This window comes from Toxorhynchites rutilus, chromosome 3 (genome assembly GCF_029784135.1).
Source record: "Toxorhynchites rutilus septentrionalis strain SRP chromosome 3, ASM2978413v1, whole genome shotgun sequence".
Taxonomy (NCBI): domain Eukaryota; kingdom Metazoa; phylum Arthropoda; class Insecta; order Diptera; family Culicidae; genus Toxorhynchites; species Toxorhynchites rutilus.
In genome coordinates this window covers 80283876-80572233 of record NC_073746.1, presented here as the reverse complement: position 1 = coordinate 80572233, position 288358 = coordinate 80283876, and the positions used below count along the sequence as shown (strand labels likewise).

At 37.5% G+C, this 288358-nt stretch overlaps 1 protein-coding gene and 1 pseudogene across 2 annotated transcripts; one reads left to right on the top strand and one right to left on the bottom strand.

The window, feature by feature from the left end:
• Positions 1-45524: 45524 nt before the first annotated feature.
• Positions 45525-46081, top strand: LOC129776332 (ubiquitin-40S ribosomal protein S27a-like; annotated as a pseudogene).
• A 19090-nt stretch (positions 46082-65171) lies between these two features.
• On the bottom strand, positions 65172-172692 carry LOC129776330 (neural-cadherin). Of its 2 annotated transcripts, XM_055781917.1 has the most exons (12): positions 171828-172690; positions 141068-141211; positions 131220-131335; positions 123038-123202; positions 101767-101904; positions 100888-101125; positions 97428-100818; positions 97179-97349; positions 85264-85505; positions 76708-76917; positions 76414-76584; positions 65172-68199 (listed from the first exon to the last, which is right to left on the bottom strand). In XM_055781917.1, exons 1-12 carry the CDS (start codon positions 171877-171879, stop codon positions 68084-68086), a joined length of 5154 nt encoding a protein of 1717 aa, XP_055637892.1. In that variant the 5' UTR covers positions 171880-172690; the 3' UTR covers positions 65172-68083. The 2 variants fall into 2 exon arrangements, with proteins under 2 accessions (XP_055637892.1, XP_055637891.1); XM_055781916.1 differs by having other exon boundaries at positions 76414-76917; positions 171828-172692.
• Positions 172693-288358: the final 115666 nt, after the last annotated feature.

The following is a 288358-nucleotide window of genomic DNA, read 5'->3' as shown; positions in this document are numbered from 1 at the left end:
AGAAATTTTAATTTAGTTAACACTGTTAATTGGATTCCTTCCAAGTATATAACGTAAGCATGAAGCTCTCAACGATGTCCGCATTTATTTTCAGCAAAAGCGTGTTCTCCAATATATCATCCGTAATACTTGTACATCGACTTGTTAAAACAGAGAGGGATTGAGATAGATGTTTTTTCAATGTCTTTTGGTGAACCCTAGACAATCGAACGTTCTAGATTTCTCGGTATTTTTCTTTTATATTTTCATACGCTATCATTCATTGATTTTAAATTGCTACTCCTTATATGTTTTATGTTATACTAGCTAATCCGGTAAACTTTGTCCCGCCCAATATGGGTATGAATACCATCAAACATTCATGTTTTCTTGCTAAGCGAACGTTCATGAGTCCAAACTGTTCATTGATTGATCTTCTAATCGAGTCTTTAAAATTACCTTTCACTATAAAATTCTTAGTACTTCTACCAAAACTCGTCATTATAATATCAGATTATTTTCAGACACAATTCTCGCTCAAGAATTTTTAATCAATTGCAAATAACATGATTCTCCGTTAAATGGAATAAATGTTTGATACAGAAAATCTGATAGAACAAAGACAGCTCTGAATCGGACAATTCCTTCCTCGAGTTTTGCTTTTATCAACACATTCGGCGATCCATTTTTATTTATATAAATAGAAGAAGATATAGGAGTGCGTTTAATCAGTTTCGAAAAAAGATCAATTTCGTTAGCGCGAACATCAAATGGACCAAAAACGCTTGTCACTATATAATTGTAGAACATTTGGGAACTGAATTTTCCGAATTCTTCAATTTTCCTTCAGAGTTTTCCGAAAATTTTCAATTGTCATGTTTGGTTGGAATGCTTGGTTGAAATATGTGTAATATTTTTATGGGACGCCCTCCAGAGGAGGGAGGGGTGTCATGCCATCATTGAAACGTTTCTCGTACCCAAAAATCCTCACATCCCAAACATGGCTCCATTTAATCAAATTAGATTAGTTGTCGAGTTATGCAACCCTTTTCTCCTTTATAGAGGGGGGAGGAGTGTCGAGCCACCATAGAAATGTTTATCGGTACCTAAAAGCTCTATATCAGCCATTCTAATTTGCAAAACTGTAACAAAATGGATTTTATTTTCGTAATTAATGATTGTAGTCGTTTATTATCGTTTTCATGGCTTTGGACTAGAGGGCGCTATATTTTTTAAATTTTTTTCTTGAAAGGTGAGAATTTTTTACATAACATATCTCGATATCAGCTATTTTTTCGTTTTTGAGATATAAACTGAAGCTCATAAATTGGTCTTATTTGAAAAACTACGATTTTTGCGATTTTTTGGATTTTCGTTTTTATAATTAATGATTGAGTTAGTTTTTCATAGTTTTCTCGGTTAAAGATAGAGGGCGCTTTTTTATATTGGATTTTTTACATAGCATTTGACGATATCAGAAATGCTATTTTTTCGTTTTTGAGATTTGATTTTTCAAATTTAACATGTTTTAAGTCTTCGTTCAATATTACTATGTGACTAGATTAGACCTATCCGACCAGAATCCAACTATCCCGCAAGTGTGATATTTTTTCAAAGAAGTTAGGTCATTGGCTTCAATTTGATATGTTGTTCATCTGAATCGGTTCAGTAGTTCAAAAGTTATGGTTTTTTGAAACAAGTATGTTTTGGATAAAAGAGGAAAAATGATTTTTTGAACCATGGATTAACTTTGAAAAATCATTGCTCAGGAACAAAAAATAGCGCCCTCATGTAAAAAAAATCTCAGCCTTCAAGAAAAAATATAAAAAAGACGGATGGGTAATGTCGGGGACATAACCGGAGTGACGTAGGACTATACAAAGGGGACAGCTTTTGTTAAATATATATTTTAAATATATTGTTTTATTTTCTTCTCCTACGTGAATACCTACCTATCTACCTGAAAAATGGATTAGTTTACTGTTTACTCTTTATGAATATGTTGATGGTTCTGAAAAGAACCTTTGGTGTTGTGTTTTTGTTATCACTCGATATTCCCATCTTTTTCGGTTAAACCTTCCTGTTTAGCTATTGCGTTTGCCACTCGCCACAGCTTTCACAGTTGGAAAATTTCTTCCCATCCAGCTTGTGACATATTGTTCAGTAAATTACATTTAATGTGACATGCCGGAGAAATACTTTGCCACTCAATGAAACTAATTGTTGCCTTGATGAGCGCCGAACCGAAGCTGCTCTGTTCTTGATGCGGGTTTTCTGATTGTCGTGAGCAGCTTTGCAAGCCAACTCGAGCACTCCGACGGCCGAAACTCTATAATCGCTGTTAGGTATACTGGTGCTCCGGCACCAATCCGTTCGGTCTAGTTACCCTTGCGGAGCAATCAGTGAATGCGACCAACAGGGAACTGGAGACCTGCACGGTTCGAGTGAGACTTTGCCTTTCCCTTAACTTGTTCTCCTTTGTTACGTCCACGATGCCGATGCCGTACAACCACACGGGTTTACGGTTTGAAAGAAAATAAGATATTTTTTTGGGGTCCGCGTGTTTTATACTCTAGCGGTACACACTCACAGGATAGAGACAAATCGGCAGACTCAGCCAGAGGGGCGAGTCCAACGAGACGAACGAATGAGCGTTAAAAGGGAGCGATGGCAAAAAAATACATTCATTACGATTTGTTCGCTCGTTGGATTCACATGCAGGCTAAAAAGGGTCCTTTTCAGGATCACAAAATTATCTTCAATCTAAAGAGTTTATTGTTTTGTTGTCACTCGATATCCCCATCTTGTTCGGCTAAACCTTCCTGTTTAGCGATTTGTTGCCACTCGCCACAGCTTTCACAATTGGAAAATTTCTTCCCATCCAGCTTTGTGACATGTTGTACAGTAAATTACATTCAATGCGACGTGCCGAAGCGCCACTCAGTGTCGCATTGGAGGCGATTTTAACCTGTAATTGAACATTAATGATGACAGTGGTACAGTGTCGACTTTCAATGTGGGGTCATAATTTGGATCTCTATGTTTACAAAAATGTCCAACTAAATAAGTCGCATTACATGTCCATCCAATTAGCTAAATGTCGAACTAATTGTAAATTACTGTACTTTCAATCTGGAAACAATTTAAGAATTGGTGAAAATTGAACAATCTGGACAGTCCTCAACTATTAATAAGCTCAGAACAACTGCCAAATTCACATACTCATCAGATCCTGGCAAACAAATTATGAAAAAATCAATTTGTGTTTTATTATTATTTTGGATAATGTTTTAGAAAGCATTGAACTGTATTTCGTAAACTCTTTTTTGAAAGGTTTGATGGCCCTGAAAAGCGCCTTGTTTTATGGAATGGTTCCAATTTAGAAAACTTAGTACTCGTGGTTTTGAAAAAAACCATTTCGAACGCCCTCGATGCCGCCTTGTTCTGGATTTGCCACCAAAGCAGTTTGTATAAAGAACAAACTTTTTTCTTCTGCTACCTGATGCCGTTTTGCGATTGCGTTTGCCACTCGCCACTCGCTGCAACTGCCTGTTGTCTTGATGTCCACCGAACCGAATGTGTTCTGTTCCGAATGCGGGTTTTCTTATCGTCGCGAGCAGCTTTGCCAGCTAACTCGATCACTTCGGCGGCCGAAACTATATAACGCCGGCTAGGTGGACTGGTGCACTGGTACTAACGCGCTCGGCCTAGCTACCCTTGCGGGGAACTTCAGATCAAGACGGTTCGAGCGGGATTTTGCCTTTCCCTTCAATTTTCCTCCTTTACCATGTCCAGACATGGCTGCTTGGGTTGGTTTGTTGATGTGTTGTGATGCGAACCGATGTGGTGTACGGTTTGAATGAGAATGATCGTTACGGCAGCGGAGCGGGGATTTTTAAGCTGACTGGCTGGCTCGAGAATTACGCATGTGTGAGACTGCGACCAATGTTTCGTTCATTTTTTTCTTTTTCCTTTCCAATCGTGCTTCATTCTATTTCGCTGCTGCTCTGGTTGCCCGTTTTGGTCGGTACGATTTGAGGAGCACAAAATGGACCAATCAAAAATGGGCACATAGTGCATTTTGACAATGCTTGATATTTCACAATTATTCAATTATTTATCTCAAGAAAAATGAAATGTTATTCGTTATGATAGATGCGTAGATATATTTCCTATCAATTGATGCAAAAACCTTTGCGATCTATTGAGAAATGCTCGAGTTATAAGCGTTCCAAATCTTGCATTTTTTCCTACTTGTTCAGTGCCTAGATTTCCATTTCACCCCCTATATCTTCCGGTTAGACGTAGTCCTACGTCAAAAATGTAGCACCCTTGGTCCCGAGACCAAGAAAACTATTACAAACTAATACAATCAATAATAAAGAAAACAAGATCCAAATCTCCCGCAAAAATGATTTTTATTATTCAAAAAAAGGATAGCTAATTTGCTTCAATTGGGTATGTCGATCATCTGAATCGGTTCAGTGGCTCGAAAGTTACGAATTTTAGAAAAAAAAAGTCATTTTTGGGAAAAAGTGGAAAAAAATATTTTTTGGACCACCATATAAAATGGAAACGGACATCCTAATAAAAAAAAAAATACGGGTCTAATGTTTTGCGATAAAGAACATAATTAGCACTTTTGACGAAAATCTGGGAACCACTATATCGGTTTGGCATGGAATGACTGTATAGATATGCATCTGGAAGCTCTTCATGATCAATATTGCGAATGTGAGCCCAGAATAGACACTTTAAACAACTGACTATGAATGTACACTCTTTAGAATAGATATTGCATGAGGAATCGAATGAAGTCATGTTCTAATTATTGCCCTTCGAAAAATAAAATAATAATAATAATAATTATGAGAACGAAAGCCCACTAAATCTATAGTATTTTCTTTCAAGCGCTTATTAAAATCTATAAGTACTCCATTATTGTACTTGAACGTCGAAGGATTTTGATTTTGGCAGCATAATGTGAATCGAATTTTTAAGAATAATACAGCAACTATTTATATTGTTTATCTCAACCATTCATAACCATAATTCTAGAGCAACAACTATCTTCTTTGATCGATTCTGTTCATCTACATTCTCTTTCTTTAATAACTCAGCGATAAAAGCATTTTCTTATGTGTTCGACGATAAGGAGTGTGAAAGGGAATCTCGTTTATCAAACTACATGGCAAAACTGGAGCAGAATCTGTCTGAAAAGCCGAGGTTATCGATAAAGAAAGTCGATGAAGAGAATCGGTCAAAGAAGATGTTGCTCATGGTGCTCTAGAATTATCCAAACTTAGTATAGGAAAGGAGCTGTTTTGATTTCTCCCGGCGAAACATCCAAATAAAAATAATTCTTCAACACACTTAACCCCTAATGGACTTCCCAAAAGCCGGTAGATGTTTTTTTTTCTCTCTCTTGTAAACACGACCTGTAATGAATTCTGATAACGAAACCAAAAAGGGGATGGTGGCAGTGGCTAGCGCCTGAGGTAAATGTTATCGTTAACCGGTAGACCAGACAAGGCAAATAGAACCCAAAACGTTGGAGGGGAAATATTTGCCATGCAGATGGAGCAGTTCAAATAGAATAGCCTCCCCCGGGGGCATCGCGGCAGCATTCAGTCGAGATCCGTTGGGAGGAACACCGTGTGCTGTGTGATGCTGATCGAAAAACCGTTAACCGGTTAGCAAAAGGAATCCACAAGTGAAAACATCGTTCACAATTTCAGTAAACACATAAATTCAATCGAAACAGGTTGTCGTGCGGGTGACAGTCACCTAGACCGGGGCGGGTATTGCCTAGGTTGTGTCAATAGAAGAGAAGCAATCATATCGGTTCGGTTGGTTGAACGCGACCTGGCCGAGAAGCATAGTGTTTTTGATTGGGTATTGCATCGAACCACACATAGAAAGTACCACCCGTCTCCATGGAAGCAGTGGCAGAGGCGCACAATTTTATAATCCTAGCATCAATTGAAAAAATAAAACAGCTCACATTTTAACCTGCTTTTGAATCACATTTCTTTTATTCGGTGCAGACGGTGCAGGCGACCGAATTCAATACAACCATTCACGACTCAACGGCCACGATGCATTTTAAAATGGCGCGAAGGCGCCGCGAAATTGGCTGAAAATCGTATATACGAGGGTACATAGGCTACTAAGCTGGAATAAATTCCACATAAATAATATTCTGCTGATGAAAAATGGGGTGCTATCTCATCGACGCGTTGCATTCATTACATTTCTCCGCGCGCCTTTTGTTCTGCCTCTTGATTCTTTCGAAACTGCAATGCGGCGTTGGTGGTGAAGAAAATGCTACCGCGTTTCCCCGAATAATCGGTTTAAGTAAGGCAATCTACCAATTGAATTCGAATCCGTTGCTGGTAGTCATTCCACAGCTCGAAAAAAAATCAGCTCTTTCAAGACAAGTGATCGATTTCAAATTCGAATAGTTTGAACTGAACCCAATTTTTGTACGATACCAATTGAAATAAACATTTTCGCGTTCAGTTATCGAAATTGTCACACTGCATCAAATTCGACTGTATTTCTGATGAAAGCAAATCAGGTCCACTTATCAGACGATAGTTACACAAACGAGGGCGCTTAATGCGTTTCAATTGGTTGTTCACATTGTTTGCGGAACCGTGATAACGAATCCACTGAACGGAGCATATTCCGTTCCGTTCAGGGCTCCAATTGTGGTTTACCATAGTCTGATGCGGTTGCACATGAGAGTAAGCATACTAGCTGGCAATGATTCCTACCTACCGGTGGTATGGGATGCAACTGAGCGGTTATAAAATGGTGGCAAATTATTGCCATTTGGTGTTGATTTGCAGTTTATTATTGCTAGCTTATGTGGGCGTATAAAATTGTAATAATTGGGCTTTAATTGATTCTATCCGATTATGCTTAACGAGCGGTGCAAAATAAAAATCAAACATCAAAGTTTTATTGAAATCATTTTATTGATTGGTCTCCATAGCGTTTATTAATCAAATGCAGTGTTGTGACTTGTGACTCGAGATTTTTCTACCAGTTCGTATTTTAAGCTGGATCTTTTGATCAATAATTGATATCAAGTATTTAATTCCACGCGTAAGAAACATGAAACATGATCATGAAAAAACACTTGAATGTACGAAGTTCAAAACCACTCCTCCCACTGCATAGGTTGCGAAAACAAATGCACAATGCATGATGATCCAGGGAACGAATTCAAGTGGAAATCAGCATCAAGAGTTCGACAGATATTCTCTAGACAAAAACTGTCTTCAACAAAGTTGTTACATTTTTATGTAATGAAAAATAGGGTGACCCAAATTTTAGGTAAAATAAAAAATCTCACTTCTTTATTCTTATAGATAGCGGTAAACATAGTTCGATACTGTTGCAGCCCCAGTTTTTAGGCAACTTTGTAAAACAATGTATTTTTCTATCTTTCAGTACAACCGATTTATCGCTTTTGTTCTAAATTACATTAGGGGCATAATAAAAGAAAACTTTTTCTTTATCCTCTAACTTTTATATATAAAATTATACATGCAAACTGTTTTCAAAATACTTTTAGAGCACAGCAAGAACTTATCAATCTCTCAATTCTATTTAAAGTTTTCATTTGAAGTTTTTTTCTGGGTCGAACATAAAATATGTTTATTGACAACATTTGAAAGGGCTTATTTGACTCTACATAATGTGACATTTTCAAAACTATGTTATTTTTTGTATTTGAGTAAACTAAATTTTAAATCAGGAATTTTTGGGTAAAAAAAAACAATCACTTTGAGTAGTACAGGTCGGACTCGATTATCCGGAGTATTGATTTTTTTTTCACTCCGGATAATCGGATAATTAAAAAATAATTTTCTCTCGGTAAACGTATTATAATTATTATTTGCACTTATTTATTAAAAGGTTTTATCTAGGTTGACCCGTTTGTATGTTTGTGACTTTGTAACTTTGTATGAAGCGCTGTACCACATCAATAGAAATTCAACCCCCTTCCTGTTGACCGATTGATCTGAAATTGGGAACACATCTTTATCTCTGGTGCCATTATAAAACTGCGTATTCCATGCTCTTGAAAATCCAAGATGGGCGCCACAACAAAATGGTGGATTACACATTTTCTCAGAACCGCTTTAATATGGTTATCAAATGAAAGGGCTTGACTAGTAGAACATAGTTATTTATGAAAAATGTAAATCCAAGATGGCGGCCGCTACAAATGGCGGATTACACATTTTCTCAGAACCCCATCAATATGTATATCAAATGAAAGGGATTGACTAGTAGAATACAGTAATTTCTAAAAAATGCAAATCCAAAATGGCTTCATATTTTTTTTTCAAAACCTCTTCAATATGGGTATCAAAAGGAAGTTCTCGACTAGTAGTACATAGCAGATCATGAAACATCCAATTCCAAGACAGCCGCAGTCCTCAAACAACTAATTAGTATTTAAATGGTTTCCTTCAGCTTGACTTATTTGTATGTATGTTCGAATGTTTGTAGGGTTGTCCCACATTAATAGAAAATTACTGTGTTCGACTAGTCAAGCCCATTCATTCGATACCAATATTGATGGGTTTCTGAGAAAATATGAAATTTGCCATTTTGTAGTGGCCGCCATATTGGATTTGCACTTTTCATAAATAACTGTATTCTACTAGTCAAGCCCATATTGATGGGGTTCTGAGAAAATATGTAATTCGCCATTTTTGTTGTGACCACCATTTTGGATTTGCATTTTCCATAACTGCATTCTCCTAGTCAAGTCCTTTCATTCGATACCCATATCAGCTATTAAACATGTAATAATAATACAAATCATTCAAAATTTCCGAAAATCAAAAATAAAATACTCCGGATAATCGAGTCTAAAATTTCGGATAATCGAGTTCCGGATAATCGAGTCTCCGGATGATCGAGTCCGACCTGTATTCAAATATTGACATGTTCTGCATTAAATAATTTGTTTCCATGAGCTCTAAAGGTGGTCCAAAGATAGTTTTACTGTAAAATTTTAAATATAAAAGATAGAGCAAAAAAACTACTTTCATGGTCACCCTACTACCGTAATTCTATTGAATTGTTTGTTAACTATTACTCTTTCGGGGGTTTCCGTAGCCACATTGGTTGCGCGTTCGCTTAGTTCGCTTAGCGATCGTGAGTTCAAAACTCAGGGCCCTCAATGACCATCTTTGTGTTTTTACAGAATAGCTACGTCCACGCAACAATCATCAGCGATGGAAATCGATCCACGGTCGAAATAAAATCGATTCATCCATACAACTGCTCTGCTCTGCAAGACACATCGGGCTGCTGTTCTATAAATAACTCAACAATGATCAATCAACTGCTCCGCTGTCCGGTCGTCTAACTGGATAATGGAAGAACAGAAAGAATACTCTTACGCCTAAATGGCTACTGTGTGAATGTACCATATGTAATGGTATAGAAGGAATACTGGCGAATGGCAACTGTGTAATGTGCTAATTATAGATATGATAACCATGTGACATGTACACGATTAAAATTCGGCTCTATTACAGCTAAAATGCTAATGAGCCTTAAATAAATAAATGGGATAAAAAAAATTACTCTTCCAAGTAATTGACAAGTTTTGCCATTTTTGTTAGATTTTGTTAAATTCCTTACATGGCTTTTTTCATGTGGGCAAATACGCGTCGACAAAAAATAAAAGCCCACCCCTAAAAAATAATATTAAAATCACTCAGAACCTTTGAGTAACCCCTCGTTTCTTCATTTTATGACAGTTAGAACTGTGCGATATTATTAGCAATCGATATTGAAGCGATATAAACAAATTGTTATTTACATTGTATTAAAAACAGCATTAGATAACGATTTTCTAAATTTGGTTGAATAAAAAACAGTTTTGCTAAGTAAAAATAGCAATTTCATGAGTGTTTATTATAAAAACAACATTGTTCAATGCATTACAATCATATTTAGTATTATTATTGGCATCGAAAACAATTTTTTAAAGCTCTGATTTCCGGTAATTTTTCGGTAATTTGCATTATCGTGCCAATCAACATTTCGCAGCAAGTTCCGAATGAAAAATAGAGATAACTATTTTTATTGGTATCCAAAACCATACGTTTTGCCTCGTATTCCGAAAAATAAACTCCCAGAGTGTCGATTTTTTTTTTTGAGATGACTGTAGATCTCGACGTTTCATGCAATTTTAAGACATTTGGTATCATTTTTTTTTAAAACCCCAATTTTCTTTACTTCCCTCTTGGTGATTTTTCTATTTTCAAGAACTTCAAACTTTGACCACTTTGTGCCACTCTCTCTTAAATGCGATTGAGCTGATATTATGCATAGGGTGTTTTTCCGAGGTGATGAAAATTTTTTATGGGGTAACTTTTTGAAATTCAAGATGAACATTTTCATTGGCACCCTAATATACAGCCATTCCATGCCAAACCGATATAGTGGTTCTCAGATTTCCGTCAAAGATGGTGAATTTGTTGTTTATCGCAAAACATTAACCCGTTTTTTTTTATTAGGGTGCCATTTCCATTTTAGGGAGGTCCGAAAAAAATGTTATTCCACGCAAAAATGACTTTTTTCAAAAATTCATAACTTTTGAACCAATGAACCGATTTAGATGACCGATATAACAAATTGAAGCCAATGAGCTAGCCTTTTATTAAGAAATATTGAATTTGCAGAAAAAACTGGGTTTTGTTTTCGTAATTTTTGATTGTAGTCGATTTTTATTGTTTTCATGGGTTTGAACTAGAGGACGCTATATTTTTTTATATTTTTCTGGAAAGCTGAGTATTTTTTGCATAAGATATCCCAAAATCCCGTAGCCGAGTGGTTAGCTTCTCACATTATCATGCTAGGTGTTCGGGTTCGATTCGGGATTTTTCGTCGGGGGATTTTTCGTCAAAGAAATTTACTTCGACTTGCACTGTGGTCACGCGTATTCTAGAGCTTGCCCCTCTCAATACATTAAAGGCGTGTTATTTGGCTTAGGAAAACTCAACCAAGTATTAATGAATGACGCTAGTTAATGCATGCGTTGAGACGGCAAAAGTTCCACAGGGAACGTTAACGCCATTCGAGAAGAAGAAGATCCCAAATCAGAGAAGTGTTAGTTTTTAATTTCCATGCAGTTTGAAGACATTTGGCACAAAAATTTTTTTTTGATACCCCCGATTTCCTTTACTCTTTCTTCGGGTGATTTTTCGGTTTTCAAATGTTGAGAATTTTTTGGGTGTTGAAAGTTGAATTTTTCCATCGCTTGTATTTGTTTCTGATACGAGACTTTATTTGTTTTATTATTGTTTTTAGAAACGAGGTTTAATTACTGGTTAAACGCTACCCGCAGAAGATCCGTTAAGAATCGACCTATATATATAGCCGTTTCATAAAATCAATTGCAGCATTGTTTCCAGTACTGTGCATCCATCAAATAGGAAAGACGGGTTTTCTAATCGGAGGTATGAATCAAATCAAAATATATCTGTTTCCATGAAACCAGATCAAGAATTGTTTCCAGTACTGCTTGTTCGTTGCATACTGTTTTTTACTTGTGTCCAGTGTCAGATTTATCTGGAAAGGTTCAGATTTTTTAGTTATTTTTGGTACAGATTCTGTACGGTACAGAGTACAGGTTTTCGTCAAAAAGTACAGATTGGTACAATTTTTTTCCGCGGGTAAAACTTCTTACATTAGAACAAAGCTACATTAAGGTACATGATTACTTTTAGGCCGCAGTATTGCTTGGTGCGGCAGCTCGAAAGTTTTAATGAATGCAATCTAGATTCAGAAAAACTATGTATAAGCATCATCAAACAAACGAATAACGAATGAAATGTAAGTGTTATATTTGTAGTAAATAAATTAGTATTTTTGATGGCAATAAATCCATTGTCTGAAGCAGCAGTCAACGTACCACTCCGCCCAGCCATCGGCCCACATCCACAGCTATCGCTTAACAATATTGAATCCAGTTGCGCTCGTTTGAAAACAAATCCAGGTCCAGATGGTATACCATCTATTGTTTTAAAAAGGTGTTGCTCTGCAATTTCCCAACCTTTGGCAACTATTTTCAATCGCTCTCTGTCGACAGGAACATTCCCGAGTATGTGGAAGAAATCTTTCGTTTTTTCAGTGTTTAAAAAAGGTGATAAACGTGAGATTTCCAACTATAGAGGAATCGCTGCTTTGTGTGCCACGTCAAATCTATTTGAACTAGTTGTTTTGGACTTTCTCATGCATAACTGTCTAAGCTACGTGTCTGAAACTCAACATGGGTTTATGCCCAAAAGATCCACTTGCACCAATTTGCTCACCTACACATCCTTCATCATCAAAACCATTGAAGATCGCAAACAGGTCGATGCTATCTACACCGATTTTTCAGCTGCCTTCGATAAACTGAATCATGAAATCATTATAGCAAAACTCGAACGTCTCGGTTGCTCTAGTACTCTACTCAGCTGGCTCAATTCCTACCTGGTTGGTCGCTCAATGTCTGTCAAGATCGGTGACACTATATGGGAACCATTCTCAGTCACATCGGGTGTTCCACAGGACAGCCATATCGGACCTTTCCTATTTTTACTATACCTGAATGATGTGAACCTTACACTTAAATGTTTCAAGCTCTCATACGCCGACGATTTTAAACTTTACTGCGTAATAACCTGTCCAGAAGACGCACTTCATCTTCAACACGAACTTAATATTTTCTCCGAATGGCGCTCAACTAATCGGATGAGTTTGAATGCCGACAAATGTTCTGTCATTTCTTTTGCGCGTAAACGCTCCCCATATTACTTCAGTTATACCATCGCCAATACGTCTCTCAAACGTGAAACCATCGTTAAGGATTTGGGTATTCTCCTAGATTCACGCCTAACCTTCAAAGATCACGTAGGTTATATTAGGCTGTCAAAAAAGTCCTGCGGTATTTTCGCGAGGTGTCGTTGTAAGCGCGTAGTTCTAGTTGTATTAATTGTATCGAGTCATACTATAGCTTGCTGGAAAGGAATTTTTGCGCGCTATAATATAGTTCTTGACAGTGTTTTGTTTGGTTAAGTCGTTCGTGAGTTATAGTGTCGCAAATATGGAGCAAAATAAAGAGAAAATCCGACATATTTTACAGTACTACTACGACAAAGGCAAAAATGCATCTCAATCTGCCAATAAAATTTGTGCAGTTTATGGACCCGATACAGTTTCCATTTCCACCGCACAACGATGGTTTCAACGTTTTCGTTCTGGTGTAGAGGTCGTCGAAGATGCGCCACGCTCCGGAAGGTCACCATCGAAAATTGCGACAAAATCGCTGAATTAGCCGAGAAAGACCGGCATGGGAGCAGCCGTAGCATCGGCCAAGAGCTGGGGATAAGTCATCAAACCGTTATTAACCATTTGAAGAAGCTTGGATTCACAAAGAAGCTCGATGTATGGGTGCCACACACGTTGACGCAAAAAAACATCTTTGACCGTATCGACGCATGTGAATCGCTGCTGAATCGCAACAAAATCGACCCGTTTCTGAAGCGGATGGTGACTGGCGATGAAAAGTGGGTCACTTACGACAACGTGAAGCGCAAACAGTCGTGGTCGAAGCCCGCTGAAGCGGCTCAGACGGTGGCCAAGCCTTCATTAACGGCCAGGAAGGTTCTGTTGTGTGTTTGGTGGGATTGTCAAGGAATAATCTATTATTCCCTATGGCCAAACGCTCAATTCGGCAACAACTGGACCGCTTGAAGGTAGCACTCATGAAGAAGAGGCCATCTTTGATAAACAGAGGCCGCATTGTCTTCCATCAGGACAACGCCAGGCCACACACTTCTTTGGTGACGCGCCAGAAGCTCCGGGAACTCGGATGGGAGGTTCTTTTGCATCCGCCGTATAGTCCGGACCTTGCACCTAGTGATTACCACCTGTTTTTGTCCATGGCGAACGAGCTAAGTAGTCAGAAGTTAGCCACAAAAGAGGTCTGTGAAAATTGGCTATCCGAGTTTTTTGCCAATAAGAAAGCGAGCTTCTATAACAGGGGTATTATGAAGTTGGCATCTCGTTGGGAACAAGTCATCGAACAAAACGGCGCATATTTGACTTAAAACAGATGATTGTAACTAATTTTATGAACAAATGAAAATTCAAAAAAAAAAAATACCGCAGGACTTTTTTGACAGCCTATTATAACCACTAAAGCCTTAAGAAGTTTTGGCTTCATCTTTCGTGCTGCAAGACAATTCACTGATGTCCACTGCCTGAAGGTTTTGTATTGCTTGTTGGTTCGATCCTCACTGGAGTATGCAGCAGTTGTATGGGCACCACACTACCAAAACGGTATACAACAAATAGAGGCCATTCAACGCAAGTTTATCCGCTTTGCTCTCAGACGTTTGCCTTGGAACGATCCTTTCAATCTCCCACGATATGAGGATCGTTGCCAGTTAATCGATCTGGATCTTCTTTTGAATCGAAGAAATGTTGCCAAGACTTGCTTTGTGTCTGATATGTTGCAATCCCACATCGACTGCTCTGCTTTGTTAAACGCGTTCAATTTTGATATTCGTCGTCGTACCCTTCGTTCGCACGATTTCCTTCGAATTCCGACATTCCGCACAAACTACGGCCACAATGAGCCAATCAGTAGTATGCAACGTGTGTTTAATCGTTGTTATTGTGTTTTTGATTTCCATTTGTCCCGCTCTGCTAATAAAAGTAGGTTTCGTGAAGTGCTCCGTTAGTTTAGTTTAGCTTATTATATTTTTTTTATCCCATTTATTTATTTAAGGCTCATTAGCATTTCAGATGTAACAGAGCCGAATTTTGGTCGTGTACATGTCACATGGTACACGATTAAAATATCTATAATTAGCACATTACACAGTTGTCATTCGTCAGTATTCCTTCTATACCATTACATATGGTACATTCACACAGTAGCCATTTAGGTGTAAGAGTATTCTTTCTGTTCTTCCATTATCCAGTTGGACCAACGGACAGCGGAGACAGTTGATTGATCATTGTTAAGTTATTTTTAGAACAGCAGCCCGATGTGTCTTGCAGAGCAGAGCAGTTGTATGGATGAATCGATCTTGTTTCGACCGTGGATCGATCTCCATCACTGATGATTGTTGCGTGGACGTAGCTATTCTGTAACAACACAAGGATAGTCAATGAGGGCCCTGAGTTTTGAACTCACGATTGATCGCTTACTAAACGAACGCGCAACCAATGTGGCTACGGAGACCCCCCAGCTTATTATATTGTGTCCCATTAGTTTAGTCTAGGTTTACCATTAGGTAGAATAAGATATATGATGTTAAATTTAAGTACATTATGTGTCATTATGATTATTTAAATCTGTTGATGCTTAAAAGGAGGAGGTTTTATGCCCATTTTAGAAAAAATGAGCCATGAGCCACACTTAAATGGGCTTTTCCCTCACTCCAAATAAATAAATAAATAAATAAATAAATAAAATGGATTTTTCTCTACAACGAATATTTTTGATGGTACAGATTTTTGGAAGAAAAAGCAAAGATGAGTAAGATTTTTAACCCCTGCGGTATAGATGAAAATGTGGCAACACTGCTCGTATCATTCCCTCGTATGGAAACCGAAATTGTTGTGTCTTCCAGGCAGCAATAATCTCGAATATACAGTTGCCAGAATTCCTGTGACGTGTTATTCCAGCTAAAACCCAACTCGACAATCACAGCAATAACAGTTCTTTTTTATTAGCACATTGTATTTAAATTTACTCATTTGTTTACTCCTATATAGTGCACTTGATGTATTTTATTTTATTTGAAGAGAATTCAATATAAATTATGGAAAGCAAGCCATCCATATTAATTTCTCTGCGGTTAATCATGGACTGGCCCATGCAAGTTTATTGGGTCGAAATATTTATCATTGTAATAAATTGTAATGGTCGATTTCCCCCCCAAAGTAAAACAAAAAATTCGTAATGAAATGCAATTCCTTTTTTCAAACCACTCACGCCTGGTAGTCTCACGTCGTTTAGCACTTCACTGTGAATGATGGCCGAAGAAACTGCAGTGCCATTTTCACGCAAATGCTGGTATGCATTAAGGTAGGCAGTTATGATCATTATCGCGTAATTAGGGGAAGCTTACGGTTTACTTCTCGCAGTTGGCGCGTTGTGCAGATTACTTCGGTGAATGGAGTCCTGCTTGATGTAAACGAATTAAATCAGGTAAAAATGAAGCTTTTTTTTTCTTGACGAGTCGACAACGACAACTTTTTTTTTCTTGACGAGTCGACAACAACGAGCCAATTTTTTTTTTGCTTGAGTACTACTAAAGCGAACGAATCTTTTTTTGAGCTCTGAAATAATCTTTAATTTCGTTGGGTAGATTTTGTGGATGATTCATGATACAATATTTGGCTGAAAAGACATATCGGCCCTAATTCAGTGGCTGTGAATTATTTATTCCCCAATGGATATTGTGGAATGTAGCAAATATGTTTAACGTTGTTAAAATTATCGAGAATAGATAGATTGCAATGAATACATTATGATCAACTCAAATGCATAGCGGAGCACCAAATTCGAATAAAATAAATAAAGCAAAGTTCGATTCGCACCGCAATATTTTGGCCATGATTATAATATTACGTTCCAAAGGAAAAGATAGATGTGTATAGGATATGACCACCCTTCATGTTAATTATCTGGGTAATTAAACAAGTGACGCAAAATGTGCTATTTGCTGTCCACACTAATGTTCTCGATCACGCCAAATAAATCATTCAAACGCGGCGAACCCTACAGAGGATTTGGGTACTTCCCAAAATTGTCCGATACGGATTCGAACTGACGCGGACAGGAGGTACAAACCCAAAATTATTCATTCACGATGAGTCCCATTTAATGGTAGCGACGGTGTGGCCAATCATATTGCATTTATGTGCATATTTCATCAGAGTGCAGGCAAAATTATTGTGCTTTTGTCGGAAAAACTGCACATGAAATTATTTTTATTACGCTATACATTTGTAAAACGGCAGTGCATAAATGGACTTCCTTTTTACCACACACAGCCCACCGATATCTGTGCTGTTGCTCATATGCGAAATGACGCATTCGGTTAATTTTCTGCTCGGGTTCACCCGCACTATAGGATTTCAGGCGGACAAAAATCGGAAAAGTGACTGCCACCAATCTGTTTTTATATATTTGCTATAGAAAGAAGACACTTTAACTAAGAAAAGTTCAAAATTTCAGCACTCTAGCAGGTACCATACTTGAGATATTAAGAAATAAACATGAAAATTTAAAAAAATGCAACTTTTTTTTCCAATAAAAGCGAATTACAAAAAACCTTTTTTTAGTCACAAATAACAAAATAAATTTAAAGTTCATTATATTCTTGAAAACGTTATTGATTGGTCTTTCCGAAAAACAAGTAGTTAACTAGTTTTATTGGGGAAAACTAGAAAATAAAGAAGAAAAAGAAGAAGAAAATAAGAAAAAAATCATAATTTTAACTTTGTTGATCGGCATCTTTTTACTCCCAGGAGCCCCCGGGTCAGGTCCTTGATTATTTTCTAGTTTAAGGTGTATACTAACAAGTGCTGAAGAGTTTTCATGCAACAACCTGCAACGACGAGATTTGGAGCGTTTTGAAAATTCTATACACACATAAATTAGATTCCACCTACCTATCTGCTTGATATTCAACGTCATCGTAACCGCTTTGAATTTCTATGTAACGTTTTAGTATATTCCTGTAGATTCCGGTAGAAGCTACCAACCAACAGCAACTCACTTGTACCACTTGTTGTAGGCTGGTGATCATTCTTCACAATTTTGAGCAAAATTATAGCATTTCAAAGAAAACTTTTTTTTTTCTTAAAATCGTTTTTGTATATTTATATATATATATATATATATATATATATATATATATATATATATATATATATATTTATAAATATAATACACCATATCTCTAAGAAAGCTTGATCAATATTCACCAAAGTTGGCATACATGTTCCTTGCACATTACAGGTGGCCAGAAGCATATTAAAAATTAGAAGGCAGCCAAAGAAAGGGGAATGAATTCCGAACAAATCCTAGAATTATTTCCTCTGGTTTTATTAAAAAAGACATACCTCGATCGAAATTTGACCGTAATATGTTAACAAATGATTTTAATCAACATGGTTCGACCATACCAAGTAGAAAAAATGCCAATAGTGTCGATAAAATGATGAAAATATTTTTGTCCGCCTGCTTGTATGGAAATCCCCCATAGTGACCCGTAATGCGTTTGTAACGGTGCGTGGATGCATGCGTGGGTGTTTCGTATGTGTGTGTATTTGGGAGCTCATTATCATTTGAATCACGAAACAGTAATAATTTACGAGAAACCCCAAATGCACTGCCAGGAAAGAGCAGCCGGAAGAGTGTTGTCGCTTTTAATGTGTACGATCCTGTACAAATGAAACAATGTGCACCATGGAACGCGACACCCAACCCCACTTCCTGTCGGTCATAATTTGGCTGCCACCAGTTACAACGGGATTTGCGAGAATGCAAGCTCACACAAAAACGCGGAGGTGGCGTTCAGCATACCATGACATTTGTTTTGGCGATAATAAATGTGCAAAGTTATGCTAAACCCCGACTTAATCAATGAAATAATATTTGCGAATTTTAGGGGTAATTAAATTTTACAATTGATGCTATGAATGAACAGAATTGAGTCAAGTTATTTGTGTCATAGTTGCGACCACATTTGACATTCATGTAATCCAATTTAACATCTCGGAGCATCATTAATACGACTAGTTTAATTGATAACTAGCTGTATCCAGCTTAAGCATTGCGACGTGTTCAATAAGAATTTGAATTCGGATGAAACATGGTATACATGGTACATTTATTTTATGCATAATCATTCTATGATTTCATCAATTCATTTTGTTTCCCTGTCTGATGTATATACGATTAAATCAGAAGGATTTTACGCGTTGGCATATGGCACTTTCCAATATTATTAATGTTAAGATGGAAAGGTTGAGGAGAACTTCGATCGTATCTCTAGAAACTTACCATTTTCAAAACTTTAATGCGGTTTTAAGGGGTCCAATTGACTTTTTTTCGAATTAATCAGTCAAATGCTTTACTGAACAGTGTTTCGCACAGTTTTTTTACCGGTATAAAAACAATTGATCCTTATTGTTGTTGCGGATGAATCGGAGATTTGGTAGGAGTGAGAAGGACAGGTTATGTAACACATGAAGCTCGGAAGTTCAGTGCTCGCGAGAAAAATAATTCCATTTCTCCTCCCTCTCTCATTTGTGTGCCCAGCAACTGGAAAGTAAGTAAACGAAGTACAAAAAAGAAAGAGAGCATGAATTGAAGGCTTTTTCCATCACAAACTTTTAACGGTCCGTCTTAGCACACCAGTAATTTATTTAAAATTAAAATTGCGTTGATGGTCACATAACAGTGAATTGATTGTTAGTTTATGTTCGTATTTTAACTATTTGACAAAACATCAGAATTTCAGGGTGGTTCAAATACGATGTATTAACATGGTGAGTCCCGCGTCGGACATTGAGTCTTTCATTAGAAGAGCGTTGATCACTTGTATTGACAGTTATAAAGTAAAAAAAATATAATTAAGAAATACCGTTTAACTCGAATTCTGAACACTTAAGCTTTGTTGGCCATTGGACAGCGTCTCATTACACAAACTGGTAGTGTTTCGCGAAATAAATTTGATGTTTGGATACAATTGAGTCTTGTTTTACAATTGACTACAATAAAATTGATTTATAAATACATATTCATGGTACAAAACTAAAAATACAGCCATTCCATGTTATACCGATATAGAGGTTCTGAGATTTTCGTGAAAAGTGGTACTTTTGTTCCTTTTTGCAAAACATTTACCAAAAAAAATTTTTTTTCAAAAATTCCTAACTTTTGCCAAGTTTCCACTACTCCGATTTCTTTGAGGGACGTTGAAAACCTGACCAAGAAAACAAATTTTGCTTTCGTTGGTTTGGGCCTGTAACCTACTCACTGTCGATTGGAGTTCGGTTAAGAGTAAACAGATTTTTTTTTCATTTGTGTGGCTGTCCCCCCCACTTAGAGAGGATAGAAGGGGTATTTAACCACCGTTTATTACACCCTAAAACCTCTACCTGCCAAATTTTGTTCCATTTGCTTGATTAGTTCTCGAGGCATACAGAAAATTGTGTTTCATTTGTACGGCTAAATAAATGTTTGATACAGAAAATATGATAGAATGAAGACAGACCTAAATCGGACAATTCCTTTCTCGAGTTTTGCTCTTATCAACACATTCGGCGATCCATTTTCTTATATAGATAGAAGACGATCAGTGTTTGCCAAATGATCCACTCATTGAAAAAATCGCTTTCGTTCGTTCAAATATGATCTTTCAGGAAACATTTCCCCCAGCGGTATTATATTGTTGTTATGTGCTGCAAATCACGACACAAAAGAGAACGAGACAACTCTGCATCGTCTCGCACTTCATTGCACACCAGCATGCAAGCAAAGCTATCATATACGTTTTCGGTGCAGAAAGCTTATTTTCTTCTTTGCCTCTAACATATGCATACCGACCTCTCCATGCATCATGAAACAGCAGGATCGTACGAACAACGCAAAGCGAAAGATTCATATTCAGCTAATGTAGCAGATCCTGATTTTTAAGTCTCAGAGAGTGCAAACTATATGATTATTTAGCTCGATAGAGGCTAAGGGAAGGGTAGTCAGACTATATTTTCCATTTTTAACGCCTCTATCCCTTGAAATGTGTATATTCATATAGACCGCATAGTTTTACTAGCAACACTGCTCTCTTTCCCCATTTGTTGCTCTCCGCAAATGGTGACCGAATGATGACGTAATTTTTCTTGTATCATTTATTGCTTTACACTTGCCTGTGCAAGTGTAAAGGTTTCGCTATAGTAGAGCGGGACGATATATGCGGTTCAAACTTGTATGCAGGCTTCGAAAATGGTATGCGATGTTTGATACAGATCGGATATGCAATCAACAGTCTTCGTTCCTCTCTCAGTTTAATCACTAAATATTACACAAGTGATTACTGACATTCATACAAGTATCTGAATGATCCTCTCATATTTGGTTATATGTTCGTGAGAGTTTACTTGCATGACACATTGTGTATCATTCGATTTTTATCGAAATCCAAACACTGAAGACGATAGAGGAGTGCGTTTTATCACATTAAAATCCATTTCCACTTTCGAACGAAGATCAATTTCGTAATCGCAAACATCAAATGGACTTATAACGCTCGTCAATATGTCATTGTAGAACACATGCGAATTGAATTTTTCGAATTTTCCCATTTTGCTTCAGAGTTTTCCGAAAATTTTCAATTGTCTTGTTTGGTTGGAATATGTGCGTTATTTTTATGGAACCCCCTCTCCATACCAGAGAAGCAACCCATGTAGAGGGAGAGGAATGTCAAATCACTTAAGAAATGTTTCTTGTCTCCTAAAACCTTCACATGCCAAATTTGGTTCTATTTGCTTGATAAGTTCTCGAGTTATGCAGACATTTATGCTTCATATGTATGGTAGCCAGAGAGATGAGTGTCTAACCACCGTAAAAACATTTATTGCACTCTATAACCTCCACATGCCAAATTTGGTTTCATTTGCTTGATTAATTCTCGAGTTACGCAGAAAGGGCCTGGCCGGGTAAGGGAGTAAAAAGTGCCCCCAAACCAAATCACTAGCTATATGGCAAATATTATAGAGGATACAACAATTAAATTTTAACGGTTTTTTGAACCCACATGTGGTTTAGCATAGGATCTATAGTGAAAAACGTACTTTTTCGTTAATTTCACGTTATCCTCTAAAGCTTTGAGAAAAAAATTTGAAAAAAAATACTGAATGTGCATCTCACTACGGTGTACCAAAAATTATCAAAAAAAAATCATCAAAAATTAAGGTACTAAAAAAAATATTGAAATTTAAATTTTTTTTTGTGATTTTGAGATTCGGTACTACTCTAATTTATATTTTAATGTGTTCCTACGGCTTTTCTAGATATGTGTGATTTTTTTCAGATTTGTTTCAGTGTTGCGCGGTACAAAAAAATATTATTTTTATATTTCTAAAGGGTCTGGCTGGGTAATTGAGTAAAAAGTGCCCACAAACCAAATCACCAGCTGTATGGAAAATATTGTATAGGGTACTAAATAAAACATTTTGGTAGTAGTACCATATGTTTGAGTCCTTATATCGTACACCATAGGATCTATGGTGAAAAATGCATTGGAAATGTCTAGAAAAGCCGTAGGAACACATTTAAATAGGAATTAGAGTAGTACTGAATCTCTAAATCCAAATTTTTTTTTCAAAATTTCAATATACTTCAATTTTTAAATTTCTGATAATTTTTCTTGATACCCAGTTACTGCTGCACATTCAGTATTTTTTCAAATTTTTATCTCGAAGCTTTCGAGGATGGCGTGAAATAAACGAAAAAGTACGTTTTCCACTATAGATCCTATGTCAAACCACATAGGGGTTCTAAAAAACCGCCGTATTTAACCACTATAGATTCATTTATTGCACCCTAAAACCTCCACATGCCAAATTTCGTTTCATTTGCTTGATTAATTCTCGAGTAATGTAGAAATATGTGTTTCATTTGTATGGTAGACCACTCCCCCCCCTCCCCCCTTAGAGAGGGGGAATCGTCTCGAACTATCATAAAAACCTTCTCCGACTCCAAAAACCTCTACATAACAATTTTCATGACGATTGGTTCAGTAGTTTCTGTGTTCATAAGAATCAGACAGACAGACAGACAGAAATCCATTTATATACAGCCATTCCATGTCAAACCGATATAGTGGTTCTCAGATTTTCGTGGGAAGTGGATATTTTGTTCTTTGTCGCAAACCATTAGACCCGTATTTTTTTTTGTTAGGGTGACCATAGCCATTTTAGAGTCCGAAAAATCAAATTTTTCCACTTTTTTCAAAAAATTAGTTTTTTCAAAAATTCATAACTTTTGAACTACTTAGCCAATATAAATTATCGGCATATCAAATTAAAGCTGATCTGTTTTGAAAAAATACCAGAGTTGCACGAAATTTTTATTTTGGTTTCGTTTTTAATGATTGTTTTTGTTTTTTATGGTTTTCATGGTATCGGGACCAAAGGCGCTATATTTTTATATTTTTTTTGGTGGAAAGCTGAGGATTTTTCACATAGCATATCTCGAAACCAGGGAGGCGTTTTTTTCGTTTTTGGGTTTTGATTTTTCGAAGTTAACCGATGGTCCAAAAAATCATTTTTTTCCCATTTTTTCCACTTCAAAAAATCATAACTTTTGATCTACTAGATCGATTCAGATGATCGACATATCAAACTAAAGCCAATGAGCTAGTCTTGTTTGAAAAAACATTACACTCTGAATAAAAATGAGTTTTGTTTTCGTAATTATTGATTATATTTGTGACAGACTGACATATACTCTAAACTTGATAAACGTATTAAGGCAGCACGCGAGTCTTTTTGTCCCATGACATGCCACGTAAATTTCCTACCCGAAAAAAATCTTAACCGTGCTTCGAAGCAACGTGATTCTGTATATGGGAATGTAGTTGCTATGCCTATTTTATAACTGGCATTGTAACTACATTCCCAGAAGCCATGCCATGTAAGCTTACTCTCGAATTGAATGAAATGGAGGGATGCTGCTTGTTACATTGAAAGCATGTACGAGTAAAATCGACCTCTTTCATCGTTACATTGTTTACTTGTTTTACTATTTCCACTATATATGTCGCGAACAAAAACATACGTGGGGATCTATTCGTTTAATTTGTGTATTCGGAATCAAAATTCATGCATTGATGGAAGAGATAATAACGTTCATGAAGAGATATTAATAATCCTCGTACCTACTAATGAATGAAAATGAATGTTATGAATCGTTCATTCTAAGAGTACGTATAGCATTCTGTATTTCTGGTTCTCCTCTAATTTACTCAAAACATTGAAAAATCGGCTTAACAAACGGCTGAACGACGGTTTAATTGATGTTCTAACTTCTAATTTGAATATGTATCCCAAGTTCAATGAACCACAACGATAACATTTTTTGAAACTTATTCCATATTTTATTCTTTATGCATTATTTGCTAACACAATACAACTATAATTAAAATTTTGATCTAATCTATTCGACAAACAGTGAAACTACCGACGAAGACGTTTTGACTATTATCGGAATTATACATACTAATACTTCAGAAAAATAAACCTAGTGCTTACGTCAAACTATGCGCACAAATGCTCATTGAAGCGGTATTTTGAAGTTTAACCTAAAGGTAAAATTTTAGGGTACGGAATTCATTCTCCAGATCTATACATTCCCATCGTAACACCCTGGAAACGTCTCTAACGCAACGTTAATACTTGTCTAATTGGACAATTTTCTGTGACTTAACAACTCTTCACCACCGCCGCTGACGAAATCCGAATGGTGAAAATCTGTATCATGTACCGTACATAATCTGTATCAAACATAATTAAAAAATCTGTACCTTTCCAGATAAATCTGTATGTGTATGTTTAAATGAAATGTTTAAATTGAAATGACTGAGCTAGACTGCCCATATTCGTATAGGAAACGTTTGAAAAACATTTGAGCAATTTTGAAAAAACGTTTCCGAAAAATTACTGTTTGTCCGCATAACAGACGTAGTTTCGAATTGCTTTCATATATCGTTCGAAAATCAACAATTATAAGTATTATGTGCTATGAGCTAAATCTACAATTGAATCACATTCTTTGTAGAGTCCACACATGCCTGTCATGAAAGTGTCTTATTACTTAGTGTTTCCTAATAGATGAAGAAAAGAAACCATTGAAGCACTGCTCATATACTTTTTATTTTCTGTACAATGCAATAGACGTAAGCGTTTTCCAGATGGAAAAAATATTTTTTAAACCGCAAAATCTCCTAGACCCTCTTTTTGCCGATAATATCCCTCAACTGGACAGATTATTTCATTGGAAATTTGCATGGTTACGCTTGTAGGCAAAAAAAACAACAAAATTGTGTTTCCCCAACACTAATGGTGTTGGTGATTACGTCTCCTATGCAAACATGTGCAGTAGAATTGTCGGTACTATTTTTTTTTGCACAGTCAAGTTTATTCATTAAATATTTACACTTGTATAATATTCTAAGGCTGCTGTATCACTCCATTTGTTCCATTGATGAAGATTCTCAGTAATTTAATTCGCTGGTTCTATTTTATGTTGTGTAATGAGTGTCGTAGTAATTCTTTAGAAGAGAGATGTTGCCAACCTCCCAAAATAGCCAGTGATCAAATTGAGTCAGTGCTAGCTTATCTATTCGAAAGCGAAGTGATTAACAAATCGATTCCATACATTCGAAAAAGACAGACTCGTTATAACCGAAAATCCTTTGAGATGGTGAAGGATACAAGGGGTTGTGGGAAATCTTGATGCTAAAAAACCATTTCAGAATAAAGTAAACTGACCAGACGTCCCGCGTTACGCGGGACAGTCCCGCATTTCAACAAAATGTCCCGCGTAAGATTACGTTCAGCGAAATGCCCCGCATTTTGCAAAAGAAACGAAATTGTCCCGCGATATCAATATATTTTTGATTTTCTTAAATGGATGAACCTCAAAAAAAAACCTTTAATTTGGCAGACTGTTCAAGAGCGCTTCTAATGCATCCAAAGATTAATACGTTGAGCTGGTTTCATCGCACGGATAGTGGGCTTTTTGTTTAGAGAGTGTCAACTGGAAGCGACAGCAACAAAATTGGAAAATGATTTTTATAAAAGTCCCCTATTGATCCGCAGGGACCAACGTGAGCCAGACGAAGAGTTCATCTTTGGTCCCCTAGCTCGGTCAGGGCTTAACGTTTTAAATAAGCCGGAAGAATTAGTGTATACTCGACAGGAAGAGGCTGGGTTGTTTGATGAAGTATCGTAAATGAAGCGCTACGCGGTCTTACGGAAGTTGGCCGGAACCTCAACCATAGCCGATGAATAGATGTATGTCGGCGTGTTCTTTTACCTTTTCATGGCTCTGGTGGTCGACTGTCTCTCCATTTTGGCCATTCGCCCAAAAGTTTTCTATCGGTCGCAGCTGGGGAATGTTGGGAAGGTTGGCGGTCTTCGCGACTATGTTTATCTCCAGCCGATCCATCCTCCAGTGACCTTTAACATAATGGGTTGCTCCTAAGTTCGGCATAAAGACCACATCACCTTCGCAACTCCCAGCAAGCACTTCGTACTATATATCTCCCCGTTCACCATATGACTCGAAAGAAGAGCGGCTTGGACATTCCCTTCACGCCTGTCAGAGAAGGTCCTTCTTCGAGAACTTGATGTAGATGATACATTCGACATCATCGCTTACCTGAGGAACGTAAAGAACCCGGTCCCCTGCCATTCGTTGAAATCTAGCACCAAGTACGTGCAGTATGAAAAACTCATCAAGTTGCTTGACAGTGCTGCATCTGCGAATCAACAGCCTTGAATCATTTTTGTTGTAGGCCTTATAAACGTAAGATTTAAGGAAAATTCGTTCCATTAAATTATCTTCCATCGCCATCCGAAATCGGTCTATTTTTTTGAATGCATACGCTAACACTAAAGTCGATGAAAAATGAATTGGAATTTTCGAGCATTCCATTCGGTAATTTGAAGAAAATTGTAGAATTTGAATCGTGCTTGTCAGCCGTAAATGCTCTGATTGAGCGAGTGATTTTCAGGCGTAAACAAAATCCAACCACCGAAAAATCACAACTGAGTGCCGATACTTAGAAAAGAAATAATACAAATCAGTTTAGACTCGCTAAACTAGGGTTTATATTAACATAACGTATATACATAACGTTTTGTTTTTTGTGTCCCGCGTTAGATCTCCGACCATCTGGTCACTTTAGAATAAAGTCATGGGAATTTTGATTGTTAATTTATTACCAATCTAATCAGTTCACAACAGTCGCTTTATTAAAGAAATTAGTCATTGAATGTAATTACAGGGGAATGCATTTCTTAATGAGGCACATTGTTCTAAACAAAGATCCATCGAACAACTAGTTGTATGCCAAAATCGAAATGCATTCGAAATGCAATGAAAATTCTCTCTGAAATATCAACGATACATTGAAGTATGTTTGGGGAACGTGGAATAGCTTAATTTTCCGACAATTACATGTGGACGCTTTCAATTGTACCGAGTCTTAATCACATTCAGTAAAATTCCAACTCGCCAACACATCCCAGCGGGAGGACATTCCCGGGAAAGAGATATCAGCACAGGTTACGCATCCGGAATGTCTCCCTCCAGGTTCACATTTCAATCCGATCGGAACAAAACAAAAAAAGCATGACAAAAGGATGGAAATGAAAACATTGGATAATCGGATAATGTTGAAACACGACCGATGCGGATAATTCCGCAATTTAAAACAATAGTTCCACAGCAGTTGCTCGTTTATGCTCTATCCTGACAGACAATCGCCACCATAAAAGGTGAGGCATTTCGAGCTAATTAACGTGATCATTAAAGTGAAAAAAAAACAGAAATTAAATTATTCCCTATGCGAACTAATGTGTTTTATCGCGTAGAATAAATCATTGAACAGAACGCCCTAGTGCGATTTGGGTCAGTAGATTTACCAGATCCGTAGAGTCCGTACATGTCTAAATAAATTCATACGCACTACAATGCATTACTAACTGGCCACATGTTGTCTCTGGTTGTGTAGAACACACAGCTGTATGACCCACCAGATTGGACACAAATATTTGAGTTTCCAGGGATTTACGCGCGTTGCTATATCATAAAAACACATACGGAATTATCCCATATAATCTGTCATGAGGGGATTGAATGAATGAACTCGCTTTACTTGTCAATATCACCCACCGTTTCACAATGGGGCATATTATATGCGGAAACGGATCAATGAGGAGGGGGAAACAGCATTCCATCAGCATTCCCCACCCTCACGTATTATGATATCCCATTATCTGTACGTGTGATATTGTGGGCACATTAACATTTAAATGTCACCACAAACGCTACGAAGCCCACAATTGGAATAATGCAAAAGTGCAAAGTTATGCTGCCGCTTTTCACTGCTGGTTTGCATAAATTTAAGAACGGAAGGCAATACAGCAGAGCGAGCTGACGTTAAAATTACAATTAGTAATTGTTGGTCTCGTTTTGGTTGTAGTTATGACAGAATTTAACATGGGGCCTCGGTTTTTTTTTTGACATGGTATGCAGTCGTTTGTAAACTTACTTATCTGTGACTATCATAGCTGATGAATAAAGTCGTTCTGGTGGTAACACGCTTTCCTCTTAGCGCATTTACTATCAGTTGCCTTAATTGTCTGATGCAAAATCCAAGGCGAAAACCCATGCCAGGTAGCTGAAATAGTGAATACTGCAACACAAAAATACGATTTTTTTTGGTATAGGATTACGTCTTTCGGGAACATATTGAGGTACAAATTGAAAATCAAAAATCGAGCACATCGTGAAAATTATCCAATTTCAAACGCTTATTGCTCAATCATTTCATGATGGATTGATGAAATTTTTGCGTCAATCGATTTCGGTATTCCATAACAATTTTTTATATTGAAGAAAATAATATATGTCATGAAACTAACTATCGAACATTTGAAAAATCTCAACCCCTATCCTAACGGAAATACCCACTTCTGATTGGTCGAAATTGACGACACATGCGGCGGGTCCCTAACAGAGACATCAAAACCAAGCCACATGGGGGAATTCGGCATACCAAATACATGAAGGTAGGGGGAGCTTTTGTTCCTACCGAAATGAATTCCCTAACAGAGACATCAAAACCAAGCTGCCTGGGGAAAATCAACATTGCAAATATATGAAAGTCGGGGACATTTTAATACTGCAAGTAAGGTGAGTGATACGATTAATTATAGCAAATAAATTTTAAATTTGGAACTTTGATGTTGGTTGCTTTATGAAATTTCATATTGATAACTGATCGTGTAATGTGAAAAATTTAGCACAAATGTAAGTGTAAAATTGTATAAGGTAGCAGTTGTTTTTAAAATGACTTGAAATATGAAACGATTTATTTCAATTTTCATAAATAAAAACCAAGGTGTGTTTCCGCTCGAAAACAGGTCGTTTGGTTTGAGCTGTTTGTTTTGTTGTGTTCATCTTCACCCAAGGAAAGTTTATACGGCGAAAAAAATTGGAAAAGTGATGAAATATTAGGAAAAGTGATTGCTCTACATATAGTATGAGGCGTTGTTAGTCCAATTAGAATTCGCATTGGGTTAAATAAACACTCAGAAAGTAAAAATTATAAAAGAAAATTACCTTTCCCTTTTCAAATATGTTTTCTCAAAGTAACATGTAACATGTTTTACTGATGACAAAAATTGATAATTGTGTTCGGTATTGGTAATTATCTTATATTACATTGGTGAGTTTTTTTTCTTTATTTCATCCATACATAACACAGGAGGCATCTCGTCTAGGATGACAGAGGGCGGTTCAAATCATATCTCATTCCACTTCGGTATCCTCTATCTGATACGCACCAACCAACAACTGTTTACCATCCTTCGGTCATCATCACTCGGTAAACACTGGTGGAGTGAACTGGTAAGAAGGCCACCAAATCATTATCAAAGTTTTTAACAATGTAATACTTCAAACATATCCAAAATCAACAGATAGCCTAACGAAGTCCCACGTTAACTGTGCGGTTGTGTCTCGGACACAACCCTCCTGTAACTTTTAAAATTATTTTATTAAAATTTCTTTTTATTTTTTAGTGCTATACACTAAATTCAGATTTCTACTGTCAACAAATGGACCGTTCGAAGCTAGCGATTGACCAGAAACGTCCAGAATTGACCAACAGAAGAAGACCAACATTTTACAACAAAATGGTACATATTCGACCAAAATCGGACAATCCGAAGCATATTCAAAATAGTTTTAAATTTCACGCAAAATAATGGATTACTTTTTCCCCAATCTAATATATTGATATTACTACCCCAAAAATATGCCTCATTCAAATGTTTAATGGCGGCATTTGAAAGGGCATATGTAGGCTCAAATGGCGGAGAGTTACTTTGGGAAACCTAAAAAAGTAATCAAGATCATTGGGAAACCTGAGAAGGTAACCAAGAAACCTACTCTAACATCAATTCAATTAAACTCAATTAAGAGTACTTCTCGAAGCCTGAGAAGGCAACCGAGAGAACTTCCCTAAACATGTCTGACTGGTGATATATTCTGTTATACATGGCGTGTACGCTTCAAAAAATTGCGACTGCAATGTGTTATCTTTGAGAAACCTAAGAAGGAAACCGATAGAACTTCTCTAAAACACATCTGACCGTTATTAATCGCTTGTACTTTGTATCTAACTCCGATTACAATTGTGCAGTGTTATCTTTGGGAAACCTGAGAAGGTAACCGAGAGAACTCCGTTTAGATCAACCAATCCGGTGTTATATTCCGTTATTAATGGCGCATACGCTTTAGAAAACTCCAATCGCGAATGTGGAGTATTATGTTTATGCAACCTAAGAAGTTAACCGGGAAAACTTCTATGAAACATGGCGATATATTTCATTAGTAACCACGTGAAGGCTTCATTCTGAAATTCAAAAAGTTTAAATTAGAAATCCTAACTCTGAAACTCTGAGCGTAAAATCTCAAAAACGAAAACTAGGGGCAATATTTGAACCTTCAAAAACAATTCTCAATACGAATTCCAACATAACTTCTTTCTGAAATCTAAAAACTATATTCGAAGAACTATAGATTTTAGATTTTAGATGAACTGCAACTATCATCTAATTTTTACTATTCAACTCTTATATTAAGGGAGATGTATTATGTAACCAATGTGACTGTTAGAAATGAATTTTGTTATAAAAAATTTTAATTGCTAAGAATAAATTACTGATTAATAATAAATAATATACATACATCATATTTACATATTTACAAACACAATCTAAATTAATATGACATACCCTGAAATAGCAACACACCAACAAACCATATTTCAACGAACATTCCTAAACATAAACAGATATAATGAAGAAAATTCAAATTTCATGTACGGTGGACGAGCACTGTTCACGTAGCTGAAGGGTTTACTTTTACGTGAATTATGTATACAAAACAACAAATTAAAAACCTCTCAAATTATACAACAAATCAGCAACATTTGGATTTTTGGCAGGCCCATTACACATCTGCCGCCAATAAACATGAAATAATTGGAATTATTGCTCTCGTGAATCATATATCCTTCCAAGGAGAAAAAAGCTGATATTTCACCAGACTAATCCAATGCGTATCACTTTCTCTGCCTCTCGCTACACCACGATCCTGATTACCATGATTACCTGATTAGCGCCAGAGGGAAGAATTTTCAGTACGAGACTTTTCGTAAAATTGCATGTATAATCAGCTTACGCGTACATTACGAAAATCTGATCTTTTCCAATTGTGTACACTTGATGGAAAAACATTGCCATCGACTTGATTTTTGAAAAAATGCCGTTTTATTTAAGCTATTTTACCAACGCCAATTTGTTGTGGAAACAGCAAATTTTAATCGCTGTTTCCACAACCGATTGGCGTTCATCCATAAAAGTATGCGAGAATCTGTTTCCAATTATTTTATCCAAAATGCTGCCGTTGAGCGGAGCATGAAAAAGCATCAGGGAGAAAAGTTCTACACATTTTCCGTCTTTGTAACATGCGTTGAACAGGCTAACATAGTTGAGAACCCGATTGTAACAATTATGGACAGCACCATTTTTTTCCAATCCAAAATACAATTGAAAACATTGAAAACATAAGATAATCCCGTCCAGAATCATCCGATGTAAAGCAGATACAGTTTATGCGAGTATGTTTTAAGTTTTGTTACAAGATGCGTTTCGATGGAGAATTTAGAGAAGTGCAGCTTTTCACCAAATCCGACATTTACCCTTCAATTAACACTCAGCTTCAATCCATCCGAAAGAGAGATGAGCATGTGAGAAGGTAAACAGCGTCAAGAAGCTTTATCGCTTGATACCTGAGGATAGAAGACATCATTGCCATCAAAAGACATCAATTCTGGTAATCAACAGTGATGAGTTTAAACTAATTAGTTACAATTTTTATGTGCAATATGTGATCGATCAAGGATAATTTTTTCCTTTGAGGTGAGTTTGATTTTATGAATTTAAATATTTGACGAGATTTATAAACAGAGCAAAGTACATTATTTGTAGTTCTGAAACAAATTGCTATTATTAATGTAGCACTGCATGGGGATGGACTGTGTTGGATTAAAATATTTGACATGACGAGCTTTTCGGAAAAGTGATTTTCATTATGCTAAACGTTCATTACGGAAGATGTTTTTATGTGAAATTTGCTGTCCCTGCTAATCCATTCTATGCTATCAGATCAGATCGAAAATCACTTCCTATCACAATAAAATTACGTCACACCATAGGGAAAATGGCGCTTGCGCCACATAACAGTGGAAATGGCACTTGCGCCACTCCGTTTTTAGGCTTTTACGGGGTCATTTTTTCACATTTCTGTAAAACTTCGCAGTTGTTTGAAAGCATTTGGAATTCTTCATCAATCTATAACAAAAAAGGAAAATATCAATTTTGCGCTTGCGTCACTTTACGAGATTACGGCAATATAGCCCACTTCAATCAACTAGTACCGGATAGAAACAAAAAACAATTTATGCATGTGATACATTCTCTCTTTATCTGACACGACGATATCCGATGTGTTGCATCACCGCAATGGCTCTCCGCTCTGGATTTCAAAACCACCACGAATTGTATGATAACTCTCACAGCACTATGGACTCTCCGGAGCGAGAATTCTCTCTGACTTCACATTGGGCCAAATAACTGTGTGACATCAGCGTAATAAAAAAATGGCGTTAGTGAAGAACACCACAAGTAGCATCATTATATTTTGCCCTGAAGGGCTCTCTGGTCGGTGATAATACCACTATTGTAAGATATTTCAAACACACGCAGATCACAATAAACAAGAAAGAGAAGCCTAAGCAAGCATAAACGAGCAATGATATTGGACGATTTGAACCGAACCGAACCGAATGTGAATCGGACGAGGAATATTCACTAACACACTAACAAAGAACATGCATGTGCTCAGAGTTTTGATGTATCATTTGAAATATAAGTTAAAATTAACATGTTCACCACTATACAACTTTAAACAAATGGGCTAAATCGATTATATCTAAAGATAGAGAACAAAATTTGCCAAACCAGATTGGACACAGATATTTTCCAAACCGATATAGTGGTTATCAAATTTTTGGGAAAGTGGTAGTTTGATTTCTTATCGCAAAATATTGGACCCTTTTTCTATCATTAGGGTGTCCATTTTCTTTTTAGAGTGGTCCGAAAAATCAACTTCCTCCCTTGTTTCCAAAATGACTTTTTTTTAAATTATAATTTTTGAACTACTGCACCGATCCATATTATCGAAATATCGAATTAAAGCCAATGAGCTAGTCTTTTTTTGAAAAAAAAAAAAAGGAGGTTGTGTCCAAAACACATTTGTTGACGTAGAACTAAGCTGTTATTTTGTTCAAGTCCTCCGCTTTGCGCTCTTCTCAACAGACGCCCTTTCTATTAATATTTCCGGTCTCGATGACCTTACCTGGCATCTTTGATGGAGATAGTTTTGTTACTATATGCGAAACCAAATCACATACAAGATTCCTGAACAATTATTTTCTTGGTGAGCCGATGATAGCCTAGGTTGATGATTCCTCACACAATTGAAATGCTGAATTAGTTCAGAACTTTAATGGAATGGCGTTAGTTTGTTGTAATGATTGCAATGCTAGAGACATCAGCGCGTAAGTAATTTGGTCGCTTCCACAGCTCAATCCGAAGCGAAGACATGTGATGACGCAAAACAAGGAAGAACAAGTGATGTTTATTGTTTCGTATCTAGAGCGATTCTTCTTCTTTTCTTTTTTTTATCCCAACAGTTTTTTTTATTAGGCTCATTTAGCAATTCAGCTGTAACAGAGCCGAATTCATTCGTGTAAAATTTTAATTTTAAGATAACTTTTGTTGTATATTTAACTGTTACAATTTTGAGGCGTAAGAGTATCGCTATCCATCGATAAACATTTGTTTCTTATCTTCTTTCTTTCTTTCTTTGTTTTTAAGAGGCTTTAAACTTTGCAGTTCATTCGCCTCTATAGGGGGTTTCTTATCTATAACACAGTAGCCGTTTAGGCGTTAGAGAACTCCTATTCTATCGATGCACTACACATGTCGCATTTTTTCGGCGTAAGAATATTGCTATTTTTCGAATGTTCACAGTTGGGTTGTTTACAGCGGGACTGTTGATATGAGACTTCCTTTGTTGCGTTATTAACAGTGCCAATTACCGATGCAGCAGACCGAAAATGTGAGCGGTAAGAGACTGGGATTACCGACACATGATAATTGTTGCGTAGACATAGTAGCTAGAATAACTCACCAACATGTTCAGTTGAAGGGCCCTGAGTTATGAGCTCATGATCGTTCGTTATGTAACAGACACACAACCAATTAGTCTACGAAGACCCCCTTTGTATAAGTTACTTATTAGACTTGCTGCGAAATGTTGATTTGCACGATAATATACCCTATGCAAAATATTGGCTTATTCAGAATTCATTTACTAGTGTCGCAAATGACAAAATTTAAGTTTTTTGAAAAACGAAAAATCACCCAATCAGGGTTTCCGAAAAATAAATTTGTTCCTCAAAGATTGTTTTTATGGCAGTCGATTTTTGACAAAAAAAATTGACAAACATTTTTTTCAGCAAATCTCAATGCTTCATCCAATTTAAAGACATTTGGCATAATTTTTTTTGTATTTTTCCGATTTCATTTACTCTCCCCTTGGGTGACTTTTCGGTATTCAAAAAACTTTGCAACACTAGTAAATGAAGTCCGAATGAGCTGATATTTTGCATAGGGTAACTTTTCATGAGAATCAACATTTTTAATCAAGTTCCGATTGAAAATTCGAGATGGCCATTTTCAATTGTAATCTTGTGTACATATTGTGTAGAAATAGAAATTATTCAACTGATTTTCAATGGGAGGGGGATATAAATGTTCAAAACGAGTGGTGATGATGGTGATGAAAAGTGCTCCCATTCGAACTCGGGTTGTTTAGTACCAGCTACCTCGCACGACTATCTGAAACAAGTTACTAAAGCGGTTGAAACTCGTAACATAGGATACGAAACAGATACAATCGGATACGTCATTTCTGGTTGCCGATTATGTATTAGTAGAAATATGGATGAGTAAGGTTCAGTATTACGTGTTTTAAGTACTCAATTTTAACAATCCGAAGCTGCCTTCGTACATGCTGATACGGTAGAAATTAATTCGCCACCCTGAATAAATATCAGACGTCATACGATTTGATGTGTCGAGCTCAAAATATGATGTGATATGTCCTCATATGCGAACTAATATGATTTGCTGTTGAATTATTTTCAGTGATAACATGTGACACGTTTTTTTGCAATAATACATTGATTTAAATTATACGTTTTATATCTCAATTTTTTTTATTGCCCTCCACCCCCACACTAATAGGCTTATAGTGAGCCTACTAGTAGTGGACATTTACTAACAGTTAGGAAAAAAAAATATTGAGGAAAACCCAGTGGAACTTAGTTCCTTTGAGGGGACTCACTTAAGATAGGAAACAAAAAAAAGTAAAACCAAAAACAGTGATAACATTTATGGCTTTGAGGCTATTTTGAACTAATTTACAATATAAGAATACAGAGAATAAAATTAGAAAAAGAATTATGATTAAAAAAAAACAAAATGGAAAAGACTAAATTGGTTGGCACATTTAAAGAATGTATACATTTACATTCCGATTATATGATGTTTCAGCTTACTTTTGAAAATATTATTATTGGTTATTGATTTCAAATCATTGGGAAGTAAATTTAATTTTAATGGACCGTAGCTCATAATGCGCGTGAAGCCCAGGTTTGTGTATAACGGGTGTTAAATAAAAAATGAGAATTTTTTCAATACCTTTCAGTAACTCAAATAAAGAGCGTAAAATATTCTTTCTCCAAGAAAATTGTTCTTTGGGCTCCCTAGAAACAGTAGGCGTGTTTGGTTTTGCTAGTTTGAATTTAGTCAAAGCAAAGATGGCGTCGAAACAGCACGTGCTCCGCGAACACATTGTACGGTTCTACGAAACGCATTTCCAGCAAGGAAAAAAGTTCACGGTGGCACATTTTAAGGAAGAAAATGTACCTGTCAGTACGGTATATCGTATCCTGGGTTCCCTGAACGTAGAGCGGAAGGTCGGAAGTGGTCGTCCGGTGACGAAAATGACGAAGCAGAGGAAGACATCGTTAAAGAAGCTGTTTGACAACAAGGACGCAACCAGCCTGCGTGACGCCGGTCGGAAATATGGCTGCTCCCACGTATTGATCCATCGGACCCTCAAGATGGAAGGAATCGTCTGCAGGAAGAAGACGAGGTCGCCGGAGTGCACGGAGGAGCAGATTGAGACGGTTAAATCACAGTGTCGGTGGATGACCAAAAAATACCGCGGGACGTCTTTCGTTCTGGACGACGAAAGCTATTTTCCGCTGTCCAAAACGCATATTCCAGGAAATGATAATTACTACTCCAGCGACAAGTCATCCACACCGCCTGAAGTGAAATACAAGTTCAAGCTCAAGTTTGAAAAAAAGGTTTGTTGTACATCGCCATTTTCGACCGGGGCATTTCAAAGCCTTGGTTTAAGCCGAGCGGTCTGGCAATCAACCAACAAATCTATCGAGAAGAGTGCCTCGATAAAATCCTGCTGCCGTTCCTGAACGAGCATCACGCGGATGGGAAGTACGTCTTCTGGCCAGACAAGGCGTCTTCCCATTACGCCAAGAAGACGCTGGCGTATCTTGAGGAGAAAAAGATACCGTTCGTGCCGAAAGATCGTAACCCAACAAACTTGCCCCAGTGCCGCCCAATAAAGGATTTCTTTGGCTCACTCAGTGCCCTAGTGTATAAAAACATTTGGAGGGCCAAGGACACGAAGCAACTGACTACAAGAATCCGAAATTGTATCCGGAAAATGGACGTAAGTGCCGTACAACGTTTTTGTGAGAGCATCGCGACAAAGTTGCGTCGAACAGCAGACCACGGCCCTTACTCAAACATTCACTGAAATTTTTTGAAGAAAATACATTATGTTATTAATAAAAAAATACTGAAATCGTTGAAAAAAATAATAAAAAAAATGTTATAGGGTAAATGATCTTGGTTTGTCCAGTCGAAAATATGATCATGGTTTGCCCACTTTTTTGAATGCTCTAATTCAGCGCTCCTGTGTCAAATAAGGCCTTCGAATGTTTCGAAACATATAAATGAAGTTGCATTTTACATGATTTATAGTAGTTTGATAATATATTTTTACGAAATCACATGTTTTAAAGGATTATAAAATACACCTTCTATTTGTGTCAATGCGCCCCTCATTCGAGCTAACTTTTAATCGATCACCAGATGATTATTTGGCACGTATTCAGACCTTTTCTGGATTACAACACTTACAAATATTGCAAACATCATGCTTGCTCACCATTTGTATCGGATTTACATAACTAAACCATTAAATTAACGCATTTTGATGAACTCAATTCTGATCATAAGTTGTCCAATTCAATAATGTTGTTTTGTCCACATGATTTCTATGGCAACAGCTTGGCGCGCTGCAGTTTGTTTATGTTTGTTTATGGTGTGCTTCGCGCATAGCAGAAGTATGGTTTTTCTGTGTTGATTGTGTTGAGGTGAACACTTCTAAAATGCCCAAGAAAAGGCAATATTCTGAAGAAAGCCTAAATTATGAATGAATCAATATGATGACAGTAAACTCAAACAATGATAAATGCAACATCTAATTGTGAATTCGAATGTTCTCATTCAAAAATGGAGATTTCTAAAACCGGACAAACCATGATCATTTTTTGGGCAAACCATGATCATAATTCTTCTTTAAGGAAAATCGTTAAAAAACATAAAAATTTGAATAATTTCAACACTTTATGGTAGTATTAGCAACTAGAGACTTGGAGCTTTTCAACAAACCCAAATTCGTATCGATTATGTGTGATTTTCATGAAGAAAAATCGATTTGCATTTACTAGTTGCGTAAAAACACCCCAAATTGGACAAACCAAGATCATTTACCCTATGTGATTGAAAAAATTCTCATTTTTTATTTAACACCCGTTACTCTACTTCTTGTCATGTGCATTTCTCGTATTCGGAAGGTTCACTCGAGTTGAAAAAATTATGTTATGATGGGAATTACAATTATGCAAAGTATTATGTACAAATACAATTGTTTGAATAACACACAATCCCAAAATAGGAATAATTCTGTGGTGTAAACTAGTATAGGTCGAAATTGTCGGATATAGGAACGGTAAATTAAAGATTACTTTCACACATCTATTCTGAAGTGTTTGGATTTTTTTTATTTTTGATTTGGCAGCATGACCCCACACAACAATCAAATATTGGAGTATGGAATGAATACATGCGAAATAAAAACGCAGCTACGCTTCTTTAGGCACAAAACAACGTACTCTTTTCATGAGGCCACATAGAGTTGAAACTTTCCTCGATACATCTCGATACTTTCCTCGTGTCCCATGAAAGACAAGAACCTAAGTGAAGTCCTGAATATTTCAAAGATGTAACCTTCTCAATTGACAAGTTTCTGACAGACGGATTTTTTTTGCGTGCCGAATGAAAACCCATATACTTTGTTTTAGTAAGGTTTAGAAGATTGCCGCTAAAATATTTCATGAGCGCCGCTAGATCTGATTCCATATCTGCTACAATGGATTCAACATTAGGACGAGGGTAAAATAAAGTTGAATCATCTGCAAAAAGTCTCGGTATCCCATGAAGTTTTAAATTTCCTAAATCATTGATGAAAATCAAAAAGAGTAAAGGACCTATATTGCTTCCTTGAGGTACTTCCATGCTATTTGGGCGTAAGTCACTGCGAACACCGTTAAACATAACGAACTGTTTTCGATCAGATCATTGGTAACTTCTCATCAAATCATTGGCAACTCCTCTTATACCATATCATTCAAGTTTTTTCAGCAAAATTTCATGATCTTATGTGTCAAAAGCTTTTGACGTAGGACTACACCTTTGATTTCAATATAGGGGGGTCACTCTACGGAAAATGTAACGTTTATTAAGAGTTTTCAAATGCATATTACGCAGAATCGTTCTAACGATATAAGTTATAATATATACCATTAGATACTATTAGATGGCAATTTTATCCAGCATTTTTTTCGCCCGGGACATCAATAGTGGAAATAATAAAACAAGTGAGCAATTTAACAAATAAAAGAGGTATGTTTTGCGAGCGGATGCGAAGGTAAATCATGTATACTGAAGACGCTTTTTACGCGGTTTTTGGAATTTACGCGGTTTATTTTTACGCGGATTGCGGAATTTACGCGGTTTTTTACGCTGATTTCGAAATTTACGCGATTTAATTCAGGTAATTATTTGTTAGAATATGGGTTGCTAATAATTCACTGTTTGTTACATTTTTACACGGATTTGGAAAATTACATGGTTTATTTTTACGTGGATTTTGGATTTTACGCGGTTTTTTTACGCGGATTTCGGAATTTACGCGGTTTTTGTTTACGCGATTTTTGTTTACGCGGCACGTATCCCCGCGTAAACAGCGACTCCAGTGTATTATGCATTCTTTTTCTTCCAACTTCGTTCCCATGAATGTTGTATGTAACACAAAATTTAGTGCAATAATTCGTTCTATCTAACAAATTAGATGCATGTTAAAGTAATCAGATGCCAGATTTCATGCATTATTCAAAGATCATGCAAGATTTCATCAAAGCAACGAGAGTAGAGATCGTTCATTAATTAGGAGGAGACAGCGATTATCATGCGAGGATATATTGAGATCTGCATTACATCGCATCAAAAAATTGAAACTAAATGAAATAATAATAATCGTCACGTCATGACTCATATTCATAATTCTCAATGACTCTATTGCTTCTATGATAGATTGAGCAGTAGAACCAATACGACTTGATTGTGGATAACGTTCCTGTCCAATGATATATAACACAACATATGTCGCAATAGTCATTTTGAGTAATATGTGTTTGAAAACTCTTAATAAATCGTTACATTTTTCGTAGAGTGACCCCCTATATAGAAATCAAAGACATAGTCCTATGTCAAAAAAGTTGATATTTTTTTTTTTGTCTGTATTATAGTGATTTTCAACTCATTTGGCTGGTTCGTCACTTTTTACTTCCATTTTTGGAAGAATGTCGGGAGTGAGAATTGAACTCGTGACCTTTAGCGTGAGAGGCATGGATGTTACCACTACGCCAGATCGCCTCCAAAAGTTGATATTGTATCAGGTCGAAATAAATATTATTTCTCTTGAATCACTCTTCATTTCACTATTTTGACGTGGGACTATATCTAACCGGAATATGTGGGGGGTAAAATGAAAACCTAAACACAGAACATGCAGGAAAAAAAGAGATTCCGAATGCTTATAACTCGAACATTTCTTACTGGATCGGAAAGATGTTTGCATCAATTGATAGTGAATATTTCTACGTTTCTATCGTAAATAATAAAATGTTATTTTTCATTAGATAAACAATTGAATAACTGTAAAATGTTAAGCGTTGTCTAAACGCTCTAACTACCTCGTTTCGATTGGCCCGATTTACGGTTTCCCCAACCCAGCCATCAAAACTAAGCAGCGTTAGAGAAATCGGTATTGCAAATACTTTAAAGTCGGGGGCATTTTTGTTCCGACTGAAATGTGTTTACCTAACACAGACTTTAAATCCAAGGAGCGTGGGGAAATTTTTATTGCGAATACATTGCGGGGGACTGAAATGTGTTTCCCTAACCCCAGACTTCTAAACCAAGGTGTCTGGGGAAATCGGCATTACAGATACATGCAAATCGGGGGCATTTTTGTTCCGACTGAAATGTAACACAGACTAACACAGACTTCTAAATATGTCATCATACCAAACGTAAAAGGACTGTCATTAAATTTACTTGTAACGAAGAACATAAGGTCACATAAGGAGTTCAATTTTAGCTCCCGACATTCTTCCAAAAATGGAAGTAAAAGTGACGAACCAGCTATAATGTACTGAAAGTCACTACAATAGAGAAAAAAATTGTTTCATTCAATGAAAAATTTAATCAATATAAACAAATGATTGCTGAGCTAAGGTAGTCCCACGTCAACCTTGCGGTTATATCATAGATATAACCTACCCATTTTTTATAAATTTGAATTTTCATTACCGAAAATTCCGGTTTCCTTGAATTGCCACAACAGCCAACCCATAATTGATTGGACATCCCACGCTAATCTCGCGTTTTCACAACACCCGTGCATTTTCAGCGATCTGATCACGGACGACATACGGACGAATAAAAGCAGCCGCCGGTGGTGCCGTTTCGCTGCTTCCATTATGTATGCAACGGATGATCTTTATGGTGCTAGTATTCCACACCATGTAGGAAAGTACATGTTTGGAAGTGAGCGTCAAATTGGAGTGGAACCAGCTGAATGTGCGCTCGTTTTGCAAAACAGTTTATGAATTGCTGTCATGATCTGCGTCGAAAGGGGTGGCAAACGATAGGAGAAGGATGCCACTGCACCAGTTTTGGCTTGCACCGCCACCGGATATGAATGTGTTTTCTGACAGGCGCTCAGCAAGTTTATGTTTAGTTAACTGTTTCCCTCCTGCCGGAGGAGTGTAATGCAGCGTATGATTTATGGCGGTCTGCCGGAGACGCGCAACCATTTGGCGGATTTTTATTCAAAATCGTCTACTAGGTGCGATGTGTTCAAAATGATAGTGCAAACGATGACTGCGAAAGTAAACATTATTCATTTTTATTCAGCCAAGATCAGACCGCTTGATAAGCTTGCGCAACAAATTTCCTTTTCAGGGAAATCATCAGAGCTAATGCTGGTAGTCGACCTTAATTGATTATCAGCAAACATTCTTATCCCGAAATTAAATAAGAAACAGTATAATAGATGTATAATAGATGATACTAGATGATACTCTATGCCAATAAAGATTCCGTCCACCGTCAATATTAAAAAAAAAACTCTCCAACTTTGGTCGGTTGTGTTTGTCTGAAAATGTTATAGAAGATATTCGCGATGAAACATCAGTCGCACAAATATAGAGAGAACGTTATCGGGGTCGAAGTTGGCATCAACTTGTTTTCGGTGCTTGTTTCGGCAGGAAGAAATACTTCTACTTTATTGTTTGACACAGCCAGCAACAATATAAACAACCTTATTTATGTCCGGGAGAAATTGATACGAAGCTGCCGTAGTATTTCGAAAATGCAGTTCCCTGGAGAGCCATCAATCGAGAGCCGAATCTTGATGTTCAGTTGATGTGGAAAAGTTTGCTGTATTCAATCAAGTATTGAGGGTTGTATAGCTTTTTTATTATTCTGTTTGCTGAAATCAGTAAGGGGCTCAGTTTCGTAACGAATATCCAGTTGAAATGTGAACCCAACCGCACGCGTTTACCCACGAAAGGTTTTACTACAGAATAACACTAAACTTACGGAAAGATAGCCACCTTAATAATGTTGTTATCCAAACGGCGAGAAAAACATTTACGGCAATACCACGAATCGACCATCGAAGCCGCAGAGCACAACAATAATGAAGGATATGTCCCAGAAAAAAAAGTCATTCGAAGGAACCAAGCTGAACGGCTCCTCCAAGCCTCCCTACAGGCTCGAACCCGATAGCAGTGGTATGCAGGGCCAAACGAAAGATATCTAATAATTGTCTTTCATTGGACAAGCGCGCCACGTTCGCTCGGAAGGAAGAGGCGATGTCGTTTCGGTACTTCCGCTTGAAATCACTCGAACTCAATCAATTTTACCGCACGGATAGGACGCGAATCGCCAATGGCCGGTCTGGTTGTTGATTGAGCTGTTCCTGTTACCCAGACCGTTGGCGTTCCACTTCCAGGAAACTCACCATCATCCTTTGAAGCATTATTTTCAAGCAATTGAGTCGAAATTGAATTATCGTTCCCGGAGATGCCCATTTATGTTTCAAGGGAGATGATGGTGGAACTCGAAGTGAACGGGTGAAACAGCGCTGAAACGTTACAGAATAATGAATTCGTAGCTGCGGGTCTGCATGTCCGATGTATGTCGTGAATCAAATTAAGTATAATTATTCAAACTGTATGTTTAACATTTGACTTATTGGTGCTTGTCTTTTGTCTGTTGGAATCAAATGTTACGTTTTTTTTTTTTGAATCAATTACCAGGGTTTGTCACTTTCGAATACGAAATGAAGATATTTTTTTATGTATTCCGTTCTCATGAGCCACAGTAATTTCAGATTTATTCATTTCAGTCTATCGAGTTGAAGTGAAATCGCTATATTCTTTACGCATATTGAAACATCGACTCTTCATTTCTTTTATTCTTCTGTTTCATCCACCAAAGTGTTTCATTTGAAATGTGAAAGGACGCTCATAGCTATTCAATTAAAAGTTTCATCCATTTGATTTGAATAAAATGGAATGTCTCGGATCGCGTAATTTGTATTAAAGAGACATAGGAGGATGCTATGCCTCTATGAATGAAACAATTTTCTAATTCAATTGAATTCAACATAAATGCTTTGTAAGTAAAGAGTTTGAATAAATGCCAAGGTAAATCATTTCATGCATTGCAATAGATTATGTTCTTCGTTACAAGTAAATTCTATGACCGTCATTTTACGTTGTGTATGATGCCTGCAACTACCAAAATATATGAATTGAAGAATTGTCAAACGATCATTATTTTTCACAGTATAACGGTTTATTGTCCATCCATCGTGAACTCAAACCAACGAACTAAGACAGGAAGCCACTACAAAGCGCAATGAAGACAATTTGACTGGAAAAATTGAAATGAGATGGTCGATAAGAAGACAAAAGTCGTTTCCCATTGAATACGGATATAGTCAGTCAGATAGTCAGTTGACTATCCTCAGTTGACTATGACTGTGCCGCACAGTGGTCTCTCAGAAATTTTAGGTGGCATTAATTCGAAAAATGAACAACAATGTCTGACCGAAATACTGGTCTAGTTTTGTTCTATAACCTTCTAGGAATCTAGTATCACATATGACAACAGTGTCCGTGACGATTTTCGTTGCGATAACAACGTGGCAACGTAGTGTTTGATGCAGTTAACCAGTTTAGCGATAAACACACATGTTTTTCAAATTTTGCACAAGTGCTACAAAATATGTAAAAAATAATGTGATGGTGTTCTGAATAGAGAATTTTATGTTGATTTCGAATTCGGGTTCCGCTTTTAGTTTAAAAAAAATTGAAGCTGTGAAGTGAGTGTGTGAAAGTAAGTACATTTTCTACATTGAATTTATTCAAAAGTAGACCTACAAACAATTCTCCAAATACCTTCAAAGTTTTTTATAACAAAATGTCTTCCTTAGGGTTCCCTCTACACTTTTCTTTTATGACTTCTGGCCACTTTCGACCACTTTGCTGAAAAATGCCAAAAATATTCTGATACAAAAAATCGGTGAGGCCGAGCGTTGTCCTGATGAGAAACAACACCATTCCTATTGATCATTTCTGGCCGCTTCTGGTCAATCGCCTGCTTCAAACGGTCAAGCTACTCACAGTAGAGAATCGAGTTGAGGGTCTGGTCATAGTTGAGCAGCTCATAGTGAATGATTCCCTTCCAATCCCACCAAACACACAGCAAAACCTTCCTGGCCGTCAATCCGGGCTTGGCGATGGTTTGGGCCGGCTCACTGCGCTTCGACCACGACTTTTTTCGCTTTAGGTTGTCGTACGTGATCCACTTTTCATCACCAGTCTCGCACTTCTTCAAAAATGGGTCGAGTTCGTTCCGTTTCAGAAGTGCATCGCAGGCATTGATTCGGTCTAAAAGTTTTTTTTGCGTCAACTCGTGTGGCACCCATACATCCAGCTGTTTTTGGAATCCAATCTTCTGCAAATGGTGCCAAACGGTTTTATGGTCTTTACCCAGTTCCTGGCCAATCGAGCGAGTGCTCACATGCCGGACTACTTGGATGATTTCAACGATTTTATCGGTTTCCACGACGATTGGCCTACCAGTACGGGGTGTATCTTCGACAGCCACTACACCAGAACGAAATCGATCAAACCAACGCTGTGCCGTGCGAATCCTGTTTCCTATTTCTTTTACTTTGTGTATGGTGTCAGAGAAGGGCGTCCGTCATGCAGATCTTCGTGAAAACACTCACGGGAAAGACCAAAGACCCTTGAGATCGAACCATCGGATACGATCGAGAATGTTAAAGCCAAGATTCAGGACAAAGAGGGAATTCCGCCAGATCAGCAACGTTTAATGTTTGCCGGCAAGCAGCTCGAGGATGGTCGTACTTTGTCCGATTACAACATCCAAAAGGAGTCTACGCTTCACTTGGTGTTGCGCCTGCGAGGTGGTGTCACGAAACGCAAGAAGAAGAATTACTCTACCCCAAAGAAATTCAAGCACAAGAGGAAGAAGGTTAACCTTGCTGTGCTGAAATACTACAAGGTCGACGAAAACGGCAAGATTCACCGCCTCCGTCGTGAATGCCCCAGCGAAACTTGTGGCGCTGGAATCTTCATGGCTGCACACGAAGATCGTCATTATTGCGGCAAGTGCCATCTGACACTTGTCTATTCCAAGCAGGAGGAGAAGTAAAATGTCTTTATTATCCGAAGAACAGCTATTATCTAACCTGAAAAATAAAGTAAAAAGGTATATGTAATACGGTTTCGTTTTCCGTATTCACGCAAAAAAAAATCGTTACAGTATCGGGTCCATAAACTACACGAATTCTTTCGGCCGCCTTCGTTGCAGTTTTACCTCGCAGGTGTAAACACGTAAAATATGGCGAATTTCTTGCTTGGTGGACTCCATCTTTGACGCGCTACAACTTGAGACTGAAAAGGACAATCGCAACACTGTCAAAATGACACTTGTAGCACAGATTGTCGTCTTTAAATAGCCGTATAGTATGACCCGATGCGATAAGTATGACACAAGATATGTTTAAGTGTTTCCATATATTGACAATATAAGACATTTCTTTTTCCCCAACCCAATACTTTTCCTAACATAGAGAATACAAAACAGAAAAAAGTTTGCGGAACGTCTCAATCGCGAGAATCTACACACAAAAATGTCACAAGTAAAACATGAGTAGTAATTTCAGTAGGAAAACATGAAAAAATTGGGTTTGATGGTGTTTGAAAAACTTTGTTAGTTATTGTGTGTCATGGAATACATACACTACTGCGATTCGCTTCATAAACGCAAAAAAACACATAGTGGAACTGGGGGTAAGACCAGCACCCGTTGAGTTTTACTTTGAGAACTGTACATGTTAGTATTTATAATTTTAAAAACGTTTTAAATCAAATCCAACCCACCGTGATTCGTCAAATGTCAAAATATTAATTAAAACAAACGCGGAATTCAGTGGAATTTAAGCTTTAATTTTTGAACGAGGTTTCAAATCCTTTTTCGTTGTTCTACAGTGTGTCCTCTGGATTGTTAATGATCACTGGGATTCGAGTTGAGTTAAGTTAAAGCAATTAGTTAATAGAAATAGTCTCCTTAAAAAATGTATGCTGTTGGGGTAAGGCCGTCACCCTTTGAGTGGAGTAAGCCCGGCATGATTCCCGATTAGTTGAACGTTATTGAGACATATCTTTTCATCCTTTTTTTTCGCTCCGTCGGTGGTAACACTGCATTCCTCACTTCCGGACGATACTATTCGGCTACTCATGCAGTCTGTTCGGATGGTTTTTAGTCAAGATGTACAATTTACAAGAACTTGTATTTTTAGTGAAACCGTATCATTCGAGCAACCGAAGGCTTAATGAAACTGTGCCCTCTTATAGTAAGAATTTCAACATTTCTCGTCGTCGATTACTTCCTCTGGGGGCACGTGAATGACCGTTGCTATGTTAATAAGCCACAAAATTTGAAGGAACCTAAAGAAAAAATAACTCGGATTTTGAACAGCATCGAAGTCGTAATGTTAGAGTTGTGCATGAAGAATTTTGTTCACCGTTTAAAACGCATTATCGAAAAAAAAGGGTGATCACATCGAAAATGTCCTAAAATAAGCTTTATTTTGTTTTTTTTGTAAATAAAAATCGGTTCACTTTTGTAGAAGTTATTAAAATTTGTAGCATGAGCGTTTAATTTGAAAGACCCTGTGTTAACAATCATTGCTGTCCGGTCCAACTAAACAGTAGAACGGAGGAATACTCTTACGCCGAAATGGCTATTGGGTAATTTACCATATCTATCGACATGTTTGCACGTTAATCGATCAAATCCGCCTCCGTTACAGCTAAAATGATAATGAAAAAAAAATAAAATGACGTAGCCACATTGGTTGCGCGTTCGCTTAGTAAGCGATCGATCGTGAGTTCAAAACTCAGGGCCCTCATTGACCATCTTTGTGTTTTTACAGAATAACTACGTCTACGCAACAATTATCTGCGATGATCGACCCACGGTCGAAATAAGATCGATTCATCCATACAACTGCTCTGCTCTGCAAGACACATCGGGCTGCCGTTCTATGAATAACTCAACAATGATCAATCAACTGTCTCCGCTGTCCGGTGGTCCAACTGGATAATGGAAGAACAGAAATAATACTCTTACGCCTAAATGGCTACTGTGTGAATGTACCATATGTAATGGTATATTAGAAATACTGGCGAATGGCAACTGTGTAATGTGCTAATTATAGATATGATAACCATGTGACATGTACACGATTAAAATTCGGCTCTATTACAGCTAAAATGCTAATGAGCCTTAAATAAATAAATGGTATAAAAATATATATATATATATATATATATATATATATATATATATATATATATATATATATATATATATATATATATATATATATATATATATATATATATATATATATATATATATATATATATATATATATATATATATATATATATATATATATATATATATATATATATATATATATATATATATATATATATATAGAAACTAGCGAAATTTTAGACAAAAATGATAAGTATAGTTTCGAATCAGTAGAATTAATTGTTTCGTAAACTTGATTAGCTTTGTCTTCTCAACGCGGTCTACGTCTATCGCCAAATCCAAATAAACTTTGAGTGGGTCAAATGCGCAACTCTTCACAATCATAACCACTGTGCTGTGGTATAGCATTCTAGGAAGTGAAGCGAGAGATAATTATTTTCAATCGAGAAGTGAGACATAATTTTACTCGTGCCATATTTTTGCATCATTTGCTTCACATCCTAGAATCCTTTTTGTATGAAATTTGGCCCTCAACTCGTTGCTGATGCAAAGTCCTAGAGTCGGCTTCGATAAATTAAAACGATTTGCATTATGGGCTTTTACCAAGTAACCAGTCGATAAATTACAACAAGTGCTGTTCGCAGTTTAACGATTCAAAACTATCTTCTAAGGCGAGTTTAAGGCCAGAAATAGTCAATACGACATGCGTCGTGTTCCTCCAGGACACTGCCAAATCAAATATCTCTTTGACAATTTGGCAGATTTTATTTTGATAATAATAAACGGCATCAGAAATTGGGCACTGCTTAAGTCTATGCGTTTGAGCGGCTATTTGGATATTGAACGAGCAAGAACTACAAAATACAATGCAATATTTCTATAACTTGAAGTACCGTGATGATGTCCATGACTTTTTTTTATATATGCCACTGCTGTCTTGTTTCGTGATTCACTTTTCTGCGATGAATCCCAATAAATATTTTAATCTCACTGTTTTATTTTCTGAAAACTCAAACAACTCAGCCAGCTTAGATTAAATTATCAAATGACAATTTTATACGGTTTACCATTTATACGGGAAACCATCAAAACAACGTAAATGGAATTTGAAAGAAACCAATGAACATCCCGGACAAATTTGGAGAAAAATCGAAGAAACGAGAACAATTCGTGAATCTGTATATATTAGGTTTTGGAAAAAGTTATCCATTATTTTCTCGGAAGCTGGCTTTAGTGATCAATATCCCGCGTAATATAGATCATATAATTTCAAGTTTAGGCTGGTTGTGAAGGTTACATTTCACACTAAAAAAATCTTTTGCTGTTTTTGTTTTTTCCATTCAGTTTTGTGTAACAGGGTGTTAACAATGAAGGTCAACAAAGAGAAAATTCGGTACATCTTACACTTTTTCTTTTGTAAATGCGAAAATGCAAGCCAGGCCGTGGTTGGTTTTTATGGTACCGATAGCTGTATGGCTTGTCCGAGGTTCGTGCGATAGCGGCATCTTTATTGATTCAGAATCTGTTCGTTTTTTTTTGGAGTGCTGAAATCGTGTACGCCATGGCACAACTTTTTTTAAACCCTCTCTCTTCATCAGCTTCTGACTATTTTAGTTATGAATATGTTTTCTCCGTTCAATTTGTAACAGAAAAATACGTTCAATTTGATTTATTTTGGACGTGGGATTACGTCTCTCGGGAACATTTTGGGTATAAATTGAAAATCGAAAATCGAGCACATCGTGAAAATTGTCCAATTTCAAATGATAATTGCTCAGTCATTTCATGATGGATTGATGAAATTTTTGCGTCAATCGATTTCGACACTTCATAACAATTTTTTATATCGAAGAAAATAATATATGCTATGAAACTAACTATCGAACAATTGAAAAATCTCAACCGCTATCCTAATGGAAATACCCACTTCTGATTGGTCGAAATTGACGACACATGCGGCGGGTCTCTAACAGCTGCCTGAGGAGAATCGGCATTGCAAATACATGAAAGCAGGGGAAGCTTTCCCACCGAAATGTGTTCCCCAACAGAGAGATTTAAGCCAAATCATTATCAAAGAGTTTGACGATGTAATTCTTCAAACATATCCACAATCAACAGATAGCCTCACGGAATCCTCATCAACTATGCGGTCGTGTCTCGGACACAACTCTCCTGTGACTTTTTTATAACTTTTTATTTTTTTCAATTTTTCAATTTTTTTTTTCTATTTTTTTTTATGCAATACACTGAATTAAGATTTATACAATTTTTTTTTATTTAAGTCATTTATTTTTACAGGCTCAGTTACATAGGTTTAAAGGAGCCGAACTCTTAGCTATACTTTTATTAGTATATATCAACATGTTTCAAGATCTATACTATCAACAAATGGACCGTTTGAAGCTAGCGATTGACCAGAAACGTCCAGAATTGGCTAATAGAAGAGGTGTTGTGTTCTATCAGGACAACGCAGGGCACCACAATTTCGAGACCTTGATTGAGATGTTTTAATGCACCCACCTTATAATCCGGACCTGGAACCAAGCAATTACCACCTTTTATTCACATGGCAAAATTGAAAATTGAAATTGCAGGGTGGTAAGAAATTGGGATCAAGAGTAGATTGTGAAAATCTACTGCTAGAGTTTTCGTCAATTTTTTTAATGTATTTTTTTTAATTGAAAGCTTGAACAATTTCGTATATTTCATTGTCAGATCAAAGCTCTGTAGTTCTTATAGTTTTAAAGTACGATTTTTTTTTAAATTTTAAGCTTTTTTAACTTTTTATTGAAAAAAAAATATTTTAAAAACTTCAAGACGTATAAAATTATAGTAAGAGAATAAAATATAGGAAATAATTTAATCTTTGATTAAAAAAAAAAACATAAAAATTACACTAAAAAATTGTTTTGAAAAATTTAAATTCATTTTTCTAAAAAAAGTGTTTCGGTCTAACAAGTCTAACTAACTAAAGAGTCTCCCAAACATCGAAAGAAGGGTACTGTTACAGGGAAATAAAATAATATGAGCAATGTTCCCGAGATTTTTGTTATGCTTCGATATAACGTACAATTCGACACAACGTACAATTTTGAAAGAGAAATGTACGTTATATCGAAGTTCCCTTATATAGTGTAGAGACACGAATTTTGGAAGTTTTTTCGAGTTCCGTATTTCAATTTACAATATTTCTACTATTCATTATATCATCATTTGTTCATCTATCTTTTAACAATAGAATGGAATAAACGATATATTAAATAAAAAACAAAAAAATAAAACAAAAATTGAACGGAGAAAACATATTCATAACTAAAATAGTCAGAAGCTGATGAAGAGAGAGGGTTTAAAAAAAGTTGTGCCATGGCGTACACGATTCCAGCCCTTCTGGTCATCTGAATAAAAAAAAACGAACAGATTCTGAATCAATAAAGATTCCGCTATCGCACGAACCTCAGACAAGCCAAAAACACCTTTTTTTTTTGACAATATGGCGGCCGTTTGAAAAAGAAAATGCAGTTTAAAAGGTTTTTTTTACGTTTTTCGATATTTTTAAATTAGTAAAATTTTTAAAATATCATTTTTAGAGGTTCATGTGATAAAGAGATGCCTGCTGATTGTTTTCATTTAATTTCGACATGAATCAGTTTAGTACAACTTGAGATATCGTGTACACCAGTTTGTACACTAGTTTCGAGAAAAACGTGTTTGAAGTTTATTGTTATGGCCGTACGAGGTTAGATACCGCATCACTAAAATGGCTCTAACTCGGTAAATAATAGAATTTTCGATAAGTCTTTTCTAGGGTATATTCTTGAATACCTAAACTACAGAGATATGAAGGGAACAAATTTTGTTTTTTTTTCAAATTATCAGACTAGAATACTGCCTTAAATGGAATTTAGGTGCCACTCTATTATTGTCTTGGTTTTTTTTTTTCAAAAACTGTAGGAATGTCCACGTGGTCAATAGGGGCAGGGGTATAATGAGTAGTCACACATCTTGAGCCATTAGAAATATCCTTATATCCGTATCAACCAGTTATAAACCAGTGATCAACGTTTTTTCTAACTAAAAGCTCAATGTCAGTCCTTAGGGACCGACACGGGGATCAACGTGCTAATCTCCTTCTGCAACGAAAGCCGCACTCTGATTTGGCGGCCTCCGATAAACCGGTAATATTTTTACAATATTTTAATGCAGTAACTTGGAAAGTTCTTCAATATTTTAGCCATTTTCGGAAAACTTCTAAATAAACAGATTGCCTAAACATGGGCCATGGGGTCCAGTGTGGCCTCATTATCGTAGTCCCAAAAAGTCTGCACCTGTTCTTGTTCTTAGATTTTCTGGTGCAAATCTCTCTTTTTTATCGTTCAAATAAGATTTTATCGATAGGTACACAAGCCAATGCACAAAACAAGGTGACTGCTGGTTAATTTTGTCGTAATTATAAATTCAATCAAACATTTTGCAGGGCTATCATCCGACCAACCAACCAGAACCAGAGCATGATGATAACCAACTATTTCCAGTGACACCCGACCCAGCCCACTTGTCATTGGATGCCAACAGATGAAATGCAAATCGGGAATGACAAATGGAGCTCGGAAACCCCCAATGAAGGCTACACGGAACGCTTGGCCAGATGTCGGGCTGTAATCAAATTAAGATTTCCTGGTTTCTCCGAATGCCGATTCGCTTCGATTCGATTCGAGCAGCAATTTGCGCTCGCATGATGAGCGAGAGAGAGAGAAAGGAATAGGGAGGAGTGAGACGATTCCCAAGTGGCACATTGTGAAAATCAGCAGCCTTGCCTTGTTCTGGTGACGCTCATGAGATTTTCTAGTTTTCCCAACCATAGAAAACGTGTGGCGACGGCGTTGGTATAAAACTGTTGTGGTCGGGTTGCAACCGTTAGGTGGAATACTACTGGAATGACCAAGGCAAGCTTCGCTTGGTTATTCCCATGCAGATAGCAAAAAGATAAGGTAGCGAACGCATCGGAGAATCGGGGGATAATAATAAAGTTAATTTGCACAGGATTAATTTACGAGAGGCACCTGCTGGACATCCCACTTGACTTATCACAGTGTCGATACACCGATGGGCAGTTTTAGAGTAATCGAATATCCTCATTTGCATGATATGAATTTTGATCAGTTTGTAATTTAAAATAAACATATTCGACTGTAATGAGCGCTTGCATATTCACAAGCTTAATTTGTAAACGAGAAGAACCAAAACAACAAATGCTCAGAGGGATGGAAACTACCTAGTCATCATAACACTGACAGTAATTTATCTAATGCGCATTCTATTCAATGTATGAATGAAAAGTTTCTCACCTCGCAAAAATGAAAAACCCATTAGACATACAGCTGAAGGTAGAAGCACAAACCCATAAACCAAAACGGGTGTTGTATCCGATTTCGCATTCGCCGAACTTTTCACTCGACACTCTAAAGTGTATTAGCCTTCGCTTCGTCCTCTTCCACTGACGGAAATGTTCGAAACAACAAGTTGAACTTTCAGTTCTCCTGTTTGTTTTGTCTTTACAGTCGTTCTCCGGAAGGCGCTGGGGATGGCGTCGAAATACATGGACGGACGTTCAGCCACCCAACTGTCACACATATGTGCAGTACCTCGGTAGAATCCACATGGTCATTTCGAAAGGTAAGTTATGGAAGCTTTTAGCATCGGATTTATGACGAACCATTTGTAGCGGCGGTATTTCAGCATTCCACCAAACTTTCGCCATTCCATGTCGGCTTGCGACCGACCGTGGTGGGATGTCAACCGGATGTAAAACGAATAACGCAGGGATATTTTGCGATGCGAGTAGGTTTGATTAATTTCATGGTTTGATGAGAGTATCGATCGGACGTAAAACAAGGCTAGTTTATGGTTGATGTTTATAGCAAGAGTGAAGTATTTCTTCTCGTTTCGTCCCGGATTAGTTCCTTTCTTCGATTCATGGGTTTCGGTGAAAATACACTTTCCATACTTTCCTTTCACTGCACGACTCGCGCTATCTACTTCTGTCAAACAGGCTATAAAGTCTATATGAACGCCATTTTTTTTCCTTGTTGGGTGTGAACCACTGCGTCCATTTTTTATTAGTTTGAACTATTGTGGTATGCCCATTTGTTGTACTACGCTTAAAGCTTATCTACTGCTTATTGATGAAGAAGTAGACTGAAAGCTATAGCGAGATAGGTGCCAATCAGGAATAATCTGTTTGATAAAATTTAGTCCTGATCGGCGACACAGACCAAACTTCCTTGTGCTCCAGAATAGCCTTATCAAGGTGTTGAAGTCTGCGTCTTGTTAGTGCTCCGCATTTGCAGAGCAAATGTTCCGAGGTTTCGCTTTCGGCATTACAAAAGCGACAAATATCATCTTACACTAAACCTATGTTTTTGAGATGGTATTTACTCGGACAGTGTCCTGTTATAAGACCAGTGAATGTGCTGAAGTCTTTCTTATTAAGACTCAGCAATTGTTGAGTAATTTTGATACTCGGCGTGATAAATTTTTTTGACTGGTTGAGTTATACAGCCATCCAGTTGGCCATTACTTCCCGTTCTTCCCATTTCTTCAGCTCACTCTTCAACACACATTAAGAAATTCCACAGAATGGTTCTGGACCAGTGAAGGGTGAGCTTGAGCCGCGTCTTACGAGTTCATCTGCTTGTTCATTTCCCTCTATACCACAATGGCCAGGAATCCAGTACAGTTGTTCCGAACTTCTCTGACACAGTTGTCGTAAAAGGCAAATGCATTCCCAGACAATTTTTGAATAGCACTTGAAAGCATTGAGGGCTTTAAGAGTTGCTTGACTGTCTGAGAAGACGCAAATGTTAGCATGTCTATAATTTCTTTTAAGGCAGACATTTATACATTCTATTATTGCAGCTACTTCTGCCTGGAAAACTGTTGGCCAGTTCCCCATAGCTACAGAAATTTTTATTCTGGGACCATACACTCCAGCACCTGTTCTGTTACCCATTTTCGACCCATCGGTATAGAACAGGATTGTACCATTACGAACATCGGGACCACCCTCATCCCATACTGAACGAGAAAGTTCGATCACTCTGTATGGAATGTAATAATTGGTCCTTGGTTCCATCCAATCGCTGTTCATCTCTGAGGTTGGTCCAACGGGTAAGAGATTCAGGATGCTCAAGTGACCAGTTTTGTCCCCGTCTAATATTTTTTTATATCTTTTTAGCTTTAGAGCGCTTCTATTAGTTGACCCAAAGGTAACAAGTGAAGGGTAGCCTCCAACGCCATAGTTATTTTTATGTTTTTTTTCAATAGCTCAATCTTCTGGTAAAATCTTTGCTTGAAATCACAGTTATAGTTGAATCGATGACACTTGAATCGTGGTCACTCGCATGTATCATGCTAGAAGGGATAGATTTATGCGTGCTTTCTTGTCTTGTGTACATCATTATTGAAATAGTAGGTACATGTATGAAATGAGCTAGGCCTAGAGTCGTAATTGAAATTTTTTATACGTACAAAAACTTAGTAGGAAATACATAAAGTTTTTCATAATGAGGCTTGGTTTTAGTTCGGGTGGCATATTTTATTTGAGTCAAAACCATAATAGGGACCCCTTTAGGAGCAGAAAATGATAAATATATCAGATTTTGAGAACAGAACCAGTAGCAATCCTTCACTGACCACTTTGCCCCCAAAAAGTAATTTCTATGCGAAATAATCGCCATACAAATGAAACACAAAGAGAATAATTCAAGTAAATGAAACCTAATTTGGCATGTGGAGGTTTCAGGGTGCAATAAATGTTTCTATGATGGTTAGATTCTCCACCCCCTTCCCTAAGGGGGGGCTGCCATACAAATAAAGCATACATTTCTGCATAATTTGGCATGTGGAGGTTTTAGGATGCAATAAATATTTCTATGGTGGCTAGACACTCTTCCCGCTCTCTAACTTCTGTTTAACTCGAGAGCTAATCGAACACAATTTGGGATGTGAACGTTTTTGGGTATGAGAAATGTTTCTATAATAGTATGACACCCCTCCCTCCTCTGGAATAATATAAATATTACACATATTTCAACCAAAAATATTCCAACCAAACATGACAATTGAAAATTTTCGGAAAACTCTAAAGGAAAAAGGGAAAATTCGGAAAATTAAATTACCATATGTTCTACTATTACATAGTGACAAGTGCTGTTAGTCCATTTGATGTTTGCGCTAGCGAAATTGATCTTTGTTCGAAACTGGAAATGGATTTTAATGTGATGAAACGCACTCCTATATCTTCTTTTATCTATACCAAAAAACTGATCGCCGGATGTGTTGATAAGAGCAGAACTCGAGGAAGGAATTGTTCGTTTTAGGGCTGTCTTTATTCTATCATATTTTCTGTATCAAACATTTATTCCATGTAACGGAGAAACATGTGATTTGCAAGTGGTTGAAAAATCTTGAACGAGAATTATGTCTGGAAATAATCTGATATTATTATGTTGAGTTTTGCTAGAAATAATAAGAATTTTATAGTACTAGGTAAATTCAACGAGGTCGAATAGAAGATCAATCAATGAACAGTTCTGCGATTGGACCCATGAACTTACTCATAGTAAGAGAACGTGAATGTTTGAAGGTATTGATAACAAAAAACAAAATTTGGGCGGGACGAAGTTTGCCGGGTCAGCTAGTAATCTATAAACAAAAATGAAACGAAATCATGTTCCATGGAATATGTGTATGTATACATACTTAATTTGTATGTTGTTATTGTCTTACAAATATTTTTTCACTTCTGTACAAAAGTGAAAGTACAGGGTGACTCAAAAGTCATGAAATTCTTCAAACATAAAGTGACTATCAATACGGTGTCAATAGTTAATAGTTATACTACCAAACAAACAGGTGACCACCTTACCCCATGTGACCACTTTGCTCCCACTACTCCTATATCAAAACATATCGGGAGAGGTTTTTGTGATATAAGAGTTTTTGACGTAGGACTACGTCTAACCGGAAGATATAGGGGGTGAAATGGAAATCTAGGCACTGAACAAGTAGGAAAAAATGCAAGATTTGGAACGCTTATAACTCTAGCATTTCTCAATAGATCGCAAAGGTTTTTGCATCAATTGATAGGAAATATATCTACGCATCTATCATAACGAATAATATTTCATTTTACTTGAGATAAATAATTGAATAATTGTGAAATATCAAGCATTGTCAAAATGCACTATGTGCCCATTTTTGATTGGTCCATTTTGTGCTCCTCAAATCGTACCGACCAAAACGGGCAACCAGAGCAGCAGCGAAATACAATGAAGCACGATTGGAAAGGAAAAAGAAAAAATATGAACGAAACATTGGTCGCAGTCTCACACATGCGTAATTCTCGCACCAGCCAGTCAGCTTAAAAATCCCCGCTCCGCTGCCGTAACGATCATTCTCATTCAAACCGTACACCACGTCGGTTCGCATCACAACACATCAACAAATCAACCCAAGCAGCCATGTCTGGACATGGCAAAGGAGGAAAAGTGAAGGGAAAGGCAAAATCCCGCTCGAACCGTGTTGGTCTGGAGTTTCCCGCAAGGGTAGCTAGGCCGAGCCGGCGTTATATAGTTTCGGCCGCCGAAGTGATCGAGTTAGCTGGCAAAGCTGCTCGCGACGATAAGAAAACCCGCATTCGGAACAGAACACATTCGGTTCGGTGGACAATCAAGACAACAGGCAGTTGCAGCGAGTGGCGAGTGGCAAAAACGCAATCGCAAAACGGCATCAGGTAGCAGAAGAAAAAAGTTTGTTCTTTATACAAACTGCTTTGGTGGCAAATCCAGAACAAGGCGGCATCGAGGGCGTTCGAAATGGTTTTTTTCAAAACTACGAGTACTAAGTTTTCTAAATTGGAACCATTCCATAAAACAAGGCGCTTTTCAGGGCCATTAAACCTTCCAAAAAAGAGTTTAGGAAATACTGTTCAATGCTTTCTAAAACATTATCCAAAATATTAATAAAACACAAATTGATTTTTTCATAATTTGTTTGCCAGGATATGATGAGTATGTGAATTTGGCAGTTGTTCTAGCTTATTGATTTTCACCAATTCTTAAATTGCTTCTAGATTGAAAGTACAGTAATTTACATTTATCTCGACATTTAGCTAATTGGACGGACCTGTAATGCGACATATTTAGTTGAACATTTTTGTAAACATAGAGTTCGGGGTCCAAATTATGACCCCACATTGAAAGTCGACACTGTTCCACTGTCATCGCAAATGTTCAATTACAGGTTAAAATTACCTCCAATCCGATACTGAGTGGTGGTAATGCGACGTGCCATTACAGAAAGGTTTAGCCGAACAAGATGGGGATATCGAGTGATAACACAACAATAAACTCTTTAGATTGAAGATAATTTTGTGATCCTGAAGGGTCCTTTTTAGCCTGCATGTGAATCCAACGAGCGAACAAATCGTAATGAATGTATTTTTTTGCCATCGCTCCCTTTTAACGCTCATTCGTTCGTCTCGTTGGACTCGCCCCTCTGGCTGAGTCTGCCGATTTGTCTCTATCCTGTGAGTGTGTACCGCTAGAGTATAAAACACGCGGACCCCAAAAAAATATCTTATTTTCTTTCAAACCGTAAACTCGTGTGGTTGTACGGCATCGGCATCGTGGACGTAACAAAGGAGAACAAGTTAAGGGAAAGGCAAAGTCTCACTCGAACCGTGCAGGTCTCCAGTTCCCTGTTGGTCGCATTCACTGATTGCTCCGCAAGGGTAACTAGGCCGAACGGATTGGTGCCGGAGCACCAGTATACCTAACAGCGATTATAGAGTTTCGGCCGTCGGAGTGCTCGAGTTGGCTTGCAAAGCTGCTCACGACAATTAGAAAACCCGCATCAAGAACAGAGCAGCTTCGGTTCGGCGCTCATCAAGGCAACAATTAGTTTCAGTGAGTGGCAAAGTGTTTCTCCGGCACGTCGCATTAAATGTAATTTACTGAACAACATGTCACAAGCTGGATGGGAAGAAATTTTCCAACTGTGAAAGCTGTGGCGAGTGGCAAACGCAATAGCTAAACAGGAAGGTTTAACCGAACAAGATGGGAATATCGAGTGATAACAAAAACACAACACCAAAGGTTCTTTTCCGAACCATCAACATATTCATAAAGAGTAAACAGTAAACTAATCCATTTTTCAGGTAGATAGGTAGGTATTCACGTAGGAGAAGAAAATAAAACAATATATTTAAAATATATTTAACAAAAGCTGTCCCCATTGTATAGTCCTACGTCACTCCGGTTATGTCCCCGACATTACCCACCCGTCTTTTTTTTTTAATAAATTGAAATTTTTGGAAATTTTTCAGGAGTGTACTCACATTTTTGAATTTTTATAGAAAGAATTACCAAGAACTTTGAATAATATATGAAATTTCAATGAGACAGCTGAACATGGTTTTCTGAAAAAATGATCATTTGTAAAATGTTTTTTTTTATGCCGAATGAGTTAAAAATACATAAAACGACGAAATTTGGTGTCATCTCGAAAAAAAAATTAATCATGTAATTTCAAGAACCGACCATCTACATTTTGTTTATTGGCCCAAAAAATGACCTGTGCAAAATTTCAGCTCAATCGGACATGATTGAAAGGTGCCTCAAAGCACCCAAAGTTTTGATTTTTTGGTCACTCAATCCTCATTTTTTTCAAGATAACACCAGATCCCGACGTTTTATGCATTTTTAAGTCGAAAAAAATGTCGAATTCCAAAATTTCTTGGAAGATTTTCAAGGATCAAAAAATCAAAACTTTAAGTGCTTTGGGGCACCCCTATATCATGTCCAATTGAGCTGAAATTTTGCACAGGTCATTTTTTTGGGCCACTAAACAAAATGTACATGGTCAGTTTTTGAAATTCGATGATGAAATTTCTTCCATACATCCATTGTCACCCTAATATACAGCCATTCCATGTCAAACTGATATAGTGGTTCTGAGATTTTCGTGAAAAGTGGTAGTTTTGTTCTTTATCGCAAAACATTAGACCCGTATTTTTTATCATTAGGGTAATCATCATTTCTACTTTATAGTTACCCAAAAAATCATTTTTTCCCATTTTTTTTCCAAAAAAGACTGTTTTTTTAATTCATAACTTTTGAACTAATGTATCGATTCAGATGATCTACATATCAAATAAAATAGGTGACCATTTCCATTAGGGTGGTCCGAAAGATAATTTTTTTCTCATTTTTTCAAAATTCACGTTTTTTAAAAACTCGTAACTTTTGAACTACTGCACCGATTCAGATGATCGACATATAAAAAGTAAATCCAATAAGCTTTTCGAAAAATATTATACTTGCGAGAATTTGGGATTTTGGTCTGGTAGTTATTGAAAGTATTTTTTTATAGTTTACATTGTCTCGGGACCAAGGGCGCAATATTTTTTTAATATTTTTTCTTGAAAGCTAAGATTATATAACATATCGATAATTCAGAGATGTGTTATTTTGTGTTGTTGAGTTATGATTTCTCAGAACTAAACAAAGGACATAAAAAACATTTTTCTGTTTTTTTAATGACTTTTTTTAAATTCATAACTTTTAAACTAACGGGCCGATTCAGATGATCGATATACCAATTTGAAGCCACATGAAATACCATATACGCAGAAAAATTGTATTCTACTCGCATAGATGTTGTCCAGTCGCATTGGAATAGTCTACGAAAACTGAAAATGTGTTAACTTTGCAGAATCACTCGAAAACGAGAAAACACCTCTCTGATATTCGAATAAGTTATGTAAAAAAACCTCAGCTTTTAAGAAAAAATATAAAAAATATGGTGACCTTAGTTCCGAAACCATGTAAGCTATGGAAAACAATTACAATCAATAATTACGGTAATGTTTAAACTAGATCAGCTGATACATCGATCATCTAAATCGATCCAGTAGCTCAAAAGTTATGAATTATTGAATAAGGTTATTTTTGGAAAAAAGGGGGAGAAGTTGATTTTTCTGACCATTGGTTAATTTTGAAAAATCATAACTCAATAACACAAAATAACACATCTCTGAATTATGTATATGTTATATAATCTTAGCTTTCAAGAAAAAATATAAAAAAAGATTGCGCCCCTTGTCCCGAGACATAAAATGGAAAAAAAATACGGGTCTAATATTTTACGATGAGAAATAAATAATTACGAATAAATAATAATTCTATCCAATATCTACAATTTTAGTAGTTTTGTATAATGGGCATGAGATTTTTTGTGTGGTGTTATTTGATGGCTATTTACACATCAAACTTTGATGAATTATTAAATAATAACTATTTGTAGTACAGTTAAGTATTATACATTGGAACGGCTCACAGCTTTCGAAAATATTCGCAATATTTGTCAACATATTACCAATAGTAACATTCTCCATTTTTGACCCAATTTCACCACCCATCGACGGTATATGAATGGTTTTTTATACTAAAGGGGTAAAGGTATGGTATGTAAAGGTATTAATATATAAAGTAAACCAGCGAAATAATGCGGTCTTTTTGATATGGTGAAATATTATCTATCCCATTTCGGGATCCGTATTGACAGCTATTTGACTCACCGCTATCCATCTCGAACATTGAGCGGGCACCGGCTTTTATATAGATTTGATAATTTAAATAGCCTGTTTCCAAAGCAATTTTAAGCTATTGAAACAAGTTTTCGATCAATAAGTAACAATCATATAACTCTTGGACATTTTGGGCCTGATCACGAACGTCACTTCACGGTGAAAACGAAGTGAATTGTATACAACGTTATTACTGCTGTCACCGTGTGTGTAGAATCCGGAAGAGTTCATCCGTCGTGACAACTTTGATGAACTAATCGAGAGGTGGATAAATTCGGGTTTGTTCTGAGATATAGAAGATATCGTTATTCATAAAAAGTTGATGAGTCTGAGCCTAGGGGCACGGACAGGATCTTGACATAGGACTGTGATTGTGTGTAGTAATTGCATTTAAATTGAGTTTTTCATTGTTCAAAATCCGTATTTTTTTCTCTTTTGATACCTCAAATTGTTGCCCTGGAAAACTCGTTTTCTGTATGTACTTGTATGCTTAAAACGGGTTAGATGACATAACGTGGTAGAATTCGGTACCGCATTCTGTCCAAAAATGTACACAAAAATACCATGAAAGCCATTACGACCCTTTTCTTCTGTTTATGCAATCATACAGAAGAAGACAAAGAAACACATGCCTATACACAAGTCTAAATAGTTAAGACCTACATAAATATAAACCTCAGTCAAATCAATCTATTTATGACTACAAAAGTATATTATAGATAAGAATAGCATTATCTCCTTCGTTACCACGTTGTCCGGAACATTGTTTGTAATAACTTCATAGCCCTGTAAGATCGGGACTACTCAAGCTATCATAATCTGATTTAAGTGGGTATACCCTTTCGATCATCTAAATCAGCAGCCATTTAAATTCATTCATCGCATTTTCACATAACCAAACAACATATTTGATATTATGACATCCATTACACAAATTGTTAGTAGTGAAACCTACTCGATAAAAACATGAATTGAGCACAAATTGATTGGACAACATACGTTATAATATAAAATTAATGCCTATTATCGGTAAATGGAGAATAAAGGTGGAAACCGAATGCCGCGTAGTGCGTTGCTTCTCATCAGCTGTCGTTGCTTGCATTTTGTACTAAAACATTCGCCCGACGCAGTCTGTTGATTTGCAGTCACAATCTAGCATTCGCGTCACCACTTTTCATGTAAACAAAAACAAAATAAAATTCGTATGAAAATCTTGTCCATGTTGTGTCCACGGATCAGTTGAATATTTTTAAAAACAACATATTTACATATCCGCGCTGGAGGCATGGAGCTTCGTTTACTAGTTTAGGGGAGCGTGAAAGAATAACTGATTTTCAGTCGATGAACACGTTTTCAAAATTAAAATTCTGAATGAAAATTAGCTTTTCCATGTCAAGCTAGTATTCTATTTAAATGTAAAATATTTTTGTTTGTGGGTGGTGAAAAAGTCTCATACGAAAATTGTTTATGAAGACAACTCTATATTATGATGAAAAAATTCAGCAACAATGTTGGAATTGTTTGGCCACATGGTTGAATGAAAGTCAGAAACACGTGTTTCAAATCATCATCATCAATCAATCATCAATCAAATAACATGATGTGAATATTTTCATTCAAATTTTAGAATTTAAAAACCGGCTTCGTGTCATCTAATCTGATAGAGATTACATTAATGAGTTTGGGACCCAAATTATGGCCCTAATTTGAAGTTTCCACCAGACGTCGACACCATGCCATTGTCATCGCGAATTCGAAGCAAGCAGTTTAGAACAAATGTTAGCGTTTAGTCCAATGATGCTAATGACGCAACGCATTATTGTGTTCGGCTGAATGGAAACACACATATTTAAAATAAATTGTCAAAGCCCAATTGTCGCAACGCGACGCATAGCGCGGCATTCTGGTACCACCTTAATTCATTTGACGCATCAACTCACATTATGAGCTAACGCCCGAATTTAGGCAAAAATATTGCTCATTGCTACGGGGAGGAAGCGAGTGGATAGTGCAATCGAAAGAAAACATACCCAATTAAATCGTCAAATTGTTAACTTTTTTTACTATATTCACTGTTCATGTTTCAAGCAAAAAAGTAATTGGATTGGTGGATAAATTTCCTGTCTAATGATATATAACACAACATATGTCGCAATAACCATTTTGAGTAATATGCGTTTGAAAACTCTTAAGAAATCTTTACATTTTTCGTAGAGTGACCCCTATATAGAAAACAAAGACATAGTCTTTTGTCAAAATTGTAGAAACGGTTCTTGTAAAATGATTCTTACCCTTCCTATACTAAATACCTCTCACTATTCAAACGAGTAAGACAGAGCTAAGAACAAGAGTATGCGAGATGTCGATTATTAAATATAATAGTGATGTTTTATCTCTAGAGTAATTTATAGAAAGAGAAAATAAAATTACATTCCCACATGTTCAACAACTACATTCTTCACGAGCAACCAAGTATTCCTCCTCATCTTTGAACCAGCATTTGATTCAGCAAACTAACGCACTAAGCAAATGAATCATGGGATGAGTCCGAATAGTTGACATTGAAATACCGAATCATCGAGGTCTAATCGCAAGCTTGTCATTTTAAAATATACGCTTAATTAAATGGAATGTTCTCTCATACGCTGTATTAATTTTACCTACATAACGTTCAAACGCCCGACATTATGCAACCGACATGTCGCTATAAACGGGAATGAACACTTTCACGCATCTTTCCGTGACAATGATGATAGACACAAAAAGATTAAGTGATGTGTAAGTGAAGTGAAAGCGTCTGTGGCAATGATGTTCGTGATCAGGCCCCTCATCTTTCGATTGAAGTGATTATTATACACTTCCGTTCAGCGAGCAAAGAGGTATTAACGTTCAAAACCTTGCACAGTGTCACGCTCTCATTTTCGAATCCTCGTTACAGAAATGAAAGTCGTAGTCCTACGTTAAAAATGTACAGTGTTCATGTCAAAGAGGAACAAAATCTCAACAATAAAACGGACATAGAATCGCATGAAAACCCTTTTGTTTATGGGTGACATCCAAAACAATCATGAACTTTCTTAAAAACTATGATCATTCGATATTACTTACCTATCGGTGAGTGAAGTTCCAGAACAGTTCATACAATATATTTCCCTCGGTATCTAAAATGATAACAAAGTCTTTTCCATACACTATCGAATTTATGTTAGAACTTGTATCTAACAATCGATTCCCATCTCCTGGAGAATTCATTTTCATATCACAGTTGAAGAAAACTTTGATAGATATCATAATATCCGAAGGCGAACACAGCAATGCGAGAACCCGCCGCTCACAACGCAAGCAGGCAAATGGAAACTGTCATCGTAATTCAAATTTAGGGCAACATCGCTTCAGTTTCGATCATTCATCTGATTTATTCCTGTGTTTCTTTTCCATTTTTTTCACTTTATGTAGCATTTTCCTCTTGATTTATTCCATCCATAATTGAACGTCGTCGATTTTTAGTTTGCTGCTCTGTTTTAGTTGTGTTGAGTGTGTTTGTTTATGTGTTTATGTTTGACCGTCGTTTGTTCATCTAAAATTTTCTCTAAGTAACATTATTACTCCTCTCTTCAGTTTCATCATTTTTTTGCTGCGTGTTTTTTTTTCCTCTCTCGGGTTAGAAAAAAAACTCGGTTATCCTCAAATAAGCTGTTCCTTCTTACTTCTTCCTATATCTTCATTTTCCGGCGTTAAATATTACAACACTATATTTACACTAGGATTTCAGTAGTTCACGGTCTATGTTTTAACACCAGTTTCTGTTCGGTAATTTGTTTCTGTTTTTTTTTTGTTGTTGTATTTCATCTAAAATGCGTGATTTTTCCAGTTCTTACTTCATGTATTTATGTGTGAGTGGATGTGGGTCTCTTCCGACACAAAGTGGATTCTCGGTTTGCTGTAGGAGTTTAGTGCTTTTGTTTTTCTTATGATTATTTCTTCCTTCTCCCCGTCATTTCGATCCAGAGTTTTTTTTAATAATGCCCAAGTTTTGTTTTCAATTTTCTTATTAAAAAAGATAGATTTCAATTAACTAACGAGATTCACTTCGCGCGTGTTTGCTACTTGATGATGCCTTGTATGTTTGAGGGTGTGTGTGTGTGAGTATGACTGTCAGTATGATTTGAGTGGAGTGGCTGAAGATGCGTGAATGGGGGAATGAGGCTTATCGAGGGGGGCGTTTCGCTAATGACTAAATGTTTCCCCTCCCGCCGATGAAAATGCGTATGTTTTTTATGAGCTGAAATGAGTTGTCAATTCTTTAACGTCTCTCGAAGAGAAATGAAAACTAATAAGTCGAGTATGTATAACGATAAAAAATGGATTCATTTCTCCTCTGTGATGGCATTGATTAAATATCTCCCTAGAATAATGAGCGTACTAAGTAATATCGTTTCTTGTTTCTTCACCTAAGTTAGTAATAATATTGTTTAATAATACAGATTCAGTTTTTCGTCTTCTTCTTCTTCTTCTTCTTCTTGTTCGGATTCCCCTCACGAGTGTGTGTTTGTGTATGTGTAAATCTCCTGTCTAAATAGGATCGGTGCTGAGGGTTTTGGTATATTTGTGTACGTGTGGTTTTGTTTTGGATTGGTTTGCTGCTGGAACAAAAACAAACTCAACTATGGTTTGGTATTCTAGGAAACTATAGTATAAAATTTCCCCTTTTGTTTACCTTTTTTGTTTATTAAATGTCAGTATCAAATATGCTTCGGTTTATCTGCTGGCTTTCTTAATAATTACTTTAAAAGTTGAAACTAAACGGTCGAAAACTAAAACTTTCAAGAATAAATGTTACAGTCTTTGGATGTACAATATCATGTTTTCATTAATATTAGTTTTTTCTTTCTTTTACTTACGACATAAATAAATTACCTTAAAACACTCATGTGTTCTTCCACGATTTATGACCAACATTTTCCACAATTTTACCCACATTTCAAACAGATTTTCCCACTGTGCATAAATTTCGATCCTCAGATTTAGTTATCATTTTTGTTGTATTGTATATTTGATTTATATACTTTAGGGTTTAATTTTTTTCTTATTTTCTGTGGCTGTTGATACACTAATTGTCAGTTTTTTTCTTTTACAAACTAGTTTACGATGTTCTCGTTTTCGTGTGTTTTAATTTTTCTCTAAAAAGTAGATGGCCATGAAAAGTTAGTTCGTACTCTTTTTCTTCTCCTTCTCACGCTACGTAAAGAGTGGGCGTGCACGCTTCCTTTCGTGTCTGTATTCGTGAAACGTGTATGGTTTCTATGTTTTATAAAAACAATTGCTTCAGTTTTTCGTACTAGAAAAAAACTATCACTTACTTAGCAAAAATTAAAAAAAAAACAGGAACATTGATGTGTTCGATTTTTATTTAAAAATAATAAAATATATACCTATGGATAAAAATAACGAAAAGATACCTTTCACGGGAAGTAAATTCAAGGAGTAATCAAGAAAATGAACCTCTGTTAACAGTTGTATGTTCTGTCTGTTCCGATTTTACTGTGTATATCTGTGTCCTGTTTTTCAAACTCTCGAGTGTATATCTGTTAGTGTATATGAGCCCTTGTTTCGTATAAATTACACCCAAAAAAGTCCAAACAAGAACCTCACATATTAAAACCTCGTTGATATAAGTATAAAGTTGAATCATCAGAACATTTATCAAAGCTCGAGTCGAGCAAGCTTTGCCTAATATCCCCCCCCCTCCGTTCATCATCATCCCCACACGAGAAGGTAGGAAAGATTTTCTGTTTTCTCATTTGTTTCGTGCGTTTTGCATCATGTTCTCTTCCTTAGGATTCGCTGAGCGTAGGCATTCCTTTTTCTGTCCTCACTTGGGGGCGAAGATTCGTCCCCAGCGAGGCTGTTTCTCCTTCAAAATTCGCGTAATATCTTCATTATTAACATTAATAATTAAACTTTGGTTTAGCTTTCCCATGCTGATTCATTTCTCTGTTTCCGACACATTTTCAATGGGTGATTAAAAACAAACTGAAATCCCGGTTGCTTAAAAACGTGTACCTACGTGTCTTGTTGCTGTTACCGTCGTTACCGCCTGCTTCTGGAGCTTGCATACAGTCTGCGTCGTGTAGGAGACGTGTGTTTTTTTTTGTCATTCCAGAGAAACCACGTGCTCTTACATCGTTGTAGGTGGACCAGAGTACACTCTCCCAGGATCAGACTTTTGTTGGTTGATGGCAATGATACTGTTTGATGGTTTTAATTTCTTCGAAGAAATTGTTGCTGAGAGCCGCGCGACGTCTAATTAAGCTCGTCCAGCTCCGTAGGGTGATGGTCACCGTACATGTTGGCTAGCTTGTCGAAACGAGGACCCCACGCGTCCAAGTACTCGAATTCCTGCACCTCGTCGTCGGTGCCTGTGGGAATAGGAAGGGGTTCGTTGTTTGAATTAGGGTTTATTTGGTTGTATGGATTAATCAGATTACGTAGAGGAGAAATTAAGAACTGCGTATCCCCCATTTCAATTCTATCACTACGTTTATTGGGAAGTTTTAAGTGAAGGCGCCAATGGTAAGTACGAACTTATTGAAAAAGTTTTGGATATGTTCAACTCTTATCTCACTCAACAGAAAGTACACTAATGTTGCATAGCTTCTTTCTCAGTGCAACTTCCTCCTTCCTCTTCCAACTTCCTTACATCCTTCTTTACGTCTCGTCATTGCCATATTTGTGAGATTCCTTGCTACAGGAGTGAAAGTTTTGCTTCCCTGAAAGACTTTAAAAACATTCCTTTTTTTCGTCTATAGGTTTATTTTTCGTTTACTACTCAACTAATAACATTGAAAAGATAGACCAAAAGTATCGCTCAGAATGGAGGTGTTCTTCTATAATAATCATTTATCGAATAATCTCAAACTTTTTTGTATTAAATGAAAAAAATATCCGATAGGTATTTTTTCTTCATTTTGGCTTTGTTTTTTGTAACTTTTGAATTTTCAATCCTTTCACAACAAATGGAAAATGTTCGAGTGTACTTTCAAGAACAAAATTATGACCCAAAAGTATAATGTTTGCCTAAAACATCAACATTCTCGAGGTGTTGATATCGAAGAAATGCTAACTTCCCTTTTTTTTTTTGAGAATCTGAGACATTTAAGGATATCAACCATTTAGAAAGATATTTTTTCTTTATTTAGAGCCTTTTTTACGCAGGACTACATCTTTGACTCCTATATAGGGGGGTCACCAGAGTGGCAATGAATGTATGGGAAAAATTTCATCATCGAATTTTAAAAACCGACCATGTACATTTTGTTTATTGGTCCAAAAAAATGACCTGTGTAAAATTTCAGCTCAATCGGACATGATTTAGGGGTGCCTCAAAGCACTCAAAGTTTTGATTTTTTGGCCACTCAGGCTAAGTCTCAAAAAGTCGTTTTCCGGCCAAAAACGTTTTTTCGTGATAACACCAGATCTCGACGTTTTATGCATTTCTTAGTCATTTGGTATCGAAACAAATATTTCGATTTTCTAAATTTCCTTTACTCTCCCCTTGGAAGATTTTCGAGGATGAAAAAATCAACTTTGAGTGCCTTGAGACACCCCTAAATCATATCCGATCGAGCTGAAATTTTGCAGAGGTCATTTTTTGGACTAATAAAAAAAATGTGCATGGTCGGTTCCTTAAATTCGATATTATTATTTTTTTCCATACTTTCATTGCCTCTCAGACTAAGTCCCAAAAGGTCGATTTTCGGCCAAAATTTTTTTCGAGATGACACCAGATCTCGACGTTTTATGCATTTTTAAGTAATTTGGCTTCGAAAAAAAAACGATTTTCCAAACTTCCTTTATTTCCCCCCTTGGAAGATTTTCGAGGATCAAAAAATCAAAACTTTGAGCGCTTTGAGGCACCCCTAAATCATGTCTGATCGAGCTGACACTTTGCACAGATCATTTTTTTGGGCCAATAAACAAAATGTACGTGGTCTGTATTTGAAATTTGACATGACCATTTTCGCTGCCACCCTAGGGGTAACTTTACGAAATTAAAAATGAGGCGTGCAACGATTCATTAAGGGATTGCAAACTCATATCACGCAAAATCGTTATTACGATTTATATTATGTTGTGAACCATTAGACAGGAAATTTATCCAGCAACTTTTTTGCTTGAAGCATAAATAGTGAATGAATAGGGTCGTTCAAAAAATAAGTTTCAGTACCTCAGAAATCGTGGAAAAATAAAGTTAGGACAAAAAAAGGTGATTTTCGTAATCTACGTTTTATTTTCTTTTTTTCTACATAATCGCCGTAACGTTCGAGGCATTTTCCATAGCTTTTCTATTCCGAGCGCGAAGTGCGTATCGTTCAACTTTTTGAAGTACGGTGTAACTGTGTCACGAATTTCTTCAGTGTTATCGAATCGTTAACCGCCGAACGCCTGTTTCACCACCGTACTATTGTGAAGTTTTGGACCGATTAAGAACCGCGATTAAGAACAAAAGGCCAGCTCTAGAGAATAAACCCCCCAACGAGAACGGGAATCGAACCCGATTCACGGCATGTTAGGTGTGACGCTAACCACTCAACCACGGGAGCACATATACAGTGGAAATAGTAAAACAAGTAAACAATGTAACGCACAAGGTAGGTTTTCCCGATTTTCCGCTCACTTTGTCGCACAATGCAACGAGTAGTATTCGTCTATGCGATTCGGGTGTTAGCTTACATTGTATGGTTTGTTTCTTCGACGTCATGTTGCATCGGAAAGGAAAGAGAGGGTTATAAATTAGTTGCTCTATTAATTCGTTGTTGGTTTCTTGACCTACAAAGTTTGAAGCCTCTTTAACTTTTGTGATCTGATTAGTTTCTCTAGATCCTCGTAACTTTCCATGCGAATTATCTTTTTTTAAACCGAGTACCGTTATCTATTATTCATAAAAACTCCGTATCAATTCGTAAATAGGTTCACCAGACATTAAAATCCGTTTAGGAAAAATGAAAACTATTACATGGTCAAATAAAGCTTTTAGTATGATTCATTGCAGCGGTCGCTGAGTGCAGACATATAACCGTAAAGAGTTACAAACAAGTTCAAGTTCATGTTCGACATGAGTTACACTCTAGACAGCGATCAGCTAACTAATGGGTGTGTCTGTAAAATCACCAAAAATTTCATGAACAGGTAATTTTTCCAGTCAGTTAATTCATCTTTCGGGATTACTTCACGCTCAAGTCACATAATTATTTGAAAGATTCGAACAAATGAAAATAAAATAAAGAGCCTGGCCGGGTAAGGAAGTGAAAAGTGCCCCCAAACCAAATCACCAGCTCTATGGCAAATATTGTATAGGGTATTAAATGAGAAATTTTGACGGTTTATATTTGAACCCCTATGTGTAGTAGAACTGAATCTCAAAATGAATATATAAAATTAAAACAAAATAAAAATAAAAATTAATTTATTTTTTTTAGTGTTAGATTTTTTTGATGAAAAATTTGTTTGAAAATATTGATCGATACACCTGAGTAAGATATACTTTCAGTTTTTTTTTTTTTTCATATTTTTGTCTCAAAGCTATAGAGAATGGCGTGGAGAGTCTCGCGCGAGTGGACGTGCTTTTTGTTCGCTCCGTGCTTGGTTTTGTGTCGTGTTATTTCGGCTAAAAGTGATGGCGTGGCATCGGTTGTGTGATGGAAAAGTGTTGTTTTCGAAGCATTCTGAGCTGATTGTTCTAGATTTGATATCGGTTCGGATTCAACATTCGTTTGTTCCTGGTATTTTTTGTGTGAAACTGTTTATAGTCACGACCGGTTCGGTCCTGTTCGTTCGTGTTCTAATGTGGCGGCTAGAGTGTGTGTGCGGGTGAAACGCTGCCGCTACATTGAAGAGGAGCAGCAGCAACGTGAGTAAGAAAAGGATATCCAGCTGCTATCCGGGATACCAAAAAAGAAAATACGCAGTGATGCTATCACCACTACTGGGACGTCACAGCAACGGCTGCAGGAGCGCGAAGCTAAGAAATTGCATGCATTTTTTTCCTCTCTATGTTTTTCTCCTATTATAGCGTTGCACTGAATGAATGAAGAGCAGCTACTAGAGAGTTATTTTCTTATTTGTTCGATATTTGTGTATATGTGAGTGGTTGACAATAATGACACCTAGCGATGTTTGGTTTTTTGGTTTGTTGTCGGTTATCTACTTTAATTTTGGCCTCTTCTTCTTCTTCTTCTTCAATGGCACTAACGTTCCTAGAGGAACTTCGCCGTCTCAACGTAGTATTACTTGCGTCATTTTTATTAGTACTTAGTTGAGATTTCTATGCCAAATAACACGCCTTGAATGCATTCTGAGTGGCAAGTTCTAGAATACGCGTGATCACAGTGCAAGTCGGAGGAAATTTCTTTGACGAAAAATTCCCCCGACCAGAACGGGAATCGAACCCGAACACCCGGCATGTTAGTTATGACGCTAACCACTCGGCCAAGGGGCACACATTTTAGCCTCATAATGGCTATTTGCTTCTCATGTGTTTATGTGTGAGTATAATGCTTGCCTTTGTTTGTAACAGCTATAGCATCTGTGTCGTCAGAGATTCATATTTGCCTCGGCAACATTAAAGGACTGTAATAGAGATGGGCAAAACAGTTCACTTTGATGAACGGTTCACTCATCAACCGTTCATCTAAGTGAATCAGTTCTTTTGAACCGTTCTTTCGTTCAGCGGTAATGAGAACAACATAGAATGTTAGCTGGAACCCAACATCAATAGACAGCTATTTATTGATATCGCTGTATTGTATAGTGTACGTATGGGATTTATATTTTTGAAATTTAGTGGGGAAAGATAAGCTGCTTCTTTAAAAGTCGCAAACTGTATGTGAAAATATGTTCATCGATCGACTAGAGTTTATGTTTTTGATGTGCACAAAATATGTGCAATTTTTCATATTTTCTTTTTGGAGAACACACAGGTTCCATGTAAGATCATATTTCATGTTAAATCATGTTTCATGTTAAAAATAAATAAAAATGGAAAAAAAATCAGCAGCGATTTTCACTAACAACCAATCATACAAACAATCACGATAACACGTACACGCAATAGGCCAAACAATGAATTGAAAGCAACGAAGAACTTTTTTTCTCAACATGCCCTCACTATAAAATTTTATGTTTACCTAATCCATGAATCGCCCCAGCTTCCCCCAGATTTTTTCTGATAATCAGAAAGTATATAGTTTTACTTTTAAAACTACGAAAATCTAATTTAAATTTTAACCCAAAATTGAGTATACATTAACAAAATAAACCCAGCGTTACATGCGTTTTGCTCATAAATGACAAATCGTTTTATTTTCCTTACATGCGTTCTTGTTATATTTATCCATTCCATCTAGCGCAAATCAGCTCAGCTGCACTAGTTCGTTCGCAAACAGTTCGCCCGCAAACACTTCGTTCTCAAACAGTTCGTTCCCAAACTGTTCACTCTCAATCAGTTCTTTCCCATACAGTTCACTCGCAAACAGTTCGTTCACAAACAGTTCACTCTCCATCAGTTAACTCTCAAACCGTTCGCTCGCAATCAGTTCGTGGGGAGAACTACCGTTCTTTGAAAAAGAACGACCGCTCGTTCACTCTTTTCGGCGAACTAGTTTGCCCATCTCTAGACTGTAATGTTATGTGGGTTATACTATTTTTCCTTGAATCGGCTTTTCTTTCCATAACACTGGTGTTTATTGGATTGTATAATTATGGTCAGTAATATGATGGACTGATTATGAGTGTTTTGGTAATGTTCTGTGTTTGTCTGTTTTTATCTGTAACGGAGATACTTGTTCAGTTGCAGGTTAAATTGTTACACTAATTTGATTTAAAATAGATTCCAGTAATTTTGACATGTTATTGTAAATACTGTTCGTCTGTAGTTATGGTAATTTATGCTTTGGTTTCTCGTATACATGTATGTGAAACCAAAGTTTTTCTTTGGTATTGTAACATTTATATTCATTCGTTCGCCGTTGTGCTGTTGCCTTGCGGTCCTATCAATTTTAGAGGAGTTCACTCGGTTACCTTCTCAGGTTCCTCCAAAATAACTCTCAGTCGCCAGGATTGGATTTCTATACAGAATACTCAATTATTAACGGAATTTATCGTTCGATTGGTTTAGAAGAGTTCTATCGGTTACCTTCTCAGGTTTCCCTAAAATAACTCTTAGTCTCCACAATTGAGGTTGAATAAACATTACGCGCATTGAATAAGAGAATATATCGCTGTTTTGATAAAGTTTAAAGAAGTTATATCGGTTACCTTCTCAGGTTCCCCAAAAATAACTCTCAGTCGCAGATATTGGATTTCCATACAGAATACTCAATTATTACAGAAATTGTCGATATTCCGATTGGTTTGGAAGGGTTCTATCGGTTTCAGCTTTCCCTATCAGGTTTCCCACAGTCAACTCTTCGCAGTTGCAACTGGAGTTAAATATAGCGTACGTCCGATGAGTGGCGAATATATCGTTAGGTTTATTGATTCTAGAGGAGTTATCTAGGCTACTTCCTCAGGTTTCCCAAAAATAGCTTTTTCCCATCGCGATTCGATTTCAATCAAAAGTGCGCGTGATGAAAAATACAATATATAGCCAGTCCAATATTTTTTTCTCCGCCACGTGTTGTGATTCATAGGATTTTCAAATTTTTTTTTTCGAAAAGTCGATAGGTCGCGATTACATAATCACATCACTTACCGCAGTGAATTCGGATTTTTCTCAACCATTCCTACTAACAACTATCCCTTCCATGATAAACGCTAGGGAACCACGCTATAAAGAAGACCCTTCTGGCCTTAGGGCGGCGAATATCATACTAATAATCCTTCCCTTCCCCTGGTGACTGTAAGGACGTGGCCGGCGTCGTTATTGACCATTTAAAGCCCAAATCACCGAAATTGCACAACGAGAATGATTTGCTAGTCCCAAGCGTCATTCTGTGTGTTCATTGTGCAATTTGGTTGGTTCAAGTCAATCACGGAGAGCAACTACGAATTGTACAGTCTACCCAAGCTCAAGCTCAAACCTATTGAGAATGGCATGAAAAAAAACGAAATGGTGCATTTCTCACCATAGATCCTATGGTGTACCATATAAGGACTCAAATATATGGTACTATTGCCAAAATGTTTCATTTAATACTCCATATAATATTTTCCATACAGCTGGTGATTTGGTTTGGGGGATTTTTTACTCCCTTACCCAGCCAGACTCTTTGGAGATATAAAAAAAATTTCGTTGGACCGCGCAACACTGAAAAAAATTTGAAGAAAATCACGCATATCTTGAAAAGTCATGTGAACACATTTAAATATGAATTAGAGTAATACTGAATCTAGATCCAAAAAAAAAATTCAAAATTTCAATATTTTTTTAGTACCTAAATGTTTGATGAATTTTTTTTTTGATATTTTTTCTTGATACACCGTAGTAAGATGCACATTCAGTATTTTCTTCAAATTTTTATCTCGAAGTTTTTGAGGATGGCGCGAAATAAAAGAAAAAGTACGTTTTTCATTATAGATCCTATGTCAAACCACATAGGGATTCAAATAAACCGTCATTTTTTTTATTTAATATTCTATACAATATTTGCCATACAGCTAGTGATTTGGTTTGGGGCACTTTTTACTCCCTTACCCGGCCAGGCCCTTTTTCATGAAGCGTTCTTCATCAAATGGAGAAGCTATTCTAGCAATAGACGGGGATCATGAAAGTTTCCAGGAAATACCTCTGATATAGGATACATGAATTGAGCAATCTTTATCGCAATTGTATTGGACCTAAGTGAGAATATACAGAATTTTTTCAATGGTTTTATTGGAATTACAGTTTTTCTTCAGAATCATGAATTTAGTTCTTTTGTAATAACATGCGGCATACTAAGTTGGCAAAATTGACGGTACGAAATAGAATCACCAATAATTGGAAATTTAGGCATACATAATGTAAATTGTAATCCAACTCAAATCATCGGAAGTAAGCTCCTATACGCAATTGATGACATTTTCAGATTAAATAAATACTTTCAAATATCAAATAAATAAATCAAAATAAATGAATACTTTCAAATATTCTAACATAGCATTAATGATCGGAGAGTCTATGTGTAAAATTCGATAAAAAATCGGAATGGCCCATGTTAAGTTAAGCATAAAACGTTAAATTTTAGCCAAACTATCAATCTGTTAAACAAACGGTAATACAAATTACAGGTTTATTCATTCTGATTTTGACACATTATATTAATGCTGCAATTCAACCAATAACTCAAAATTCGGTTTCCGTACACCTTTGAAATATAAAACCAATTTTCGGAACGTCAATGAAATGATGGTGTGACTCAGGAATGCAGTTCACGGTTGCGAATCCAACACTCACGGTTGATTCAGAAAATATCTACATTAATGGTTACGATTGTAGACCCATGTTGTGGCCAAATAACCCCCAGCCTCTAGAAACAAGTGAGCTTACAATATTTCATTCATTTCATGCAACGAGTTTCTCCTCCCTCCTTCGTTTCACATTCGAAATTGATCTGCCAATTGCAGCCAATTCCGTTCGAAATTAGCCAACTCACCTGACTGTAATGAGCTTAGCGAACCGGCCGTGCTGCCACCGCCTTCGTACGCGTAGTTCCGCAGGTCATCGAACGGGGGCGCGTTGGGGTCACTGTCGGCTCGCTTCTTGTGCTCCTCGATGAACATACCAACGTTCGGCTCGTGGCCAGGGCCCATCGTCATAACGGGATCTGGGGGCGCGTGAAATGAAACGACAAACAGTGCCGCAAAGTTAGCGAACGGTTTCCGGCAATCAAGTAACTTAAAAATAATGCAAAGTTGGCTCCCGCGGTCGGGCAAAATTTTGTACTTACACATCAGGGGTTGCATTTTGCACTGTATCAACTCCGGCATCGGTCCGATCGGAATCTGCAGCGGAGTGATGTCGTACGCGGTCATGTCGTCCTCGCCACCGCCCTCGTCATCGTAGTTAATGATGTTCTCTCGCACGTCATCGTCCGGGCCCGGGTATTTGATGTGCGACTCCCGTCTCCGGTTGTACACCACGAAGACCAACACCAGGACTGTCGGGAGCGTTTGGAATGAAATCCATTAGTATAACTTTATTACAAAATTCCGAAGGGTTCGAAAGAGAAGCTTTCCCGGAATGGGTTAATACCGTTCATAAAATACTTTTGCTAAAAAATGGAACGGTATGAACAACAAAAACTAGTGGCCTATATGTATTTCCACTATTTACAATAACAATCTTCGAGCTCAAGCACTTAAAGGTACGAGGGACGAAAAAACGAAACTAGCAATAGCAATCGAGAAAAAAATATAACATGGATGAAAAGAACGTGTGTGCGGCTTCGGAAAAGTTAACTGCTTCCAAAAGTTAGCTTTCCCCCTAAATCTAGTGCTATTATATGGCGAAGAAGTGACTGCTAAATGTGGGTGGGGTGAAAATATTGTGAGAAATAACACATCCAACGACAACAATAGAATCGTATGAATATTCTCACCGCAGCTTTGATACGGTGGAATCTCTTCTAGGGAAAACCATATTGGAAACACATAAAGGAAAGGAATTGCTTTTCGGGGACTGTGTCTGACGTTTGGGGTTACGCAAGTTGGAAAATGTTTCACTGCAGTTATGCAGTGCCTTGTTTTTCTTCTTCGTCTTCTTTGGTTTCAATGCTTTATCCAATGGTGATGGATTTATCGTGTTCGAAGTTTTTGGCTTCCCATAGTCGATTCTGAACTCAGTTCCGTTCGTTTCGTCGATTTCCAGTCGTGGTGCCTCGCCCTCCCCCTTCTTTTTGAAAAAGCCGTTGCAAAACTAAAGCTAAATACTTACGAATAAGTGTGCTGACACACGCAATCAGCGCAATGATAAAGTCCTTCGATGGCGTCAGCACCCCGGAAGCCAACAGCTCCAGCTCGCAGTGCATCCCGGTGTAACCAAGCGGACAAACGCACTCGTACTTCTTTGGCGGATTGTAGTCCCGACAGCGGCCTCCATTCTGGCACGGATGCCACAGGCACTCGTTGGTGTTGACACACTGGGCGCCCGACCCTCGGTATCCAGCTGGGCAACTGCAGCACATACACGCATACACACACACACCCATACACAACCAGCGAACATTGATGCGCACAGGTTCGGAAGTTCAAGGGTTTTTTTTGGCGTTTTGCGTATTTGTGTGTGGCATTGGTTGGTTGGGGGTGGGATGAATTTTGAATGGCCAATGTGTGTGTATGTGTGTTTGGTTTTTATGGTAACGGGGGCAAATGAAAAAGATTTTGGTGCCATAAAAAGAGAAGAAAAAAAAGTACGGAACAACATGAAACTTGCTACTCGCTACTACTTACCGATCGTAAAGTTAAAGTTTATTCATCGTGAGGTGGGTTAATGTCTATTTTCAATTTTGGGCGGGGGGAACGGCGGGGAAACGGGGAATATCAAACACGAGTCCGGGATACCGGTTACGGGGGCACTGAGTCGTACACTTTCGTTGGATAGTAATTTAAAATGATAATGAGAAGCGTAAACGTGAAAATCATGCAAACTGTGCAGAGTTCAGAGCAAAACGGAAAAAGTATGCTGACATACAAACGAGAGGTGGCCAAATTACCTTAGGGACAATACACAGATGTTTTTATATTTGTAAGATTATTTCTTGCTATGAGCAAAACTGTTACTATTCAAAAAAATGTTTACCTGCTATAAATAAAAAAGTTATCCGCTATGAAATTATTGATACGATAATATTACAATACTTATGGTCAGTGTTATTTGTCAAATATGTTTTTCTGTTTTGGTATATACTATCAGTGAATCTAAACGTTTCTTGCAAGTTTTTCTTCTGGTTTTCAAACTAGCTCTATGTTTTGAGCTACCGTGATACCCTACTACATTACGTTAAATTTTAATATCAATGTTATATAGTTTTACATATTTGATAGACGTACGTACTCTGAACGTTTTGACATACAAAATACTGTCTATGTCGTTTACATTGGCTTGAAAAATTCATTTCAGCTAAAAAATGTAATTGGAACATGAACACTTTGGTGTGATTCATTACTACTTCCGCCGCGGTTGCGACAGAAGCACTATCCCGCCCTTTCACCGTATTTCGCTGGGGCTCCGAATTCAAGCGTGGTCGTCGTACTCTCATGAGGGACGTTTATCATGCATCAAGTTCCACTTTATGGGCATTAGTTCCACTCCAATACCTCCAATTTTGCACGAAACTTTGGCCGACAAAAAGGATTTTTTTGGTTGGTGAGTGATACCTTTTTCATAGTTGGAAAAAAGGCGAGTTTGAACCCACATGGAAGTGTTTTGATCTTCATGGAGAATACTCCGGAAAACAACGAAGCCATTTTCTATTGATTTTTTTTTGTTTATACTCTTTTTCTCAACTATTAACGAAAATCACCCTCGTGTACTTCAACGTTCATCGACAGCATTTGGTGACAGTCAACCATAACTTAAAAGTTCCACAAGGGAAAGAGCACCCAATTCAGAAGAGCAAAGTGTGACTTTGAAATTTTAAATTGATGTATGAAGTGCTGTAGCTTCAATGCAGATCAAGTATACATCTGACGAATTCCATGCCAACTTGTCTTAGGAGCATAATCTAAGATAGCAGTGAAACGTTGTGGGTGTAAATACAGTGATCATTTAGGCAACGTTGCATACTTGAAATGAATTAGACTACTTTTTGGAAAAGGCCCAAGTTTTTTTTCATAATTTTCTACAACAATTTATAACTCAAAAACCAGAATATTTACACAATTCTGGTCAAAAAATAAAATGTGGAAATTGATTTTTTTTGAGAAAAATTATACTGAAAAAAATATTTTAAAATTGAATTCATTTTTCTCAAAAACGTATTTTTTTTTAAATTCTCACAAAAATATGAATAGGCCTTAAATTTCCTAGCAATACACCGCGGAAGATGGACACTTTTACAGGGAAAAGTTTTTCTAACAACAACTTTTTCATGTTTTCTTTGGAAAAATTACAGCTAACCCTAATTTTAGAGTTAAGATAGCGATATAGTTTAGTTTACATATCTTATTAAAATACGAACTTTTATGGAAGACGTCAACTTTCTACCATTTATAGTTTCTGCAATATATGGCATCTTTGTATGGACAGTACTGAAAAAAATAAAGTTATAGTCGTAATATTTTTGTGTGTAAATTCTCACGTTTGACATGTTAGCCACAGATTTTTTTTCAATAAAATATTTTTCTAAAAATTTGTTTGATATTTTTCAATGAAAACCTAAATAATTTACTACATTTCATTCTACAACCAACATTTTCAAGGTCTTAAAGTTTTGAGTTGAAAACTTAGTTGAAAAAATTCAAAATTTCAAAAAAGACTAATTCAAAAATTGTAGGACCTACAAAATGTTGGTTATAGAATATTTTAATGTTTTCATTAAAAAAATATCAAATGAAATAAAAAAAAAATCATTAAAAAAATTTCTGAAAATAAAAAAATTCTCATAAATATCCTGTTTTAAAATTCTAAACAAAATATATTTCAATAGCCCTTACAATTTTCAACAAGCCACCTATACATCAGAAGATGGGCACTTTTACAGGAAAAGAGTTTTTCCAACAACAACTGTTTCATGTTTTCTTTGAAAAAATACTTCTACTGTTTAACTCGTAACATTTTCATATGTAAATTACCGCGATTTACATATTCTGAAACCTTTTTTCCTACCTAGAAACATGTCAAGAACATGTCAAACGCGAGAATGAACCCACAAAAGTGTTACGAGTAAACATTATTTTTATCAGGAGTCTCCATACAGAAACGCCATATATTCAGAAAAACTCTAAAAGATAGAAAGTTGAAGAATTTGATAAAAGTGTTCTAAATTATTCTAAAAAAAATTATTTATACTAAATTTTTGGTATTTTTTTATGAAAAAACAATTTCCCACATTTTATTCTTTGACCAGAATTTTTTAGGTATTATAGTTTTTGGTTGTAATTTTTTGTAAAAAACTAAAAAAAAATCAAGTATGCAAAGTTGCTTGAAATACCAATGGTTTTACACCAACAACACTTCACTGCAATCTGAAATGTTGCTACCAACAGCCAGTCGAGTTGGCATGAAATTCGTCATCTTTTTAGTGCTAAAAGTTTCTGTTTTTGTACGTACATATGTATGTATTTTATATGTACAAGTCGGGACAGAGTTATTTTCATTTTTATCCGCTATATTCTCAACCGAACCAACCCCAAATACAATTGCCGTAATTAATTTGCTCTGATTTGATTCTTAGAATGTCCTTGCATCCTTTACTACGAAGCAATTTTCTATGGAATGAAAAAAATACCCGTCTGTAGGTATTTGGGAATTGTATCATCTTTTACACTTATGTTTATTCCTTTAAAAAAATTCTGATGTTAATTACTTATTTTACCGTTGAGATGCATGGTTAAGAATTAATGCGGTCTAAAATTTTTTTTATTTTTTTTCGATTTAGCAAAAAAATCCGATTGCCAAACAATGCCAGAGTTTCTTTCTTTCGCACCACTGCACAGTGGGATCGTGAGACGGTAGACGGTCAACATTTTTTTTAATTTAATATATTGTAAAAAAAGCATTAACAGTACATTAAGTATGAATCAAACATTGTAAAATATTGAGTGAATAGCACAGTGATGTACTCGAAGAGTCCCGACTTTGAAAATTTATGTTCTGGTATTTCAAACTATGACGAAACAAATGATGTTGAGTATTGGTACACAAACATGCAGATTTTTGAATAATCTAGAACGTAAAAGTGACATATTTTCGCTCTTCAATCACTGTACATCGCATTGGTGTCAAATTTGAACTTCTGAGCTTAGTGTCTCGACAAAGTTATGTATTTCAATGTTACCAAGCACTTTGTGGAAGATATTGTTGATATTATGTGATTTATGTGGAGCTTCAATTAAAAATATGGTTTAAGGTACACTCCCAAGAAGAACAGTAATATCTTTGCAGAACTAAGAAATAAAATTCATACATCTTAAGCAAAGTTTCATGCCCTCGATAGCTGTATAGTCGATAACTCAAATATCCCGTAAGTATAAAACAAAATTAACTGAGTAATACCCTCACTGAGTAAGAAATAAAAGGAAAATGTCGACTTATCCGGACCAATATCCTGAACAACTTCTCTCAAGACATCTAGTCTCTAAAAAGTACAGTAGGAAAAGACAAAAAATTGAGTCTTTTTTTAAGAAAGGCCTTACTTTGCACTGGACTAATTGTTGATCAGCAAATAAAAGGTATTTATGAGAACTTTTGAAGAAAGAAATACTGAAATGCATCTCTAATATTCTATTATTGAACGAAGTTCTCACTGTTCTTGATACCTGAAAAATCACATGAAGGTTTTCTTTAAGTTCCGTCCAAAAGAAGACATTTGGAACGCACGTTATAATTTGTTTTAGAAAGTTCATATCACCTAGGAAGACCGATGATCGGTTAGATGGTTTGGAAGTTACAGTTTAAAAAAAATAGTTTTCGAAATATACCTCAAAAACGTAAAAACAAGTCTTCCTTAGGTTTTGATGTTTTATGTAAAAAAGTCTCAGTTTTCTAAAAATGTGGTAAAAACTAGAGCCTCATAGGTCTTATTACCACCACCTTAGCACGAAAACCACCAAAATCGAACTTTTTTCGAAAATTTCACCTAAAAGAAGGCATTTGAGATTCCATATAAGATGTTTTTTTCTGAGAAGTCTGCTAAAGTATCTTTCTTTTGCACTTAACACTTTACGGACCGCTCACGAGATTTCTCGTGTTTCGCGTTCTTTCTTTACGGGCTTGTGAAATTAGCCGATAAAAGTTTTTGTTGCGTGCAAGTTTCTGTTGAATGTCATGCTGGATTTAATCAATAACGAATTGTTTCAGTTGAAATAAATTGATTGTTTTTTCAAGTAACAGCCTTCAAAATCTATATTTTATATAGATTTTATATAGATTTTGATTTTTATTTTCCCATATTGACCCATGCTCACGTTTCAGTCTATAACTTTTCTCTGTCACGATCAATAATAAAATGATTTATGTCGAAAGATGAATGATTCAATTCACTATCTAATGTGCATGGTATTGAAGGTTGTTACTTGATAAAGAATCAATTTATTTCAACTGAAATAGTTCATTATTCATTAAATCCAGCAAGACGTTGAACAAAAACTTGCACAAAACAAACACTTTTATCCGCTGAACTTTCATCCAAATGAACTGCAAAGTTTAAAGCCTCTTAAAAACTTGCAAGCAAAGCAAGCAACTTCACACAAGTCAAAACGTGCTGTCTCAGGCGTATGTCTTACAGATTTCTTCCCGGTCCTTAAAGTGTTAAGGAATCCCAGATCGGTTGAGATTCGAATTGAGAGTGAACAAGATTCGAAAAGAGGTTCCGATGGCTGTTCAGGAATTATGAAGGATGAGGTTCAGTGGTTATGAAGCATAAAGCTGAACGAAACAGTCATATAAACATCACACTAAGGGTAATTGCTAGTTGGGTTCTGCGTGAAGGAAGCCCAAAAATATTCAAAAACATTATATTGGAGGAATTTCTCGATGGAGATCCGTGCCAAACGTAAGAGGAGCTTGCTCCAGCATTAGGAGTGACACAGCAACCTATTTCCAAGCACTAGAATTCATTGAGAATGATTTAGAAGCAAGAAATTTGAAACTTTTTTTATCCCTTTTGTTTATTTTAGGCTCGTTAGCTAAAATTACAGCTAAAATTGTAACAGAGCCGAATTTTAGTCGTGTACATGTCACATGTTTATCATATCTATAATTAGCAAATCACACAGTTGCCATTTTTTCGGCGTTAGAGTATTCCCTTTCTATACCATTGCATATGGTACACATTTACACAGTAGCCATTTAGGCGTAAGAGTTTTCCTTCTGTTCTTCCATTATCCAGTTAGGCCGGACAGCGGAGACAGTTGATTGTTCTCATTGTTGAGTTATTTATAGAACAGCAGCCCGATGTGTCTTGCAGAGCAGAGCAGTTGTGTGAATGAATCGATCTTATTTCGACCGTCGATCGATCTCCATCGCTGATGATTGTTGCGTGGACGTAGTTATTCTGTAACAACACAAAGATGGTCAAATGAGGGCCATGAGTTTTGAACTCACGATCGATCACTTAATTAGCGAACGCGCAACCAATGTGGCTACGGAGACCCCCAAACGAGAAACAACTGATCCAGCGACAGAAAAGAATAGGTTTTCTTCATTGCATCGTGACGGATGATGAAAACTTGATTCATCACAACAGACCAAAAAAAGAAAAAAAAACTTATGGGAACTGTCCGCTCATGTTTCTCTGCCGTCGGTTTGGCCAAATATTTACGCTTTGAAGGCTACAATACAAGAAGAGGTACGAAAAATTTATTTTACCGCATGACGACGCCTTACCCAATTAAACCAGCTTGGAAACACTCAAATGGAAAGTTCGGTCCTACCCGCCATATTTTCCAGATATTGTGCCGTCCGAATAATACTTGTTCCGTTCGATAGCATATGAAACTACTGTCTGTAGTTTTTTTTTAAATGATTCATTGAAAATAAAAACCTGTATTCAAAGCAGAGTGTCTCAAAGAAGATCTCATTCTCATCTCCTATTTTGACAACTCAAAATTTTTATTTTTCTCTATCTGTTTCGTTCAAAGAGAAGATTTCTTGCGTCTATACAATATATTGTTACATCTAACCTCTGGCTAGTACCGAAGGGTGCATGTCATCTGCATTTCGCGGAGGTTAAAGTGAAAATCTATACGGAATCTATATCTATTAGATGTATATTTATTAGAAACTCGATTACTGCCACAGTTCCAGAAATAGTCCAATGAACAAGGTATTTTAGCACTCGATTCTGTACCTTACCGAAGAGTCAAAGAATCGACAAAAAAAGTTATCAAATGACAGGTGAGTTAAACATGCTAATTGATGATGCTCGATACATTGATTGAAACTCATAATAGGAAATGGAATTACTACTTCGAACTTTATCAAGGTACAAAAATCCGTACAAGAAGCGTACCTTGACACGTAGATGTTATAATAAAACTAAAATGTTAAGTATTGAAAATTCGTGAGCTGACATTTGACCCCGAAACGTCTTATATTCGTTAGAAAAATACATTCAAAGTCTCTTTTTTATATCATAGCACATAAAATTTTGAACAAATTAAAATGTAAAATGAAATGAGAATATTAAAAATGTACTGTCCCCAATAACTACAGCAAAGCATATACAGGCTACTAGAGTAACTAACTACGACGAACTACAGTAAGCAGGAAAGTAACAGTGGCTTAACGAGGGTTACCACACGGTCACTACGGTTCAAAGAAAATCTGAAATAAAAATGCTCACTCAATATGATTAGTAGACACACAAGAATGGCGGCTAGTGCACCCATGCTCAGCTTCAGCGTCTGTCCCTCCTGGATCAGCTCACAGTTCTCGCCCCAGAAGCCGTCCGGGCAGTCGCAGCGGTACCGCAGCCGGGGCTCCTGATTCACACAGATGCCCCCGTTGAGGCAGGGCAAATCGAGACACTCGTTCCTGTCCATGCAGCCCTTGGCGTCCGGGGACATGACGCGACCCTCACCGCAACTGTTAGTCAATATGTTAGTAATATATGCACAGCAAAAATAGGGAATGGTGGTAGTGGTTGATGGGTGGCAAATGGGTGGTCGTATGACGGATAAGTGGTGCAGATGAACAATGGTGAATGATGGAAAGGTTCGGTAAATAAATGTGCGATGATTGTTAGAAAATGTTGGCAATCCGTCGGCAGGGTATATTTTTAAGTTACATCTTAATTTACTACATGTAATTCACGTTTCCTTCAATTAGATTCGATATTGCCTCATAGTGGACACCAGAGTATTTCAATGATGGTATTCTCAACCGCCCATTTGGTACAACAATTTATCTCAGGGACTGAATAGAAATAAATTCAACTCCCCGACTTAAAACACAGTTCATGAAAATAAATGATGTTTCACTTTAACAGAACAGATTTATTTTATATAATTTAGTCAAAAATGATGGTGTGTTTGATTTCAAGTTTAAAGAAAATTTGAATGAGATCTCAAATGTATACTATGGAATTGCTTCAGTAAATATAAAAAAAATTTCACAATAAGTGTTCCGAGTGTTACAGACATATTTTCAAAAGTAAATCTTGGTCAAGCCACCTCATGAGAGTGAAAAGTTTTTCGCTATTATCCAACGAATTTCAAAAACGTACAAAAGAAGGGTATGGAATGAATCAGAGCGAACATTCCATCCACCCATATTCGTAGAAACAAAAACATACTAACAAATCAGCGCAACTACCGAAGTTATTAAAAAAAATCAAACATCAATTTTGCTTTCATGGGAAAAATGTTCGTAATTTCCACTAGCATTGCGCGGAAGGGCGGCGATAAGACCGATGTAATATTTCTACTCAGCGAATATTAAAAATGGTATGATCTGCAAAATCACTCATATCCATTGGTTGAGCACAAAACACAGTACAGCAAAGGGAATCGCGGTGGTAATGGAAACACCAAGCGAGCATGATCAAAAACTATAAACCATCCCCGCGAATGCGGGGCGGAAAAGGGGAACTCATGGTATGTTTTTGTTTTTATTTGACCGGTTGACCAGTGAAATAAATGGGAAACGGAAAACACTGGCGCAATACGATCGTAATCTGACCGCGGCATGGTTGGAGCGGGTATTAGTGGAAATAAATGAAGCAATCGCGAATCGTGCTTTTGGATGGAACGATGGGTGCTAACAGGAACACAGCTATCTCGGCAAAACTGATGAAGAGCATAAATAAAATCCGATGGTGTAAAAAATGGGTAGTTTTCCGCGGATAATTTGTTGTTATGCTTCGGCGGATACATGATACGAGTCTCGATCGAAGAGTCATTCGATAGCCGTATAATTTAGATGCTAATCGAAGTGGAACCAACGGAATACATCATTTACATTGTTACGACATCGAAATTACGTAAAATGTACTTGTATTTACATAACCTTTTTTGGTTCGTTTCTTTTCAATATTCTATTGCTCACATTAAGGCATTTGTTTTAACGAAAAATATCGATACACCCTCACTCGAATCACTTCGAAACGGTGATGGAATAGATAAAAATATTCTCCACGCCCACCTCTAATGACATGTAATGGAATAACTAATCACTTTTTTGTCCAGATGAGATTTGGAAGAATAATGTAATGGACATGAACTATTTATAGTAATACTCGGAGCATAACAAACTAATGTGGTAAAAATGCACAATTAATTCCGTTTGGAGTGATGAAGCACACGAGTTCTGGGAAACGAAAAAAAAAAAATGCCACGAAGCAACTCCTTTTAGTCCAAATCCAATGTTGTCTTGGTAAAAAATATATTTATCTCTGTCAGTGTGGGGTGAAATGTTCAGTCTTTAAATCATAACGGATTATACCGGCGAAATTCATTATGGCGATCGATACATGATGTGGGTGTAATCTAAAGAACCGAATTTCACAGTCTCACGCAAAATTGCGATTCGCGGGAGTAATATTCGGAGAAAAGGTCTTCCAGAGTGGGGTCTTCGAATAAACCTTCATTACCCTGAGTAGAATTAATGTTGAGGTGGCAAAAAACGGTCGAATCGTAACATTGAGATTAGGCTGATCCTACTGAGGAAGTTCGCCCTAAAAGGGAAGGGATTATCTTCGTGATGAATAAAAACCATCCAAATTTTGCGACACCATTTGTTCGATCGGAAACATTGTCTCGAAACAACAGTGCAGAAATGCCAGATGGAGTTTTTCGAATCTGCGGATTTCTATGTATTCTTTTTATGTTTTACAATATAATTGCATAACATTCCATATTTCGATTAAATAATCAAACCAACTCAATTAATTTTGGGTGAAATGGAATTTCAATAGAAATGTTGCTTTTTAACACTTTGACGGCCATGAGTGTCGTACTGCACTCAAAAACTATTCCGTTGGGGTCATGAGTGCAGCACTGCACACGCGAAATTTTCCAAAGTTTCAAACGTATGCGCCACAGCACACGTTTCACGTTAAAACTAATGTGTTTTTTGCGGTTTCTACTGGCCTCAATACATAGTAGGACACTTCGATCTCATAGTTTGGCATCACAGCTTGTATTTTTCTACCAATTACAATTTATCACTGCCCGAAATATTCCGAAAAGTTTTTATGTCTGGATTGTTTTAAAAGAAGACATTTTACGAGTTTGAAAAAATTTACTGCGCGTAGGCAGTACTACACACGGGTAGTTTTTACCCTTATATGGCAGATGAGGATGAAATATCGATTTTGGTTTCCCAGGGGTCGACATGAACGAAAATTGATTTTGGGGGTCTATTTTGAACATATACGCGATTTTCTAGCAAGAAATCTGAGCCCTAGATCGCATCAGTCTTTACTATATGTTATGAGTGCTACCAATAAGCTTCGAAGCAATGCTTTGAACATTCGATTATTTGCTCAGCTAAATGAGTAAATGAGCGAAGCAGGAAGCAGGATGCAGGATGACGATTTCAAATTGATCGGCCTTCCTGACAAAACCTTAAAAACTGAATTTAAGCAGAAAGGAATATTCGCATTTTCCGCATTTGTCAAAATTATCACAAAAGACTCAAGACTATGCTATATTATCATATGTCCCACTTGGACGCGTTACACAAAAATTTTACTAAGATGTTTTAGGATATTCAAAATTTTCGAATTTTTCAATGGATAACAGATCCTTACTATATCACAGTGATACTGCAATATAGAAACGCAGTATCCTGCGTTGTTGGACATTGCTGAAAAATATCTGCTCGTTTTTCTATAATCATACTTTGTCGAAAAAGGCTTCAGTGTGGTTACAAACAACCCTAACCGAAGGATCCATTTGAAAATCAACAAACGCGGATATTTAACGTATTTTGTACCAATGACGAACCAATATTTGACCGCATTCTTGTATTTTTGGTATACCCAAACTAGCGTTGCCAGTAAACATTTCATCTTCGACAGAAAAAATGCTTGTTCGTGTCCTGGAGCGTCAAATGAGCAAATAAAATCATCTGTCTCAAAAGCTTGAAAATGTTTGTATGTATGGGAGCAGACGTCTCTTTCTTTTCTTCTTTACTCATCTCTTTTGGGGTTGCACCCAAAAAAAAGTCCAAACGATGTTAACGGGGATCGAACCAAAGCCGGCTGGAATGCAATGCTGTTAAACACGGCCACGCTATCCACATAACTTCTGGTGTTGTTGTGTAAATGCGTGATAATATCATTATGGAATGAAGTTGGAAAGTATTCCCAAGAGTAAAAAGGAGAGCACAAAGGAGATGGTTCCCGAAAAAACGCTGCAGAAACGACTGCAGCAGAAACGACCACTCAGAAAAAGTGTAGTAGGTTAGAAATATTATAACACGGTATTGTATATCAAAACAAAAATTAACCGGGCAAAACGTATGCTGTACGACGCTCGCTAAAACTCGGTCAGACATTTCTAAAGAATCGTACCCTATGTTTCAATGCTGCATGCGTGATATCGCCGCTTCCGACGGCCTCTGAATAAATTTTGAAAAACGAAAACGGAAGAATAAATTTAGAATTGAAATTATAGACATTTATACACATAATTTTTTTTCTCCCGCGCCACAACATTTCTAGCCTACTACAGTTTTTCTAAGTACATAGTTGTTTCTGTTGTGAAGGGTGTGTCACATCAAATTGCATCACGGAAAAAACGCTGTAGAAATTTAATTTTTAGGAATTATATCTTCAGCTTTCGCTTATAATCAGATAAGAGTGTATAGATCACGTTGGCCATGCTTCACTGTCAATTTTTCGTAAATTTGGAAAAATGTCGTCGAACGAAAAAGAGCGTCGTGAATTAATCCTGTGCACTCATTTCGAGAATCCGGAGTTGTCACATCGGGACATCGGTAAGATGCTGGGAATCGTCCAATCCACGGTCAGCAGAGTACTAAAACGATACTTCGAGAACCTAACCATCGACCGGAAGGTTAAGAACGGCAAAAATGGATGCTCCGTCAGTGAAAAAGATCACAAGCGCGTAGTTAAGCAGTTTAGAAATGATCCGAGAAGTTCGGTCCGGGATGTCGCCAATAAGCTGAATTTGTCAAGTTCATTCGTCCAGAGGACCAAGCAGCGGGAGGGCCTGCGTACATACAAGGTTCAGAAGGCTCCTAACCGCGACGAAAGGCAAAACATGGTGGGGAAGACGCGAGCCCGGAAGCTGTACACCGAAATGCTGACGAAGCCGCATTGCCTGGTAATGGACGACGAAACCTACGTCAAAGCGGACTTTCGTCAGCTGCCGGGCCTGTTGTTCTTCTCCGCAGAGGACAAATTCAGCGTTCCGGAGGAGATTCGCAAGCAGAAACTATCCAAGTTTGCCAAAAAGTACATGATGTGGCAAGCGATCTGCTCTTGCGGAAAGCGGAGCGCCCTCTTCGTGATGACCGGCACGGTAAACGGGCAGTATTGAATAAAAAGTATGAATAAAAAGAAAATGCCAAAAGTTGTTTAATAGTTTTTATTTTACTGTCTAAAATTTTCAAAAGGATCAGTCTACTGGGCGAATTTCTTCAGCGTTTTTTCCGTGATGCAATTTGATGTGACACACCCTTTAGTTGTTTACTGTGGCGATTTATTCCGGTCATGAAAGGATATTAATTTCCATCTCGGTCTGGACCGTGTATGTGGCAAAGTATGCTTGTATCTTGTTTCGCTCGCTCATATAGATCTTATATTTCTATACATTATATATTATGCAAATGCTTACCAGTATTCGAGAGTCATTTTCTATTATTTTAGGCTCATTTAATGTAATAAATCGGGATGACAAAACATGTGCCAAAAGTTAATTTTGGGTGTAGTTGTCGATAGATTGGTTTGTGATTTGAATGTTTTTTTTTAGTTTGTGAGTGAAACTAAATTTTATGTCTATTTATATGATTTTTTTTCTGTATCATAGTGACTTTCAACACTTTTGGCCGGTTTGTCACATTACTTCCATTTTTTGAAAGAATGTCGGAAGTGAGAATCGAAATCGTGACCATTTGCAAAGAAATACGGATGCTACCACTACGCTAGATCACCTACATGAGAAAATAATATCGAGTTTACTCATTTAACTAACTGCAATGTTTTTAAATTGATTATTATTCAGAAAAGGATAAAAAAGACTAAAAATATGATTTTCAAAGAATATTGGCTATGGGGGCTAAGGTATGACTTCATTCTGGATAAGGGGTCTCTTGCCCAAATAAGTTTTAGAAAACCCTTGATCTAGTATGAGAATCAACCATTGGACGCTCCAGTTTTTTACGAACTTTTTGGCCAAAACACCATGGCCGTCAAAGTGTGAATAACAGAAAGTTCTTTCGTATACGAAACTGTTTGCTTGGAATGTAGTAGGATACCCAATAAAGACCAATAACATTTCCAAATTGAATCGATGTTACTCAATTTTTCTCTAGGAGAATCGGTTGCGAATGTTCATGTAATGGAGTAGCAAACCATTTGTGAATTTCGCTTATGTGCTTCTGTCTTCCGATAAAGAATATGGTTTCGTTTTATGCCATTAAGTTTTTAATTTTCAGAAAGAAGCCCAACCTATTGAAAAACAGAGCAGAGGGTTCAAAGTCCCTAAGGAGGATGGTTGTAACAGCTGTTATCCATGGGTATTTTGCAAAGAAAGAAATGGATAAATCCCTGATTACATCACTCACCACAGTGAATCCTGATTCTTCTTACCCATTCCCACTAACATTTTTTCCTTCCATTATAATCGCAAGGGAGATACGCTATAGAGGCGAACCTTCTGGCCGCGAGTAACATACTAACATTCCTTCCCTTCACTTTGGCTCGTTATTGACTATTTAACCCTTTCGCTACGAGCGTCGTCTATAGGCGACATCCGCGTGACGACCTGTGTGTACGAGCGTCGCCTTTAGAGAGGGTGATATGTACTGCACATCTATGTGTATACTTTTCGGCGCAATGCTCCGTACTGTGGTAGCACTCCAACGGAGCACACTGCCGTAGAGAAAGGGTTAAAGCTCGAATCATCGAAGCTTGCACAATGAGAATGATTTGCTACTCCCAAGCGTCATTCATTGTGTTCTTTGTGCAATTTCGCTGGTTCAGGTCAAACACGGAGTTGCTTATGTTAGATTCAATGACGGAACAATTGGAGCTGCATTTCCCTGAACTAATGCAAGGAAATTTTTTTAAGCCTGTAGGGGAATTATGGGTAAAACCGATTCTTCTTGCATTTAAAAGTTTAGACCTTTTGTCATGTAACTTTTTACTGCACCTTTTTAATCGTTCAAAATATTAGCAATCCAATAACGTATAATTTGCAACTATCTCCTATGACTCCTCTTAAAGTGTCCACATAGTATATGGACAGCCTCTTAGTACATTGAAAATATTGTAACAAGTTTTCATTCGTTCACCTAAAAACACCAATTCTAGTAATCCTTCAAAATTCGAGTTTTACTGAATGACTGATCAACAAATTCTGCAGAATGATATTTTGTACAGTTTAAGAGATGTTCTGTAACGATTTTATGTCAAAGAAACATGAGATGTCTTGAAAATATTGTAACATTACAAGCTATCCTAAATTCTGTTCTGAACTAAAAACATCTCGACCCGAACTTCAAATCCGCATTCCTACTTCTTCTTGTTCTTAAGTTACACTAACGTTTCTGCGTCCTTTATATTAGTACTTAGTTAAGATTTCTATGTCAAATAACACTCCATAAATGCATTCTGAGGGGCAAGCTCTAGAATACGCGTGACCACAGTCCAAGACGGAGGAAATTTCTTTGACGAAAAATTCCCCTGATCAGAACGGGGATCGAACAAGAACCCTCGGCATGTTAGGTTTGACGCTAACCACTCGGTCACGGGAGCACCGCATTCCTACACGCATCCTAAATAATCATAACCATTCTTTTCGCACACCACATCCGTACACTTTTCCGCTTTCTACATCAGCAACTCTCATTATAAAACGGGTAAGCGAACGTCGCCGGTCACGGTCGCCATGAAGGATGATGAGATAGAATGAACTGCATCGGTCGTCATAAAGGATGATTATGGTATTAGATGTACCTCAATTTACACCACCGATGTTCACCGAAAATTACCGAAATGCAACAAAATTTTGCATGTGGAAGTTTTATGGGGCAATCAATGTTTTTATGGTGGTTCGACACTTCCCCTTCCTCTCTAAGGAGGGGGAGGGGGCATAATCCGAGAGCTAATCATGCAAATGGTACCAAATTGAAGGATGATATGAAGGATTAAAGTTCAATAACTGTTTCATTGGTGGTTCGACATCCCTCCTCCCTCTCTAAGGTGCCATACAAATGAAACACAAATTTATGCATAGCTCGAGAACCAATCAAGCAAAGGGGTAAGCGTGAAACTCAAAGAAGTAATTCTCCAATTTGAGATTTCATAATTTTATTATAATTTCTTTATCAAACATGTATTGTATGTAAGGGAGATACATGTTATTTGCAAGAGATTGATAAATTTCGAACGAGAATTGTGTCAGTAAAAAAATTGATACGAGTGACGAGTTTTGGTGAAAGTGCCAAGAAATTTATAGTAGAAATAAATTGTAAAGCACCTGCACCAATGAACAGTTCTGCGATTGGACCCATAAACGTTCGTTTAGTAAAAAAAACGTGAATGTTTGATGGTATTGATTAAAAAAATCCAATCGATTCAGTAACTTATGAAAAGAGCATTTTTTTTTAAATTGTCTTTAATCTGCAAACATGATTAAAACTTTAGCTATGATTTTAAGTGTCTACACTCCAAATTTGTAGAGGAAAAATAATCGTTTTTGAGTTATTTGAAATCTAGAGTTAATTTTGTTTCCTCCCCAAAGATTTTATTTTCTCAGTATTTTTTTTCTTAAGCAGGGTTACCATATCTACAGAATAATCTGTATTTATACAGATTTTTCAGACCTTTTGAATCCAAGAATCTATAGATACAGATTACATGTTTTTTAGATTTCCATACAGATTTACAGATTTTTCAAAATAACGATGCAATAGTAGAAGCTTGATCTCAATAATATTTTTCCCAACTTACCAATTTCATTCACATAGCATTCGAATCAGTCTGAACGAGAGTAATTCTGCCATTCATATGTAGTGTGTAATATTGCTTTCTCAGGTTAATCTGAGGCGAAAAGATGCTAAAGTCTACGTCATCGGCTAGCTTTACTGTAAATGCGAATGCGAATGCGATGCAATGAATGCGTTCATATTTTTAATAATTATGCCAACCAATGATACTAACGCCAAGATTATGCTTCAAAATCTTTTATATAAAACAAAGTTTTTCCCACATACGTATAACTCATCATCACAAAAAAGGGAAACTTCGAAAAAATGGACTGCGCATATGTATTGCAGTGAAAAAATAAATTGAAAAAAAATTATTGATAAGTTTTCCGAATTGGAGTTTATTTCGTCAATTGGAATTAATTTTGACGACATTTATATTCACGTTTAGCCATTTTGTTAATAATAATGGATTTTCAGGTGGAAAATGAAAATGAGTCGCCAAATTGTGATCGTACAATTTGAGTAAAGATTATACGTTTAAAGTTGTCTTTATTTTGTTGTAGCCTTCTCTGGCAGATCAATATAACGGTGTGAAAAGTTGTTTTTTTTGAAAATTATGATAAAAAAGTGAACATTTGGGAAAACTAAATTATTATATTTCCTACAGTAATAAAAATTAGAAGCTGCTTTCGAGCTTGGTAATCTGATAGAGTTATTTGCTTCACACCACCGTAAATGTCGGAATTGTACATAGGTCATCGCAAATTATAGATTGATTTTAGTTTCTGTTATATATTGTTTGGACTTCAAAATTCATTCGACTCTAGCAGTGACAAATGCCAGTTAAAATATTGATCAATTAATTGTTCAGGAATTGAAGCCACAAACATGACGACTTTTGTTTATACTGAGTACCTTTATCTATCATTTATAGCAGCACCGTTTTGGATCATGAATAAGTTCACAAGTCATTAAAAATCGTTCAGAAAACTGATACATTGCTACATAAATTATAATATTAGTATACTTCTTTGCTGTGGTGGCTGAGAGCAGATAAACGACCGCAAATGGTTAATACAGATTTCGATACAGATTTTCTGAGAAAAAAACCCAGATAAAAAGATTTTTCGAGATCAAAAACACAGATTTTATTATGGCAACCCTGCTTCTAAGTTCTCCACTACTTGTTATTGAATCAACAGTGATTGACACAATGTCTTTCGCAACGGATTATTTTTTTTTATCCCATTTATTTATTTATCAGGCTCATTAGCATTTTAACTGTAACAGAGCCGGGTTTTTATCGTGTACATGTACATATGTTTATGTTTCTATAAATTGTAAATTACACAGTAGAAGTAGTAGCCATTTAGGCGTTAGGTTTTCTGTTCCATTACATTATGGAAAATTACACTGTAGTAACTCACTCACGATCGATCGCTTAGTAAGCGAACGCGTAACCACGTGGCTACGAAGACCCCCGTCCCCGCAACGGATTATGTCCAAATACATTATTTAATTTCAGTGACTAGATGTACAATTGACACGGAAGTGAGGTATGGGTTCACTTCGCTCCTTTAGAAATTAGATTCTGCTCCGGTTCCGACGTAAAAATACATAAAAATTATACAAAGTTCAGTAAACTTTGTCTAAAGATTCATATTTCGTAAAAAAAATCAAACACATCCGTTGATCTGGCCTCTCTGCAACAGAGTGAAAAATGCAGCCCTTCGAATTATGTAAATTGTAACCGTTCCTGCCATTGTTATCGCCCCTGAAGTAACACAGCATCACTCAAATATCATCGCACTATGAAAGAATAGCGAACTCCGACGACAGTCACCTCTCGATCGGAGGGAGGCATGATAAAACCGAGCAGCGACCACAATGAGAGCACCCCGAAATGAGGAAGGGTGATGTATCAAAATCACAATGAATAATGATTTTATGTTTCACCCCGCTGCTGCTGCTCCTGCTACTACTCACCGCAAACCGACGGAAGATGGAATGGCACGAATTTGGAAGATAGCACAACCACAATATTGCGGCGGATATTGTGAGTGATCCAGAAAGAGGATTATTCTTTTTTTTTGTTGCCGTTGTCGAGGAAAATTGTTATGAAAAGTAATCACACGGGGCAGAGAGATGATTACCGACGGCGATGGATAGAACGCTGTTGAATTGGAAAGTGGTTCCTGGGAAAAGTGGATGAGATGAGTTGGAGAGGGAATATGAGTAACTGAAAACAATCTCACAAATATATTGCAAAAGATAACAATCTACGAATGAAAATGTCAAGAGTACTAAAATATGAGATACTATGAAAGATGATACGGCGTAGCGTCGGTAGTCTGTAGTCATTTCCACAATGCACAAACTGAGGCGGAGAATATCGGACCCGATTTTCGGTACCTCATTGACACCTGTAGCAATTTAAGCTGAACTAACGTCTCTAATTTATCGCCCTCGCTGGGACAATTCCATCTACCCAGTCCCACCCCCAGCCTGTGTGTAACTGCCAACCACGAAATCGTAGTTTCAGTATGTGCGCAAAGCCGACAATAAGGGGTTAATGTAAACTCCACAAGTCGGCAAGTGCCCCATAAATCATATAATTTATGAGTGGCTATATTTTCATTACCCGAAGTGATGATGAACTATGGCCCCTCGCAAATCATGTACGACATCCGAGATGCTGTTTTTCAGGGTCCCCTTTGCGCTTCAGAGAGAGGGGCATAAAAAATACATCTCATCCCAAGCAAACTCACAATGAGGTCAACTCTTGAGTCTCCTCGGGGGTGGGCTCTGAGAATACACGTGATGAGATTTGTGGCTTCGATTCCGGCAGTTTGTACATTGTGGGGATGCTGTCGTGTATTTTTATGAGTGCTTTTTTTACTCAGTGCTCTTTTCATTTTTGTCGTTAGTGGATGGAGTTTGTCCGCGCGCTATGGTTCGTCACTCGTCGGGATGAGAGATAGGTTAGGTGTACACGGATGAATAATAAACAGAGAATTCGACATGGAAAGTACGGTGCGCCATGGCCAAAGTTTGATGTGAAAGATGGCGAGTTATGGAATGATGGCTGATTTATGAGGTATGCACGTTTGGGGTAATTTTCTGAACAACAGTACTTACGTGCACTCGTACTCGTTCCACAGATCCACACACTCGAACGGATCCGGACATATGACATTGGCGCACGGTTTGTTGGACGGGCAGTTGCGCTCAAGGTTACGGGCCATCGTTGCCTGACCCCACTGGGTACCGTTCATGGCCGGCGGAAGAGGCAGATGTTTGCCTTCCAGTCTGTTGGGAACGGTCATAAAACAAACAGCGTGAGATAAAATATCTCCCAAATTGAATACACAGCGCATCGGGCCTTACCTTATATCATCCAGACAGCTCTTCTGATAGTCAGCATACACTTCAAACGTCCGTACACCGGTATACTCTGCCTTACCACCCGCATAAACTCCCTCCTGTTTGTCTACCAACAACCACTGGTGTCCGTCGAACGTGAACGTTTCATTGTAGCGTCGTCCCTCGCCGCCATCCAACTCAAGGGTAGCCGCCGACCCGTGGCGATTCACCCTTACCACATGCCACTGCCCATCATCCACCGCAATCGCATTCAGCCAAATGTCCCGCTCTTCCGTCCTGAGCGAGTTCAGATTGTACCGGAAGCGCAATCTCGCGTCTTTAATCTCCAAAATACCATACTCCCGATTGTGCTGATCACTCACCCGGAACAACTCCCCGTGCTGCTCTCTCGTTCTGAATCGCAACTGAATCTGCGTGCTGAATCGGTCCGGTTCGAAACTAAGCGCATACTTCACATAGCTCTGCTGCTTGAACGTCGTCGGTATCGTAGGGATATTACAGGCTGGTCCAGTCCATCCGGGTCTGCATTGACACCTCGCCTCGGTAAAACTTCCCACGCAATTTCCATGCTCCCAACAGCGTGAAGTCTGCTCACTCTGACTGCAAACTTCCTCCGTCTGGGGACAACCAGCCACGCTGTTTCGGGACAGTCCAGGATGGGCCAAATCATACAGCTTACTGTTGTGAACCAAGTTCTTTATGCATCCATCGAAACCTTTACCCATCGGCATGTAGTTCCACCGGTAGTGCGTGGGATCGAACTGTTCCCGGTAGAATCCACCGATCTGCAACGGAGCGTTCACGTTCAGATACTCGTTGAACGGTGGAATCGTTCCCCGTGCCTGACACGAAGAATCGTCGAACTCTGGCGGCGATCCATCTTCCATCTCGGACACCTCCGCGGACTTACAGTAATCCACAACCATCCGGACGTTCTCCGTATCCCAGAAGATATCCAAACGATGCCATTCCCCATCATCTAGGCTCTTCTTCGTCTTCACCCTCAACTCGAGCGTTCCCGAGCCGAAATCGATCAACAGTCTTGGGTATCCTCTCTCCAATTCGACGGAAATAAAATCGGACACTAGCACTTCGTCCCGCTCTGGAGGTACAATCGGTCCGTTGTACAACAGCAGACCATCCGATTTGCGTGTGATAAACTCAAAGCTCAGATGGGAATCATCACACATATCCAGCGGTGGATACCAGGCCCAACCATTTCCGCGGAAGCTTCGGGTGGTTTGCTGACATCGCGGTCCAGTGTACCCTGTCGGGCAGGAACAAGTGAGTCCATACCGCGTCTCCATACAGCGACCTCCGTTGTAGCACGGGGATGATCGACAAGACTCGGCCTTGCTGAAGTTCCGCGCACCACAGGTACACTCAGCTATCACATCCACCCGGACTCCCACCAACGACGTCTTGTTAGCGTTCACCATGTACGGGAGTGAGCTTATGTCCAGCGTATTAGTGCACGATCCCTCGCACATCTGATTCTCGTACAAACACTCGTCGATTCCAACCATCGTTATGTTGATGCCCACGTCCTTCTCAATTTCCTCCCGATGCATCAGCACGATTCCATTCAGTCGAACCGGTTTGTAGTAGGGTGAACCATGTGCCGAGAACCGGACATCCGTTAGCGGGGGATGCTTCCGCCTCAGCTGCACGCTGAATACATCAACATTCTCACGATCCGTGTTCAGCAGATCCGCCAACTTGTCCTTGAACCGATCCAGCTTACTTCGCGACAGACTCTGCGTTCTGTAGTTCCACACCCGTATGAAGTCTTCATCCGTGATCCCCGCTATCCGTATCGAGCCACTGTTGATCACCGCTTCGTGAGGTATTTCCCGCACCGTTACCGTCACATTGGCCGGAACATCCGCTTGCGTGTGCTTCCGATCGTACACCTTGAACCGCAAATGATACCGCCCATCTTTCGTTCCAGTGCGCATCGTAATCATACCGGTGTCCTCGTCCAGCTTGAACCGGGCGTGCTCGTGGTTCGTCTCCCAGTGGAACTTCTTGTCCGGAAGATCCCAGTCATCGAGATCGTACACGTACACTCGTCCTATCTGGGTGTCCGGCGCCTGGCCGAGATAGTTGTAAACGAAGATTTCCTTCGATCCGGGCTGCATCTTATTGTCGTTAACGTCACCAATCACAACCGTCAGGGTGCTGGTACCGGTCATCGCCGGGTTACCGTGGTCCTTGATGACGATGGGAATCAGGTATTCTTTCTGCTGCTCGCGATCGAAGGATCGCAGGGAGGATACTATCGCCATGCCGTCGCCATTGGCTCCCTTCTGATCTTGCTCCACCTTAAACGAGGCTCGGATGATATCGTCCGCGCCAGGATCTAGTCGGAATTGGAACGGTGGTCCGTTGCTCTTGGAGCGGTCATCATCGTCCGTGGCTAGAATCTCCACAACCTTTCGAGGTGGTACATGCTCGGGCAGTACCGGTCGGTAGTCTTTTAGGAACTTTGGTGGATTGTCGTTGATATCCTGCACAATCACGGTCAGCGTTGCGGTGGCGGTCTTGGGCGGTATTCCATCGTCAATGGCCAGAATCTTAACCTGATGTCTAGGCGTTACTTCACGATCTAGCTGCCGCTGGATGGTGACGGTACCCTCCTGGTTAATCGAGAACTGCCGCTGTCGATCCGATGATCGATCAATTGCGTACGCCACCTTACTCTTGCCACCCTGATCCGGATCGGTTGCTTTGAAGGTTTCCAGCGTCTTGCCCACTTCGGCGTTTTCGTACACCGAAACCTCTATGTTTGGCCGCTCAAACTGCGGCTTATTGTCGTTGATGTCCCGAAGTTTCACAACCACCCACGAGTAAGCCACGTGGTACTTGTCATTGTCGTTGTCTTCCCCCTTGTCGTTCACCTGAATCCGGAAGCGGAATCCGTTACTTTGCAGCTGATCCTCGTAGTCCAGCGGCTGAACGATCTTCAAACTGCCCGTTCCGTCGTTGTTCCTGACCATTGTGAACTTATCCGCCCCATAACCACTGTTGTCGATCACCTTGTACTGGAACTTGTTCGTTTCGTCCTCATCGTGAACGGTCACGGTGAGAATCGGCATCTCCGGCAGATTCGTGCCATCGGTTTCGTCCACCTCCGTGAACCACTCGTCCTTGGTAAACTGCGGCGGCATATCGTTTATATCCTTGACGCGTATAGAGGCCGTCCCAGTCCCCTTAAGCCCCCCTCCATCCATCGCCACGACCTGTATCGAGTAGTCCGGTGTGCGTTCGCGATCCAGGCAACAGACGGCGGTTTTGATCACACCGGTTTCGGCCTCGATCTCGAAGATCGGCGAGCCGGTTTCCTCCTCTATCACATTCTTCTCGATCGAGTAGATCAGCTTCGCGTTCGTACCTAGGATTCAGAAAGTCAAGTGACATGAAATAATCTGCGATTTGTTTCGGTTTTTCATGTGGTGCCTACCTTCGTTGGGATCGTCATAATCCACGGCGGTCATTGTCATCACAACCATGCCGGCGGTACCATTTTCGGTCACATTGCCAAAGTACACGCCCTGGGGGAAAATTGGAGCGTTGTCGTTGATATCCTTCAGGTTGACCTGAACGTCGGCGTAACCGACCAAACCTTCGCCACCTTCGTCCTGGGCGAACACGGTGAAACGCCACTGCGGCCGACCGTTGGGTTGATCTCGATCCAGGGGCTGTAATAAAATAGATATGTGGCTCAGCAATGAACAAAAATTACGGGCTGTAATTGGATCATTGAAACGTTGCCTAATTGAAACAACTCTTTCAGCTGTGAATTCCGAGAGCTGACTAGAGTCTTAAGTTGCGAAATGTGGATATCATATCATCAATTCCACGAACAAGCGCTCATCCACATAGGCTCTATGATATGCGGAGGATAACTTTTTTTTCTGCTCCCGCTCTCCCTCCATTATCTGCCATCAGCAAGGAAGCAATTTTCTGACAGCACTCCATTATTAAGGTATCAGCATGCAGTGTGCCAAATGAAAACCCGCGCCCCGTTATGCAGATAAATTGCATAAGTTTTGAGATTTATTATGACGTCCCTCGCTCCATGCTAACTAACGCGTCCCACCCGAAGGATGATGATAATTGTAAAACGGGCGGCATTCAACGCGTCACATTTTTATATTTCTCCTCTTAGGCCTCTATTTAAACTCTCATTGCGATAGATAATGCGATCTCAAGAGGCGCCGCAAAAAAAAGGCAGGAAGACTATCTGCCGTCCTCACGGCGGTTTTTTTCCTCTTTGCGGTGCGAAATAATCTAGTGGAACTGTTGGAAATCACGTTTCGTCGGACAAATGTGGACTCACCTTGAGAACGAAGATTTCGCCGGTGGTTCGATTGATGTCGAACTTGCTGTTCGCTGGATTATCCGGATCAATACCTTGGCCCGTGAGGAAGTAAACGATGTTCTGGGGTCGATCTTTGTCGCCATCCGTGGCTGTCACCTGTGTGTGTCCCCGGCATTTGTATGTGAAGAAAAAGAGAGAATTCCAATTAGCACGAAACGGTTGGAGCACTCTAAGGAAGTAATTATTTCTAGTAGCATACGCGTGCACTGTAAGAGGAAGCTTGCACTCTCCTCGCCACTGCGAGTGGAATTCCAGGAAGGATTGAAAGGAGAATGAATTTATCTTCATTATTTGCCTTGTTATCGCGGGTGACGATGCTGAATTGCGTTGTAATTGGAGCAGCTGTCGAAGGATTCTGCAAGCTTACTCTAGCAGCGTCGTGTTAGTTTTCTGCTAGGATCAAATTTTGAGATAGAAAATTGCATGCATTTATCAAACCTGTGGGAGTATGTGTGTGTGTCAGTGTGCTGGAAGGGTTAGAATTACATTAAATTGGAGAGGAAGATTTGTGGAGCACCGAAACCAAGCCAATTTGCAAGCTGTTGAAAATTGGAAAGTTTAATTAGATAGGACATCTGCTTCCGTCAGATAAGTTGCTGCATGGGTCAGCAATTATCGCTTCCGCTCAGCGGAGGTTCGGGAGGAGTGGTTAGTCAGTTAGAAATCTACACGTGACATGTTTACTGTAATATAAAGAGCACTCGGGGCTGATTTTCATATGCACATGTTACCTTTACATTACTTACTACAATGTTACTTGGAAACTATAAACATTTATCCACGTTTCGATGTTGAAGATAATTTTATTAAACGAGTTTACAATCCTCCTCTATAATAACGATTATACAGTGTCCAAAAGAAGTTGAGTAACGCTCTAAGGATGTCTCATCGCAGGCCAGGCTTGCCACACAGAGATTTGTTTGATTGAATATTAACAAATCATTAGAGATACAAATCAGGAAGTCAGATGTCATTTTGAAAATCTAAGAAATTTATGTGATTGTTTTTTTCATTTCCCTTTCACTTCAGCCATGGAAAATTTCGATTGATGCATTTTAGTTTATCGAGGTTACGTGGAATCGGAATAGTCTCTTCATTTCGTTCATTTATGCTACACTGCGTTTTCACAACTATAAAACCACTCATTTCTTCTGAGTTTCCAGAGATATGTGAGAAGTCGGTTGAATTGAAGTATATAGTGTAAGATATAACAACTATCTTCATTTAAAAGACTGGCCATTTGAACTTTATTGTTTTGTTCAGGCACGAAACATTCAAAAAACAAAAATTCCAGTGTCTCATAACTATAGAACCATATGGAAAAACTCTAACTCTTTTACAAAATAAACGTCAATATCACATGAATTACAATAAGTTTCTAATTCGTAGGTCATCTTTAGTTTCTCAATCAGTTTCAAATAACCCATTCGGGGTGGTTTTGACCAAGCTGTGCCATGTTGCAGTGTGTATTTCGTTCTACGCAGAGGATACTGCTCGTTTAAGCTCTTCGAATCACTCATACTGCTTGTAATCTTGTAATTTTTTTGAATGTTTCGTGCCTGAACACAACAATAAAGTTCGAATGGCCAGTCTTTTAAATGAAGATAGTTGTTATATCTTACACTTCTTCTTGAATGGCGTTAAAGTTCCCTTGTGGAACTTTTGCCGTCTCAACGTATGCATTAACTAGCGTCATTTATTAATACTTGGTCGAGATTTCTTAAGCCAAATAACACGCCTTGAATGTATTCCGAGGGGCAAGCTCTTGAATACGCATGACCACAGTGCAAGTCGAAGGAAATTTCTTTGACGAAAAATCCCCCGGCCAGAACGGGAATCGAACCCGAACACCCGGCATGATAATGTGAGACGCTAACCACTCGGCCACGGGTGCACTCTTACACTATATACTTCAATTCAACCGACTTCTCACATATCTCTGGAAACTCAGAAGAAATTAATGGTTCTATAGTTGTGAAACGCAGTGTATCGTTTCCCCTTCATTCGGAAAGCAGAAGCTTTCATCGACGCATGGAACTACTCGATTGATTGCTCATTCGTTTCATTTTTGGCCCGGATCGTCTTCCAAACCAAATAGTGTTGAATGAGGTATACTGCCGTTCTACGCATAGTTGTCCCGTGTTCCAAAATCAGCAACTGAGAGAAACGATTTCAATGTTTTCTAGCATATTTGTCTACCAGAAGCTTTAAGCATTTCGGTTTAGCAATACACTGGGTTTTAATAAGCAGAGAATTATTGTTTAAAGAAATGTCAAAAGATCCCCTCATTTGAATGCCTAGAATACCAACATGGAATAATTGAACTTGATGTTATTTTTTGAAATACTGGGAACAAACAATAAGTTTATTTTTGTGTTTTTTCGAAAGATTATGCATGAAAACATCGTTTTATGAACAAGGGAGTGATCTGCAATACTTTGCGGAATATAAATCATGTTGTTATTAGACATTCGCTTACAAGGTGTACACGTGTTCTGTTAAACTTTTTTTTTATTTGTTCGAGAATTAGTTCGTTCTTCCAAACCAGAAATGAGTGCATTAGCCCTGCTTAAAGCGTGACATAAAATTCTTGTACTTGAACCGATTCATTCATTTTCGATCTACAAAAAATACATGGCGGGACAGTTATGCATAGAATATCAACATTGGGCAATTGTGCTTGATGTTGTTCTTTTTAAAGCTGGGAACAAACGATGACTTTTATTGTGTTTTTCAAGAAGATTAGGCATAAAAACATCGTTTTATGAAGAAAAGTGAAAATTGTCAAAAAGTAACATGGAACAACTATTCGTAGAAAGGCAGTATAGGAGGGCATATCAGTCACGCTTACCACGCACATCACCGGTGCCGACACAGCTGATTACACAACTAAACTGCACAAACTTTTTCCTCACCATTTTCATTTGTTTCAGTGAGTACATTTCCAATACAACAACGAACCCCTCATTTGAACATAAACTGCTCGAATGAATGAATTTTTCTATTCGCTCTGAATATGACGATTGAAAACTTCGCTTCGTCATTTTCGAAGAATGAAACGAACGAACTGAGACGAAAGGAGTGCGCACGAAGGAAGAGAGATATATTGAACGTAAAAAAAGAGAACAGCAATATATGGAGAGCGTGAATAAGGTGCCTCATGAAATGCAGTTGGTTTATTATTGAGTGCAAATTAATGAATGAGAGTGATTCTGTAAAGCCCGGACATAAATTTTCTTTTCTTGATTGCATTTTCTTATACATATAGTGCCCCTTTTATACTATTTGCCATGAAAGAAAATGTGGAGTCTGTTTTGCTCCAATATATTTTAAATAAAAGTCTATTTATTCGTCAACAAAATCAATTCGCTTGATTTTGTTTGTATGAGTGTTTTCAGGTGGTATAAGTTAAATTTTTTGTCATGTTTAACAGAGCAGTTAATTACGTGTCATGACTGACTTTATATGAAGAAATAAACGTTATTTACGACATTTACCGTTTTTATTTTATTTATAATTTATTGATCATTTATATATTTATTCTGTTTATTATTTTCAAGTGAAGGGCTTTACATCACGAGGTAATTAATTCTAGTAGGCGACTCCCCTGATAAAAAACAATATCAATAACAAGATGTTCTGCACCTGTAGATAGAATGCTTTCTGCCTTATTGAGTTCTTGATGGTTTCAGATAGATATAACACTAGGATACGGTACGGCATGGATGTTAATCCCATCTATTCCTCATTATTACGTAAACATAAAGCAGTTTCAATTATGTTCGTTTTTGAAGTGACAAAAGTAGATTAGAAAGATATTAAAACTCGAATCACTCAACATTTGGACACACTGTCATTTTTACAGTAGCGCTCGTAGTGGTCGATTTTGACAGAATATTTGATAAATTATCCTTTTTCACTGATGAATGTTTTGTTACGATTCATACAGGTAAAAAGAGGTGAATCAGAAAGCCAGCCAACAGAAATGAATTAATCTGGTACCCCTCTGCTGATATTCGGCGTGGTCAGTCTTGAGTAGGGTAGCATAGCTTAATTTGGATAAATCTTCCACTCGCCCTCAACGTCTGGGTGAAAATAAAAATGTCGTTCGAATGGGCGAAAAAAAGGATCAGCAGCTGGATTGGAGTGTATTGAGAATAAATCGCCACAGCTCTCGGATGGTGATATTGGTAAGACATACAACTCCAATAAAAGTACCCTCCGGAGGATCTTTCTACGAGAAGGTTATCGTTTGTTTTTATTCCCATTTCGGGCGGCTTCTGGTTGAAAGAGTTATGCGATCCACATCGAAAAACAAGCTGTTTTGACGTAGGATTACGTCTTTCGGGTCGAAATTGACGACACATGCGGCGGTTCCCTAACAGAGACATCAAAACCAAGCTGCCTGAGGGAAATCGACATTGCAAATACATGAAAGTAGGGGGAACTTTTGTTCCTACCGAAATGTGTTCCCTAACAGAGACATTAAACCCAAATCAAGAGTTTAACGATGTAATTTTTCAAACATATCCAAAATCAACAGATAGCCTAACGGAATCCTACGTAAACTATGCCGACGTGTCTCGGACATGACCCTCCTGCGAATTTTTTTTCTTCATGCGTTAATTTTTCCAAATGCTACCGAAATTTTGATAAAGATAACGCGGTGCAACTTTTTCTTGATATTGACTTTAAAAATTTCTCCACCGAGAAAAATGTCTGCAAACCCATGTATCACTACTCCTGCCGTCTGATAGTTCACGGGTCAGCGAATCAGGGTAAGCGTGAAAACATCCTAGCCGGTCAAAGTAATTCGGGTACTACGGAGATAAACAGATGGAGTGATAAAATGACTGAGGTAACCAACATAGTGCCCTGAAGTTGATGCGAGGAATGTCAAGAAAAGATCGACATTGCATTATAATCGAATCAGTTTTTTTGTGTTTTTCCTAGACAATGTGTAAAAACTTGTTCATTCGAACATCTTAACATTTTTATGTCATCAAAGTTATTGCGAAAGGGAGCTGAATTGCGTTGAAGTTGAATTTCAATCGAGCTGTATTTTTTTTAGCTGGAAATAAAAATTCTCCACTTAAAATCCGTGCGGATCAAATCACACACATCTCGGGAATGGAGTGATATGCTAAAAATATTAACCGATAAAAATAAAGGTATTTTATCAGATGAAAATATATGAAAATAATTTAAGTGCGCACATTTCTCATGATACACGCCATCAAACTTTACACACTTTAGCCTTTTTGGAAAGTTTGTTCCTAGAGCTAGTCATATATGCAGTGTTTCAAGACGTTTTACCACTATTCGTAAGCTTCCGCTACATAATTGCTGAATATTTTCTATTGAGTATAGTCTGGAGCAATTGAACAACTGAACAACCTCCCGGATGTTGTTATAACTCACCAAATCTGGCCAAAACTGCACTTTGTGTGCTCTTATGAACGTGTTCTGAGGTAATCCTCTTTGTACTACTATGAGTCTATCGGTCCGTTTGTGATGCAAATGTTGATTTTCGCTCCTGCACCTGTAAAAACCTCACCAAATCAGGAACTTATGAGCAACTTATATCTGCCGGAGACATTTCATCGTTCAAACTAGCGTTGGCAGAAAACATCTCATCTTCGGCTGAAATAATGCTTTTTCATGTGCTGAAGGGTCAAATGAGCAAATAATGAGCTATTTCAAAGGCTTTAAAATGTTTGTATGAGCGACCTCTTCTTTTTTTCCTTTTTTCATTTCTTTTGGGATTGTATTAAATAAAGTCCATCCGATGTGAACGGGGATCGAACCAAGGCCAGATGGAATGCAAGGCTGTTTAACACGATCGCGCTATCCACATAGCTACTGGTGCTGTTGTATAAATGTGTGATAATATTACACCTCATTATAAAATGTAGTTGGAAAGTGTTTTCTATAAGTAAAAAGAAGAGCATAAACGAGAACCTTTATCTATATCTTATTTGTGATGTATCTCCTGTTTCGCTCGCTCATATTGACCTTATATTTCTATAGCACATACAGGGAAACTTCGATATAACGTACCCTCGATATATCGTACCCTCGATATAACGTCACTCGATATAACGTACACATTTCCAAAGTGTAAAGGAATTTTTTTTCAATTTTGTTTTTCTGATAGAACAATAAATTATCTGTATTGTGATGCTGAAACAAGTTTTGTATCTTCAATCAATCCCGAAATACAGCTGGTTTTGTGATTCCGGATTCTAAATGAAACAAGCTTTAATCAACAGTACGAAGGGAAACATCATGAGAAAGGTTGGCTTCGTCTTCTGATTGAAGTTATTCATTAACTGTACTAAAACAGCAACACAATAATGTATTATAGACTTCGTTTGTGAGTACTTTATTATGCTTCGATATAATGTACAATTCGATACAACGTACAATTTTGAAAATGAAATGTACGTTATATCGAAGTTTACCTGTATATTTTCAAATGATATACAAGTATTGGAGAGTAGCGCATTTTTTGTATTTTTTCTGGTATTCCTTGTCATTCAACTTAGCTCGAGAGTACACCCAAACTAGTTTTGGCAGAAAAGATATCATCTTGGCAGAAAAGATGTCTTTTCTTGTGATAAACTGTTAAATTCATAAATAAAAGCACCTATTCAAGAGTGTAATTTTTTTTTCATATATGCATGAAAATTGTACCAAAAAAATTCCAACCAATTGAACCAAAACCTGATCGGTTTAAAGTATGTTCCACACGACCACGCTATCCACATAACCACTGGAGCTGTTATCTCGCCACATTATAAAATGAAGTTCCGTGGTAAGTAAATTGTGTGGTCTTAAGTTAAATTATTTATATAGATGTACGTATCATAAGTACATGAGGATGAACTGCATTTTCAAGTTTTCTCGGTAAAAAAAGGAATTGATTAGAAAACAGTGTTTGTTTACATCCATAAACCAATCGAAATCTGGTAACCGACCCCTCTATTAGCAGGGCTCTATATTCTACATATATTCTACATTACGGTAGTGACCACAGGAGCTCGGAATTGGACATCCTTCAATTTCAGATATTGCGTAGTCTGGTATGTTCTACTGGAAAAATTGGGCAAAGACGTTAATATTTTTGCAAATTTTGTTGAGTTGAGAGTAACTCGATAGAACAGGCTGATACAGACCTTAAGCAAACAATTTACAACAAATCGCAACATTGAGCAATTCAGTAGTTTTTATATTTTCGAGACAATCATTTCACTCTTCCACTTACTCAAACGTGGTAGTATACAAATTTATTTTTCGAAGGTAGTGAATAAGTGGTCACAAATCGCCTTCGAAATCCAGCACTGTCCGCAAACGTCGGGCATTGGTTTCATCAGATCTTTTGATCAGCTAGGACTGAATAATATCCCAAATCACCTGTTGCAGCGCGTTCTTTAGCACCGTTTTGTGTTTTGGAATTATATTTTGCGATCGATACTCGATTGAGGACATTAAGTAGTAGCCACTAATGAACGATAAAAGCTATCTGTTGAGGATCATTGGCCTGTAAGAAGTAGTAGCCATGGGAGAGATTCAATTTCTGCACAGTGGATTGCAGATTGCGTTTCAGAATATTCAAATAAACTATCTTGTTCATCCGTTGAACTGTGTGCTCCCAGTTCCAGAAGCAGTTATTGTACCCCTTTGTTTCGCTATTGTATTTCACTATTGTGACCAAGTGTAGAGCCTAACCAAAAAGGGTAATCTTCGTCTCGTCAGTGAACTCCTAAGACTTATCCACAACATAGTTGTCAAATTTCTATATTTTTTACCGTATGCATTGTTGAGCTGAAGGGATTTAAGGGCAATACGACCTCTCAGCTTGTGTGCCATTCAACAGCTGGTGTCTGCACTAAGAAGTCGTCCGATGGAGCTAGTCACTTCTGTAGTCATAATCGGAATACTTGTTCTGGGATTAATTCGTAGTATTCGTACTATTGATACTCCGCAGCGAGGTTTGTTTTAAGTCTCCTCTTATTTCCATTTGATTTTCAGCTCTGTAGGATGGATATTTCTGACAGTAGCTGCAAGCCTTTATTCTGCACGACAAATGGCGTGAGATGACTCGATTCATAGTATTAGAAAAGGCGAATGGCGTGACTATAGTTTCTCATTAGATGAGATTTGTAGTCGTGTTTTTTTCTGTTATAGTCTCGAGCATGAGCGAGTAGCTGAAAGTCGACATTGAGGATAAAGAGAGTGACTTTGCTATCTAGACTAGGCTATCATGTCATTCGCGATGCACAATGAGGGGGCTATTTTACCTTACGAATTCCCACGACAGCTCAGTATGATTATTAGCGTTCACTTTTCTTTCCTCTTGTTTGTCATTTTGATTAAAACACCTTCAAATTTCAACCAAAAAAAAAAAAGGCGTACACTATCATAACAGCTGTTGTTTGTTGACGTTCTAAGTTATATTAAATTATACACACAATCAGTAATTTGACAATAATTAGATCATAGCAGGCAAAATTTAGAAAAACGAATCCTACATCAAGGCAAACTTCAAACAGCTGGGCAGAAGTTTCATACGGCAACCGAGGGGGAAAGGTGCCAGACATTTTCAAACATCTGAAACAGTCGAAAATCACTAAGAAATATCTGGTTTGACAGGCTGCGGTATATATCTGTGGCGTAAAAAGCGACACGTTACCGACATATCATATGTTAGAGAGGAACATAATTTAGCTTAGTTTGAAACTGAATAAGTTTCGACGTATTCCTTTTATCCATTAGATACTCTTAGAATTAAGATTTCTCTTAAGGTCAAGGACAGCAAAACTTCTTATGGACATATTGTCTTTCTTGAGCGAAAAAAAACCCTGAAAATTTTAGCTGCCCGGCTTAAACTTTATGCAGAGAAGGGGCCGAAACATGGCTCCAAATAATTTTCCCGCGCTTTTCCAAGTCCATTCATAGTAGTTCCGAATTTGCAGCAATAAAGCAAAACTTTCCATGTTCTGTTCATTTTCGTGTTAGCGAAGGTAGACGTGAAGTGGGGTCGGAACAAAGAAAAAAAAATCAAACTTTCGAAAGTCCACATTATTTTCTTCGGGTGCTCCACTTTGTGGAGGGGAAAGGCCGCCCGGGTGCAAACGGGGGAACGGAGGAAAATCTCCGTTATTGTCTTTCCTTTTGAAGGCGAAGTGCAGCAAAAGTGGAGTAAAGTTCCTTCGCTCCCAATGCCATTCCTGGTCCTGGTCGAGTGAATTCCTCCTCTGCAAAGCCCCTCCGGAGGAGAGTATGTTCGAGGCAGCCGGAGGTCTCGCGGCTGCGTTAGCCCAGAACAAATTATTTTAACGAGATTTTAATTGAATTTTCAACTTTGGGGAAACCCACGATAAGCGGCGGGTGATTGTTATTTCGAATGTGTCCAAATCGGCTCGCTTAAAAAGCAGTTAGTGTGTGCCTCGGGGTGAGAAGGTCGAACTTTTGGGGATGAACTATAAAAACGATTCCCGTACCTCGCGTCGACTATTATGTATTTCGATTAGAATTTCAATTCACCATAGTCATTTCTCGATAGGCTCGTAACAAATTTCCACGATCAATGAAAAAACTTTAAGAGGATTTTTTTTTAAATCTAATGCGCATTCCATGGTTGGTTACCGATACAGCAAACCTTCGCTCAATCACTCAAACAAACAGGTTCCGTGCTCGTGTGAAGACGTCACTGCGGAAAGTAATTAAACTTTTCCGTCACTCATCGAACGAAATTTGAGAATGTTATTCGCACTGAAAACACGCAACTTTCGTGTTTTGATTGCTTCCGAAGTAGATCTTCAATCGATTCGAGCCTCTCCTCATCCCCGCCGCAATCGGCAATCAAAAGTAGCCCTGGCACCATCTTCCGTGGATTGAGGTTTGCGAATAAAACCGGATACTGGTGCCACAGGATGGACCGGAAACGGTACGGGGAAGTCGGCAAAACAAATCCACGGATCATTGGCGCTCTGGCAGTTGAGTTTTTTTTTTTCACTAGAACTCCATAAAATCAAACATAACGGTTGGGTGAGAAATGAAGACATCCTTGTTCCGGGAATCTCGAATTTCTCTCTGATGTCTAGGAAAGTCATTTAGTGTTCATAAAATCGGATTATGGGATTCTAATCAAATTTTATTCGACCGATAACTGGAATTGCCTTCGGGTATCTCAGATGCTGAGGAATTCCCGGAAAAAAAGAGAGCCCGGGGCTTGTTTGGAGAGGGCGGTGAGTGATCCAATTTATTCGTTTTCCCATTCGTGAACAAGGCAGAACTGGAGAAGGTAAGGCTGAACATTCATCAATAGGGTGGAAAGATGAGCGTTCGCATTTACTCACTCTTCCGGGAACCCTTACAACCATTCGGGGGAATTGGAATAGAATAAAAATATTTACAGTTCATTTTTCGTCGACGTCGTTTCGGGAAAGCCCAAGTGGGTGGGAACGTTTTTTCCCGTGGGGAGAAACAACATCAAAGTGTCACGGTGCGGGACGAGCGACATTATTCTTCTTGAAAAATTCGACAAAGTTGCATCAGTAACATCAACAGTGAAATTCGATCAAACTTCGTGAGTTTTCGAATTAATTGGATCAAATTTTCCCTCAACCATTCAAACTTGACACATAAATTCCTTGGAGAAATATTCAGTTATTGAGCAACTGTCAGGAAGATCAATTTATCTTGTCGCGGCAAATTTGAATAGCGAACAGGTTTTCTGGATACACGTGGCAAAGTTTGACTGAGCGACTCGAATAAGCTGCAATGGAATTTGATTCACGCTGTGAAGCTTCCCGGAGAGACATCGCCAGTCAATGCTTTTCTCGTAAATCCGATTAAACTAAAATTCCCCGACTAAAAGCCGTTGATACAAAAGCACTTTAGGGAACTGAAAACAAGCACATAAATTACTAATTAGCTCGCTCAATAGCGCTTCGCCACATTTACCAAACTTTGCCATTGCCGAGATCTGTCCGGCGATGTTGGCAGAACTTCTTCGGTTTCGGCGGGGAACGAGAAGTTAGCATACAAATCAGGACAACCCCCCCCCCCCCCCCTTATGTCATTGTCACACTGAAATATGTTCGTTAACACGTTCACGTTAGCACCATTTTCAAGAGGCGAACATTTGTGGTTTTGAAATGGGTACAATTGGGTGTTTGCTGTCGTAATTTGATGCGAAAAGTTAGTAAATATACCGTCACCATTGTGTCTACAGTTATTGGTTACAGCACCGAACATACTGCACAGAGGATAGAGCGTGCGGAAAACCGCCGTGTAAACGGGAGGGAGGGTTAGTACCCCGCGGGTTGACACCTGGGTGTGCGGTTAGAGGACATTACAGAGAGAAAGAGAACAGCCTGAATCCGGAACCCGCTAAATTAGCCACTAATCGCCTGCGACCCTCCCCACCTTCTGGGAGGGGGCTGATCAACTGTGACCACCCGCAGTAAACTATGGACCTGCACAATTCGAAGAGGCACATCCAGCTCCTCGTCCATGGTGCGTTCGTACAGCTGCTGGCCGAACACCGGTGGCATATCGTTCACGTCCTTCACGTTGATCACGATAATCGTCTTGTTCTCGTTCAAACTGTCCGAGGCGACCAGCGTCAGGTTGTACTACCGGTGGCCAATTTAGAGGCCAAATTGGGAAATGAAAAGAGACAGAGAGTAACAGAGAATGTATGTGTGTAGATAATGTGATTAACAGTCGGCTGAAAACGACGTGGGGACGATAATTTCCTGCAATTGACAGCAATTGCAATCAATGTCGATGAGAAAAAAATTGTCGGTGTGATATCGACGTTGGACGTTGGCCAAAAGGCTTGCCACATCAAACCATGCATGTAGCACGTGATTTAATCATGATTGACGACGTTCAAGATTGCTTGTGTCTGAAAAGGTTCATGCAAATTGTTTTTTTTTTTATCAATTTTATATTATATATGAGCAAAAATGAGTCGCATATGAACTGAAACTGAATGGAGGTAGTAATTAAAAATGCAATATTTGTACACGATGTACCTCAATAAATCATTCGATTCTGATGTTTATCAAGGATTTTTTCATTGAATCGATATGAACTCGGAATTGATTTCAGATATTTTAAATGTATGACTAGGATAGTATTTCTAATGATGCACGCGATGTTGGTGCAGTGAAAAGCGCTCGCACTGAACCGAGCCTTCGCGAGTGTGACACCGCGTCGAACAACAGCGAAGAAGGCGACTTCGGCGTGTCGGTCGCTGGTGGTGAAGGCGGTCGCTCTTGATAAACTCATCAGCGAATTCGCATCGATGGGTGTTACAGCAGAGAACAAGCTGTGTGGCATAATTCAGTCTTTTTCAAAGCTGTTAACATTGTTTGTTTTCCGTCATCATAAGGGCTTTGTTGGTACCTTTGAGAATGCATCAATGCATTAAACCAGAGATCTAAATTCTCGCTCGGTTGCGCGATAAATATTCATTCAATCAATCTAGTTTTCGGTGAACTGTGTATTGTTGATATTTTCGTCTCTTCCTTTTCACCGAAAATTCTTTTTCAGAGAGAAAGGGATGTCGAAAATCTCTATCTCGGAAGTTCAACGAGAATGCTTTTTCGTCTCTCATTTGGTACTGAAAATATGGAGCGTAAAATCAAAGCTAACTTTTACCAACATTAGTCTGTTAGAGCAGCGTCCAAACGATCTGCATTTGGACAGCATGTGAATTGTACAAATATTAATCCATCTCATGTTCACTTCACGATGAAACCCAATATTGCCGCATATTTTCATGCAATGTTTTCAGCTGTACTGAAGAAGTGAAAAACCATTATCGGCATCAAGGAGTCACTGAAAACGAGACCATTTTTCGGCAATCATAACTCACCGAAAAATAAAAATCGGTTCTGCGTTTCTCGCGAGAATTGAAGTGAGCGTATAATATTCTCTCGCATGCAGAGATCGAAATGCTCGCCGATTTGAGACGAAAAACATCCGTTTTCACCCACAGGGATAGCCGAGAATATAAAAAAATGCCGAAAAATTGTTTCGTTTTCAGTGACTCCTTGATGCCGATAATGGTTTTTTACTTCTTCAGTACAGCTGAAAACATTGCATGAAAATATGCGGCAATATTGGGTTTCATCGTGAAGTGAACATGAGATGGATTAATATTTGTACAATTCAGACGCTGTCCAAATGCAGATCGTTTGGACGCTTTCCTAACAGATTAACGTTGGTAAAGTTAGCTATGATTTTTCGCTCCATAGTTTCAGTACCAAATGAGAGACGAAAAACCATTCTCGTTGAACTTCCGAGAACGAGATTTTCCACATCTCTTTCTCTCTGAAAAAGAATTTTCGGTGAAAACGAAGAGACGAAAATATCAACAATACACAGTTCATCGAAAAGTAGATTGATTGATTGAATATTTATCGTGCATCCGAGCGAGGATTTCGATCTCTGCTCGCATGGATGTTTTTCGTCTCAAATCGGCGAGCATTTCGATCTCTGCATCAACTGACATTATGGCAAAGCAGGCGTTAAGGTTGAGAAATTATTTTGGGAATACCAAGCATCTTGAATGCCTTACTGGAATGTTATATATAAGTTATTTGGGTTTGCGTGTCAATCGCAAAACTGCCTTCAACTAGGATTACATTTGCGCTAATATTGATCATAATGAATCATTGCTACTGTTTTCGAGGTTGTTATTAACAAAAAGAGTTCATTTCGCTTGTTTAATCACCAAGAAAGTAAATGTCGTTCTGGAATTTTGTATGTGATTAGGTTTCGCTTGCTAGTAGCAAAACCTCCTCCACTAAGGGTGACAGCTGCGCTTCTCTAGAGCATGAGAAAGTAATGCAACTTTTTTCGAGGCCAGTAATATTGACATATACGTTTCTTCTGAGAATAGCGCAAAATGATGAGAAGTGTTCATACTCCTAGTAGTTTCAAGCCACCAATGTATGGCGACTTATATAAAATAACAGTGTAGTTCTACGTCAACAATGCGGTCGTATCTTGGACACAACCTCCTATAGTTTTTTGTCCATAATTTGAAATAAAAAATTGTCCATAATTTGATTTTTGTGAAAAAATAATTTTAGTTTTTGAAAAAAATATTTTTTTTCTAGAATTATTTTTTTTAATCTATATTTCAATGAAAATTTTAACAAATTACTACAATTAATTCTTTAACCAAAATTTAAATGGGTTGCACGACGCTTTTCACATGACTTTTAGCGGTACATTTGGCTGTATCGAATCTTGTTTTTTCGCTATTATTTTTTTTCAATTTGTGAAATGTAATGAATTGTCATGAAAAAACCTCGTCTTTTCACCTTTTCACTCCCTTTCACCTTCCTTTTATTTCAGTCTGTGGATATGGACACACAACATGTAGTTGACTCCTTCATACCAATGCACAATGGTCCAATGCATTTAAATGGAAATTAGCATATACCACTCGACAGTTATTCTCTAGACAAAAATTGTATTCGACAAAGTTGTTTTAAAAATTATGATGACCAAAATTCTCGATGAAATAAAAAATATAACTTTCCTATCTTTATGGATCGTTCGACAATGTTGTAGCCCCAGTTATTTTAAGTAACTTTTTAGAACAATTTTTTTTTCTATCTCTTGAAACAACCAATATAGCGCTTTTTTCTAAGTTGCGTAAGGGTGACCATGAGAAAAACGGGTTTTTACTCTAACTTTCATTTTTAAAATTCTACATGCAAACTGTCTTCAAAAGACTTTTAGAGCTTACTAAGACAAACATTTTGCGATGCAAAACTTGTCAACATCTTAGTACTACTCAAAGATACGAGGGTCGTTCAAAAAGTAAGTTTCAGTGCCCCAGCGCCATCTCGCATGAAAAGTTGGAACTACAAAATTTTTACCATGTGATTTTACAACATTTCTAAGCAGTTTGCAAGAAACCTTGGTCGGATTGGGCGCGTCGTTCGTGTTTTATTGAGTGCCGCTTAAAAATCGTCCAAATATGAGTTACGTTTTCTGAGCGCGGAAAACAATAGTGGTGCTGAAATGAATCGATAATTGTGTTCAGTGTATTGTGTAGGGTGTGTGAGTCTTCAAATGGTTAACCGATGGCGGAAAGAGTTTCAACAAGGCCGAGAAGAGGTGTTTGATGAAGCACGACAATGCGCGGTCCCATTCTGCTCGCGTTACTCAAGAGCAGAATGGGGCCGCGCCGCGTTACAAAATTCAAATGGACTGTGTTACTCCCCAGACCTCGCTCCTAGCGACTATCACTTATTCCCGGTGATGAAACAGGCGTTCGCGCTCGGAATACAAAAACTCGTGTCACGCTATGAAAAATGCCTCGAACGTAATGGCGATTATGTAGAAAAACAAAACGTTGATTACGAAAATCACCTTGTCACCTTGTCCTAACTTTATTTTTTCGCGATTTCTGAAGCACTGAAACTTATTTTTTGAGAGACCTTCGTATTGTTGGTATTTTTACCCAAAAACTCATGATTTCAATTTTAGTGTACTCAAATACAAGAATAAACATAGATTTGAAAATCTCATATTATGTAGAGTCAAATATGCTTATTTTAATGCCGCCGATAAAAATTTTATATGTTTGCCCCAGAAAGAACGACATACAAATAAAGAGGGCGTATTTTTGGGGAAAAAATATCAACAACTTTGAGCAGAGATGAGATATTGACAAATTCGGTATCGCAAAATGTTTGTCTTAGTATGTTCTTTAAGTTTTCTGAATACAGTTTGTATGTAAAATTTGAAATATAAAAGTTAGAGGAAAAAACCGTTTTTCTCATGGTCATCCTAACGCAACTTAGAAAAAAGCGCTGTATTGGTTGTTTCAAGAGATAGAAAAACACTTTTTTCTAAAAAGTTACTTAAAATAACTGGAGCTACAACAATGTCGAACTATGTTTACCTCAATCTATGAAGATAAGAAAGTTAGATTTTTTATTTCGTCTAAAATTTTGGTCACCCTTTTTTGGACGACATGAAAATGAGCGCTCTATCAAATGTAATAACTATGTCGAAGACAGTTTGACGTAGAATTACGTCTTTCGGGAACATATTGGGGTACAAATTGAAAATCGAAAATCGAGCACATCGTAAAAATTGTCCAATTTCAAACGCTTATTGCTCAGTCATTTCATGATGGATTGATGAAATTTTTACGTCAATCGATTTCGGCACTCCATAACAATTGTTTATATTGAATAAAATAATATATGTCATGAAACTAACTATCGAACAATTGGAAAATCTCAACCCCTATCCTAAGGGAAATATCAACTTCTAATTGGTCGAGATTGACGACACATGCGATGGTTCCCTAACAGAGACATCAAAACCAAGCTGCCTGGGGGAAATCGACATTGCAAATACATGAAAGTAGGGGGAGCTTTTGTTCCCACCGAAATGTGTTCCCTAACAGAGATATCAAAACCAAGGTGCCCGAGGGAAATCGGCATTGCAAATATATGCAAGTTAGGGGCATTTTTAAATTGCAAGTAGGGTGAGTGATATGATTAATTCTAGCAAATAAAATTTAAACTTGGAACCTTAATGTTGGTTGCTTCGTGAAATTTCATATCAATGACCGATCGTGTCTTGTGAAAAATTTAGCACAAGTGTAATTGTAATATTATATATGGTAGCAGTTGTGTTAAAAATGATTTGATATATGAAACGATTTATTACAATTTTCATAAATAAAAACCAAGGTGTGTTCCGCTCGAGAACGGGTCATTCGGTTGAGGCTGTCTGTTTTGATGTGTTCATTTTCACCCAAGTTCATGCGGCAAGAAAAAATTGAAAAAGTGAAGAAATATTCGAAAAAGTGTTTTCCAAAAGCTCTACATATAGTATTAGGTGTTGAAAGTCCAATTAAAATTCGCATTGGGTTGAATGAACATTCAGAAAGTAAAATTATAAAACAAAGTTACCCTTTCCTTTTAAAATATGTTTTCTCTATATTAAAGTAACATGTTTGCACTGATGAGAGAAATTGATAATTGTGTTCGGTATTGCTAATTATCTTATATTACATTGGTGAGTATTTTTCCTTATTTCATCCATACATCTAGGGTTACAGAGGGCGGTTTTCATCATACCTCATTCCACTTCGGCATCTTCTATCTGATACGCACCATCCAACGACTCGACTGGTCACCATATCATTATCAAAGAGTTTAACGATGAAATTCTTCAAACATATCCAATATCAACAGATAGCCTAACGGAATCCTACGTCAACTATGCGGTCGTGTCTCGGACACAACCATCCTGTGACTTTTTGTCTAGATAATAACTATCGAGCTCTAGATGCTAATTTCCATTAAAATACACTTCCTGGACCATTGCGCAATGATCATGCAATTAGTAAACCAATGTCATTTGCCGAAACTGTAATTTTGTTAGTATTTTACATATTTTTAAAACCTGTATCTGTGACATGAAAAATCCACTTGAATTTAACATGTCATATCGTTGCTGAACATTAATGTATACATCCGTTATCGAGTCGTACTATGTCTACCTACTGATATTTATCTCATTTTAAGCTGTGTATCAGTTGTTTATCGCTGAAAATATGTTTAAGCCGTCGAAAAAAAAAAACTTGGGCACGTAAACAAATTTCGACTCTTATCCAAATGTTGGTAGATTTGTGAAATTGTACACTTGTGAAATTGTACACTTATGTTGTTATTTCCACTGTTGATGTCTCAGGCGAAAAAAATTCTGGACAAATTTGTTGTCTAATGGTATATATTATAACAGATATCGAAAGAACGATTTAGCGTAATATGCATTTGAAAACTCTTAGACAAACATTACGTTTTTCGTAGAGTGACCCCCTATAATTAAAGACGTAGTCCTTCCTCAAAACTAAACTAAAAATTTTCATTAAAATGTTAAAATTTCAAAACTGCATTCGGGTGTCTGATAATAAAAGTGGATCCCTACCTAGAGGGGGACTACGGACGTTGATGATGCTGAAGTTGAAGAAGTAGCTTCGCATACTCAATCTGCACATTATTTCTGTAACCATTTTTAAAGTATACTGATTTTTTAGGAAAACAAAACACAATACGCTTGGGCACATTCGTGAACTCTACAACAGTTCATGTTGAAAACGTTCGTCTTCGAATAAAGTACTAGTAGCAGCTGAATACTACTTAAATAATGAGAGAATGCAGAATTCATTTAAACTCTTGTGATCATCCTTTCTCTTTAACGTTTCAGATAAACCCCCTTCCGCTTACTGACGTTTTCTACCGCTCTTCTAACCCTGCTTAATAACCAAACGGGCGCACCTTTTTCCATAGAACTGCCTTAAGCTCATCAAGTAGTTTGATAGGTTTGGTAATGACAGCTAAATTTGCAGCACATCTTGCCTTGCGAATCATATCTTCAAAGCCAGAGCTTGCCCAAAACCGATGTCGTAAACGGCTAAAAGATTATCTTGAATGTTCATATAAACATATCCAGTTAAAATCATGCTGGGACATTGTTGAACGGAAACCGCGCTATAAGAGTAGGAGGGTTGACTGTACCAGGTTCATGGGATTATTTTTTGTTTTTTGTGGGATTATCGAAGTTAAAGATTGTTGAGTGGATGCTCCATCCGCGAACAAGGTAATGGTCGAGTAACCGAAATTGATAAGGTGATACATTATATGCTATATTTTCTCAAATTGAAAAATAAAAAAAAAATTTATTGGATAGTATATTATCTTATATGAAAAATGAATTCTTTTCTTTTGTATTTATTTTAAATATTGGACATGTGTTATGGAATATTTTGACGTTCCAATGACCGATCAAATGCTGATCAAAGGAAAGTATAGTTTGATTTATGGGATAAAAATCTTGGTAGAACATATTTATTTTTTTTAAATTTTCAGTTTTAACACATCAGCTGTAGTTAATTGCAGATTAAAATGTATTCATTCAAAAACGAAACAGATTTCAAAAGGAATTTAGTTTTTGCCGATGAAATAATAACGACTCGAACAGCCCATAGAACTGCCAAAACATTATAGGCCCATTCTTGTTTTGAAACAGAACTATTAATCATCTTGTATATAGTTTTCTAGAAATGTTTTGCAGTGAAAGCAACGCATGATAAATTACAATTCACTCCAATTCACATGCAACCCGGAATTCATTCTCCAATGATTCAGATAGTATAACATGATATACGCCTTCTTCTGACGATCTATGCTACGCGATAGGGACTGTCAACGCACTAAGTCAAATAAAGTCCTCTAGTTGATGTTGGCAAATTATCTTACCCGGACGTTGATTGAGAGAACTTTCGAAGCGGATATCGCACGCAAAAACTTTCCTACGCTTCGGTAGATTATCGATTGGTTTATATGTCCGCCAACAAACTTTCGGATATAACATCAAACCCGGCCGGTGCTCCCGAGCACTGCTGATTTCGGCGAAGTTTCACTCGTTATCGTAAACGAGCATCCATAAAATTTCTTCCCAGCAGCACTCAATCATTGGCACAGAGCACAATTTTCGGAGGGTCGCACCAACAATTTCTCAGACTCAGCGAGAATCCATAATTCAGGAGATCCGAAGTCGAAGTATAAATCCGCGCCGATCCCGGGCAGCCAGCTGATGCAACACTAGCGAATGGACTCGCTCTGTGTTATATTGACCGAGTCGATGGAATTACGAGCAATAAACGCGGAACAACATCGGAAACAAGCCTTGAATGAATAAGTGACCGACGACGACTGACGGCGGATGATTACACCGTGTTTCCCCCCGGAACATACCGGCCGGCGACCGGGAAGCAGCATGTGCATACCCGGATCATCGGGGCAGAAAATGAATTGCACGCGCCATTCAGAGGCACCCATGAATACGGAGTGTTTACGACCACTGCACGATCCGTTTAATTTGTGGCCGCATGGAAAGGAGATACCCATTCAACCATGGGCTCTCTGTGGCTCTGTGTGTGGGACGTCGTAATGTCATAATGTACAGCTTCTGGAAATAACTGTTAATTGCTACAACCGGAACCGGGTCGAGCGTTCCACGCAGCAGCGTTTCCTCCGTCCCAGCTCGGAAGCAATTCCCCGTCCCATAAATGAGACATCCTTCACGGAGATAATGAGGTGATGAAATTTAATTGACTCTAAATTTTATTACCAAATAAGTGTCCCCCCAGTTCTAGGAATGAATAACTGGGAAAAAGGGGGTGCGCTGTCGATTCGAGTGCTTTTCGTTCCGCGTTCGGCAACATCAAGAGACATTCGCAATCGAGATTCGCTTTCAAGGCAATAATGTGAGACATTTTGATGTGCCTTTCTAATTATGCGAATTAATTAATAAGATTTCGACTGAACTTGAAGCGATACGCTGGTAATTGTTGTACCAGCACAAAGGGATTAAAAACCGATTCATACTGCGACTACTCACGAATGTAATCTTTAAATTTTCGCCAATCCTCGCAAATCCCAGAAAACGTGACAAGTGGCTTTGATTTAAACACCGTTCCATACCGGGCTAATAATCCACAGCTATGAAACGGCACGCGAAAATAATTTCAACATTTCGGGTCTTTCCACTTCATAAAATACGGCTTAGAAATTTTTCCGCTCCATTTTCTTGTAAACCCCTCTCATTTCGGGCCCTCTGTGGATTATGTTTCTTTCGGCTCGAAAAAAAGGGGTATGCAAAACACGACCGGATTGTGATTAAATATTTTATTTCGATCCTTGCGCGTAGGCCAGTTCGCCGAGTCGTTTTTTGCCACCAGTCAACGCGCGAGAGAAATTCCCCGACCCATCCTCCGGTCCACCCGGAGGGGAAAGTGAAAGAATATAAATCATGCAAGGCATGGCCAATGGTATGCTTGGCTGTTGAAGTCGTGCAGGAGATTTCCCATTCTTCGAAGATTTTCGCTTCGATGGGCGCTTCGATCTGGTTCAAAGAAAAGCGAGTCTATGAAAATCTCCACTCAATATTGGACTTGGCTTTCGGGAGTGGGAGGGTAGATTTGGATGCAGGCAGTGGAAAAAAAATAATGATGGACACATGCTAATTTTAGTCATTGAATCGAAAGGAAAAACATGCATACACACACGCACTGGAGCACGAGAAAATTCAACCGGGACAATAGAGGAAACTAAAAACGGCAGAAAAAACGGAACGCATTCAAGAGTGAATCGATTGTAAAGACCTGCAGGACACGCTTGGGCAGATTCCGGTCATCCTCTTCGGTGATTTGGGTACGATAGGTTGGCCGCTCGAACACCGGCGGGTTGTCGTTGACGTCCTTCACGTGGATCACCACCGTCGTGTAGTTTTCCTTCAGGTTATCGGATGCCGCTAGACGGAGCTCGTACTGTTTTAGTGGTGGCGTTGGTGAATTGAGAGAAAAAAAAGTGTTACGGGTTAGTAAGGATACTCAATAGCTACTCTGCCTGAAACGATGAGGTAATACAATTATTGTGACTTCATATTTACATAATGGTTCAATCCATCACCGGATAACCGGAAATTTACCTACTGTTCAAATAAATAAACTCGAATGGCAAAAAACGAAATAATCATAAATTACTCGTATTTTTCCGAGGCAGTAATACAATTAACCGCCCTTTCCACTGCTGAAACCCATTTTTTTGTTGCTGCCGGAAATGTGGTTGATTGAAAATTAATTGTTACATTTCACGAGTGGGCATAGCCGGAGGCGCACGGGTAGTCAATTGGTTTATCCTTAATTCAACAGTAAAAATACGATTAAACATACGATTGTCGTACATGGTGGCACCACGATAAGAACAGGAAACAAAATTACAAATGATAACTAGTATTACTGGGTGATAATCGTTGGTTCATTAAATGAGGTGCATTAAATCTGAAACTGTGTTCAAACAATAAAATTGCATGTTAATACTCTCCCTCATTTGGGTTTTCTTTTTTTTTCAGTGGATTGCCCCCGGGGATTATCTCATCGCTCACTTCCTGAGTCTGGCTCATATTTCATGACTCAAATTTGATCCGTACAATTTTCTCGAAACATTCTCAGCGCCAGGTCCGCTCGGCTTGCTTATCGGTAATACTTTAATTCGTAATATATCATGCCTCCTGGCGCTGGGTAATTCCAACGGGTCTCCTCGTACAGTAAAAAAAATACAATCCCTGCGGGGATCCGCCGAGAGAGCAATGCACACGGTTGTTTCAGCGAAACTCGGTATACATAAATAAATATGACAGCTTTGGCCACACTCCAGAGCGCCACACACACCGGGAACCATATATCATTCATTAATGATATTTTTTCAATAAAACAGAAATTGTTTTTATCAGTAATGGCAGAAAAACGCAACCGAAAAGAGAGGGTCGCCATTTGACCGTAGGAGAATTTACATTTAATTGTTTTTTTTGTTTTTCGGTCGACTTTTTTCCACGAAGTACGACATTCCCATTCTTTCATGGGTAAAATTGAATAACACAAATATTATTTCCGAATAGGGAGGAAGGGACACATGTGCCCCACGATAAACACAGAAACAACATTCGCAAACGTTTAAAAAACTGTCTCCAGCAGCAGCAGCAGCCCAAAAATAACATCGATGTCCTACTCGGTAGTCTGAAGGCACCCGGTCGAACGCGTGTTTCCCTCCCCCAAACAGATGCCGAGCCAAACAAGGCGAAAAAAAACGAAACGTCCGCTATGGAAAACAACACCGTAATGTGATTAAAATCACCCTCTTTTTTCTCAGTTTGGGAATGAAATCTATATCGAAAACACTGTAGTTAGGATTGTTTTGGTTTCATTTAAATGGCTCTCCTCTGGCACAACGCTGTTCCCCCCAACAAATTCCGATGGCCTGATTGGCGCGTCTAGATTCGATGGAAACGGCTTGACACATTAGCCCTAGCTTGTGTCTGTTCGAAGTGGGGAGCTTCAGTTTTCGCTCTCATCAAGGCTAATTTGTTATGAAACCAAATACAAACAAAAAATCGTGAGTTTTTAAATCATAATACATTTTTATATTCATATTATTGATTCTAGGTTCGATCGATCATAAATGTTATAATTGTTTCGACGGATAAAAAAATGGGTATGTTTTCATAAATGTTCCGAAAAGAGATTTTTCTCTAAAAAATGTGTGATACCTATATTCTTTGCAAAACAAACAATTTATGAAAATAGCCTTTGGATATAGTACACGTAGACTAAATAAAAAAAAGAAGTTATTTGTAAACTTAACATGAAATTATCTCTGAATACATTTTTTCGTAGAGAACCAAACTATGTCAATGTTGCACTGTTCAAAAATAAAACGATTTTGAAATTTACTTTTAAAAAAAACTTTTCAAAACAAAAATTTTTGAACACATCAATAGCCTCCATTATTCTTGTAATCACTAATTGTTTCGATTTTCCTTATACTGCAAATTGATAGTCATGAAATCGTTTTGCACATACATCCGAACGGGAAAATAATATTTTTCACGGTCCATGAAAGCTTTCTAAAACCATAACCAAAGAGGTCGAGTTTGAAAACATCAATTTGGGATTCCGGTTTCAAATCTCTGTAATTAGAATCTCAGACTGCGTAAACGAACCAAATACCATTTTTTTTTAATTCCGCTGAGAAAAATAATATTTTAAAAATGAAAACTCATTTTTTTCTAAAACGCATTGTTTTAAATTCTCAAAAGAAATTACATGAATAGCTCTTACAATTTCCAATAAGTCGTCCATACATCGGAAGATGGGCACTTTCACAGGGAATTTTTTTCTAGCAATAACTTTTTCATGTTCTCGTTGAAAAATAACTATTAATGGTTAACTTGTAATTTTTATGTATAAATCCTCGCGATTTACATGTTCTGCAAACTCTTTTCTATGTAGAAACACGTCGAGAACATGTCAAACGCGAGAATTTACACACAAAAATGTCTTCATACAAAAATGCATTATATTCCAGAAACTGTAAAATATAGAAAGTTAACGTCTTCGACGAAAGATCATATTTTAATGAGATCCCTAACTTTGTCGAAGACACTATATCGCTGTCTTGATTTTGAACTAAATTAGGATTTGTTGTTTTTATTTTCAAAGAAAACATGAAAAAAATGTTGTTAGAAAAACTTTTTTCCCTGTGAAAATGCCCATCTCCCGATGTATGGACAACTTGTTGGAAATTGTAATGGCTATTTATATAATGTTTTTGGGAATTTAAAAAAAAATCCTTTTTTGAGAATAATGAATTTTAATTTTTCAAATATTTTTTTAAGCGAAATTTTTTTAACTTTTGGTGTTTTTTTATGAAAATCCAGAAAAATTCCTACATTTTATCCTTTGACCGGAATTTTGTAGGTGTTATAGCTTTTGAGTTATATTTCTTTTGAAAAATTCAAGAATTCTTTTTTGACGCTTTTCAAAAAGTAATCTGATTATTTTTTTTGAATATTTCAAAGGTTGCAAAGTTGCTTAAATGATCCATGCGTTTATACCCATAACGTTTCACTGCTATCTGAGATGATGCTGTGAACTCCTAAGACGAGTTAGCATGAAATTCGTCTATTGTATTTTATAAGTGGAAAAAGCAAAGTAGCCCCACATGACGGTACATACTGCCGTAAAGTATAACTTTTTTTCGCGGTTTATCAGTGCTCTCAATGACTATGTAACGGTTTTCCGATAGAGAGTGCAAATCTCAAATTGTAGATTTAGTTGTAAATTGTAACGTGGATATCAGATACAGACTGCTTAAACCAAAATCAACCGATTTTTGTCGGTTTGTATTCCGTATTCTTGTGCTAGAAATCAATACTCAAGATCTCAATGTTTCAATTATCAGTCTTCGCACTCCGTTATCAGTTTTGAGATCAGAATTTAAGATTATTTTTTTCTGAATAGTTTGACTAAGTATTTCGTTTGCATATTTGAATTCCAAACCTAATATTGGAGATACAGATTTCATATTCTGAAGTCGTGTTCCAGCTCCTAGACTTCAGATTTTAGGTTGCTATAAATCATACTTCTGACTTCTTATATTCAAATATTAAATCGCAATTTCAAAAGAGTGAAAAGTGTTGAAACTAAGTTTTAGGAAGTAAAATTTAAAACAAATATTTCAATATCAGTTGATTGTCTGTTCAAAATTTTTTCCTACGGCTTCAATAGGTTTTACCCATTCATTTGATAGGGTTTCAAATGCATGTTCTAGATTATTTGATTGATGGTCGTCAAAAAATGTCCTTTTCAGTTTTGTCCTAATTTTGGGTAAAAGATCCAAAGATCAAAAGCGTGTCAAATCAGGTGAATCTGGTAAATGTTTTAGCACATAGACTTCGAGCTAGAAATCAACCCACGATCAGTGATTTGTGACCAGAATCATTATCGTGTAGGAGATTTAGATTTCGGGACCTAGGCACAGTTTTCAGATCAAATGTCTATATTTCATATACCGTTGAAGATCATTTGCCTATACGATTCAGATCCAAACCCGAGTTCTGAACCTGTTCTATGAGCCACAATTTACGAATCATGGAATGGATGAATTGTGCTTGAAACATTTTATGTAGGTTCTGTAATCATGAATTATTTGTGATTAATATATATTGTGAGTCGCAATCATGAAACCGTGTCAAAAATCATGAAAATCAGAGATAAATCTAGAAGAATCTCGTATCTGAGCCAGTAAACTGAAGTCTGAAAACTTTTATTGGGGATCTTGTCGATGAATATTAAATTGAAAAAGTCAGAAAACTGGATCTATAAATTGAAACTTTATATCAATTCATAATTTGGATTCAGCGTTCAGGACCATTCAGAATCCAAAATAGCAAAATAGCTCGGTCAGCTTGATACGAAGTTAGTTGAACCCTTTGCACTCGAAGTTTTTTTCATTCATATTACCAGCAACTGGAAGCTATTTTAGTGAAAAGATCATTTTTACACGTAAGGTAATGAAATACGCATTAAAAGAAAAGTCGTCTACAAGTTTTTCTTTTATTTACCATATTGGGGACATTCAAATGAATTCGAAACATAAAAACAACAGATAAACTCGAATCTGATAGACTCTACGGCAGAATAACAGGACTTAACTCATTTGCATCCAAATGCGGAATGCGGAACGTTGCTTGAACCGCAATTTTCTGGCTATTCGCGATGGCAGTGGTACGGTGACTTTCAATTAGGGGCCATAATTTAGGTCCCAAACTCGTCGTATAATATTTATCAGATTAGTAGACACGAACTCAGTTTTCAAACGTTAAAATTTTAATGGAAATTTTCTCATCATGTTATTTAATCACTTGAAGCACATATTCCTGACTTTTGTTGTACCATTTGTCTTTACATTTCCAACATTGTTACTGAATCTTTTTTTATAATATAAATTTGTCTTCAAAAAGAATGATATGAGATTTTTGCTACCTGCCAAAAGTGTTTTTTCATTTCAATAAAATACTAATTTAATGCGGAGTTAATTTTCATTCAGAATTTTTTTTTTGAACGTTTTCATTCCGCCTGAAAATCAATTATTCTTTGACGCCCCCCAAACTGGTAAACGAAGCTCAATGCCATCAACGCAAATTATCGAGAAAATAATAATCCGCGAGCCGCGACCGTCATTTGTCACCAAAGGTGAAATATCCGATAAATAGTTTTTACGATTTGTTTTTGTTCTTATATGTAAAAAACTGAAAAATTATTTGCATTGTCTACGTAGCGGAGCTCTCGAGTTTGAAGACAAATTTTAAATGACCCCACTCCGGAGACCTTGGGTGCACAGGGTAAAATTATTCTATCGTTGAATAAAGCAGTTCCGATTGCGTTTAAAGGCCAAACACAGTTTTGAATAAAAAAAAAATAAGAAAAACTGTAATTACAGTGTTACACTGACCGATTGAAAAACTTATTTTCAGAAATGTTTATCTTTTTCTCTGGAAAGTTTGGCTTCAAATCGTATATTCTTCGCAAAACAGGCGCATGTGAAGAAAGAAAGATTATCTAGCAACAACTTTTTCGCACTTTTTTCATTAATCAATTTGACTCAAAGACGGTAACTCCTACGAAAATGTATCCGATGCATGTTCTTTGGGACATCATCGTAAGTTTTCTGAAAAATTACGGAAAAATTCAATGAAAAAAACATAAATTGCAATGACTAAATATTTCAGAAACTATATTTCTATTTACTCATAACGGCCATTCCGCAAATGGCAATTTCACTACAACTGTCCTATGTCTTAACCAAAAATGAAAAGATTTTTATGACAAAACACCTAAATGTGAATGTTTTTTTTTGGTTGCCAATCCTCATGTGCAACATGATTAATAAATAATCAATTTTCCTAAAAATTACAAACCGCGAAAATTTCTTCTTGTGTCAGACAATATTTTAGTCCGTAAACAGTAGAATGTTATTTTGAAAAAAAAAATCATCAGTTATGATAATGCATTGAACCTAAATAGTTATATCTTCATGAGAGTGAATAATTTATACATCAAAATACACATCATGTATTGAAATCATGCATTAAACTTTACAAATTTCCAATGGATTACTGAAATTACAATCAAAACACAACAAGTATATAATTTAGTTTCAGTGTTTTGCACATGCTTAGTTTTGAAAAAAAAATGTTCCAGTGTAGCACTTCAATTGTGTCTTTCTTTAATTTTTTTTTTTAACAAAACTCAAACAATTTCCTAAAAGTTGAAACATGAGAGACATTTTGCCATTATCGTCACTTGGGACTGCTTCGTACATTCTAGCTATTCAATGTTTTCTGACAGTATTTTTTTGAATTCATCCACTGTCCATGATACCATTGCCTCAATTATTTTTTTACTAATAAGCAAATCGAGCAGAACATAATTTTGTTCTCTAGCTCTATTGATAGCTATTGGTGCAACTGTCAGAACTTTTCGAGCGTTTTGGTTACTTTGCATATCCAACATTTTTCTTTGGGAAACATCTCAGAAACGTTCGAAAATATGCATTTCGCAACACAATTGGGTTCGAGCAAAAGCATTCGATTTATGAAAATAAGTTTTATCAATTTATATCATAAGGCGGTGTGATGAATTTGATTGAATCGATCGCTCTATTCGATTTACATAATAGGGCCCAATATCTTCGGTAATTTTTATAAATTAATATCTTTAGCAGTTCGGCTGAAAAGTTCATAAGGTTGACGTCTAGATGGCGCCTCTTGCAAAAATCTACTTGACTATCACAAAGCACCATCTTTCAATGGATACGTGTCAAAATTTGACAGCAATCGGTCGATTGGTTCGTGAGTTACAGCATTGAGAGTGAAGCAACATTTGTTATTGTGAAAAACATGGAAAAATCACAAATCAATGTAAACGATGGCAAAATTGCATGAAATGGGCTTCGAATTGCTTCCGCATCCACCGTATTTTCCAGGTCTGGCCCCCAGCGACTATTTTCTGTTCGCAGACCTGAAGAGAATGCTCGCTGGCAAGAGATTTAAGACCGATGATGAAGTGATTACCGAAACTGAGGCCTATTTTGAGGAAAAACCGAAAGAGTATTATAAAAATGGTATCGAAAAATTGCAAGATCGCTATAATCGTTGTATCGCCCTCGAAGGCAATTATGTTAAATAATAAAATTGAATTTTGCAAAAAAATAGCGGAATTAATTCCTAAACGTGATTCCCAATTGAGACACAAAATAGATGTTTTTTTTATTAACTTATTTTGGTTAATTTTTCTGCTATTAAATAAGGTTTATTGATTGCAAATGCTAGTATTCACTCAGACAATTAATAGATTTTGAGGAATAATCTTTTCGTTTACCACAATGCCTACAATACCTTTTAGTATACCTTTTAGTATATGTATAATTGAATGAAGTATAAAAACTAAATTCTATCCCTATTAATTTTCAGTTTCTATGTTAAAACTCATGTGTCCTATATTAATGATTAACTGAAACATTCACATTTACGAAATCATCAATGTGAAATCGATGTATCCTAAAAAAATACAATATACGAAACATATTCCAAAAAAAGAAACAATACTTGCGACCGAAACAAAATCTCAACCTAAAATTAACAACCGACAAGTTTCGGATCAATGTGGACGCTTCACGGCGAATCATCTATGCCTCAAATTGACAGCCGCTCGTTATCGATTCGACAGAGAACTGACTTAACAGTTTCCCACCCTCGTTGGCGTCGTCGTCGTTCTGGATGCCCTTCTCAAGGGCCGAACGGATGCCGCCAACAGCACCCACCGAGAAGGAAGGAATGAATATTTTCAACTCATTTCCCCATCCCCCAGGCCAGCTCCCTTCGCTGCCACCGCAAAAATTGGCCCCTTCGTTAGTTGAAGTGGGTAGGGGGGAATGTATACTTACTCGTTTTCTCGTCTCGTAATCCAGGGCGCCAGCGACGTAGATAGCGCCCGTCATGTTTTTCACCGCGAAGGCACCGCCTATGTTACCGCTCGTGATCTCGTATCGAATACGCGAGGCTGTGGACGAAAGAGAAAAGAAAGTGAACACACGAACATACATCAGTGAGGGTGGTGGATGGAAATGACGTTCCCGTGGGTGCGGGATGAAACCCATTATTTTCGGGAAATGTGTCTGTGTGCGTGTGTGTGTGTGTGTACATGTGTACGACTGACGGCTTGAATTGTGAAAATAAGCACAATATCAAAGTGGAAGCCAATCCGAAACAATCCGTTTGAGTTCTAGAAAATCTACCCTTCTTGATAAGGAAATCCATTCGACTCGTGCGAAGGTCGTTGCCACACACCACTTGACTGGGGACAGATCTATCGTCCCGCTTGACAAAATCTTCCTAGCCCAGTTTCATAGTGTGAAAGGGGGGGGGGATAAAATTCAGAGTTGTCAAAAAGTGTGAACTTTATGTTACGCTCTCTGCTCTATTCTGAGGGTTCCGAAAAAGGTAGGCAACATCATTTGCACACCGGAACAACACCGATATTTGTTTCCGCGTCGGAGGTAAACAACACCAACTTCCCGGAACCTTTGATAAGAGGCTGGCTTTGTTCTTTTGATGTTGTATCATTTGCCATGTTCAAGTCACTCAAGCATGTAAAGCGTGTATGGGAAATCTTGCGCAAAGGATTACCCTACCCTACAGCCAGGATAAGTTGTTTTTCATTCATCCGAATTGTGGCGGCGATATACGGGGGGAAATTTACATGCAAATAGTCCCCTCGGCTGGTAACTGCCTGCTGCTGTCTGCCGAAGATAAGCGAAAATTGCAAAACAATGGAAAGATTTTCGAGATATCGCGAACCAATCCAAAACAGGGCAAACAGCAGGAATTAAAAGAAAATTTGAAAAAATAAAAAAATGCTTGCCAATGTTACATGCATGATGACGAGATGCGTATCCCGAACTCACGTGATATCTCGTTGACATAACAGATTGCATGATCCGCCGGAAGTGAATGTAGCTGACGAGGACGTGGCAAGTTTTAATAATCTCACCCCACATCAGACACTTTCTGACATCTCGTGTGCACAACAACGCCGTTGATTATGATTATCACGCGATGACATCGGCACCAACCTGCGGTTGACGTCAGGCACTAGCAACGCTATTGATCCATCATCATCTACACGTTCTGTCACAGGCATCGTTTGCGCCGTGGATCCTATCCAAACTAGACGATAAATCTAAAGCTCCTTCATCATTTCGAGCAAACACTAGGTTTGATTGGCTACCCTAGCGCGATCCTGTTGAATATTTCTTGCAGCAATTGTTGTGGTTCTCACTCCGGCAGCAGCAGCAGGGGATATGCTTGTCAGAATTAATTTTTGACTTTCTTCAATCCCGCCTAGCAATCTCGGTTAACGGGAACGCCAACGCCGTGTGGGTGTGTATGAGAGCAAGCTGCACAAGAGCTTCCGGCGTTCCATTCTCGCAACGTTGGCAGGATGTTGACCCATTTTACGTTTCTGATTTCTTATCCGGGGCGCGTGGTATCCGGGCCGGTTTCGGCCAGGCCAGGTTCGAAAACGACGGGTCATGTACCAGTTTTAGACAGCATTAATGTCAACAATAATTTATCTTCGCTGCAGTGCACACACACATACACACTCCTCCCTCGGGCAGTATAGGTACTGTAGCTCTTTGAGTGTGTGTGGGCTTTCATTTTTTTGCTTCTCGTTTCCGTTTGTGAACGACAGAATGTTGGCAGGAGAAGCAGGATCTAAGGCTACCGACTAGCGTGCGGATGTTTGAAGGATCCGGGGCGGTCCGGGTCCGGTTATTGTTGCATCGGAATCAACGAGCTCGCCGTCTATGAGGAGATTTGTGTCATAAATAACAACCTGTTGCTCGTTTCTGCTAGATGCGATAGTTACCATTTTAATGAATTGTCAACTTAGCAAATACTTAATTGGGGAAAATAAACATGTTAGGGACAAGGGATGTTATCTCGCCAACCCCACTGAGTGTTGGTGTGTTTTACCAGCACTCTAGGTTATTTTTATTTACACTAAAAGATCCACCAGTTTGAAAACAGAACAGTATATATCAGATTGATAGCGATAAGCGTGTTTCAGTTACAATTGGTCGGTGTTAAGTCAGACCGGACCATGTGACATTTTTATGATTTCGAGAAAAACGGCTTTGAAGTTTGGTTCTATAAGGGGCCTTCGTTGAGCAAGCGTGATTTTACAGATCTGATAAGTATGGTATGTACCTTACGAAATGCTTAACATAATGCAATCGATAACTCGAAATTTTCCATTTTGCGACTTGGTCCCCTCTGACTTAACATCGACCAATTAGTACCCACAAGTTTCTTGAAGTTCCATGAAGACGAAGATTTAGAGATATTACTTGATCAAGATTCGTGTCAAATGTGCGTATAAATACGTAACAGAAGATCCATCGTTAAACAACACCAGCATCTGTGGTATCAATTCCGCGCCGGTTCTAGTTGATGCTGCCTTATACTTGATGGCGTCCGTTGAAGTCCCCTAGAACCAGGAACGGGCCGATTATACTCCGCGAGTGGAGATTTTATATTTCAGCAAGTACATTGAAATGATTTTCTTCATAGCGGTCGCTGGAAGCTCTTTCTCAAGATTCAAGTAAGTACCCATCAGTATCGACTACCCAGATACTTGTTCATCTTTTATGTTACTACAGCTTTATGAACTATCTATAGGGTCAACACAGTTGAGGGCGTATTCTGGGTTCGACATCGCAGAGGTTGTTGAAGTACGCTTCTACGTTTCACTGAACAGCTAGTGTCGTGTCCGTGATACAGTTTTTGTTATGCCCTGCTGTGTGGTTAATGCTGTGCTAGGTGGTGGTGAAAACGTGAGGTCTAAAGGGTAGTGTGTGTAGAGAAGACTACAGAAGTCGTTCAGGGTTGCCGTAATAAAATCTGTGTTTTTGTTCCGAAAAGATCCTTTCATCATAGTATTCTTTCATGAGACCTGTATTGTATCTGTATTGGCAATATTTAAGAACAGTGTTAGCAGGTTGCATGATACTCGACCAGGATACATGTAGGATACTCCAAGAATGAATGCCAGCTGTAGTTGGCATACCATATTTTTACTCTAGTTGGCATTCGTTCTAGTTGACATGTAACTCCCGCACTAAAGGAATAGTGATCAAAGTATACGTCGCAGTGGAACTAACGATACATTGCTACATCCGAAAGTACTAGGAGGAATTAGGTAACATCACCCTGAGGATGTGATGCTGATGTTTCAGATAATACAATTCCATTTAATCTACACTGTTTTTCGAATCGGCCCAAATCGGGGACTGAAGTTGAATTTGATGGCCCAAAACATGCTCTCGGAAGTTGTACATCAAGATTCTAACGTAGAGACGCGGATGAGCCGGCCGAAGTCTTAGAATCTCTATAATATAGAGAAAAAACGTTGTACCAAAAATGCTTACTCATTGACGAGTAATCTCATGTAAAAATGGTTTCTTGGGACCAGGACTGCATGCTGGGGACTGTTTCGAAAGGTTAACGAAGGTTAATTATAAAATATTATGTTTATATGAAAACAGCACATGAAAACACATTGTTTAGTAAATACTTATCTAAAGTTCACTAAAAATTATAGGAGGTTGTGTCCAAGATACGACCGCATTGATGACGTAGAACTACGCTGTTATTTTATATAAGTCGCTCGTTTATACCTTCGGATATTATTCTATAATGCTGTGAAATTTTATCAACCACTGCATAGTTGAATAATCTCTGAAATGGTTTTTCCCATTGTAGAATCAGTTGACGATATTGATTTATGCTTCATTCTGTTCTTCACAGAACAATACACTAGCTGATCGTATGTCGCAATTAATTTCATGTCAATGCATTGAAAATTTACCTCGAACGCTGTTCCGGTGGCCTTTTCCGCAATTGACATAGACTCGGCTACAGTCGATTATATACATGTTGCACCAGCACCATTATTCCACATCTCATAACTACATCAATATATCTTTGGAACCGCATGGAAACAACAACAATGATAACACTTGCAAGTATCAAAGTATTGCCTCAGTGGAATCGCACCTCTAGGCATAGTTCGTATAACGTAAACCAAGCGCCAAACAAGCGTTCGCCATAGCATGCATACAGAGCCATACATTGGTGGCTTGAAACTACTAGGAATATAAACACTTCTCATCATTTTGCGCTATTCTCAAAAGAAACGCTTCTGTTAATATTACTGGCCTCGAAAAAAGTTGCATTACTTTCTCATGCTCGAGATAAGCACAGCTGCCACCTTTAGTGGAGGAAGTTTTGCTACTGGCAAGCGAAGCCTAATCACATACAAAACTCCAGAACGACATTTACTTTCTTCATGGTGACTAAACAAGCGAAATAAACTCTTTTTGTTAATATCAACAACCTCTAAAACAGTAACATTGCTTCATTATGATCAAGATCAGCGCAAACGCAATCCTAGTTGAAGGCAGTTTTGCGACTGGCACCGGAACCCGAATAACTTATAACATTCCAGTACGACATTCAAGATGCCTGGTATTCCCCAAATATTTTTTTGGCGCACAACCTTAACGCCTGTTTCGCCATGACGTCAGTTTAATGCATTGATGCAATGTCAAAGGCACCAACGAAGCCCTGCTTGGATAGGTACTGAATTATGCCACACAGCTTGTACTCTGCTGTAACACCCATCGATGCGAGTTCGCTGATGAGTTTGTCAAGAGAGACCGCCTTCACCACCAGCGGGGGGAGCTTGATTTTGGTTGCTGCTTGGGTAACGGCGTTTACATTTCCGACCGACGCGCCGAAGTCGCCTACTTCGCTGTTGTTCAATGCGGTGTCAATCGCAAAGGCTCAGTTCAGCGCGAGTGCTTTTCACTGCATCAACATCGCGTGCTGGATGACAGAGAAAAGTTATAGACTGAAACGTGAGCATGGGTCAATATAGGAAAATTTACAGAATTTTGAAAATCAAGAAAAGTTGTTCGAATAGAGTTATCGAAGTTATTTTACCTATCTTTCAGCCACAATTTTATTAATCGAAAAAGTGTATGAGAAAAGTTATAAGTTGTATGAAAGAAATTGATTATGTTAAAGAAAATTGAAAAAAGTTATTTGAAAGGACCCAAAACACATTCTTGCGATAGTACTTATTCGCTGTAGAATATTTTTATCTATTTTTAGCAAAATTTTCATTGGTCGGAAAAGGGTGTAAGAAAAGTTATAGCCCAAAACCTATACAACTTGTATGGGGGAAATGCATTAATTAAAGGAAAATTGAAAAAAAGTTATTTGAAAGGACCCAAAACACATTTTTGAGATAATACTCATTGGATAGGGAATACTTTTATCCATCTTTAGCCAAATTTTCGTTGGCCGGAAAAGATACCCATACAAATTGTACCAATGAAAGTTTGGCTAAAGATAAATAAAAATATTCTTTATCGAATGAGTCCTATATCGAGAATGTGTTTTCGGTCCAAATAACTTTGTTTAATTTTCTTTAAAATAATTAATTTCTCCCATACAACTTATTTTTTTTATTAATTCGTTTATTTTACAGGCTCAGTTTCATAAGTTTTAAGGAGCCGAATTCTTAACTATATTTTTATAACTATATATAAACAATTACCTAATTCTATGGTTAGTAAGGTAGAAAACCGATTACTCGCAGTTGACTCCCTCTCATACAACTTGGCCTATAACTTTTCTCAGACCTTTTTCCGATTAATCAATTTGTGGCTGGAAGATAGGTGAAATATTTCTCTATCGAATAATTCGATAACTCCATTCGAACAACTTTTTTTGATTTTCAGAATTCTGTATATTTTCCTATTTTGACCCATGCTCACGGTTCAGTCTATAACTTTTTTCTGTCACGATCAAGAAAAAAATGAATTATGTGGGAAGATGAATGACTGTTATAATTCATTATTCACTAAATCTAGCAAAACATTGAACAGAAACTTGCACGCAACAAAAACTTTTATCCGCTGAACTTTCATCCCGGTTTCTTCCCGGTCCTTAAAGTGTTAATACGACCACGAAGGGTAAAAAAGGGGTTATTTTATTGTAGAAGACAAAATGCGTCCGAGGTTTGAAGACGAAGATTTAGAGATATTACTTGATCATACGTAACTGGAGATCCATCGTTCAACAACATGGTCAACATGGATCTGCTATCTTCTTCCGAGGCCATATAGCGAAAGATTTGATCTTCACCAGCCCTCGAAACATCCGACTAGTTATTATGGGCTAACACTCGAAAGGATTATTCATCCGCATCCGCATGAATACCGAGAAACATTTGTGTCTTCGGCAGGAGTGCAATTTCTTGGTTGTCCCTGAAGTGAAATCGGGGAAGGAGAATCTACGGGCGACCAAGCAACTAACCGCTGGGCATCCGGACAAACACAGCTCCACATCAGATACAGTAAAAATCATGGAAACATTTTTTCCGCTCACAGGAAAATCTAGATCGATTAACGATCCCAATATTTGGGGAGATTGAAAGCATCGTTCCAAGGTAGTCATCTAAGAGCAAAGCGGATAAACTGGCTGTATACCGTGATGGTAGTTTGGTGCCCATAGCAATTGCCCATACAATTGCTGCTGTGAATCGTTTTGCAGCACGAAAGATGAAGTCGACACGATTCTCCGAAGGTTGGGCTTGACTGTATGAGAATACCCAGATTCTTGGCTGTGATTTCTGGTTCCAAAGACGTATTGGCGATGGTATAATTAGAATCATTTGGGAAGCGTTTACAAACAAACGAAATGACCGAGCATTTGTTGGCACTTGGACTCATCCGATGCAGTTGACAGTTGAGGACCATTCGGAGAAGTTTTCAAGTTCTTGTCGAAGAAAATTTACGTTTTTGGACTGGCTATTACACAGTAATGTTTAAAGTCGTCGACGTACGAGAGCTTGCAACATTTAAATATAAGATTCATATCATTCACATGAGTAGCTAGTTGGACACTCGATGTGGCTGAGAATGGCTCTATTAAAGTATTACCAATTTTTACAGACATTCAACGACTAATCAGATAGAAATTGAGCTAGTCGAGTAGTATTAGAATAACCGAAACGTTCTAGTTTTGGTATCAAGATTTCATGATTGAATTTATCGAAGGCTGTCAAAAAATCGCTGTAGATACCATTGACTCTGCTTGCGATTTTCAATGGTTTTAATTATGACGGTGTGCAAAGGTGGATCTTTTTGGGTGTAAATCCATGTTAAATTTGCAACGCGAGCATTTCATCTGTGAACATTGTCAAATTTGTTCTCCAAAGACGTCGCCAATAGATGAGAGAGGAGAAGCTTTATTTTTGGCTAAAAATTCTGTGATACTATCATTCCTTTACTAGTGGGGCAGAAGCATTCGATTAGGTTATGTCATTAGAGAGTTCCCGGTTGAGAAAGCCGAGGTTGAGCGATTCATCGATGAGCGAGCAAGATTCACACATAATGGGTATTTTGTTCGAAAGAGTCATACGCGAGGTGAATAATTCCAATGATTCTCAATGGTGTTTCACTAAAGTTGTGACATTGATGCGATCAGTGGGATTTTCCAATACTGCCAGATCCGCCCCCTCACCAGTCACCCAGAAGTACTCAATGTCTATTCAGCAGAAGCGACAGCTGGATTCATCGCCTGCATATCCGCCGGGTCGCCCAATCCTCGTGTTATCTACCAGCGTAGTAACAGCATTGGATTCGAAGAGATCGGCCCGTCCCTCTTGGATAGAACTAACGAAAATGCGTCCCATTTTTTTTGCATAATATATCAAAATTTTTGGAAGGCATGTATTAAAATAAAAAGAAATGAAAATCAAATTTCAAAAATCATATAAATCTCTTTTTTTCTCGACAAAATAATAAATAAATTTTTCTTAGTTCAAAAAGCTACAAGTTCTGGAAAGTGGGTATATTTCTCATAGATTTCATTACATATCAGCTAGGAACTTGGGAAAAAATATCTAACTCTAAAAACGAAAAAAAGCGTTCTTAGAATTTGCCTATTTAATTTAAAATGTCTTAGCTTTCTGAACATGATATAGCAGTCTAGGGTCTCTTAGATCTCGACAGTTCCAAAGGTCAAAGATTTTTAAACTTTTTTTTCAAATTAGATATTGGAGGTGCCGTTTAATTTTTATTAAGGGAAATATAGTAAAAATAATACACGCTGAAGATCACGAGTTCAATTCTCACTCCCGACATTCTTCCAAAATGGAATAAAAAGTGACGAACCAGCCAAAAGTGTTGAAATATAGTGACTTTCAACACTTTTGGCTGGTTCCAGATAAAAAAAAAATAGTAAAATAACTTGCATTTGAATTGAAGAAATCTCAGAACGAGTTGAAAGTCACAATTTAAAAAATGGAGGTGCTGGAAAAACAGCATTTTTTTCGACCACCTTTGTGCGAATACAGTGACCGGCAAAAAAATACACCTCCAGTATGAATAAAAATTTGAACAAAACATAAAAATTTTATTCGTGATTTCAATTAATGGCACAGAAAAGTAATATCACAAAGATCGTTTTTCCATGAATCCATCTTTGATTTCATTTAAAAAAAATTGTCATTAAATCGTTGTTTACATGGTATGAAATAAAAAAATCCACTACCTTAAGAATATTTTATTGCATATTTTTCATTGGTGCCTGAATGTCATCTGGTCTAAAGAGTCAAATTTCGAGCTGTTCAATAAGAAGTAGCGAAAAGAGTTTTGCTAGAGAGTGATAAGGGATTCCATGACAGATATTTTCAACCAATCATTAGACATGACTGTTTCTTCTGGTTTAGCGTGGGAAGTTTGGACCAACTCAATAAGATTATGGTGACAGAGGGGTATATAGTCACTCTATGCGAACACTGTTAAGAAACCTCGTCAAAAGCTAGTCAGAGGATTCCCAATTGGAAATGGATACCAAAGGAAGATTCAATTAAATGTCTACCGTCTGCAGGGGCTCTTATGATGCTTCTTCAACCTGAAATCACAGCGTTGCGAAGATGTTTTCCGTGCAACACAAAGAATACCTGGTATGATTTGACTAAGGTTGAGTCAATTGAAAATGCTATTAAGAATATGTATGCAAACTTAGCATATTACATTAAATAAACCTGAAGCTGTTCTAAAGATTCGTTGTGTAGCACAGACACACACGTTTTTGCGGGCTAAATCACGCTCGTTTGTCAGTCCATTACTAGCCGAATCCCCTCATGCTGATTCAGAACATTCTTCTACGTGAGCACCTAAAGCTCCCGCAAAACAAAAAAAGAACACACTAAACCCAGAAACAGGCAAATAAAACCGAAAAAAAAACTTGCAAAATGCAAGCATGAAAATGGATGTTTGGGTTAACCGAGGAATGCACAATGGGGACCAACTGCCGCTGATTTGGCGCATAGGAAAAAAGCGCAGCAAAAAAGTGCATTATTCATTCACCGTGCACTGAGCGTGTAAGCATAGAAACACACATCCACATACAAAAAAACCTGGATGCTGTGCATTCCAAACGCGCGCATATTCATTTTTTTTTCTTGTCGCTCGTCGCCCCCCATAACCAGCAATTTAGAACCCCGGGAGTGTTTGTTGAATTGTTTTGGATGATTTGTGACATGTTCGGTTGACTGCATTGTTTTTTTGTTTGTTTTGGGCAGCCGGAATCTGGTTGATGATTTGATTATATCATTTTCTAGCGTTCTGGGTGCGTGATTGATTTTACTTACACTCGTCGTGATCTTTGGCGGTGACGGTGAGCACAGTGTGCTGAATGTCTTCGTTCTCATCGACCTCCGCCTCGTACAAGGCTTTGTCGAAGTACGGCGGGTTGTCATTCTTATCGGCGATTCCAATACGGATGAATTTGGTTACTGTGGAAGAGACGTAGAAAAAAAAGGCGTGATATTAGTTACATTGTAATTCCAGAGGCAATTTGTATAGTGACAATGACAAAACGAGAGTGGATTCCATATTTTCGACACATGTCGAGATTGAACCTCCCACGGCAACAATACTACCCTTGTCAATTACGCGTCAGCTAATGTCTAGTGTGCTCAGAATACCACACATCACATGCTGTGCAAAAGGATTCACATCAAGCACCAATGAGGGTAAATTCTTACTTTTTCGAGAGATTTCCTTTCTGTTCTGCCCAGATTTAATTTCGAACGCAAAAAAAAAAAACTGGACAGTACCTCAATTGGTCGAAAGCACTCCACGAAATTGGAAAATCGTCCGGCGTGACGAGGTATGCTCTCTTTTTCCCTCAATTATGCCAACACAAGATTCAATTCCGCAAATGAAAATCACTGTTCGTTCCGTGTTTGTTTATTTGCCTCGTTTTTTTTGTTGTACCATCAAAGACAGCTTCCAATGGAAATCTGCGTGAATAACGATGGCTTTCCGTTCCAATCAGGCGATAAGGAATGAAAAACGAAAATTTAGAAACAAAATCCCTTCCCCCAGCTGACGCTGGCAGCGTTTATTGAGCTCTCAATCACCGGAATATTTGCGGTTCCGCTCAGTTACACTTTTACACTCCGGTGGCTGTGTGTGAAGCCACCAAAGCGGAACGAGAGGCACACCAGAAAAAAAAAGATCCATCCAATAGCCCAAAGCTACAAAGTCCAGAGACGATGCACCAGGAAATGACTTCTGGCGTTGGAATAGCCACAATTTTCCGTCCGTCCTGTGGTGGGCGCTTTAAGCGAATGAAAAAAAAAAGCTGACATTACCGCAGCTCTGCTCGGGTTGTAATAGTTTGAATTATAGTTCGGGCGAAAAGGACCTCCCGCAAAGTCAGACCCGGTCCATGAAACCAGTGGGATGAAGTGTTGAAACGCGAAATTGAATCTGAGTTTGTGGTGTGGCGGTGGCCAGGGTTTGTCACTTGAAATTTTACATTCTTAGGTGAAGTCTTCTATTAAATGATGATGATGATGGCCCACCCTACAAAGGTTTGAACAGGACGATTTATCTTGTATATAATATTTATGTTTAAAAATATCAAGAAACCAGTATTATAAAGAAAAAACAAAGCGAACTAGCACTGTTGCAGGCATAAAAATCTATCAATAGAACATTCAAAATAGACATAAACTGCGAAAAAACAAACAATGTTCCTATCCATATTGACATTGACATAGTCACAGTCTCAACTTCAGATCCAAGGTTTTTTTACAAGGCATGTCAGTAACTTTTGTTTTCTATTCTTGTTAATATTGTTAATATGGTTGGTTGAAAAAATCTCTCGCGTGTCAAGTTTGGCTCCATTTGCTTGATTAGTTCTCGAGTCATGCATAAATTTGTGTTTCATTTACACGGCAGCTAGCCCATTGGAGAGGGTGGAAGAGTGTCGCACCACCATGGAAATATTACTTCACCCTAAAACCTTCACATGTCAAATTTAGTTCCATTTGCTTGATTAATTCGGAAGTTATGCAGATATTTGTGTTTTTTTTTGTATGGCAGTCCCTCCTTAGAAAGGGGAGAGGAGTCACAAACCAGCATTAGAAACCTTGCCGGCCCCAAAACTCCTTCACCCAAATTTTCACGTCGATCAGTCCAGTAATTTCCAAGTCTATAACAATCAGACAGAAAGACAGAATGATTGAAAGACAGAAAGACAGAAAGACAGAAAGACAGAAAGACAGAAAGACAGAAAGACAGAAAGACAGAAAGACAGAAAGACAGAAAGACAGAAAGACAGAAAGACAGAAAGACAGAAAGACAGAAAGACAGAAAGACAGAAAGACAGAAAGACAGTGGTTCTCAGATTACTTTTGAACCACTGAACCGATATAGATGATCGACATATACAATCATAGACAATTATAGTTGTTCCTTAGAAAAAATATTACATTTGCCAAAAAATGGATTTTGTTCTTGTAATTATTGATATGTTGTTTTCATGGCTTTGGACTAGAGGGCGCTATATTTTTTAAATATTTTTTCTTGAAAGCTGAGGTTTTCTTGTATAACATATCCAAAAATCAAAGATGTGTTTTTTTCCGTTTTTATGTTATGATTTTTCATATTCAACCGATGGTCTGAAAAACCTTTTCTTCCAAAAATGGCTTTTCAAAAATTCATAACCTTTGAACTACTTGACCAAGGGGGTCTCCGTAGCCACATTGGTTGCGCGTTCGCTTAGTAAGCGATCGATCGTGAGTTCAAAACTCAGGGCCCTCATTGACCATCTTTGTGTTGTTACAGAATAGCTACGTCCACGCAACAATCATCAGCGATGGAGATCGATCCACGGTCGAAATAAGATCGATTCATCCATACAACTGCTCTGCTCAGCAAGACACATCGGGCTGCTGTTCTATAAATAACTCAACAATGATCAATCAACTGTCTCCGCTGTCCGGTGGTCCAACTGGATAATGGAAGAACAGAAAGAATACTCTTACGCCTAAATGGCTACTGTGTGAATGTACCATATGTAATGGTAAAGAAGGAATACTGGCGAACGGCAACTGTGTAATGTGCTAATTATAGATATGATAACCATGTGCAGTGTTTGGATTTCGATCAAAATCAAATGATACACAATGTGTCATGCAAGTAAACTCTCATGAACATATAACCAAATATGAGAGGATCATTCAGATACTTGTATGAATGTCAGCAATCACTTTTGTAACATTTAGTGATTAAACTAAGAGAGGAACGAAGACTGTTGTTTGCATATTCGAGTTGTATCAAACATGGCACACTATTTTCGAAACCTGCATACAAGTTTGAACCGCATATATCGTCTCATTTTACTATAGCGAAACCCACTGCACAGACAAGTGTAAAGCAATAAATGATACAAGAAAAATTACGTCATCATTACGTCACCATTTGCGGAGAGCAGCGAATGGGAAAAGAGATAAAACGCGAGAGTTTTTGCTTCTCACTGGAGTGGTGTTGCTAGTAAAACTATGCGGTCTATATGAATATACACATTTCAAGGGATAGCGGCGTTAAAAATGGAAAATATAATCTGACTACCCTTCCCTTAGCCTCTATCGAGCTAAATAATCATATAGTTTGCACTCTCTGAGACTTAAAAATCAGGATCTGCTACATTAGCTGAATATGAATCTTTCGCTTTGCGTTGTCCGTATGATCCTGCTGTTTCATGATGCATGGAGAGGTCGGTATGCATATGTTAGAGGCAAAGAAGAAAATAAGCTTTCTGCACTGAAAGCGTATATGATAGCTTTGCTTGCATGCTGGTGTGCAATGAAGTGCGAGCCGATGCAGAGTTGTCTCGTTCTCTTTTGTGTCGTGATTTGCAGCACATAACAGCAATAGAATACCGCTGGGGGAAATGTTTCCTGAAAGATCATATTTGAACCTAAGATAAGATCAGACAATAGGGGGTCTTTTACGGACCAAATTTCTGTCAGATACGGACCAAATTTCTGTCAGTCGTTCTGATTTCTGATTGGTCGATTTCGATAAATTTTGTAAACAAAGTCGATTTTTCCAGTGTTGCCAATAACAATAAATTACGTTGGGTTTATATTGAATTTAGAAAAAAAATGAATTTAATTGATATTACGATACTTAGTTTAGAGGAAATGTGAAGGAATTGTATACACGTTTTACCTAATTATTTTGTTACTATATTTTGATTGAATTGAAAAATTTATATATAGAAATTTGAAAAATCCGATATTTTATAATATTTGGCAGCTCTGGCATCTTCATGTCATGGCTTCGTTTTTGGACGACGAAGAAGAGTAAGAAGCCAGTTGTCTGGTCTTGTCTTAGATTTGAACGAACGAAAGCGATTTTTTCAATGAGTGGATCATTTGACAAACACTGCCATGTGACATGTACACGATTAAAATTCGGCCCTGTTACAGCTGAAATGCTAACGAGCCTTAAATAAATAAATGGGATAAAAAAAAAACTACTTGACCTATTTAGATAATCGACGTATAAAATTGAAGTCTATAAGCTAGTCTTTCTCGAAAAAATATTATACATATTACACAAAAATGGATTCTGGTCGTATAGATTTAGTCTAGTTGGAAAGAAATATTGAACGAAGACTGAAAACAAGTTAAATTTGCAAAATCATAACTCAAAAACGAAAAAAAGACACATCTTTGATTTTTGGATCGGTTATGTAAAATCGGTCCAGTTGTTCAACAATTATGATTCTTTCAAAAAATTCTTTGGTTAATGGTTTGAAAATAATAAAATAATAAATTAATGGGTAATGGTTTGAAATTATATTATTTAATAACGAAAAAAATCACATCTTTGATTTTTGGGTACGTTGTGTAAAAATCCTCAGCCTTCAAGAAAAACATATAAAAGATTATAGCACCCTCCAGTCCGAAGGAATATTAAATATCAGCTGGTACCGACATTATCGATACCAGCTGATATTTAAAATGAAAAATAAACATATTTTAACTCAGCAAAAGGGATGGGTGAAAAACAATCTAGTCTACAGTTGATTAATTTGGCTGTATTATTTCGTCAGGTTCACTGACCTAGTCAATACTTCGATTGAACAGCAGAACACTATTGACGAAATAACCGTTGAATTTATCTGCAATAATTTGGTCTGATTGTTCTTCTATAACTATGGAGCGTGGTATACTATTTTTTTAGTAATGTTTTCAATAGTTACCATATTTCTTATTTTGATGTTCATCGATTTTCCTCTGTGTATCATCACTTCTAGTCTTTTTCAAAGACTGTGAACATATTTTGATATACGAAGGTATACCTATTCCAATCATGCTCTAAATTAGTTCTTGAAAACATTCTGTACTTTTTATCTCTTCTGCGTTTTAGGCGCAGCAGATCAAAAGTGTACCAGTGTACCATTCAATATAATTTTCAACCACTCTGATGCACTCCTCAAAAAATCAATTAGAACATTTGCTTTATTATTCAGATGTCCTGTCATTGCTGTAAAAACCCAGACTTGTCGAAACTAGCTGAGACATGGCTTCTTTGGAACATCTATTAAAGCATTTAATCTTTATTTTATTTCCATCACGGTCATCCTGTCCATCCTCAATGTAAAAATAATTATCTCATGGTCAGTTATTTTGAATTTAGCCTCTGTAGAAGAATGAACAGTATCGAAATTTGAATACACGTGATCTATTGGAGTTTTACTATATTTAGATATTCTCGTTACTTCATTAATAGATTGTTTAAAGATAAAGTAATGTGATGATTGTTTCAATTGATTCGAATTTCGTGCATTAAGCCAGTCAATGTCACCAGCAAAATTATATTTAACTTACTGCAATCAGCAATGCTTTCCCACCAGTTTTTTAAATTTCTATAAAACACTGGTCACTAGAACTGGAGGAATGATACAACATTCCATAATTTCCCATCGGCATGCCTCTTCCAACTGAAATAGTCTAGAAACATTTTTTTTCAACAGCTTCGTTTTACCGAAAGTCAAATTTAATTGATTCTTTTGCGTAAATTGCAACACCTCCAGTGTGTTTGGAGAGCGACAGGCAAAAATCAACTTTATAACCTGGAATGGTGTATTGATCATTTTCATCAATAATGTGAGTTTCAGAAAAAAAAAACTATCTGAGGACGTATGTTTTCTACAAGAAATCATATTTCTGTAGTCTGTAGTTTGTAGAAAGCCCAGCTATATTCAGATAAATTATTGTTAAATTCTTCTCAAATATATATTTTCAAAATTGCTATTTAGACACTGGACACTGTGTGCTATGAGCTGAATGATTTATATCCAAATTCAACTTCTGTTCCTTATTATACTTAAAACAATTTATGCATTTGATGAACTCTCGGATGTTTTATGTTTCTCATTACATCTTGAACATATTTCTTCTTTCTTGCAATCTGTACTCTTATGCAACACATTGAATGCCTCAACCACGGTACATTTATCCCACCCGACGCTTATTTTGCTAGCAGGTCTGTAAGTATCATGTTCAACTTCAATTATCGTGTTGTATTTGTTGTATTTAACGCGTGGATTTTCATATCCAGCAACATTGACATCATTAATTGAAATGTTTTCATTTTGACTCTTTAAGTAGTCAACCAAAACATCAGAGTAATATCGCTCACTCATCCCGATAAACTTTTAATTTCGGTTTGATTGGCTTTGGAATATAATTACTACAAAACCTCTCTCCAAGATTGCTTTCAATTCCATTTTTCACTTGCTCAATATTATTCCCTGCTGCACACTCAACAATAATCGAGCCATCTTTTCCGTTCCTGAAATTTGCTATTTTGTGTATTTTGGGAACTAATTTAGTTTTTAAAAAATTACTTGTTTCATCACTTTTCCGCACAAACCGCACCCGCACCGCACAAAAAAAATCGTACAAAACTTCACAAGTGAAAAAAACTTTTTTTATGCGGTTGATAGAGACCGGATAAAAAAGTTTCCCCAGGAAAATAATTCAAATCCATGACGAAAGCTTTGTCAAATATGCTTCTTTTCATATACCGCGCAATAAAAATCGCGAAAAAAAAACCGCCCAAAAATAAAAATAAATCGCACAAAAAAAGGTTAGCCTGTAGTTTTTCTTTCAAATCATTATTTTTATTCGTTAACATAATGTTGTGTCCTAATTAGCAGTAATTTAGCTCGGACTAACCTTAGCTGTGCATAACAGCTAAGTTTTTATCAACAATTTTTTCAGAAAATAAGCTTTTCATATTTTCCACCTTTTTGACAACACTTTTTTTTAATATTTATTTTTGAGACTCTAAGCCTCCTGGGCTGGTTTGTCTCAGTTTTGACAACACTGCTAGCTTTCAATAATCTTCAATTTAAATCCCAAAGGGACCAAACTTAAATGATTTCCAGACGGAATCAATAAAGTTCGAATTGCGTTGGCTTCGGGGATCTGAAAAGCATTCTATTTCGAATCGAGTAAATTGATATTCTGATCTTTTTTTCTTGCACCCGGGTAGAAAATCAATTTTCGTCAAACCAAACGACTCTACCACCCCCCGCCCCGAGCGTTCGAAAATAAATTACCGCTTACACAAGAAGCGTAGTTGCAACCCAGTGTATGAATGCATCAGCACTACATTCATCTGAGGGAACGACCAGTTATAAATTAGGGTCGATTGAATGTATGCTGCTGTCTTTTGCACTGCCAATATATTTTCTCCCGTTGGCAGTGGCAACAAAGAAGACACCGGAGCGGTTTTCCCGCATCTTATTCCCGAGCATTGGCAAGCAGTCAAACCCTGTGACCAACACATGCGGACAAAATGGACGCAATCAATCTTACAACTTTTCACTTGCCTCTGCTGGCTGGGTTCAGTCTCTAATTGGCTCAGCATAAATTAGTTACCGCAGCGTTTTGGGTTAATGGGAGTTGTTCGTCGACCTGGTTCCGATTACCGGGAAGACCAATCATCATCCGGTTTACGGGATGTAATGTGCCGACTGTAATATTTGGTCTGTGTTCTACATGTGTGGTAAAGGAGAATAAACGAAGATAAACACATCGGTTCCAAGATGATTGTTCATATCCATATAGTTCATAGCTTAGTGCTGTCGGTTCCGATCTGCCTCCTACATCAAACAGTTTCCTTTATACAATTTCCATCGCAGCCTAACAGTTCGCCTAGAGAGAGTGGAAAAAGGTGCAACGCGTATAGCTCCGAGAGCTTTCAATCCGGTATGCACTGTTTGCGTACTATTCATTGCGCAAAGCGAGAGAACCGACTTTGAGCTAGAGTCCTTTCGCTGTGATATTCTTACCCTTCAAGGTCAACGGATTGGCTGGCAGCTGGGAGTACCCATTCATAGTGTTCTACAAAGGAAACGAATTGATGTTTGTCTTTTGTCGCTCTACGATACTGACACCAGTGCGGCTGGATAATGGAATCGCATGAATAAAATACGTCTTGGGATCATGTTCCTAAACGTCCCTAAACACAAAAAGTGGAAAGGGGGTGAACACCGTCAGGAGACGTTATTGGAATTTCTCGCTCAGCAATATGGCACGAAATGAAAAGAATACTGCCGAGTGTTTGTAACACATCGAAAGGAATTCACGAGAAACTGGGCTGAAGAGCAGTGAAGCCAACCAACATCGGTTGGATTCATTCCGATTCAAATTGAAAATTGGATTTCTTGATCACTCGATGTTCGTCTCTGCGCAGTGATTCGTCAGTTATTTTTCATGGTTCCATTGAATGTATGAGTAAAATTGTGTTAAAATTTCCATTAAACTTCTGAGCGCGCATGAGTTAAATTGACTAACATAGTCAATTTGCTCGAAGATTCTGTTGAACATGAGCTTGAGTAGGGGTAGACCTGTACAAGCGAAATCGCACAAAGAACACACCTGGCGTATAGGAGTAGTAATCCCACATGCAAGTTTCAGTGATTAGGAATTCAAATAGTCAACAAACTGAGACGAATGGCTTCAATGGCTTATTCAGCAATCCTGTGTTTTATGTATTGTGTGTTGTTGCTCAATGCAGCAATGCAGAAATAGTGTAAAACACTATCTTATTCAATGATTCGATTGACAATTTCTGATTTATTGATATTACATGTTTATTTGAGTGATAATAATTTCATTGACATTACTTGTGTGATTTCTAAGATGTGATAAATACACACTTGACACAAAAAGGGTGATGTATAAGACACGACCGCGTGGTTAACGTAGGACTTCGGTGTCATTTCGTTCACTTCGTCTATTATTATATTATCTTAGAAAGAAACAGAACTAATAATTAATCATTAGTTAAAGATTTGGATTATCCTAAAAAGGACCGATGGCTTACACTGCTTGGTTACAACTTTTCCGTGATCTTTTACAACAGTCAATTTCGAAATAAAATCTCAACCTTGACGAAGACTATTAACTGCTTACTGACTGGTAAATCGCAAATGGCATTCTTTATTAATGTATTAAGCGGAACTGAGCGGCAAATAAAAAGGCATTAATCGCACATTTGGAGCAATAGCAATAGCAATAATAGCAATAAGAGCAATAATGGAATAGAAATAGAAAATTACATACTTCTACATACTCAAAATTACAATATTTCCTTCTTTGTCCGTAGAGTAAACATTGCATTTAGCACTGGTGTAGTTAAGCTCAAAAACGCATAGTGATCTATTTTGTTCATTCCGGGTCGGATGTCGTGTAACTGCGACGCGTAACCGAAATAGAGTTGTTGCCAGTTAGGTAATGTCAATGCAAATAGTATTTGTTTCATTGTTTAAAAAATACAGGTGCTCCATCAAATATTTTTGCTATAAACAGTGTTCTGCCATAAAAAAAAAAAGACGGGTGGGTAATGTCGGTGACATAACCGGAGTGACGTAGGACTATACAAAGGGGACAGCTTTTGCTAAATATATATTTTAAATATATTGTTTTATTTTCTTCTCCTACGTGAATACATACCTATCTACCTGAAAAATGGATTAGTTTACTGTTTACTCTTTATGAACATGTTGGGGGTTCTGAAAAGAACCTTTGGTGTTGTGTTTTTGCTTTTTTTTTTACAAACTTGATTCTTGATTTTTTTTTCTGAAGGCTTTGTACTTATTAAATGTTCAACGTCGGGCATCTTTCGGCGTATACACATATCGTACAATCAAAGTGATGGCTGTGATAGGGAATGCATAGGTGGTCATCAGCTCGTTCACTATCATATATTTCACTATTGAGCACATTACCGTACCTTAAACTGTGGTTTCGGAAACGAATGAATTGTAAGATTTGTAGTCTTGCCTTGATGAGATGAGGGGTAGAGTGAAATGAAATGAAATACAGTTTGAATAGATAATAATAATATATAGTGGTTTTGAATTTAATGGTATATAGTAGAGCTGAAAAATGGATAGGTTTATTTAATGTATTTGTCCTTATTGGTGAGTGAAGCTGTGAAATTAGGGAATCAGTTAAGTAATGGCCTTTCCCTTAACTTGTCCTCCATTATTACGTCCACACATCCACGTTGCTGCTTATTTTCTTTTTATGATGTGATGCGATGCGATGTAAAACGATGCTGTACAACCACACTGGTTTACGGTTTGAAAGAAAATGAGATATTTTTTTGAGGTCCGCGCGTTTTGTACTCTAGCGGTACACACTCACATGATAGAGACAAATCGGCAGACTCAGCCAAAGGGGCGAGTCCAACGAGACGAACGAATGAGCGTTAAAAGGCAGCGATGGCAAAAAAAAATACATTCATTACGATTTGTTCGCTCGTTGGATTCACATGCAGGCTAAAAAGGGTCCTTTTCAGGATCACAAAATTGTCTTTAATCTAAAGAGTTTATTGTTTTGTTATCACTCGATATCCCCATCTTGTTCGGCTAAACCTTCCTGTTTAGCGATTGCGTTTGCCACTCGCCACAGCTATACAGTTGGAAAATTTCTTCCCATCCAGCTTGTGACATGTTGTACAGTAAATCATATTTAATGCGATGTGCCGAAGCACTACTCAGTGTCGCATTGGAGGCGATTTTAACCTGTAATTGAACATTTGCGATAACAGTGGTACAGTGTCGACTTTCAAAGTGTCGCATTACATGTCCGTCCAATTAGCTAAATGTCGAACTAATTGTAAATTACTGTACTTTCAATCTGGAAACAATTTAAGAATTGGTGAAAGTGGAATAATCAGGAAAGTCCCCAACTATCAATAAGCTCAGAACAACTGCCAAATTCACATACTCATCAGATCCTGACAAACAAATTATGAAAAAATCAATTTGTGTTTTATTATTATTTTGGGTATTATTATAGAAAGCATTGAACTGTATTTCGTAAACTCTTTTTTGAAAGGTTTAATGGCCGTGTTTTATGGAATGGTTCCAATTTAGAAAACTTTGTACTCGTGGTTTTGAAGAAAATCATTTCGAACGCCCTCGATGTCGCCTTGTTCTGAATTTGCCACCAAAGCAGATTGTATAAAGAACAAACTTTTTTCTTCTGCTACCTGATGCCGTTTTGCGATTGCGTTTGCCACTCGCCACTCGCTGCAACTGCCTGTTGTCTTGATGTCCACCTAACCGAATGTGTTCTGTTCCGAATGCGGGTTTTCTTATCGTCGCGAGCAGTTTTGCCAGCCAACTCGATCACTTCGGCGGCCGAAACTATACAACGGCGGCTAGGTGGGCTGGTGCACTGGTACTAACGTGCTCGGCCTAGCCAGACCAACACGGCTCGAGCGGGATTTTGCCTTTCACTTCACTTTTCCTCCTTTGCCATGTCCAGACATGGCTGCTTGGGTTGGTTTGTTGATGTGTTGTGATGCGAACTGATGTGGTGTACGGTTTGAATGAGAATGATCGTTACGGCAGCGGAGCGGGGATTTTGAGGCTGACTGGCTGGCTCGAGAATTACGCATGTGTGAGACTGCGACCAATGTTTCTTTCATTTTATTTTCTTTTTCCTTTCCAATCGTGCTTCATTCTATTTCACTGCTGCTCTGGTTGCCCGTTTTGGTCGGTACGATTTGAGGAGCACAAAATGGACCAATCAAAAATGGGCACATAGTGCATTTGGACAATGCTTGATATTTCACAATTATTCAATTATTTATCTCAAGAAAAATGAAATGTTATTCGTTATGATAGATGCGTAGATATATTTCCTATCAATTGATGCAAAAACCTTTGCGATCTATTGAGAAATGCTCGAGTTATAAGCGTTCCAAATCTTGCATTTTTTCCTACTTGTTCAGTGCCTAGATTTCCATTTCACCCCCTATATCTTCCGGTTAGACGTAGTCCTACGTCAAAATATTCCAAGATGGGTTTTCAAGTGGGAGCATTTGTCATAACTTCACGTAGCACAAATTGTCGCGGAGCATCATTGGAAATCCTTTGAATTAGGTGATTGTAATGTATAGCATATCAAACAAATCCAAGAGTATTCCCGATTCGATTGCAATGCAAGTCACTGAAATCCGTTCCCAGCAAAAAAAGTTTTAATGTTAAAACTATTTCATAAAACCGTGACATTTTTTTTTGGTTCATAAAAAAACGTGTTACTACGTCAACAAAAAAAAAGAAAAAGAAAGTGCTATATTGATATCAAAATTGTAAATTGTTTTAGTTTGCTATGAAGTGTTCTTCTAAAGTTCACTCAAAACTTTGATCAATCGGGTAAGTAAAATAGCTGAATGTATCAATATGGTATCAATATACACCGAGAAGCGTAATAGAAATTTGTATAACCCTTAAGACTAATTTACAACCACCAATTTAAGAGGCAACAAGCAGCCTCGCATCATCAACAAAACAGCACTGAACTATCTATGCTACACAGAGATCGTGGAGTTTTATCGAAAAGACTTTTCTGGTTGAACGGACACGCTAATAAGTAAAATTTTTGTATTCGGTCCAATGTTCAGTTTTTCAGCTGCATGCGATACAAGAGCTGCAAACGCATCCCGAAAATTGACCTTTTGATGCATTGGCCTTCTTTAAAAATGAAAATGATTTTTGACGCCGTTGGACCATTACGACACAATTAGACTTCATTTACATGAAACAATCTTTGAAACAAATAAATGGCAAGGAATAAATTTCAACCCCCAATAATAAATATTATATTTTTTATATTTTTTATTTTCCTGTGTCATTTCTGTAAATTAAAAAACCAAACGCTTTCAAAATCATCATTAAGATCAATCCTTGATCACTTTATACCATTCTTCAGTAAACGACCCAAGACACTGTGTATAGAAATGAATTCAAATCATAAGGACGAGATCGTATTCTCGAAAAACGGTTTCGTTGCCAACTTTAGCGAGGAAAGTGTATCGTTATGCTTGTAAATATTCTCCACCATCTGAAGTTGCTAAACTTCAAGCTGCTTGGGAAGCAATGTTTGTTCTGTTCCAAGACAAGATCAATTCAGCAAATGCTTGAGAGACTCAGCTGAATGTTTGACCAAGAAGTATCGATTGCTCATTCGGACTTCCTGAATGAGCAATTTGAGCGGCATATCCTCGAATTGAAATGGATTTGAACCAACTTTAGTGTGCCACTCATCCATAATCCTATGTCGTCTTGCAGAATTTTTCGTTTGCTTACAGTGTTTTTTACTCCAGCGTCATTTATCCATGTTATATTGAAGGGTGCCGCTGGACACTTAATTGTAATCAAAGCGTTAGCAACCACTGGTCCAGACCAATGTTTAATCAAAAACCATCTTTGGACCTTCCTTCATTCGAGCTAGCAAAACAGTCAATGGAAATATCGGTAGATATTAGCACCGTTTGTACTACCAAAAATGCGTGATAGGTTACCCGAAATACCTCTCGATTCATTATCAAGACGGTGTAATATTCCATGCTACATGCCATAGACTTTTTGCGTCGAAAGCCCTGTTGTGTTAAAAAACGGTGATATTCAATAGCCACTAAGATTTTCAAATATCACTCCACCGAAAGTGTCCGTGGGGATTTTTGAAGAGCAAATCTAACTCTAACAAACCGAGAAAGATGTGCACATAGACAACATTAGACTCGAAACTGCTGCTATATCGCAGCAATACATAATAATGAAAAAAATATCATTTAAGTTTATTTATGATTGTCAAATTCATACAATAATTTTATTATTCATAATGTACATAAACTCTTGCCTTACGCTTTTAATATCAGGTGTGTGGTAATGTTATATTTTATTGCTCTATCTTCATACTTCAAACTATTGTCCGTCGCTAGCAACTTTTTTTCCAATTTTTTGAAAATTCTGGCAATCTTTCGCATACGATTAGTCGAGTTAAGCCTCATGATATAGTTCATTCCTGATGCGCTTGTTCCGAATCCTCATGTAAAAGTGCATCCAATTCTGTATCTTACCTTACCTTACCTTACGCTCTTACCTTTCCGGGATGTTCATTATCTTCAATACTGAAATCCCCACTCTTGGGGCCAGTTAAGGATTAACGGTGAAAAAAAAAAATAATTTATCGCCCATATCCTATGGTCATAGCCAACGCCCATAACATATGGTTCTCAAATGGGGATCAACACTAGGGTAGGAGCCTACCTGTTGGTCTCAAATGTTCCTATCTCACGCCTCCACGAAGATCATATGACGACATTTTTAGATCGGGCGTGAACTGGAAACACACACCTGGTCTTGGCTCCGAGAACGGGTGTCGAAAGTGGCTAAGTGAGGGGGTGCGAGCGAGTCAGAGCGCTATATCTCTCCCGGGGAAGGCCTCCCGGGTCATGGAGGCCCTGCCAACCCGCTGTCTCCCGGGCAAAGGAGATACACCCAGACAATGGAGCTAAGGTCAAGACGAATACTACGAATGCGATCACCCGAGGAGGGTCCCCGAACTGGAGCTGGTCCTGGAACGGGCGTAAGAGCGAGCGGCCAGCGGCTGGAGGGCGATGTGCAAGAGCGGGCCACCAGCCGGGTTCAACCCGAAGAGCTACCGCCACACGGAAACAGCAACCATCGACATCACCAACGAAACGCTGCGCCTACGAGGCGTGTTGCGACTGTCAGACGACAGTCGTCCACACTTGTGGGTACTACTAGGCGACGGATCATGTGGACACACGAAATGAACGAATTCGTGATCCGCGCCTATTACATCTGCACTGCTTTGGAGACGGACATGAGCGGTCGCCCTCGAATACTCGCAATGTTCGAGGAAGCGTATCCAGAGTTCGTCGGGAGGCTTGACCAAAACGCGATGAACGCGAGGCGTAGAGCGATTGTACGCAACAATATGCTCTCCCAAACGCAAGTCGACGAGATCAAGCAGCAGGTGCAGAGAGAACTAAGCTCTAGAACAAGCAGAGCAAGCGATGTGTCGCCCATATAAAAAATTATTTGATTTTGTCAAAATTTTGAGATGCAATTTGCGCACACTCTCGTTCATTACGATCGACGAACTTCTGGAATAGAGTACAAAGAGTAGAGTGTACAAATCAGCTTGATTCTTTCTATTTTCTGGGCGTAGCTCTTTGAAATATCTAATCCTTACCAAAGAATTCGGATGACCGTGTAAACTGAACATTTTTATTATAAAATTTAACAATTAAAAATGTACTAAAACATTTTAAGCCCAAATTGACTGATCATATTGTTTAAAATTTCCATACAAATTAATTCATCACGCTAGCCACTAATAAAATGACCTTGATTTTGTTTGGAGTTAATTCGAATAGCTGTTATGATGATTATGGCCTACATATTTACCCTTATATTTACCCTATTCAACACTTTTGAGTTGAAAAGAAAATCAAGACTCAAATTATTCTTTTTGGTAAGGTTTCTAGTACGCGTAAACTTCATTCAACACATTACATTTTACTTTACGAGTTGTGGCCTTCAGATAATCAGACAGGCGCTGTAACAGAAGTAATAAATATAGCGCTAACTAATGGTCTCTGCCTTCTGAGGAAACCTCGATCATCAGTCTCGAAGCAATCGAGCCTAATCCGGACCCTAAATCAGAAATTGTTGCTTAACTGAACTCTCTGGATAATGAATGTAGGCGGTATTTAGCCGAACTGACGGAAGAAAATGCTACTTAGTCGGCATTCGGTGACTCTTGAAAACTCAAAAATCGTGTGCAGCTGTAAAAAAGTAATAAAAAGAAACAATGTCGTTACTATATTCATGAATTTGAAACAATTCAATCCATATTGCTGAATCTCTAAAATAGAACCAACATTTATAATGACACAAAAAAAAGTTTTTTAGCATATCGATATTACTGTTTTTTTCTTATAAAACAATCTCGAGGAAATAAAAATGTGCCTTCTCATTATATTTTTGCATTAAACAACCACGCTGAGATATTAGGCTGTCAAAAAAGTCCTGCGGTATTTTTTTTGAATTTTCATTTGTTCATAAAATTAGTTACAATCATCTGTTTTAAGTCAAATATGCGCCGTTTTGTTCGATGACTTGTTCCCAACGAGATGCCAACTTCATAATACCCCTGTTATAGAAGCTCGCTTCCTTATTGGCAAAAAACTCGGATAGCCAATTTTCACGGGCCTCTTTTGTGGCTAACTTCTGACTACCTAGCTCGTTCGCCATGGACAAAAACAGGTGGTAGTCACTTGGTGCAAGGTCCGGACTATACGGCGGATGCAAAAGAATCTCCCATCCGAGCTCCCGGAGCTTCTGGCGCGGTCACCAAAGAAGTGTGTGGCCTGGCGTTGTCCTGATGGAAGACAATGCGGCCTCTGTTTATCAAAGATGACCTCTTCTTCATGAGTGCTACCTTCAAGCGGTCCAGTTGTTGGCAGTACAGGTCCGAATTGAGCGTTTGGCCATAGGGAAGCAGCTCATAATAGATTATTCCTTGACAATCCCACCAAACACACAGCAGAACCTTCCTGGCCGTTAATGAGGGCTTGGCCACCGTCTGAGCCGCTTCAGCGGGCTTCGACCACGACCGTTTGCGCTTCACGTTGTCGTAAGTGAACCACTTTTCATCGCCAGTCACCATCCGCTTCAGAAACGGGTCGATTTTGTTGCGATTCAGTAGCGATTCACATGCGTCGATACGGTCAAAGTTGTTTTTTTGCGTCAAAGTGTGTGGCACCCATACATTGAGCTTCTTTGTGAATCCAAGCTTCTTCAAATGGTTAATAACGGTTTGATGACTTATCCCCAGCTCTTGGCCGATGCTACGGCTGCTACTATGCCGGTCTTTCTCGACTAATTCAGCGATTTTGTCGCAATTTTCGACGACAGGCCTTCCGGAGCGTGGCGCATCTTCGACGACCTCTACACTAGAACGAAAACGTTGAAACCATCGTTGTGCGGTGGAAATGGAAACTGTATCGGGTCCATAAACTGCACAAATTTTATTGGCAGCTTGAGATGCATTTTTGCCTTTGTCATAGTAGTAATGTAAAATATGTCGGATTTTCTCTTTATTTTGCTCCATATTTGCGACACTATAACTCACGAACGACTTAACCAAACAAAACACTGTCAAGGACTATATTATAGCGCGCAAAAATACCTTTCCAACAAGCTATAGTATGACTCGATACAATGAATACATCTAGAACTACGCGCTTACAACGACACCTCGCGGAAATATCGCAGGACTTTTTTGACAGCCTAATATATACATTTTTTTTTATTTGAATTCGCAACTTTCGATCCAAATAGAAAAGTCTGTACAAAATTGAACGGTAGATTTTATCATTAATCCCTTGACGGTACATTTGACAACTGAGACTCATCATTTTTTTTCCAGTCACAGAAGAGGACTGTAATCCATTATTAAATCGGAATTTAAATCGAACTATTTTGTTTGTTTGATAGTAGATAATGCCAGTTGCAATATAGTGTTTTTTCCAGTGTTCCGATAGACATTGCTTATTAATCACTATTTTACGTAAGTGATAATATGAGGAGAAAAGGTGGCTTTGAGGAATCTGATGAGGATTTGTTCAGTGATCAGACAATTGAACACCATATTGTATGAGAAAAGTGATGGAAATAACAGTGGAAACTAAAATTATGATGATGGTGAAAGCGCACATAAATGTCAATGCATTTGGGAAAGATTTGGGAAGAGACGGACAATCTAGCTGATGTGAAATGCATGAAATTCGTCATATAAAAATGTATGGGCGAATAGCAAATAAAATGAAAGTTATTCTAAATTAATACATTTGTTACCTTGGTACGTTTTTTTTAAAGTAAACATAAAATGTGGATTTCATCAGGAAAATCTTTCATTCTAGACGACAGTTAAGATTTTCTCTAACATGGCTCATGTTAAGTTTTTCATGAATCATTTTGACGTTTAATCTGTGATTTGGTCGTACTAGGTTACCATGTTACCCATGTTGCTGTCACACGAGTGCTCCGTTTGCCTAGTGATGATTCACGAAAACCGATCGCTCTCTCCTTTTTTGAATAGAAACTAACCACTCTTACGACAACTTTTTATTCACAATCATTGAAATTGACAAGAACTGTTAATTGTAAAGATAATATCTCAAATAATTCCCACTCAAAGCTATACAATTTTATCATAGTACATATTCTTTTTGTACTAATCCCAGTTAAGTACCAGACACATCGTTCTTTTTTTTCCCACTCAATCCGAAACACACTCTAGTATCCACCATTCTCTCGGATCATATCGTAAATTTACATAATCTACTAAATATTTATTCCCTTATTAACATGCGGTACACGAGAGAGAGAGATGGTGTGCGCCAAGTCTTCCTCATCGCATCGTATTTTTCGCCCCTGCCCACCGCTCGCAAATCGCTACCAGGACGAGGCACACGCAAATGAACTTTCCGTGAATGATTACTCCCCAAATACTGGCAAGTGACGATAAGAGAGCGCATCCGAGCCGAAATGGTTCGTATAGATCCTCGTCGAATTCATGTCGAGGCAAACCAAAAATATATATAAAAAATAAAAGCAAAGGCAGGACACACAAGTCACAGAGCCGAAAGAAACGTCCGTTTTGAAGTGCCCTCCGGAGCATTTTGTTTGCCGAGCACACACACATCACCAAAAATATTCGATGCTCTGGGATTATTTTTTCCCGTTCAGCAAAACACGAAGGATGTCATTCTGATGCGAACAATATTTGGAGAAGCTTATTACAGTATCCCGCATGGGACCTGTATACTGAGCAACATTACTCAAATCGTCCTCTGTCGTGCGATGTTGCTTTGCTGCTTTCTTGTGCCAGCAGGAGCAGCCGCTACTTAAAATGCATGGACAGGGGCTGAAGGCTCGATTTTTAATCTGTTGTCAGGAAGGATGGGAACGAGGGTTCCGTTGCTCGAGAAAACTATATTTTCTTCGAGCCGAAACATGCTCTCGATCAGGAAGAAGGGGGCGGGAACAGCAATTTGGCTTCGAAGCTAGATAAATCACGTACGTACGTGACCTATTGGCCCCATAAAATTTTATCAAATTTATCGATGGGAAATATGGTTCTCGCCTTCTGTCCGAGACAACGCCCATTGGTCAGCTATGATTTCTTTCACATGCGGCACGTGAGATGAACGGCTGGCCGCGCCAGCAACTTGCGTTAATTAAAAATGGAACTAATTTTCGATACCCATCCACAAGCCGTTACTGTGGATTAAACGATCGCTGTAAATTGTGGCAACAATTTCGGCAAAGCGGAATACTCGATTGAGCAACGGAAGCACTCCATTCGACAATGGAGATTCTGCATGTGCGATAAATGGGGTCACAAGATAAAGTATTGGATTGTGCCAAACTGTGGTACTGTTCGATGTGGAATGTGAATGCGATCGGGCAAACAATTTACTGGCTCGTAAAAGGCAATAAGAGGCAACCGAAGACGGCCCTCTGCTCAGTCTTCTTAACAGCAGCCACTGACAACATATCAGTGCCCTAAAAATCCGCTGCCGAATTTCTTTGGTTTCCCAAGAAGTGCTAAATCCTTCCCTTTAATGAGACTTTTGGATTTGAAACTCCACTGCGCTGCGCCGGATTTGCCGGATGCCTCTGGATGAGAAATGCAATCATTTATCTTGCTGTAATCTACGACGAGCTCGAATCCTTTCCCCGCAGCCAAATTGCTGCCGCTGCTGAGTGGGAAACTTTTCGGTGCGGTTTCGTTCGAGTTTAACAAGACTGGCCGGGAAGAGACGGAAGTAGTTTAAAAATTTGGCTACCATGGCAGAAGTTTCTTAGCTCGCAGAGGCGCAAAGTTATGATGAGTTTTCGGGGATTAGTAACGTACTCGGGGGATTGTGTGGTCAGCTGGTGTGCGGAAGGAAATTCCGTGCAATTGTGACTGATTTGTAATCGTCATCGGATAACAACTGTCCAGGGGGCGGACATCCTCCGGTGGATTGCAACTGGTCGAAAGGGGAGGTCCGTGGAGTTTGTGGATGCAAATCGGATGAATCACAACATCAGGATTTCCGTTTCGTCTGTTGGTTGGACGGTTGAGGTTTAACGATGGATGATTTACGATGTGTTATTCAAGATTGAGTTACACACGAAATAACGCTAGATATTGACTCACCGAAACCTCTTTGACATTGTTTTTACTTCGTGCTGCTGATTTTTAGAAGTTAGCACATTGTTAACTTCGTTAAGCAAAAGTTTAAGAGAAAAGACACATATAAATGCGTCATGCGTAACGAAATAGAATTCGTTAGACATAGCTGCTGTGACTCGAAGGAGACGTATGGAGAACTATCTGTACGTAACGTATTTGATGATATTCTATATTTAGAAAATTGTATCTCTGAAACGACATCGATCACATCGCTAGTTTGTGTCATGTAATATTAGATTATCGAACGAGTAGTATTTGCAGACCCTTGAAAACCCAGACAAACTATTATAACGTATGCTTTCACACAAAATGAAGTGTTCTCGAAAATTTTTGTAATTCTTCCCAAAAAGTAGTTCAAACCATCTTTAACTTGCGGGTTGAATGACAAAAATCGGTCAAGATATGATAAATATACAGGGTGGGCCATTTAAAGTGGAAGCATCTGGCAACCCCATCACTTTTGACAGAGATGTCAGATTAACAAATGTCATACCGCGTTGGAAGCGTCATTTCAGTACAATTTTAACCATGGAACAATACACACCTAAACAACGCGCTGAAATTGTTCAGCTGTACATTCAAAATAACTTCTCAATTGTGTTAACTAAACGTGCGTGGAAAAATAAAAATAAAGTTAAAACATCGCCTGGAGACAACACTATACGTCGATTATATGCCAAATTTATATCGTCTGGTAGTGTTGGTAATGCCAGTCATCTGTCCAGACAACGACCAAGACGTTTCGACGAGAATATTGATGCCGTTCGAGCCGGTGTTGCAGAGACTCCATCGACATCAGGTCGCCATCGTTCGCAAGAGTTAGGCATCGCTCGAACCACTCTCCGACGCATAATGAATTGGACAATTACTGGTTCCAACAGGACGGCGCTACATGCCATACAGCGGCTGCCACGACCAAATTATTGCGCGAAATGTTCCCCGGAAGATTAATATCGAAAAACGGCGATTATGACTGGCCACCGAGATCACCTGATTTGACGCCTCCTGACTTTTTTTTATGGGAATATTTAAAATCCAAGGTATACACTGGTAAACCAAGGACCCTGGCTGCGCTGAAAGACAATATCCGACAAGAAATTGCTGCCATATCGGCCGAAACATTGGGGAAAGTGATGGAAAATGCCGAAAAAAGGGCACATTTTGCGGTCAAGACCAGAGGCGGTCATTTACGAGATATCATAACCAAAAAGTAGTTAGAACAAATCTCCTTGGACCAAAATAAATGAATTTCAAAAAAAAAATTAAAATTCCACTTCTTTACTTTGCTATTGCAAAAACAAATCCTTCTACTTTAAATGGCCCACCCTGTATATGAGATAGATTTTTTCGGTTGAGAAAATATGATTTGATTGAAAACTTACAAATTAAAAAATCCACGATTTTTTGGACTAACCTGAAAAAAAAACAGTATGATGACCAAATAAAAAAAGGGTCCAATTTTTTTCGATAAGGAACGATCCTACCAAATATTACGAAATTTTGAAATTACTTATTGATGTATCGACTCCTCAATGGAATAAATAATCATGAATCTTTAAAATAATCAAACGTTATAAAATGATTCTTTAGTATCGGTTTCATCGAGTAATTTTCACAATTATTATCAATTATGTTATATTTTTGTAAAATTTGATTTACAATGAGACGGGTAAAAACCGTCAACAGCAGCAGACTATACGCTAATCAATCGTCTCTAAAATTCTATCGCATTTTATCGCATGGCATTTGAGAAGACATCCACGGAATGGAAAAAAACTGATAGTTCATACATACATTTGAGCGGTTTTCGAGATCTTTATTTAAATGACAAAACAACCTCTGAATTTGTGCAGATGGACTTCAATTAAGCACTCGTTTCATCCAAACAGTAAGTCATCCAAACAGAATTGAATCACAAAAAACAACGAACCTTTGTGAACAGAGTGACTCTAAGTGCGCTAGTGACCGATTTATTTTTTTATTTTTTCTTCGTTTGCGGAGCAGATTTCATTTGTAAGTACGTAAATTGATAAAACAGTCATTATTTTTTTTGGATTAATTGTATCCAGGCATTTGAACAACTCGTCTCAGGAGTTGGCAGCACCAACTCAGATTGCAGTGAGACGTGGGTGTAAAAACATTGATCATTCAAGCAATTTTGCAGGGGGTCTTCGTAGCCTAATTGGTTGCGTGTCATGAGCTCATAACTCAGGGCCCCTCAACTGTGACCTAGTGTGTTATTCTAGCTACTATGTCCACGCAACAATCATCATGTGTCGGTAATCTTACCGCTCATATTTTCGGTCTGCTGCATCGGTAATTGGCATTATTAATAACGCAACAAAGGAAGCCTCATATCAACAGTCCCGCTGTGAACAGCCCAACTGTGAACATTCGAATAATAGCAATATTCTTACGCCGAAAAAAGGCGACATGTGTAGTGCATCGATAGAATAGAAATTCTCTTACGCCTAAACGGCAACTGTGTTATAGATAAAACAAAAGTTTATCGATATATAGCGATACTCTTACGTCTCAAAATGGTAACAGTGTAATACACAACAAAAGTTATCTTAAGATAAAAAAAATACACGAATGAATTCGGCTCTGTTACAGTTGAATTGCTAAATGAGCCTAATAAAATTAACTGTTGGGATAAAAAAAAAAGTTGCATTGTTTAATTGTACTACTTTATATAAATATAAATGGATTTCTGTCTGTCTGTTGTCTGTCTGATTCTTATGGACTCGAAAACTACTGACATGTTCTGCGATTGGACCCATGAACGTGCGCTTAGTAAGAAAACGTGGATGTGATAACGTAAAATATATTTTGGGTGGGACGAAGTTTGCCGGGTCAGATAGTTTCTAAATAAAATCTCTAATACAAAATTAAGTTTTAGCACATCTTTTCTTAGAAATAACAAAAATTGTGGTACCCTCCCATACAGGTACAGCATTTACTCAAGCGACGAGTTTGTGTATAATACACAGGTCGGGCTCGATTATATACAGTTAAAAATAGCGAAGATAAAATGTGTTAACGTTAAAGTGAAAGTTAATTGGCTATTACGAGTACAGTAAAGGAAAAAAATGTGATTTTGGTAGATTTTAGGAGTTGGATGCCAAAGAGCGGTTAGAACGCTTTAATTTGGTTGATGGAGAATTCAAGTTTATTATACAGGGTTTTCCATTTCGGGCTTCCGAAAGTATACAGCCCTGCGCTGACAACCGTTTGACATAGCTGTCAACCAAAGCGTCATATCGTTAGTTGAATGTCTGCCATTTTACAAAATGCATCGTTTTAGCATCGCACAATGTGTTAATTTTGTTAAATTATACTATAAAAATGACGAAAAACCGGCAAATGTTTTTCGAGCATTACGGACGGATTTTGGTCGTCATGAACGGCCTACAGAGCACACAATCGCTAATGTAGTGCATAAATTCGAACAAACTGGATCCGTAGCGGATATTGTGAAACCTGTGTTTCATCGTAATGTGCGTTCGGCCGAAAATATTGCTGCTGTTGCTGCCAGTGTGGAGGATGACCCGAATGTTTCGATTCCACGGCGTGCTCAGCAATTGGGCTTGTCAAACACATCATTGTGGCGAATTTTGCATTTGGACTTGCACCTACATCCATATAAAGTCCAACTGGTACAAAAATTAGAGCGTGGTGACCATGGAATGCGTCGGGCATACGTCGATTGGGTGAACGAACAACAGCAGAAAAATGCTGAATTTTCGCATCAAATTTTCTTTAGCGATGAGGCACATTCCGAGCTCGGTGGCTATGTGAACACCCAAAATTTCCGTATATGGGGCTCTGAAAATCCACACGTGATTGTTGAGAGGCCATTGCATCCGCCAAAAGTCACTGTTTGGTGCGCATTATGGTCTGGTGGAGTCATCGGGCCGTATTTCTTTGAAATTGAGGACGGCGAGACGGTAACTGTGAATGGTGAGCGCTATGGCCGCATGTTAACCGATTTTTTTTTGCCACAAATTGAAGATATGGATACGGATGACATGTGGTTTCAGCAGGACGGCGCCACGTGCCACACAACACGACAGAACATGGCCATATTGCGAACTAAATTTGAGGGACGGAAAATTTCGCGTTTTGGTGATGCCAATTGGCCGTCCAGATCATGCGATTTGAACCCGCTAGACTTTTTTTTGTGGGGTTATGCGAAAGTCCGTGTCTATGCCAACTCTCCGCAAACTCTTGAACATTTGAAAGACAACTTTCGTGAAGTTATGACCGAGATACCGCCCTATATGTGCCGAAGAGTTATCGAAAATTACCTGTTCCGGATCAAGGTGTGCGAGCAAGCCCTAGGTGGACATTTGAATGATGTTGTATTTCACACATAATGGCATAAACCAAACTTTAATTTGAAATAGAAGTTTCATCGAAATTCTAATTCTAAGTGTGTTTTATTTCAATTTACTTTCGGAATTTAAAGTTGGAAAACCCTGTATAATAAAATTAAGAATAACACCATAAAAACCACTAACTTTGAGTTTTTCACATCTAAAATGTTACTTAAATCCACTAATTTGGAAGTTTCACAACTGTATCCTGTATTAGAATTTCTCATCTCCCAAATAGAAGCTACATAATTGTTCTACGTAGCGTATTTTTTAATCAGAGCCAGTTTAAGGACAGTAGAATTTTTTTATGAATGAATTTTAATGTGAGAAAGGTATTTTATGACTTTATGGGGATGAATCAAAAATTGAATTCTTTTTTTATATTCAAAAAACGAAAAATATATGTATAAAAACAAATAAAAAAAATTTTTTTCACACGATTATATAAAGTGAAAAGAAATCGGAGACTGTATATAATCGACTCCGCCCTGTATATGTCATAGCAGTATAAGAACAATATGAGAGAGCGAAATAAGAGACACAGTTAGTTGTTTCATCATGTGCCCACGATTTTATTTTACTCTCATCATTTCCCTAGATTAATGAAGGAAAGGATGTGATAATTATAAACTGCTACATGCCTAATTATTTTCTAGCTTATAGTACATTAACCCGTTTAATTTAAAATATTTTTTTTTACTTTTTTTTGCTCTTGGAAAACACTGGTATGAAGGTCTGCTCCATACATACAAACATTCTAACACTCGTAAAAAAGGCACTTTTATTTGTGCATATGATGCTTCAACACAAGAAAAAGCATATTTTTCGGTAAGAATTATATCTGCGTTGGCAAAGCAAGTTTGGGTGTATGTTCGTTAAAAAACGTCGAAGTGATTCATCATCTGATCCGTTTCACAGCCGGAAGCTCTCCACAATAAATTGACCGTGTTATTTTACGTGATTATAAAGAACTGGAATTTATATTAATACTGCAAAAAAAAAGAAACATCGCAGCCCAAGTGCATCGTCACCACCAGTGCGGTAGTTCCTGGTCATCAATCATACCATAAGCTAAAACGTTCTTGATAGATGAGGTGTCGTCTGTGCTCGCATTTGCACTAATTGCTTTTTGGTTGTAGTTAGAAACAAACGACAAACGAAACATTGCTGCCGCATTGTAGTACCGTACCGTCAGCACGTGTCTTACGGCAGCCAGCCAGAATAGATGGGAGCTTGGCATGCCAAATGCAAGCTTTGCAACCGCACCGTAAATTTCTGTGAATGATTATTTTTCCATTTTTTTCTTTCGAGCTCTCAAGCTTCTCGATTGAGAACTGTTGGTTTAATTGTGCATTTCGGTCACGTTCCCGTGTCTTTTCTAGATCTTGCATACTGCACAATCGGATGAGGTGAGAAAACTTGTACATTATTTTGGTATTTTATTATCATTTAAGTTCAACACACGCGCTTGTGACAGTCATTCTCTACTTACTGAAAGGTTCACAGGATAGCATAAAGCTGAACGAACTGAGATCACTCAAATGATCGTATTTAATTTTGGACTAGGAAATGTTAGGGGTCTCTTGTTTGAATGAACGATAATTAATAATTAATCACGAGCTAGTAAATGGTACAAATTTTTCAATTGGAGATGGAGTATTCGTTTTTACGCAAAAAGAAAGTGATTTAAAGTAAGGGAGAGAAAAGTTAAGCCGTCACTGTTGTCGATGGATTTGACACAGCTCTTGGTAACAAAAAAGCCGCTTCAGTAATAGGAAACTAAATTTACTAGATTATTCTTAAATAGTTACCTATTCACGAATATTGGGAATATTGCTTCAAGGGAATATTTTGAGCTAAATAAATAGACGATATCGTAATGTTTTTTAAATATATTTCTGAATTGAATGACTGGAACGAAATCCAAAATTCATATTTTAACCTACTAGACTACTATAAAACTATAAAATTTTCCTTCCTCACATTCGTCCATTAATATTTTTATGTGTTTTTAACTCAATTGAACAAAGATAAGCAAATTATCCGTTGTTCTCTATGCCAAAGCAAGAAAACCCTTCTGTACCATTGACTGAACACGAGTGGAAAGGGCTACACCCTAAATTCAGCGAGAGTTAAATTTCATCGCGAGCTTGTACAAGAGCACACTTTATTTGCTTTCAAAATTGAAAAATCTAAATCGCCAAAATTTCACAGAAAAGGGCAAATTGTGTGTGTGTGCGTGTGTTTACTTGGAATTCAAATAGAAATCCAATTAAAGTGCCTTGCGCCAGCTATATGGTTGAGCATTGTTACCGGCAACTGCGATATCTCTCCGGCTCTGTTCGTTCAGCCTTTGAACGGGAGATTATCATAACGAACCCGCTCCAGGGAAATTTCTATGCAAACCGAAGGCCGTTTTCGCGAAGGCTACGTTCCGCTTGAATAAAGGAATGCTCGAAAGGTATTTTTTGAGAGGGGAAAACGGCAGGGAAGAGGTAAAAAAATGCTCCTCGTGAAAAAAGCTGTAAAATTTTTTGCTTATGTATAAACGATTGTCCTTCTGTATAACCTAATCTGGGTGCCCTTCTTGTATTTTCAGTGGAGATTCCGTGCTTAGCTTAGTCGATTAGTAATCAAGTGAAGTCTGTCGGCCCCATTAGTTCAAAGTAATTTCTACAACGCAGAAATAACTCAACTCTGCACCTTTTGAGACATATTTATGGTTATTTATTAACCATCTATTTGATTCTTCAGACAATATTCCTTGGCCGAAAATCATAGTAATTAATGATTGTTAATGAAATTAGAATTTCCACTAGAAATTTAGAGATTATTAAAGCCTGGCTGCCTACAAATGGTAGAGATCAGTTCAGATCAGATCAGTTCGTTAATATTACGAGTTCCATGGTTTTTTCAATTACATATTTATTTTAGGGTTTAAATTAGAGAACATAAATCTTCTAAATTGATATCTTATATCAATTTATTTTAAATTCAAACTATCACGAAACTCTTCCTTGTGTTCCCTCATCAATTCATCAATTTAGAATAGATTAGAACTAAACGTGCAAAGATCGGTTCGAACACGATGAAGAGCAATTTTTGGTAGGAATCAGGTAATATGCACTCCAACGCTATGAATTTACGGATGTCAGCTGCTGATGGCATTTGTGTCGTTTCTTAGAAACAGTTCCTTTTTTACAGTGATTTGGAAACTGCTATCTAATTTGATGATATCATACCTTAAATCGATACATTTTTTTCGAATTGGGGTTTTTACTGAGAGAGAAAGATCAGAGCATAGTACCGATGGCCTCCCAATGATGTTTGGTAACAAATCAAGACTTATGAAAAGGCTGCAGAGCGTTTGCCTAAGGTGTTCATTGTATGATTCTTCAATTAGTCATCGCCAGTAAGATCCTGTCAGGACCATTGTATTGATGCTGCATTTAAATTATCGAATATCTTAAAGATGAATGCGTTGCCTAAATATTCGAATGTATCATGGAACTGTACAACGGAATTATTTTAGATAACGAGGTTCTGCTTTTAAATATCTACATACGCTTATTGTCCCAAGACAATTTAGATTGAATTGCACATCAAGATAAAAATCATTTGCAAACTTTAGAGAATGGCTATGCTCGTCATTATCGAGCCTTTGAATTTTATACACATAAGGAAATTTAAATGAGATCCAAGTTAATCAAGCATTTGTGGCAAAGTTTAGGAAATGGCGTCAGTTTTGAAAATTTTAGACATGGAAATGTCGCCCTGTTCGGACTCCCTGTATAAGCAGTTGAAGCGATATTTTCTCGAATCGACACGAGAAAATGCTACACTTGTACGTAATTCGGGTTTTACCCATTTGGATGTGGCTAATCTTTTTGACGAACTACAGGATGGACAATCCTACATGTGAAATCATTCCTCGGTTCGAAAATTCTTGTTTCGTTTGCTCATACGTATATCTATGGAATTTCAACCGAACATTTAATTTATAGAGATTTTAAAGCAAACCCGAAAAAAGCGTTTCAAACTACCGATTTTTTCATTCAGCGTAATTCATCAATGGTGTATTCCCGAAAATTTCGGAGCACTAATTTGTTTTAAACCGTGACAATGAAGGTAAAAAGGTTGAGTACCACTGGTCTAGCCCGTTATTTGGACTCACTAGCACTATAATGGAGCCGCGTGATGAATATGTTGCTACTTTTACTCAGCGCAGATAACACGTCAAGGACCTTGGTGATCGAAAAAAACGCATAAAAACATTGCGTGTGTACCCAGCTATTAAATATATGAAATGATTTAAACAGGAAAAAATACAGATACAAGGATCTTCAAAGGAAGATTACATTTTGAAGAATTAGTAAAACTATTAGTTAAATATAAAATATTTTTAGTATACCAACTGACACATGATAGTGTACGCCAATGGGTCGGCGTTAACACTTTCGACGCCCCGTCACCCAGATATGAGTGACACTTTCCTTGCTCGAATTGAGTAGGATTTTTAGTAGGTATTTGATATAGGTACCTGATAGGTACCTAAATGTTACTACAGGATATGAAGAAAAATAATAAAATCATAACCATAATATTATACTGTATATACTATACTTTTCATTAATTTATAGTACGGATGGTTTGTACTGCAGTTCTTTGCAAAATCCCTATACTATGACTTTGGCATGTGTTATTGTCATCAATTCGCCTTCAATTGAAAACAAACATTGCTAGATCATGTAAAAGTTATCTATAAACTAAGTTTGATCTTCATTTAATAATTTAATCGCAAGTTGGGCTCTGCAAGAAACTCAAAAACGTCGCGTTGGGCGTCGAACGTGTTAAGTCAGAGGGTACCAAGTCGCAAAATAGAAAATTTCGAGTTATTGATTGCATTTGGTTGAGCATTTTGTTATCTACATACCACATTTATCAGATTTGGAAAATCGCGCGTGCAGCAGGAAAGACGTATCGAAATTGTTCTGAATGCTCAGTTAAATTTTTTTTTTAGCACCAAACTTCAAATTCGTTTTTCTAGAAATCATAAAAATGTCACATGGTCCGGTCTGACTTATCACCGACCATTTGAGCAACGACCAAATATTGTTTCTAGATTTTCTTAATTTTCAGTTAGATATTTTCGAGCCTCCTAATAAAAAAAATGTCAAAAACGAGCGCAAAAAATATTTTCTCAACGGTATGCTGTATGGTTATATCAAGTAGTTTATTTAGCTTTTTAGTTTTTATTCAGGAACAACAAAGGATTTTTCCTACGTCTAATTATTGTATAGGAATATAAATGACGACAATTAGCTTAAAATACAAAAAGGCCCGAAATCGACTTATTTACTAGATCAAACGGTTGAATGTGTATCAGCAGTCCCTTTGACTTTCACAAGAATGAAAACAAGAATAATCTAAATGCAATACGTCTAGTTAAAGATTACAACATGCTTGGCACACTTTCTGAATTAAACCCATTCTTCGTTTCTTGTAAATTGCACTGCAATACGCCTGCTGCTGTTCAGAGCTACATTATCACAATCGATTGTTTATTGTCTGGCCCGAAGCAATTTGCTGCAAATAAGGTGTAACTTTTCGTCCATATACCGGTCCAAAGGGTCACAGGGTTTCCATTCTAAATACATTCCGTCCTCGTCCACACACCCACGTGAAGATGGTTATCGTAAGCATCACACCGAAACGCACACTCAGACACTTCCAATGTCCCAAAACGAAACAAGTTTCGCAGAGGCGACCAATCTTAAACTGCCATCAAACCTAATGTATCCATTAGAATGCACTCCTACACAATGTCGCCCATTTTGGCAATAAAATGGCAATAAAAACGAACCGATTCAACACCGCTTCTCCACCCCGAAAAATATCGTCTGCCACGATCGAAATCACAAAACTTTCAAGCCATTAAATAGCATCTCACACCATCACAGGAATACGTATCGCAAATTGCTGTTGGTGTTTTATTTCGATACCGATTCCCAGCACACTCTTCTCCCCCTCTTGATTCAAACTGAATTTCGACCAAACCACGGTTGTAACTTTACCTAAATACGTGCTGTTTGTCAGTACCCAGAAGATCTTGAGTGGATCTACCATCACTTTCGACAGGTAAACGTGACGATGATGATGATGGTGGTAACGAGAGCACAACAGCAGTGGCGGCAGCAGCAGAAGCACCGCCAGTCACCAGCAGTGATATCCTTTCTGGAGCGGAAACACTTCGGCGAGGAGCAGCAACAACACTTGTGGCCAGAACAGTGGCAGCAGTAATGAATGCACCGGCATAAACATATACTTCAAAGGTGCCAACACCGCTAAGCACATTACAAATTCTATCCATGCAAGCCCATTCAACTTCATCTCAGTTGCGTTGGTTTTGGAGACCGCTCGAACATTCCAAAGACAGCCCGTTGTACCTTCGGTGAGGTCACTGTGGACACTTTTGGGTGGGGTTTTCTGGCAGCCAAGCAATCACTTCCACTAACGATGATGAATCGCACGGTGGGTCACTCGGGCAGGGCATTGCCGCAGGTTTTCAATATAATCACATCATTAATTAAAATTTCTTCCACGAAATAACGCAAACCACTCGCTGCGCCGTAGGCTTCAAATTATACGCCCAAACCGTAATCCTGTGTATGTATTAATCCTTCTTTTTGGCTCACGTGGGCCCACACACAAACACACAATCCGTAAGCACTGTTTATTGCGCTGGCTTCCACCACAAGGGGAAAACGTAATCAGATTAAGAACCACTGCCGCCGGCTAAAAGCACAGACACTAACCACATAACCGCGGAACTTAATGCTCGAGATAAGCAGCATGCATCCGGAGTGACGAAATTTTCGGTCAGTGTTCACTCTCCCTCCCACAGGATCTGTAACGAATCACCGAACCAACAACGTGCGCGTGCCGCTTGCAACTAACCTGGGGTCTCGAAGGTGCCAATCGAAGGCTCACGCTAACGCCAGGAACTCGTTCTCGTGAGACTTCCGAGTGTTGTCGGGACCCAACGAGAGAACCGTTGAGAACCAAAACAAACAGCACTCGGAGGGGAAACACCGAGGATTATAGGGATTCTCTCGGTCCTTGCTCATCTCTGCCGCGAAACCCACAGCAGAACAGCCCACGTGAAATGAGCAAGTGAAAGTTTGTTGGCGTATTGTCGGGACGACTATGACCAAGCCACTCAGCTGCACTCATGAAAAATCAGTGGAACGGAGAGCGGAGGTTGAACGCGAAAAAAAATGTCGTTTCCGCCTCCGGCTATGCCGCGATATTCACGCGGGAGAAACGTCGACGCATTCCTTTTTTCGCGCGCGCTCTCTCTCTCTTGTGTTTTGTTTGCTGCCACCATTGATTCCCCCGGCGTGAGGATACCACGCGGATGGGCTGCCGATAGGACGATAGGGCTTGCATTTAATTAAAAGTTTTTAACATTGTTCCGCCGCCGGCCGGGGGAGAGAGAAGCAGGGGGCGGTGGGTTTACGCGCAGATCCAATGGATGGCGTTCGCCTGGTGAACAAGCAAACAGTTACTCTGCTAATTTGAAATCAAATCGAGTAGATACAAGCTAGTGGCGACGATTTGCTAGCTCCAGGCAGTGATTTAGTATTTTTTGTGGCAAGGGAGACGGTAAAGTTTTTCGTACTTGCGTGTTTGTGTGTGTTCGTTCGGTGTTAATACTTTCATAAAATTCGTTCAATGGAGTACATTGGAAATATATAACGAGTCTTAATTAACTGTTCGCTATGACTATTTTTATGTATCTCATGCTCATATGATCATTCGAAAGAACATCTACATATTGCAAAATTAATGAGGTTGGTTAAAATCAATCGTAACTGTTCAAAGTTTAGATATGTTAGTACAGTGCGGACTCGATTATATACAGTTTCTGATTTCTTTTCACTGTATACAGGGAAACTTCGATATAACGTACCCTCGTTAAAACGTACCCTCGATATAACGTCACTCGATATAACGTCACTCGATACAACGTACATTTTACCTCGATATAACGTACACATTTTCAAAGTGTAAAGGAAAAAAAATCATTATTTTTTTTCTGATAGAACAATGAATTATCTGTATTGTGATGCTAAAACAAGTTTTGTACCATCAATCAATCCCGAAATACAGCTGGTTTTGTGATTCCGGATTCTAAATGAACAAAGCTTTAATCAACAGTACGAAGGGAAACATTATGAGAAAGGCTGGCTTCGTCTTCTGATTGAAGTTAATCATTAACTTTACTAAAACAGCAACACAATAATGTATTATAGACTACGTTTTTGAGTACTCTATTATGCTTCGATATAACGTACAATTCGATACAACGTACAATTCTGAAAGTGAAATGTACGTTATATCGAAGTTTACCTGTATAATCGAATCCTGTATATAATCGAGTCAAAAAAAATATTTTTTATTCGTTTTTTTTTGCATGTATTTTTTGTTTTCTGAATATAAAAGAGGAATTTGATTTTTGATTCATCCCCTTAAAGTCAGAAAACACCTTTCTCACACGAAAAAAAATAAATTTATCCAAATTCTCTCAGAAAGTGATAGACGATCAAATTTGATGAAAAAAATCCTTCTACGCATATGTTCGTATTTCAACAATGAATTATTGAACTTTTTTTTTGTTTCGGACTTTGTTGCCTCAAACTGGCTCTACATTACAAAGTACGATACGGAATACGAAATTTAGTATAGGATATAGTAGTGGAACATCTAAATTAGTGGATTTTTTTTGGAACATTTTGGAAGTGAAAAACTTAAAAGATAATAATTTCTAATGAGTTATTATTAATTTCATCCTAAAAATGTATATTAAACTAGAGTGTTTCCAACAATCAAAATGAAGATCTCTACCTGCCCTATAATTTGTTCTTTGACACCCAACTTCTATCTTTCTTAATTTGGCTGCAATATCGATACAATTATTGGTGAAAATTTAAGCAAAATCATCAAAAAAAATGTTACCCCACTGTACATGTAATAACCGCTTAAATTACACCTTAACGTTGAAAGGTTAAATTTCTTCTTGAAATAAGTCACATTTGAAATATAAAAAAATATTTTTTTATATAATCTGTGTAATATTTTATATAATCGAATCACATATAATCGAGTCCGTATATAATCGAGTCTGTATATAATCGAGTCCGACCTGTAATACAATTATCGATCACCAAGTTCACGAATGAGATGGATGATTTTTAGTGCTGTCTGGCCCAATGAAATTTGTTTGGGTTGGGAACTTTTTTCTATAATGAGTTGTTCTTTTTTCACTGTTATACGTCTTTAAACAGAACATTGAATAAAGTCTCCTTAGTTTTTAGGGATTTTTTTTTATTTATGTTTTATTTGAAAAAAATGCAGTTCAACTTTTTTCCCATCTTTTTGGCACAGTTCATATTTCATATTGGAACAACAAGTTTTTCATCTTTGTCTTCACATCAAGGCTCTCATCTTAATCCTCTTCTTTTGATTTTGTACATGAATGACGTTTCCTTGATGATAACCAAAACATTCTAAAACGAAATACAGAGTGAACTCGATTATATACAGTTTCCGATATTTGTTTTTTTATACACATATTTTTAGTTTTTTTTTTCAATAAAAAAAAGAAATTAAATTTTTTATTCATGCCCCCCAAAGTTAGAAAACACCTTTCTCAAATGAAAACAATAAATTTATCCAGAATCTCTCAGGAGGTGATCATATTTCATGAAAAAAATTGAATTTCAACAATTACTGGGTTATAGCACTTTTCTTTTGTTTCGGGCTCTGTTTGCCTTAAACTGGCTCTACATTGAAAAGTACGCTACGTAAGACGATTCTGTTGCTTCCGTTTGCAAGATGAGAAAACTTGGAACATGATGATTCTCACTAAATTAGTGGATTTAAATAACATTTTGGAAGTGAAAAACATAAAAGACAGTGGCTTTGAATGTGTTATTATTAGTTTTATCCCAAAAAATGCATTTAAACTTGATTGTCTCTATCAACGAAATTGAAGCTCTCTGATCGCTTTACAATTTGTTCTTTGACACCCAACTTCTATCTTTCTTAATGTCGCTGTAATATCGTTATCGGGGCCATACAATTCAACTTCAATTGACACATCGCCACTAAATAATAAGCCTATCGCTTTTCAATTTGCTACAAACTCGTGCAGACTGAAAATTGTGCTACTCTCTCTTATCGCTTAATAAAGAAAATATCACTTCACCTTCATACAGTCTTGTTTCCCATCATGTCCATTCCTTCACACCGGAGCGAAATTATTGAAACGTAAAATGAAAATAAAAGGTTTCTATATCGAATGTAGTTACAACTTTCAAATATTATAATGTTCTACGTACATACTTTTATCTTGGTGTGTGTAGGTGTAGTGGACAACAATAACGAAAAGAAAAAAAAATCTTATTTTTCTGTTCTTTCAAAGATTGTGTGGACTAACACAATTATTTGCCAACCAACTTAATAGCAAATTCAATTAACCTAACCAACCAGCTTTCATTTGGTCCCTAGAACGTTACTGTAGGACCTTTCCATACAGAGATATTTCATGAACGAAATTAAATGAAAAATTGCCTCTCGGTCTTTGATTTTTTATTTCTTCCCGACACTGTTGTCCACTACACCTACACACATCAAGATAATACTATGTACGCAAAACATTATAATAGTTTTTGTAGCTTTAAAATGATGTACATTCCATCGATATGCGTTAATTTTTCACGAAGTCTCCTTTTAGCTCGATACACTTGACCCAGCGATGCTCCAACTTCTTTAATCCATCTTTTTTTTTGTCCCATTTATTTATTTCAGGCTCATTGGCATTTTAGCTGTAACAGAGCCGAATTTTAATCGTGTACATGTCACATATTTATCATATCTATAATTAGCACATTACACAGTTGCCATTTTTCGGCGTTAGAGTATTCCCTTCTATACCATCATTCCATATGGTACACACATTTACACAGTAGCAGCCATTAAGGCGTAAGAGTTTTCTATCTGTTCTTCCATTATCCAGTTAGACCGGACAGCGGAGACAGTTGATTGATCATTGTTGAGTTATTTATAGAACAGCAGCCCGATGTGTCTTGCAGAGCAGAACAGTTGTATGGATGAATCGATCATATTTCGACCGTGGATCGATCTCCATCGCTGATGATTGTTGCGTGGACGTAGTTATTCTGTAACAACACAAAGATGGTCAATGAGGGCCTTGAGTTTCGAACTCACTTTAATCCATCTGAAAAATTCGTTTTCTCGAGCTCTGCAAAGAAGGCATCCCTGGCGGCGATGACCTTCTCATTCGACTCAAATTTCTGCCCGGCAAGTCACTTTTTCAAGTTTGAAAACAAAAAAAAGTCGCACGGGGCTAAATCTGGAGAATACGGTGGATGGGGCAGCAGTTCGTAGTGCAATTCGACCAATTTGGCCGTGGCGACGGCGGAATTTCCATTTTTTCCCTTTTTTTTTCTCTAAAATCCGAGGATACGTTCACTTCCACACACGATCAAAACAAGACTACGAGTCCGATTCGGCTGAAATTTTGACAGTAGCCATTTACGAGAATATAGTACACGACAAGTAATCTCTCTTGCGATACTGATAACATCGGACGATGAGGCTAAGTACTTATCGGACCGCCCTCGTATAACTGAGTCTGACCTGTACAATTTTTCCATACTTAATGTAGTAAAAATTTACTTCAAAATAATGTAATCTCAATAGCGACGTTCCCAAAGTGAGACAAAAAAAATTATACATAAATATCTGTTAGTTAAATTTGATATTGCCCCTTTCAAAGTATTCTTCAAGAAATGAGACGTGTTTAAGTCAGGGCTTGACGATAGTCTTAAATCATCCGGTTTGTATTATTTTTTTTTAATATTTACATGTTGCTATTAGGTCAAATATTCAGCCATTCCATGCCAAATCGATATAGTGGTTCTCAGATTTTCGTGAAAAGCGGTAGATTCGTTCTTTGTCGCAAACAATTAGACTCGTTTTTTGACGTAGGACGTCTTTCGGGAACATATGGGGGTACAAATTGAAAATCGAAAATTGAGCACATCGTGAAAATTGTTAAATGACTGAGCTTATTGCTCAGTCATTTAATGATGGATTGATGAGATTTTTTCGTCAATCGATTTCGACACTCCATAAAATTTCCTACATTGAATAAAATGATATATGTCATGAAACTAACTATCGAACGATTGGAAAATCTCAACCCCTATCCTAACGGAAACTAACGAAATTGAAGACACATGCGGCGGCTCATGTACTTACAATTATTTGTCAGTTATTTCCTGGTGGATTTACGAGATATTTGCATCAATCGATTTGAGCACTCCATAACAATTCATCACAATCGATGAAGCAATATATATTATGTGACTAACTATCAAACAATCGAAAAATCTCCAAACGGAAATACCTCGTTCTAATTGGTAAAAATTGAAGATAGGAGAAATCAGCATTGCAAACACATGAATGTAGGGGGAGCTTTTGTTTCCATCGAAATGTGTTCCCTAACAAAGACATCAAACCAAGCTGTCTAGAGAAATCGACATTGCAAATACATGAAAGTAGGGGGAGTTTTAGTTTCCATCGACATGTATTCCTTAACAGAGATTTCAAATTCAAGGTACCTGGGGGGAAAGCAGCATATAAATACCCTCGTGGTCGATAGTTCAACAGACCACGCCCACAAATGGATAGTGCTCATTGTAACTAGCGTGAATATTGCTGATTGCATACGTGCTGGCGAATATGTTGCGAGCGATGAACGAGTGTTTTTTTTTTTATTTTCGTTCCAATAAGAATCCTTCGATAGATTGATTGAACTGTTTCAAGCAACTGAATAGAACTTATGTTTGATAGATTATAAATAAAATTTAAATTTTTTGAACTTTTATGTTGGTTGCTTCGTGAAATTTCATATCAATAACCGATCATGCATTGTAAAATTGTATATGGTATCGGTTGTGTTAAAATGACTTGAAATATGAAACGGGTTTTTTCTCCCAAGGAAAGTTCATGCGACGAGAAAAATTGGGGAAATGAAGGAGTTCCGTGTCCCTTTGGGTTTAAAATGAAAATGGGTTGAATAAACATTCAAAAAGTAAAAATTATAAATGAAATTATCTTTTCCGTTTCAAATATATTTTCTCTATAATAAAGTAACACTTTTTCTCTGGTGAGGAAAATTGATAATTGTGTTCGATAATGATAATTATTTTATATTAAATGTAATGATGATTTTTTTTTCTTCATTTTATCCATACATAACACAGGAGCCATCTCGTTCAGGGCCAAAGAGGACGGCTTACATCATATCTTATTCCACTTTGGCATCTTCTATAGTGATACGCACCATCCAATGACTAATCACCATCCTTCTATCATCATCACTTGGTTGTGAACACTGGTAGAGTGAACAAACAATACCTAACAATCAGACAAAACGGCCCTTTTCCGGGCCACCAAATCATTATCGAAGAATTTACCAATGTGATTCTTCAAACATATCCAAAACATCAGATAGCCAAACGGAATCCTACGTCAACTATGCGGTCGTGTCTTGGACACAACCCTCTTGTGACTTTTTTTTCGTTGGGGTGCCCATTTCCATACCAAATTAAAACCACTTAACTTGTTTGACGTGGGACTACGTCTAACCGGAATATGTGGGGGGTAAAATGAAAACCTAAACACAAAACATGCAGGAAAAATTGAAATTTTGCAAATGCTTATAACTCGAACATTTCTTACTGGATCGGAAAGATGTTTGCATCAATTGATACGGAATATTTCTACGCTTTTATCGCAATCAATAAAATGTTATTTTTCATTAGATAAGCAATTGAAAAACTGTGAAATGTCAAGCGTTATCTAACCGCCCTAACTGCCTAGTTTTGATTGGTCCGATTTACGGTTTCCCGAACACAGACTTCAAATTCAATGTACTTGTGGGAATCCGCTTAGCAAATATACATGCAAGTAGGGGGTATTTTTGTTCCAACTAAGCTGTGTTCCCCTAACACGGACTTCAAAATCAATGTGCCTGGGGGAATCCACTTTGCAAATACATGAAAGTCGGGGGTATGTTTGTTCCGACTGAAATGTTTTTCCCTAACACAGACTTCGAATCCATGGAGCGTGGGGAAATTGGCATTGCAAATACATGCGATTCGGGGGCATTTTTATTCCAGCTGAAATGTGTTTACCTATTACAGACTTCGTAACGAAGATGCTCCCGATTTGCATGTATTTGCAATTCCGAGTTCCCCAGACACTCGGAATTGCAAATCGGGGGCATTTTTTGTTCCGACTGAAATGTGTTTGTCTAACACAGACTTCAAAACCAAGATGTCATCATACCAAACGTAAAAAGACCGTCATTAAATTTACTTGTAACGAAAATCAAAATCTATCCAAATGCATTAATTGACCTCACATGGCAATACAAACAAATAATTGCAAAGCTAAGGTATTCGAAAACACGAAAACCTTGCGGTTATATCATAGATATAAACCACTAATTTTTTTTTTTTGAAATATACTACAATTGCGATTAATTTGGATTTTGTTTTCGTATTTATTATATTGGTTTTTTTGTTTTGTTTTTTTATTTACATGGTCTCGGGAATAAGGGCGCTATATATTTTTGTATTTTTTTCTTGAGACCTGAGGATTTTTTACATGGAATATCTCAAAATCAGAGATGTGTTTTTTCCTTTTATTAAGTTATGGTTTTTCAAATTTACCCGATAGTTCGGAATATCAATTGTTTCCCTTTTTCCCTATTCTCAAAAATTCAGAAGTTTTGAACTAATGGACCGATTTAGATGATCAACATATCAAGTTGAAGCCAAATTGACTAGACTTTTTTGGAAACAATATTATACTTGCGAAAAAATTGAAGTTTGTTTTTGTGATTATTGATTGTATCTGTTTTTTACAGTTTACATGGTTTCAGAACCAAGGGCGCTATATTTTTTTATATTTTTTCTTGAAAGCTGAAGATTTTTTATATAATATATCCAGAAATCAAAGATGTGTTCTTTCTCGTTTTTAAGTCCTGATTTTTCAAACTTAACATGTTTTTAGTCTTCGTTCAATATTTCTATGCGACTAGATTGGTTCTATGCAACTAGAATTCAATTTATTCGGTAGTGCGATATTTTTTCAAAGAAAACCAGCTAATGTGCTTAAATTTGGTATGATAAAAATCTGAATCGGTACAGTAGTTCAAAAGTTATGAATTTTTGAAAAAGTTATTTCTGGGATGAAAGTGAAAAATAATTTTTTGAACTATCGGTTAAATTTGAAAAATCATGACTTTTAAGTCGAAAAATAGTACATCTCTGATTTTTGGATATGCTATGTAAAAAACCTCAGCTTTCAAAAAATATATGAAAAGATATAGCGTCCTTGGTCCCGATAATAACGGAAAATTTTTTTGAAACTGTAGTATTTTTCCTAAATAGTCATTTTTGGACAAAGGGGGAAAAATTGATTTTTCGGACCACCCTAAAATAGAAACGGGCACCGTAATGAGCAAAAAAATAAAAAATACGGGTCTAATATTTTGCGATAAGGAACAAAATTTTACCATTTTTCACGAAAATCTGAGAACCACTATATCGGTTCGGAATGGCAGTATTAACGTTGTGGCTTTTTTTATTTTCGATTTCTTTAATTTTTCCCAGATATATTTTACCACCCCCTATTAGTTACCCCCTTCAAAACTTTTTTTCATTGTTTAAACCACCGGCATCGTGAATATCAACAAAACTCATGGTGGTTCATCCGCTATCTATGGAATAATTAATGAATAATTAGGAGAATACTGAATAATTATAGGAACATTCTAGAAAATAATTTACACATATGTTACGAGGGAAACTGTTTCTCCGATTGAAGCTCATATTCTTCAATTAGAATTAACATTTACGTATTTTTTTGCGTGATCGTTTAATCTGAAAGACCCTGTAATTATAGTTTTTTTAAGACCGTTGATTTTTCAAGAACTTGCTATATATCATATTTTCGAATTACGATTTTTTTTAGAAAGGTCAATAATTATGTTTACGTTCTTATAAAAAAAAATCAGTCGTAATTTTATTTGGACTTTTGACGTTGAAAATTGTAATTTTGGGTAGCTGCCTCCTTATGAATCAGTTTTTAAAAAATCGGAGGCGGTAGTTTTTCAGCTTTTCCAGCTATGGGTAACACTTTCCTCGTTCAAGTTGAATAGGATTTTTAAAACGAAATTTGATAGAATAGGCGCCTAAGTGTAACTATAGAATATGTTGAAAAATGATAAAATCATAACCTTTTTATTAATTTATAGTGCGGATGGTTTGTATTGCAGCTTTTTGCGAAACTCATATAATAGGACTTTGGCATGTGTTATTGTTATCAATTCATCTTCAAATTAAATAAAATATTGCTAAACCATGTAAAAGTTGTCTACAAACTAAGTTTGATCTTCATTATATAAATTATCTGCAAGTTGGGTTCCGCAAGAAACTCGTAAAAGTCACTTTGGGCAATGAACGTGTTAAGTCGCCGGTGGAATTTGCGTAACTATGGTCTAGAAATAGGAATTACGTTACGTAGGGAGAGGAGGGGTTTCCAAAACTCAATTTTTTAGCGTTACGTAATTTGTGCACTTCGCCTTATATAAGACATCGCAGAAGCAAATAGGATCGTTCGGCGGGAAAACGCAGTTACTTAGTAATGCTCCCAATGTTTCACATTGTAAACCAAATACGTAAGAATTTGCGAACCTTCGACCTTTCAGTTATTTCTTAAGGATTTGGTTTGAAAATTTACTAGAAAAATTTAGCTTTACTAAAAATTAAAATGTTAACTTGCTACAGAATTTTGTAGGAACATTAATTTGGTTACAAATGTGAGAAGGCGCGCTCCAAAATTCCCAGGTTCAGTTTTACGCTCCTGTCCACTGTCTGGTCAAAGCATTCAGAAGAGAACAAACCGACGACAGGACCTAGCTAGCAAGCGCCACTTTAAATGGTCACCAATAATCAATTTAGAGCAATGTTCCGAGCGCTCCGAGCGTATAATTAATACGACACTCCGGTGACCTTGGGAAGCAAGTTTGTCCTTACTTCGAACGGAGCGCTCATCCCATCGAGAGTAAACATTGACAAGTATCTTTCCTCGAATCTGCCTTCATCGGATGCGTCGACGCTCGCTAATCGAGATAGTCAAGCAGCAGTTTGGCGACGCTGTCAAAGCTTATTTCCAGTGCCATGATCTTGCGGTCCCCTTCTCCGACGTTTACTGAATGTTTACTAAAATAATTCTAATTAGAAGCGCTGGCGCTGTTTCCGCCGCTGGTTACTGCCGAGCATCTTCATTTCGAGCGATGAAAGGAGGCGATTTTTGAAGTTTTAATTGCGCTTTGAGTTGTTAATTGAATGTTCGTGTTGATCCACATCGGTTTCTGTGATATCCACGGAGAGGAAATTTTACTCGTATTTTTAGAGGATAAAAATGGCAAAACACATAATAAGTGCTTTCTAATAGTAGTATATACTATTATGCCAAATACACATGCGACTAGACAGCGAATCCCTAATAACTTTTGGAAGTCCAAATATGAATGTACACACAGTTTGAAGCTAAAATATGATGCCTCCAACAAACAACATTGGAAATGAAAACAAATAGTGACACCGTATTAATTCGATGCTCGTAAAGGTATAGCGTTGAAGTCTTTGGAATTTTGCCACCTCAGAGATCTCACCCTTCTTGTCTCACAAGCGGACCGATAGGGTTGGTATTCCGTCGTAAGTTTCATTACTCGTGGAAAGTTGAAAAGAAATATGATGAGTTTTTTTTCCTACGACAAACTAGAATTTACCGTTGAAAATAACTCCCTTTGCTGGGTCTTCTCAGTGCTCAACAAGTGTCACAGATATGTGGCGATATATGCGAGTTGCTCTCATAATTTGATATTCCTCACGGAAGCTTCTGCTGCTCAATTCGTATGCTGCAATGATCGCACCTCGAGTGAGGGGAACCGTAAAACTTGCATATTTCAGAAGTGAAAAAATTAAAAGTTTTGCGGGACGCTGCTAGAAATTGCACAGACTACCACTACTTGCGCAAAGTCATAACGAAGCATGGAAAGAAATGTGGCAGTTTTATGTTTTGCATAAAGTTCAGTTTCTGGTTCCATTCAATGTGCGCGAGAGCTAGTATTGAAAGGTGGTGGTGAACAATTTGCGTTCCCGAGTTTTCAATAGAAACTTGGAGAACTTTAATCACGCGGTAGGACATTCAACGCAGACTTTTTTTGCAGATCTGGGTGAATTGTTCACAATGGTTGCTATCATTATTTATTACTATTTTCCAAGAAAATATATATAAAAAATCGAACGGAGAAAATCAGCAGATAACTGGATAAGAACTATTTCTAAAAATGACAATATATTTTGGTTGTAGTGCATAATTAGTCCTGAAATAATATTGCCACTGAACATATCTGCAGTTCTACGCATAGTTGTCCCATGTTACTTTCTGACAATTTTCACTTTTCTTCATAAAACGATGTTTTTAAGCCTAATCTTCAGGGAAAAAAAACAAAAAAGCTCCTAGCTTTTAAAAAAACAGTACCAAGCTCAAATTTCTCATGTTGATATTCTAAGCATAACTGTCTCGCCATGTTTTTTTTGTTGATCTCTAATAAATAAATCGGTTCAAGTACAAAAAATTAATGCCACGCTTCCAGCACGGCTAATGCGCTCATTTCTGGTTTGGAAGAACGAACTAATTCTCAAAAAACTATGGATGGGTTATACCTATGATATAACCGCAAGGTTGATGTAGGACTTACGTTGGCTTAGTAATCAATTACATCTCTTCAATTAGCAGTAATCCCACCTCGAATGTTCCTCATTGGGTACGATATCGCTGCAGCGCAGAGCTATCTTTTGTATGTATTGATTAAACTACTGAATGAATGAAACAATGAAATCCCAATTTAGGTCAATTCATGCATTATGGTAGTAGTTATCGCAGCAAATAATCATCAAAATTTTGCTTAGTCATTAAACGGTATGCGTAGAAGTTGTACCCGCTTTTGAAGATCGTGCTAGCAAAACGAATTCTGGAGTGTAAAAATTCATGGGAGTATAAAAGCACTGCCAAGATCTGCAATGCCGATTTTCCTAACTCATTGGTTTCGGAATCTGTGTTCGGAAAACACATTCCGATTTGCAAAAATGCAAGCGAGTATAAAAGTACTTGCAGCTTGCATTTCATTTGAATGCCAATTTCCCACGCTCCATGGTTTTGAAATCAGTGTTAGGACTATATTCTGATTTGCAGAAACGCAAACGAGTAAAAAGTACCCACAACTTGCATCTATTTTGCAATGCCAATTTCCCCAGGCTTAATGGTTTTGAAATCTGTGTTAGGGAAACATTCCAATTTGCAAAAACGCAAACGAGTACAAAAGTACCCGCTGCTTGCATCTATTTTGCAGTGCCGATCTCCCCAGGCTCCATGGTTTTGGAATCTGTGTTAGGAAAACATTCCGATTTGTAAAAACGCAAACGAGTACAAAAGTTGCGCAATCATTACTGAGTGGATTTCCGAGCGACACTCGCTTTTATACCGATTGGTGTGATTTCAATACCCTGTTTTGCAAGCAATTTTAAGGCTATTGAAACAAGTTTTTGGATCAAAAAGTAACAAGCATAGAACGCGTAGACATTTTATCTTTCGAATAAAGTGTATATCATATCATTTCGTTCAGTTGTTTTGGAGCTATGAAAGCTCAAAATCTCGTTCTCCGGCGTAACGCTTTCGTGTTCGAAACTTTGAACTTACACCCCACTATAGAAATGAAAGACGTAGTCCTACGTCAAAAAAAAGTTCAACAGAACACGTGTACACCTTGTTAGTGAATGCCTAATAACAATGAGATTTATATTCTGCAAAGGTGTTGCAGATCACGATGTTTTCATGCATAATCTTTCGGAAAACATCAAAAATCATATTGTTTGTTCCCAGTATTCCAAAAAACAACACCATGTTCAATTGTCCCATGTTGATATTCTAGGCATAGCTTGATTGATTCAAGTGAGGGGAACTTTTTAAATTTCATTAGACAATAGTTTACTGCTCATAAAAATAACTGATGTATTGCTAAACTGAAATGCTTAAAGCTTCTGGTAGACAAATATGCTAGAAAACTTTGATTGTGTTTTTCTCAGTTGTTGATTTTGGAATATGGGACAGCTATGCGTGGAACGGCAGATATGTATTCGTGTGGATGACTCATATATATTTAGAAATAACTTTTTCATCGACAGCGAATGTGAAAAATTTCAGACCATTCGAATATCGAGAAGCATGTTAACACGTTAAGCCCCGATTTTTGACGTAGAACTACGTCTTTCATTAAGGGTGCCAAATCAGAAAACAGGTCACGTTTTTATGAAATAAAGTTAACGTTAATAACTATTTTTGCCGCGAACGGATTTTGGTGATTTACATAGTAAACGAATCGGAAATTACCTAAGATTTGTTTAATATGCTATACATTAGAATCTCCTGGTTTGTTAATGGTTAAAATACATGAAAACTTTAAGCGTTTCCATTTTCCCATACATTTGTTCTGTCCATTTGTGTGCTTTCCCGAACAGAGCTATCAATAACGAGCAACTTATCGACGACTAACGAAGGTGATTTATCGTAGGATTTAAAGTCTTCGTGAACGAAGGAAAAGAAGAACGATGAAAGGGAATACTTGCCTAGAGTATAAACAGTGGATCTAGCTGAGGCAAATTTTCATTCGGCATCGGACTGTTGAGCAATCCAGTTCACTTTGCTTTTGCTGCGCTTCGATATAAGATTGGACCCCACCTGTGGTAATACAACTTGGATATCGTCGTGTGGTTTTTTCAGTTCGTTTTTGGCGTTATTCGTATCGTGTGTTTTTCTTTCCGCGTCATAAATTGGACGCTTCGCGTAGTGTGTGATGAGCAAGGAGAAGAGAAAGGCTGCCTCGAGCACTGCAAAAAGCGAACGCAGGGGCAATCAAATTTCGAGGCAAGCGTCATCTAGTGAAGCACGCGATGATGGTGCAGTGAAAAGCGCTTGCACTTAACCAAGCCTTCGCGAGTGACACCGCATCGAACAACAGCGAAGTAGGCAACTTCGGCGCGTCGGTCGAAAATGTAAGCGCTGTTACCCAGGCTGTAACCACTGGTGGTGAAGGCGGTCGCTATTGACAAACTCATCAGCGAATTCGCATCGATGGGTTTTACAGCAGAGTCGAGCTGTGTGGCATTATTCAGTCTTTTTCCAAGCAGTTAACATTGTTTATTTTGTTTTGTTTTGTTGGTGCCTTTGACATTGCATGAATGCATTAAACTGACGTTATGGCGAAGCAGGCATTAAGGTTGTGTGCCAAAAAATCAGTTGGGGAATACCAAGCATCTTGAATGTCGTACTGGAATGTTATAAGTTATTTAGGTTCACGTGCCAGTCGCAAAACTGCCATTAACTAGGATTGCGCTAATCCTGATCGTAAGAAAGCAATGCTACTATTTTCGAGATTGTTGATATTAACAAAAAGAGTTTATTTCGCTTGTTTAGATACCAAGAAAGTAAATGTCGTTCTGGAATATTATATGTGATAAGGCTTCGCTCACCAGTAGAAAAATTTCCTCCACTAAGGGTGGCAGCTGCGCTTATCTCGAGCAGGAGAAAGTAATGCAGCTTTTTTCTAGGCCAGTGATATAAACAGAATCGAATTTTGAGAATAACGTAAAATGATGAGAAGTGTTTATTTTCCTAGTAGTGAGATATATTGATGTAGTTATGAGATGTGGAATAATGGTGCAACATATATATAATCGACTGTTGCCGAGTTTATGTCAATTGCGAAAAAGGCCACCGGAATAGCGTTCAACGTAAATTTTCAATACACTGACATGAAATTAATTGCGACATATGATCAGCTGGTGTATTGTTCTGCGAGGGCAAGAATGAATCATCAATCAATTATCGTCAACTAATTCTACAATGAAAAAACATTTCAGAGATTATTCTACTAAGCAGTTGTTTCTAAAATTTCACAGCACTATAGAATAATATCAGAAGGTATAAACAAGCGACTTATAAATAATAACAGCTTATTCTACGTCAACAATACGATCGTATCTTGGACACAACCTCCTATAATTTTTTTTTCTTGCTCCGCTTTCCATTCAGCACGCATCAAGAGCGTTTGCACAATATCAGTGTCGGTCCCAGCTCCCAAAGATACTTATTGTATAAATAGAAAACAGTCAGAGGTTCGACTAGCAAGTAGTCACATTTTGTAAAACATCCGAAAACAAACCGTATATATTTTTATTTCTTATTCTTAACTGTCAGTACCAGTCAGTCAACGCTTTCCTAACGAAAAGCACAACGTGGGCCCTTAGGGACCGACGCTGGGCTCAACGTGTTAAGCAGACCACCGATAAGTCAATTGCTACATATGTACACGTTATGTGCTACATTAGTACACGTCCCACTGATGATTCAACAAGAGCCAAAGGTTGTACCGCTCATGACAACTCTACACGAGCTGATGATTGCGCCGACTAGGGACCATTCTATCCTGGATTCCTCGAGTCGAGAAGCCGCACCACGCTAGATATGGGGTACATACTAGGGGGCGTTGTTGATTAATGGTCAGCTGCATCCCAATAGGAAGTATCCCGTGTCGGGCACACGTACAGAGCATTGGAGACAGCAACATCCCAATTACGAGAACACTTGTAATACAAACCTCGAGCTGACCGCGAGTAATCGGTTAAATATTACTAACATTGATAATAAGAAAAATTGTCAAAATATTGAACTCCGGCCCCGTCAGGCTAACGCCATATGAGCCTTATATATTTTGGAAAAAAAAAAAAGTACACGTCCATGTTAATTATTATTCAACCTTCCAAGTAAGTTCGTATGCCGTCCAGTGAAGCTAATGTAAGCATTTAGAAAGGTGATCAATATTTTTCAGTGTGGTGTCTGTGGTTCTTATATATTAATCAGAACGAATTTCTTACAAATGCTTTATAAAAAGTACACGCAACAAATCTATAGGGGTAGTGGGGGCAAATTGGTCATGGGGGGCAAAGTGGTCACCTGCTTGTTTGGTTGTATGACTATTGACTATAGATTCCGTATTGATAGTCACCTTATGTTTGAAGAATTTAATGACTTTTGAGTCACCCTGTACTTCAGTAGAGCTGTCACATGTCAAAATACAAATAAAAACAGAAATTACTCTTTCGATAGCAATTCGGCCGTAGGACATTTCTCGTGAAATTTAGTTTATTCAATCTGATATATTGGACAAATCATCAGTTTGGACGACTGTTCACATATTCTAGGGGAGGTGAACAGATATTTTGTTTAATCTCAGCGATTAATTAGCATAGAAATTATTTTGATGTTTGGGGGCAAAGTGGTCATAGGTGAATAACAACTTACAATGTTCTGTTTACTAAAGCTGATATACCTCATCACATTCTGCTCTTGAAGAAGATCCTTTTGTGGCTTTGACCCTTGATAAATATGCTACTCCAGCTAAACCAAGCCTCATTATGCGGAACGTTATGTGTTTCTTACTACGTTTTTGTATGCAAGAGAAAATTTAAATTGAGACTCTAGGTGAACAGGCCAAGCTCATTCCATACATGTACCTATTATATCAAATATGATTTGAACAAATTTGGACGAAACGCATAAATCTATCCCATTTTGCTTGATATGTGCGGGTGACCACTTTACCTCCAAGCAAAAAAATTAGTGGGTTATATCTATGATATAACCGCAAGGTTCACGTGGAACTACCTTAGCTTAGCAATCATTCGTTTGTATTGATTACATTCTTGATTGAATGAAACAGTTTCCAAATTCAATTGAGTTCAATATTTTTTTCAATATTATTTGCTCTGTGAGTGAAAAAAATGAACAAATGCCGTGTAAAGTCAATTCATTTATTGTGATTGATTGTTCTTCGTTACAAGTAAATTTAATGACGGACCTTTTACGTTTGGTATGATGACTAGAACAAAATATATGTACGGAAGAATTATCAAACGTTTGATGAACCAGCCTAAGGCTGAAAATCTTTCCAATAAAGACAAAAAAAAATTATCAAACGATTATTTTATTTTACATTTCCCTCTGAAGTTTACATCCCAAAAGTGTACATACTTCTCGAATCTCGAATTTGCTTGAAACTAGGAAGTTCATTCGCTTCTAGTGGCTGCACGATTTTCCCAGGTTCCTAAGTTTAGAAGATCATGTTAGGACAGACATATTCCACTCTGCACAAAGGCAAGCGAGGACAAAAGTACTCGCAGTTTGCATTTATTTGCAGAGCCGATTTCCCCAGAAACCTCGGTTTTGAAGTCTGTGTTAGGGAAACACATTTCAATCGGAACAAAAATACCCCCGATTTGTATGAATTCGCAATGCCGATTTCCCCACGCTTCATGGATTTGAAGTCTGTGTTAGGGAAACACATTCCAGTCGGAACAAAAATACCCCCGACTTGCATGAATTTGAAATACCGATTTCTCCAAGCACCTTGGTTTAGAAATCTCTATTAGGGAACACATTTCGGTGGGAACAAAAGCTCCCCCTACTTTCGTGTGTTCTTTTTCTTCTTTTTGGCTTTAAGAGGGTTTAAACTTTTCAGTTCACTCGCCTCTAGGCTCTTTCGTGTGCTTGCAATGCCGATTTCGCTGCTTGGTTTTAAAGTCTGTGTTAGGGAACATTTTTCGATGAGAACAAAAGTCCCCCTACTTTCATGTATTTGCAATGCCGATTTCCCCAAGGCTGCTTGGTTTTGATGGCTGTGTTAGGGAAACCGTAAATCGGGCCAATCAAAACGATGCAGTTAGGGCGTTTAGATAACGCCTAATATTTTACATTTATTCAATTGTTTATCTAATGAAAAACAACATTTTGTTAGTTGCGATAGATGCGTAGAAATATTCCCTATCAAGTGATGCAAACATCTCTTGATATCCAGTACGAAATGTTCGAGCTATAAGCATTCGAAATCTTTCATTTTTTCCTGCATGCTCTGTGTTTAGGTTTTCATTTTACCCTCCATATATTCCGGTTAGACGTAGTCCCACGTCAAAAAAAAGTTCGTTTTTCACCTTTTTTCTAATGATGAAAAGTGTACTATTTTGAATTTTTATAGTAAAAGCCGTCTGCTATCTCGAAGAACAATGAGTTGAACTATTATATTCTTCGAGAAACGGGAATTGAAGCGGTATGTGGGCGCTGGAAATGGACATATTCCTTAGGGTGACCACTATGCCCCCACTTCCCCTATGTATTAGTACTGGAAGGTGAAATATATCAAAACGTGTGTAAATAATTTCATCAGAAAACTTCGAGAAAACTCTCAAAAGCTCTTCCAGTTCAAGCTTGAGCTTGGGTAGATTACATTCTTCGTAGTTGCTCTCCATCAGCTCTGTACCAGCGAAATTGGGAGTAACAACTCATTCTGATTGTGAAAGTGTCGATGATTCGAGCGAAATTCTCCAAAGCACTCTCGGGTTGATAAAGTTCTACTCAAGAGATGTGAACGCTTGAAACATAAAATATTCTAGTACCATGATTCATTTCCGTGGTAGTGCGCCATAATATAGCTGCCAGGAAGCATTTTATGTCGAGGAAATAATAATTTTATACCAACGACACGATGGTGGCACATGCGTAGAACGTTTATGGGAAGAATTTTCCCTAACATGACACTTTCGGATCCCACCATAAAGATATTTTCGTATGCTTCCAAACATTATAGCAAAGCTCTCGGAAAATTTATATGAAACCAACTATGCATGCAACGACAAAAAAATTAAAAGAATCGTTCGCTAGAAATCTGATAAATAGTATAAGTAGTATAGTGTGAACAGGAATAAAGTTAACCAACTACACTGAAACTAAAGAAGACGGAAGTTCTTGATGATAAACGATAATAACGGAAAGCTCACCCATCATTCGTTTATTTTCAGCTTTAGCAGAATGTAGACCGAACACAATTTCAGTTTACCATTCAAACTGATTTTAGAATTGTTGGTTTTCATTTACGAAAATCTTACTATTATAGACAATACATAATAGTATGACAGATGTTTCGTTTTCTTAAATTATGAAACTATGCAGGAGTAGCTTTACCGTTTCCAGGTGTTGCTCGAAACAATCATACCTCCAGACTCCCAACATAGCACATATAAATGCCTGGTCTTCGCACTAAAAACTGCACTTTTATAACATGTTGTTTTCACTAAGATACGGATACGGATCCTCGTATATACTATATGGAAGAAATATATTTATAAAACTTTATAGCATGGCTATTCTCATTGCCTATGATGTTACAATATTTTCACTAGACTAAAACGGCGTTAGATTTGTCTCATATCAACTGAAATTGAGTTCCTAAAAATGGTGCTGGATGTGCGACAAAGGGAAGTAAATTTATAGCGGACAAACAAAGGATACATAGTTTTGATGATACCCGCTAGGGGACAATGCTACTATACCAAATAACTCGGAAAGGACATCGAAATATTAAATAATGTAAAAATATGTATGTAAATTGTAACAAAATGCACTTCAAACAGTGACGCTGTTGGTATACATTCAGTATATTCAAAATAAACTGAATATACATACACAGAAGTTACACAAAAAAGAAACTAGCAAGTATTTCTCGAAACTCAATTAGTCATAGCTCTTTGAAAAATATACTCATTCATATGAAAGTGATTACAGTTGACGGAGAAATTTGTTTAGTTATATGTACCTATTTCGGTTTTTTTGGAGGCTAGTAGACACTGTAATTGATACTAGTTTCTGGAAACAAGAGTAAAATAAATAAAATTCAATAATAGCTAATATACAGCAGGATGTCAATAAGAATGGTCATCTCTAATTTCAAAAAGTACGTGTGGACGTGCAGATTTATTTGGAAGGTACAGATTTTTTCGTTATTTTTGGTACAGAATCTGTACGGTACAGAATCTGTACGGTACAGAATACAGATTTTCGTCAAAAAGTACAGATTGGTACGTATTTTTTCCGCGTGTGAAATTTTTTACATTCGAGCAATGCTGCATCTCATGGTACAAGACAACTTTTACGCCGCAGTATCGCAATAGCGCAATCTAGATTCTGAAAAACTACACTCTTTCCAACTTTTATAAGACCAGGTGATGATCTTGCTGCGTTGTGTCATTATAATTGCTTCAATTTATATTCTAGTGTGTAGGTATTGGTGACTACCATACACTGCATGATTTTCATATGTGTGTGTGCAAGCGCTGAGCTTAAACGAATGTTTTCGTATTTTCAACTGTAAAATTTTTATAAGACCAGTTACATTTTCCGTTGTTTTAATTGTTTTGATCAATTAAATCTGGAAAATGCCGAAGGGAAAAGTCCTTACGAAAAGAGAAGAGATACAAATCGATGTATTTCACCAAGAAAATGTTGGTATTAGAGAAATTTCTCGTCGGATTGGACGATCCATTCAAGTAGTGCTCAATTATTTGGCGAATCCTCAGGATATGGTAAGAAGAAGAGAGCTCCACGTAAATCGAACCTCTCTGACCGGGATAAGCGGGAAATATAAGAACATATTCGGGCAAGCGGGCAAGAACATATTCGAATACCTCACAATCGCATGTGTAAATAAAGCAATATTTCAACTACTTAACTGCTCGGGTGACAATTCATCGAATTTTGGTAAAAAATCCTCACATAAAGAGGGCTTAAAAGGTTTAAACTCCTCATCTTACACCATCTCACCTCGGAAGTCGTCTGAGTTTTGCCAAAGCTCACATGAACCGACAGTGGGACATGGTATTTTGTGACAAAAAATGTTTCCAAAAGAATACATTTTGCTATATACCATAACGAAGAGTTCTTCAATATATAGGTTATCTTCATTGACAAGTTCAACTTGGATGGTTCAGACGGTTTCAAATGGTACTGGTGTGATTTACGGAAAGAGGAACAGTATTTTTCAACCAGGAAATTTGGTGGAGACTCATCGTGGTTTGGGCGGGATTATGCGCAACCGGAAAGCTCAAAATAGCTTTCACATCATTCAAGGATTACACACATGTTCTGGAATCCTCTCTTCTACCGTTTTTGCGTGGATATCGTCTCAAAAAATCACATTCCAGCAAAAAAAAATGCTTCTATTCATGCCAGCAAGTAAACTAAGCAATGGATTAAGGACCAAAAACTTTTTTTTTGAACTGGCCGGCTAGCTCTTCAGACTTGAATCCTGTTGGAAATCCTAGGGAGGATCCTTGTACGCAGAATCTACACTGAGGGAAAACGGTACACCACGATTGAAGAACTCATGGTCGCAATTTCGGAGAAAAATGGAAAAATATACAGAAATCCGTTCAGCAGAATTTGGTAAATAGTATTCCAACACGAATTTTCAAGGTTCGAAATGGCAAGGTTACCAATTATTGACATGTAAATCAGCCTATCGTTTTGAATTTTTCATTGATAATACTTATGAATTTTGAAGTGGTCTTATATAAACAGTACAGCTAAAATTATCATATTTAAGCACAATAAATAAACAAACAACTCTTTTGAACGGAATTGACGTTAAATTACGTATACTTTATTCTAAGCAGTCTATAATGTATGAATGTGTCTTGTTGAAATTCTTACTGTTTGTGTTGCAACGAAATAGAATCAGGGTGGTCTTATAGAAGTTGGGCAGAGCGTATGTATAAGCTTCATCAAACACACGAATGACTAGCAAATGTAAATGTAGTGTTTGTAGTAAATAAATGAGTATTTTTTTGAAGGTAATAAAATCAATTTTTCTCTATGAGGAATATTTTTGATGGTACAGATTTTTGGAAGAAAAATTACAGATGAGAAAGATTTTTAACCCCTCTGGTACAGATTTAAATGTGGCAACACTGGTGACACCATCTTGTTGAAACCCACCATCGTATCAACCAAGTTTATTTCATGTATTCTGCACAGTAAAAAGTTGAAAATCATTGCACGATTGCGACCACCATTGAGAAAAGCGTTGCTTCATTGTCTCCTTTAAAAAAGCACGAGCCAATGATTCCTCCAGACCAAACAGGACATTTTTCGGCCATGACAAGTTTGCATTTAGATTTTAAAATCGATTTAAAAAATAAATCAAATGCTTGCTCCCAACAACAAACGTTTCTGAGACTATATTGCACATCTCTCAAATAATTAATACCACGATAAAAAAAAACATTGGTTTCTATTTCATTAAATAAATTGCCAGTAACGCTTCATAAAATAAATTCTGACCTTCTTCTTCCTTCCTGATGAAAACTACAATAGTGATCACTACAACCGCTCACCTGTAAGATAAAGAGAAGAAAAAGGATGGTTAAAGTAAATGCAACACTATTATGGCTCAAGCTCATTTGAATCTACGCCCATCTAACCTCACTAACCCAAGAATTCAATTAGTTTTCAATTAACCTCCCCAAAAGCAAAAGATGCGGAGTAATTCGATAAGCAGCACTTGGAATGCCAACAAGGAATCCATCCAATCTAGTGGGGGATTGGCACACTCTTATCTGGTGTAAAGTGCGATATGTGAAATGTGCGTGTGCGTATGGGTGCATCTGTATGTGTGCATCGTTCAGACTGCACTGCCCCAACCACGGGGTTCGATAAAATTTCAATAAATAGTAAAAGGCTTCGGCTGTATTGGCTCAAATGATCTAAATGATGCGAATGATTGGAACAAACCGAGCCTTGAAATCCGAGTGTCTGCCGGTTGCTTGATGCATGGGTGGAAAAAAGAGGGGGGAGGGTGGTTGTTGGTCCAATATTGATATATTCGATATTTAATCAAGAGCATGTCATTTCTCATGGCAACAGCAGCAGCAGCAGTAGTAGCAGACATGTTGTATACAAGCTCTCAAGTTACACTCTTCGCCGCCGCCGCCACTGTGTTCAGCACTGAAGTGGGAATGTATATCGACACTGGAAATGGTGTGCGCTGAAGAATGTACGATAAACTCCATCGTGGACCTAGATTCGATGGTTTTTCCCACTCACATTCAGGACCCGGCCTTTGTGTGCCGCACACGAATAAGTGCTTGTCGTCTTTATTGCTTTTTGAATGACTGAGCTTGATCAAAATTGCTGTCATGTTTGTTGGCTTCTGAACACAGAGAGAGGAGTGCAGTGTTCAATCCAAGCGGCCAACTGCTGCTGCTGCTGGCGATATCTAACCGGCTGCGGTTACCCTGGGACATATATGTGTACGAGTGAGTATTATAACGAACTTTGATTCTATTGAACAGTAATGTCACGAGCTTCCTCTGCTCCTTCCAAGCAACCATTGTTATGGCTAATAAGCTAAACGGTATAATAGACATGGATGGAGTCATCACAAGATGGTGCGATTCATCATCGTTTAAGACTTACTGAATGTGCCTCCGTCGTTATTGTCGATTTTATACTTCTCGAACAAAAAAAAAATGACATCAAAAGTTCAACAAAAAATGGGAAAAGGCATACGAAATGTCGCCGAAGTAGTTTAAAAGCATGAAAAGTTTCATTCGTAGTTACAAGGAAATGTTAAAATATTTTGCCTTCCCTGAGAGGGCGAGAAGACGCCGTAAGTGGCACGTGAGGCGATGCTCTTGAAATAGCTTCACTTTCAACATGCATCTTTCCACCAGCATACCAACTCTGTCTTGATGTATCGCGCACTGAAAGAGCACGGGAGTGATAGCAAAGGTAGACTGCTTTTTTTTGCTTCCCACGTCAGGATGCAGCACACACACACACAACGTCTTCTTAGTTCGTGAAGATCCACAGGAAGAAACTTCTGCGAGAACAAGGATGGAACTTGTTAACGCATATTGACTATGCGTGAAACACCATCGGGGAAAACGGAAAATGGTAAGTTTCTTTCTTTCTTTTATACTCTTGTTCCGGTATTATCACTGTCTTGGAAAAGCTTTACGACGGTGGATGTCGTCTGAAAAAAAAAGAATGTTACACGTGATTCGTCATCAACGAGACGGAGTTGATTGCACCATGAAATCATGAAAACAGCTACCACAATTTTTTAGGCAATTGCCATAAGACAATTCCACGTCAAAATTAACCGACTGCTATCTTAACCCACAACAATCGTATAAGCAGCGTATATACAGCATCATATATTCCAAATTTTGGTGATACATGGTGCCTCTAATTAGCATATACATGCAAAAGTGGAGGCAATATAAATAACAAACAAATGCTTGCGAATTAGTTTGGATGAATATGCGACTTATATGTGCACCTAATACGACTATTGCCATACATATAGGCGATTAGTTACAGACATTAAAAAAAATGACTAAAAATATATTGCCTCACAAATCGTTATTTCTATATATGTCTTGTATAAACTGATGTTTGCAGGAATAAGGAATCATTTAATTTACTTTTAGTGGGACTTGGCGACTTGGGATATACAAAGCTATACGATTTGATGTTTGAGCTGTTCCGCCGCAAATGACGATTTTTTTCATAAATTTAATTTTTGTATTTTTTTATTTGGCTCAAATTTTGCAGGCGCATTCTTTATGCCCATAAAGGACACTTTGCATCATCGGTTTTCCAATTTAACTCTAGCCTTACTTTTGAGGAGAGCCAAAAAGAAATATTTCTGGAAAATGTTCAAAAATATAACTCAAAACGGTTGGTTCGAAGGATTTGGTATCTTCCGCAATGTTTTAAGTTATTGTCAGGCTATATAAAGAAAATGTGCACTGTTAGAAAAATGTTTTATGTTAAATGTTTAAAAATGTTTTATTATTTCATTTCGATAATATATTTTTCTCAAAAAAGCGGTATTTGTGATTTTTTTATATACAGGTCGGACAGGATTATTTTCAAATCCTATACATAATAGAATCTCAAGAAAACAATTTTTTCATTAATGTATGAATGTCAAACATTAATAGAAAAATAGCTTTTTTGTGATTCGATTATGTATTGGATTCGAAAATTAACGTTGAAATTGAAATTGCGATTATATATAATCGAGTCCGACCTGTATATCAAATATTGCAGCGGACAAATAATGAAGTTTATTGCACAGTGCATTAAAATGGGAAAGCGATGGACAAAAAAGAAACTTTTTTCGAAGTTGAATTTTGAAAATTGTTAAAATGATGCTTATAAATGTTTTCAGATGCAATTTTCTGAAAATACGCAAAATATCCAGTCAAAAAGGAGCACGGTAGAATTTTCCTAAACGCTACCGTTTCTAAGATACAGTGATTTTAAAATAAAACTTACTGAAAATTATCAACTGTTGGTCGTTTTCAAATGTTTTTCTAGTAAATTAAGAAGGGTAGAAGAGTAAGGCCTAGGTTACAATGTGATGTGGTTAATTTTTATGGTATAAGGTTGTGTAAAAATATACATTATAACAGATCCTATTATCCGAGTCCTCTACTCATCAAGTATCATTTTTGATCTGAACATATTTCATCATCTTAAATCGATTTAAATATATTTCACAAATTGATTGCTTTTTATTCGTGATTTAATTATTTTTTTAACTTATAATATTTTTATCCACCATTGATCCACTTTGCAATAAGCTATGCCCTGATTCCAAACACTCTTCACGGTGGAAACGAAATAAACGGCACGCCATTGAACTACGTTTTACTAGTTAGTGAAGCGTCTAAGATAATGATGAGTTTTCAGGCAGAATGAGCACTTTTCAAATAAAAAATCATTAATGAAAATTAACTCCTTCGTACCAAACTGGTATTCAATGTGAGTCATCTGAAGATAATTTGATATTATAATTATGAGTTTAGTAGGAAACTAATCTCGTATCCAGATGTCGACACCGTACCATTGTCATCGCGAATACGTTTCATTCCGTTTTCACCGTGGAGTGTACTCGTAGTGTATTCGAGAATCAGGCCCTATATGTGTTATGCATTGCAACATTCAAAACCATTCAAACATTAAGATTATTTTCTGAGAAAATTCTTCCCGAAATTGAAAAAAAAATACATAAAAGGGACTGACTGGGTGAGGAAGTAAAAAGTGCCCCTAAACTAAACCACCCGCTCTATGGGAAATATTGTATAGGGTATCAAATAAGGAAATTTAACTCCTATGAGGTTCATCATAGGATATATTGTAAAAAACGTACTTCACATTTTTTTTGCACGCCATTCTCGATAGCTTTGAGATAAAAATTTGAAAAAAAAAATAATGAAGGTGCATCTTACTATGGCATATTGAGAAATACTATCCAAAACATTTTTCATCCAAAAATGATCCAAAATTGAAGCTCATAATTGGAGAAAAATGTATCTTTATTTTCCAAAAAACCTATTATTATATTGTGATACTATGAAAAGTATTGTTGCAAATTAGAAAATTAGATAATTTTATATGGTTCACTGTAAGAACCATGGCTGAAACGTATTTTGTCTAATTTTTTTCACGACATTCTCAAAAGCTTGAAAAAAAAACAATTTTATTAATCATCGATTTCATAAAAATAAAAAATGCAGACGATGAAAATTTGGAAAAAAATGTACGTTCAATTATCGATACATTATGAAAAAAATCATAAATATGAAGAAATACGCGCGAACACATTTCAAAGCAGTTTCAAACTTAATTTAATAGTTCCGAAATTTCAAATTACCAAAAAATTGTACCGCATAACGCTCTAAAATTCTGATGAAATATGACATATCAAAAACAGGTACATTTAAATGAAAATAATGTAAATTTAAAAACTTTATTTCCTATAAATATTTTTATAATTTGTCGCAGAACACTTTGAGTATTTTTCCCGACCATCTCAGATTTTTTTTACACTTCTGTAATTATGATGATAGATTCCTAAACTACAATTTTCATTATCATATGACCAATTTAACCCTTTGCGGTCGTATTAAATTTGGTATGGGTGTCGTACTGGTCGAAATTATTTTTCCTTAAGAAAGCAGTGATACATGCATGATTATGGAAAATAAACATTTTTTAAATTTTTTATGAACTATAGGTATGTATTAACTTTCCACTTTTAACAACGTTTTTTTTACATGAGATTTTTCAGATGACATAAGACACATATGCAAACAATTATTCTGCTCTTTAAAATCAGTTACTTCAACATAATTTTAACCAGTAGTTACTTAAATAATGAATTCTGCGAATCCGAAATGTTCAGAACTTTTCACTCTAGATGAACAAAGATTATGCTTGAAACACTCACATGAGACATTTATGCTAACAGTAGTTCTGATACTTATGAACAATCTTTTCTATCACACAAAAGTATTACAATGGCTAAATCCTGCTGTTGTGATTTTTGTCCCATATTTCTATGTATTCAACGCAATGTGCGTTGTCTTGTTGACTACTTGATTTGATACTGAGTACCGTTATATACTACTCATAGGAGCACCGTATTGATTCGTGAACAGGTTCACGGTTCATCAAGCTTCGTCTAGGAAAAGCTTGAACTGATACTTGGTTGAGTAAAATATTAGATTAGCATGGTTTCTTGCTGTGGTGGCTGAGAGCAGACAAACGACCACAAAGAATTAAATTACGGCTGATTTTTGAAAAAGACGTAATTGAACTCATTGGTCTTTCTTTCAAAAAAAAAAGTTTAAAATGTCAACGTGAATACCCAACAATTTTTACTATTGTTCAGTGCAGAATGTCAAGTTATTGGAAAGTGTATAGCTTTTCGTTTTCGATGAAAGGAGATTGATGGTGATTGCGTATTTTGATATGATTGTTAATAATTATTGTTTATGATTATGAACATCACTACAATAGATCAAACTAATGGTCGCAGTGGTACAATGATCCTACAGAAGAACATTCGTTTATTAATTGGGTGTCAACGTAAAATATTTACATTGATATCGGAATTTGTCTTGAAATAACATCCAGTGTCATACCTTCCGTTGAATATTCCTAATGTATATGATGTTGAAACGCGAAACTTTCAGAGTGATACTTCAGTGCAAGTTCAATGTCTAATGACTGTTTGATCGCATGTCATGTAATACGATCTGATTATCGATAAGAATCCCATTTGCAGTCGTAATTGGATATTATTGATGACTGTAATATATCCTATATGCAAATCAATTATTCTAACCAATTCGCTGCGTATAAACAGTGTGAAACTTGATTCCGAAGGGCGTGTCGAAACTGTGAACGAAATCAGATCCGCACCTCGGTAGCACAACATCCCACATAAAATCATATCATAAATATGGATACAATTCAACGCAAGTCGGCAAATCGGTTTAGCAGTGTGACAGTCCTCGGCTCCGATTCATCACTGTTCGTCGCTAGGCATTGTTCGAATGACGGTGTAAGGTGTGAATAAAGGGATTTTTTTCAATTCCGATAAAGTGATATTCGTGTAGCACTCCCCCACTCGCTTAGCTCACTTCGCATCATCGCAGATGTACCACCGGTGGAACTCCTCATACCGATTCCGATTTATTCCTCCCACAGCAAACATAATATTTGCCAGAGTAGAGTATATAATTTTCTATCGTCCGTGAAATCCGCGGCGCAAAGCCCGCGTTTGTTTTTGTTTTTTTTCCTCTCTCGAAAGCAGAAGCAGCACATCGAAAACATTAAACAATAATCCTTACCCCGAATGGTGACAATTCGCTTTAAACGAGTTTTGGCGGCGCCGGTGGATTCGAGGGCAATTCGCGAGGTATCGTTGCCAAGTCGTTGCTATAATTTTCATACGACCCGCGAGGGGGAGTAATTGAATTTTGTAAGCTTGGGTTCCCCTCTCCCCTTTCCCCCTGTATATTACCAAGCAGCCACACGGGCTTGAGTGGGCGGATAAGCTGAGAGTTTCACGCCGATGTGGCCCCCGCGGGTGTAGAACCAGTGTCGATTGAAGCAAGGAGGTAAGCACACCACCAAGGAACATGATTAGATCACAAAGTTTGACGAAAACATCGACTAATCACAAAGTATCGTGGCCTGATTGTTGACTCTCGGGCGGCGAAAAGTTTTTGCGATCGATATTGGTGGCAGGGCGGAAAAGGGATGCCCCTTATTGGCCCCAGATGTAATGGGTGCGCAGATGGGGTAAGGTTTTGATGGAAAGTTCAAGGTACGATAATCTATTCATAATGTAGAACACGAAGTTTCCGATTGAGACAATTTATCCTTCACATCGCTTGTCGAGTTTTGACAAATTTGGAAATTGACTATTTGAGACATTAGACAGTTATTTTTTGATGTAGGACTACGTCTTTCATTTCTGTACCGGGGTGTAAGTTCAAAGTTTCGAAAACGAGAGAGTGACACTGGACTGCAAGGTTTCGAACGCTAATACCTCTTTGTCGGCTGAATGAAGTGGTATAAAAATCACTTCATCCGATAGATAAAATGTCAACGAGGTATATAATTGTCACTTACACGGAAACCGCCATACGTCATACACAGCATGCAATACATGCAAGCTGTGATTTCTTTTGCACGCTTGCATTAGTGTTTGGGAAACCATAGCGGACACATGCAAGGCGTGAGTACTTTTACTCGCATCCAGCGTTGCCAATGTTCCAGTTTAAACTGGATTCTTCCAGTTTTTTTCTTATTGATCCAGTCATCCAGTTAAACCCTAAAATCTTCCAGTTTTTTGGAATATCGTCCAGTCTTATCCAGTTTTTTATATGTGTGCTCTAGTTTCATCCATTTTCTTTCCCTCCTCCTTCCTATCCCTTGAGTAATTTTATTTTCTGACATTTATCGTTCGACCTTGGATCGATTTCTATTTTTTGCAACAGGCGAGGTTGTAATTCGGTTATTTCCATTTCGTTCAATTCGTCGGTGTTTTGTCGAAAATCACAAAACGAAGAGCTTTCCCGAATGCTAGAAACTTATCAAACTACTTCAAAAACAGGGTATCACTCAATTGTTAATCTTATTTAAAAGCCTACCCAACACTCAATGTGCTACACTGTGTTTCAATTTATATAAATATCAGATATTCTAGGTCCTCCAAACCATTCTGAAGTTCAGACCAATTGATCAACCATTTCATTCACGACTGGTACAATGTTCATAGCAAGAAAACTTATCCAAAATAGCTTATAGAGTCCGCGTGCTATGCTGGCTTTGTGTTTATATAACCATCAGTTGTTCAGATCCTCCAAATCATTCTGAAGTTCAGAAGGTCAGAGAGTAAATGGTTTCCATTGACTTTAATTGATATGAATATAAAAACCAAGTAACCTTGCTTCCGTTTACATCAAATGGATATTAGTTTCTCATGGTCACTCAAAGGAATTTTAGTTCTAAATATCATTAATTTTATGCACAATCTAAACTTATGCATACTTTGCATAAAATGCATGTTTTGCAAGAAAGCTTACTATGAATATTTTTTCACAAATACTTCCTCAAGCAAGAGGAAATATTTAAGAATCCCTCATCTTGATCTTGATACCGAAATTTGGTTTGGAAATGCCTAATATATATGATGTAAATAAGCAATGAATAATACAAAAAAAAAGATAGAAATAGCTTCTCAATATCAAAGTTTGATATTTTCAATATTTCAATATTTGAGCAACGTTGTTTTGGCATTGAATGTGGTTATTTGAGTATTGAAACTATATTATGAGAAGTTGTTTATGGTATTTTACCTCGTATCCCATACTAATCCGTACATTTTTGAGGTATAGAACTATATGCAGTTTTACCCGTTTTAGATTAAACTTCTCAAGTATTGAAATTGGTAAAAAAATCAATTTAGATAAAGCCGGGCTTCTTGAAAAAAAAACAGGTTTTACAGGATACAGTTTTCTTCCAGTTTTTTCAAAGAGCAATCTACCAGTTTATTCAAAAATATTATTGGCAACCCTGCTCGCATAAGTTTCTGTTCTGCTATCGCATGGAACAGTCATGAAACATTGTTTGCGTGTGAATGCGTCCGTGCGAAGGAATATTCGCATCCATTTACGCATTCGACTTGGTGTTCCCGTGATGTAATCCAATAGCATCAGTTTCTGTTCTGCTATCGGATGGAACATTCATGAAAAATTGCCACATCACGATAAAAACGAAATGAATTTTATGCAAGGTTATATAGACTTTATTTCGTTGTAATAACAATTCCATACTTATACTTATTCACCCACACACTAACAAGAAAAACTTTCAACAATCTTTCGAAAATATTCATTCATTCATTCATTAAGAATTCATCCAGATGCAATTTCAAACAGAGTATTTCCATGCCAACGGTAGTCCTACGTCTACCTTGCGGTTATATCACAGATATAACCCACTTCTTGTTTTTTATACCAGAATCTTGTCCACCACATTCCACAATCTCATGGATGGTAAATGCAGGATAACTAAAAATCGTTAGAAAATTGAAGTAATCAGTAGCAGAGCGATTCCATTTGAATTCGAAGTTCGATTTGTTATGTATATTTGTAGGACTACGTCTTTCTGCATTACTCAAGAATTTATCAAGCTAATGAAACGAAATTTGGCATGTGAAGGTTCCTCTCCCCTCTACTTCGTTTTTTGCTTCCAACTTGCTTGCTCGTTCAATTTTCTTCTATAAAATATATTCCACAACATAACTTAAAAAATAATTTGTCCAGTCTAATACTTTGTAAAATGAGGTGATACCATTATTGTTATTAAAAAATCAGCGGCATTTTGTTCAGCAAATTGTTGACCAAGATTAATCATATTTATATCGCTTAGCTTATGATTTATTTATTTTTAATTTTGTAAACTACATAATTTTGTCTTATTTTAAACTTGTATTCGTGTTTAAAGTATTTCTACATGTATTTCGTCGGTCAATTATTAACGCGATTTTTTTCAATTCATGGAAATGCACATATTGAAAGAAGGAAATGCAGAGATTAGACAAAAAAAGTCACAAGAGGGCTGTGTCCAAGACACGACCGCATAGTTGACATAGGATTCCGTTAGGCTATCTGATGTTTTGGATATGTTTGAAGAATCACATTGGTAAATTCTTCGATAATGATTTGCTGGCCCGGAAAAGGGCCGTTTTGTCTGATTGTTAGGTATTGTTTGTCCACTCTACCAGTGTTCACAACCGAGTGATGATGATAGAAGGATGGTAGTTAGTCATTGGATGGTGCGTATCACGATAGAAGATGCCAAAGTGGAAATGAGATATGATGAAAGCCGCCCTCTGTGGCCCTGAACGAGATGGCTCCTGTGTTGTGTATGGATAAAATGAAGAAAAAAAACTCATCATTACATTACATACCATACAAATGAAACACAAATTTCTGCATTGCTCGAGAATTAGTCAAGCAAACGAAACCAAATTAGGCATATTGAGGTTTTAGGGTGCAATAAATGTTTCTATGGTAGTTAGACTCTCAACTCCCCTCTCTAAGGGGGGCTGCCATACAAATGAAACACAAATTTCAGCATTACTCGAGAATTAATCAAGCAAACGAAAGCAAATTTGGCATGTGAAGGTTTTAGGGTGCAATAAATGTTTTTACGGTGGTTAGATACTCCTCCTGCCACTCTTAGGGGGGGTCTGCCGTACAAACGAAACACAAATTTATGCATTACTCGAGAATTAATCAATGGAACCAAATTAAGCATATGGAGGTTTTAGGATGCAATAAATGTATTCGAACCAAACATGACCATTGAAAATTTTCGGAAAACTCTGAAGGCAGAGGGAAAATTCGGAAAATTAAATTCCCATATGTTCTACAATTACAATTTTGATGTGATGAAACGCACTCCTATATCTTCTTCTATTTATACCAAAAAAAAGGATCGCCGGATGTGTTGATAAGAGCAGAACTCGAGGAAGGAATTGTCCGATTTAGGGCTGTCTTTATTGTATCATATTTTCTGTATAAAACATTTATTCCATGTAACGGAGAAACATGTTATTTGCAAGTGGTTGAAAAGTGGTCATTTTAACACAACCGCTACCATATTCAATTTTACAATGCATGATCGGTTATTGATATGAAATTTCACGAAGCAACCATCATAAAAGTTCGAAAAATTTAAATTTTATTTATATTCTATCAAACATAAGTTCTATTCAGTTGATTGGAACATCATTCTTCAATCAATCTATCGAAATATTCTTATTGGAACGAAAATAAAAAAAGACGGGTAGGTAATGTCGGGGACACAACCGGAGAGACGTAGGACTACACCAAGCGGTGTCCATTATTCGAATATCATGGAGCACAGATCCCAGAATGACCAACTTTTCATACACAAAATTACAGAAAAAAATCAAAGGATAAAATAAAACCTCAGCACTCAGCAAACACTCAAACGTTCAGATCCAAATACGAAAAAATCAAAATTTGTCGTGCAAATGTCGTGCGGTGCAAATGTTGTAGGGGTTATTGTTCAGCCGGAAACGAACACACACTTGATGGCAAGCATATCGTAATAGGAATTTACCGTCTGGTATCGTGATATAATTGGGCTTTGCACTCCTCATGAATAACTGTGTTCTACTAGTCAAGTCCTTCATTTGATACCCACATTAAGGGGGTTTAGAGAAAATATGTAATCCGCCATTTTGTGGTGGCGGCCATTTCGGGTTTGCATTTTTCATAAATAACTGTGTTTTTTGTAGCGATTTTGTAGCGATCGCCATCTTGGATTTTCAAGATCATGAAATACGCAGTTTTATACTGACTGCAGAGATAAAGGTGTGTTCCAAATTTCAGATCAACCGGTCAACAGGAAAGGGGTCAAATTTAAAATAATGTGGTACAGAGCCATAGACAAACATGTTACATACAAACATATAAATATGTCACAGATAAATAAAACCGTTTAAAAACTCCAGAGTTCTATCAAATCGAGCGCGATCAGCCACTCATTCACCCGGCGACGGTTCCACCGCCTTTAGCACACCTCGATAGGCTCTCTCATGGAAACTCCTGTCTCTCACTCTTGCGGTATCGCACCGCATACATCCCCGGCAAATGCAGCAATCTCTTATGCTGAAATTCAATTTCAAGATAGCGTCTTTTCTGCTGGCGTCCGATGATAGAATGTGACCAAGCCCCACCATCGCTCACTCTATATAGCCATATAGTTAACGTTGTAGCGACCGCCTATATTTATTTATAATCTCTTTTTTGTCTCCCTCCTTCACCTTGTCCGTTTCACCCGTACCCGTGGTTGCTTGTAATGAATAGCTGTTTGCTGCGGGAGCGCAGGCAAAATGTATGCCAAGGTAGGGAATTCTTTCTTCCAATTTATCATCAATTTGAATTTTATATGAGCTGAAATTCGTAATGCGCAGCATATAAACAATTGCTGAGGATATTTCCTACCAATATGTGTATTTGGAACCAAAATCCATTCATTAATTGAGGAGGTATTAGCGTTCAAAAACTGAACACTTTCACACTGAAATATTGAAATGGGCTGCTATATTGAACGGTTAGACGTAGTCCTACGTCAAAACACTCGTTCATCGCTCCCAACTTATTCGCCAGCACGTATGCAATCAGCAATGCCCACGCTAGTTACAATGAGCACTATCCATTTCTGGGCGTCGTTTGTTAAACTGTTAAACTATCTACCACGAGGGTATTCATGTGCTGATTTCCCCCAGGTACCTTGAATTTGAAATCTCTGTTATGGAATACCTGTCGGTGGAAACTAAACGCCCCCCCCCCTACTTTCATGTATTTGCAATGCCGATTTCCCCCAGACAGCTTAGTTTAGATGTCTCTGTTAGGGAACACATTTAGATGGAAACAAAAGCTCCCCCTACTTTCATGTGTTTGCAATGCCGATTTCCCCAGGCAGCTTGGTTTAAATGTCTCTGATAGGGAATACACTTCGGTGGGAACAAAAGTTCGCTTTACTTTGATGTATTTGCAATGCCGATTTCTCCGTATCTTCAATTTTGACCAATCAGAACGAGGTATTTCCGTTTGGAGATTTTTCGATTGTTTGATAGTTAGTTTCATATGATATATTATTTCATCCATTGTGATGAATTGTTATGGAGTGCTCAAATCGATTGATGCAAATATCTCGTAAATCTATCAGGAAATAACTGATAAATAATTGTTAGTACATGAGCCGCCGCATGTGTCGTCAATTTCGACCAATCAGAAGTGGGTATTGCCGTTAGTATAGGGGTTGAGATTTTCCAATTGTTCGATAGTTAGTTCCATGACATATATATTTTTTTATATTGATTGACGAAAAAATCTCATTAATCCATCATTAAATGACTGAGCAATAAACGTTTTAAATTGAACAACTTTCACGATGTGCTCGATTTTCGATTTTCAATTTGTACCCCCATATGTTCCCGAAAGACGTAATCCTACGTCACAAAATGAATATATCGAAAATTTATCAATGTTCAAACAGTTGTTAATCTTCGAGATATCTTTTAGATGCTATTGGTTGCATCTATCAAATTGTTTCTGACTTTGGGATGGATAGTGAACACTGAATGAATAGTTCTGAATTATCAGAGGGCATGTTGAAAACATTAGAGAACTGATTATTAATACTAAATAATTTTCCCCGTCGAAAGCAACCTGTTTGAACATTGATGGGATTGTGCCAGTTTGGACAGTGGTTGAGCATTTTAGCATTTTTCTACGACATTCCCCCCACAATACATCCGTGTCTGTCAGCTCATAAAATTTCTGACAACGCACGTCGATCATTCCACTACATAGTCATATATTTCATGAAAACTAAAAACTATGACAAATTTACATTCCAGCGAAAGTTATCGAGCGAGGGGGATCAATATTAAAACTGCACAAAAATCATATTTCAAAGCAAAGCGAGCGTTTCATCTGGTCTATTCGAGCAGCCAATGCTCAAATAAATAAGTCTACATGCAGTTCATATTTTTACTCATATCGCTTTTTTCCTATTGTGTGTCACACACACTCACTCCCCGCCCGCCCCCGTCATCATTCTTTCTGAACTGACAACAATTCGCCGAGAACGAGTTTGTACGTACGAAACGTGCGTGTGTGGAGGGTGTAATGACATCAATCAAATGAACGCTCGATTACTTCGGAGTCGACACAGCTAATGGCACAGTTAGTAAAGTACATACACCAATCGGATGACAGCTATATGTCACAAACGCGCCGACAGCGTGTAGTACCAACCAACCATCCCACCATCCCACCGAAACACAGATGCACACCGACCGTCACGGAGAAGCCCTAGTTGCCCCTTCCGGGGGCTTGGAAGAAAAATCCTGTGGTGAGCCGTAAATCAAATTTATGGTTTCAATTAGCATCTTGATCGACAAACGGCGGGGCGGCGAGAAGGGTGAGCCCACGCAGGAGGTCCCTCAAGAGTTGAGCAATTGTGGTGGATGATTTCCTCCGCAAATGTTACTGATTGCACACACCAGGATTCCTCGGGTGAGAACTCATCCATCCGCACAAAATGTTACGAACCCGTACAATCCGAATGTGGCGAATTCCGTCGGCAAACCACAAAAATAGATTTCGAAACACCGCGGCATGTTTCGCTTGGCTGCTGCAACGGAATGCCGTTGGCATCTGGATGTTGGGCGGTTTGAGTGTGATGTTTTGGTTTAATTAGCGGAAACTGCGGGGGGAAACATTAAAGTTATCCGTGATTTCTATTGGCGATTATGCGCGAGAGGTGGTGGATTAGGGGGGAGCAAATTTGTTCACTTGTTAAATTGTACTTCGTCCTTGCCAGTTTGCTGGCAAACTGGTGTGACATGAACCAAACACAATTCGGAACTACGCATCTTTAGTTATTTTGAGCCGGTCTGTATCAATCATTTTCGATTGATTTACTTGATTGACGACCTTGACATATGATTATGAGAGAGGGAGCGAAGGATAGAACCGGATGAAATTACCCCGATTTGCATCAGAAGAGTGTATTTGTATGTTTTCCCAAATCAGTTTCTCTTCGGATATGCACCATATCGATCACATTATGTTGCTTTTCTCATCCCATGTCATAGAGCACTTATCAATCAGCGTTTTCTGAGGATGGAAAATCAAACGATTGGTCGTTGCTCGTCTAGTGAAGACGTTGCCATCGTTTCGCCAGATGTACGGAATTACTGATCGGCGAGAGGTTAAGATCTGAACATGACCTTTGTGATTACGGAAATAGCTGATTCCACAACATGATACACTCTCGTAGCGTATGAAGCTCATTGAATTGGTAAATTTATGAAGCAATTTACGTTCACGCACGAATGGAACATACATCTCGGAGGCATCTTGATATTGCATTAGCGTTGAGTGAATTCCATTATCAGCAATGCTCGAATGATTTTCCGCTCCAACAAAAATGTAAAATTTACAAAATGCAATAAATCATTTTCAAGCTCTAAACCAGCATCCCGAAGATCAATGGGCTGCTAGGAGATAAATGTCAAAAGCCGGCCCTCGCGCATTATTGCCGTACGATAAACTTTCAGCGGTGCGATCGGCGCGACCAAAATGGACCAAACAAAACCGATCACCCGCACACCCGTCTGGACCGAATCCCGAAAGATTAAGTTTTCCACCAGAAGTTCGTCAATTACCGGATGGCCATTATAGCGAGGGTCCGATAAGCGATGGCATTTTTTCCGCTCTGGCAATCGTGATTTTCGCTGCCATAAATCATATTTTATTTCAGCCCCTAACGTTCGGCGGGAGCTTGTGCAGCTCCTTGTGCACGGGGAAACTGCAATATGCAATATACCCGAGGCTAGGTGGTGAGCCCAACCAAAGCTAGAGGCGGCCGCTCGGAAACTTTAAGCCTCCATATTTATGATTGACAGGGCCGCTTTGGGAGTGCTGCTAGCAGCGGACTAGAAACGGCTGCGATCACATAAATTATTCCCGGAGGGAAAGGTGCAAATTCCGGCTGTCATACGTTTGAAACATCGAGATGAAAGATTCGGAACGCTTTTGATTCTTTTTTGTAGTTGTTGTTGATTGAGTAATGGATTCAGTGCAAAGCGATTGCTATTGCATCGAGGCAAGAGCTGGAGTTTAAATGATACACTTTCATGAGTACTGGGCGTTCAAGTATGACCTTATGGGGCGAATGTCATACTATTGGCATTATGTTGAAATTGACAATACGTGTATTTGGAAGGCGGGTACTCCAGGTTCAGAATGTAGTAAAGTTAATTTGATTGGAGAGTAATCAATTCATATTTTTATCACATTTAAAGTGGCGAGTTTTGTACCGGAAAAACCTTACTTGCAATGAAGTCCATTTGACGGGGAAGAATGAAATGAGATAGAGTCGTAGAGTGAGATAACGCCCGAATGACTGTTGTGTCATGTTGACGGAAAAACTGCAGGAAGCAGCCATTTCCAATTAAATACGGAGGCGAATTTCTTCATAGTCCCTTGGCCATCTTCAGCTGAATAAGACCTTGATGATCCCTGGTTAATGATGGTGGTATTACAAATATAAAATCGCCTTTGGCTGCTGTTTTGATTTCAAGAAGGAAAAGAGGCATTACGTGCATTATCGTAATGAGGACACAACTTTCGATATATGACCAGCTTGTGTATTGTTCTAACGAGAACAAGAATGAATCTTGAATCAACCAACTTCAGCTACTTTTATAAAACCATGGCCGTTTTCAGGGCCCCCAAAACATTCACTAAAAATTTATTTCAAAAAAAAAATGGGTGGGTTATATCTATGATATAACCGCAAGGTTGACGTGGGACTACCGTGGTATCAGTAATTATTTGTATTTGTATTTGAATAGTTGCCATGCAAGATAAATTCATGCATTGTAATAGATTATGTTCCTCGTTACAAATAAATTCGATGAACGTCCTTTTACGTTTCATATGATGCCTAGGACTACCAAAATATGTGAACGGAAGAATTGTCAAACGATCATTGTATTTTACATTTCCCTCTGAAATGATTGCATCTCCCATATTCACGTAGTTCTCGAACCGCGAAAGTTCATTCACCTCTAGTATCTGAAATGACGATTGCGTGTCCCGTTTTGATTCCCGCACTGTTGAACTATTGGTCAGCCTAGGCATTTGGCATGCATGTGACATGGTGCATGGGACATGTTGTCAGAAACATGTGGATTTGAAGTCTGTGTTAGGGAAACACATTCCAGTTGGAACAAAAATACCCTCGACTTTCATGTATTTGCAATGGCGATTTCACCAAGGCTGCCTGGTTTTGATGGCTGTGTTGGGGAAACCGTAAATCGGGCCAATCAAAATGAGGCCTCATATTTTACAGTTATTCAATTGTTTATCTAATAAAAAAAATAACATTTTAATTATTGCGATAGAAGCGTAGAAATATTCCCTATCAATTGATGCAAACATCTTTCCGATCCAGTAAGGAATGTTCGAGTTAAAAGCATTCGGAATCTTTCATTTTTTCCTGCATGTTCTGTGTTTAGGTTTTCATTTTACCCCCCATATACTCCGGTTAGACGTAGTCCCACGCCAAAATCGATTCATCCTAAAATAATATTCGAAATAATAAAAAGATAATTGACGTTTCTATTTTTCTTTGACGTACGTCAAATAGGATTATGGGGAGAGTAAAAGAAAATTCATATACCTAACATGTAGGAAAAAATGGAAGATCTCGAATGCTTCCAACTCGAGCATTCCTCAATAAATCGCAAAGATGTTTGCATTAGTAGATAGTAGATGTATGCATGAATCACAAAGAATAATTTTTTTTGTCTTGAGATAAACAATGGAATAATTGTGGAATGTCAAGAATTATCCAAACGCACTAAATGCCACTTTTTGATTCCAATCCAATTTGTGCTCCGCAAATGGTACCGACCTAAAGAAGCAACCAGAGTAACAGCGGAATATGATTGCGGCTTTCCATCAGATGATAGTTGAAAAGAAATATTTATTTTTAAACATGCAAAATGCAATTTTCGATGGAAAACTAGGTCTGATTTTCTGGTGCCGTTCTGCGAAAGATGTTGCATAATTTAATTTGTGAATTATTTCTTTTGGAATTATGATTTTGGAAACATTAGAGATGCTATTTTGCTGAGAGATACCGAAAAACTACTTGGATAAGTTCAGTGTTTCAGTGCAGCTCTAGACAGCACATAATATGTCTGAGGCCGAGAACTCATTTGAAAATATAATTACGATTTAACAGTCATCCAGGTAACAGCCAAACAGTGGTGGGGCCAAATGATCTCTCTCAAGGCCGGGGAATGAGAGTTATGATTTAGTTTTCCAAATCGGACTTTTTCAAGGCTAGATGACGATTTTTTGCCATCTCGATCAGCCGTTGACAGCATCATCTCAGATTGCAATGAAACTTTGTGAGTGTAGTAATATTGTTCGTTGAAGCAACTTTGCATACTTCAAAAAAAAAATCTTCGATTTCGATTTTTTTAAAAAAGGCCTAAGTTTTTTTTTGACGTGGGACTAAGTTTAACCGGAGCATATGGGGGGTAAAATGAAAACCTAAACAGAACATGTTTTAGAGGCGAATGAACTGCAATGTTTAAAGCCTCTTCAAAACAAAGAACCAGCCAACCAGGCTGGTTCGAACGCTTATAACTCGAACATTTCTTACTGGATCGGAAAGACGTTTGCATCAATTGATAGGGGATATTTCCACGCATCTATCGCAATTAATATGTTATTCTTCATTGGATAAATAATTAAATAACTGTAGAATCTTAAGCGTTATCTAAATGCCCTAACTGCCTCGTTTTGATTGGCCCGATTTGAAGCGTTATCTAAACGCCCTAACTGCCTCGTTTTGATTGGCCCGATTTGAAGCTTGATCGTTGAAGCAACTTTGCATACTTAAAAACTTCAGAAAAGTATATATATATTTTTATTTGAAACCAAGCAGCCTTGGGAAAATCAGCATTGCAAATACATGAAAGTATGTGGACTTTTGTTCTCACCTTCCCAAACACAGACTTCGAAACCATGCAGCGTTAGAGAAATTGGCATTGCAAACACGTGAAGGTATGGGGAGCTTTTGCTCCCACCGAAATGTGTTAACAGAGATTTCAAAACCATGGTGCCTGGAGGTAATCGATCGATATAACAGACTCATTTCCATTTTTAACCAAAAAATTCTAACTCAAGGTAATAGTTTGTTTTAAATATCAAATAACAATTAATCTTAGTTTTTTTAACACATTAAGGACCGAACGTTTTGGGGCAGACTTGAACACTTCATTTGTTCGGATTCCACGAATGAGATCGTTTCTTCGATGTGGATAAGACGAAGGCGAGCCATCGGTAGTCCTTGTTAGATTCTTGGCAAACCTTCAAGTGTAGAAAACACGGGTTATTTCATAATCCATCCGTAACAGACGGAACGAGAAACACGAGAAATCCTTAATGTGTTAAGGCGTCGTGCATAAATTACGTAACGCGTGAAAAGGGGGGGGGGGATCGAGGTTGCGTTACTTACTATGTATTAGAAATAGGAAATTGCGTTAAGCAGGGAGGTGGGGGGGCGATGAGGGTATCCTAAATCCGGATTTTTATCGTTACTTAATTTGTGCACGACGCTTAATATATTTGAAAAAAATTAGAATACGTTTTTAAGAAAAATTAATTAATTTTTTGTTTACAAAAAATATTTAATTCAATTTTTCGAATTGTCCTTCAGAATTCCTTCAGAGTTTTCCGAAAATTTTCAATTATTGTTTTTAGTTGTTAACATGGTCACCGGATCTGAACCCTATAGAGAACCTATGGGAGATCGTGAAAACAGGGGTAACACCCATGACCATGACAAGTATATTATATTGATAAAAAAAACAAGAAGTGGGTTATATCTGTGATATAACCGCAAGGTAAACGTAGGACTACCGTTGGCTCGGTGATCATTTATTTGAAATTGCATCTGAATCAATTCTAAATGAAAGAATATTTTGAAAGATTGATGAAAGTTTTTCTTGTTAGTGTGTGGTTTTATGAGTGAAATTGTTATTAACATAAAATTCAAGTCTTTCGAACTTGTTGGTTGTCCCGAAACGAACCGATGGAATTTGAGTGGCCTTGTAAAAGCAACTGAAGATGTTTGATACATGATTCATTTTTGTTTTCTTGAAAATAACACGATATTTTTCGTGATCACTCCATGTGCAGAGAGCGCTACTTCACGGTAAAAACGAAATAAAGTCTATATAACCTTGCATAAAATTCATTTCGTTCTTATCGTGATGTGTCAATTTTTCATGATTGTTCCATGCGAAAGCAGAAGAACAGAAACTGATGCTATTTAAGAATTTACGTTAGATTTACAATCAGATGGCGCAGCGAGTAAAATAATGATGTTTTGTTTTTTTGGTCGTTCAAATTTTTCAGAAAAATCAGCACTTTCCCGGTTTCACGTATTCTTTCTACGCTAAAAATGTTAGAAAATCGCCATTTTACAATGTGGTATGTATATTTTGAAATATGGCTTGGTATAAGTGTTGTAACTTATTATTTTTTTCAACTAGATAAACGATAAGTAGTGTGTGTTGTGCTAAAAATACTGCAAATCCTTCTTGTATCGGCTCTTACATTATCAATGACAAAACCCAACTTAATATGATATTGATTTCATCACCATCATCAACAGTATTCATAACCTGTATGCATTATCAAACTCAAAATTTTCAAAGTTTATCAATGATTTTGGTCTAATCGCGTGTTGAAATCATCGTAAATATACAAAACCCTAACTTTCTTACCATATACTGAAGACATTCAATGGTTGAAATGAATCTAAATAGAAATAAAATGAATAATCACGACCGAATCTTGTTTTTCAGTGCGTAGAATAAACAAACATCATCACTTTTGTGGTTCTAAACTCTAATGTAGGTGTCGCATGAGCTGATTCAGCTTTGCGTAAATTCGTCAATTGGATTGCATCACAGGACCACCACGTCGAATGCGTAAATGCGAATATTCCTTCGCTTGGACGCATACACACACAAACAATTTTTTATGGCTGTTTCATGCGAAAGCAGAACAGAAACTGAAGCGAGTAAAAGTACTCACGCCTTGCCTGTGTCCGCTATGGTTTCCCAAACACTAATGCAAGCGAGCAAAAGAAGTCGCAGCATGTATTCGCTATGACGGTTTCTCCAGGTGCCTAGATTTTGCGTCCGTGTTAGGGAACACATTGCGATCACCAATCATCATCAATGATGATTTCAATAGCTTGCTTTCAAACCAATTTTTAAGCTATTGAAACGATTTTTTGGACTAGTAAGTGACAATCATATAGCTCGTTGACATTTTATCTTTCGGATGAAGTGATTATTATACCGCTCCATTCAGCCGGTAAAGAGACATTAACATGCGAAACCTTGCACATCAGCGTCACTCTTTCGTTCTCGAAACTTTGAACTTACACCCCGGTACAGAAATGAAAGACGTAGTCCAACGTCAAAAAATGTAACTCAAAAACTGAGGGACCTAAAAGAATTTTGATAAATGAATTAAATATAGGAAACTATGTATGCTTTTTGTTAAAACCATATTGTTAAAATTAAAATTCGTTTTTCAAAAAAAATATTTTTTTTGTAGTATACATTATTTTTAGAAGAACATCAAAAAAGGTTTTGTTAGAAAAACTCTTCTTTTGTAGAAGTGCCCTCTTTCCGATGTAGGGATGACTTGTGCGTTATTGTGTGGGCTATTTATATATTTTTTTCAGAATAAAAAAAACGTAATTTTTCAAATGTTTTTTCTCTCAAAGTTTGTTTTTTGAAAATTTTTGTTAGATAGTTTTTGAATGAAATTTGAAAACCAATTCACTATATTTCATTTTTTGACCAAAATAGTTTAGGTTGAGTTAGCAATTTTTGTAAAAAAAATACGAACAAAACTTATACCCTTTTTTTTTTTGAGATTTCAATTATGCCAACTTGCTTGATCAATGTTTTTACACCCACAAAATTTCACTGCAGTCTGAGATGGTGTTGCCCATTCCTAAGACGAGCTGGCATGAAATTCGTCAGAGGCGAATGAACTGAAAAAGTTTAACACTTCTATCATCAAAGACATCATCATCATCATCACCGAAACATTCCCAGCGAATGGAAGTTTAAGTAAAAACCATCAATAAAAGAAACCAAGAAGAAGAATAAGAAGAAACCAAAAGTAAGAACTAAGAATAAAATAATAACTCCATCCAACGAAAATTTAATCCAACTGCACCACGACAACACCAAAGGTTTTTTACAGAGATATAAAGTTTTCCGAAATGTGTTAATTTTTTGAGTCAAGTATTTCTTCTTCCGGGCAGAGATGTTCACGTATAAGTCACATTTTCCATTGAATGATTCGAACAAATGGAAGATCAGCAATATATTTAAGTTGACATTTTTCACCCCACTCGCCATATTCCCCATACATTGTTCCCTTAGATCACTGTATCTTCCGTTTCGTGGTGTCTTTCTGAAGAGTGGTTCCGATCGTACGAAGAAATCTTTTCAAAACAACAAACCTTCTTCCAGCGTCCATATACAGGTCGGACTCGATTATATACATCTTTAGACTCGATTATATACAGTTATATACAGTTTTTTTTATATTTCAAATATGACTTATTTCAATCGAAAATGAAATGTGTCAACTTTAAAGTAAAAGTTGAATGGTTATCGTGATTATGATAGATTTTAGTTGAAGATTTACAATTCCTGGTCTAAAATGATATTGCAGCGAAATTGAAAAAGATAGAAGTTAGGTGTCAAAGAACACCTAACCTTGTAGGGCGGTTACAGAGCTTTAATTTGGTCGATAGAATCATTCAATTCATTTTTAATTAAAAAATCGCCATTATTCTAGCATTGTACTAACCACCACCATGGTTCCACTCTTTTAATCAATCTAGGACTTTGATAAGACTCAAATAAAACTGCTCTATAAACTATACTATAAGCTCTTCCGAATTCGTGATTGCGTTGCATTGTACTAGTATTGTACTAACCACCACCATGGTTCCACTCTTCTAATCAATCTAGGACTCTGATAAGACCTACATAAAACTGGAAAACTATATGCTCTTCCGAATTCGTGATTTCGCATCCAGTGGCAAACAAATCCTTGTTTCGTTATGTATCGTAACAAACTATTTATACCGGGAATTTTTTCTCGAATTATAGCCGTGTTTATTTATTATAAGACTACTAGAAGAGGCTTCCGATTCTCCACCAATTTTTTGCTTGCAATACCACCAAGTTAAAATATTTCTATTAAGAGATTCGGCATGAGATTCGAAGTTCGGCACACACGAAATCCACTGACATAGGAACATAAGTCATATAGAAAATTTAATGCACTATATCATCGTCACTGTTAAAAATTTAGACATTCAATTCGTCGTCTTCAAAAAGCAAGTAATATAAACGAAAGCAAATGAGTTCAAATTTGCAAATCAAATTATCCAGAACGGGAAGTACGGTTTGATTGAGTCCATGAAGCGGATTTACGGAGTACCAAGAGCTTTACAACCCCCGGACCGCAGAGCCACGGCGCCATTGCTGTAAATTATTGCGAAGACGGAAGAATCAGCTTCTTATTCTTCTTCGCGGAGAGTGAAAGCGCTCTGTAAAGCAGTGGATCGAGCAAATAAAGCCGTAATTCTAAGCTTCCTTTGGATTTATGATCCCCACTTCGGAACTGCCCGTGATTCGTTGTGAGTCAGGATTACTTCCTGATGGCTTCTTCCTGGCATCAACGAGAGAGGGAACCCGTAAATTTTGTAGTACTCTATTCGAGCTGGTCAGGAATTTACTGCGTTCATTTCTAGACGTTCGTGAGGGGAAAACATTACACTCGTGCACAACAAACGCATTCTGCGTTCGTTATATGGAATGATTCCGTGAAAGTAGGCACATGTTCACAGTTTGGCTAGAACCTGGGCTTCCTTTCAAATGTGTGCTCTGAAAATAGAAGAGATAATTTGGATGCTCCGCAGACTGTTCGGAGGGCAAAATATGCCTAGGACAACTCATAATGCAGACCCATCAGATAATTCAACCGTTCTGGGGCGAACTCCAATTTTCGGAACTCTCTCTGAAGGTTTTTGTTCGGCGCAATAAGTTCAAATAGTTCCTCGAATTTTTCCAATTGTCGACCTGTGCACCTGTTTGGTTTCGGCTCTTATTGTGAATAACCACTCACAAAACGTATGGAAGATTTTTGACAATGAATGCTCCTTTCTTCGGATAATGCTTTACCTTTTCCTCACTTATCATCAGAGGTTCATCATCCGATCAGGTGTTGGTACCCAGCGGAATGGAATAATTGAAAAATCTTTCGAATTCAATAGTTCCAAGAATGCATTCATCGGTTTTTGTGAATCTCCTATTTCGGGGAAACACTTTCAATGAAGTGTGAAAATCTGCATTTCTCACTTGTCATTTTCCAACTCATCCTCCTGCTCTACGGGAGAATCATATATGGCATCCCATGAATCAGTGTTTTTTTTCCTATTCCGCCAGCGACTGCTAACAGTGAAGGACGAACAGCTTTACGATAGTTTTATTTGTTGATGAAAGAAAAGCATCTGACGACGAGAGGATGGAGATATGCGCGCAGGGGACAAAACTAGGACAGCATCGAGCCGTCGGGCATTCGTTCGACAGTACGGGCGCGGTGTGACGTAACTTCAAAGAATTTTTCTATCCCTCTGTTCCTGCATTCTGAATGTACGGACGAGAATGCGACGTTTTGTTCAGTGAAGTGTAATTGGTTTCGTTACTCTTCTCAACGGTCTCTTCGGTTAGCCAGTTTTGCCTGATGAATTCGGCCGTAGAATGATCCTATTGAGAATTATGACGTGAATGAACCAGGGGAGGGGGGCTTTTAGTTTTGTTGTCATTTAGTTTGTTCACTGTAGAAATTACCCACGAAATGAAGCATGCAACTATTTAGTCGCTATTGGCCACTGGGATGCAGCAACAATTATAAATATGTTTTCTCAAAACAGCTTTTCTACTATTGCTCAACAACTCAAATAATGCGACGTGGTATTGTTACGGCAAGGTTCATCTCAAACCGAGGGTACAATTCAAACTTTATGAATAACATTATTCGTGTTATTTTTAGCATGATAAAAGCACACACCCACCACCCCCCCCCCTCTTCTCGCCCACGAACTTTGAATATGCTTTTTCATAGGCTTTTTTTTGTTCCTCCGTCAGACATAATATTAAATTTTCCGGTGGCATTCGTCCATTTCAATGCGAAACCTGGTGTGCTGGTTTGTGTGTTTTAATTTTCATAATTTATTTACGTGTGTTGATTGTTACGCTCGCGCTTCGAATACAGTCGTGTTTGAGCAGTTGGAACACATGAAATATATGAACAATTATGCTCACGACGCGAAAAAAAGAGCTATGAATCAACAGTGAGGACTAATGTTTGCACTTGGTGTACGTGCTTGTTTTGTCATGTTTGCAAATTTCAACAACTGCGACTGCTGGGCAACAGGTTTGAATAATTATGGTGTGTCCGTTTTATTAATACGCTACGGAAGATAATCAGTTGACTATTACCGGCATTAAAAATGAGTGATTTGAAAATCAAATCAACAAGTGCAGTCATCGAACGGCAATTAAATTACAACAAATTAACATTCTACGTAGATACTATGTGGAGCGATGAGCAATGGGTATTTTTATTCACCTACTAGCTGACCCGGCAAACTTCGTCCCGCCCAAAATTTATTTTTCGTTATCACATCCACGTTTACTTACTAAGCGCTGTTCATGGGTCCAATTGCAGAATTCATTGATTGATCTTCTAATCTACCCTACGTAGTTTTAAACCTTATACTATAAAATTCCTAGTACTTCTACCAAAACTCTACATTATAATATCAGATTATTTTCAGACACAATTCTAGTTTAAGATCAAGATTATTCAACCACTTGCAAATAACATGTTTCTCCGTTACGTTACATGCTAAATTTGGTTGGTTTTACTTGATGATTTCTCGAGTAATGCCGCCTTGCTCTTAAGAGAGGTGGGATGAGTATCTAACCGCCAAAGATTCATTTATTGCACCCTTAAACCTCCACATGCCAAATTTCATTTCATTTGTTCAATTAATTCTCGAGTAATGCAGAAATTTGTGTTACATTTGTATGGCAGAGCCCCCCTCCCCCTCCTTAGGAAGGGGGGTGGAGTGTCTCACTACCGTAAAAACATTTATTGCACGCTATCACCACCACTTGCCACATTTGGTGTTTTTCTAGATTAATTCTCGAGTAATGCAGAAATTTGTGTTTCATTTGTATGGCAGCTCCTTCTTAGAGAGTAGGGTGGAGTGTCTAACCACCATAGAATTATTTATTGCACCCTTAAACATCCATATGCCTAACTTGGTTTCGTTTGCTTGATTAATTCTCGAGTAATGCAGAAATTTATGTTTTATTTGTATAGCAGACCCCCCCCCCCTAAGAGAGAGGGGAAACGTATTTAACCACCATAGAAACATTTATTGCACCCTAAAGTGCAATCATATGCCTAATTTGGTTTAATTTGCTTGATTAATTCTCGAGTAATACAAAAATTTGTTTTTCATTTGTATGGCAGCCCCACCCCTAAGAGAGGGGAGAGGGGTATCTAACCACCATAGAATAATTTATTGCACCCTGAAACCTCCACACGCCAAATTTCGTTTCATTTGCTTGATTATTTCTCGAGAAATTTAGAAATTTGTGTTTCATTTGTATGGCAGCCCCCCCCTTAGAGAGGGGGGAGGGTTCTCAAACTATCACGAAAACCTTCCCCGGCCCCAAAAACCCCTACATACCAATTTTCATGTAGATCGGTTCAGTAGTTTCCGAGTCCATAAGAATCAGACAGACAGAAAGACAGACAGACAGACATCACTCCATTTTTATATATAGATACGCATTCGAACAGGCATTCGTTCCAAACATAAAACTTACTGATGGTTTATTCAACGAATGGTCCATCGGAGGTCGCAACCTTGTCTCATCTCCCCGGCAATACACGGATCTCACGCTGGCGAAAGCCTGGTTATTTTGAAGCGACTATTGCTTTTGTCCTAATGCTTAGAAGCATTGTTTGTATCACTAAATATGCATATTAAGGAATGCTCCGTAAGGCTTCAAAATAAAAAAAGTTCTTTAAATAGTTCCTCGTTTGATTAACAAAAAGCCGCGGACTGTAGAGTAATGCTTTCGTATTTTCTGGAACCATGAACCAGGAAATGTTTTAAAAGGCTTGCGTTCAGAAGAAGATGTTATCTTTTCTGGGGCAACATGAGAGTGATTGTCTTTTCTGGTTTAATTTGGCATGCTATCCCTACTCAAATTTGACCAAAAAGTGGTGTAACGGTAACGACATCACTGTGGTTTCTAAAAATTGGAATACCCAGCCAATACCCCAGAACTAAGGCAGATCGACGAACACTGGTCGATTGTGAGAAAAGGAAATGTATGATATGTAACTGTTTTCTTTTTTTTTTCTCGAATCTTAAAATATATTAGATTATCTTTACATTGGATTTAAATGTATTACCAAATTCGTAGGAGTCAGTAGTACGATAGAGCTCTGTGAGAAAAAAATAAAATCCTTGTGGAAATATCATTCGGATTAATGAGAAGAACATTTAAAAAAAATCCAAATTATTATTATTTATTTATTTTAACCTTACAATTTAATCTCGAGTTCAATGAAATAATCGATTTCAAGAAAATAAAAATAATAATACAGACGATGAAGAAAGTTATTTTTGTGTCTCGCAGTGCTTTTAAAAATTCAGGAAAAATTACGCCACATGTAGGAAAAAAAGATACGTACGAACGCATTTAAATAAAAATTAGAGCAGAAGTGGGTCTCAAAGTTATATTTATTTTCAAATTTTCGAAATGCCAGAAAATATATAAACAAAAATTGTACCGCGTATTTAATTTTTTTTTATTATTAAATTTTTTGATGAAAAAATGTTTGAAGATATTTATGGATACACCTTAGTAAGATGTATTTTCAGTATGTTTTCCATTTTTGTCTCAAAGCTATTGAGAATAGCGTGAAAAAAATTCGAAAAGGTGCATTTTCACCATAGATCCTATGGTGTACCATAAAAGTACTCAAATATATGGTACTACTGCTAAAATGTTTCATTTAGTACCCTATACAATATTTTCTATACAGCTGGTGATTTGGTTTGGGGGCACTTCTTATTCCCTTACCCGTCCAGGCCCTTTGTAGTAGTGGTCGTGCGTTTGAAGTGTTGTTATATCAAGTTTGCAATAAGTCTCATCACCATCAACATTTAACAGTTTATTAGCTTTTTCAGGATCGTATCCAACATCCGGCATAGCTCCTTTGCCCGTTCATGTTGCGATGCATTTCGGTATCTTGTAGGTTCTGATGGTGTTTCTCCGTTTGTATTTTGGACGTTTCCGACGCTTCCCTTGAATTTTTTTCCAGTAATTTTCCGTACCGAGTCAGATTTATCGGACAGTAAAAACTACACACATTTATTTTCGATTTGTGAATTGAAAAAACACCTCTTCTGGTTTTGGATCTTTGCAAAGATTCAGGAGTATGATGCTCTTCAAACTTCCTGGTAATCTGGTACACAGCTGACTTAGACTCTTTTACAAGTTTTCAATATTTCTACAGGATAGTTCCTCGAAACAGTACTTTTGAATAACCAAAAACGAGTATGTCGATCATTTTCCGAAATTAAAGTACTTTGAACCAAATGTAAAACACCAGCACAATATTAACAAAATCAACTACAATGAAGATTCATCAAATTTGCGTAAAACGTTAAGGTTTTATAAGATGAACATGCCCTATATGTTAATGAGTTTGCAACTTCATCCGATTCGTTTCCACAAGATGGCTAGAAGTGCTATAAATACACTCACAGGGAAAAGGTATATAGAGCAATTCCACGTCAAATCAGGCGGCCACTAACTCGACTCTTTCTGATTTTTTAAAAACTTGGTACTTATGATGAAAATGACCTAAAATCACAATTGTCATTGTCATATAACCTATTTAAATTAAGACTAACTTTTTAAAAAGGGGTATTCAAAATCATTGATCTTTCTTTCAAAAAATTGTTTTCTTCCAAAATATATATTTTCATCAAGGCTCATATGGCGTTAGCCTGACGGGGCCGGGAGTTCAATATTTTGACAGTTTTTCTTATTATCTATGTTAGTAATATGTTCCAGATGTTCGATTGAAATATGATGTTTAAAAAAGTTGTTGGAAAATCATTAAACTATTTAGGAAAAATAACTTTTAAATGATCTTTTAAAAATCTTGTTCAAAATTTATTTTAATAATAAAAACTTTTATATCTCAAAACACCCCCTCTTCAATATTTTTCTTCATATTTTTGTAAAAATACAAAGTTTGACGTATAGTGGTGCCGTGTCAGACTCACCACGAACGAAAACGGTTAGACCTAGGATAAAACGTTATACATAGTTTTTCATGTGCAATCGCATGTAGATTCTATTTTGCATGTTACTTTTCTTAAATGGTTAGGATTTTACAAAGTATTTCATAAATTTTCAAAAAATCATATCTCTATTTTGGTGTGTTTGGCACGGCACCACTATACGTCAAACATTGTTAATTTAAAAGTGTTTTCCAGGGGGTCTCCGTAGCCACATTGGTTGCGCGTTCGCTTAGTAAGCGATCGATCGTGAGTTCAAAACTCTCAGGACACTCATTGACCAACTTTGTGTTGTTACAGAACAGCTACGTCCACGCAACAATCATCAGCGATGGAGATAGATCCACGGTCGAAATAAGATCGATTCATCCATTCAACTGCTCTGCTCTGCAAAGACACATCGGGCTGCTTTTCTATAAATAACTCAACAATGACCAATCAACTGTCTCCGCTGTCCGGTGGTCCAACTGGATAATGGAAGAACAGAAAGAATACTATTACGCCTAAATGGCTACTGTGTGAATGTACCGTATGTAATGGTATAGAAGGAATACTGGCGAATGGCAACTGTATAATGTGCTAATTATAGATATATGATAACCATGTGACATGTACACGATTACAATTCGGCTCTGTTACAGCTTAAATGCTAATGAGCCTTAAATAAATAAATGGGATAAAAAAAAGTGTTTTCCAATAAAAATGCACAGAAAAATATCGAAGAGGGGGTGTTTTGAGATAGAAAAGTTGAATATTAAATTCAATTTCTGAATAAGATTTTTTGACAGTGTATTTAAACTTTTATTTTTTATAAATACTTCATTGATTTACAATCAATTTAGACATACATAATTTTTTAACAAGACATCTGAATTTGGAATAACGATTTTTTTGAAAGAAAAAAATCAGTCGTTCTAATTTTCCTACGTATAAATTTTCCTACTGTTCGAATGTCCACATTTGGACCATACACTGTTTATAAGAGGCTTCTATTGTTGTGTTATTATTAGTACTAATTACCGATGCAGCAGACCATAACGTGAGCGGTAAGGGACTTGGATTACCATCACAAATGAAAAATGTCAGGCAGTCGTTGAGCAAAACACTCAGGAAATAGTTTTTTTTTTAATCGTTAATTTTTACAGGCTCAGTTACATAAGTTTAAAGGAGCCATACTCTTCACTGTATTGTTACAAGTATATATAAACATTTTTTCTTAAGGGGTTATTCTAGTGTAGAAACACGAATTTCGGACGTTTTTCCGAGTTCCGTAAAAAAAATCAAAGAATATTTCTACTATCCATTATATCATAATTTGTCCATCTATCTTTTAACAAAAAAAAAACAAAAATTGAACGGAGAAAAAATATTCATTACGAGAATAGTTATGAGCTGATGAAGTGAGAGGGTTCAAAAAAAAGTTGTGCCATGGCGTACACGATTCCGGTTATCTGAAACAAAAAAAGTCGAACAGATTCTGAATAAGTAAAGATGCCGTTATCGCATGAACCTCGGACAAGTCAAAAACATCTTTCTTTGAAAAATGACAGTCGTTTGAAAAACAAAATGAGGTTTAATACGTTTTTTCTTATATTTTCCGATTTTTTTAAAAATAGTAAAAAATTTAAAAATATAAGTTTTCAGAGGTTCATAGAGAATAGATAGGCGATAGAGAGTTGCCTGCAGATTGAATCCATATAAGTTCGACATGAATCGGTTCAGTAGAACTTGAGATATCATGTACGCCAGTTTGAAAAAAAAACTAGTTTCGAGAAAAACGCGTTTGAAGTTCATTGTTACGGCCGTACCAGGTTAGATACCGCATCACAAAAATGGCTCTAACTCGGTTAAGCATAGGATTTTCGATAAGTCCTTTCTAGGGTTTCTTGAATGCCTAAACTACGGAAATATGAGGGATTTTTTTTTAAGGAAGGGATATAAGGATTTGTTGACGATGTTCACACTCACATTCATATTCACATTCATCACACTCAATTCTTAAGCCTATCTTGTGTCTAATATGTAATAACATTTCACCTTATTCTATTGTTAGTAAGAAGAGATTTGATTTTTCGCGAAGGAAAAGGAAATTCGATGAAACTTTTATTTCAAATTAAAGTTTGGTTTATGCCATTATGTGTGAAATACAACATCATTCAAATGTCCACCGAGGGCTTCCTCGCACACCTTGATCCGGAACAGGTAATTTTCGATGACTTTTCGGCACATGTGGGGCGGTATCTCGGTCATAACTTCACGAATGTTGTCTTTCAAATGTTCAAGAGTTTGCGGAGAGTTGGCATAGACACGGTCTTTCGCATAACCTCACAAAAAAAGTCTAGCGGGTTCAAATCGCATGATCTGAACGGCCAATTGGCATCACCAAAACGCGAAATTATGCGTCCCTCAAATTTCGTTCGCAATATGGCCATGTTCGGTCGTGTTGTGTGGCACGTGACGCCGTCCTGCTGAAACCACATGTCATCCGTATCCATATCTTCAATTTGTTGGAAAACGGTTAACAGTCGGTCATAGCGCTTACCATTCACAATTACCGTCTCGCCGTCCTCATTTTCAAAGAAATACGGCCCGATGACTCCACCAGACCATAATGCGCACCAAACAGTGACTTTTGGCGGATGCAATGGCCTCTCAACAATCACGTGTGGATTTTCTGAGCCCCATATACGGAAATTTTGGGTGTTCACATAGCCACCGAGCTCGAAATGTGCCTCATCGCTGAAGAAAATTTGATGCGAAAATTCAACATTTTGCTGATGTTGCTCGTTCACCCAATCGACGTATGCCCGACGCATTCCATGGTCACCACGCTCTAATTTTTGTACCAGTTGGACTTTATATGGATGTAGGCGCAAGTCCAAATGCAAAATTCGCCACAATGATGTGTTTGACAAGCCCAATTGCTGAGCACGCCGTGGAATCGAAACATTCGGGTCATCCTCCACACTGGCAGCAACAGCAGCAATATTTTCGGCCGAACGCACATTACGATGATGCACAGGTTTCACAATATCCGCCACGGATCCAGTTTGTTCGAATTTACGCACTACATTAGCGATTGTGTGCTCTGTAGGCCGTCCACGACGATCAAAATCCGTCCGTAATGCTCGAAAAACATTTGCCGGTTTTTCGTCATTTTTATAGTATAATTTAACAAAATTAACACGATGTGCGATGCTAAAACGATCCATATTGTAAAATGGCAGACATTCAACTAACGATATGACGCTTTGGTTGACAGCTATGTCAAACGGTTGTCAGCGCAGGGCTGTATACTTTCGGAAGCCCGAAATGGAAAACCCTGTATATTTGGGACATGTAATCAAGGTCTAACCTAGCCGACACATCTCTCACCGGCTCATTGTCAGGAAATAGTTGGTAGTGATTAATAGTTGAAGGCAATTTAATTTTCAGTATCAAATAACTTCTGCTAAAATTTTATGTAACGTAAGAAACGAAAGGCTCGACAGTTCGTGTTTGGAAAATTAGAAGCCCAATTGAAAAAAAAATCAGAGTTTTGTAACTATTGGGCATCTACTCGAAATAGTACAATATTACTTATTTGAAAGAAGTTCTCTGCCGATTTCGGGATCCATAAATATATTGTATCACATGAACATACCACGTGCACGAAATCCGTGTTCCATCGGAGATAAAATTTACAACATTACACTTTCAACGCGCTCCGATAAATCTAAAAAGAATAACAAACGACTTGATTGATACCGGCAACTTTTACCACACAACACATCTTGTTGTCTCGAGGACTAAAGTAGGAAAAGATTATTCCGATAGAAATTGATACGAAAACTTCAGAATATAAATTAAAACAGATCACGCTTTGACAGCCTCTGTATAGCCCATTTTGCCATTCATCTTTTGTACTCTCGAGCAGAATAAACTTCCGCTCTCTCTCTTCCCCCAATCCAAACAATTGAAAACACGTCGTCGAACACAATGAGTAAATTAATCTCAACTTTCAACTTGACATATCCTCTATTGGATCCTTTCGATCGTGAATCATACCAACTCGCTCTACACCGAAGAGACCCACCATCCACAATCACCGTTCCGAGGGTGGTAGCGGCGCTTACCCATCATCATCATCATCATCTGCCTCAGTGGCCATGAAAAAGCTTTGAGCCACTTGAGTACCACTCGTTGTCTCGGACAGAACCGACAGAAGCCGTCTCCCATCGAAACTCCTTCCGGTTAATTGTGTTTACGAAAGCCTCTCGAAATAGCCTCCTTTGGAATGGAGGGCGGAGGGATCAAGCAGGACGCATTGGCTTGTGGCGCAAGCAGCAGCAGTCGATAGGTATGCAAAGCTTCGTCGTTATTGTTATCTTTTCATTCCTGATTTCTACTGAGTTGAGGTAGATACAACATTTAGATGACCATGGTATGAATATTTGCACAATAATTTTGCTGTGTATGAGCACAATAATCTTTTTTGCTGTTTGCTTACGACGAAAATGTTGAGATGCAAGGCTTAAAGTTGAATCTGATGATGATTTCTTGCAAAATTCTTTTAAAGTTTCTCCAACATCATTGGACACTGTGGAGGTAATAAACCGGCCAATCACTTCTTCTCTTAATACCGTCATTTCATCACCAACCCTCAACGTGAAGAGTATAAGCGGCGTGGTGGCGACTCACTTCTTCGAACGCAGTAAATTTGATTCGCTACGACATCCTTTCGTGAGCGAGAGTGGTAATTAATGTCGTTGGCGGCGACTAAATTAAAAGTTATTAGACTAGTATTTCGCCCCCTAATGGCTCCAATTTAAGTGCCCTTTCGCAGCCGTATTTGCGGGAGCCCGTAGTTAACTTTAGAATTGATTTAGGAGGTGGCACTCAGCCGACAAAGAGTAATTTTCCAGTGGGAACGTGAGACGGTTGGCAATTCTGGAGACAAAGCTGAGGTATTTTGGTGCAACGGAGCCTCGGAGCAGCCGAATTGCCGATTGAACAAAACTTGGACCGGGAAACAGGCCCCCTCCCCCGAGCGCTTTTGTGCATGGAATGTCTTACTTTTGAATTAATAAAATTCCCCGAGCGTTTCAGGCAGCTGCGTAGCGGCAGTAAAAGGCTTGATGTTGCCATTTTTCAAAGATAATTTTCACATATCTCAGCGCGTGCAGCGTAATGGAGCAGTAAAGCCGAGATTTTTTTTTTCTCTTGCTTTCGCTGTTCTTTAACTGTCAGCTAGAAAGTGACGATTAAATCCAGATGGGACCATCCGCCTGTTATCGTTCATTTCCGGGAGAGAGTTTGATTTATGGACATTATTTTGGGTGAAGAATTTTCTATTGCCGAAAGGATTTATGCAACATATTTTGTGATAAAGCGTTCTGTCGACATGTTTTGTGGTCGTTCGAAGAATTTACGATTACTTTTGTGGATTTCGTGTTTATCAGTGTCTACAACTTACCGAATAGAACTTAGTAAAAAATACAATTACAGAATGTCATAAATTTATAACTCGAAAGATAAACCACAATCCCTGAATTCTAAATAGTTAGCTCCATTTTACTCACACATTTGTCCATGGATTAAATCGTACCTGGAATGGGAAAAAAGAAAAACTCTTGTTAGTAATTTGTTCTCGGACAAATCCATTCATACATGTAGGATTCCCAAGTGGAATCCCGATGGATTAAATTCCCCACTCAAATGGCTTTAAAGCTTGAAGCCGGAACAAACATCATTTCTCCCACAACTGTCGAACCTGATTTAATTTGTCCCATTGCCTCGAGCACAGAGTCATTCTTCTTTTGATACCCGGAAGCCCATCCCATCATCCCGACGGACCGACGACGAAAACGAACCGTTTAATTTGCATTATTAATTTGATTTATCGGAGATCCTTTGGGGAATTCTATTTTATGCGTGCCGAAATTGTTCGGAAAGGAGAATTCCAAAAAGAGCATCAATTCTTCCAGACTCTTAACTTATTCAACCCCAAGTTGATGGACCGTCCATCGCGTTAAGGCTGCTGCTAGACATCTTTTCCCCTTAGTCATTCAAGCGTTTTATTTGCTCCTCCCGGGCGGTTGGTGGAGGGGTCAAGTCGGACGCGGGATAAACCGAAGAGATGTGGGTGAGTGATGTGGCTCAAATCGAGCTACTTCGATGGATCTCTGAATCACACGGCATATCATAAATTTTTCCAGGAGCACCCGGATTTTCTTTCGACAGATACACGTTTGCCACTGATGCCTGTCGATCAACAGTTATTTTTGAGAAATGTTGTTGGCTGTTTATACTGTTCAGATTTGAAATCAACCGTGCAAACTGCTGTACCAAAAATAAGCCTGCAAAACACATTGATAAGAAAAACGGTGCTTTCCTGGTATTACTGTGGTCATAAAGAGAAGAAAATGAAGAAAGCTCGAACGTGGCCCAGGCAGACCGCTACGCACGATTACCAGATGACCAGCCACCCACCCAGCAGCTGCTGACTTGCCTCTTGTGCGAGAAGAGCTGTGTTGCATTGGTGTAATTATATTTATGAAAACGTACTTCGTTTGCGGATATGTTTGTGCAGTATGCGAAGAAGGATTCCACATATTTAATTTAATTAAGTTTTATCTGTGGCGCACCTGGTCAATGACTCGAAGGGTCGTTACTGAAATTGAAACGTATTTCAGCAGGAATAAATTTCGATTGTGTGTGCAGAACGGTGGCCAATGGTTGGAAGGTTTAATTGAAATATGGGTCATGCAGGAGAAAACAATGGATTACTTGAGAAAAAAATATTTACAAGAATTATAGTTAATGTTCTGTTATATTTTACTAGTCGCATAATCCAGTTTTGCCTGACTCAAGTGCTATGAAGTATGGAGAATATTTCGAATTATATCAGTATAATGAGTAATGACGATCTTTTTAAATTTTGATGAAATATTTTTTATTTATGACAAAAAAGGAGACGAATTTTTTGAATAGTCGCTACTTGAAGACTCAACATTTGATCAGACCATCTTCTTCTGGAACATGGAAATCTTTGAAATGAATCGTACATTAATAAACAGACAGACCATGTTAATTATAATAATTAATACGGCTTCGAAAAAAATAGGAATGACAAATAAACAAATCATAAGTTTTCTAATGTTTATCACAGAGTGACCAGATACAATGGCCTCGAGGTTAAACTATTTAAATTTCGCTCCACACCAATGTACAAATATTACCTCTGCAAACGACATTTTGGATTTTCGATTCTGAATGATTCTGAATGCAAACTTGGAATGACAATCTGATGTACAATTTCAATTTCAATACAATTTTAGACTCAAAGTTTCATATGCATGAACCAGATCCAAAACCAGATTCAAAATAAATGACTTTAAAATTCAGCTAACATGCATAGATTCAAGATACCAGTTCCAAATTCTAGATCACTGAATCCAGATGCAGTTTCCAGTTCATGGCTGCAAATAGCACACATTCAGACATTGAATTTATATTTTAAAGTCAAAACTACAAGTACCAAATGCAAATTTCAAACAGAATATTGCCGATTCCATGATTCTTAAGTTATGGTTCGTTTTGCAAATTTGGAATCCGAATTCGGTATCAGAATATCAAATATGGATTCTTGATCTGTACAAAGTTCTCAAATTAAGATCCTAAATTGTAGTTTTTGTTTTGACCATGGCATTTTAGTTTTGAACATAGCCAGAAAACAATAAACTAAAAAAATGTATTTTGGTTTTGTGCTCACAATCTATGATGTATCGTTCTGTCTTAAATGCCAAACACTTCATTTTTAAAAGTAAATTCACTGAAGTTTAATAATCTAGATAATTAAATAATGAAAACCCCGACATTCTTTGGGGTATAGTATTCATGTCCAATCATTTATTACACTAAGCGTTTGCAAAAAAGTGAATGTCAAATCCAAAGTTTGACAGTCTGATTGAGAAAATGACTGCCAAAACCAAATGAAGTTTTTGCGTTAGCAAATACCGTAAAAAACAAGCATCGTTAACTTTTCAGTTTTTGTAGTTTTGTTCGCTGTTTTCACGTTATGTGAAAAGATGAAACCATACTATAATGAACAAATTATCTTTTATCCAGAAATCTTGATTAAAATTAGTATTCAAATAGTGTTCATTTTCAAACCGCCAAAACTACGGATATTGGTCCGCAGAAGATCCTTGAGCCTCTGCATTTGTTGAATGTATCCAAAATTCAAAGTCAATCATTATATAATATGAGAAAGAATTGGTTCGTGTTTCAGGCGAAGATATACATTCTGTCAAACATATACCGGGAATTTGTAATTTTGAATCTTCTTTCAAATTTTAAAGTTTCCCGCTGAAATTTTTTTAGTGATATACTATTGTCAGTGGTCTCAATGTGTCTGTCTAAGCTAGGGAAATGTAATGTGTAGCATACCAAACAAATATTAGTGAATTCAAAATTCGTCAAAATTCGTCCGCAGCAAAAATATTTATCAACATTTATTCAAAATGTGGGTGGTTTCCTGATTTGACACTCTTGTGTAAACCTGCCCGTTTACCGTGCCGGTCATCACGAAGGGGGCACTCCGCTTTCCGCAAGAGCAGATCGCTTGCCACACCATGTACTTTTTGGTAAACTTGGATAGTTTCTGCTTGCGAATCTCCTCCGGAACGCTGAATTTGTCCTCTGCGGAGAAGAACAACAGGCCCGGCAGCTGACGAAAGTCCGCTTTGACGTAGGTTTCGTCGTCCATTACCAGGCAATGCGGCTTCGTCAGCATTTCGGTGTACAGCTTCCGGGCTCGCGTCTTCCCCACCATGTTTTGCCTTTCGTCGCGGTTAGGAGCCTTCTGAACCTTGTATGTACGCAGGCCCTCCCGCTGCTTGAAAAAAAAAGGGATCCCTCGATCAACGCACATCTCCGGTAGATGCTCACCCAAACTGTGTTATAAAATTCCGTGTTTACTCATGATCAGGAGCAGGCGTTTGTTCCGTCCGTCGTCTGGCTTTTGAATTGACGAAAAACAACTTGAAAACCCCCTTCAATATGAAAAAGATAGTTGCTGATTGAGATTTACAGACCGGAATCCTAACCATTCGTTCAGCAAACCCACATCAGCAGTATAAGCTATGGGGTTCAATAAGCCAACAGTGAAAAGTCATTTTTCTGCAGTCTAAATACCATAATTTGTTTTTTTTAATCATTCAAAATACGTATCATTAGCAACTATATTCCTTAAGGTATCGATTTGTTACATTAGATCGTATGGAAATTACTCGTTCATTATAAAACCTCACTATACAAAAACTTTCCTGCAACCAAGGAAATACTTTTCACCTTCCCAAAATCAATCACCAATATCAAAACATCTTCCATATGCCTCGTACCTATAATAAACTAATAAACCATTATGAAGATACCATACCGACCCTAGCGGAACTGGCGAGCTTCAACCCGCCCAGAATTGTTTTTTTTAATATAAAAAGCTTCAAACACTCGCGTTTCCTCCTGGTTTTCTTTATCGTATTTCGATTAGTGATTGGATGAAACACTTCCCGAAATATTTTACTATTACTGACTGGATTTTTAACGGATTCACATGTTACTTCAATCCATTGCTCTGTGCAAAAATAAATTCTTCATGCTGTCCGACCCATAGATAAACATACATGAAGGCATTCCAACATGCCCCATATGATTGGCCAGACTGGAAGCAGGGGAATTAGAGATTCATATCACATACTTCCAAAGAGTGGTCTTGTGATTTATTTGCCATGCAATGCAATGGGGATTTCATAGTAACACATTGGTAATGAATATGATTTTTCGTTGTTGTGAAATGACAGAAATTCAGCGAAATTGAAGTCAATCCATCGGCAATGTCAACTGATAATTTTTCATTGCCAATCGAGAACAGTTGATTGAACTATTGATATCGTGTATTGTAATGTAATTCGCGTTTTGGTAGTCATCCGCAGCTTCTTCACATAATACTCGTACTAAGAAGTAATTCTAACGCATCATTACCTTTAGTATCAATGAATCAATGTGAAATGATGAAGCCAAAAATTGTTCACCGGTCGAAATACTCGATCAGTGTTCTAAACAGTCGCAGATATCTCGCAATACAGAAATATGTATGGTATACACAATGTATGGTTTCACAAATGAAAACAGGGATGATTTCATTGTTCATGTGAACGAGTTTCCACATTAGGTTCATCCAACATCACGCCTAGTTCTTGTATCAGAAACAGCATTAATTCTATAGCAGCTGTGCAGGCATATCCCAGTCAGTCCATAAATTCGAACCATTTTCCACTTTCCTAAACATAAGGAAAAGTTTCAACTGTTGTGTTGTGTAAATTGGGGACACGCGCCGTGTACCCAAAGCGGCAAAGAAAAAAAAAGTTGACATAACGCTCCTTTTTCTATCTTCTCCTCAACAAAATTCGGATACCTTCCCCGAGTGAAGTTTCCCAAATTGACTCAAAATCGAAATGTACAACAACTTCAACCAACGCCAACGCTCGGTAGGCATTTTCTTCCTTCATCACGCTCGAGAGCTACCCAAAAGACACATTCGGTAAAAGTACCAGACATTCGAATTTTTCTTTTCTCCCACTCCATCCCCACTGACCGGAGAAGGAATGTAGTGAAAAAGATTGGAAAACAAAAAACAACATTTTCAGAAAACATTCTAGCCACCCCCCCACCCCCTAGAGAACAAAAAACAAAACATAAATTAAATGAAGCACAGCTCCAAAAGCAATCAGAGCCGCCCCGTTCGACTGAATGAATCTGTCAAATGTGCCTCACCAGGGCCAAAATGCCGATCCCGGCAAGGATCCGCGCGTCCACTTGTTTTGCCGGCTTTCGCCTATGAACTCCTTCATTCATGATCGTTTGCAGTGCTCGGACAACGCGCGCCCTATATCGGGATACCCCACTAACGACGAACAACACGTACGACGAGGACATTCGCTGTTTTTTCCACATCGGTGCGTGCGGTGGTCAAGCATGGTGCTTTGGACCATCGTTCCGCGCACACACTCTCTCTCTCTTCCAATTAGGCATTTTGAAGAAAAGCAATAGTCCACATCTCACAAACAGCTTCCCAATCGAGTGAAACCTGTTAATCCTCGAGTCATTTCGCTCGAGCTGCATGACCAGCTGCAAATTACTTCGATGTTGTTTTATTTGTCCACGTCACGTAGACGGTGGCTTTCAGCGTAACACGAAATCCTGCGTGCGAGAGGGACGATTTTGCTATGTGCCTTTAGTCAGTCCACGCGTGGTGAGAGTTTTTCACCCACACAAACGGAAAATAACTTTAAAAGTAAACGTTGATTGAAAAACAAACGATATTTATTTTTGTCAAAAAGGCAATTCTGTGATGTGTCAAAAATGAGAGTCGTCGATTTTTTGATACGTCGAATTATTTTAGAGCGCTGTCAAAATTAAATGAAACGAGAAATGAATCGTTTATTTTAATGTGAAAGAAAAAAAAACCTTATTCCCCGTCCAATGTTGGTGCTACTGCCGCATCAGCATTTTTCGTTGTTTTTGTTTTCGACTATTTGTTGTTGCCACCAGTTGGGGGAACTAAATTAATCCAAATAAATTCACACAAAGCATTTGCACAGCATAGCCTCCACGACGGACGTCATTCGTTCCATCGGAGCGCATGGTGGATCCCCAAAATTCAATCACATCGGTTTTGTTGGCAAATCATCCGTCGCAGATTTTGAAACACACACACACACACACAGAGCACGAATTTTTCTCGTTACTCTTGCGAATTATTCGCTGAAAGCATGTTTCTCTTTTTGGGCGCCGGCAACGCCATTTTCATACCCCCTCGTATGCTATGCAATTGAGTCAGTAGGCTTTCTGCTAACAACGACAATCCGGACGGCTGACTGGCGCTTTTCGATGGCCTCAAAACCCGCGGGGTTCATTGGTGCTGCTCCGGTTAAAAACTGGTCTGCACACAACACGCACCGAATCGCAGCGCACTTCGAGTGCTAAATGTACGAAGATAAACTATTTCCACTGTTCTTCGATTGTGGACAGCTGTGGGGAACAGAGATGCCTGATCTGCGGAAATAGTTGAAGAGCTATGAACTTTGATGTTTCATGTAAAAGTATTCTGTATTCCAGAAAATAAAATATCCGTAGAAATACAAGATTCGAAAAAGCATCCATATTCGTTCCATCACAAATGATGATTTTGACGAAGAAATACATCTATTATTTCTATATAGGGGGGGTACTCTACTAAAACGTAACGCAAAAAATTTCGAATGCATATTAGCAAAAATTTTATTGCGATATTTGATATAATACAATCTAATAGATAGGCAATTTATTCATGTTTTTTTATTATATCTAGGCTGACCAAATAGTAAAAGATTAAAAACGGAACAGATAACCCAAAAAAAAAAAACGAAAAGACATAGAATTAAGTACGTAGTACTTGCTTTGTGCTCTGCAACAAATACTTAAACGGTGTAGATACATTGCGAAGAAGATTGGAAATTTCATCATGAAATGTGTTGAAACATGACGAATTCCATGGTACAATTGAAATAAAAGTTCGATTTGACAATACTCATAACTTTCATAGTTTCTACATTGAGTCGTGACTTTTCCGTTGTCCACATATTGTTCATCATACAAAAATCTATACGTCTTTCAGGAAGGGTGCCAAATCAGAAAACAGGTCACGTTTTTATGAAATAAAGTGAACGTTAATAACTATTTTCACTGTGAACGAATTCTCATAATTTGCATACCAATCGAATCGGAAATTCTCTAAGATTTGTTTGATATGCTATATGAAAATTCTTCCTTTTTCCCATACATTTGTTCTGCCGATTTGTGTGCTAATCCTACCCATATTTCGAATGCTTATAACTCGAACATTTCTTAACGATGAGAGATGTTTGCATCAATTGATAGGAAATATTTCTACGCGTCTATCACAATCAATAAAATGTTATTTGTCACGAGATGCACAATTGAATAACTGTAAAATGTCAAGCGTTATCTAAATGCCCTAACTGCCATGTTTTGATTGGCCTGATTCACGGTTTCTCCAACACAGACTTCAAAATCGATCTACCTGTGGAAATTCGCTTTGCAAATATACATGCAAGTCGGGGTTATTTTTGTTTCCACCGAGCTATGTTTCCCTAACACGGACATCAAAATCAATGTGCCTGGGGGAATCCGCTTTGGAAATACATTCAAGTCGGGGGTATGTTTTGGTGTTGAGTACTTTTGTACTCGCTTGTCGTTGTGCAAACTGAAAAATGTTTCCCTGAAACGTGCTTTTAAACTGAGAAGCCTGGAAAATTCGTCATTCCAGATACTAGAGGTGAATGAACCTTCGCAGTTCTAGAACTACGTAAACATGAAATATAAAATACAATGATCGTTTTACAACTCTTCCGTTCACATATTTTGGTAGTCCTAGGTATTATATCAAACCTAAACGGACGTTCATCAAATTTACTTGTAACGCAGATCATAATCTATTACAAAAATTTCGATGCATTCTAAAATAATATTCGAAGTGGTAAACAAGTAGATTGCATATTATAATTGCGTAGTTCTACGTTGAAAATATGCGGTCGTGTCCTAGATATAACCCCTTACGATTTTTTCAACCTTTTCAACTCATTAATCATAAATCCTTGTGGCATTGTCCACCCATCAAACAAAAAAAAAAACAATCACTTATCTAAACAGGAAGTTTTGACGTAGGGTTACGTCTTTCGGGAACATCTTGGGGTACAATTTGAAAATCGAGCAAATCGTGAAAATTGTCTAATTTCAAACGCTTATTGCTCAGTCATTTCACGATGGATTGATGAAATTTTTGCGTCAATCGATTTCGTTTCGATAAAAAAAATTTATATTGATGAAAACAATATGTGTCATGAAACTAACTATCGAACAATTGAAAAATCTCAACCCCTATCCTAACTATCCCTATCCTACTACTCACTTCTGGTTGGTCGAAATTGACGACACACGCGGCGGGTCCCTAACAGAGACATCAAAACCAAGCTTTTGTTCCCACCGAAATGTGTTCCCTAACAGAGACATTAAAACCAAGGTGCCCGGGGGAAATCGGCATAGCAAATATATGCAAGTCGGGGGCATTTTTAGATTACAAATAAGGTGAGTGATACAATTAATTCTAGCAAATGAAATTTAAATTTGGAACATTAATGTTGATTACTTCGTGAAATTGTGAAAAATCGTGTATTGTGAAAAAATTAGCACAAGTGTAAGTGTAAAATTGTATATGGTAGCAGTTGTGTTAAAAAAAGACTTTATATATGAAACGATTTATTGCAATTTTCATAAATAAAAACCAAGGTGTGTTCCCGCTCGAGAACGGGTCGTTTGGTTTAAGCTGTTTGTTTTGTTGTGTTCATTTTCACTCAAGAAAAGTTTATACGGCGAGAAAAATTGGAAGAGTGAAGAATATATATAGTATTAGGTGTTGTTAGTCCAATTAAAATTCGCATTGGGTTGAATAAAGAAATAGAAAATAATAGAAAATAAAAAATTTCAAAAGAAAATTACCTTTTCCATTTCAAATATTTTCTCTATATTCAAGTAACATGTTCTTATTGATGAGAAAAATTGATAATTGTGTTCGGTATTGGTAATTATTTTATATTACACTAGCTAACCCGGCAAACTTCGTCCCGCCCATTTACTTGATTAATTCTCGGATAATGCAAAAATTTGTGTTTCATTTGTACGGCAGTCCCCTCTAAGAGAGGGGGAAGGAGTATCTTAACACCATAGAAACATTTATTGCATCCTAAAACCTCCACATGCCAAATTTGGTTTCATTTGCTTGATTAATTCTCGAGTAATGCAGAAATTTGTGTTTCATTTGTATGGCAGCCCCCCCTTTGAGTGGGGGAAGGACTGTCTAACCATCATAGAAACATTTATTGCACCCTAAAACTTTCACATGCCAACTTTGGTTTCGTTTGCTTGGTTAATTTCCGAGTAATGCAGAAATTTGTGTTTCATTTGTATGGCAGCCCCCCCTTAGAGAGGGGGGAGGGGTCTCAAAATATCACGAAAACCTTCCCCGGCCCCAAAAACCCCTACATACCAATTTTCATGTCGATCGGTTCAGTAGTTTCCGAGTCTATAAGAATCAGACAGACAGACAGACATCACTCCATTTTTATATATATAGAAGATAGATAGATTGGTGAGTTTTTTTTTATTTAATTCATCGATTCATAACACAGGATGCATCTCGTCTAGGATCACAGAGGGCGGTTTTCATCATATTTCGTTCCACTTCGGTATCTTTTATCTGATACGTACCATCCAACTGTTTACCATCCTTCTGTTATCACCACTCGGTAAACACTGGTGAAGTGAACAAAGAATACCCAACAACCAAACAAAACGGCTATTTTCAGAGCCACCAAATCATTATCAGAGAGTTTACCGATGTAATTCTTCAAACATATCCAAAATCAACCGATGTAGGATCCAACCGAACAGAATCCTACATCAATTCCATACAATTGAAACACAAATTTCTACATTACTCGAGAATTAGTCAAGCAAACGGAACCAAATTTGGCATGTGGAGGTTTTAGGATGCAATAAATATTTCTATGGTGGTTAGACACTCCTCCCGCTCTCTAAGGGTGGGCTGTCATACTAATGAAACACAAATTTCTACATAACTCGAAAGCTAATCAAGCACAATTTGGGATGTGAGGGTTTTTGGGTATGAAAAATGTTTCTATAATGGTATGACACCCCTCCCTCCTCTGGAATGAAGAGGAGGTCCCATAAAAATATTACACATATTTCAACCAAAAATATTCCAGCCAAACATGACAATTGAAAATTTTCGAAAAACTCTGAAGGAAAAAGGGAAAATTCGGAAAATTAAATTCCCATATGTTCTACAATTACATAGTGACAAGTGCTGTTAGTCCATTTGATGTTTGCGCTAGCGAAATTGATCTTTGTTCAAAACTGGAAATGGATTTTAATGTGATGAAACGCACTCCTATATCTTCTTCTATCTATACAAAAAAAAAAAGGATCGCCAGATGTGTTGATAAGAGCAGAACTCCAGGAAGGAATTGTCCGATTTAGGGCTGTCTTTATTCCATCATATTTTCTGTATAAAACATTTATTCTATGTAACGGAGAAACATGTTATTTACAAGTGGTTGAAAAATCTTGAACGAGAATTGTGCCTGAAAATAATCTGATATTGTAATGATGAGTTTTGTTAGAAATACTTTGAATTTTATAGTAAAAGGTAAATTCAACGGAGACGAATAGAAGATAAATCAATGAACAGCTCTGCGATTGGACTTATGAACTTGCGCTTAGTAAGAAAACTGTTTGAATGTATTGATAACAAAAAACAAATTTTTGGCGGGATGAAGTATGCCGGGTCAGCTAGTCGCCTAATATTTCCAAACCAATACGGTCTAAATAAAAAATGTCACATTGTATACTAAGCTACACTTGTTTTCCCTCAATCAATAATGTTTAATCATTATATCAAGCTTTAAACTACCAAATATATCATGAAATAAAAGAGATGGTTTTTGGACATTAAAATTTGATGCGGGGTGATTTGGTCCAGTGTGTGTTTCATCGAAAAAAACATATTGGGTTGGGGAAAAATAAATGTCGTATATTGTCAATATATGGCAACACTTAAAACATATCTTGTGTTGTACTTATCGCATCGGGTCATACTATACGGCTATTTAAAGACGACAATCTGTGCTACAAGTGTCGTTTTGACAGTGTTGTGATTGTCCTTTTCAGTCTCAATTTATAAATCGAATCACCGAAAATTGCACAACGAGAATGATTTGCTAGTCCCAAGCGTCATTCTGTGTGTTCTTTGTGCAATTTGGATGGTTCAAGTCAATCACGGAAGGCAACTACGAATTGTACAGTCTACCCATCTCAAGCTCAAGCTTTATGGACCCGATACTGTAACGATTCGCACAGCACAGCGTTGATTTGATCGGTTTCGTTCTGGTGTAGTGGCTGTCGAAGATACACCCCGTACTGGTAGGCCAATCGCCGTGGAAACCGATAAAATCGCAACTTCGGGATTATCTTCTATTTTTCTCCGTAGGATCCAAAATCCAAGACATACAATTCTTCGGCGGGAAATTCTCAAAATAAAATTCGTGAATTATTGAAACGCAACTTTGTTTTAAGAACTATGTGTTTCTATTGAAAAATATAATCCGAATGGACCTAGCGAGCTTACAATGAAACAATAGATATCAGTAAAAGGAACTACAGAAAAATCGGATGAAACACTATCAATGTTTTTTTATAGCTACAGGGACAATTCGATTTGAGTTCAATCATTGACTCGAGCCTTACTTTTGAGAAGGGCTTAGGCAAAGATTGCTTGAAAATTTTCCAAAAAATATATAACTAAGAAACGGTTGGTCCAATTGACTTGATGTCTTCCGCAATGCTTTGTATTATTATTGAGACTATATGGAGAAATTATGCATCGGTAATTGGTGCTATTTATAACACAGCAGTGGAAGCCTCATATCAACAGTCCCGCTGTGTATGTAATCCAACTGTGAATATTCGAACAATAGCAATATTCTTACGCCGAAAAACGTGACAAGTGTGGTGTATCGATAGAATAGAAATAAATACTCTTACGCCTAAATGGCTAATGTGTAATAGATAAAATGTGGATCGATAAGATAGGAATACTCTTACATCTACACTCTGTTACAGCTAAATTGCTAAATGAGCCAAATAAAAATAAAATAGATGGAATAAAAAAAGTATGCTGGTAATGCCATTAGATGCAACAAAAAAATGTTCTGCGAATTATGTCATGAAGAAATATCACGAGAAGGTAAAATAGTATTAGAAAATACGGAAGTTAAATTTATCGAAAATAGAACCAGCGAATTGTAAGAAATAATTGAGCAGCTCAAAGAAAAATTTACACCGGAAGGGACGAAAAAGGCTGAACAATTCCAACTCTTGACTGTACTTATAGTACAACGTTTAATACAACAACATTTAACGGGTCACAACCAGAGTTGCCAACCTTCCTGATTTATCAGGATTTTTTGGCACGCTCCCTGATATCCTGAGAGACACTCACTTTATCCTGATTTTTCTGAAATTATCCTGATTTTTCCTGATTTTTGTACTCTTTACATTATCCGTAATAAATATACTAGTTTCCATGCCAAAGCTTTCTGTCATGATAGTTCTCCAGTTCGCACTTTTATATATCTTACATATTAAGTTAAATTCTCTAGACGCGAAGCTGTTCTTAACTTTTTTTTTATCTCTACCCTCTATTGTTTCGTGACTTTCCAAAACAGTGCTAGAAAGTTTCATGACACCAGATTGTCTGACGAATTTATGAAATTACAACGAGATTAAGTTTGAGGAACAACGTTACTTTGTTGGGAGTAATGTATATGTAAATGTATTCCCAGAGTTATTAATGTAGGAATACGAATCAACTTTAATTATAGGACTATGGTGAACATATCTACAACGTTACTAAATATCATAAAAATTAGAAAAAAAATCAACAAGTCTTCCACTGCTGATATGCTTTCCTCATTTGTTGAGTAAAGATTCATTGCAAAGCATGGATGATGAATCTAGTGAAAATTTGAATATTGATTTCTCTGCAATTGTAGTGATACTGTAGTTTTTTCGGATAAAATATAAACGATCAAAAAGTCAGGCGAAACACTAGCATTTCCGCTTATGCGGGGATTTACACCATGCTTATTAATTCTTTTACATATCCGGTCCTCGGATAGAATATTTAAGGTGTGAAAGATGGTGAAAGATTGTGAAATAGCACTATTGATATAGAATTAAAATAAAATGCTTTGATTGAAAAAGATGATTTTGTTTTCCCAAAAATCGACATTAACTTTTCGGACAACCCAATATGAGCTATCCTGATTTATCTTGATTTTTATTTTCATTCTTCCTGATTTTTTAAAATTATAGTTGGCAATCCTGGTTACAACTGATAGATAGAGACGTTTATAAAACAGAAGAAGGAGTTCATTTCCTATTTCATTCAAAAGTTAGAAAAAATGGTTACACGTGATTTAATTAAAAGACAACAGTATACTTTTTGTAAAATAAAAAAATCATCCATTTATTTCTAGGAAAAATGCGTGCTCAATCATTTAAGATTTGTAGCAATTTCCGAATATTTGCCTCATGATTCTATATCCGTTATCTTATATATCTCAAAAATGATTGATTTTATACATAAAGATTTGGATTTGAATTTTATACATAAAGAATGTCCGATGGAGCATTACAATATAAAAAATAGAGATAAATGTGTCAGTCTTTGCCAATATAGGAATATTTATGGAATAGATGTTCAATGGCATTTTTTTTGCACCATCGCAAGGCAATGTACCCTGCGATGTCTTAGCAGGAACAATGAAACGCTTGATTACAAGGGCTAGTCTAGCTAAAGAACGTGAACTTCCCATAAAAAATGCAAAGGAACTATTCGATTGGACTCAAAAGCAAAATGTGGGACAACTAACCCAATTTTTCTCTTCCTATGTAACTACAACAGAGTATGAAAATACCAAACAACAGCATAATGAACATAATCTAAAGCGATTGCCATTCAAGGAACAACAAAATAGAATTCATTTATTCCACTTTCCGTAGTAAAAATAGTGGTTAGAAAATTTTCCAACTGTAATGATTGTAGACATTTTGAAACAACAAGAAATCTGTAATAAAATGCGACTTATTATCATTGTTTAAACACTTGAAACAAAATATTTCCAGAAAAATAATATTCATATTTGAATAAACTCGAAAAACGTCCGAAAATGACTAGAAGTTGGTGATTTTCAGTAAATTTTATTTTAAAATCACTGTATCTCGAGAACAGTAGCAATCAGCAAAATTTTTCCGTACACCTTTTTTATTACAAATCATGTGTAGTTTCATAAAATCGGATAAAAAATATTTATAAGAATCATTTCACCTGTTTTCAAAAATTCAACTTTAATTTTTTCATCTTGGCATACTGTGCAATAAGTTTTATTAGCGAACAATGTAATAGAAAAAATAAATACATCGAAAACATATTTTTTTTTTAGAAAGTGAGTTTTAAGTGTTATTTTCAAAATAAAATTATAACCCCAATAATGACCTAACATATTGCGGAAGACACCAAATCAATCAGATCATCCGTTTCCGAGATTTTTTTTTGTTTTCTGGCACTTTATGTTGAGATATTCCTTCTCTAAAGTAAGGCTAGTGTCAAAATGGAAAACCGATGCTACAAATTGTCCTTTTTGGTCATAAAGAATATGTCTGCAAATTTTGAGCCAAATCTAAAAATACAAAAAAAGTCAAACTTAGAATTCAAATGTAATTGCTCAGTCGAAGATCTATGGATTTGTTTGATGTCTAGCCTTACCTAATTTAATTAAATTCAACAAATTTTCTTTTTTTTTCAACCATTCCACATAAAAGCATTCTGTATAAAAAAAAACTCGAATCCGTAGAAACATTCGAAAAAAAATCATATTTACACAAAAAATCAGACATCTCTGGTAGGGAAAATCTTTATGGCGACAGTGGTCAACGGGAAAAGCATTTAGTAAAATCGTTCAGTTCTGATAGTCAACATATGTTCCGGGACAGTACTCAGTACTCAGACAAGATGCGTGACATGATTGTTCCTAGCTGGAAACAGAATTACATGAATCTCATCCGATGTTAGTAAGTTGTTCTGACGCTAGCTTTAATCAACGAGCTTCAACAAATGAAGTTCGCCACGCCCGTAGCATTGTGAAGTGCCATGAAGTAGCCCCAGTACGTTTTTCGATCGATCCTTGCAGATTTCGGTTGCGTTCATTGGCGGCTCCCAGCTGCCTCCGTTAGCTAGGAATCGACGCTCGCTGATTCGACCAGCGGGCGCAGTCACGTATGTCGACACACCGCCACTTTCCCGGCGCCGCCCCGGGGAGGGTATCGAACTTTCAACCCGAGCGAGCCTATCGACCGTGTGTCGTTTCTGGTATTGAGTTATTCCCATTGGAAAAGTCGTATAAATCACCCACTTTCACGGTAAACGTGGGCTGTCACTGGTGCAAGCTGTGCTGTTCTGTCCCGCAGAATGTCTTTTCGAGCGACTCGGAGAAGAACACTTGTGGCCGGCGTCAGCCCGGGGATAACCGATTTTGCAGCCAGTATATATCATCCCAAAACAGAACGGAGGTTGACCGCTTTTTTTTTTTTTTTGGTGCGAAATATGCTCGGTGCGGTGGTTCCGCTTTCGTAGGTCTGTTTCTTTACCGGGTCAAGTATTCATCATATTTCATAGGGGTTTTAGCTCAACGCTCTTGAATCAACTCGCCACTTAAAATGTCCGGGCTCGCGCGCACTTCAAATACAAAATTGGAAAACCACGGACCAAAGCCCCTCCCTAAACCTGCTTTCGTGCTCGGAATGCACCAATAATTAGGGAAGCGACGAAGCGCACCTAATTTGCAGTTGGGAAGTAATTTTCTGTCCAAAAGCGCTTGAAAATATTTGCCGTTGCCATACAAGCCGCATCCCAATCGTCCCTCTAATTATGGATTTAGAATTCATCCATTTTAATTTCCACAAATTGAAACTGCTGCCAGTATTAAAATCAATACCCGGAATCCGGCGCAATATAAATCTATCTAATGCCGAAACGATGAGAGACCAAAGCTCAAAAACGTGGGGATGAGGACTCGGACAAACATCACCTGCCACACCCCTGTGCTCCACATCATGGCCGCCGATACAGAAAAAGACGGCGAAGGTGTGCACATTTGCTTTCACCATCATAAAATGCGCTCCTGACATGCACACTCCAGTTCCGATTGAAATGTGCATATTAGATATTCTTCCCCTTTCCCAGAGGCCATATGGGCCCGGTGAAAGGACTCGGATATGGGAGCTGTGACCGGCCGCACAGAGATCCTCTGCATGTGGATTTGAATAATATTGGAATATGCTCGGCTGAGTGATTCTGCCAGCACGTACGAGGCTGATATCGAGATGAATTCAATTAATTACAAACATCTTACGACGCGAGCGGTGATGCCAATCCGGATGAGCAAGTAAACAGGCTTGTTGGACAAGATTGTATTTATGCAAAATTGTCCACCGTTGACTCTACTGCCATCCTCCCGTGTTTGACGTACACAAAAATGACAAGTAGTAAACTTCGTTATAAACCAACCCCCAATGTTGAGCCGAGTCTTGCCACAATCTGAACATAAAACAGATTGAACCATAACTTCCATAATTGGATTTGAGCAGACGATCATTTCAGGACTTCAGCTTCGTTCTAGTCGTAAATAACATTCGGTTGAATGTCAGGAATTGGAAAACGACAGGGTCACACCATCGGGCGGGGTTTCTTTAGGTACTTTGGTTTTACAATGTATTCAACAGAAATACTTTTTGAATTTTGAACTTCGTCATTTTTATCAATAAAATATTTCTAGCACCATTCTGATAGGCCGTTTCTTTAAATCTGTCGCCACTTCTTGTCAGAACCGATATTATTACCTAATCCTCAACTAAATACTAACTGCTATATACAGTTTAAACAATAACTAAATACTTGTTTGAAATGAAGGATTGATTGTAAACTTATTGGAAAAAATAATTCTTTATACTTCCATAATGAAGTTTCTTTTAGTAAACAACTCGAGAGTCGTCAATCCCCAAATTTTTTTGGTTTTGTTAGTCCACCATCAAGGAAGTAGGGGCAGTCTCAAAACTAGCGTGAAACTTGAAACGAATATAACATGTTTACATGACTAGGAGGAATACATTCACAGGTTGGCCTGATAAGTCCTTTAATTATTCCTTTTTATTAAACGGTTTTATTTAGCTTAATTTGTATGTTTGTAGTATGTTTGTCTGTAGCGCTTTACCACATTAATAGAAATTTGAATCCCTTCCTGTTGACCGATTGATCTGAAATTTGGAACACACCTTTATCTCTGCTGTCATTAGAATGGGTGTGTCCCATTCACCCAAATACCATTCTCCTAAAACACGTTTACCCGAAGCTTATTTACCGGAATGTAACAAATACCCAAATTACATTCACCCAAATGCAACAAATACCCGAATGTAACATATACCCGAATGGAATGTTTACCCGAATGAAGAAGGAAAAATTCCGACAAATCAGATTATGAGTTTTGCCGAATCTCCTGTTACGGATTAAAATGAGAAATTGTAATGAGGAAATTCGAAAAGATGTTGAAGACTTCGCTGTGTCATCATTTTTAGAAATTAGTGTAGGCACAATTGACATGCCGTCATCTTTCCTTTCCGTATTACACTTTAGGTCCAAGAGATCATTCAGAAATGACCATGGGTTATGGAATATTCCGAAAATTAAGCCTGTGTTCCACCGATTGCCCGGTTTGTTTGATACATAGTAGACGATCCTTTAGTCCGGTCCATTCGGGTAGATGTTACATTCGGGTAGCTGTCGCATTCGGGCATTTGTTACATTCGGGTGAATGGAATCCGGGTGAAGAATGAGACTTAGATAAAATCATGGGGCATGTGATGAAACAGCTAACTGTGGATAATGGAAATCGAACGTGTCCCACGATTTTATTTTAGTCTCATCATTGCTCTAGATTAATGAAGGAAGGGATGTGATAACTACTAACTGCTATTTGCCTAATTGTTTTCTAGCTTTTAGTACATTGAACCGCTTAACTTAAATAGTTTTTTTTTACTTTTTTTTAATCTGTTTCAAAGAGAGGATTCAATGATTGAGATTGTTTAACTCAATTCATATTTGGCTCGTTATACAATTGAAGATCATTCAAAACAGCAAAACAGCTTTCTACGTTACGGTAAGTATCGAAAGTTATTTTGTACGTCACATGGAAAGCGAAACTGACTGTAAGGAAAAATCTCACAGGCTTAGAGAAGCAATAATATGTGCAAACAATGCCAGACTAGCTCAGAAAAACTGGCAGTGTATAAGTCGTGTACAGTGTACAGTCGATATTCATCTCCCAAGGAATGTGGATTAAGTGAAACGGTTTAATGTACTAAAAGCTAGAAAATAATTAGGCAAGTAGCAGTTAGTAGTTATCACATCCCTTCCTGCATTAATCTAGAGCATGGATGAGACTGAAATAAAATCGTGGAGCATATGACGAAACAACTAACTGTGGATAATGAAAATCCGACGTACCCCACGTCTTTTAACAATTTTGACTCTGACGCTGTCAACTTTGACGCTAGAGTTTCCCAAGTGAATGTATTCTTCCTCACGCCACTTATGATGATTAGGTCGTTGAAATCGCAGTCGTTCGCTCTCTACCTTCGCGCACATGTCGACCATGAATTGTTGGCACAGCTCACGACATCATATAATGACATCATACGATACACATAAAATCCATCGAGCGCACTCCTTTGTTTTATCCGTCTGATAGAAGTGTTCATAAATACCTGTGGCAGGATCACGTCGTCTAATGTTTGTGCAACATTCATCTTGTTCTTTTAGAACGGTCGGACATTTTTCGTCAAAGATATTTCTTCTGACTTGTGGTCACACACATTATAGAGCTTGTCACTCAGAATACATTCAAAGCATGTTGTTTGGTATATAAATCTCAACCGAGTACTATTAAAAATGATGCAAGTAATACTACGATGAGAAGACGAACGCTGGAAATGTTAGTGCTATTGAAGGAGAACATGGAGAGAGTCGTATGAACGATGTGCGTCAACGATGAATTCAAGATTATTGTTTTTTCTTCGAATCACAATTTCTCGCGTCATTGTGCAGACACCTTCTATGATTTTAGTAATGCTTGCGCACTGAATCTAGACACGTGCTCTCCAGTAGATGCTTTATCAAAGTTGATGACAATAACGTGATTGTCAATTTGTAAACCGAGCAAGTGTGATTTGAAGCATTTCAGAAATTCGTTGTTCTCATTCAAAAATAATTCCAGTGAGGTTACTTGCGAATGTGTGGATGAAAGTTCGATGTAGCGAGGCGCTAAGTCTATCATTTAACAACAGGAATAAAGTCGTTGTGTTTGAAAAGCGAACGACGGTTAAATTATTTGAATATTGTCTGTACAAAACTACTAAAAACGCGATTAAAAATAGGGTGTGGGGGTTTAAAGTTGGTGTTATATGTATTGTTTGATGTAAAATTTAAGAAAAAAAAGAGCTTTGAGGCACCTCTAAATCATGTACGATTGAGCTGAAATTTTGCACAGGTCATTTTTTTGGGCCAATAAACAAAATGTACCTGGTCGGTTCTTTAAATTCGATATTTATTGTTTTCCATACCTTCATTGCCTCTCAGGCAATTGAAGTCCCAAAAAGTCGATTTTCGGCCAGAAATTTTTTTTTCGAGATGACATCAGATCTCGACGTTTCATGCATTTTTATTTAACATCGTAAAAAAAATGGAATTCCGAATTTTCTTTACTACTCCCTTGGAAGATTTCCGAGTATCAAAAATCAAAACTTTGAGCGCTTTGAGGCACCTCTAAATCATATCCGATTGAGCTGCAACTTTGCTCAGGTCATTTTTTGGGCAAATAAACAAAATGTACATGGTCGATTTTCTAATGTGATATGACCGTTTTCGCTGCCACCCTAATGTATATAATACCAATACGCAGGTCGAGTGTCTAACGGGTTGTAATAATGCAATAATGTAATGTAATAATATTTAGAATCTACCTAGTGCCAATTTACTAATTAATCTCAATGTAGAAAAATAAAAATAAAAAGTAAGTAATGAAATGTTGTTTTTTTTGGGAGAATTCGTTGATCGCAAAACCCCAGCTAATGTTCAATAATTGGATTCGAGTAATTTTGTTTTTCAACGGTACTGAAATGAAACTGATTTTGCAATGCGAACTCTCTCTCGGGGATGCAACAAATCTGTTATGACTGTATACGCCAGCGGCTCTGAAGCACATTGCAGCTTATTCTAGGTTTATTCAAAGGCTTCACCACCGAGAGAAAGAGATGGGAGACTAGCGCAAGCGAAAACAATTTTATGATTTCCGATTCCCAACTGATTGGCAATCGTCATCAAAGTGAGCGATCCCGTAAACATTCACCTAGTTTCTTTGCGCTCGTACGTCATCCGATGAAGTCCTAAAATTTCCCCATCGGGGCTCAGCGCTGATCGAACGGGAGATTTATTTCGGTTGCTGGCGGTTGTACTTAAAGCACAAGCGGAGTGTGCACTATAAATCCATATTTACTGGGGAAAGTGTACCACTTTCCCCCTCGCAGTTCCACTCCCACCAATGTGTGTTTGTATTAGCTCATCAGCTCAGCTAGAGGACCGGCAATTTGTACTGTGGATTGTGAATCCTACTAGCAGAGTAACCCAATAGCTCTCGTACAGCTGGCTCGCATTTATGGCTAATGGGAAACCGAGAAAAAGGGGGGCGGAAATATGTCCCATCACTTCGACGCAGCGAGAGTCGTAAAATTGCTCTAGAGCTACCTCATTGCCCTTTCATTCCCAAGATCATCTCCTTTAATGGCGCTGAATCCGTTCCGTTTTTGGTGAAGAGGATACGTCAGTGCTCCTTTCACCATATCCTCCCCGCCACCCTTTTTGTCCTCAGAAGATCCGAAAACACTTCCCATAATCAAGTTAAAGGTTTACTGTCACCCGGTTGCTCGGCTGAACTGGTTGCACGGACTGGGACTTGATTTTCGTGTACTGCCAGCAAATCAAATTTGCCCATCTCTGCCCAGAACAAACGTTCGGCTTGATTTTCATCGTCTGGTTCAATTTGAGCGCTCCGGATTCGTGCAAATCGGTAGGTGGAAGGCTAAATTTTACTAACAGTGATTTATCTGCCTTGGTGTGCTTGGTCCACTTCAAGCTGGTTTTATTTGTTTCTTCTGACCGGAAGTCAATTATTCATTTTGGTTTCTCTTCATTCCTCGGATCAGATCTGAATGTGCCATCGTCGGTGATCGGTTCCCCATTCCGAATTCGGTTGACAACATGTAGCCAGCAGCGGGGTGTTGATTGCGGGCGTGGGAGGGTGATGGCACACGGAACTGATTACTTGGAAGCTCAATTTGTGAAGAAGCGCTGCAAGGCTACTATCTAGGTTATCAGCTAGGGCGCACTAATCCCGGTTGGCAGCAAATTAGGTGAGAGGGGAGAGAGAGAATTTCAGGATGAACGCTGCCGAGGGTCAATCAACACGTTGAGCCCAGCGTCGGTCCCTAGGTGCCTTTTTCAAACACAGGAAAAGATTTACAAATTCCACTTCCACAACATTCGATGGTTTGCCGATGTTTTGGAAGTTGTAAGTCAAACAATGTGTTCTATTTTTAAGATCAACACTTAGTACCAATATAATGGAGACATACCACCGCATTCTTGCTGAGATAGTTTCTAATCCTTGGACAGAACGGCACTCACCTGAAATGAGAAAGATAATAAAACATTTTTAGATTAGAGACTTTTAAGATGTTTATAATAGTGGTTATGAGTATTACACTGCTTGACTAAAAGATGATCGACACACATAGGAAATGGATAAAGAAGCTTCACAACCATGTATTACCACTGGAGAGTTTTGAATTTTGATTTTTTTTTTCTATAGTTCAGGACACCCCAGCTGCTTCACCTAATTTTATTGAGTATACAGATTACTCTCGAGATCCCTCGCGAAAAGAAGAAACAAATAATAATTGAAGGTAAAAGACCAGGTGAATTAGGAAGGTGTGGTTCAAAATTAGTTTTTTCCAGATCCTCTGTAATAACTCGAAGTGACATAGCACTAGGTAACTTATATATTGAATTGATTGTGTTTGTCAAACTCCAATGTTGGTCAAAGAATTAAATGTAGGAAATTGTTAGAATTTTTATTTAAGGACTAGCTGACCCGGCAAACTTCGTCCCGCCAAAATTAATTTTTCGTTATTTTTTACTAGAAAAAATTCAGTACTTCTACCAAAACTCGACATTATAATATCAGACTAATTTTAGACATAATTTTCGTGCAAGATTTTTCATCCACTTGCAAATAACATGTTTCGCCGTTACATGGAATAAATGTTTGATACAGAAAATATGATAGAATGGGAACAGCCCTAAATCGAACAATTCCTTTCTCGAGTTTTGCTCTTATCAACACATTCGACGATCCATTTTAATGTATGTAGATAAAAGACGATATAGGAGAGCGTTTACCGCAAACATCAAACGGACTAACAACGCTTGTCAATATGTAATTCTAGAACACATACGAATTGATTTTTGCGAGTTTTCCCATTTACCTTCAAAGTTTTCCGAAAAATTTGAATTGTCATGTTTGGTTGGAATATGTGTATTATTTCTCTGGAACTCCCTCTCCATTCCAGAGAAGGGAGGGGTGTCATACCATCATAGAAGCATTTCTCGTACCCAAAAACCCTCCCATCCCAAATTTGGGCCCATTTACTTGATTAGTTCTCGAGTTATGCCGAAATTTGTGTTTCATTCGTCTGACAGCCCCCCTCTAGAGAGGGGTGAGGAGTGTCGAACTACCATAGAAACGTTTATCGATCCCTAAAACCTCTTTATGCTAAGTTTGATTGGTTCTCGAATTGTTCAGCACCCTCCCCCCTCTTTAGAGACGGGAAAGGAGTGCCAAACCACCATAAAAACATTTAATGCTCCCCAAAACCTCCATATGCCAAATTTAGTTCCGTTTGCTTGATTAGTTCTCGAGTTACGCAGAAATTTGTGTTTCATTTCTGTAGCCGACTCCCCCCCCCCTCTTAGAAAGGTGGGAGGAGTGTTGAACCACCTTAGAAATGTTTCTTGTCCCCAAAAATTCCACATGCCAAATTTGGTTCCGTTTGCTTGATTGCTTGATTCTTGAATTATGCAGGAATGTATGCTTAATTTGTAGTCCCTTCACCCTCTCAGAGAGAGGGGTGAACTGTCTATTCACTATAGAAACGTTTCGGGTCTCCTAAAACCTTCACATGTCAAATTTGGTTCCATTTACTTGATTAGTTTTCGAGTGATGCAGAAATTTGTGTTTCATTTGTATTCTAGCCACTAGTGTCGCTAGTGTCGCACAGGCTTAAAAGTTTCAGTTTTTTTAAAACCGTAATATTATCAAAAACCGAAGCTCGAGATTTAGATGACAAAAAAAATTTTGGCATCAACTTTTTTTTCAAAACACCGATTTCATGCAATCCCCTTTTGGGTTATTTTACGGTTCTAGGAATACTCAAACTTTGGCGATTTCGAGACAATAGTAAATAAGTCCCACTCGTAAATTTGAGCTGCACATTTTCATTGGCACTCTAATACACATCGTTACTCATGTTTCGTTTGCTTCTGAATCGAAATAAATAATCATTTGTCAAACAAGTATTAAATCTATTCTGCTATAATATCGTAACATATGAAGATGCTAATTAGAAAAGCTTATCACTTATTTTGTATTCTTTGTATCAAGGTTTTCGAAACATTCCCCCTAGCCCAGTGGGCGCCAGACAATTTCTGGCTAGGACACTGCAATACACAAATAAGCCAGAGCAAATCATAGTTATGTTACGTTTACCGAGAGATTTTCTTCTAATTTTTTTCTGATTCGATTATCCGGAGTGAAAAAAATTCCGGATAATCAAGGCCGACCTGTATATGTTAATTTTCGATTCGCTATTTGGTACTTTGAAAATGGAGGTTTGATAATTTGAATGTTTTATAGGATTATAAAAAACTTTACAACATTCCAATCGAGCTCTGATGCAACAATTCCATGAGAAAGCGCTAGACCAAACTATTGTTTACTTTTCTGCCGTTCTACGCATGGTTGTCCCATGTTTCAAAATCGGTAACTGAGAACAACGCATTCAACGTTTTCTCGCATATTTGTCTACCAAAAGCATTAAGCATTTCAATTTAGCAATACACCGGTTTTTTTATAAGCCCTGTACTATTGTTTAATGAAATGTGATGAGATACCCTCACAGAATCAATCAAGCTTGATTACGGGTTTAAAAATTCATGGTGGGACTGTTATGCCTAGAATATCAACATGGGACAATTAAACTTGATGTTGTTTTTTGATACACTGGGAACAAACAATGATTTTTTTTGTGTTTTTCCGAAAGTATATGCAAAGAAACATCGTTTCATAAAGAAATGACTGATCTGCAACACCTTCGTAGAACATAAACCTCATTGTTATTAGGAATTCGCTAACAAGGTGTACATGTGTTCTGTTAAATTTTTTCTTATTTGTCTGAGAATTAGTTCGTTCTTCCAAACCAGAAAAGAATGCATCAGGCCTGCTAAAAGTGTGACATGAAATTCTTGTACTTGAACCGACTTATTCGATATGGATCTACAAAAAATACATGGTAGGGCAGTTATGAATAGAATATCAACATGGGACAGTTGAGCTTGATGTTGTTTCCTCAAAAGTTGGGAATAAACTATATGTTTTTTTATGTTTTTCCGTAAGATTATGCATAAAAACAACATTTTATGAGGAAAAGCTACAATCGTCAAAAAGTAACATGGGACAACTATGCGTAGAACGGCAGTTTTAGGTGAAAAACAAAAAAAAATCTACATGTTTGTAGTTTTTGAGATATTGAATCCAAAAACCCTAATTTTTGGGAAACTGAGAATTTTTTTAATAACATTCCGAAAATTCAGGAAAATACATCTTTGTTTTGTTCTTGAGAGATACTGTTTTTATGCTTTATGCTATTGATCCGCTTGACCATGTTGCGACTCTTTCAAGGTAAATGAAATGTGTTTGAATGAACTTTCCAGAAAAAAAATATTGAAGGGCAACCAAATTCAATCTTAAAACTACACATTTTATGTTTGCTGTGAAAACAAACAGAGGCAAAAACCTAACCGACATAATCCCGAGTGCCTATAGAGACACATCAGAAACCCAATAATGATTTTTTTTAAACTTTCGCCAAGTTTTCACGACCGAAAATAGCGTAGAAACCTACATAACTTCAAGTAATATTAGTTGCCATTGCAATCTAGCACAACGTTGGCAACAAATTAACTCTCAGCATTAATATGTACTGCTCGCTGGCTAGAGTAACCAAAACACTGAAAAGAAATAGCGGCTTTTATACTTGCAGCACGGGAACAATTAATCGTTACTTGCTCCTTTAGACAGCAAAACTGGGGGAATGTAAATTGATTCAAACAAAACGTGGATTTAGCACAGCAAAAGATCAATAATTTAACGCATATTTCCTTGTACAGTCCCGTGTTCTCACTTCTGTATAGTGCAACCGAATAAACAACTGGGAAAAGCACAGATTGCTCGTGTCAACCGAACAAATATGTTTTTTGGTTACCATTCGGGTAAAATATTTGCCAAAAAATCAGCAAAACGTCTCGAGTTGTTGGTTCACGCGAAAAAAGTATCGATTGCAAAGCATGAAATACTTTTAATTTTTCTGAAAAAAAAAGATCAAATTCATCAAATGGTAACGTACAGGAATTGTGAGAAAGAAGGTACACCCTAAAGGCCAACTAAAAATGGGTCTAAAGTTATTAGATAACTACTAAATAGTGATGATTTGAGCCAAATCAGAATTTTTTTTTCGGTCCATCCTCTTTTCATGTTATTGTGTGTGTGCATCTCTGAAAAAAATAAAAATAAAAAAAAAAGAGTCGTGAAACAAAAAATTGAACGGCAAGCATTTCGCTCGATTTGAGAATTTTATTTTACAGTATGCACACTACACGAAAGAAACGTAAAATCCAAACCGTAACACAATGTTAATGAATTCTTGATTCGAAAATCATTTATGTGTATATTGTATCCAAATATGTATGAGATTCTACTTGTGTTTTGTTAAGTTTCAGGTTTACTGTTTAGCTTATCGTTTGACAACTAGTGAAACTCGTTAAAGTGTTTGGAGAAGTGATGAATCTGCGGGGACCATGTATCGCACTTCACAGACAGACGTGACTTTATTGCGAAAAGTTTAGTGAAGTTAATTAGTCACCGGAATCAATTTGACGCTGCTAGAATTATTCTAGTGACGCAAAAACCAACATTCGAAAAATCATGGAAGAGAAAATTGTGTTCATTCATATTAACAATGACACTCGAGTGAGACGAAATCTTTTAAGCTGAACATTATCTAATGTTATGAGGATTGGTGTTTCAAAATGATTTACTTTGAGACAATTTCATCTGTATTCATAAAAAGATATTGTGTACTCACCTGGAAAACTAAGTCTTCAATCTTCGAACTAATGAACGCCACACTTTATACAATTCAAAAGTCAACCGTTTACTACAATTCGATGCTGCTAATTTTCACCGGCGTCGATAAAAATAATCGCTGCCAATTGCTAGCAAAAACCCAGCACTAAACATCCGCATCGCGATCGCACCAAAGTTCCAAGACTGGGAACCGGAAAACTGGCGAAAAAAAAATACCGAAACACCCATTACGTCGCAACCCATTCTAGACTCATTTGGTACTTAATTGCATCTGCCCGCGTAGTGGAGAAGAAGGACCACGCGCATGGAGACAGCAACAACAAAAATCCGGGGCGCAATTGCCGGAAAGAATTTCGACCACCGTTTTATTACCACCACTTCCTGTCGAGACTAATGTTAATTTCTACGATTGCTGCTGCTGCTGCCGTCTCCTGCCGCACTCTCGATTTGCCCTGTCCCGGAGGACGTATGTTGGCGGCGTCGAAGTGCATTTGTACGATCCCCGAAATGTATTTCCCATTTACTGCTGCTGCTCCAATTTCGCTAATAAATTGCTCTCCGTGGAAAGAAGTACTAGTGTAGTATTGTGCGGGTGCGGTTAGCCCAACCGCAACACCTTTTCCGGGTAGCAGCGTTTTCCGTGGAAAGCGTGAAAAAAGAATCAACCAAATGAGAAAAGAACTCTCTTCTAGTTCAGACTTTTTTTTTCTTCCCCCGCAGTTGATGACGAGGGGAATGGGTGCCGCGAGGCAGCAGCGCGGGGTGATGAAATTGAAAAGAAATTAAGTATTTGCCGTGAGTAGAGTGTTGCACTGGACGCCGGTCGGCTGTCGGTTCCAAGGATCTTCCGCTACCCCCAAGAATAGCTCAAAATATAAAATAGGAATTGTTTCTGCGGAGGGGTTTCGCTACGGATGGGCAGAGCTAATTCTGGATACTGCTCTCGTGTCGGTCTTGGGGGTTATTAAACGTACCAAACAATTAGAATGATTGCATTCGGGATGGTTTATTAAATAGAAAAAAAACCCGTAAAAATAACTTATTTTTAAACCGATGATGAGTGCTCTTGACAACGTGTAGCAACGCCTGTTTTTTCAATTTTTTATAACAGCAGGTCGTTATTTCTGTCGCTTGTAAAAATCTGGGAATAAATATGAGCGCGCGAATGAAACAGAGATAAACCACTCGATGATGAGATAATTGTAGCAGATTATGTCGGGAGAGCGAATTTAATTGTTTCTCCTGGGTGCTTATCTCTGGAGACGTGAGCGGTGTGTTGAAAACGTTCCATTTTAATGTGTCTATTAATAGACTATTTTTTGATGTTTCAAATAATCCGGTGCACTAATTTTAGACATCATTTTTTTTCATGGTGATGACAATCAGGGTTGCCAACCATAATTTTCAAAAAAAAATAGGAAGTATGAAAATAAAAATCAGGAAGAAATCAGGATAGCTTATATTGGGTTGTCCTGAAAGTTCGCCAATTTTTGAGATAATAAAAGCGCATTTTTTCCCCAGTTATACGTTTATTCAATTTAAAATGTACAGTTTTGTTCTACAATTTTTCGTCATCTTTCATGCAGCTTAAAAATCCTTTTCCACCAGACCACGTTTGTTTCTCTTCGAAAACTGTTCAAGGTATTTTTTATTCTATCCATAGAGTCGAAGTTCTTGCCCTTGTAATGTAGCACTTTTCAGTACAGAGATATTTTTATTTCAATAAAAAAAAATTGCTCTTCGTCGTTGATGACTCATTGTTGAATAAATGATGATCGCATCGCAAATGGAAAGTTAATTTTGAAAACTCTAAAAAATACCTGTACAAGGATAAATTACTACATTGACAAAGAAAAATGTATTCAAACTTTTTTGCATCGATTCAGAAAAAAATTGTGACTTGTTCTTCAACCATGTCCAACTATTTGAATGCTGTTGGAAGAGACCGCCAAGATGTACATGACCGAATAAACTAGAAGAATGAGCTGTAACAGAAAGTAGGACAAAAAAAAATACCATAATTTATCAGGTTAACGAAAAGGCTGGATATTTCAATGAAACTAGAATACAGTGACTTCACAAAAAAGTGGCAATAATCGAAAAATAATAAAAAAAAATCTATATGTACCTCCGAAGTCAGTCACAGTCAACTAGAAACGGCTGTATATATGTGGTTTCTCAATTCACGAGAAATTAACATATTCATTCCTTCTTAAGATATTCCTTTGCAAGGTCTAAAAGTTTGCACCTAATTTTGGAGTGCCTGCATCGTTTAAGATCAGTGCACAATGGTCCAGGAGATGTATTTAAGTGGAAATTAGCATTTAGAGCTCGACATTTATTCTCTAGACAATAACTGTCTTCGACAAAGTTGTTACATACAATAGAGCGCTCATTTTTATGTTATCAGAAATAGGGTGACCAAAATTGTCGATGAAATAAAAAATCTAACTTTCTTATCTTTATAGATATATGTAAACATAGCTGGACAATGTTGTAGTCCTAGTTATTTGAGACATCTTTGTCGAACAAAGTTTTTTCTATCTCTTGAAATAACCGATATAGCGCCTTTTTTCTATGTTACGTTAGGGTCGCCTTGAAAAAAACTGTTTATAATTTTCAATGTGTTATTATTTATTTTATCCTAAAAATTTCTATTAAACTAGATTGTTTCTATCAATTGAAATGAAGTTCTTTAACCACTCCACAATTTGTTCTTTAACGCACAACTTCTATCTTTCTCAATTTGGCTGCAATATCGATATAAACAATTCCTGGTGAAAATTCAAGCAAAATCTTCAAAAATCACGATTTTTACCCCACTCTACATGTAATAGCCACTTAAACTTCACCTTAACGATGAAAGGTTACATTTCTTCATGAAATAAGCCATATTTGAAATATTAAAAAAATATTTTTTTTCCAAACTGAATATAATCGAGTCCAAAATTGTATATAATCGAATCACATATAATCGAGTATGTATATAATCGAGTCCGACCTGTACTGTATTCTATTAGTCAAAGCATTTCATTTGATACCAATATTGAGGGGATTGCAAAAAATACATAGTCATTTTGTGGCGGCGACCTTTTCGAATTTATGTTGTTCATAGTGAAGTGTATTCTTCAAATCAAGCCATTTCGCAAATGCGGCGGCCAAATTGAATTTTTCAGGATCATGGAATACGCAGTTTTAAAATGACAGTAGAATTAAATGTGGGTTAAAATTTCAGATAAATCATTCAACAGGAAAGGGGTCAATTTTCTTATCATGTGGGACAACCCAACAAACATTCAAACATACATAGAAACAGGTCATGCTGAATGAAACCGTTCAAACAGTAATTAGGTGTTTGGGGACTGCGGCCATCTTGAAATTGGATTTTTCATTATCTGCTATGTTCTACTAGACGAGAACGTTCTTTTGATACATTTTTCATAAATAACTATGTTCTACTAGTCAAGCCTTTTTAATTGATACTCATATTGATGGGGTTCTGAGAAAATAGGTAATCCGCCATTTTGTAGTGGCCGCCATCTTAGATTTTCATTTTTCGTAAATAACTTTATTCTAGTAGTCAAGCCCTTTCATTTGATACCCATATTGATGGGGTTGTGAAAGAAATATATATGGCGTCATTTTGTGGTGGTGGCCATTTTGGATTTGAATTTTTCATAAATAATTCTACTGGTCTCTTTCATTAGATACCCATATTGATGAGGTTCTGAGAAAATATGTAATCCGCCATTTTGTAGTGGCCGCCAACTTGGATTTGCACTCTTCATAAATAACTGTATTCTACTAATCAAGCCCTTTCTTTTGATACCCATATTAGCTATTCAATATAGAATTATTATACAAATTATTCAAAATTTCCGAAAATCAAAAATAAAATACTCCGGATAATCGAGTCTAAAATTCCGGATATTCAAATCCCGGATAATCGAGTCTCCGGATAATCGAGTCCGACCTGTATTTCATTGTGTCATTGTGTCACCCAATTACAGTAGTCGTTCGCTAAATGGACTTATCTTTCACAGGGCATGTATTAACTGGGCTGCAGCCTATTTATGAATCAATAATAGACCTCATATTCAATACTTCAATGCTTGCTCTTACTTTTCTGCAGCCCAGTTAGCGAGTAAAATTAGGTAATTGAATAGATTTTCCGGCCCAGTTAGCGGATTATTGACATTTTCTTGATGTGTTCCCAAATATAAAAAAAAAACTATTCACACATAAAAATTTTAAGAGTTAAATAGTAGTAGATTTTTTTCAAATGAAACTTCCTGTGAGAGTGCCCTTCTTCCGACGAATGGATGACTTGTTTGACACTGTTTGAGTTATTCACATTTTTTTTTTTCTATATTTCATTCTCTGAACAAAATTATTCAGGTCTTATATTTTGAAGTAGGAAAATTGTTATTAAACTGTTATTAAAAAAAAATGAAAACTAGAAACTTGCTCAATGAATGATAATATAATGTAGGGATTTGTTTAAGTTTTAATTGAAAAATATCAAACAGATGTAAACCGGATGACTTGTTAGTCCTCAAAAAGTTCTGAAAAAATATATGAATAACTCATACAGTAACAAACAAGTCATTCATTTATCGGAAGAAGGGCACTTCAACGAGTAAAGAGTTTTTCCAACAATAGCTCTTTCATGTTTTCAAGATTACAACAAAATTGATACTAATGATCCAGAGGCGAACCAGCCCAGGAGGCTGAAAGAATTTAAAAAACTACTAATGTTCAACTCGTAACATTTTTGTTTGTAAATCCTCGCGACTGTAATGTTCTGTAACCTTTTTTTTCACTAACATGTCGATCCCGATAATTTACATACAAAAAAATTTACGAGTAAAATAATAGTTTTTCAGGAGTATCCATGCAAAAATGCCATATTTTGACATGACTTTAAACAAAATTCGCGTATTACAGGTCTGACGCGATTGTCTGGAGTATTGATTTCTTTTCCACTCCGGATAATCGAATCATAGAAAAATCAAATTTTCATTTTCAGTTCATGAGCACTGTGGCAACGAAAATTGCTCTCAAAAATCTGAAGTGATAAAGCATATTCGACATTATGGCGAGTGCGGACTCTATAGAGTTTCGAATCATCTATAAACCTATAAACTCTATAAACTTATAATTTAAAAACAAACGGAAAACCATCAAACGGGCTAAATATAGATACAAAAAAATATATAGAGCCTCAACTCGGTACCTCGTAAATTTTACCAAGCATCATTACAACATCAGATTTTTGAAAATTCCTGGCAAGAAACAGTTTGCAGCCACCATTCGGCAGAAATAACTATCTCGCAGTCTCCTAATAGTCGAGTCTGACCCTTAGAAAAACATGAAAATGTTGTTACTAATATACTTTTTCCTGTAGAAGGGACCATCTTTCGGTGTATGGATGATTTGCTGGTTATTGTATGGGCAATACATATAATTTTTTAGATTAAAAATACTTTTCTGAGAAATAATTAACTGTAATTTAAAAAAATCAGTTCAAATCTTTTATTTTTTTAAATATTTTTAAATGAAAAGTTGAACAATTTCTGGTGGTACATTACACAGTAGCCATTTTTGTTGCTGTCTTCTTTGATAAAAATTCCGTATGTCTTTTAGACTTTATAATGACAAACTAAACAGCTCAAAGTCAGGAAAATTAGGATCATTTCAGAATATTCAGGCAAAATTGAGTGTTTGTCAGAATATCAAGATACGAGCCAAAAAGTCTGGAAATCGGGAAGGTTGGCATCTCTGGCATCTCCACAGTTTATTGTTATTTTCAAAAGTTTTTTTTTTTTTTGAAAACGAACGACAACCATTGTTGAAACGACTCCACCAATTTCAACGCCTAGAGTGCGTTCAATCACCAGAAAATCCCACCTCCGGAATTATCTCAATTTAGCGCAATGGGCCAGGATTAATAATGGATGCATTAACGAAAATGACGCTTGTCCCAAACAACCACCCACGCCGCGCCCAATGGCTCGAAGGCTGTATCCAATTTCGGAATAACGAGGACAGCCCGCCACGATGAAAATTTATTCATTTTAGGATGATGGAAATAAAAAATGCAGCTGGTTTTCGGAATTAAAAATGGACCGAAACGTAAATTACCGCTCGCGTAGCACCCGCAGGCATGAGCGAAAAAAAAAACCGAAGGGCGATTCTAGGCAGGAAATGGCAGCACAATAACCGCACAACGAAATAAAATTTGATATTCATCTCGATCTTGAACGCGAGCGCGTGGATAGGGCTCGATACCCCACACCGCTACCATGCTTCAATGGAAACAAGGTTATCGCACGGCCGCTTGATCAATAATGGCCATCCGCTCACCCGGACAGAGAAAAAAACAAATAAAGCCATTTGAAGCGCCACAAAATATTGTACACAGTATCACAGTATATTTCCTCTGGTCTCGGACAGAGAAAAAAAGAACCCTCCGGGACAACAACGAAGGCTTTATCATCACACATTCAACATGTCCCACTCCCCCGCCAAAAGGGCGGCGGGAATGAATACAAAAAAGCCGTTTAATTGCGCTTTTATGAAACAATAATTGAAATTTTATTTATTTATCATTAACAGGCTGTAAATGAAAATTTAAGAGGCGCCGTTGCAAACGAAAGGCGAAACGATAGCGCGATAAAAAAAAGCTCATTCGCGTGAGTCAAAACACAACACTCCTCCCTTCCAATAAGGGGAGAGGGAATGAGCGCGATGCTACCGTGAACGAATTCCACGTGATTGGTATCCAACTGACACACACACACACACACGCTCCCACAACAATGAGAATTTTCATAAATATCACACACGAAAAACATGTGAAAAAGCATATTAAAATTAACTGCCTGTGAAAAAAGACGCCAAATGCACATTCATCTGTGCGTGGATGGAGAGCTGCCGAAATCAGTTATGCTGTACATATTTATCCTCCCGCTCTTCAACACTAATAATTATCAACTTCAGCAGAGCGAATTACGGGAAATTAATGTACGGTTGCGTTACGAATCGGACAATTAAATTGCGTTATTAAAAATGACGTCTCTCTCTGTACCGGGGAATACGTCACATAAAGCTCTGGCATGGCTATAAAATAAAATGTCGAAATCAAATCGAAGCGAGTGCTTAAGATTCTTCGAAACAATAAATCAAGACTACGTCCATTTTGCGAAGAATTTTAAAAAGAGAAATAAAAACAAACCGCTTTAAATCCGCGACAACGGGAAAAGCATCGTCCTCGGATTCTTTTGTCGCTCCCTCGCTCCCTCCAGCTTCCAGCTAGCCTAGGAAGAATCATGACAAATAACGCCCCCAGACGCGCCACCCAACCGGTAATTGTTGATTGACGTTCGCTTCTCGCTTGGTTACAAATCGCCCCCGGAGCCGTGGAAGCAAAAAGCATGCCTCATTTCACATCTTCCCGATAAATGTTCCGCCGCTTGCTGGCGAAATCGAATTCCAACATCTTTCATAACTATCCGCAGGATCGGAAAGAGCGCTGGCGCACACAATGCTCGAGAGCAGTCATTGGAAAAATGTGGCATACGATTGTAATAAATCATGTTATTTATTCACAAATTGACAAGAGCGGATTCGATCCCGGTTGCCTGGATGCCAAAACAGGAGCTGCAACCGGAAAACGACGACGACATCCGCCGCGACCATGGGACGGAGAGGAGCTATAGCTCACCTCCGTCTTCTTGTTTTTCGGTTCCTCCTTCCCTAGCTCCGCCAAATCAGCGCCCAGCACATCGTTTCCTTGAGTTCTGACCCACTCCCGGGCAACGAATTGCCACCGATGAGTAGTACAGGATTTCGCCTTGAGGGATGTCATCCTACAGCGCCTCAGCCACTGAGATGGCAGCAGCAGCAGTAGCAGCAGTTCAAAAGCGGAAAAACATCCTAATTGATCCACCCGAGGGGATTATTCCAGCGTCGATGGAGCCAAACGATGCATTCGGAATGATGTTGTGTGTCCTCTCCAACACTGCACACTTTATTTTCGCCGCGCACACACAGCCCGAGGAACTCGTTCCCCCCCCCCCCCCCCCCGTTCGGACGGATGAAAGCTGCCACTAGTCACTGGTCGTGACCAATGGAATGGCGTGTCCCTTCCTCGTGGGGATTTCGCCTGTTTGTTTGGATGGCGGATAAAAGATTGTAGCAATAGAGCGAACTGACAAAGCTTGAAATATTGTGATTAATTTTCTAGTCGGGCTGAACAGCTCCTAGCTCCCGACTGAACCGGATTTAGGGGGCAATTGTCACGGAGCGAACCGACAACTTCCTTAGGGACTCGGAGTTTTAGTGCTTAGCACCTTAGCACTGAAATCGGGGGCTCGTTTTAGTGGAGCATCCAAATATAATGGAAGTAGTTTTTTCTCGTGTTTTTGCGCCGCCCATTGCCTTGCCTTTCTATCTATAGGGTTTTCAATCCACAGATCCCCCCCACCCCTTGAAAGTATTTTTCTCGAATAATGGTTCATGGTTGTTTCGGGAAGAGCTTCGACGTCCCTTCTTAAGCAGCTCTTAGATGTTTTGAAGAGGGTTTTTAATTTGCTAGGAATTTTCAAGAAAGTTTTTCGTGGCCTGTTTCACTAATCGATGAGTGTGATTTTTCGAATGACTTAGCCTTTTTTCTGAAGAAACTTTCTCTTAGGAATTTTACGCTCAATCGCAAAAGATTTTTTTGTTCTATCCGGTGGTTCGTAAAATCAGTAATCGTAAATGAACACCAATAAAGGATTTTCCGAGAGGAGCGATTTTGATTACTCGGATGTACCACTTCCACTCGAATGTTGAGTCGCATGTTGCTGGTTTGTTGGAATAAACTTTAGGCTCAACATAATTCAATGGTGTTAGGTCACACGATCTCAGTGACCAGTTGCGGTTTATACTGCAATTTATCATCATCGAAGGTCATGTAAAATGTGATCATAATCTACTTTCATGGCGGATGGGCTATACTTAGGTCAGGATTTCACTTATTCGATTTTAACACCCGATAGAATGATGGTCTCACGATGGACCCTTACAGCCGACTTTCTTTTACGGTTGGAAGGAACGACAATTATGTCATTCTGTCAGTGTCAATTTTGATATCTTGTGATCATTATTCGCCGAGAAGAGTTTGACGTTTCGAAAAAGGGAATATTTATCCACTGATGAAACATTATGATTGTGGGGCTTAGAATGAAAGGGGTGTAAGTGGCTTGGAGTGTCTAACCACCGTAAAAACATTTATTGTACCCTAATACCTCCACATACCAAATTTGGTTACATTTTTTTGATTAATTCTCTAGTTATGTAGAAATTTGTGTTTCATTTGTATTGCAGTTCTCATCAGTCACTTTTTTCAGTTTTCTATGTTTCTTCTACCCGATCGTTGCGCGGGGAAACAACGACGATCGAGATCGGACTAGATAGTTAGAATCATAATCAACCATCGTGATCGTTCAGTTCCGATCGAAACATAATCGAATAAAGTTGTATCAGCCTAAAATGAGGTTTTATTAAAACAGTAATGTGACTTTGACGTTTAGTAATAGATCCCGAAAAGGATTCTTTTTAATAGAAGTTCCCTTCTTCCGATGTATGAGTGACTTGTTTGTTATTGTATGGTTATCGCTATAAATATTTTTTTTTCTATTTTTAAATGAAAACTTGATCAATTTACTACATTTCCTTTTTTGACCATTTCATATTCTAAAGTATTTTGAGTTATATTTTTTTTATAAAAAATTAAGACCGTTTCCAAAAAGAGGTCTAATTTTTTTGAAGACCTCTATCCAAATCTGCTTAAATGACTAATGTCTTTGCACCCACAATGTTCCACTGCAATCTGAGATGATACTGTCAATGACCAGTAAATAAAATCACCCTATATGTAGGAAGAGAGTATTACGAAAAAAAAAAAAATTTTTTTATAATGAAAATGATGAAAAATTCTACTTCAAATCTACAAATACAACATTATCTACGTTGTGTTTTTTGAGAGTAGCAAAAGACAGATCACAGATTTGACAGAATCTGAAATGGCCCCTAGTAACAATCAAAATCCTATCATCCCTACAGTGAACCGCTTTGTATACAAGTGCTGATTGAACGACGGAATAACTTTCCAGAAGGATGTTTGACATTTTAATTTTTTATTTTTTTTATCAATATGTATGATCGCTGCAAGTCAACTGAGTAAGCTTTTTCAGAGTGAAAATTTCTAATTTTTTCTACTACGCACATAAACACCAACTCTTCAAAACTAGTACTTGATAATTTCATGGAACCAGAATATTTGACGAATTCAAGAAATAATAAAGAGATTGAGTTTGAGGAGCAACATTACCTTGTATGATATTAACACGTTAAACCCCGACTTTCTCTTGCTCTGCTTTCCATTCAGCACTCATCAAGAGCATTTGCACAATATCAGTGTCGGTCCCAGTTGCCAAAAATAATTATTGTATAAATAGAAAATAGTCAGCAATTCGACTAGAAAGTAGTCACATTTTGTAAAACACCCGAAAACGAACCATATATATTTTTATTTCATTATTTTATAACTGTTAGTCCCAGTCAGTCAGTGAAAGTGCTCGCCTGGTAGAACACAGTAGATCATGAAAACTCCAGATCCAAGATGGCCGCAGTTTCAAAATAAACAATTACTTTTTAATAGTTTCATTTAGCTTGCCCTGTTTGTGTGTATGTTTGAGTGTTTGTAGGGTTGTCCCACATTAATTGAAATTTTACCCCGTTCCTGATCACTGATTGATCTGGAATTTGGAACATACCTTCAATTCTACTGCCATTATAAAACTGCGTATTCCATGATCTTAGAAAATTCAATTTGGCCGCCGCTTAAAAATGACTGAATGGCTTGACTATACACACTACATGATGAACAACATAAATTTGGAAAGGTCGCCGCCACAAAATGGTCGATTATGTATATTTTGTAATCCCCTCAATATTGGTATCAAATGAAATGATTTGACTAATAGAATACAGTACATCATCAAAACATTTGAAAAAAAGTTGAATGGTTTTATTGTAGAGAAGTATACTAATGATACAGATAATTTATGAACTAAAAGATAGGAAATAATTAGGCAAGTAGCAATTAGTAGTTATCATATCCGTTTCTTCAATAATCTAGAGCATTGATAAGACTAAAATAAAATCGTAGGGTATATGATGAAACTACTAACTGTGGATGATGGAAATCTGAAGTTTATTTTTTACCTAATTTTCTTCGGAATATTTTCATGATCATTCAAATCATTTCTTTTGATATCGATATTGAGGGGATTGCAAAAAAATCCATAGTCAACCATTTAGTGGCTGCGACCTTCTCAAATTTATGTTGTTTATTATATTTTGTATTCTCTAAGTTTCTTAGAATTTCAGCCATTTTTTAGCGGTGGCTAAATTGAATTTTTCAAGATCATGGAATACGCAGTTTCATAATGACAGTAGAATTAAAGGTGTCTTCCAAATTTCAGATCAATCAATCAACAGGAACGGGGTCAATTTTCTATTAATGTAGGACAACCCTACAATCATTCAAACATACATACAAACAGGTCAATCTGAATGAAACTATTTAAAAAGTAATTAGTTATCTGGGGACTGCGGCCATCTTGGATTTGGATTTTTCATGATCTGCTATGTTCCACAAGTCGAGCACTTTCATTTGATACCAATATTGATGAGGTTTTGAAAAAATATATATGGTACCATTTTGTATTGGCGGCCATTTGGGGTTTGCATTTTTAATAAATAATTGTGTTCTACTAGTCAATCCCTTTCATTTGAAATACATATTGTTGGGGTTCTGAGAAAATATGTAATCCGCCATTTTGTAGTGGCCGCCTTCTTAGATTTACATTTTGACACAGGATTATGTCTTTGATTTTTATATAGGGGGGTCACTCTACGAAAAATGTAACGATTCATTAAGAGTTTTCAAACACATATTACTCAAAATCGTTATTACGACATATGTTGTGTTATATACCATTAGACAGGAAGTTTATCCAGAAATTTTTTGAAAATATAGTAAAAAAGATAAATAATTTCACGATTGAAATGGGGATGTTTTTTCGATTGTATAACTACTCGCTTTCCTCCCCAACGCAACGAATAATTTTGGTGCCTACATACGGGCGTAAGCTTACATTGCGAGTCGATACGTGTTATGCATTATTCTTCATTTGTCGATCATAGGCATTAATCAATTGGCAGAATCAATGGGGGGATGATCTCGGAAGACGGTTTTAATCTTTTGAGCTTGAGCTTGAGCTTAGGTAGACTGTACAATTCGTAGTTGCTCTCCGTGATTGACCTGAACCAACCAAATTGCACACAGAACGGAAGACGGTTTTAATCTTTTATCCCCAAAGTTCAATCAATTCGCCCTCATTCACGTCTTTATCGTGTCGGTTTTGCTACTAACAATGTATGTAATTGTGGTCCAGGATGTCATAATATCGAGTATGATGTTTGGTTATGTAAAAATGCAATTAATGAATTTAACTGCTGATTGCATTTGGCTGCTGATTCAGAGTTTCGAAATAGTATACTCATGCATATCAGATTATATTATCTTGAGTAGTTGCGATCTCAATATTATGTTCCCCATATATGTCTTCATTAGGAGCCCGCTTCACTTCCTCGAATGCACTTGCCCATTCTCCTTCCCTTTCCTATCCATAAGCAGAACTTAGCACCCAATGAGATCATTTCATTACATCAGCTGCACGAACTTTCCAAGAGAGCACTCATGGCCATAGGATACACAATGTACTTGCTATAAAGTTAGTACAACCCCCTACAAACCATATTCCGGACAACATGGCAACGAAGGAGAAAATGCTTTTTATTTCTATAGTCATAGATTTATTTGATGTACATTTATATTGATATTAACTATTTAGACTTGTGTTTAAAAATAATAAATGATGACATCTCGTCTTTTCTGCATAATTGAATAAACGGAAGAAAAGGGTAGTAATGGGTTTAATGGTATTTTTGTGTACATTTTTCGACAGAATATGATCCCGGATTCTATCACGTTATCTCATCTAACCCGTTCAAATGATACAAGTGCATACAGGAAACGGGGTTTTTTCAAGGGTTCTATTTGATGTATCAAAAGAGTAAAAAAATTACAGATTTTGAACAGTGAAAAAACTCAATTCAAATGCTATTACTACACAGTCCTTTGTCAAGATCCCATCCGTGCCCCGTGCCACTCAAAGTGAACTCGTGTAGACTTTTTTCCATCAATAATCAGGAAAACATCGTGTTATTCAGGATTCTTTGCATATGTTTTTGCTCTAAAATCATCCTAATGAATAACACAAGATAACTCAGCAGTTATTATATTAAAAGCCGTGAGACCATAGCAAAGCATGGCTGATTAAACGGCAACTTGTTCACCAGATCAAAACCCTATCGGGAACCTATAGGGACTGATAGTGCGAAACGTATACGAAGATAGCAAGCAGTTTTATCTGCGTGATACGAGATACAAATTTCAACATGCCAGAACTTGGTTAAAAACTGCCACCTGAAGTTTTCCACTGATGTGATTGAGCCAAGAAAACCTTGTGGGGAAACATAAACGCATGACAAAAGATAAGCTGAGAGGTTCACTTAAATAAGAATTGCTAAACGTGGATCGTTTCTAACCGATTTTTTCAGACATGTGAGATGTTAGGGCTGGACACGGTGTATCCCTGCCTCGCGGAATACCACCTGAGTAAAAACTGGAAAAGCCGATTACTCGCATACTCGTTTTTTCCCGAATGCATAGCATAGTCTAACTGCAGATTGAGAAACATCTGAAGGATTTTCAATTATCTTCACTGTGCATTGAAAGTCTATCCCACATCGGTCATTCAGTTTCATGTTTTTTTTTCTCGTTGATTCAATGAATATGTGAGACTGCCAAATCAGACACTACATAGGTATCTACATTTAGAAATTTGTCCTTGGATAGTTCATGATACTTCACACTCGCTCACATTTTCCATTATCAATTTATTATTTTTACTCCAAGTGACAGATTCAAAAACCCGTAAGTTGTCAAGCTCAGTGAGTAAATAGTGGAGTAAAGTTTCCCTTTTCTCATTTCGATTTTAAATCAAATAAACACAATTTTTCAGTATAAAATCAACGTATTTGGTTCTAAAACGTATTAAATCCTCATAAAACTAGAGACAATTATATCATTTTGACCCACTACATGCTTTTCTCAACTCATGGAAAAATCGTTGAAAAAATGTTCTTCCATTCGAGACACCTATGAATTGACGGAAATTTATTGTCGATTCATTTACAAACGGGTACCCACTTCTCTCACAGACAGTTGAGACCACTTCAGGTATAACGTAAGCGCACCTCACCTGTCCTCCTCTATCCACGAAATCAAGAGCATGTAACGTATGTCAATCTCGGATTACACTGTTCTGTTCGGTTTGCACAGTTTTTCCCCCAGTTGGCTCTAAGTCTGCTCGACATTTTCATCCTCCTTCTCTGGAACTTTTTTTTTGTGTGAGCGCCGACAGACGAGCACCCACTTCACTCCGGTACCGGTTGCGACGAGTACCAAGTGTGCCAATAAATTAATGATGATGATGAAACCGTTGACTAGAACACAATCAACCTGAGGGAAAATTTGAAGACAAAAAACAACAGTCTATATTCAATGGGGGTATCTGATTGATGCCAGCAAAAACCCATTGCTGCGTATGTATGTGTGAATGTAAGTCTGTGTGTGTAGGGAACATGTGTCATATGTCCCTGGCAGTGGTTTAGAAGCGCACTCAAGGGCGGATAGTACCGTCACGCTGTGCAACGAGCAGCAAGTGGAGAGGGATATGAAAAAATGGGCGGCAGCGCAAATAGGTATCACTCATCATATGATTAGCACCCAGAGGCGGGATCGTCGCCTCGCCAGGACTCAAAGGGCGGGCATCATGTGGGCGATCGGTGGTTGATTGCCGAACGGTTCCGCTCATCGCTGGACACTACCGTTGTACGGTACGGTCTGATCGAACGCCGTCCCAACCCTGACCGCCGATGCTTCGATTCTCATGTTTGTCAAGTGTCATATCGTGTAGCCCGAGCGAAAGCTGATAAAGACACGGATTTAATTGAGTATTATATTAACGCTTCGGATCGACCGGGTCGAACATCAGCGGGACCTAAGCCGGATGATGTGACACATTCTCATTCTTGTTTCACTTTTTTTTCAATTTTATTTTTCCACAGACACAGGATGCCATCCGTCCCTTGGTGGGGTATTTTCATGTACGTTGTCTACTGGGGTATAGGAGCTGCTTTTTTTACCCACCACCGTGATGGAAGTTGATAGGCAGAGGGATGAATGATGAGCTCTATTGTCGCGCTGTGTAGGAATCATTCAATATAGTTGGCGATAATAGAGTGATATTTGTCATCCTCTCGATTATACGTCTAGATATTTTTTTGTTTGTTGGCTTATTGATCACCATTACTTTTTACGCCGTAATGATATTGAGCTCTTCTCCAGGCCGGTGATAAATGCGATGGAACATTATAAATTATAATTTCCAAAGCAGGTGATCAATTCATGTGCTTGATGACGATGAGACGCGTCTTCGTCACAGCTGCACCGCACACACACACACACCAATCGCCAGATCGCAATCATCTAATTATACGCGCAAATTAGAATTATTTCAAATCAAAAGTGTAACGAATTAATTCCGCTACCCGGGCGACATCACCATTTTGCGAACCAGTTTTCCACACGATGGCGTTCTGATTTCATTGTGCTAAAGTGGTCGCGGACTTCACGCCGCCCGGTCGTCTAATTGATAATCAACAATGTGCTAAAATAATTAAGCGCGCAATTCAAGCGGAAAATAGTTTCAAACATCAGGCTCGATTTTAATCGCCGCCTTCCTCCTCATCGACGGAGATCGCCTTCAACCATGATAGGTGGCAGGTGGAAAACGGGATGAAATGGTACAATTAATATTATGTATCCAACCGTTGGTGGAAAAATAAGAATCGTGAAATCTATAGGTTTTTAAAGCAATGACATTTCTGTAGGAAAAATAAGTTTTCGGAACAAAATTCAGTGGGTTGCGTCTAAGGCTATTCACTTGGGTGCCAATGAATGTATGGGAAAAAATGGACCCTAAAATTTCAAAAAGTTACCCTATACAAAATTTACACCATCTCGAAAAAACACCTTATGCCAAATTTCAGCTCAATCGGACTTAACGGAGAGTGGCGCAAAGCGGCCAAAGTTTGAGTTTTTTGGAATCGGGGTTTTCGAAAAAAAAATTTTGATGCCAAATGCCTTAACAAAATTTTTGAAGCCAAATGGCATGAAACGTCGATATCTTATGTCATCTCGAAAAAAATTTTGTTGTCCAAAATCGAAACTCTGGGACTTTTTTTTTTGGAATACGAAACGAAAAGTTTAGGGGGCCAATCGAAATAGTTATCTCGATTTTTCATTCGGAACTTGCTACGAAATGTTGATTTGCACAATAAATACCCTATGCAAAATATTAGCTCATTCGGACTTCATTTACTGGTGTCACAGACGTTAAAATTTGAGTTTCTTGAAAACCGAAAGATCACCGGGAATCGGGGTTTTCAAAAAAAAAAAAATATTTAGTGCCAAATATCTTAAAATTGCATGACACGTTGAGATTTAAAGCTATCTAAAAAAAATGTTTTTTCGAAAATCGATTTTTCAGGCAGAAAAACGAAAGCGCCAAAAAAAAAATTTTTTTTTGCAGAAAAAAAAATCGAGATAACTGTAAATCTCGACGAGTAATGCAATTTGAAGACATTTTGCCATCAATTTTTTTTAAATTTTTTTTTCCTGTTTTTTCTAAGCTTTTTTGGACAAACACATTTTTACTAACTAATTCAATAGCAAATCCAACGAACCTCATCAATCCGATTTCATTTTATTCGTAGAACGTGTCAGTAGGACCTTTCACTACAGATATATTTTTGATTGGATGAAAATCAATGGAAATTACCCCCTCGTCTATGATGATGAATAATTTAATAAATAGTGATCGCATCGCAAATCGGAAGGCAGTTTTAAAAACGTATCAAAGTGTACAAGGTTCATTTGATGCCTTGCTGAAGAAAATAAACTTAGTTCTCTACATCCATTGAGAAAAAGAGATGAGAAATGTGTTTTTGTAGTGTTTTAGAAAATTAGTAATAAGTAATTTGTAATTTTGCAAATATTGCAGTAAGTTCTACTGTTAGCATGTGAATACCATTAGGCTAAAAGTGTATCCTTGAAACCTCTACGAACATTCCAACGATACGATAGCCATTTTTATTAGATGGCCGATCAATTTGAGTAAATTGGAGTACCACTTTTCGTTCAATCAAATATGAATGTATGTATGTCAAAAATAATTTCAAAATTTTGACTTCGCACTCTGTTTTACTATTTTTTTGTGGAGTGTTTATCTATTCGACCCACACCATCATTCCACATTTCTTAACCACTTCAATTACCAAAGGTAGATAACGCTTAAAAAAACGTGTGCATTACAGTACAGTAGCTAGCTCTACCAGACGGCATGGAAATCGACGCGGTGTCTCCTACCTTGGATTTGAAGTTGCGAACAATGATGCACCGCTATGTGCGACAAATTTCATTTCAAACAACATCGAACCTCCGAAGTGATTTTGCTCTTTCGCTCTTTGTATCGAGCAGAACCGTTTTGTGTGACATCAGCATCAGGAAAGAGTACTGAAATTTCGCTAGCTGGAAAGAGGGAGTACATATTTGAAATCGCGAAAGGCTTATTCATACTCAATAACACCCTCTGTAGTGTTCGGGGAACGAGCGCTGCACTTGCATTTTGGGTGAGCGATTTATGCGCGCCTGAGTGGCGTATCGAACTATCCATTCGTTACGTATATAACTGTATTTACGTTTAGTACGAAATTGTTTCCATATGAAAACTTTTTTTCAGTAAGTTTTTTACCGCAAAAATTTTCATCGATAAAGCTAGGGGGAAGTCTCCACGGCCTCTATATTCGGACAACAATGACTTTCCAAACACAAAGAATCCTAGCAATGTTTCGACATGATTCAGGATTCAAATGGTTTAGCAGAAGCCTAAAGCTTCTCTAAATTCAGGAATGTGGTTCCACAACAAATATCCGTACGAAAAGCAACTATATTGACATATCATAGCATAAAAATTCGGTTCCTATAGAATAAAACAGGCTCTTATGTAAGTTATGAATCACGTAAACCCACAAAATATTGTTATATTTGCTCAAAATTGGTAATTTTTTTCATTGTGTCGTGATCGTTAAATCCGGACAATTTTTTGTTCATGATTTGAACTCCGGACACTCTTATGCAACTGCTTCAATAAGAAATTTCATCGTTTACTTTGATCCGTCCTGATTCAAAATCATCAACTAAATGTGCTTTCTATACCGGACAAGGGTTTGTGATACACAATTTTTTATTTTTATAAATTCGTTTATTTTTACAGGGTCAGTAACATAAGTTTAAAGGAGCCGAAATCTTAAATATATTTTTAAAACTATATATATGAACAATTTTCTTAAATCTATTGTTAGTAATGTGAGAAGCCGATTACTCGCGGTGGACTCGAGATTAGAAGGGTGACATATTTTTCTCAGGAAAAGGATGGGGTATAAGGAAATTATTACAATATTGATGATCACACACACTCAATTCTTTAATCTATTCGTACATCTATTGTGAATTTACATTTCATTCTCCTGTTTATCGCAAGCGGACTAATTACTCACAAAGGAAGAAATGGAGGGTATAAGGATATAAGGAAAATCACACACGAACATCGATAGATTTAAGGAAAACATATATTTGGGACATGTAATCAAGGTCTAACCGAGCCAACACATCTCTCACCGGCACATTGGGCTGCCTTCCTCTAGCCCGAAGGGAGTTCTCTAAATTCGATCTGGCAACAAGATACACCTCACACGACCAAACAACGTGTTCGATGTCGTGGTAACCTCGGCCACAAACGCAGATATTGCTGCCGGCCAGATTGAAACGAAAGAGTAGCGCGTCTAACGAACAGTGATTGGACATGAGTCGGGAGAAGGTGCGAATAAAGGTGAAACACAAATATTTGTTTTGATTTTTGCCATTTTTCTATAAACAGCTAGGTACAATTTTGACACTGCACTAAATTGATACAATAGTAGCTATCAATCACATTAATTCAATATGCGAAAAATGTTATGGTTTTGGTATGATATTGAATATTATGAAAAAGAGTCCAGATTCAAAAGAATTACAGTATCACAGACCATGCGCTGTGTACTTTTTAGGCGTTATTGATATTTATTTAGAGAAAAGGATTTAATTGAATAAAACACCAGAACATATTTGTCCTTCAACTTCATTTAGTTTTGAGAGTAATTTAAAAATCAAGTACACCCGTGGCCGAGTGGTTAGTGTCTCACATTATTATGCCGGGTGTTCGGGTTCGATTCCCGTTCTGGCCGGGGGGGTTTTTCGTCAGAGTAATTTCCTTCGACTTGCACTGTGGTGACGCGTATTCTCGAGCTTGCCCCTCGGGATACATTGAAGGCGTGTTATTTGGCATAAGAAATCTCAACTAAGTATTAATAAATGACGCTAGATAATGCATTCGTTGAGACGGCAAAAGTTCCGTAGGGAACGTTAACGCCATTCAAGAAGAGTAATTTAATTCACCGTCCTCAATGCGAGTAACAAAACATTGTAAAACATTTTTCTTGTGACATATCGCTTTTTTCTCTCGGATTATTTCTGTTGCTCATATTTTTTTCATGATATCATGATATCGGGAATCGCATAAAATATCAATCAAGGACTGCATCATGTGTATATAGCATCGTATAAAATGCAAAAAATGCAAAAAAAAAACATTATGTTCTATACCATTGATGGATTAAGTCGTATATGGGTATCGTCATTGTAATATCGTTATATACGTTATGTATAAATACACGTATATAATCATTTATACAGGCCATTGAAAAATCATAATTCAAAAACGAAAAAAATAATACCTCAGATTTTGGATGGAAGAAAAACCTCAGCTTGCAGGAAAAATATTGAAAAAAATATAGCGCGCTCTGTTAAAGATAGAGGGTGCTGTATATATTTTTTAAATTAAACTATAGAAACAAATACAACCCATTATTAAGAAAACAGAATCCAAGTTTTTCTCAAGTGTTTTTATTGTCCGCTAGCTGACCCGGCAAACTTCGTCCCGCCCAAAATTTTATTATTTTCAGACACAATTCACGTTCAAGATTTTTCAACCACTTGCAAATAACATGTTTCTCCGTTACATGGAATAAATGTTTTATACAGAAAATATAATAGAAAAATATAAAATAAAATATAATAGAATGAAGACAGCCCTAAATCGGACAATTCCTTCCTTGAGTTCTGCTCTTATCAACACATCCGGCGATCCAATTTTTTGGTATAGATAGAAGAAGATATAGGAGTGCGTTTCATCAATTTCGCTAGCGCAAACATCAAATGGACTAACAGCACTTGCACTATGCACTATGTAATTGTAGAACATATGGGAATTTAATTTTCCGAATTTTCCCTTTTCCCTTCAGAGTTTTCCGAAAATTTTCAATTATCATGTTTGGTTGGAATATTTTTGGTTGAAATATGTGAAATATTTTTATGGAACCCCCTCTCCATTCCAGAGGAGGGAGGGGTGTTATACCATTATAGAAACATTTCTCATACCCAAAAACCATCACATCCCAAAATGTGCTTGATTAGTTCTCGAGTTATGCAGAAATTTGGGTTTCATTTGTATGGCAGCCCCCCTTAGAGAGGAGGGTGGAGAGTCTAACCACCATAGAAATAGTTATGGCACCCTAAAACCTCTATATGCCAAATTTGGTTTCATTTGTTTGATTACTTCTCGAGTTGTGCAAAAATTTGTGTTTCATTTGTATGACAGCACCCCCTTAGAGAGGGGGGTGGAGAGTCTTACCATCATGGAAACATTTATTGCTCCCTAAAACCTCCACATGCCAAATTTGGTTTAATTTGGTTGATTAATTCTCGAGTAATGCAGAAATTTGTGTTTCATTTGTATGGCAGCCCCCCTTAGAGAGGGGGTGGAGAGTCTAACCACCATAGAAATATTTATGGCACCCTAAAACCTCAATATGCCTAATTTGGTTTCATTTGCTTGAATAATTCTCGAGTAATGCAGAAATTTGCGTTCATTTGTATGGCAGCCCCCCCCCTAAGAAAAGGAGGAGGAGTATTTCACAACCGTAAAAATATTTATTGCACTCTAAACCACCACATGCCAAATTTGGTTTCATTTGCTTGATTAATTCTTGAGTATGCAGAAATTTGTGTTTTATTTGTATGGCAGCCCTCCCTTAGAGAGGGGGGTGGAGAGTCTGACCACCATAGAAACATTTATTGCACCCTAATACCTCAATATGCCTAATTTGGTTTCATTTGCTTGAATAATTTTCGAGTTATGCAGAAATTTTTGTTTTATTTGTATGGCAGCCCCCCCTTAGAGAGGGGGGTGGAGAGTCTAACCACCATAGAAACATTTTTTGCAACCCCAAAAGCTCAATATGCCTAATTTGGTTTCATTTGCTTGAATAATTCTCGAGTAATGCAGAAATTTGTGTTTCATTTGTATGGCAGCCCCCCCTTAGAGAGGGGGGTGGAGAGTCTGACCACCATATAAACATTTATTGCATCCTAAAACCTCAATATGACTAATTTGGTTTCATTGGCTTGATTAATTCTTGAGTAATGCAGAAATTTGTGTTTCATTTTTATGGCAGCCCTCCCTTAGAGAGGGGGGTGGAGAGTCTGACCACCATAGAAACATTTATTGCACCCTAATACCTCAATATGCCTAATTTGGTTTCATTTGCTTGAATAATTCTCGAGTTATGCAGAAATTTTTGTTTCATTTGTATGGCAGCCCCCCCTTAGAGAGGAGGGTGGAGAGTCTGACCACCATATAAACATTTATTGCACCCTAAAACCTCAATATGCCCAATTTGGTTTCATTTTCTTGAATAATTCTCGAGTAATGCAGAAATTTTTGTTTCATTTGTATGGCAGCCCCCCCTTAGAGAGGGGGGTGGAGAGTCTAACCACCATAGAAACATTTATTGCAACCTAATACCTCAATATGCCTAATTTGGTTTCATTAGCTTGAATAATTCTCGAGTAATACAGAAATTCGTGTTTCATTTGTATTGCAAAAACCCCTACATACCAATTTTCAAGTTGATCGGTTCAGTAGTTTCCGAGTCCATAAGAATCAGACAGATAGACAAACAGAAATCTATTTTTATATATATAGATATTTCTTATGGAGCAATTCCACGCCAAACCGACCGACCACTGACCTGACCCTCTCCGATTTTGTTAAAACTTGGTATATATGATGGAAGCTACCCGCAACCACAATTTTCATTATCATATGACCAATTTAAATTAAACTGATTTTTGGAAAGGGTGTATTCAAAATCATTGGTTTTTCTTTCAAAAAATCGTAGCTCAAAATGACGTTTAACAAAGTTGTTTGAAAATCGAGCAACAATTTAGGAAAAATAACATTTTAAATGCATTTTTGAAAAATCTCATTCAAAAATTTAATTTAATATTAAAAAGTTTTGTATCTCAAAACAAAGATTTAGATTTTTTTTATTTTTTCTAATAGAAATTTAACAAAGTTTGAAGTATAGTACCAGCAGATTCTTCGACAGGAACTGCCTAGCGAACAGCTGAGCTATTGTAGGTCCTTGATAACAAGTCAGAAAAGATAACAGTTTTGACAGTGGACACAGAACACCATATCCGCGTCTGGGTTTTTGTTCGTAACATCAAATACAAGGTGGGACTCGATGAAATGATACATAGTGTTAGGTTTAATGCCGTCTGGTGTAAAATTCTTTTGTATTTATGCATCATGCGCAAACATTGTTTTCCTTTTTATGCGTTACCAAAAGTAGAAGTCGAAAGCGGTTTTAAAAGTTTTGAGTTAAGTTAAGTTTAAGTTTGAGAAATCAGGAATATTTTTGGTAGAGGAACAAATTTAAACTCTACAAAAAAAATAGAGGAACATAGGGCGAAGTCGAAATTTTTAAGTGATTGGTGAAATGCTGTTACGTCGTGAAAATCCAACGCATGAAAATGAGCTATGCATCATTTTATAGCTTAAATTTCTAGTTTTGGAATATTTTACGAACAAATTGGTGTGCGTAGAGGCAGTGGACAAATATATTAGGAAAAAATATAAAATTGTTTTTCAACTAAATTAATAGCAAATCCAATTAACCTTATCAAATAGCTTTCATTTGATTCCTACAATGTTCCTGTAGGACCTTCCAAAACCGAGTTTTTTTTTGCTCGAATGAAGAAATATCCCTTCGAATTCGTCGATGAATAATACAATAAAAATGATCGCACCACAAAACGAAAGGCAGTTTTTATAACTCCAATAAATTTTGTATAAAGTTGATTTGTTACTTTGACAAAAAAACATTATTTAATTTTGTAAAATCGATTTAAAAAAAGTGCAAAAAACATGTTTTTTGTTGTGTTTTAGAAAATGTTCTGTACTTTTTCAAATAATTTTGTAAGTATGAATATTGGCTGGTGAATTTCTTTTATAATCTCGTTTTCTCGCGTTGATTTTTCACGAAGTTGCAGCATTTCAAAAATCACCCTAAAGTTTCGACTTCTATTACTCTATTTTTAGTCTGATTAGTCCTGATTAGTCTTGGCATGACATTTTCATTATTTTTTTTTGTGCGAAATTCTTATGAGTGCAACTAAAATCTCAATAATGAATCCACCAATGATACGAACATCTTGACTATCTATCTGGTTGTAAAAATTTAAAGTATGTACCGTAAACCGGGGGAAAATAGATCCCGATTTTCAGAAATAATCAATTCTTTCCGAAATTTCCTATTTTATTCATACCCCTTAATTTCAAAACCAGAACCGGTACAAGTAAACTTCGATATAACGTACATTTCACTTTCAAAATTGTACGTTGTATCGAATTGTACGTTATATCGAAGCATAATAAAGTACTCACAAACGTAGTTTATATTACATTATTGTGTTGCTGTTTTAGTAAAGTTAATAAATAACTTCAATCAGAAGACGAAGCCAGCCTTTCTCATGATGTTTCCTTTCGTACTGTTGATTAAAGCTTGATTCATTTAGAATCCGGAATCACAAAACCAGCTGTATTTCGGAATTGATTGAAGGTACAAAACTTGTTTAGCATCACAATAAAAATAATTCATTGTTCTATCAAAAAAAATACATTGAAATTTTTTTCCTTTACGCTTTGGAAATGTGTACGTTATATCGAGTGACGTTATATCGAGGGTACGTTATATCGAAGTTTGTACTACTATGATCAGTTGTACTATGATCATAAAACGTTAGGAAAACATTCGTTGAAAATTTTCCGTAAGCGTTCGTTTGGAAAATTATCAGTGGAGAATTATAGAACACAGCTTTTGGGGTTAATATTTTTTTTGACTTTCTAGTGTAATATTGAGGATACAAAATTTTAAATAAGTCGTGCAATTCTCATGTCTCCAATAAAAGCTTGATTGGCAATTCATCCGGCAACAATCCAAGTCATTATAATGTTGCCTAAAACTCTTGAAATTGTCACCAATGTGCAAGTTTTGGAAAATTAAAAAGTTCTATATGTCGCATGATGAGGTTTGGTCACTTCCTCCCTCGGAAATCTGATCATATCCAGGTAACGTCAATGTGATCATGTAATCTGGAATTGGTCTGCTGACACCACTTTTCAGTTGTTTCGGATGAAAAGTTGAGATCAGTTCTCAACCGCTTTTTGTAAATTCGAGTCGAGTTTAAGCAACACTCAAAGTTTAGCGAACGCAGGACGAAAAAGTGGACAAATAGTATGATTACATCTGAGGCTGATTATTATAATGGATTAGTTAGAATAGTAGGTTTTTAGATGCAGAATCGCCTCGAATGAGATTTGAGTTGTCTGGTTACGAAAAACGGTTGTCTTTCGTAGTTTCTTTTTGTAAAATTGGTTTTTCTTTGTTTGTTCCAATAGTAACTGCAACAATTTGATTACTGTTTCAACTTGTTAAGTATCGACTGTATGTGAATTGATACGACTATCAATAACGTTTTGACGTGTTGAAAACATGTTTCTTTACCATGCTTTTTAATGGAAACGAAAATGCTATTCGGAAGAGTTTTTTTTGTTTGTAATTTAATAAGCGATTCGTTGGGAACCATTCACGAAAGAAACTTTCAGATGATTATTTAATATGGCATAAAAAAATTTAGAGTAATTACATAACCCCTCCAAAAATTCAAGTTTCTTTTCAGTAGTACATTTGATCAATTACCATAATCCATAATCAGCAGGGCGGTGCAGTGTTGTTGAAGTCTTTCAAGCACGATACCGAAAAAAGGATTTTTTTTACGAAACGGAACTGGGATTGGTTCTCCAGTTGAAGGAAATTTGGTTATGCAACCGGGAAATAGTCAAGAGAATCAATATAGAATAGAGAGAAAACAGTGGTGCGGTTTTCTTTAAAAAAATTATCTTTTAGCATGATATCACTGCGATACGTGCAAGCAAAAGGACTATGGTATGGTTTTCCGAGAGAAACAGTCAGGTTATGGCATAACCAACCCATACACCAGACCTGAAAGTAATTGAGAACGAATGGAACAAAATACCATAAACAGTCCTGATTGAATCAATATATAATCGATTTTTCTCAAACAACTCTGAGAAATAGTAAACCCACCAAATATATATATTAACATAATCATTGAGAAATAGAACTTGTTGGAACTTCTTATGATAAAAGTATCATCTTATTCAAAGATCTATCAAATGATCTGACGGTTTTTTTCCAAATCGATTTACGGACGATGCAAAAATAACATTAAAAATTTTGTTCGTTATTAAGAATTTTTCGCACTGTATGATCGGTTTATGGATAGAAATAATCAATGCAATGACTTATCATGGGCAAACCAAAAAAGGAAGTATTGACATTACTGTCTCCCCGCCGCGCCGATATCATCATCCCATCCACGCCGTCGGGACGCCTCCGGTGTTGCTCACCAGTATCTGACCATCGCAAACAGAAACATCAACACCGCTTCCAAGCGTCGTATCGCAAGCTGTGTGTTTCCGTTTCGACCGTTTCGACATTTTCCCTGTTATTGAAGCAAACATTAGGTACTGATTTGTTTACAACGACGACGACGACGACGACGGCGACGATAGCGAGAGTCATCCTGCGTTGGTCCACATTCCACATCCGAGCCAGGGCCAAAGGGAGCAAGGAGAATGGATTTAGTGCATTTCCCCGGTACGGTTCACGACTGTTGAGAGTTTCAGGAGCTAGAGTTTTCCCGAAACACTGCAAGAAGGAGAGTTGAATTTATCCTCCAATTCCAGTAGGTTTTCCATTTTCACCACGTCGCACGAAGCATTACCCCAGCTTCGAACTTCGGCTCGAAGGGAAGCTTTCCAGCAAATGCCGACTTCCAGCGCCGAGAGAACAAGAGTATGAGAGAAACCAGGCGTCCCAACGAGCGCATGCCTCACCAAATTTCCACGATTTCCAACGGAGAGAGAAAAACGTTCGCATTACTAACCTTTTCCAACAGTTGCGACCGGATGCTGCCGCTAGCTGACGCGGCGAAGGCGAAGGGCACGCAAATCACGGTCAACGAGACTATTTCCACCATTGTCACCACTTTGAAAACCGAAAGATTCTATTTGAAGTGGTGAATTTCACTGCCCAACTCTCCTGGAAGCGAAGGGAATTAGGAGAGGCTGTTGTTGCTGGGCACGATGGGAAAAAGGAGAGTCCACGAAATTCCGTGGTGAAACGTGTTGAAGCACACTTGGGAAAGTGTTCCGATTGCTTCACTTTGGCTCGCGGCAGATTCCGGTTTGTTTTAGGTGCCATCCATCCACCAACTTGAAGCACACGGCGGGAAACGGAGATTGCGATGGTTACGACGAATCAGCATCATTGTTGCTGGCGTGCCTGGTGGAGAGTTTAATCTGATTTTGCAAATGAAGGAATAATGAGAATTCGGGTGGGGGAGATTGAATCTGGGGAAAGGCCACTTAGGATTGATTCTGAGAATTTAATTTTGTTCTCAAGTTTGCTGGTCCGGTGCTGCTATAGCTGGTGAGCGGGAATAAAGGTTTTTTTTTCGGTTGGTTGTCGGCAATATGTTATTACTTCTGAATCAAGATGCTTCGTTTAGCATGTTGATGATTGTACGGCTCTATTTTCGATACACAAAACGGTTCTATTTGGCGATTCCATTTAAATTCGAAGGTCGAATTTTTGTTGCATTTTTGACGTAGGACTACGTCTAACCGGAAGATATAGGGGGTGAAATGGAAATCTAGGCACTGAACAAGAAGGAAAAAATGCAAGATTTGGAACGCTTATAACTCGAGCATTTCTCAATAGATCGCAAAGGTTTTTGCATCAATTGATAGGAAATATATCCACGCATCTATCATAACGAAGAACACATCATTTTTCTTGAGATAAATAATTGAATAATTGTGAAATATCAAGCATTGTCAAAATGCACTATGTGCCCATTTTTGATTGGTCCATTTTGTGCTTCTCAAATCGTACCGACCAAAACGGGCAACCAGAGCAGCAGCGAAATACAATGAAGCACGATTGGAAAGGAAAAAGAAAAAAATGAACGAAACATTGGTCGCAGTCTCACACATGCGTAATTCTCGAGCCCGCCAGTCAGCTTAAAAATCCCCCTCCGCTGCCGTAACGATCATTCTCATTCAAACCGTACACCACATCGGTTCGCATCACAACAAATCAACAAACCAACCCAAGCAGCCATGTCTGGACATGGTAAAGGAGGAAAAGTGAAGGGAAAGGCAAAATCCCGCTCGAACCGTGTTGATCTGGAGTTCCCCGCAAGGGTAGCTAGGCCGAGCGCGTTAGTACCAGTGCACCAGTCCACCTAGCCGGCATTATATAGTTTCGGCCGCCGGAGTGATCGAGTTAGCTGGCAAAGCTGCTCTCGACGATAAGAAAACCCGCATTCGGAACAGAACATATTCGGTTCGGTGGACATCAAGACAACAGGCAGTTGCAGCGAGTGGCGAGTGGCAAACACAATCGCAAAACGGCATCAGGTAGCAGAAGAAAAAAGTTTGTTCTTTATACAAACTGCTTTGGTGGCAAATCCAGAACAAGGCGGCATCGAGGGCGTTCGAAATGGTTTTTTTCAAAACCACGAGTACTAAGTTTTCTAAATTGGAACCATTCCATAAAACAAGGCGCATTTCAGGGCCATTAAACCTTCCAAAAAAGAGTTTAGGAAATACAGTTCAATGCTTTCTAAAACATCATCCAAAATAATAATAAAACACAAATTAATTTTTTCATAAGTTGTTCTGAGCTTATTGATTTTCATCAATTCTTAAATTGCTTCTAGATTGAAAGTACAGTAATTTACACTTATCTCGACATTTAGCTAATTGGACGGACCTGTAATGTGACATATTTAGTTGGACATTTTTGTAAACATAGAGTTCGGGGTCCAAATTATGACCCCACATTGAAAGTCGACACTGTACCGCTGTCATCGCAAATGTTCAATTACAGGTTAAAATTACCTCCAATCCGATACTGAGTGGTGGTAATGCGACGTGCCATTGAATGTAATTTACTGTAAAATATGTCACAAGCTGGATGGGAAGAAATTTTCCAACTGTGAAAGCTGTGGCGAGTGGCAAATGCAATCGCTGAACAGAAAGGTTTAGCCGAACAAGATGGGGATATCGAGTGATAACAAAACAATAAACTCTTTAGATTGAAGATAATTTTGTGATCCTGAAAAGGACCCTTTTTAGCCTGCATGTGAATCCAACGAGCGAACAAATCGTAATGAATGTATTTTTCTTCTTCTTTCTTTGTTTTTAAGAGGCTTTAAACTTTGCAGTTCATTCGCCTCTAAAAATGTATTTTTTTGCCATCGCTCCCTTTTAACGCCCATTCGTTCGTCTCGTTGGACTCGCCCCTCTGGCTGAGTCTGCCGATTTGTCTCTATCCTGTGAATGTGTACCGCTAGAGTATAAAACACGCGGATCCCAAAAAAATATCTTATTTTCTTTCAAACCGTAAACCCGTGTTGTTGTACGGCATCGGCATCGTGGACGTAACAAAGGAGGACAAGTTAAGGGAAAGGCAAAGTCTCACTCGAACCGTGCACGTCTTCAGTACCCTGTTGGTCGCATTCACTGATTGCTCCGCAAGGGTAACTAGGCCGAACGGATTGGTGCCGGAGCACCAGTATACCTAACAGCGATTATAGAGTTTCGGCCGTCGGAGTGCTCGAGTTGGCTTGCAAAGCTGCTCACGACAATCAGAAAACCCGCATCAAGAACAGAGCAGCTTCGGTTCGGCGCTCATCAAGGCAACAATTAGTTTCAGTGAGTGGCAAAGTGTTTCTCCGGCACGTCGCATTAAATGTAATTTACTGAACAACATGTCACAAGCTGGATGGGAAGAAATTTTCCAACTGTGAAAGCTGTGGCGAGTGGCAAACGCAATAGCTAAACAGAAAGGTTTAACCGAACAAGATGGGAATATCGAGTGATAACAAAAACACAACACCAAAGGTTCTTTTCAGAACCCCCAACATGTTCATAAAGAGTAAACAGTAAACTAATCCATTTTTCAGGTAGATAGGTAGGTATTCACGTAGGAGAAGAAAATAAAACAATATATTTATAATATATATTTAACAAAAACTGTCCCCTTTGTATAGTCCTACGTCACTCCGGTTATGTCCCCGACATTACCCACCCGTCTTTTTTTTAAAAAAGAGTCAACATTTTTTTTCTTAATGTTCTATAAAAATTGATTACCCAAAAACTATAAAACCTATCAAATCCTGGTCAAAAGGTCAAATGTAGAAAATTTCTCGATTTTTTATTTAAACAATATCAAAATAAAAAAAAATGATACTATGGAAAAAAATATTTTCAAAACTGAGGTTCATTTTTCTTAAAAAACGAAATTTTTGAAAATTCTCAAAAAAATTACCTTACAAATTCCAAAAAAGTCATCAAAAGCGCTTTTACAGGGATAAAGTTTTTCTAACAACATGTTTTTCATGTTTTCTTTGCAAAAATAACAACTGATCCCAATTTTGTTGAAACTCAAGATAGGCATATAGTGTATTCGATCAAGTTTTAGATGATATTGAAATATGAACTTTTGTTGAAGACGTCAACTTACTGTCTTTTATAGTTTCTGGCATATTTGTATGGTGATTTCTAAAAAAATAATGTTTTACTCATCACATTTTTGTGTGTAAATTCTTGCTTTTGACAAGCTCTTAAAATGTTCCGAAATAGAAAAAAGTTAGCAGAACATGTAAATCGCGATAATTTATATAGTGAAATGTTACGAGTTAAACATTAAGATTGTTTTCTCGAAGAAACATGAAAAAGTTGTTGAAAAATCTCTTTCCCTATAAAAGTGCCCATTATCCGATGGAAATTGGAAATTGTAGGGCTATTTATATCCCTATTTTTCAGAATCAAAAAAAGAATCAAAAATTTTTTTTCTCAAAAACATGTTTTTTAATTTTCAACATATTTATGTTTTCTATGAAATTTTGTTTTAAAAATTTGTTTGATATTTTCAAATAGAAACATAAATAATTTCTTACACTTCAATCTCCGACCAACATTTTGTAGGTCTTAGAGATTTTAAATGAGGATTTATCGAAAAAAAGTTGAAAAAAAAGTTGATTTCATTGTAAAAACAAATATTCTGAAAATTAAAATTCATTTTCCTCAAAAATATGAGAGAAAAATTAAATATTGGACAGCAAAGAATGCGTCTGCAAAATTTGTGCCTAATAAAAAAATACAATAATAGAATTAACAAAAAAAGGTCATTTGCGGTGGAACAGCTTAATTATTTTGAGGATGTTTAAAACGCAATTCTAAATGAAATCGTCCCAAAAATTCAGATTTTAAAAACATGTATTTTTGATTCGAATGAAAGTTTGTATTACGTTTGGGTTGGAGGAAATATGACTTTTCCGCAGCAATTGGGATTTTTTTTGACTCAAGTGTTACTTTTGAAAGGGCGTATCGATTTTGATAAGAGGAAGTTTTACAATTTATTACTCAAAAAAATATGAGTCGCACCAAAATAGTTTCTTAGAAAGAGTTATGGAGTATTAATGTTAAGATGCGAAAAAAATAGTACTCTTTTTTTTTCATTTATAAAATAAAACTTTAATTTTCAATATCTAAAATATGTGTTTTTTTTATTTTTTTTTATTTTTTTCATTTAAAATAGAAGTTATGTAGAATATTTAAAAAATGAGGTCAAGATGACGTAAAACTATTTTTGATGAACTTTGTGGAACACCGAATTTTAATGAACTTTCGAAACTTCGAATTTTTGTATGTTAACAATCGTTTTAGCCACAATTTAATACGTTTGTC

Excerpts from the sequence above, each read along its gene's own strand:
- LOC129776330 (XM_055781916.1), bottom strand. The coding sequence starts at position 171,879 with ATGGTAGATCCACTCAAGATCTTCTGGGTACTGACAAACAGCACGTAT. Across the intron at positions 101,905-123,037 it reads TGCCCAAGCGTGTCCTGCAG|GTGACAGCCACGGATGGCGA; the intron begins GTCTTTACAATC and ends GGACACACACAG. Across the intron at positions 100,819-100,887 it reads TTATGACGATCCCAACGAAG|GTACGAACGCGAAGCTGATC; the intron begins GTAGGCACCACA and ends TCTGAATCCTAG.